General features: G+C 43.4%; 1 protein-coding gene, 5 long non-coding RNA genes and 2 pseudogenes across 9 annotated transcripts; 2 read left to right on the top strand and 6 right to left on the bottom strand.

Moving 5' to 3' along the window:
- Positions 1-21,793: 21,793 nt before the first annotated feature.
- On the top strand, positions 21,794-23,453 carry LOC144370478 (glutathione S-transferase Mu 1 pseudogene; annotated as a pseudogene).
- An 11,322-nt stretch (positions 23,454-34,775) lies between these two features.
- LOC144370477 (carboxy-terminal domain RNA polymerase II polypeptide A small phosphatase 1 pseudogene) lies at positions 34,776-35,991 on the bottom strand (annotated as a pseudogene).
- A 19,401-nt stretch (positions 35,992-55,392) lies between these two features.
- Chrna6 (cholinergic receptor nicotinic alpha 6 subunit) lies at positions 55,393-241,620 on the top strand. Of its 4 annotated transcripts, none has more exons than XM_078031284.1 (6): positions 55,393-55,476; positions 232,904-233,043; positions 236,785-236,829; positions 237,529-237,638; positions 237,736-238,714; positions 240,262-241,620. In XM_078031284.1, exons 3-6 carry the CDS (start codon positions 236,803-236,805, stop codon positions 240,391-240,393), a joined length of 1,248 nt encoding a protein of 415 aa, XP_077887410.1. In that variant the 5' UTR covers positions 55,393-55,476; positions 232,904-233,043; positions 236,785-236,802; the 3' UTR covers positions 240,394-241,620. The 4 variants fall into 4 exon arrangements, with proteins under 4 accessions (XP_077887410.1, XP_005340355.1, XP_077887409.1 ...); XM_005340298.4 differs by lacking the exon at positions 55,393-55,476 and adding an exon at positions 230,704-231,160; XM_078031282.1 differs by lacking the exons at positions 55,393-55,476; positions 232,904-233,043 and adding an exon at positions 233,050-233,378.
- Positions 60,537-67,125, bottom strand: LOC144370479 (uncharacterized). The gene is made up of 3 exons (XR_013430457.1): positions 66,970-67,125; positions 63,897-64,088; positions 60,537-61,363 (listed from the first exon to the last, which is right to left on the bottom strand). It is a non-coding gene; the product is annotated as an uncharacterized LOC144370479 (long non-coding RNA).
- On the bottom strand, positions 74,892-78,346 carry LOC144370476 (uncharacterized). Its single transcript, XR_013430456.1, has 2 exons — positions 77,734-78,346; positions 74,892-76,252 (listed from the first exon to the last, which is right to left on the bottom strand). It is a non-coding gene; the product is annotated as an uncharacterized LOC144370476 (long non-coding RNA).
- Positions 143,097-146,497, bottom strand: LOC144370475 (uncharacterized). Its single transcript, XR_013430455.1, has 2 exons — positions 145,939-146,497; positions 143,097-144,457 (listed from the first exon to the last, which is right to left on the bottom strand). It is a non-coding gene; the product is annotated as an uncharacterized LOC144370475 (long non-coding RNA).
- LOC144370474 (uncharacterized) lies at positions 165,840-169,240 on the bottom strand. Its single transcript, XR_013430454.1, has 2 exons — positions 168,682-169,240; positions 165,840-167,200 (listed from the first exon to the last, which is right to left on the bottom strand). It is a non-coding gene; the product is annotated as an uncharacterized LOC144370474 (long non-coding RNA).
- Positions 188,583-191,983, bottom strand: LOC144370473 (uncharacterized). The gene is made up of 2 exons (XR_013430453.1): positions 191,425-191,983; positions 188,583-189,943 (listed from the first exon to the last, which is right to left on the bottom strand). It is a non-coding gene; the product is annotated as an uncharacterized LOC144370473 (long non-coding RNA).
- Positions 241,621-246,080: the final 4,460 nt, after the last annotated feature.

The raw sequence follows: 246,080 nt of genomic DNA, 5'->3' as shown, positions 1-246,080 counted from the left end.
TCAGTCTACTTCGTGCATCTGCAACTTGAAGGCATAGCCCACTCACCTACAGGGTGATCTGGTTTAAAAGCTATGATGGCACTGTCACTGAGTTGACCGAAGCACCTATTGTAGAAATTTAAATTAATTACAGGGAGAAACCAGAAGAATTCCTATAACTAGTTAACAATTGAAATATTTTGTATGCTTAAAAAATTAAGTAAAGGAGAAATATTTTCCTATGAGTACTAAATTTCAGGAATTGGGATAGAGATTCTAAGCGGTGTATTCCATCAAGTAAGAAAAGATCTGGCCTGCCAATGGCATTGTAGGAAAGCCTTTGCCCAACTGACACATTTTGTCTGTCAAAATTAATGCTTAATGGTAGATGTCATCCAACTTTGTGACATGGAACTAACTCGTGCATCAGTGCTTGATAGAACAAAAGTCAGAACAAGGTTGTGTGGAAATCCAGTCTGGCTCTTGAATGTTCAGTCACCTTCTTGGCCATGGTAATGGAGGCTGTAACAAGGGTTGGATCAGAGTGAAAACTCCATACCCACCCTCCTTTCCCTGAGCAGGCATGGTCTTTGTTTACTGAACAAGAAGGAAGCAGCTGAGGTGGAGAGATTGTCTGGTCTTACTAAGAGCAGTCTAGAAGGTGACTAGCACCACCATGAGAGGAAAATGCAGCCATGTTGCATCCTCGTGTTCCCATTCACAGAAGCCACACAGGGTGGCACATATATCTGGCTTGTTTAGTTCTTGATGTCAGATGGAGAGACATTTCTTTTTCACAGCAGTCATCCACTGCAGGACTTGGGTGGTCTCCATGTGGAACACATTTCCACCTTGAATCCTTTGGTACTTTGGGGAAGTTGGAGTTCCCTGATGGGCCAGTCTAGGTGGTGAGTTCATTCCTTTGGCAAAGGATGTGGGGCCTGCAAATGGGAAGGAGTAGAAAAATCAGAGTAAGAAAGACACTTCCAGGGAAAAAAACATTTTGTTCCTAATATTTCCTATTTAGTGATTCCATCTTGTCCTCTGTCAGAGCTAGCTGCTCAGGTATTTATTCATAGTTCAAAGCTAGTTGACGGCAAGTATCAACAAATACTCACAAGCCTTAGCCAAATTAAAAATGGTTAGCTGAGTCAAGATCCTTCAAGGAGATGATGAGAGGAACAGAAACCAAAGTCAGCATCTTATTAAACCCTTGTTTCTTTCAGACCTTTTCAAAAATTGAATTTGATATTTTTCAGTAATTTAGGGGGAATTGAACTTCACTGAACTTCCTTTAAATGAAGGGACAGGGTTAGTGCTGAAGATGAAATCAGAAATGAAAGGCACAGGGTTAGTGTTTAAGAGGAAATCAGATATTTTGAAATATCTGATGCCTAATGGAGCTATAGTTTGAATAACATTCACAATAATAAATTTAAATTTATCCTCAGAAAAGTCATAGAACTTGGAAAGAAGGTATTCATATAGTTTTTTCGTCATTGCTAAGCACAAACAGGACTCAAATCTTGCATTTTGAATTGTATTACAATTTGTTAGTTCCTTTTAAAATGTACTTTTCATACTAATTTTAAATAATCGGTGAAAATATCTCTTCTTTGCATTTTTTGCTCTATGTTTATGCCATGATTAATTTCAACTAGTTATTTCATTGTCAGGGTCCTACAAGACAGTTGGCACACATGGTTACCAAATGGATGGTAGCATATTTTGAATGCCTAATTACAAACTCTGCATAAAGCAGTTTATAAGCCTCTTTTCAGCAAGTCCATGTTGTAAAGTTTGTTGAGTATACACGTTAATCATTATGGACTTGGAATCAGATTTGAAATCACCTCTGCTCTTTCTTACCACTGAGTGTCTTTGGAAGAAAAGTAAAGAAGCTTCCCTCCATAAAGCTCAGTTTATGAACCTGTAAAATGGGACTCCTAATATCTAGTTCGGAGAATTGTGAAACTTACATAACATGATGTGATGTTTTGCACAGAGTGTATAACACTATAAAGGCTCAATGTAATAAGAAAACTCTTGGCAACATAGTTATTTTTATGCTACAATATGTACATATTGCTCTTGCAAGAACAAAGAACTGGACATTACCATTAGAAGAATAATCAATCCTACTTAAGTACTCTGATTGAAAATGAAAACTGTTGGAGAGTGGATGTAAAAGAGCAATGTCCTTATTCCCTTGGTGCTGCAGTGCTCTGCTTTCAACCTGAGATGGGCTGAGTTCTGTGCTGCTTGGTATTGATCCTTGCCAAGGACAACTGCTATATTTGATGACAAACACCCCACCTGAGGATCACAAGGCCAGACCAAGTGTGACTTCTCATGCCCCACATGTTAGAAAGGTCTTCCTCTGATTGAGATTAAATTTAATGTTTTTGAGAAATAGAAAGCTGCTCTACTCCAGCTTCTTCAATATAGAGAATGTGAAGCAAAGCAAAGCATAGTGTACAGAGTCATGGAAACGGGCACCTCAGGGTTCTCATGAGGACACACATCATGGAACAGTTTTATGATCAACGTCATGGTGCTATCAAACTCTTGACAACTTACGTAACTTCATTGCTGCCCTGTTTCTGGCCTGCTCACATTTCCTCCTGTAAAGCCCAATTGTGTTTTTCTATGTAAACACAATCTGCAGTCATTGTTACATCAGTTCCAATCCATTGTTATTTACTCTTTATAGTAATTTTAGATATTTTCTACTCTGCAGGATTTTCAAACTTTAGAAATACTGTTAAGAGAATTCCATATGGGAATTCTTTCCTAATTGATCTAATCAATCTTGTTGAACTAATCTTGTTGAGCAAACAGCTTTTACAGATTTTTAACACATCATTGAGGGAGACAGGTTTATATTATAATAGTTGAAAGATTCATCTATACATGTGAAATATTGAAGTGTGTTTGCAAATGAATGCCAAACTTTTCTTCCTAGTGGGGGAGGGAAGACCACTGAAACTGCCTAGACAAACTTTGTTTCCTGTCTCTCCATGAGAGTTCTTTGGAATGTCTAGGAGGAGTCACAGACTTTTCACATTTTGCCACATGTACTTTATCTTGCCTCTTTCCCTAATTCAACCTTTCTGAACAGTTTGAGAAGAGTATTTGTGTCTCCTACCCCTGTGCACTTAATGCCTTTACTCTGCTGTGACTTGTCCAGGACAGCACATTCTCTCCCATAACCCTGGAAAATTCCTACATTCAGGAAACTAACATTAACACAATACATTCCTCTAGTATATAGCCCAATTTCTTAGTTGTCCTGTTGTCATCCTCCATGCTTGATTTAAGTCCAGGCTCCCACAGTTCATACACTTATCACATCTCTTTAGTCACCTTTATAGTTTCAGAAAATTTTCAAGTTTGCCTACTTCTGAAACTTAGAGACGAAGACTGTGGCATTTCTGTGTATGTGTGTGTGTGTGTGCACGTTCACATATGCACTGCTTCATTGGTGATTGTCTTCAGCTATTATGTGAAAAGCCAACAGATCGCAAATATGTGGCACCAGGCCTACAATATAGAAATAGCTGTCGACGTGTCTGCCCTGCTTACCAAATTGAGTCAGTCTAAAAACTTGGCAGGCAGGAGGTGACTAGAACTTGACAGCCTTCGAAGGAGGGGTCGTATCCATGGGCTCTTCACTGGCAGCCTGGGAGGTTGGTGGTGCTGATGCCCTCTGTGCCAGGGTGGAGGCCGGTGAGTGGTCCTGCACTGGCAGCGTGGTAACGGTGGGGGCATTGGGAAGAGAGGCTCTTTGCTGTCCAGCAGGGTTCCTAGAAGCAGGCTGAGGGGTGGGTGGTGGGACAATGGAATGGGACAGATTGGGGTTGGGTTGGGAGAACTGAAGGGTTGGGGGGCTGGGGAGGACTGGTCCCTTTGCTGGCTGCCTGTGCTGCCTATGGCCATGGACATTGCTGTCATTGGATGCAGGAGAGGACAAAATGACTGCCGTAGAAGGGGGAGTAGTGTCCATGGCCATGTCCTCAGGCTGCACAGCGGGATTCTGGGAAAGGTGAGCCGATGACATGGCTATTAGGGTGGGAGGGACACTCCTAGTGGAGTGCTGGCACTGGGTATTGGGGTTTGGGGTGGAAGGGACAGGAGTGGGTCTTGGGAAGGAATGAGGAGGAGGAGGAAGAGGAGCAGCAGGGCTGGGGAGGACTGGTCCCTTTGCTGGCTGCCTGGGCTGCCTATGGCCATGGACATTGCTGTCACTGGATGCAGGAGAGGACAAAATGACCGCCATGGAAGGGGGAGTGGTGTCCATGGCCGTGTCCTCAGGCAGCACAGCGGGATTCTGGGAGAGGTGAGCCGATGACATGGCTATTAGGGTGGGAGGGACACTCCTAGTGGAGTGCTGGCCCTGGGTATTGGGGTTTGGGGTGGAAGGGACAGGAGTGGGTCTTGGGAAGGAATGAGGAGGAGGAGGAAGAGGAGCAGCAGGAGGAGCAGCCAAAGGAGAGGGAACACTAGGAGGAGGAGCAGGAAGGGGGGGAGGAGGAGGAGGAATAGGAGCAGGAGGAAGTGGAAATGGAGAAGGGGGAGAGGGAAAAGAACTAGGAGGAGGAGGAGGAGGGGGAGGAGGAGGAGAAAAAGAAGGGGAATGAGGAGGAAGAGAGGGAGTAGGATGAGGAGAAGGAGGAGGGGGGGAGGAGGAGGGGGAGGAGGAGCAGGAGAAAAAAGTGAAGGAAGAGGAGAAGGAAATGGAAGAGGAGGAGGAGGAGGACAAGGAGAAGGAGGGGGAGGGGGAGGAAGAGGAAAAGGAGAAGGAGGAGGAGGAGGAGGAGGAGGATCTATGCACATGGGGGTTGGGGATTCCATTCTGGAAGAGGTAGGATTGGAGGGGAAAGGGACCTGGGTAGGAGGTGTGGGAAGGTGAAACACATTAGGGGTAATTCCAACATGGGGACTGGGGGTGAAGGGAGAAGGAAGTTTCCTGGGAAGAGGCAGTGGAATATTAGATGAGGGGGAAGGTGGAGGGATGGGTAGGTTCAGGGGCCCAGCAGGCTCGAATTCCATTGGGATGGGGGAGGGGTCAGTGGGTGGGGGGAGGGGGCCTGCATTCCAGGTAGGGCCTGCAGGTGGGGAGGATGAATGGACAGTGGTGGTGCAGTCCTCCAGAGCCTCTCTTCCGCCCTGGGCGACCTGTGTCTCAGGCTTCACGTGGTTACTTCTGGCACTCTGAACCCTCCTCAGGGTGCCTTTTGAACATAAAAGTGGCCGCTTTGCAGGTGGGGGCAGCCCATCCTGATGCCAGGCAATTAGTGATGGCAGGGCCACTGGCATGAGCAGCTTTCTTTTATGCGGCCTCCTGGAAGCAGCAGTTAGTGAGGGCCAACCCTGGGATAGAGCACAGGTGGGCTTCAGGCCCTGCTCTCCCTGGATGGATGGGGAGGCAGACAGGCAGATCCACTTCTTGGGCGACACGGGGGGCCTCTCGAGAACACTATTTCCCTCTGGGGGCCAAGAACTGGCCTCCAGGGCACTGAGGTCTCCCCGAGTGACCTCCTCCGTCTTCTTCTCCTCCTCGTCCTTCTCCTCCTCCTTCAGCTTCTCCTCCTCCTCCTCCTCCTCCTTCTCCTCTTCCTCCTCCTCCTTCTCCTCTTCCTCCTCCTCCTCCTCCTTCTCCTCCTTCTGCTCTTCCTCCTTGTCCCCCTCCTCCTCCTTTTCCTCCTCCTCCTCCTGCTCCTCCTCCTGATGGGTCTTGCTGTTTTCTGGATGTTCCTGGGCCCTGAGCTTGGCTTCCTTAGCCGCACCAAGAGGGCAGCGAGCAGCTGTCATGGGCCCCTCAGCTTGGTGGAGGAGCTGAGTTACTGGAGGCAGGAGGAGTGGCCAGCGCCCAGGAGGGGGGACCCTTACTGCTGTCCAGGGGCCGAACATCCGGGAGTTGTTCCTCGATAGCACCTGCTTTTTGGGGAACGGCCCCCAGGACGCGGGCAGCAGGATCCCCCGACAGAGGAGCGGGCCTCTGTCCCTGCCAGTAGCAGGAGGCCCCCGAGGTGGAGGTCGGGGATCCTGGAGGAAGCGCCTGCTGGCAGGGCTGGGGGGAGCGGCAGGTGCAGCCGGGTGGGCCCTGTGAGGAGAGGGAGCCTCCCGGGCGAGGCGCAGGGGAGTTTGACGGGCCACCAGGGCCCTGCGGCGCAGCCTGCGACCGCACTTGGTGAGAAGACTGCCCATGGAGGGCACGGGGGCTCGTCACCAGGCAGAAGTCCACACTAGTCCAACGCTGGTCAGCACAGAGCAGCTTGGCTGAGAAGCCAGCTCCTCCTTGGACCAAAGGCTGAACTGGAGTTTAGCCTTTGTGACGTGTGGATGGAACCTGTGACGCAGAAAGGACTTGGGCCAAGGCGGTTGGTCAAAGGAAGGCTCCAGGGTGAAGAGACCCCCACCCCCACTTTTAAAATTGTGGCATGGACAGGAAAGTCAATTGTCTCATCAATGTATCATACAGGACAAAACAGACAAAAAGCACTAAAGTACTTGCACTATTTATTTTTGTGTAATTTTAAAGCAAGGCTGGAGTTTTGGCTCAGTGGTGGAGCACTTGCCTAGCACATGTGAGGCCCTGGGTTCGATCCTCAGCACCACATAAAAATAAATGAATAAAATAAAGGTATTGTGTCCAACTACAACTAAAAAATAAAAAATAATTTTTAAAGCAATCAATTGTTCAATTTTCTTTAAAAGAAGTCCATGATTTTATATATCTTAATTTTTCAAAAATTTGTGGCTCAGTATCTTTGGCTATTCCAAGTGGCTGGTGACTTTCTGGCATTCTGCATGAACGCCAAGTTCAAATAACAGTTTTAGATAAATTCAGATACTTACACTCCAAATCTATGCCAACATATGCATTTAAGAGTACATTTCATGGGGCTGGGGTTGTGGCTTAGCAGTAGAGCACTCACCTAGCTAGTGCAAGGTCTTGGGTTCGATCCTCCGTATCACATAAAAATAAATGAAATAAAGGTATTGTGTCCAACTACAACTAAAAAATAATATTTTTATAAAGAATACATTAAATGAATGTTCACAACACAAAAATTGATAAACTGAGGACATATATTGAAACATCTCACTATATGTAATATATATGTAGAATTATTTTGTGTCGATTTTTAAATGTTTCTAAAATACAAAATAAAGGGATAAAATTGTAAAAGTACTTTCAATACTCTCAATAAAACACTGTAAAGGAACGGGGGAAAAATACGTTCTGTAGCTGGGGATGCAGCTCAGTAGTACAGTGCTTGCCTAGCATGCAAAAGCCCCTGGATTGAACACTAGAAGGGGGTTGGGATGGCAGGGAGGCTCATTGTGTCCAATTCTTTCCTCTTCAAATACAATGTTTATGACTTATTCTATTTAGTGAATTGATATTCTCTCTAATATCACATATTAAGCCAATGTTATGATTGTGTCCAATTTTTATTTCATTCTCAAACATCGCTTGATTCAATTTTTTAGAAGCTCTTTTACTGTCTTGCAGAATAGAACTGGGATTTCCAAATGAATGTCTCAGGTGTAAATACAAGACCACAGTAAAGAGAACAGCCCAAACTTTTTAGCCTAGTGCAATTTGGCCATTGTTATATCAACATGACCTTAAGAGAACAGGCCTTGAAGTAATTTGATTTAGTCTTAACTTGAGAGCTACCTTCATCCTGTCTTTTAGCTTCTTGACATTTAATATGCCTCTTCACACAAAAAGAAAGGGTCACTCTTCCTGGTTAGCCCATTGCAAATCAGACAGTATAAACACAGACTTTAACTTTCCTTTCCCCACTATTGCTATTCTTATCTCAGTTTCATTTTGCCTTTATCACTTCACCATTTATGCATAAGTATGTTCTCCATATCTTGTATCTATGAAATAGATTATCTCTCAGTCAAACACCCACAGCCATTGCAAAAGATAGAAACCATTAAGAGATATGACCATTGTCTTTAAGAGGTTACTTTCTCATTTGAGTAGTGGTTTGGAGTTTGACTCTTTTAGCCCCAATTAAGGTTTTTGAAGGTGACTACATAGTCACTTTTGCATGGCTATAATGGAATACCTGAGGCAGTCTAACTTCTTTTTTTTTTTTAAATGATCTCATACTTCATCTCAAAATCCTAGAAAAAGAAGAGCAAAACAACAGCAAAAGAAGTAGAAGGCAAGAAATAATTAAAATCAGAGCTGAAATAAATGAAATTGAAACAAAAGAAACAATTGAAAAAATTGACAAGACTAAAAGTTGGTTCTTTGAAAAAATAAATAAAATTGACAGACCCTTAGCCATGCTAACGAAGAGAAGAAGAGAGAGAACTCAAATTACTAACATATGGGATGAAAAAGGTAATATCACAACAGACACTTCAGAAATACAGAAGATAATCAGAAATTATTTTGAATCCTTATACTCCAATAAAATAGAAGATAGTGAAGGCATCGATAAATTCCTTAAGTCTTATGACCTGCCCAGATTGAGTCAGGAGGATATAGACAACCTAAACAGACCAATAACAATAGAGGAAATAGAAGAAACCATCAAAAGATTACCAACTAAGAAAAGCCCAGGACCGGATGGGTATACAGCAGAGTTTTACAAAACCTTTAAAGAGGAACTAACACCAATACTTTTCAAGCTATTTCAGGAAATAGAAAAAGAGGGAGAACTTCCAAATTCATTCTACGAGGCCAACATCACCCTGGTTCCGAAACCAGACAAAGACACTTCAAAGAAAGAAAACTACAGACCAATATCTCTAATGAACCTTGACGCAAAAATCCTCAATAAAATTCTGGCGAATCGGATTCAAATACATATCAAAAAAATTATACATCATGATCAAGTAGGATTCATCCCTGGGATGCAAGGCTGGTTCAATATACGGAAATCAATAAATGTTATTCACCACATCAATAGACTTAAAAATAAGAACCATATGATCATCTCGATAGATGCAGAAAAAGCATTCGACAAAGTACAGCATCCCTTTATGTTCAAAACTCTAGAAAAATTAGGGATAACTGGAACATACCTCAACATTGTAAAAGCAATCTACGATAAGCCACAGGCCAGCATCATTCTGAATGGAGAAAAATTGAAGGCATTCCCTCTAAGATCTGGTACAAGACAGGGATGCCCTCTCTCACCACTTCTGTTCAACATAGTCCTCGAAACACTGGCCAGAGCAATTAGACAGACGAAAGAAATTAAAGGCATAAAAATAGGAAAAGAAGAACTTAAATTATCACTATTTGCAGATGATATGATCCTATACCTAGCAGACCCAAAAGGGTCTACAAAGAAGCTATTAGAGCTAATAAATGAATTCAGCAAAGTGGCAGGATATAAGATCAACACGCATAAATCAAAGGCATTCCTGTATATCAGTGACAAATCCTCTGAAACGGAAATGAGGACAACTACTCCATTCACAATATCCCCCCAAAAAATAAAATACTTGGGAATCAACCTAACAAAAGAGGTGAAAGATTTATATAATGAAAATTATAGAACCCTAAAGAAAGATATAGAAGAAGACCTTAGAAGATGGGAAAATATACCCTGCTCATGGATAGGTAGAACTAACATCATCAAAATGGCGATATTACCAAAAGTTCTCTATAAGTTCAATGCAATGCCAATCAAAATCCCAATGGAATTTCTTGTAGAAATAGATAAAAGAATCATGAAATTCATATGGAATAATAAAAGACCCAGAATAGCAAAAACAATCCTAAGCAGGAAGTGTGAATCAGGCGGTATAGCGATACCAGACTTCAAACTATACTACAGAGCAATAGTAACAAAAACAGCATGGTACTGGTACCAAAACAGGCGGGTGGACCAATGGTACAGAATAGAGGACACAGAAACCAATCCACAAAACTACAACTATCTTATATTTGATAAAGGGGCTAAAAGCATGCAATGGAGGAAGGATAGCATCTTCAACAAATGGTGCTGGGAAAACTGGAAATCCATTTGCATCAAAATGAATCTGAACCCCTATCTCTCGCCATGCACAAAAGTTAACTCAAAATGGATTAAGGAGCTTGATATTAAATCAGAGACACGGCATCTGATAGAAGAAAAAGTTGGTTATGATCTACATACTGTGGGATCGGGCCCCAAATTCCTCAATAGGACACCCATAGCGCAAGAGTTAACAACTAGAATCAACAAATGGGACTTACTCAAACTAAAAAGTTTTTTCTCAGCAAAAGAAACAATAAGAGAGATAAACAGGGAGCCTACATCCTGGGAACAAATCTTTAATCCACACACTTCAGATAGAGCCCTAATAACCAGAATATACAAAGAACTCAAAAAATTAGACAATAAGATAACAAATAACCCAATCAATAAATGGGCCAAGGACCTGAACAGACAGTTCTCAGAGGAGGACATACAATCAATCAATAAGTACATGAAAAAATGCTCACCATCGCTAGCAGTTAGAGAAATGCAAATCAAAACTACCCTAAGATACCACCTCACTCCAGTAAGATTGGCAGCCATTAGGAAGTCAAACAACAATAAGTGCTGGAGAGGATGCGGGGAAAAGGGCACTCTTGTTCATTGCTGGTGGGACTGCAAATTGGTGCAGCCAATTTGGAAAGCAGTATGGAGATTTCTTAGAAAGCTGGGAATGGAACCACCATTTGACCCAGCTATTCCCCTTCTCGGTCTATTCCCTAAAGACCTAATAAGAGCATGTTACAGAGACACTGCTACAACGATGTTCATAGCAGCACAATTCACTATAGCAAGATTATGGAATCAGCCTAGATGCCCTTCAATAGATGAATGGATAAAAAAAATGTGGCATTTATACACAATGGAGTATTACTCTGCATTAAGGAACGACAAAATCATAGAATTTGGAGGGAAATGGATGGCATTAGAGCAGATTATGCTAAGTGAAGCTAGTCAATCGTTAAAAAACAAATACCAAATGACCCCTTTGATATAAGGGGAGTTAACAAGGACAGGGTAAGGACGAAGAGCTTGAGAAGAAGATTTACATTAAACAGGGATGAGAAAAGGGGAGGGGAGGGGAGGGGAGGGGGGATAGTAGAGAATAGGACAGACAGCAGAATACATCAGACACTAGAAAGGCAATATGTCAATCAATGGAAGGGTAACTGATGTGATACAGCAATTGGTATACGGGGTAAAGTTGGGAGTTCATAACCCACTTGAATCAAACTGTGAAAGATGATGTATTAAGAACTGTGTAATGTTTTGAACGACCAACAATAAAAAAAAAGAGTTTTATTTAGTTCATAGTTTTGGAAGCTCAAAGGCATGGCTTTTGTCAGGGCCCTCTTGGCTCTGCCACATCCTGTGATTTGATGTGAGAAGGTGAAGAAAAAAATCCCATCATCAGACAGAAACCAGGGTTTTTCTGTGCTCAGAGTGTGCTTCTAAGGTTACTCTCCTAATGACCTCAGGCCTCCCTCTTGGCCTCACCTCTTACAGGATCCACCTTTTCTCAATCCTGCCCCCCTGAGGATACCAACACATGGACCTAGGAGGACAACCACATCCAAACTTCAGAAGGGACTGCTGTGGTGGTCTCAAACATTCACTCCACCCCCAAATCAGCGTGTCAGTGCTGTTCTCCTTGTTTGGGTCAGTTTGAGATTGGGAGTGGGACTTAGTTCTGAGGGTTGAGATGAAAGGGAAAGTCTGCTGGGGAAATCTCTGGTAAAGGTATAGTCACAGGAGCTGAACCAAAAGTGAAATATGGCAGATTGAGAAAATCTTCACATCCAACCACAACTCCATTAACATGCTAGGAAAAGGAATTTGGGTTTTCTTTCTTTCTTTCTTTCTCTCTTCTTAAAAAAAATCATTTTTTTAGCTATACATGGCAGTAGAACCTATTTGATGTATTTGTACAAACACAGAATATATTGCATTTTAATCCCAGTCTTGTGGATGTACATGATGCTGAGATTCACTGTGGTATATTCTATGTACAAGGAAAGTTATGTCAGATTCATTCCTTGTCTTTCCTATTCCTATCCCCTCTCCCTGCCTTTCATTCTCCTTTGTCTAATCCACTAAACTTTCATGGCCCACCCCCACCTACCCATTGTGTGTTAGCATCCACATGTTAGAATATTCAACCTGTGGTTTTTTGGGATTGGCTTATTTCAGTTAGTATGATAGTCTCCAGATCCATTCATTTACCAGCAAATATTATAAAGTCATTCTTCTTTGTGCTGAGTAACATTCCATTGTGTATATATAACACATTTTCTTTATCCATTCATCTGTTGATGGGTACCTAGGTTGGTTCCATAGCTTAGCTATTGTGAATTGAGCTTCTGTGAACATTGATGTGGTTATGTCACTGCAGTAGACTGATTTTATCCTGTGGATATATACTAAGGAGTGGGATAACTGGGTCAAATGTGTTTCCATTCCTAGTTTTTTAAGGAATCTTCAATTGGTCCAGTGTAGTTGCATCAATTTGCAGTCCCGTCAGCAATGTATGAGTGTACCCTTTCCCCCATTTCCTCGCCAACATTTATTGTCACTTGTATTCACACACACACACACACACACACACACACACACACACACACACACTTAATTCTAGGTGGACAAATACCTTTATTTTATTTTGTTGTGGTGGTGAGAGTCAAACCCAGTGCAATTCCAATGACATTCTTCATAGAAATAGAAAAAGCAGACATGAAATTTATCTGGAAAAATACTCTTATTTTTAATACCCTGAATAGCTAAAGCAATACCAGACCTTAAAGTATACTACAGAGCATTAGTAACAAAATTAGCATGGTATTGGCACCAAAATAGACTTGTAGACTAATGGTACAGAATAGAGGACAAATATATTTTATAATTGACAAAGTTGCCAAAAATATACATTGAAGAAAAGATAGTCTCTTCAACAAATGGTGCTGGGAAAATTAGAAATCCATATACAACAAAATGAAATTAAACCTCTGTCTCTCAGTATGTGCAAAACTCAACTCAAAGTGGATCAAGGACTTAGAAATTGAACCAGAGACACTACATCTATTAGAAGAAAAAGTAAGCCCAAATCTCCCTCAAGTTGAATTAGACCCCAACTTCCTTAATAAGACTTCTATAGCATAAGAATTAAGATTAAGAATCAATAAATGGGATGGATTCAAACTAAAAAGTTTCTTCTCAGCAAAAGAAAAAATCAGTGATGTGAATACAGAGCCTACTAATTGGGAACAAATTCTTACCACACACATCAGATACAGCAGTAATCTGTAATATATAAAGAACTCAAAAATCTAAACACCAAAAAAAAAAAAAAACCCAACAACAAGAAATAACCCAATCTATAAATGGACCAAGGAACTGAACAGACACTTCTCAGAAGAGGATATATAATCAATCAACAAATATATGAAAAATGTTCAACATCTCTAGTAATTAGAGAAGTGCAAATCAAAACTACTCTAAGATTTCATCTCACTCCAGTCAGAATGGCAGCTATTATGAAGACAAACAACAATAAGTGTTGGCGAGGATGTGGGGAAAAAGGCACACTCATACATTGCTGGTGGGACTGCAAATTCATGCAACCAATATGGAAAGCAGTATGGAGAATCCTTGGAAAACTGGGAATGGAACTACCATTTGACCCAGCTATCCTACCCCTTGGTCTAGACCCAAAGGACTTCAAAACAGCATACTACAGGGACATACCCACATCAATGTTTATATCAGAACAATTCACAATAGCTAAACTGTGGAAACAATCTAGATGTCCTTCAGTAGATGAATGGATAAAGAAAATGTCGCATATATACACAATGGAATATTATTCAGCATTAAAAGAGAATAAAATCATGGCATTTGCAAGTAGATGGATGGAGCTGGAGAATAGAATTCTAAGTGAAATTAGTTAATCCCAAAAAACAAATGCCAAATAATTTCTCTGATTTAAGGATGCTGATCTATAATATGCTATTGGGGTGGGGGTGTATGGGAGAATTAAATGAACTCTAGATAGGGCAAAGGGGAAAAGGGGAGAGAGGGGAAGGGAGGAGGCATGGGGGTAGGAAAGACGGTGGAATGCGATAGTCATCATTATCCTAGGTATATGTGTGAAGACACAAAAGATGTGACTCTACTTTGTGTACAACCAGAAATATGAAGAATTGTGTAAATAAATTGCAATGCATTCTGATGTCATATATAAAAAATCAAAATCAAAAATACAAAAAAATGATTTAAAAAGGGATCCAGATTTTCAAGGTCAAATGCCTTTTGTATACATGTTCTTGTTGAAGCAGGGGGGATCATTTCAAAGAATTGACCATTGACTTAGATGAGTGGACTCACCCAACCTAAAATAGACACTCAAGCAAGGCACAGCCAACAATGTCTCTGGTTTGAGAATAAAGCACACTTTACACCAGGAGGGGAATCATCAATGACAACAGTGCTTGTTTGTGAGCTTCAGGTGGGTGGTGATGATTTTATAGGTCAAACTACAAAATAACTTTGTAGTTCTTGAGTTAGGATGAGGATATTTTGTCCTTTAGGAAGATCTGATTTTCCATTGTGGTCAATAAGTGGAGTACACAAACATCACAAGCATCCCATCCAGAATGTCTGCACTCCTGCACAAGAGCAATCAATCATCTCTGGATGCAAGATAAAACTGTACCTGCTTAATATTGAAAAAAAAAAAAGGTCAACTTCTGGCTGGCGGTCACAAGTTATTTGTTTATATCCTATTCTTTTCAGTTTATAAGCCATGCTTTTGTTAAATATTAAAATTTGTAAGAGGCTTTTTACTTTGTATTTTCAAACCCACCACCTTTCATCTGCATTTTCTGATGCAAAAAGGGCACATCAAAATAAACAGCCTCTCAATGTTGCTTTTAATCATTTTATGAAGTACATGGTACTTGGGATAGAAATTAGGGCATCATGTTTGGAGATAATTATCATCAAATTCTTTCTCCTATATTGTAAAACATTCTCTCCTTCTGCCTTTCTCTCCTGTAGTTTCTCTCTCCTGCACTTAAACAATCCACACTGTGACCACTGCACACCTCTCTGATCAACAATACCATAACCAGCACTCCAGTGTGTCAGACTTACAAACAAGGTTCCAAGGTACCTTCCTTATCTTCCTATAGATTTTTTTATTTTGTTATGAACATTCACATTACCTTTAGGACAAAAGGCTATGATCATCCAATGTGCCACAACACCACTGCAATCAATGGAATAGCTCTGCCTGGTGCCTGAGACCAGAAGGAATGTTAGCTCACTGGGTCTGTTTTTAAGGTTCAACAAATTAGAATAAGGATAGAAAGGATGCTTGACCAGGAAGTGCTAAAAAGATTGGATAAACATTTTCTACCTGGCTTTGGCTGCCTAAAGACTAGGGACATGTCATCTCTATTCCTTCAGTTTGAGCAATGTATCTGTCATGTATCAGTAGCTCCTGCAGTTCGTGCCTCATTTTTGGTGGATCTGCTCACACTGGCCAGTAATAAGCAACTCTCTTTCATGATGCCCTAAAGGAAATGCATGGAAAAAGCCTTGCATCTGCTGCAAACTTGCAACTGCAGATTGCCTGTTTGTGACTTCTTTCCCATTTTAGAGCTGTTCATATACAGCCTATATTTTCTTACATAAAAATATTAGTAGGGGTGTGATGAATTTACCAAGGGAGGACTTGGTATTTCCTGCTCTGGGTTCTGCATCTTTCTCTTCCCTTTCGGATCCTGGAGCTCTGTGACCCTTTTCCTTCCCCTGTAAATATTGATTTTGCTTTAAACAAAGACTCATCTCTTCAAGCTCATATTTTTTACACAAACCACAGAGTGAGAGTTGTTGCTCACTTTCTCATCCACACATTGCAATCCCTATCAACCTTGGCAGTAATGCAATATCACCAGAGGGAATCACCTGCTTTATGAACTACTGCAACTTCAATAAAGCACAGGCCTGCCTGTACTATTCCAGTCTAGTTTGTAAGTCTAACTACAGATGGGCTGCCAGACCGCATCTTATTATAGAACCAGATTTCCCTTAAATCAGTCTAAAAGACTGTGCACAGTTTTTTCAAAAGCTTTTGTTTTGTTCCCTTTTGATTCTTTTAGACAAAAGAGATGTGAAGACACATACTTCCAATGTGTTTGCTTCATACAGGGAAAATGCTGGAATTGAAACATGCTCATAAGAGTAATCAGCTTTGGCAGCAGAAAATGTGTTTTGCAACCCATTATCTTTTTTCTTATGAGAAAATGATATTGGCAAAATGACGCTATGTCCACAGCCACAGAATCTGGAGGGGCCAGAGTGGTACCATGAAACAGGAAATCAGTGGAATGTACCAGCTTGGTCAGGATAGTCTCACGATTCATTGATGGGGGTCCATTTAGGATCCCTAGAAAAGCAACCTGTATAGTGAGAAAATTAGAAAATAACTAACTACATATATTTTATTTCAATTATTAAGTAATCTGTACTTCACCCATGACTGAGTAGGAAACTGGTGAAATGTTGTGAGCCAGGGACAGGTTGTTGGATTTCAGCTGGTCTCTGGGCTGACATGAAATCTGATGTATTGTGCAGATTGATCCAGGGCTCTTCAGATGTCCCCTGTTCTGTATGGGATCATTTGGCAGATAGATCAATCTAGAAGAGGGGGCAAAGGAACCTGAGTAGTAAGTCTAAATGGTAGAAGGTCGGGAATGAAAGCTAATCATTGCATAGGTAAATGTAAAACCAATGGATTTCTCTTTTTCTGCAATTTCTTTCCTTCAAACACTACTAACATGGGTCCCATTCCTCTCTAAGTTCCTCTGAAGAATACCAACCTAAATGAAACCAGAAGCAACTAAGACATCAGCATCAACTTGCCTAATCCAAAACATGGATTCAAAGTCATCCTGGATATTCTCTATTCTCACAAAAGAAGGTCTCATCACTTCAACCATAAGAAATGAGCAATGGATCTCCTATGTCAGTAGCCTTTCTCTACACCCATGAATCTCATAAACGTTTCTTGTTTGAGGTGACTCTTGTTTGAGGGACAGGCAGCACTGTGCCTTGCAGTATTTAGGCTAAAAGGAATGGCAGAGGAATTTACTAGTCATTTTGCTGCTGTTCCTATTTACCTAGGACCATCACCTAGTGATTAGAACTCCTAAATACTCACTTTAGGCCTAGAGACTTGTGGGGGTGGGGTGGGAATGGAGGTTTGCTCTAAGCCTGGATAATGGAGAAAGAAAAATTAGAAGCCAGAAGAGTGGGCCACTGGGAGTTGGCTGTTGTCATCTAGAGTTTGCTATAAATAGATAGTCCCAAGGGGAGGGTTCCATTTATTCTCACACCTCCTCCCTAGCTGACTAGTCTCATGGTATGATTTTATCTAGATGGATTACCACACATGTGCAACCTGGCTCCCTTCTGGCTCCCTTCCTTCCCATTTCCCTTGTATTACAACACAAACCAACTCCCAGCAGAATCAGAGTGATGAAGGAGGATCTTCAGTTCTGCATACATGACAGGGATCACTACTAAATGCTTGGGTGATAAACACCACTGGAGAGCACAGAATGCTCCAGGAGAAAACGATCTTTAATGGAGATGCTCTTAAAAGTATCTGCATGGGGTAATGCTAAATATCATGAAGTCTCGGTTACAGATCACAGACCTCAAATACATGAATATTAAAGAAGAAAACAGCAGCAAAGCAACCAAAAGTGAGTGCAAGAAGCTACTGGAAAAATCACTTTTGTTGTCTCCTTTATCGGGCCAGTTCCAGGTAAAACCATGATAGATAAAACCTTCTCTTTAAGATTCATCATCATACCTTTTCACCCTTCTCAGGCTCCTTAATCATTCCATTTCTATCATCATGTTCTTCCAACAGTGAAAAGATCTGACAATAATTACTTTAAGTGTATGTGTATGAAAGTGATGCTGGTTATTTGCATTTTAATTGGGAAAAAAAGATTTAATGTAAGTAGAGACTCTTCAACAGTGGAATTTCAGGTAAAAATGAGAAAATGAAGACTAGGTGAAGTTTTGGTTTATAAAAATCTTTAAAAAGTACCTACATATGGTTTTCTTTATTCATGCAGTTCTCTTCTGCAAGGCTAATCCAACTCTAAGTCTCTTTCCTCTCTGAGAATGGATGCTGTTGACTGGGGGAAGTGGGGCTATTCATAAAGTACATATATCAAGCCTTTTAACTATTTACCCTGGAAAACTTTGGTTACTACCCACACTCTTCCACATGCAATCTCCATAGCTTCTGCAATGACCTCAGCCATATGGAGATGCCATTTAGATGCCATTCTCATTGAACATGCATGGGGCACAACCCATTTGAGATGCTGTTACTTTCCAGATGCAGCATGAGCTCATGCCTCTGCTGCTGCATATGCATGTGGGTGTGTGTGCAAGACACATGCTTGCAACATGAAATTTCAAGTTAAAAAATAAATGAAGGAGCATAACTGAGTTGCTGTAGGACAGAAGCCACCATAAAATATAACACACATGATTAATCTAAACAAACCTCCATGGTTTTCATACCATATCACTTGGTTACGAGTTCCATCTTGTTCAAGTTTGATTCTGTGATCATATTGTTGTGTCATCAGAATAATAAAAGACATAAATCTTCATTTCATGGAATTGATCATAAACCTAAGCAAAGAGGAGGTCACTTTACCTGCTGTGTTGTCTAAACAAATCCATCAAGGGATCTTGAGTTGTTTAATCATAGTGCTGTCATTTGGTTTGGGTAAGCATATTTTCCCTTCATTAGATTTAATATATAATCTCATTATAGAAATCTGACACTCTGCACTGACTCTCAACTCATAAGTCAACCTCTACTTCTATTCCTAAGGCCCAAGCAGGAAAAAAAATAGCAACCAAGTGTGATAATAAAATGCACAGTATAACATTATTCCTTGCCATTCCACGCCTTATCCTCATTGTTGATTTATCTAGTACTATTGCCACAAGGAATATCATGCTGACTTCCAGTTTTATATGTAATCAGACATTTAAAAATTTGTCACTCATGAATAATTCCAAAATACCACCTAACTTTTCCCCATCTAATCATATCAGCTATTTTTTCCCTGTATAACATCATTCAACATCTGGGTGCTCATGGGCTATCAATATATCCATTTATGGAGTACCTAAAACATGTCTTGTATTTTGTCCAGTGCTAAACAGAATGTGAAGGAGTAGCAGACATATTTTCTGGCTTTAAAGATGGTGCAATACATTGTGTGGGAGGGAGGAGACTATAATTTTAATCCAAATAAAGAGCTTCTCTAAGCATTGTTATGTACATATTGGCATATCTATAATAAATAGACATAAAAATAACCTATTTGCTGACATAACATTTTTCTACTTAACGTTTTTAATTTAAAACTTTCCTTTTATAGACAAAGAGGGGATTTCTCTTTTATAATATTTTGACCCTTCAAGGATTGTTGATCTATTGAAGCCATATAATAAATGCTTTTAATCCAAAGAGAAATGAAACTAACCAAAGAAGATATGAGTTCTATTACAAATAAGAAAGATAATAAAATGCACTTGTTAGTTCTCATGTAATAAGAGCTCACATGTGATGCCTTCTAGCATAACATGGATACAGTCATGCTTTTGGTGGAAGGGAGTTATAGAGCAATTTCTTTAAAACCTTTCCCTCTGGCTGCCTAACTTTGTTAAGCTTCATTTAAATTTTCATTTTACTTAGGAAGTTATAATTGTGTGCTTGGTTGATCCAATAATTCCTTAAAGATTAAAAACTTCCTCCTCTAGATTTCAAATTTGTAGATGATCTGCGGATATTCAGTCACAATACCATGTTAGGCAAAGTCCTGACAATGCTCAAGAGTTAAAGTTAGAACTTAGCCCCTCAAACTTTTTGGCCACAGGGATGCTAAATCTTCATTTTACCCTCTGTGAAAATGGAGCTTAGTGTAAATACACATTGTCACTAAGAATCTGATCTGGCCCATGGGTAAAAAACAAATAAGCAAAAACAATAACAAGAAGAATTGAGCAGCAATTTCAAATTTTCAGCCAGGTCCTGGTGTAGATGAAAATGGTCCACAAAGAGTAAATGGTTTTATTATTTTAAAAAAATCTATACATATATATAAATATTCATGAAAAAGTGATGAATATGGTTCCAGAAAACTGTGTCAGAAAATTAATAATACTTATTTTGCAAGGGATCTGTGTACATATGTGTATATTATTTGAAAAACTGATGGAAAGCCAAACAAGGCAGTGTGTCTGTAGTCCCAGCTACTAGGGAGGCAGGAAGATTGGTTAAACCCAGTAATTTGAAACTTACATACTGAATTACATAGCAAGATTCTATCTAAAGAACAAAAATGAAACAAACAAACAAATACAGAAACAAAAAAATTGCTGGAAGATAGAAAGAATGAGAATATATGTGTGCACTTAATACTTTAAAAAAGACTGAAAAACTATAGCATCAAATTCCACTCTGAAATGTGCTACCAAAGCTTCTCTGGGTGTGCTCTACAATAATGTATGTTCTGCTGTTGGTATTTATGTTTCTGAGACTGCAAAAATAAGGAGAGAGAGAATGAGTCCTGATTAGGATCACACCCTACAGTGAGAGGTGCAGCCCCAACAAAAGGATTAAGGTTGGCACTATGGAGGTTTAAAGGAAATGGCTGACCCTGTAGTCTGATCAGAGGACAGGGAGGAAGAGAACAAAGGAAAAACAGGAAAGATAGGAAGTGGTGCACATTCAGAGGGAGAACTTGGGAAATGTTCAACTCTTAATGCTTTTCCCTAGAATAATGGGGGATATCATGTTTGATCCAAAATAATAAATTTTTGCTTTGTATGCTGGATCACTCTTTTTATAAAGTGTCAACTTCTCAGTAAAACTTGATATACTTAAAGAACTGTCTATTTGTATTCAGTAGGAATAAAAGTTGAAGGCAATAGAATGAAGAGGTCCTGCTACCTATGCCCTCTCACCCTGCCACTGAGATTCTGTGCAAGGCAGCAGTTCCAATAGGTCAGGAGCAAAGCAAACAAACCATAGTCTGTGAGGGAGAAGGGAATGGAGAGAAGCACATGGCACCGCCAATCAGCTGAGAGGCAGATGGCTCAGGCATGGATGTGAGCCAGATTCCCTGTTCTCAAATAAAGAAAGAGAAGGTGACTCTGGAGCAGGATGGATGATGCTTGAATCACATAAGCAAAACTGAAAACTAACATGTTCTTTTTGGCGAACACAGAATGGTTTAATATCAGTAGAACCTAAGCTGAGAATTAGCCGATGCAAACTCACACAGTGTTTTATATAAATTTATGACCAAAGTTTGGCCTAGGTTTATACTATTCCACTTTAGAATATAAAATTACAACTAGTAAAATTGGTGAATTCTAGACAAAAGCATGCACATTAAACAATTTTATTATTAGTTGACTGTTGGTATAATTCCTTCTCTTCCATGTACCATACTGTCTAAAAGGACTGCCATCCTAATAATTTATTTGTGTCTGACTATTTTATCTTCCTTCTCAACATTTTTAAACACTTACTATCTATAGCATAAATCTGAGATTTATTATCTTCTCTCTTCTGTTATTAAATACTCTTACCTAAATTCTGTCCGCTCAACTGCATTGAAAATTCTTTTAGGAGGGGCGGGGCGGGACCGGCCACCAGGGCCCGACCCCTCCCTTGCTGGGCGCCAGCAAAAAGTTACAGCTCAGCCCCACCAAGGCCAGTGGGCTCCCCCACAACACACGCACCATGCCCGTGATACTGGGTTATTGGGACATCCGCGGCCTGGCTCATGCCATCCGCCTGCTCCTGGAATACACAGACTCAAGCTATGAGGAGAAGAGATACACGATGGGGGATGCTCCGGATTATGACAGAAGCCAGTGGCTGGATGAGAAATTCAAGCTGGGCCTGGACTTTCCCAATGAGAAACTGAAGCCAGAGTACTTGGAGCGCCTCCCAAAGGTACTGAAGCTCTTTTCACAGTTCCTCGGGAAGAAGCCATGGTTTGCTGGTGATAAGATCACCTTTGTGGATTTCCTTGCTTATGATATACTTGATCTGCACCGAATATTTCACCCTAAGTGCCTGGATGAATTTTCAAACCTGAAGGACTTCGTATCCCGCTTTGAGGGCTTGAAGAAGATCTCTGCCTACATAAAGTCCAGCTGCTTCCTCCCCAAACCTCTGTACCAAAGGTGGCTACACGGGGCAACAAGTAGGGCCTTGAAAGGATAGGATCAGGCAGTGAGAAGCCTGTTCTCTTCCTGCTGCCAGGGCCCTGGGAAAGGGCCAGACCCCCTGCAGCTCTGGCACCATCTTCTCATTTTTTTCTCTTCTGTCCATCCCCCTATCATACCTACGGCCTTATTGGCCCTCCTTTCTCCCTCTAATCCTGAGATGGGAATTTGGAGATACAGAAAAAGAAAGACTGAACGAGTCTCAAAAGAAACTCCAAAACACCCACGAGCCTTTGTGTCCTTAGCACATGTCCTTAGCCCATGTCAGTGACCCATGCCCTTGCCCGCAAATAGTTACATGAGGGCAGTATACAATTGGTAGAAAAACTGGCGTGAAATTCTGTAAACCTGTCCTGGCTCTACCTGTCGTCCAGCCCCTAGGTGCTGTCCTGCTCTAAGTTATAGCACCCTACACCAGGGAGTTGCTGTCTGTCCTTCTGGAGATAGAATCCCATGATCCCTTTTGAGGGCCAGTCCCCAATGACCTGAGTACCTCTTACTAGGCCCTGTCTCCTAAGGTTCCACTACCTCCTGATAGTGCCACCCTGATGACCAAGCCATGAACACATGAGCCTTTGAGGGTCATTCAGGATCCAAACTAAAGCAGAGGCATTTAGGGAAGACTCAGGTAAGAGATACTGTTGCTTATCAAGAAAGTTCTCTTACCCAAGAGCTGTATTTCTAGAAACTTATATCCAAAAATGGTCAAGACTTCAATAGATGTTTCTCAAAAATGAACATTCTAATGGCCAAGAAACATAAGAAAACATGGTAAACACCATTACATAGCAGAGTAGTTATAAATACCATATACATCCAGGTGTATACTCAGATGGCTGACATTCCGTGGACAGACAGTAGTTTTTGAATTTATGGATTAACTTTAACTCTCATACATTGCTGGTGGGACAACCACCTTGTAATGGTGGCAAAGACATCTAAACCTAAACATGCAAGTACCTAGGACCCAGGATCCCTCCCAACAAGAATGAATGTTTTTGGTCTCCCAAAAGACAATGTTAAGACATGTGCAACAAGATTTGAAAGCAGCTTGATTTTAAATAGCCCACAACTGACCTCAACTGAAGAATGGACAAATAAACCATTTTATTAATATAAAAAAGAAAATTCATTTAAAGAATGACATCTATCTCTGGGGAACTCTAATGGTTACCTAGGTTTATCAGAAAACATTCACTATTAAAATGATTACCATATTGCTTTTCCTTATGCATATATGGAGAAATGCTCAATGAGCAATGAAAATACAGAATGCGTTAGTTATAAAGCCTCTTATTTCTATGTATGACTCCTTAGATACCAATTAAAAGAAATGGGTATTTGCCCAATGTCACTGTTATGATTTGGGTATAAGATATCCCCCAAAAGCTTTTGTTAATACAGGAATATTCACAGGTATATTATGAGAGCTATAACCTCTTAAGTCCATCCTAATTTAAATGTAGGCAGTGGGGGCATGACTGGAGAAGGTGGATCACTGGGAGTGTACCCTGGAATGGTTGATCTTTCAGTGTTCAATGGCTTCTTTTTCCTCCCTCCCCCGATCTCTATCTCTCTCTCCTTCCCCCCCCCACTCTTCCTGACACTCTTTAAATTTACTGAGCAATTCACCTCTATTGGGCCCTTACCCCATGATGTACCACCCCATCTTGGGTCCAGAACAATAGAGTTAATTGTGTATGGACTGAGATCTCTAAAAACATAAACCCAAAATAAAAATTTTCTTCTCTAAGTGTTTGTTGTCAGGTGTTCCAGTCACAGTGATAAAAAGCTAACTACAATAGAAGTTGGTACCAGGAGTACAGGGGTGACTAACCTTTGGAGTTGGCTGGCAGGAGGAATTTGGAAAAGTTTAATATGCAATCTGGAAAAGCTTTAGAATGTTGCAAGCTGAGCTGACTGGGTGAATCTGGCAGGAGCTCAGAAAGTGGGCAGAATATGGATGGTGCTCATGAGGTTTCAGAGGGAAGTAAGACCCTACTGGGAAATGGACTAGAGGCCACTCACATTCTTGCAATGAACCTGGCTACATTTTCCCCACATTCTGAGACTTCATGTGAATTTAAAAGTGATGGACTAATTAATCTTGTGGAGGAAAATAATTTAAGTCAGGAGAGCATTAAGGCAGGGGCTTAGATACTCCTGGAAGCTTTTAGCCAGATTTACTACGAGAATTGGGAGGAGAAAACAGAGCTAAAGGATCTTAAAAACTTGCAGTTTGTCCAGAAAAGTATATGTAAACCTGGGGCCAAGGAAGAGGTGCTTGTTGAAGAAATTACAGCCTTATAGATATTAAACACTTTGCATGGAGACAATAGTAAAGATTCCTGGATAGCATCTCAGGAATATGTAAGACTGCACCAACTATAGGGTCAAGGGAAAGAGAAGAGAAAATTCCTTTGGGAAGAGACCATGGGGGTGTCCTAGTCACACCAGGGGGCCTAGGAAGTTGTTCTATTGTGCTGAATCATGAAGGCATTCAGAGGCCACTGCAGCCGAGATTCCAGCAGGCCAGGTATTGGGTGAGCTACAGCAGACCTTGGCATCATCTACATAGTGTTCAGCAAGAATGCAGGATGCTGGAGTTATGGTGTCATGGAGACTTCCACTGTGATTTCAAAGAAAGGTCTGGGAGACTAGCCAAAGCTGTGGGTTGAAGTCCCTGCAGGCTGCTCTTGAGAGGACACTGCATGAAGCTGTGAAGGTGAAGATAAAGCTAGAGTGGAGGCTTTGAGAAATTAAGAGATGCCAGTAACATGGACTTTCTGCTGAGAATGCTGGCTGTAGAGAAAGCCAGGCCAAGAGAGAGGTCCCAGTGGTGGAGCTATACAAGTCCTTTGGAGGTCACATTATGATGCCGTGTCCTATAGATGCTGAATGTGGCATAATAGGTGGAGTTTGGGAACCTGCTTGCCCAGCGAGGTTTCAGTCTTCTTTGGCCCCATCCCTACTTTCTATGCCACATTTCTCCCTTTCAGAATAGAAATATTTACTCTGTGCCACTCTCTACTGGATATACATTATTTGCTTTTGATATTTTACAGGGGCTCACAGCTAAGATTTTTCTTTGGGTCTCAGAGAAGACTAAAGTTGGATTTTTGGGTAATGCTGAAATGGTTATGACTATGAAACTTACATTGATGAACTGAAATCATTTTGCATTTTGATACAGACATGAGTTTTGGGTTACCCGGGTAGAATATTATGGTTTGTATATAAGGTGTCCCCCAAAAGCTCCTGTTAATATAGGCAGATTCAGAAGTAAATGATTAGATTATGAGAGCTGCAACCTAATCAGTCCAGTCTAGTTTGAATGCAGTGACTATGTGGTTACTGTAGGCAGGCAGGGCATGGCCAAAGGAGATGGGTCACTGGGGATGTTCCCTGGAAGGGTGGCTTTTCCTGCAGCCCCTTCTCTTCCTCTCTCTCTTTTTCTCTTCACTTCCTGATACCACCATGAGCTGAGCAACTTTCCTCCACTGGTCCTTACCCCAAGATGTGCTGCCTTATCCTGGGCACAGAGCAATGGAGTTGGCTATCTATGACTGATACTTCTGAAACCATCAACCTCAAATAAAATTTTCCTCTCCTGAGTTCCTTCTTGTCAGTATTTTGTTCACAGTGATGAAAAGCTAACTAAAACATCCACCAACTGAGAAGCCAATGGATATGAATACTTATATAACTAGGAGAATTTTGGCACAATAACAGAAGATGACAATATTTTGGGCAAACATCCATGTGATAATTGACTAAGACTAGAAGACTGAAAAACAATGATAGAGAGAATGATGGCTTGAACATTTTTAGAATTAATGTGAAACAATTTGTAATGCTATAAACACTAAAATAAAATTCTCTCTGATGCAGGTTGGAAAAAAGTTTTGTATTATGATTATTACTTTTTATTAGGAAAATGAAAGCTTGAATAGTTGAATTTCATGAACAAGTATATTACACATGGTCACTCAATTTTGCTGAATATCCTACTACATCCAGTAGCTTAATCTAACTTCTGCCTTCAAAAGTAGGTCTTGGGCATCATTTTTATTACCACCAAGTTACAGAGATGGAAGGAACTATGATTCCTCTAGCTGAGTCCTCTTGGTTTTGATTTGAGAAAGCTAAGGTGAGAAGTGTTATGTTTGGATCTGAAATGTCCCTCAAAGGCTCATATGTTGAAAACTTGGTCTATATCTGATGGCAGTTATTGGGAGATGACAGACACTCTAGGAGTTGGGCCCTCATTGGAGGAAGTAGGTCACAGGATCATGACTCTGTCCCTGTCCCCTGGCCCTCTCTCTGCTCCCCTGTCCCTGTGAGTTAAGTTTTCCCACCACACACTCCCCGCCATGATGTTCCACCTCACCAGAAATGCACAGAAATGATTTTGGAAAGAAAAGCAGATTAGGTGTACAGAAAAATCTTTTTACTTTTGTACTAAAACTAAAAATCCCCAATAAACATATAAAACTTTTAATGTGGCTAGGCTGGTGATAAATTAAAACTAATAATTAGAGGCCTGTCATGACAAGGAGTTATCTGGATCAGTGAGCAGGATTTTCCACTGGGATGCTGTCCAATCCTCAGAGCAGTGTGTCATGGACACAGAACAGGGGACAAGCAGAGGGGGAGATCGTACAAGAGACTCCTGCATCAAGCAGGTACCAACAAAGGACAATAACTCACAGAAGATGGGCTAAAAATTGATCGTTGGAAAGCCTACTTTTTCTTGGAGTTGATATAAAGTAGAGCAGAGAAAATAAAAGTCTCTCAAAAGTACCTCACCTGAAGTTCATCCTCTAAAAAGTAAGGTTAGAATTCATATAATAGGTAAAATTCCAGGGAAAAATTTAAAGTATCAAATGAGTAGTGCCCCTAAGTACCAAGCAGAAACAATTTACAAAGCAGTTTCTCCAGCAAAATTGATTCTAAGCTTAGGTTGTAAAGATTTTTGCAAATGAATTTCAATAAACATGAAGCTCAATATTAAAATAAATTTATTGGGGCTGGGGTTGTGGCTCAGTGGTAAGAGTGCTTGCCTACCATGTGCAGTCACTGGGTTCAATTCTCAGCACCACATATAAACAAATGAAATTAAAGTCCATCAAATATTTAAAGAAATAAGTACTTTGAATAAGTATTTACTGGAAAAAGGAACAAATATCACATCAACACAGACTGATGACATTATAATTAACAGGTACAGAACACTATATACTTTCAATATATTTAAGTAAAGAATATATGGAAGCATAACACATTAAAATTGGCCAGGAAAGACTAAAGCAGAACTTACAGAAATGAAGAGTATCTAATTTAAAACACAAATGAGTAAAACTCAAATATAAAATTGGATATAATCGAAAAGTCTGTGAACACACAAATATCAAGAAGTTACACCCAAAGTAGCACTGAAAGAAAAAAAGATGGCATACATGAATGAATGGTAAGAGGCAGGAGAAAGTAGAGTGAGAAGACCTAATACAGTTTAGTCTAAACATGGTCTACAAATCAATAGCATAGGCTTAATATTTCTTAGTATACAACAACAACAGAAGAGAATATATGAATTTGTGCTATAAGGAGTCCACTGGCTGATTGCTTTGTAGCATAAAATTTGAGCAGCATTGGTTAGTATATATTTAATCTTAATTCTAATAAAAATATATAACTATTGGAGCAGTAACACTGGAAAAAATAACAGCTGAAAATTTTTAATGAGTAATGACACCAATCCTCCAAATCAAGAAGTTCTATGGTTCCCAAATAGATAAACAAAAAGAAATAGAGTGAAAATAAAGAACAACAAAGAAAACAAGAAGATCTTAAGACATTTAGAGAAGAAATTCATATTAGGGTCATGAGAATTCCCAAGGACGCAGACTAGTCTAGAGAGAAATCAGTCCAGAAAAAGCATATGAGAATAGTAAAGGATGGATTTCAGATGACAACCAGCACTGAACACTTAACACCTAACACACTTGAATATATAAAGAAACATTTTCATATCTGACAATTTTTTTAGAGATTGAATGGGTGATTAGGACAAACCAAAACTAAACACAGAAAACAGAACTTAGAAAAACAAAATCTACAATTCTCCAGGTAAAATAAAATATAACGTAATAAAAGGAATCATGCTACACCTGCTCATCTGTGAATAACCTTCATATTGTTATGCTAATGTAAAAATCATATAATGATCTAACAAGAGTACAACATAATAGGTGTGGTAGTTTATGCCTGTACTTCCAGCTACTTGAAAGACTGAGGCAGGAGAGGTGACAAGTTTGAGGCCATCCTGGGCAATTTAGTAAGGCTGGGGATATAGCTAAATAGTAGAATGTGAGTGCCTCTAGGTTAAATTCCCAATATCAAAACAACAATGCAAGATAACCATTTAGAGATGGGGGGCTGGGAAATTTGCATGTTGTATTGAAGACCCAAGGAATGAGACAGTAAATTCTCATTTTCTATGAGAGCCACACTAAGCAATGACTCAGTTTGAGAAATCAAGGTGCAGCTATTGAAGCACAGATGGAAATGCCCCCACCCTCATTATGTGTTGTTGTTAACAATAATTCTAAGTAGTTGCCTCTGAGAAATAATGTATAATTTAATTTTTGTAGCAAGCTTCCTTGAACTAGTTGACTTTTTAAATGCAAGCATACGAAACATTCATAAAATATCATTTTACCTCCCTTTTCCCTGGTCAGAAGTTAAACATTTGAAAGTAGTTTGAAGTGTTGCTGAGCAGGGGAGGCCATGGATCAGTTAGTACTAAGGAGAGTGTGCTTTCGTTATTACCAGTTTTAAAGTGCATTTGGCATTGCAAGGTCAAGATGGGTTTTCAAACTCTTATCTAGTATATTCTTCTGTGTGTTCCCTAGAGCCACTCCTGATCATCTGTACCAGGTAACAAGGGTAAGGATGGAGAGGGAAGCATTGTCTGCATAGGTCTACAGACTAGATATACATCCAAGGTTCTCAAGTAGAATAACGGCTACATACTCTTTGATATAGTCATATAGCAAAAACCATACAACTAGGAACATGAATGAATCAGAATTACACACATCAGCTTGGTTGAATCTCATACATACATATCCAGTTGCATGAAATACACAAGACATAGGGGAGTACCATCTCACTAATCTAAAACTTGAAGCTACTCAAAAATAAATAGCATATTGTTTAGGGATACATCATATGTAGCAAAGGGGTACAGGAGTATAGAAACAATCAGCTCAAGTTTCCAAATGGAGTTGATCTATAGTGGGAGAGAGAGGGGCTAAGGGTGAGGGCATCATACAGCAGGGTTTTATTTCCTTAACTGGTTAGGTTTTCTTTTATTTTTTCTCTTAAAGCTGAAAATAGAAGCTATGTATACTCTTTTGTACTTCCTAATTGAAAAAATTAAAGCATAGCCTGGTACATATTCCAAATTTGTGATTTTGTCAACTATCTGATCTCAGCCTCTTCAATCCTGCTCCCAGCTCTGCTCTCTCAACCACATGCACCTCTTCAATTTCTATCTATTTACTGCATCCCCGCGTCCCCTTTCACCTCTCATGCCCAGGTTTTCTGTATATGTATGTATGTGTGTGTGTGTGTGTGTGTGTGTGTGTGTGTGTGTGTGTGTATATGTATATTATAAACAAAGATGAACCTTTATTTTATTCATTTATTTATTTGTGGTACTGAGAATCAAATCCAGTGCCTCACGCATGCTAGGCAAGCTCTCTACCACTGAGCCACAACCCCAGCCCTGATGTCCAGCTTTGAACTCAGATTCCCTCAGGCTACACTTTCCTTCTTTTTTGTTTTCTCATGTTTACACACAACTTTCTTGTTCCCATGTACTGTTTTCAAAAAAAATGCCCCCCACATATTGCTCCAGTTGGCCCTTATACCTGTGAACTTCCATGGTTTAACGAACCATAGAATAAAAATAGTTGAAGAAAATGTAGGCAGTTTTTGATACCTTGTCTGCTGATGACAACATTTTGAGCATTTGAGGGACTGTTTCTACTGTCTGCTTTTTGTCTTGTGTATTGAATATGTTTTCTTGTTGCTCCATACTTCTTTTGAATTTAAAGTTGTGTACTAGAAATCATAATGGTAATTTGAGACGGGATTCAACTGTGTGCTTTTGAAGAATGATATTTTTTGAAGAAGGCTAAATCTCTCCTATACTCTCCAGTCAGTGGGTACAGGTGAAACCTGCATTCAGTTCTTGTGGACATATATTTGTGTATTATACACAGATGTGCATCTCTGTCTAACTATATACAACATTTTATCCAGATTTTATCATTGTAATCTGAGAGAATGTTAGTTCAACAAGCTAATTTACCACTATTGCAAATCAATCCTGGTGTTTCCTTAATTCTTTTCATGTTTTTGAATGATTAGGTTTGTTTATTTATTTTCCATGTCTCTTTGAAAACTAGTTTTTAAAAAAATTTCATGACACATAATTATTATGTTTATGGGCTAAATGGTGATGATTTGATAAATATATACAATATGTGATGACCAAATTAGGGTAATTAGTATTTCTGTTTTCTTTAACAATTATCATTTCTTTATGTTGGGAGCTTTCAAACTCTTCAGTACTTCTTCACAAAATACATAATCAATTGTTGTAAGGTACAGTCACTCTAAGAACTTTGCATCTGTACAGAACACATAGACCTTTATTTCTTGTCACTAAACAATACAGTATAACAACTATTTATGCAGCATTTAGATTTAAAGTATAAGGGAAGAAATGTGCAGGTTTTATGCAAAAACTAACACCCTTTTATATCAGGGGCTTGGATTTTGTTTTCCTGGGTGGGGGATCGGGGCAGATACCAAGGTATAGCTGTATTCAGAAAGAGGAGAAGGAAATGCTGCCTGTCACCTAAGGCCACCTCCTGCAAACCCCACTGACTCAGTGGTATCACATACCAGAATAGGGTGTGTGTGTCAAACACATGAAATCCCAGCATCTTTGATAGATACATAAGGACCATTCTGTGGGAGAGCCTGGCACATGACCACCGAGCCAAACTCTTGTCAGGCCACTGAGAATACACAACTTTGAAGATATTTAAAAGGCAGATAAAATATGCCTGTTTCTTAACAAGCTATCCGATTCTCATTACTAATCATTGTCATCTGCAAAATGCTCATCACCAGCAGCAATACAAATTCCAGTTTCCTGGCTTCCTGGCGGTCACTACTGGCCTAGTGCTCCATCAAAAGGATGGCAGTTCTCCTCTACAGTATTTCCACTTTGTAATCCAGGGTAGTGATCATTAAAGAAGAGTAAAATACGTCCACTTGGTGCAATCTATCATATCAGAAACTGCTTTTCAGGGCAAAGGGAGGCTCCTGACACAGTAAGTTGATATTGCCTCAGAGAGGAAGAAATAAGAACAGGAGGGGTGAGATGCCCATAAGATGCATGCCACTCTCCACTCCACATTCCTGGTGCTTTGAAATTATATTTCAGACATGGGTTAAATGCTTGCTTTTCTTAACTTCAGCCTTCACGGTCTGAGTTGAAGGTTTACAGCTTCCCTTGCCTGTTCTGCATAATAATTCCTTTATATATTATTTTGAGAAATTCCCCCCATTCCAGAAATGTCCTCATCCAACAAGTCTGAAAATCTGATTTACAAATGTGATTATGGAAATGTGACAAGATTCTTTCACTTTTTCCTTTCTGTAAGAATTTAAACTCAAAGACAAGTTAAATCTTAATAAGCTGCAAAACCACAATATTGTCTCCTCTGATTACTTTTGTTCTTGACATTGTATTGCCTTGCTAGATCCTATATGGTTTCTTGTACTTTTTATAGATGCCTAAATCAGTGTTATGTATTTCAGATTATAATCTCTGCATTGTAGAGTGAGCATTTACCTTGTCCAATAGACTTCCTCTGTACAACATCATACCAAAGCATAATAAAGTGCATTTGTCAATGACATGACTACATTATCAGACCCCAACTCGAATATTGCCAAGAATTACCACTTGACCCCTTATTCTCTGCAACCTTTATCACTATTAACTGTAAAGGGACCTGAGGATATTTAATTTCTTCAAGCATTCAGGCCTGTGAGCATACTGTGAGAGCAGTACCTCTGTCCCAGTTGTTAATGATGTTAACAATATAAGACTGATATTATTGCAAGGAACGGGGTTCAGACTTTAGACACAAGCCACATAATTGTGTAATTATTTTATACTTTAAAGATGAGTTAAAACGGGTAATGAAAGACCACATTCTGGAAAGAAGGACTATTTTCTTTTCCTGTTTTAATTGGAACACCCACTCATTCTTTGTTGATGCTGGACTATGATTCACTGTTTGCAGAAGGACTCTAGATTATCCAGTAGGTATATATGATACAATTTGATATATAGAGATCAGTTGACTTCAATTATTTTCTAGTAAGAAATAACTGACCTGACTATTGCTGAAACTCTGAATCCCTTGATAACAGTCTGTGAGAATGAGAGCAGCAAATTACCTGAGTTGTCTCTTGAATACTGCTCTCTTTTGCTAACTTGGGAAAGTAAAGATGTAGAGAAAGTCTCTGGCTTGTTTTCTACAATGCCTTGCCAGCGGATTTCTCTAATCTAGATCAAAAGATAAAAGACGTTCAAAACCATTGTCCATACTTATTTCTGGTTTGTCTTCATTTATAATTAACCAGGAAGTGCCTTCACTCTGTCAATAGATACAGTATGCAAAGGAAATTATAGATTTTTATCTAGACTATGGGTGATTGTATTTTTACATAAAGTACTAAGATAGAATTTGTGTCTATAGCACTCATTTCAAAGATTGGAATCGAGGCAATAATTGTAGATAACTAATAATATAAACCAATAAACTTCTTCTCACACAGCTCTATTCCCTGATATGAAGATTAAGCATTAGAAACTGAATATAATCAATAAATACATGTAATACTTGCATAATGTTGAAGTTTACTAAAGTCATAATAGTACACAAGCTCACGTATGCACTATATGTACATGCACACACACATGCACAAGCTCACGTTCAGATTTTTAATGGTAACAAAACATCTTGATAAATGTACCATGGGCTTGAAGAAATAAATTATTTTCTGCTGCTGGCTTGCATGGTCCTTATTCTTGATTACAGCAGCTTGTTGAATATTTCTGCAGAGTGTGTAAAAGTAACCAAGCCTATATGTGATTTTGTTTAGAGTTACAGCTAACCAGGAAGGCTGTGATACAATTTCTCTCTCTCTCTCTTTTTTTTTTTTTTTTTTTTTTTTTTAGGGGGGTCTGGCTTTCTCTTTAGTTCTTGTTACGCGGTGAGGCTCTGGGTCACCAAGAAGGCACTAAATGCGAAGGTCACCCTTTTCAGGTCAACCATATCCTCCCTCCCCCCATCAACTCCCTTGGCACTGGTTTGTGGTCCACTTGACCGTTCGACCCCGGGGAGAGCCCAAGGCCTTGACCTCCTGACTCAGCAAGTGTGGGGAAGAGTTTCAGAAACAAGTTAGAGTTGGAAGGCGGACATTCTGGGAGCTTCCCCCAGCCAGCAGGGGGCAAGGGAGGAGGCTGCAGTGGGTGGGTTGGCACAGGGGACAGGGACAGCTTGGCCCAGCTTCCTGGAGACCCCCCAAACCTCACAAGAAGTTTCCATCTCCTGCAGATACCCCAAAGGCACTGGTGAAGTCTGGGGTGGGTGGAGAAGGCACCAATTAGGGGTGGAGACCCCCCACTTAGCTGGTGGCCTAGCATAGTGCTGGGCACACAAGGTGCTCAATAAGTTATTTTGAATGAACGGAGCAAAAGGGCTGTGAAGGACAGGGAGCAGGGCCTGGGGCCCCTTGGCCCAGCTTGTTCCATTCAGAAAATAGCAGTTTAAAAAATGTAAAAATCCTTTCCCTCCCTCCCCCCAATTTCTGGGCCCAGGAAAGGGGCAAGGGAGGGTGTCTCTATGCCCACCCTTCCCTCTCTCCATCCCTTAAAAATCTATATACACATATACATACTTATATGGCACCACAAGGGGGTCCCGCCTATGTCTCCATACCCAGAAACGGGGAGCCAAGCTCCAGGGCCTTGGGGTAATTAAGGCAGAAGGAAGGGGTCACAGCTTGGGTGACATAAGGAGCAGCCATCAGCCTTGGAGAAGCTGGACTGTGGAGTCCTGAAGCACAAACCCTTGCTCCCTTCACAAGGGGTAAGAGGTTCTTCCCTCCGATCCCTCCCCTGCCTAGACAGGAACTGGTGGGGCTTCTGTCAGTTCCAAGGAGGGCGTGGGGGTGAGAAGAGACTGGTTCCCCGGAGCAGCCTAGACCTCAGCAACCTGCAGGCCAGTCCAGGCAGGAGCTATGACGGTAGCCACGCCCCTGGGAAAACTGAGTGGGCAAGATGGGGCTCTATGAAAGGCACTTGGTGTCCACTGTTCCCAGGCTGGGGCTCCAAGGTATGGGATGACAGAAATCCTGCCCCCACCCCAAAAGCAGAACTGGGGCTAAGGAGCCCAATTTGGCAGCAGAGAAACATGGCAGCATGAAGAGAGGGGACAGAAAAGGGGAGCAGCAGGCAGGGCCCCCAGGTCCCCTGAAAAGTGGGGAGGAGGTTCGAAGGCACTGACACAGGGAGCCAGGGGTGTACAGTCCTCGGTACAGCCTGGCAGGGCTGCTGGGGAAGACACCTGCTTCCCCAGGGCCACCAATGGGCACAGCTGGCGGGTTTTTTAAGAGCTCTTGGGCAGGTGCCCAGAGTCTCGTGGGAGGAGGTGTGGGCTTCAGTCAGGGGCAGGTCCAGGCCCCGTGGCACCTCACCAGCTCCCGGGCCTCGGCTGCCTGAGCACTGAGTACACATCATCCTCGCGGCTGAGTTGCTCAAAGAAGGGGAGGAGGTCATGGAGTTCGGTGTCACTCATGTTGTCAAACCACGAGGCCACTGGTGCAGCTTTGTCTGGATGGAAGACACAGGAGCAGGCGAGTTGTCCAGGATGAGCACCCGCGGAAGGTCTCGGCCCAGCCGGCTCAGGTCCTTCACGTAGTTCCCCCGTGGAAGACGCAGGACTCCCGAAACAGCAGGGCTCGGAAGCCCCCCATTTGCCCAGCAGATCAGCTACTGGGTCTGCATACTTGGCAAGGCTGGCAGTGAACAGCACGCACTCGAAGAGCTCGCCCATTCGCTGCAGGAACTCGTCGACATGGGGCCTCTTCAGCACACAGACCTGGTGGACCACCCCATCAGTCTCCACTGGGATGATGAAGTCAGCGTTGTTCACTGGCTTGAAGGAGCTGTGCACCAAGGTCTCCTCCAGGTCGATGACCACGTAGATCTTGTCCGAGTCCTGGGCCTTGGCCTCAGGGAGCAGGTACTGAACTGGGGTCTTAGGGATGGCGCCATTCTCCTCCAGGAGCACGAGTGCCCCGCTATGGGCTGGCAGCCCTCCCCATCATCCAGGCAGACACAGCAGAAGAGTGAGTGGAAGATGCTCGGGCTCCGGGGCTTCTGGGAAGCTGCTGACTTCTGGTCACCTTTGCCCCGCAACGGGCCCCGCGCCTCCTCCTTGCTGATCTGAGAAATGATGGCCCAGCTGTCCATGGGGCCGGGCGCGCTCCGCTCTGACCAGACTCTGGCCTGGGTGCCCGGCCTCACCACCCCCCCCCCCCGCCACCTCCCCCCCAGCTCGGGCCGGAATCGGGGCGGGGGGGGGAGTGGAGGGGTGGGAGGGAGGGATCTCCGGGAGCTTTGGAGGGGAGGGTAGCCAGGTTCTAAGGGGGAGGGGGAGGGGGAGGGGGAGGGAGGGGGCGCAGAAGAAACTTTGTTGCAACACGGAGTTTCCTCCCTGTGAGGTGGATGCAAACATGGAACCCGGGTGCTGTTTCAAGGCTCCCCCTTAAAAGGGAACTGGCTTTGGCATGACCTGGACTGGGCTGCAGCTTTCATCACTTCTGGGGCCCCCAGGGCTCCGCTGGCGGGGAGGCGGGCCGAGCCAGATACAATTTCTTTTGATAAATAGTTACTATCTTATGGTACACTGTTTTTGCTTGCTTATTTATAAGATGCAGGTGGAGTCAAACAGATAGAAACATCATTAAGATCTGCTAATGAATCATCCTCTTATTTGCACTGGGAGTAAGTGTTTGAACTCAATGCTGCATCTGTGTTTGAAGAAATACTGGTTAACAAATGTTAAAATATTGGTTAACAAATGTGTTACATTTAGGTGGTATGGTTGGGTGAATACTAACTACAGGCAAGCAAGCACTGGGTCTGTTTTGCTAGAAAAATACAGTATATCAATGGCAACATTCCATTTTCACCTAAGCAAATACACATTCATATTGTTATGCTAAATATATTTATCAAGTCAGAATTAGTCTTTTAAAATTAACAATGCTCTTTCTCACTGATAATATGTGTATTGCAAAAAATGTGGACAATAAAGAACAAATAATAATTACCAATGTTCCCATCTTTCAAGGATAACCGCTGTTGTAATTTCAGCATCTATACACTCTCTCTTTTATTATAGATACACAAATTTATTTATATGAACACATTCGGCCCTATCTGGAGCATAGGCAGAGGTACATGTCCATAGGAACATATTAGCCTTATGAACCATGGACCTGTCATTTAAATTTTCCCCTAGAACATTGCTGGCAAATATCAACCCTGACATAGAAGCTCATGGTTTTTTAATCCTGAGGATAGGTTGAGCATCACTGATTTGCAAATCCAAAATCCAAGCCATCCTGAGTGCCCATGCTCAAAAAGTTTCAGATTTTGGAACATTTCACATTTTCAGAGTAAAGATGCTTAACTGGTAGTCTGTGCAGATATCCCCAAATCCTAAAAGCTTAAATCTGAAACAACCCTTCTTGCAATTTTGGATAAGGGATACTCAACATGTACCTCAAGACGGGGTTGAAGCGAGGTAGTGGAAATGATGTCCAAACTTAAGATGACACCAGGAACACACATAGATAGGCAAGGTGAACTGATTTAAATAGGCTCATGACCGCTTTTCCCTTGTACCCCTGGAGCCCAACTTCATAGTCTTTTGATTCAGATTGCTTCTGACATGTTACCGCTTTTGTAAGGCATGTTTTAATTCTAAAAAAAAAAAAAAGGGTAATATGTTTCCCTTTGATTTCTCCTGCCTGAAAAGGTAACTTCTGTTTCTCAACTTCAGTTTTCACTTAAAACATGCTAATATTAAGCAGAGATTACTTTTCCTACTTTCCTCAAACCTAGTATAATGCCTGGTACATAATAACTATTCTGAAAGTGTTACTTTACAAAATTATAATTCAGTGCCCTGTATTTATATTAATTGATAATGCTCTAGTCTTATTTTTTCAGCATTTTTGTGCTATTTGCATAATTTCCTGAGTCAATATTGTCTGCAAAACTCAACAGACGTAAGTATTAGTTTATTTGGGGAATGCATAATGCATAATCTTTTGAGTAATGGAGTGTGAATATATATAGTCCTCAATTTATAATGGTACAGTATATGATGTTTCAATTTTTATGGTGGTGTGAGAGCTATGTGCTTTCAATAAAAATCATACTTCGTATTTTGAATTTCACTCTTTCTCTTGGCAGCAGTATGCAGGACCCTTTCTTGTGGTGCTAGGCATTAGTAGCCAGCCATAGCTCCCAGTTAGCCACATGATCATGAAAAAATGTAGACAATAAAGAACAAATAATAATTACCAATGTTCCATCTTTCAAGGATAACTGACATGTACTGGACTCTGTAGTGTTCTGCATTCAATAACCTGCACAAGACAATAAATGTTTTATCATGAAATAGACTTTGAGTTACATGATTTTGCCCATGTGTAGACTAATGTAAGTGTTCTCAGAATGTTGAAGGTAGGTAGGCTAAGCTATATGTTTGGTAGTTTAGGTGATTTAAATTCATTTCCAATTTATGATCTTTCCAATTTATAATGGACTTATCAGGAAGTAATCCCATCATTAGTCAAGGGTTATCATGACTCAAGAATCATGTGTGTGCTCGTGTGCGAATTCTGCTAAAAAAGAAAATACAGCTATCTTTCTTATCAAGGACCAGTGGGCTCAAGACAAAGGTTCATTGTCCAGGTCTTATCAAACTTTGATGTGCACATCTTATATATCTTGACCTTAACCAGCAAGAGCTTGAGAGGGCAGAAAAGAGAAGAAAAACACGAACATAATAATGTAATTCCTTTGCCTTGACATTTTGGATTCCTGGAAGCACTTCCCTATCTACTTGAGAGTGTTCTAGTTCAAAGGCCCTTATATGGCAGTAGTAACTGCCAGGAAGCAAAGCTCCAATTTTCTACCAGGAAAAACACTTCACTTAGATTACATATGCTTTAAAGAAAAGCAGAAGTATTAGAAACAAGTGAGAATTCACTTGAAAGTAATTATTTTGGAGAGACATGCTGCAGTGGGTTCCAAGAATCTTACGGTTTGCATGCATTTTTTTTCTCTAGTTTTTTTCATTACTTGTTAAAGGGTCATCTGGAGGCTAAAACTGCAAACCAGGCAGCATGCATGCATCTTCCTAACAGAACACAAGCACACCCAATGGGCTTGATAATTGATTAATTAGGGAGACCAGACTACTGCTTCAGCTTCCTCAAAAACAGCAAATTACAGGTCAAACAAGGGGTCTGTCATCCATCCAGAGGAAAGTCCCTTGTGCATCTAGATTTGGGACATCTAGTTTTAGGCTCCAAAGTATCTGAAAAAGTCACCTATATTAAGACAGCACAATCAGACCCATCAGAAAGAAGAGATGTGGAGATGGACAGGTTACAGTGTGTGTGTGTGTATGTGTGTGTGTGTGTTTGTGTGTGTGTGTGTGTGTGTGTGTGTACTCTCAAAGTGGCAGAGGTAAGAGGCATTAAACACATCTAGAAGTTATTGCATCTCCCTAGCCCTAAAGCCATTCTGATTACCTGGATGCTTAGACTGCTCAAATCAGATGGGTGGCAAGGAGAAACAAAGGAGCTCTGTCTAGGGTCTCTAGGTATTGTTACATTTACATCAGCTGTGCCGAAGTGAACTGATCCTGAAATCCCACCAGTGACCAACAAACTGCTCCAAGTCCCACTGCTTCGTATGGGTCTATGAAAGTGGGACACTCCAGTCCTAAGACATCTCACCATTTCAGTGACTTCACGTGGTCTTCTTTGAAACTGGGTGCAAATGGGATGGATTGCAACCCCCTAAGAGGGTAGAGAACTTCTGTATAGAGGAGGCAGATGTTACATATTCTGGCAGTATCCACTCAAATGCTCTTTATGGATTAGGACATTGTAGGCTTGGGAAAAGTGGATGTCATGCAAGAGGGTGAGAATGTTAACAGTCTTAGTGCTCAGTTGTTCTCAGTCTGATGTGATTAGCCCAGGGATCTTTAAAACTGATCAAAGTGGTGTTACACTGTGGACTCGGGAACTGGGTATGATGACAGGTTTTCTGTCCCGAGGATGACAATGAACTTGAATTCTCAAGGGCATATGAATATCTGGTAGCTTAGAGGAAGAGGGAATATATTGAGTCTGCAGAAATCAACATAGCTATAGTGAAGATAAACTTCTTGGTCCCCCACTGATGGATCAATGACATCAGCTGTGTTAATGAGAAACCAGGGTGTTCTTTGAATGCTGCAGGCATGCCCATAGGCTTAGCTGCCAGTGCCCAAGGGGAATTCCTGTTTTTCCATTTCTCTCAATCCTTTCTATGCTTCCTCACTCAAAAAGATCAGGAGATCAAAAGCTCCAACTCTAAAAGCCCTAATTTCAGCTGAGCAGAGCCTGAATTTTGAACAATTTGGTAGCAATTTCAAGTGTTCGTGATATGCTGTGATGTAAAATCTTAGAGAGAGATGCCTTTGAAATGTGCATAGTGATGCTGGTGCAGGAGTGATTCATTACGCCGGTGAGAAACATGGCAGAGAGCTCAATACCTTGTGCAGCTTTACTTTTTCTCAGTCTTACTTCCTGTAGGTATTCTGAGGGAAATGAGGGGCTTCATTGGAGTTTATGGAATGATGATGGTCTCAGATCATTGGCCTGATGAAGATGAGGGCTTGGTTCTTTATCATATTTCCACTACAATTTTCTGCAAACACAACTGTCTTGTGGACCATAAGGCAACCCCTATGGATGTCAGTCTCTGCTCCATTCTCTTTCTAGAGCCATTAGACTCTTAAGACACTTGGGAACATTTAGAGGTCACTAGGTGATTTTGAAATCATGGAAGAAGCAATCTGACTTGTAAATCTCAAGTGTAGTACTTTTGAAACAAAGGTGAGCTGCCCAATGGAGGGGCAGAGGTGAGGACAGGATGATTCTGCCTTCCAGGAGACGCTGGAAATCCCTGGAGACATTTTTGTGTGTCAAAATCAGAAGATATTGCTAGTGGTACCAAGTAGGCATAGGCCAGGAACGCTACTAAAATCTACAGTGCAGAGGTCAGCCTCCCTCAGTGAATACTTATCTGGCCCCAAATGTCAGTAGTACAGAAGCTGAGACATCCTGAGTCACATAGGGTCAACACTCCCATTTCTCCTTGAGATAGGAAATAACAGGGGCTGTGGCTGTGGCTCAGTGGCAGAGCACTTGCCTCAACCATGTGAGGCACTGGGTTTAAATCTCAATACTACATAAAATAAACAAAAATAAAGATAAATTGTGTCCACGTATAACTAAAAAAAGTTTTAAAAAAAGAAAAGAAATAACAGGATGAACACAAGCTATTCTGACCTTTTGTCAAGCATGTCTTTTTCTACTGTTTCTAAAGCTGAGAAATTGAGCTCCTCAGTGGATATTAGCATTGTTCAATAAGGATTCCTACCTACCAGATTTGAGAAGGGTAGGAAGTAGGGGGAAAATAATTCCTTGTAACTAAAGATGTGGGGAAGCATTTTGTAATTATCGCAAAAAAATGTATCTTCATAGTGCTTAGTGCATCATTAAAATGTCTTATAGGTGCTTAATGTCTCATTAAAATGTAATCTGTACTTGCCAAAAAACACGACTTCCCAGTAATCTTTGGAGTATGTACTAATTAAATTTAGCAAATGCCTTAAGATTAGCCAGGAACCCAGCTAGGAAAGCAAGCTGTTGATATATTTCCTCTCCCGATTAATTTGACAAATACTCTGAACTGATTCTAACTTACCAGGGATTCAGAAGGCTCTATTAATCAGTACCCTTTGGTTTATCAGGAAGATATAAATCTACTAGTTAAAGGCTGCATCTAAATCTAAATGGAAACTATTGTGTGTTCAAATGCCCATACTTGGGCAAGAGAGAAGTCAGGAAAATCTCTAAAAATATATTCCTTATATTGTTTCTACTACTTCTGTAATAAGATCCTTGATAAACTCAAGAATAATGACTCCAAATATACTATAAGAAAAATATGAGAAACGCAAAGGGAATAGTTTTGTTTTGTTTTGTTTTGTTTTAAAAAAATAAGACAGCTCTCTTGGACTGGGGACATGGGATCAAGCCATGGCTTTCATTAACATCCAGGTCCCACAGATAATGTGGCTAACTTAACTGCTTTGGAAGGAGATGAGAAGCACAGTACTCTGTTAATTCTTTTCATATTAATGTGAGAACACTTCTTTAGGATTTGTCATTTTTATTGATCAGCAAGTGTAAAATAAACTGTAGGAATTGGGCCAGAGTCTTGCCCAGAGAAGTGAGCTCTGAGGTTGGTGAGCATGTGAAAAGTATTTAAGTCTCATTCTGAAAATGCAGAATGACCACCAGGGGCATCATACAGAGGCGTTCTAGCTCCTAGTTCTTGAGAACTTCTTAAGAGTGTGCAATTTCCAGAGTATTTAGTTGTGAGCTGTTACTACTACCATATGCTCATAGGCAGGAACCTGGTAAAACATGGTCCCTATGAAACTGTACCAGCCCCATATATTTACATGACAAAATTATTAAAATGACTCTTGGAGATGAGCTCAGCATGCCCCGAAGTTTGAAATGAATGTTATTTTCAAGGCGAATCTAGTTAGAGGGCCTGCACTCCAATTTTCCCAAGACTCCTTTAAGTAGTATTTTTGCAAAGGCTCTGTGAATTTGCATCCCAACATCTCCTTGCCTTTATTTCCATCCATGAAATGATGCAGAATGGGAATCATTTCATTTTTTATGCCTGATGGATATCATACTCATATTTGATGGCTGTCATCAAATATTAAAAATTGTGGAATATGACTCAATCTCTAATGAAGGCTAACATTGCTTTTTAAACCAAGGCCATATGTGTTCTCACTAGATAATTATGCCCCTGCAGGCCATTGACCAAAATAGTAACAAAGATCTGATCATGCCTTCCATTCCAGTGACCTCTAACTCCTCAATTATGTAGTATTTTTTTCCTGGTTGGCATTTAGATATGTAGTATGGCCACAATTCTTTTAGTTTAAAACTGAAAAGAAATTGTATGATTAGAAGCTTTTGGCAGCTATAAGATACTGCTTAATAGATTTGCCTTTGTATCACATAAGGAGATGCATATTAATACAGAAAAAATATTCTGTCATCAAACATATCCTTATATATATAAAACTTCCAGAAGTGGGAGATAACTTGTCTCTTTAGAAAACTTTCTAAACCCTAACCTATATTTTGTGAATGTCTCTATTAATTAAATTATAGTTCTAGGCTTTCACTGGGCCAAAATTGAATCTAATTTCATCTCCCAAAAAAGCTAACTTATAAATGGAGAGAATCCAAGAGAAAGGACATGCTTGAGGGAGTAAAAGTTACATTTAAGAAATTAGATGAGGAGTGGGGATTAAAGAGGAAGGAGAGGAGTTAAGAGAAAAGAGAGGGACAAAGACTTATGTATAAGAGAGTAAAAAAAAAAAAGTAACAGGAATTTATTTTTCTAAAATAATCTGTTTCCCAGAAAATACTCCTTTTGCTCATATAGATATACTTGGACATAATTTTAACTTTATGGTATATTAAGTAAGAAATATCAAACATATCAGAATTCAAAAGACATGAATGTTAACATTATGAGTGTAAAAAGCATCTCTGAGTTTTCAGAGATTTTTAGGGTTTTGGAAGACAATTATTTGGAATCAGGACAGAAATTTTACTTTAACCTTCAATTGCAATACCCTTCCAGGTGACCTCTCTCAAAGCAGGTCTGTGAGAACGGGAGATGCTCATGATTCCTAACACCATAGCTTCTTGCTCACATAGCCAGTCATGACAGTGTTATGTCATGCCCTAGAGATCAAATTCCAGACTCTCAGTTTAAATCCATGAAACAGCACATCTGGAAACAGAAAGAAGGCTTGATCACATGCTAATATCAAGTTACATTCTTTTGGGTTCATGGATTCCTACAGGGCTGTGCACATTCACTCCACAATGGTGAATGGAAAAATTATAATTGAATCGGGATGTGAACAATCCAAGGCCCTCTATTTTGTGTAACCGAGGAACTTTAGGAATATTTGGCCTAGCTTAAGTTGAACCTTGTTACATATAAAATAAGAATTATTGTTAAATAAAACTGGCCTTTTACAATCAATAGAAACCACTCCTTTCACTGTCTTTGATTTTTAAAAATTTTATGAAGACATATAGGAGATATTTTAAATATTCTTCAAATGAATTAAAAGAACCTTGTCCATTACATAATTTAAAAAGTCAGAAGATTTTATATGAATTGTAATGAAAAAATAGTTCCCTTCCCTCACTCCTTCCTGCTTTTGGGTTTTATCTTCCAGAATTTATATTATCTTGGGCTTTAAACCCTACATAAGAGTTCAGTAGGGTCTGAGGCTTACAGGTGACACCGCCAGGTAAAACAGTGTTAGCACTCTGGTTTCCTGCCACTCCTTTAAGTTTCTTCTAATTGCTGTATTAAAGCTGAGTGAAAGTTGAGCTCAAGGTAGAGGAAAGTCACTCTAGAGGGTGATGGCACATGCTGCCTGCTCCAGTGATGGAATTTTGTGCTCCCTTTGTCACTCAGACCATTAAGAAGGACTGTGCTTTCCTCGTGTGTGGAGAAGACAGTGCTGAGTCCCTGAGTGTGAGGCACATGCTTTGAGTTGCTTTTCAAAAAATGGAATGTTCCATGATCCCCCTTATAACCAACAGCACATATGTGAAGAGGTTCACAGGGATAAAGGTGCATTTTATAGATATGGAAAAATGAGATTTTCTTCTATGGGAAATTGGCCCACAAAGGTGTGGAGCTTATATCTTGGGTCGTAATTAGCATTGTACTCTAATCAAAGGACTCTTCTAAACCATATTTATAGCTTTCTAATCTACACATAGTCTATACGAGATGCATATTTTACCCCCCAGCTGGCTAGAGATTTATTTGTTGTAAATGCTGTATAGATTTGTTTTTCCTTTCTTTTTTAATATACTTGAAATTTTAATTTTATTGTGTTCCTATTACATAATGCATATTCATTACATAGTAAAAGGAGAAGGCACAAAAGTATAAAGGGGTCAATTTTAAAATTGCCTTTTATCTCAGGGAAAACAAACTCTGGCATAGTTCATTCATCAGCCTTTTCCTATGTATTTCTGAACATTGCTCATTACTATATAGTCCTATATCCAGCTTTTTCAACATAACATTATATTATTTTTTTCAATTAATAAAAACTCTTTGTAAATATAATCTTAATGAAAGAATAACCTTGCATCCTATGGATATAGTTATTTAAACATTCTCCTAATAGCTTAAGCCTACTTGGTTTCCTAGAGAGGCTATTTTGATAATGCAGGAGACCAGGCAGAGAGACTCAGTGGGGTGAGGGGTGGCACTGAGGCCTCTAGAGGAAGAAGGCTCACAGGTCCTGGCCTGGCCGCTCCAGCTCATTGAGCAGGAAGTCTATATCAGCACAGGTCAGAGTGGGGCTAGCCACAACCATTCGGAAGAAGTTGCCATGGGTCCCACGGGGCTGGCAGCCGATCATCATGGAGCCTTCCTTTACCATGCGCTCCTTGAGTACAGGGGCTACCTATGGGAGCAGTAGAGTCCAGCTGCAGCGTGGGGTCAGGTGAGAAGATGCGCCAGCTACCTGGACCACCCGGCTCTCAGAGCTGTTTTCCCTCCCACCCAGCCATCTTCTGGAATTACCTTCACTGCTTAGACCCTCACCTTGGCCCCACTTTATTTTTTCCACCACATCCAACTTGGTTGGCCTTCTCTACCTTCTGCTTTATTCCTCATTTCTCCTACCTACAAGATAGCTGTAGGACAGTCTCTTATGCTAAATCCTGACTTTTCTGATTTTCAACACTGCTTCAGTCTACCTTCAAACCTTAGTCATCCTGAATGTCTTCTTCTCCCCTTTCCTGGTTCCTTTTTTATTTCCCAGGGATTACCCAAGGGTACTTTACCACTGAGCCACATCCTAGTCCTTTTGTACTTTTTATTTTTTAATTTGAGACAGAGTCTTGCTAAGTTGCTGAGGCTGGCCTCAAACTTGTGAACCTCCTGCTTCAGCCTCCAGAGACACCAATTATAAGTGTGTGCCACCACTCCTGGATCTTGTAATATCTGATCTGTGCCATGTGATCTAGCGTGTAATTTACAAAACCACCTTGAAATATTGCCTCAAACAGTAACTCTTGCTTTCCACAATAACAACTTCATGAGGGCAAGAAGATTCTTGTCCTTTCACATCATCTGTAGCACCTAGTACTAACCCATTTTTAGGGACCAGACAGAACATACTTCCTTACCTCTAGAAGGCATATCAAATGGGCCTTTCTGTGTTTCTCTGTCCCCGGCATCATTGAAAAGACTCTTCCTGCTATTTCTACCTTATATCTCTGACCTGGGCCTGAGTTCCCAGCACAGACCCTAGCACAGGGGTCTGTGTGCTGCACACTAACTTTTTTTGGGTTCTCCTGTGATGCTCCTTTCTGTCATCTTATTTCCCCAAAACATATCTTATTCCTATCCCCTTCTCCCCCAGCCCCCCCCCCCAAAAAAAAACGGACAAGCTTGTGTTGTCTTCCAGTTACCTAGCCCCTCAGGAGCAAGAGACCAATAGGGGGACCGCCCATATCAGAAATGGCCAGCAGGGGGCAGAAGTGCACCAGCTGCATCAGTTCCCTTAGCAGGGCTACCCAGAGCCAGAGAAAGCCTGAGACAGCCTTTGGCTGTAATGTGGACTGGCCTGCTTCCCCCGCAAGCTGGAAGGCACGAACCAGAAGCACACGTTGACAAACTCAGGCTGAGGGGAATAAGGAAGGGGAAGGTATGAGCTGAGAAAGGAGGACCATTTTCCCTTTCACCGTCACTCTTCCTCCATGTGAGCTTGCTGAGTGGGATAGGCTGGGACAAATGGATGCAAAGAACATGGGATCATACCTCCATGACCAACTCAAACCCTTCCCTCTTCTTTATTTCCTCCACCAGGTACCTGGAAACAGAGGATGACAAATTGCAGGTGGAGAGGGGAAGACAGCCATGTAAACTGAAGAGAACCACAGAGACAGGGGGAGGAAAGTAATCCTGAGGGCAGAAATGGAGGAAGGGTAGATCCTGGGAGGGGACCTGGGACCCTCCTTGTCTACCGGGAAAAGCAAAGGCCTGGTCGATACGCTGCTCCAGCCCTTGCCCACCCTGTGCTTTCCACATGAGCCACAGCTTCAGACAGTCTACACGGCGGCCACACTGCACCACCTTGTCACCCGTGTCCAGAGCCACATGGTAGAACTTGTCCTGCGGGAAGAGGTAGCTGGCCTGGAATCCATGGCAGCGCCTGAGCAGGTTCGAGGTATCCTGGAGAAGAGCAGAGCACTGCAGTCCTGCAGCGAGGAGCTTGTGGGGGTTCCAGGCCACGGAGTCAGCCATCCGCGTGCAACCACAGTCCGTGACGCTGGCACACATCGGCAATTGCATCCACCGGGTCAAAGGCTCCCAACACGGTGGTGCCAGATGTGGCACTGACCAGGAACGGCAGAGCACCCTCAGCTTCAGCCAGACTGATCCGCCTCTCCAAATCCTCAGGGATCATTTTCCCTCTCGGTCCCGGCGGGGACGCAGCGGCCGCAGGGTTGGCAGGGAGTGCTGGGGCCTGGAGGAGGCGCCGCGCGTCTGGGGAGGCAGCGGGAAGTCGTGCCTGGCAGGTAGGCTCACGCCCCAAGGTGCGCAGCATCGTCCAGGTGGACGGCGGCGCTTCAGCAGCTCGCAGGCGGTGGGACGGCGCGCGGGAAGGGGAAGGGGAGGGGAGGAGGGGTGCGTGGCGAAAGGAGGGGATCTGGGGGAGGGCCGCGCGCGCACCGCCCCCCGCCGGCGCCTGCCGCCACGTCCCTGGCCCTGGAGATGAAGCTGTTTTTCCTTTCTTCACTTATCCTGGTTTGGGATTTTTTTTAAAAAATAAATTTATGCTGTTTTAGCAAGTATGAAAATAATCTTCTGTCGCCTGAGCTGCCCCTCCCCTGCTGTAATCACGTGGCCTGTGCTGTCGCAAGTTGAAGGATGATGGCATCACCATTGCATTCCCTTTGGACTCATGCATCTCCTGGGGGGTTTTGTTTTATTTTGTTTTGTTCAGGGTATTTTTTGGAGGGGTTGTTTGTTTGTTTACTTCTTTTCCAGAATGTGGAAAGTCTACAATGCAGAAGGGCTTTAACCTGCCAAATGATTTTAAATACTTCCCCCTGCGCAGAGCTGTATGCATCCTGCCAAGCTGCATTATAATCTGTACTGGGTACAATAAAAAGGTTTGCTTTTTGTTTAAAATAAATAAATAAATAAATATTCTTAACAAATGGAAAAAGGTAATTTTTTTGAAAAAAAAATTTTTCTTGATATAGTTCTCTTAAAGAATTGGGAATGTAGCAATTCAATGTAAGTGTAAGAGAGCATAAGAAGGTTTAAGTTCACATTTTTTTCTTTTAAATTATTATTATTATTATTATTTTTAAAGAGAGAGGGAGAGGGAGAGAGAGAGAATTTTTTTAATGTTTATTTTTTAGTTATCAGCGGACACAACATCTTCGTTTTGTATGTGGTGCTGAGGATTGAACCTGGGCCACACGCATGACAGGCGAGCGCGCTATGGCTTGAGCCACATCCCCAACCAATCTTTTAAATTATTTTAAGTAACATTAAGATAAATGTTTACATTCATTATAAAAATATTGTTTAATTTTATGCAAATGATTTAACCCTGATTGCTGCAATGAAAATTGAACATTAAAAAATATTGTTTACATGGAACAATAATATCTTGTTTGCCACCTGTGTACAAATTCCAAGTGTCCTCAGATCAGTCATGCAAGATGACCTTTGAGAAACATCAGTCACAGTGTATGTTAGAGTCACTACTCAGTCTTTTGACAAGAGAGCCAGGGCCAATTGCCTGCTAAGGAAGGTGGAGAGATTTTTTCCAACAAGGTTCTATGTGTATTGCCCCAAATCATGTGTTTCCTCTGATCGATTTTTGTTATTCCAGAATTTCTGCACACCTCTTCCACATGCATATTTCACAAGCATTCATGGACAGCTGCGGTGGCATCTCTTAGTCTGAGAAGTCAGAGTACAGGAGCCTGGTCACAGTGATCTTTTCTGCCCAGTAGTGGACCTGGTCACCCAGAAAAGGAGCTGGCCTCCTCCTCTGCAGACTTTAGAATCATCCTCATCACTTTGGTGCCCAAGGATCCTGGAGGGCAGAAGCCAGAGCTTGTCTCCTAAGGAAGCTGTGGACCCCTCCAGGGACACTACCACTCAGCCAGGCAGTGGCCTTTGTGGCTCCCAAAGCCTAGGGGCCCTCTCACCTCCACAGGCACAGATGAGCACTTGCTGCTGAGAACTGCAGGTAGGAAAGGATCTAACCAGCACTGGAGATGAGCCTGTGCATGGAAGGAAGAGGCATCAGGATTGGAAACTGGTGCTTGGTGGGGAAGGGACACCCACTGGGTAGCACCTGAATTCTGTTCCTGTCCCCAACCCCATAGCTCTCCATGCCCTATGCACCTGGCATAATGGCCACAGCAAGCAGCTTTTAGTACATCTCCTGGAAAAAATGCAGGGCTCTCAAAGGGCATGGTAAGCTGTTTCTACATTTCCCAGTGTTCATTCTGGGGTCCTGAACAGACAGAAAGCTCCTTTTATTTAAGACCCCCAACTCCAGGGCCTGAGTTCATGGCAACTTTGGCAAAAGCCACAATCTAGACTTAGAAGATGGAACATGACCCTTTTGGAGAGCCCCATCTCATGACCCCAGCTCCTGGGTCATGGAGCCCCACCTCCATGACCAGGTGACACTTTTCAATACCAACATTGTTCTCACCATTTCCCCTGTTCATTGACCTAAGTACTAGAGGGACAAGGAGGAGAGCCAATGGGGCCAGCACAGGGGAAGAATCACAACTCCTCTCTTATCAAGCACTGCTTGGCTACTGTCCAACCCTCAGATGACTGCAAAGTCTATGCACCTCCTTGGCAAGAAGGTATGTTCCTGCCCTGCTGCAAAGGTCATCCGGGACATTATTGGAGAGCTGGATCCTAACTATTAGAGGGGCATGGAATGGAGTGGGGAAATATTCTCATAGTGGGCTACTCACAGAATTTGGAAAGAACGTATTCATAGATTTTTTGGCATTGCTAAACACAAATAGGACCCAAATCTTGCATTTTGAATTGTATTACAATTTGTTAGTTCCTTTTAAAATGTACTTTTCATACTAATTTTAAATAATCGGTGAAAATATCTCTTCTTTGCATTTTTTGCTCTATGTTTATGCCATGATTAATTTCAACTAGTTATTTCATTGTCAGGGTCCTACAAGACAGTTGGCACACATGGTTATGGAATGGATGGTAGCATATTTTGAATGCCTAATTACAAACTCTGCATAAAGCAGTTTATAACCCTCTTTTCAGCAAGTCCATGTTGTAAAGTTTGTTGAGTATACACGTTAATCATTATGGATTTGGAATCAGATTTGAAATCACCTCTGCTCTTTCTTACCACGGAAGTGTCTTCGGAAGAAAAGTAATGAAGCTTCCCTCCATAAAGCTCAGTTTATGAACCTGTAAAATGGGACTCCTAATATCTAGTTCAGAGAATTGTGAAACTTACATAACATGATGTAATGTTTTGCACAGAGTGTATGACACTATAAAGGCTCCATGTAATAGAAAAACTCTTGGCAACATAGTTATTTTTATACTACAATATGTACATATTGCTCTTCCAAGAACAAAGAACTGGACATTACCATTGGAAGAATAATCAATCCTTCTTAAGTACTCAGATTCAAAATAAAAACTGTTGCAGAGTGGATGTAAAAGAGCAATGTGCTTATTCCCTTGGTGCTGCAGTGCTCTGCTTTCAATCTGAGATGGGCTGAGTTCTCTGCTGCTTGGTATTGATCCTTGCCAAGGACAACAGGGTGTCGGTTTAGATTACTGCCACAACATGTTCCAAACTGTTCAACAGTCAGGTACAGTGGTCCACAGGCTCAACTGACAGTCACCAATCACCCTGTCACACAGCCAGGTAGTCAAGCCAGCTGTTGTCACCCCTTTGCATCCCTGGTATGGATGGGTTATGGCAGTTGCTGCCACTCCTGCATCCCTGATAGGACTCTTGCCCACAACTTTGGGACTATGTCATCTATGAAAAGCTTGTCCCACCACAGTGCCAACTGCTGATTCTACTAGACCATGATTCAGTCCCTGCTGGTGTCTTGGTTTCCCTGAGGACTCTGCTTGACCACTGCAACTGTTAAGGGCACTAAGGACGTTTGCTAGACCACAAGTGGCATGGTAAGTGTCCAGTACAGCACCAAGCACAATGAATGCACACAGTAGGTGTTCTATAACTGTTTCGTTAGCTGAATTAAGGAAGAAAATGCACATGTTAAAGGCTCAGTTCTTGGTTGCTGGTAGGTCAAAAATAAAAACTGAGTTTCAAGAGAAATAAATATTAAAGTCCTCATTGGAGACATTCATAATCTATCTGTAGAAAGCGAATAATCCAACTTAGACACGTAAAACACAGAGTGACAAAGAGTTAGCCTAAGTACAAAATGAAGAGATGGACAAAGGAGCTTTAGGTGTGAGCTGGCATTGTCAGGGAAAGCTTCAGGAAGCAAGGACCCAACAGGTGGCCTGAGTCAACTGGAAGGCAGCCAAACCAGGGGTTATTATTGATCCTCTGGTGCTTCTGCCTCCAGGCACAACTGTCACAACTCCAGGGATTCTCCCCCCCCCCCCCCCACTGGAAGCCCATCCCAGGGACCTGAGGGGCCACACTCACTCACGCGCCCAACCGCCCAACCGCCGCCCCTACCCAGCTGGAGAGCGCCCCCTGGCGGTAGGCCGGCCTGGGTGGGCGGGGCACCCGGCTCCCAGCAGCCCGCACCACAGGGACCAACTGTCAGTTGGTCACAGTCGCCGCGAGCCATCCCCACCGTCAGTGGGCCCGAAGGGCGCCTCCAATAAGCAACTCTCCTGCCGCCCTCAGGATGGACCCCAGCCCGCGCCGCGTCCCGGGAAGCGGGAGGCGACCCAAGTTCTGGGGGCTGCGGCGGAAAGGGCGGATCAGCGCGTCCGCTTCTGCACAGCTGCCTGCCACGGGCGGAGCGCACGGCCAGGCCCGCGGACGCCACCCAGGGGGAGCCCGGGCACCACTAGAGCGCGACCTGAGTGGCGCTGCTCTCCCGCCAGGTACTGCCTCAAGCTCCCTCAGCGGGAGCGGGCGCTGCCGAGGAGCAGGGCGGACAGTAGGCGCCCTGCCGGCGGGATCTGCACCTGCATCTGGGGCCTTGGGTCTGTAGGCGATGCAGTGGGTCGCGTGCAGGCATCCAGCCAGAGAGAGCACAGGACGCAGCACCTGTTTCCTAATAGCTGCCATTCTGACTGGAGTGAGAGGAAATCTTAGAGTAGTTTTGATTTGCATTTCTCCAGTTGCTAGAGATGATGAATATTTTTTCATACATTTGTTGATTGATTGTATATCCTCTTCTGAGAAGTGTCTGTTCAGGTCTTTGGCCCATTTTTTTATTGGGTTATTTGGGGTTTTTTTGGAGTTTAGCTTTTTAAAAAATATTTTTTCAGCTTTTCTTTAAGTGGACACAATATCTTTATTTTGTTTTTGATGTGGTGCTGAGAATCGAACCCAGTGCCTCACGCATGCTAGGTGAGCACGCTACAACTTGAGGTACATCCCCAGCCCTGGAGTGTAGCTTTTTGAGTTCTTTACATACCCGAGAGATTAGTGCTCTGATGTGTGAGGGGTAAAAATTTGCTCCCAGGATGTAGGCTCTCTGTTCACCTCACAAATTGTTTCTTTTGCTGAGAAGAAACTTTTTAGTTTGAATTCATCCCATTTATTGATTCTTGATTTTAATTCTTACATTATAGGAGTCTAATTAAGGAAGTTGGGGCCTCATCTCACATGATGGAGATTAAGGCTTACTTTTTCTTCTATGAGATGCGGTGTCTCTGGTTTTATTCCTAGGTCCTTAATCCATTTCAAGTTGACTTTTGTGCATGGTGAGAGCTAGAGGTTTAATTTCATTTAGTTGCATATGGATTACCTGTTTTCCCAGCACAATTTGTTGAAGAGGCTATCTTTTCTCCAATGTATGTTTTTGGCAACTTTGTCTAATATAAGGTAATTAGAATTTCATGGGATAGCCTCTGTGTTCTTTTATTCTGTACCATTGTTCTACCAGTCTGTTTTGGTGCCAATACCAAGCTGTTTTGTTACTATTGCTCTGTAACATAGTTTAAGGTCTAGTATAGTGATGCCACCTTCTTCACTCGTCCTGCTAAGGATTGCTTTAGCTATTCTGAGTCTTTTATATTTCCAGATGAATTTCATGACTGCTTTTTCTATTTCTATGCAGAATGGCATTGGGATTTTGATTGGAATTGTATTAAATCTGTATAGTGCTTTTGGTAGTATGGTCATTTTGATAATATTAATTCTGCCTGTCCAAAAGCAAGGTAGAGCTTTCCATCTTCTAAGGTCTTCTTTGATTTCTTTCTTGAGGGTTCTGTAGTTTTCATTATATAGATCTTTCATCTCTTTTGTTAAGTTGATTCCCAAGTATTTTTTAAGGCTATTGTAAATGAGATAGTTTTCCCCATTTCCCTTGCTGAGGATTTGTCACTGATATACAGAAAAGCATTTGATTTATGGGTGTTGATTTTATATCCTGCTATATTGCTGAATTCATTTACTGATTGTAGAATTTTCTAGTGGATTTTTTTGGGTCTTCTAGGTATAGAATCATATCATAAGCAAATAATGCTAATTTTAGTTCTTCTTTCCCTATGTTTATCCCTTTAATTTCTTTCATCTAATTGCTTTGGCCAGTTTTCCAAGAACTATGTTAAGTGGAAGTGGTGAAAGAGGGCATCCCTGTCTTTTTCCAGGTTTTAGAGAGAATGCCTTCAATTTTTCTCCATTTAGAATGATGTTGGCCTGGGGTTTAACATAAATAGCTTTTATGGTGATGAGGTATTTCTGTTATCCCTAATTTTTCTAGTGTTTTGAGCATGAAGGGGTGGTGTATTTTGTCAAATGCTTTTTGTGCATCTATCAAGGTGATCATATGATTCTTTAAGTTTATTGATGTGATGAATTAGATTTATTGATTTCTGTATGTTGACCTAACCTAGCATTTCTAGGATGAATCCCCATGAAATTGTGGTGCATGACTTTTTGTTATGTTTTTGTAATTGATTTGCCAGAATTTTATTGAGAACTTTTGCATCTATGTTCATTAGAGATGTTGGTCTGAAGTTTTCTTTTCTTTTTCTTTTTACTTTTTCTTTCTTTCTTTCTTTCTTTTTTTTTTTTTTTTTTTGATGTGTCTTTGCCTGGTTTTGGAATCAGGGTGATACTGGCCTGATAGAATGAGTTTGGAAGTGGTGCCTCTTCTTCTATTTTCTGAAATAAACTGAAGAATATTGGTGATATTTCTTCTTTAAATGTCTTGTAGAACTCGGCGGTGTACCCATCCAGTCCGGGGTTTTTCTTGGATTGTAGACTTCTGATGTTCTCTTCTATCTTGAAATTGATCTGTTTAAATTGTGTATATCATCCTGATTCAATTTGGGCAAATCATACGACTCAAAAATTTGTCAATGCCTTTGATATTTTCTATTTTATTGGAGTACAAGTTTTCAAAATAATTTCTAATTTTCTTCTGTATTTCTGTAATGTCTGTTGTGATATTTCTTTTTCATGCTGTTTATTGGTAATTTAAGTTTATTCTCTCCTTCTCTTTGTTAGCATGGTTAGGGGTCTGTCAATTTTATTTATTTTTTCAAAGAATCAACTTTTTGTTCTGTCAATTTTTTCAATTGTTCCTTTTCTTTCAATTTCATTGATTTCAGCTCTGATTTTAATTATATCCTATCTTCTACTGCTTTGGGTGTAGATTTGTTCTTCTTTTTCTAGGGCTTTGAGATGTAATGTTAAGTCATTTATATGTTGGCTTTTTCTTCTTTTTTAAATATTTATTTTTGAGTTGGATATAATATTTTTCTTTTTATTTATTTTTGTGTGCTGAGGATAGAACCCAGGGCCTCGCACTCCTAGGCAAGTGCTCTACTACTGAGCCAAAACCTCAGCCCCCGCAGGAGGAGTGGTAAGATGCTGCCATCAAATTGTACAGTGCATTGATTAAGTTTTAACCAATTGGTAAATTCACCATCCCATGTTGCAGGGCTTTAGCTAGAGAAGCCGAGGCTCTGCTTCTCATGCACTACTGATCCATGCCTTTACCTTTCTTTGTCCACCATAGATCATGTCCCAGCAGCAACTCTATCTCTGGCTATTTTTCAACCACCTCCAACCACTCCAGCCCTGTGTCCATACACTGCTGCCTGAGAAATCTTCAGCCAGACCCATGTACTGACGCTTACTCTATGTTCTTTTAGAACATCCTGTGGATTCCGCTGAAGAGCTTCCAAATTAGAGGCATACATTCCTGAAACTCCAAGTGGAAGAGGCTTTGTTCTGATTGCACTGTCTTGTTGGAAGGCCTCCAATTGCACAGAACCCAGTCAGAGCCTGGCAACAGAAGTCAGAGCAAGAAGATGCTGTCCAACAGCATGGACTCAGAGGTAGGAGCAATGTCAGAGCCACTCTGTAGCCACCCTGTGTTTATGTCTCTGTTTTGTATGGTTGGATCCCGAAGAGCATCTTTGTTTTCAGAGTGAATTGCATGACCCATTAGACAGTCACACTGAAGGTAGGACACTATAGAAGCAGGTCTGTATAGCAGCTGGAGGACACTGCTGCTTTTGAACCTGGGGATGGAGTCTGAGTGGAAGGATCTTTATATTTTTCATATCTTAATGACCTTGTGTCAAGAGATCTGATGCCATGACTTGGAGTGTGCTGTGTTTGTAACCACGTTTTCTAGGCTTACATGGAAAGTTGACCATTGTCAGGAGAAGAGCTCATTCTCTTCTTATCACCTAAACATCCTGTGACTTTATGTGACATAGTGAAGAAGAAATCTCATCATCAGACAGAAAGCCAGACAAAAACCAGGGTTTTTCTGTGCTCAGAGTGTCCTTCTGAGGTCACTCTCCCAATGACCTTAGGCCTCCCTCTTGGCCTCACCTTTTATAGGATCCACCCCTTCTCAATCCTGCCCCCCTGAGGATCCCAACACATGGACCTAGGAAGACAACCACATCCAAACCTCAGAAAGGACTGTTGTGGTGGTCTCAAACATTCACTCCACCCCCAAATCAGCATGACAGTGCTGTTCTCCTTGTTTGGGTCAGTTTGAGATTGGGAGTGGGACTTAGTTCTGAGGGTTGAGATGAAAGGGAAAGTCTGCTGGGGAAATCTCTGGTAAAGGTATAGTCACAGGAGCTGAACCAAAAGTGAAATATGGCAGATTGAGAAAATCTTCACATCCAACCACAACTCCATTAACATGCTAGGAAAAGGAATTTTGTTTTCTTTCTTCTTTCTCTCTTCTTAAAAAAATTCATTTGTTTTTTTAGCTATACATGGCAGTAGAACCTATTTGATGTATTTGTACAATCACAGAATATATTGCATTTTAATCCCAGTCTTGTGGATGTACATGATGCTGAGATTCACTGTGGTATATTCACATATGTACAAGGAAAGTTATGTCAGATTCATTCCACTGTCTTTCCTATTCCTATCCCCTCTCCCTGCCTTTCATTTTCCTTTGTCTAATCCACTGAACTTTCATGGCCCACCCCCACCTACAACATTGTGTGTTAGCATCCACATGTTAGAATATTCAACCTCTGGTTTTTTGGGTTTGGCTTATTTCAGTTAGTATGATAGTCTCCACATCCATTCATTTACCAGCAAATGTTATAAAGTCATTCTTCTTTGTGCTGAGTAACATTCCATTGTGTATATATAACACATTTTCTTTATCCATTCATCTGTTGATGAATACCTAGGTTGGTTCCATAGCTTAGCTATTGTGAATTGAGCTTCTGTGAACATTGATGTGGCTATGTCACTGTAGTAGACTGATTTTATCCTGTGGATATATACTAGGGAGTGGGATAACTGGGTCAAATAGTGTTTCCATTCCTAGTTTTTAAAGGAATCTTCAGTTGGTCCAGGGTAGTTGCATCAATTTGCAGTCCCATTTATTGTCACTTGTATTCATACACACACACACACATATCTGGGAATTATATATATATATATAATTTAAAACATATCTGAGAATATTGATACATAAGTTTATCTGCTCCCAAATTTTAAAATGTATTTATCTTGTTTGTATCCACTCACTTCTAGAAATGTACCTGGGATGATGGGTGAGCTAAGATTTGCGTGAATCTGTTATGAGAAAGCAAGATGAGGTGGTACTCAGAGGCCTACACAGTTTGCCAAGAAAACTAGGAAAAATGAAACCATCTGATAAGCTGAGGAACCTTTTAGGTTATTGTGTAACCAATATGGTCCTAAATTTGCAAACAGAAGCTAAAAGAGTTAAGCTAAAAGTGCCTTAGCCACATTCATATTAATGTGAAATTGCAAAAAACCCAGCAGTGTTATGAGCGAAATCACATAATGCAAGGAGGAAAGGCATAGGAAGTCACATCACACTGCATTTTAAATGTCCCCTCTCTTCTCTTGAATGCAGTGAGGAAAATATTTCACATTGGCCAAGAGAGATGTCTAGGAAGAGCTGAGAATCTTTTTAATGTAGTTTCTTGTTTATAAAAAGAAATGAAATGGAGTAATAATATAATCTTTACATAATAAAATTTCAGGGAATGCTATTTTTTGAATAATGTATCTCCTCATCTTTTTTTTAAATCTCTTTCATTAGAGTTGATCACACAAAAATCTTTCAGGCTGCTGCTGCTAATTTAAATCTAGAGATTGCAAGTTTAATTTTTATTGTTGTTTTGTTTTTTATTAGCCTTCTATGTGCCTATATTAGCAGCTATACAGTAGAGGAATGCAAGACTCATTGCAAAACAAGTTATTTGTGATTCACATGTATGAACAATGTTTAGTAACATGCTAGTTATCATTAGTATCTTTCAATAGCACTAAGAATGAGGCACATTTAAATCTTGCTCACAGCCTTACAGCAAGGAGACCCATTTATATTCTGGAACTTAACTTCAGTTGTAGGAGAACTCTAACCAACATACTTAGGGACCTCCAATCAGGAAGGTGCCTCCTTGCATTTTCTAGTTTTCCTTAAACAGAGTTGCCAAAAGAAGGGGCCTCCATGATATCCTTTCCTGCTGTTGAACACAAGATGCAATGCAGAGGATATTCGGTGTGTTTGGTTGTCAACCTGAACATGCCCTAGTTACTGTGCCTTGTCTTAGTTTGACGTATCACTTTCTCTGCTGCTGCCTTCCCTTCAGGCTCTCTAGCCCATGATGACAAAGACACAGGCAACCCCTACTCTTCATAATGCCACATCACATCCACAACACTTAGCAGAATGCCTTGCACAGAGTAGCAACACACTAAACAGATCATACACATATGAATAAATGAAGAGGATTAAAAATTCCTAGTAAGAACACCAGGCTGTAAATCTTGTTGTCTGGTGTAGATCATCATGGCTTAATGATCTACTTCCAGATCTAAAGAGAAGGAATATGAATGAAGCTATCTGAAAAGGGGCTATTAGGCAACACATCAAGTCTTTTTTCTTTCAAGTCAGCTTTATTCCCTAGGCTTAGATTGAAACATTATTTATGATACTCCAAAACTCAACCAGAATCTACAGGATAATTGGAGCTTTAAACTATTTTTTCCTCTTCTTCAATCAGAAATTAGATTATTATTATTATCTGTCAAACATACTTCCTTCCTCCTACCCAAACATGCAAATTGTATGCAGAGTCTGAAGACAGTCCATCAAGGCAAGGGTTGTAGAGGGAGGTGGTGTTGTTGGCAAGTTATATTATGAAGAATGAGAGGCACTGTGGGAAAGTTTTATGCCTATGGTTCTTAAAGAAGTATTCATTTTCAGTATGTCATTCACTAGTTAACTCTGATCAAAGAAAAATATATTCCCCCACAAATCCACCTGCTACTCTGACAGCCTTTTATTTAATATGACAACAGAACCACCTGTCTGAGTTTCCTGTTTTATATTTTGCATAATGTACATGATTTCTAGCATGTGCCATATGACAATTTGGGATGGATGGCATTAGAGCAATCTGATTTCTATGTGTTGCTTTCTTTGTCCCCAGGGCATATTTTGCATTTATATCCTGCAAATAACAGGAGATATGTTTCAACTCCCCACATTTATTTTTCCCCAAACACATTCATAGACTCAGTGCTCCTTGTCAAGAACTTTGAAAATTCCCCTTTCACAGAGTAGGTGTGTGGGAATCATTGACAGAGCTATCAGAGTTCTTAGTTTTCAACTTGGGTCTTTGTTAAGTCAGAGGGGGAGGAAAAGAAAGCTCTTTGGGTTTGTTATGATTTAATCTCCTCACTTTCTTTAATGAACATAAAATAAACATAGCTGACGAGTGGGTTGGTCCTGGCATTCCTTTGATATGTGTAGAAGATACACGTGTACACACACACACACACACACACACACACACATAAATACACATTATAAAATGACAAAGGGAAGAGAAAGGAGGAGTACTTGCCAACCTATTTAATTCATTACTACTGAGACAATGCGAATCATGAACTAGGAAGAGGACATAAGGTGAAAGCACAATGATTCAATGCATGACTTTGTATGAGTTATGATGTGTGTATCTTGTTCTTTGAGAGAGTAGGGGATGTGTCTTTTACATTTCTTCATCCAGAACACACCCTTGTAACTTATGAAACCTTACAGGGAGAGTACTTGGTAAATATGTTTGACTGATTCACTCTACATTGAGTCATCAAAAGAAGAGTGACATCATATGCAAACATTTATACACTGATGCTCACACATATTTCAACCAAGATCCTTTCACGTCCTAAAATGCTAACCAAGAAAGGTATGAAGGATTGGAATTTTATCCAAATATAATCATTAGGGTGGCATTAGAGGGTTATTTAAAAGAAGTAAAACAGATTTTGAAATGACGTTTAAAGAAAGTAATTAATTTGGGAGAGAATGAACAAGTCAACATTCATCAACTTAAGGAAAAGTTGACTTTCAAGTTAGTAAACTGTTAGAGAGTTCAGTTGGCTAGAACAATAATATTGGACTAGTCCTATTACAGATTTTATTTTATGAGATAAAATTTAAGTTAGCTTTACTTTAGAGAGAAACCTGCCACAGCCTTGAATCTGTGCTAATCTAACGATGCTTCCAGATCCAATGGCCCCATCCCTCTCAGCCAGACACCCTGTGACTCAGCACACTACCCAATTCTCATTGCTTAGGACTCAGGGGACAAAGTGAAATTCTGCCACCCACTTAAGTCCCAGGCTGCCACTCCAAAAACTAATCCACAGTTAGGACGTCATTTTAAAAGTGAGCCGAGCTGGGCACCTTATATGTCCTGCAAAACATCAAGAAAATCTCCTCTCTTCCAACCCAAAGAAAGAAAGAAAATACTTGGAACTTAATTGTGCTTACAACACAGCCCAGTAACTGAAGTGGTAATTCAAAGGAGCAGCTTTGCAATGACTATTCATCATCGCTCATCATGAAGGAACACCCTTAGCAAGGTCTATGAATACTGAGTGTGTTTATTAGGTCATTTACTGATGAAATGAGACTGTCATTGCATGAAATTATCTACTTGCATATAAGCCATGCAAAGCTATAAACATGGTACTTGTTGTGGTCATGCCAAAGAATGATTTGGGGGCTACCTGATCATGCCCTAGGTAACATATTTCAAAGGGGCTTAAACCCAGGGGACTACCTAGACAGTTTCAATTAATATGGCTACCAACTGTAACAGGCATTTAAAACTTTCTGAGATATCAACCACAAAGCCTAATCTTAGCCTTGGTCCTGGTGTGCTGTGTAAATCCAATAGACCGGTAGAGTGGTGGCATTTCTGTTCTGACAAAGGGATGATAAACATCCTAAAATGACTTTGACAGGATATAATTATATGAAGTATTTAAACAAACTCTGGAAAGTACACAGGCACACACTTACCACCCACCTGTATTTGGCATTACTAAGTGCCCTCCTAAATGGCCAAAGACACCAGTTGTCCTCAGTTCTGTCCTTGTGGGGAGTGATGCCAGATTTTGGATGTATGGCATTTTATTTCGGGTGATGCATTGTACTAAAGCTGCGATTGTTTCCATGGGGAAATGTCCCAGAGTGATTCTTGCAGTGGCACTCGGCTCTCTCAGACACTCCCAGAGAAACCATGATTGAGCTCTGCACTTTGACTTTGATGTCCGACAAAGGGTTGAAGAGGGAGGACTGTGTCAGGAGTTCCTTGTCCAGCAGGTCCTGTAGACAGATGGGACCACTGTATGTTCGGCTCACTGTCAGGTCTGGTTGCATGGCAGAATTCAGGAGCAGGGAGTTACCTGGGTAAAAAATATATATATAGTGATCTGTCACTCAGAAACTACGACACCTCCATTACCCTTTTACAGCTGCCTTCTCTAACTGCAGGCCCACCCTGACTAAGCAGAGTGGCCACAACAGGTTGGTTCTTAGTGACCAACACCTTGAAACTCTGGCCCTCCTTCCAGTCCATTCTTTCAATGCTGCCAGACTAAATCCTTCACCTTCTGAGATCCTTACATGCTTGATTTTGAGAACAAATATTTCTGGCATTCTGGCAAGTAGCTCAGGTATTGTTGTTCATGTGATTTTAACTGGCAAAAAAGAGCTAAAAAAAATTAGATGTTTTGTAATCCAGTTCAGAGCAAAAATAACATCTGTTCATTTTAAATGGCAAGAGATGACACAGCTTGGTGACTAGGTAGTGCCATTTATAATGAAGCTGCTTGGTTTCAGCATATTTTTTGTGGATTTCTGGGCACTTTCTGGATCTGCAGGAGGACATGATGTGTCCTCAGAGCAAATGGTTCAGGGGACCTCATGAATCACTTCATGTCTCAGTAGCCAATTCACTTGAACATTGCATATGTCACCAAGAGGAAAACAATACTCCATATGGAAACAAAAAGCAACTCAGATTCTATGTGGGGAGCAGCTCAGAAGAGTCTCCTTTCTGTCTGAAAACAAATGAAAAAAAAAAACAAACATCTTTACAATAGCATGAGAAATTGGACTTTGTCATCTGTTGGGAAGCACCAATTTTTTTCTAAGCCAAATATTAAAATGAAATGCTGTGATATATTTTTGTGATGAAGTAATCTCATTTATTAGTAAATAACAAAATAACCCTCAGTCCCAAACCTCCCACCCATATCAGTCCATCAATGTGACATCTCAAATTGAAACCCAAACCATATTAAACAATTTTCCTTTGGGGCCTGACAGAAATGTTTAAAGTATGGTATTTTTGAAAATGTTGCCATTCTAGGCCATATTGTATGAGCCTCTATTTTTTTTCCATTTTCATAATCTGTAACAATGCCAGCAGGAAATCTATAACCCTGACTTTTACCACCTCTTATTCATATGCTCTAAGATTGCAAAATCACAGAGAAAATGTACAAATGAGATGAAATAATGCTGCAAGATCTAATGTCTTCTTGTGGTGTATTTCTTCCAAGCTTGGAGTTACTGTGCCAAGACAAAGGCCAATCAAGTCTCTGTGTTTTGTAACAGAACCACATTGAGTTCTATAGCTTAGGAACCATGTTCCTGTTTATGGTCTTCAGGCAAGAAGTGGGACTGCAGAATGATCCCATGTCTGCAAAGAGTTGGGAACTGATGTTTCCTTGGAGACTTCAAGAATTATATGCCCAAGTCTACCAAGCCCTCACCTATTGAAACTTAAGTTTTGGTTATTCTTGAAAGACTCTCTGAGCTCATGTGAAGCAACGAAATGAAAAGTATTTCCTAGAATTAGGTAGCGCAGATGTGGAGAATGCTTGATAATAAAAGTACGTACAGGGCAGGGGATGTAGCTCAGTGACAGAGTGCTTGCCTAGCATGCTCGAGGTCTTGGGTTCCATCCCCAGCCCTGGGGGAAAAAAAAGTATATACATATGACACAGTCCACAGTTGAAGAATAGGCACAGTTGAAGAAGGAAGTTGGGGTGGGCAGGGGTGAGTGATTGGCCCTGATCAGACTTCCATCTACTCTTTGAAAATATATTTTCAAGTTCTTAGTCTACAATAAGAATAACATTCTATTTCATGGGGCTGGGAACTGAAACCTGGGCCTTGTGCAAGGCAGGCAGGTGCTCTACCACTGAGCTGCACCCCAGGGCATTAACAGTCTCATTGTTTCCCTTTCTGCAGCACCAGATATATTGTTCAAGAACAGATATGCCTAAGACACTGCAGGTGAAAGCCACATAGTATGCATATGAGGTGTATCATCACAAGGAATATAGGGATAGTAGCAGCTACCAAAGGATTCTTTTCTACATCATTAGTTTCATGAGTCCTTGGTCAAAAGTAAACAAGGTGGTCAGACAATTTGGCAAGGTAATGTATTCATTTAGAGAATGACAATACAAAACTCCCTTTCCTCCCCAAATGTGCACAGACTAGGCAACGGCATTTTCACTTGGTGCTCATGAAGCAGGATGGCAGCCTGTACTGAAAGTATCATCTTCCAGAACCATGGTCACTCCATTTATGAGCACTTGCCATCCATGCACCAAGGGATTATATTGGTTGCCTTTCCTATCCTCTACTATCCCCACTTCCCTCCCCTCCCATCTTCTCTCTCCAACCCATCTACTGTAACTCATTTCTCTTCCTTGTTTTTTTTCCCTTTCCCCTCACTTCCTCTTATATGTAATTTTGTATAACAATGAGGGTCTCCTTCCATTTCCATGCAATTTCCCTTCTCTCCCCCTTTCCCTCCCCCCTCTCATCCCTATTTAATGGTGGTCTTCTTCTCATGCTCTTCCTCCCTGTTCTGTTCTTTGTTGCCCTCCTTATATCAAAGAAGACATTTGGCATATACACCTGGCTTGTTTAGTTCTTGATGTCAGATGGAGAGACACTTCTCTTTCACAGCAGTCAGCCACTGCAGGACTTGGGTGGTCCCCATATGAAACAAGTCTCCACCTTGAATCCTTTGGTACTTTGGGGAAGTTTGAGTTCCCTGATGGGCCAGTCCAGGTGGTGAGTTCAGTCCTATGGCAAAGGAGGTGGGGCCTGCAAATGAGAAGGAGTAGAAAAATCAGAGTAAGACACTTCCAGGAAAAAGAACATTGGTTCATAGTATTCTCTGTTGGGGGCTTCCATCTTGCCCTCTGTCATAGCTAGCTGCTCAGGTATATTTATTCATAGTTCAAAGCTAGTTCAGGGCAAGTATCAACAAAATTCAACAAACCTTTGCCTAATTAAAAATGGTTAGCTGAGTTAAGATCCTTCAAGGAAATGATGAGAGGGACAGAAACCAAGGTCGGCATCTTATTAAACTCTTGTTTTTTTCAGACCTTTAAAAAAATTGAATTTGATATTTTTCAGTAATTTGGGGGGCATTGAACTTCACTGAACTTCCTTTAAATGAAGGGACAGGGTTAATGCTGAAGATGAAATCAGAAATGGAAGGCACAGGGTTAGTGTTTAAGAGGAAATCAGATATTTTGAAATATCTGACACCTAATGGAGCTATGGTTTGAATAACATTCACAATAATAAATTTAAATTTATTCTCAGAGAAGTCGTAGGATTTGGAAACAGTGTTGATTTAGTTTTTTGCTAAGAACAAATAGGACTCAAATATTGCATTTTGAATATTATTACAGTTTGTTAGTTCCTTTTAAAATGTACTTTTCATACTAATTTTAAATAATCGGTGAAAATATCTCTTCTTTGCATTTTTTGCTCTATATTTATTCCATGATTAATTTCAACAAGTTATTTCATTGTCATGGTCCTACAAGACATTTGGCACACATGGTTACTGAATGGATGGTAGCATATTTTGAATGCCTAATTACAAACTCTTCATAAAGCAGTTTATAAGCCTCTTTTCAGCAAGTCCATGTTGTAAAGTTTGTTGAGTATACAGGTTAATCATTATGGATTTGGAATCAGATTTGTAATCACCTCTGCTCTTTCTTACCACTGAGTGTCTTTGGAAGAAAAGTAAAGAAGCTTTTCTCCGTAAAGCTCATTTTATGAACATGTAAAATGGGACTCATAATGTCTAGTTCAGAGAATTGTGAAATTTACATGAAATGATGTGATGTTTTGCACAGAGTGTATGACACTATAAAGGCTCAATGTAATAGAAAAACTCTAAGCAAAATATTTTATGCTACAATTGGTACGCATTGCTCTTGAGAGAACAAAGAACTGGACATTACCATTGGAAGAACAATCAATCCTACTTAAGTACTCTGATTGAAAATGAAAACTGTTGGAGAGTGGATGTAAAAGAGCAGCATCCTTATTCCCTAGGTGCTGCAGTGCTCTACTTTCAACCTGTGATGGGCTGAGTTCTCTGCTGCTTGGTACTGACCCTGAAGACTGATCCTCTCCAAGGACAACTGCTATATTTGATAACAAACACAACACCTGAGGATCAGAAGGCCAAACCCAATGTGACTACTCATGTCCCACATGTTAGAAAGGTCTTCCTCCAATTGAAATTAAATGGAATGTTATTGAGAAATAGAAAGCTGCTCTACTCCAGGTTCTTCAACGTAGAGAATGTGAAGCAAAGCAGAGCATAGTGTACAGAGTCATGGAAACGGGCACCTCAGGGTTCTCATTAGGGCACGCATCATGGAACAGTTTTATGATCAACGTCATGGTGCTATCAAACTCTTGACAACTTACGTAACTTCATTGCTGCCCTGTTTCTGGACTGGTCACATTTCCTCCTGTAAAGCCCAATTCTACTTTCATTCATTCTTACATTAGTTCGAATCCACAGTTATTTATTATTTATACTAAATTTAGATGTTTTTTATTCTGTAGGATTTTTAAACTTTGGAAATGTCATAAGACTCTTAAGAGAATCCGAATATGGCCTTTCTTATTGATCTAACAAATCTTGTTGACCAATCTTGTTGAGCAAACACCTTTTTAAGATTTTAACACATCATTAATGAGAGAGAGAGATCTGTATTATAAAAGTTGAAATATTCATAGACACATGTAAAATATTAAAATCAGTGTATTTGCAAATGAATGCAAAATTTTCTTACTAATGGGGGAGGGAAAAAGACTGAAATTGCCTGGACAAACGTTATTTCTGGCCTATGACAGTTATTTGGAATGTCTAGGAGGAGTCACAGACTTTTCACATTTTGCCACAAAACATAAAATAGAATTTGAACAGATAAATTTCTTTTCCCTCACACTTTGAAATGGAAGAGAAAGACATTACCATAAAAATAAACATAACTTTGACAGATTTTATTATAGCAATCTAAAAATATGATTTCCTTATATATTTAGGTCAAAATCATAGGGAAGCACCCAAATATATAGTACTAAATAAACTAAAATGAAATTTACAATCCACAATTAATTCCTAAGTATTGATTTGACAGATGAACTGATGAAATCTTATTATTAATCTGTTTTTTATTCAGTTTAGTAGTATTATCTTAAGTTTATGGAGCAGTTATTCTTGTTGTCAGACTGGAATTAAAGAGATGAAGCTAATAAGATGTAAGATCTATGAATTAGTTTATAAAACACACCCATATTTTATTAAAAGTGAAGAATGTTAACTTTTCTCATTTGCAAGTTCTGCTTTAGTTCCCCAGAAATAAAAAAAAAAAAATCATAAAGGGAATAAATGACTCATGGCCAAAACATCTAATAAAAATTGTGATCATTCTTTCAAGAATTCTTTTTCCTGACACATGAATTTTTCATGTGGTAGTACTCTTTTTGTGCACTTTACAGTGGAATGGAATTGGAGCATGAGTATCTTTTCTTCTATTCCGCAGTGACCAGTAGTCTCTTCAGAAGACAATGAATGATATCGAGGGTCTCACTGGGACAATAAAACTACCGTTCCTCCTTTGGTTGAAGCTAATGCAAAAAATAAACAGTGTGGACCAGTTCTCACGCCAGTGTGTCTGATTTTCTTTTCCCCTTCCTCCACTTGGGTGGTCTCCATATGGGACACCTCTCCTCCTTGAATGCTCTGTTTCTTTGGGGAAGTTTGAGTTTCCTGATGGGCCAGTCCTGGTGGTGACTTCAGTCCTATGGCCAAAGACTTGGGGCCTGCAAATGGGAAGGAGTAGAAAATTCAGAGTAAGAAAGACACTTCCAGGGAATAGAACATTGGTTCATAGTATTCTCTATTGGGTGCTTCCATCTTGCCCTCTGTCGGAGCCAGCTGCTCAGATATATCTATTCATAGTTCAAAGCTAGCTGAGGGCAAGTACCAACAAATATTCAGCAAGCCTTAGCCTAATTCACCAATGGTTATCTGAGTCAAGAACCTCATTCCCTTGGTGCTGCAGTGCTCTGCTTTCAACCTGTGATGGGCTGAGTTCTCTGCTGCTTGGTACTGACCCTGAAGACTGATCCTCCCCACAAGGTCAACTGCTATATTTGATGACAAATACGCCACCTGAGGATCACAAGGCCAGACCCAATGTGACTACTCATGTCCCATATGTTAGAAAGGTCTTCCTTTAATTGAGATTAAATTTAATCTTTTTGAGAAATAGAAAGCTGCTCTACTCCAGCTTCTTCAATATAGAGAACGTGAAGCAAAGCAAAGCATAGTGTACAGAGTCATGGAAACGGGCACCTCAGGGTTCTCATGAGGACACACATCATGGAACAGTTTTATGATCAACGTCATGGTGCTATCAAACTCTTGACAACTTACGTAACTTCATTGCTGCCCTGTTTCTGGCCTGCTCACATTTCCTCCTGTAAAGCCCAGTTGTGTTTTTCTATGTAAACACAACCTGCAGTCATTGTTACATCAGTTCCAATCCATTGTTATTTACTCTTTATAGTAATTTTAGATATTTTTTACTCTGTAGGATTTTCAAACTTTAGAAATACTGTTAAGAGAATTCCATATGGGAATTCTTTCCTAATTGATCTAATCAATCTTGTTGAACTCATCTTGTTGAGCAAACAGCTTTTACAGATTTTTAACACATCATTAATGAGGGAGACAGGTCTATATTATAATAGTTGAAAGATTCATCTATACATGTGAAATATTGAAGTGTGTTTGCAAATGAATGCCAAACTTTTCTTCCTAGTGGGGGAGGGAAGACCACTGAAACTGCCTGGACAAACTTTATTTCCTGTCTCTCCATGAGAGTTCTTTGGAATGTCTAGGAGGAGTCACAGACTTTTCACATTTTGCCACATGTACTTTATCTTGCCTCTTTCCCTAATTCAACCTTTCTGAACAGTTTGAGAAGTATTTGTGTCTCCTACCCCTGTGCACTTAATGCCTTTACTCTGCTGTGACTTGTCCAGGACAGCACATTCTCTCCCATAACCCTGGAAAATTCCTACATTCAGGAAACTAACATTGACACAACACTTTCCTCTAGTCTATAGCCCAATTTCTTAGTTGTCCTGTTGTCATCCTCCATGCTTGATTGAAGTCCAGGCTCCCACAGTTCATACACTTATCACATCTCTTTAGTCTCCTTTATAGTTTCAGAAAATTTTCAAGTGTGCCTACTTCTGAAACTTAGAGACAAAGACTGTGGCATTTCTGTGTATGTGTGTGTGTGAGTGTGTGTGTGTGCACGTACACATATGCACTGCTTCATTGGTGATTATGTCTTCAGCAATTATGTGAAAAGCCAACAAATCGCAAATATGTGGCACCAGGCCTACAATATAGAAATAGCTGTCGACGTGTCTGCCCTGCTTACCAAATTGAGTCAGTGTAAGAACTTGGCAGGCAGGAGGTGACTAGAACTTGACAGCCTTCGAAGGAGGGGTCGTATCCATGGGCTCTTCACTGGCAGCCTGGGAGGTTGGTGGTGCTGATGCCCTCTGTGCCAGGGTGGAGGCCGGTGAGTGGTCCTGCACTGGCAGCGTGGTAACAGTGGGGGCATTGGGAAGAGAGGCTCTTTGCTGTCCAGCAGGGTTCCTAGAAGCAGGCTGAGGGGCGGGTGGTGGGACAATGGAATGGGAGAGATTGGGGTTGGGTTGGGAGAACTGAAGGGTTGGGGGGCTGGGGAGGACTGGTCCCTTTGCTGGCTGCCTGTGCTGCCTATGGCCATGGACATTGCTGTCACTGGATGCACGAGAGGACAAAATGACCGCCATGGAAGGGGGAGTGGTGTCCATGGCCGTGTCCTCAGGCAGCACAGCGGGATTCTGGGAGAGGTGAGCCGATGACATGGCTATTAGGGTGGGAGGGACACTCCTAGTGGAGTGCTGGCCCTGGGTATTGGGGTTTGGGGTGGAAGGGACAGGAGTGGGTCTTGGGAAGGAATGAGGAGGAGGAGGTAGAGGAGCAGCAGGGCTGGGGAGGACTGGTCCCTTTGCTGGCTGCCTGTGCTGCCTATGGCCATGGACATTGCTGTCACTGGATGCACGAGAGGACAAAATGACTGCCATGGAAGGGGGAGTGGTGTCCATGGCCATGTCCTCAGGCAGCACAGTGGGATTCTGGGAGAGGTGAGCCGATGACATGGCTATTAGGGTGGGAGGGACACTCCTAGTGGAGTGCTGGCCCTGGGTATTGGGGTTTGGGGTGGAAGGGACAGGAGTGGGTCTTGGGAAGGAATGAGGAGGAGGAGGAAGAGGAGCAACAGGAGGAGCAGCCAAAGCAGAGGGAACACTAGGAGGAGGAGCAGGAAGGGGAGGAGGAGGAAGAGGAATAGGAACAGGAGGAAGTGGAAATGGAGAAGGGGGAGAGGGAAAAGGAGGAGGAGGAGAAGGAGGAGGAGGAGGAGGAGGAGGAGGAGGAGGAGGAGGAGGAAAAGGAGAAGGGGAATGAGGAGGAAGAGAGGGAGTAGGACGAGGAGAAGGAGGAGGGGGAGGAGGAGGAGGGGGAGGAGGAGCAGGAGAAAAAAATGAAGGAAGAGGAGAAGGAAATGGAAGAGGAGGAGGAGGAGGACAAGGAGAAGGAGGGGGAGGGGGAGGAAGAGGAAAAGGAGAAGGAGGAGGAGGAGGAGGAGGAGGAGGAGGAGGATCTATGCACATGGGGGTTGGGGATTCCATTCTGGAAGAGGTAGGATTGGAGGGGAAAGGGACCTGGGTAGGAGGTGTGGGAAGGTGAAACACATTAGGGGTAATTCCAACATGGGGACTGGGGCTGAAGGGAGAAGGAGGTTTCCTGGGAAGAGGCAGTGGAATATTAGATGAGGGGGAAGGTGGAGGGATGGGTAGGTTCAGGGGCCCAGCAGGCTCGAATTCCATTGGGATGGGGGAGGGGTCAGTGGGTGGGGGGAGGGGGCCTGCATTCCAGGTAGGGCCTGCAGGTGGGGAGGATGAATGGACAGTGGTGGTGCAGTCCTCCAGAGCCTCTCTTCCGCCCTGGGCGACCTGTGTCTCAGGCTTCACGTGCTTACTTCTGGCACTCTGAACCCTCCTCAGGGTGCCTTTTGAACATAAAAGTGGCCGCTTTGCAGGTGGGGGCAGCCCATCCTGATGCCAGGCAATCAGTGATGGCAGGGCCACTGGCATGAGCAGCTTTCTTTTATGCGGCCTCCTGGAAGCAGCAGTTAGTGAGGGCCAACCCTGGGATAGAGCACAGGTGGGCTTCAGGCCCTGCTCTCCCTGGATGGATGGGGAGGCAGACAGGCAGATCCACTTCTTGGGCGACACGGGGGGCCTCTCGAGAACACTATTTCCCTCTGGGGGCCTAGAACTGGCCTCCAGGGCACTGAGGTCTCCCCGAGTGACCTCCTCCGTCTTCTTCTCCTCCTGGTCCTTCTCCTCCTCCTTCAGCTTCTCCTCCTCCTCCTCGTCCTTCTCCTCCTCCTTCAGCTTCTCCTCCTCCTCCTCCTCCTCCTTCTCCTCTTCCTCCTTGTCCTTCTCCTCCTCCAGCTTCTCTTCTTTCTCCTCCTTCAGCTTCTCCTCCTCCTCCTCCTCCTCCTCCTCCTCCTCCTCCTCCTCCTTCTCCTCTTCCTCCTCGTCCTTCTCCTCCTCCAGCTTCTCTTCTTTCTCTTCCTTCAGCTTCTCCTCGTCCCCCTCCTCCTCCTTCTCCTCCTCCTCCTCCTGCTCCTCCTCCTGATGGGTCTTGCTGTTTTCTGGATGTTCCTGGGCCCTGAGCTGGGCTTCCTTAGCCGCACCAAGAGGGCAGCGAGCAGCTGTCATGGGCCCCTCAGCTTGGTGGATGAGCTGAGGAACTGGAGGCAGGAGGAGTGGCCAGCGCCCAGGAGGGGGGACCCTTACTGCTGTCCAGGGGCCGAACATCCGGGAGTTGTTCCGCGATAGCACCGGCTTTTTGGGGAACGGCCCCCAGGACGCGGGCAGCAGGATCCCCCGACAGAGGAGCGGGCCTCTGTCCCTGCCAGCAGCAGGAGGCCCCCGAGGTGGAGGTCGGGGATCCTGGAGGAAGCGCCTGCTGGCAGGGCTGGGAGGAGCGGCAGGTGCAGCCGGGTGGGCCCTGTGAGGAGAGGGAGCCTCGCGGGCGAGGCGCAGGGGAGTTTGGTGGGCCACCAGGGCCCTGCGGCGCAGCCTGCGGCCGCACTTGGTGAGAAGACTGCCCATGGAGGGCACGGGGGCTCGTCACCAGGCACAAGTCCACACTAGTCCAACGCTGGTCAGCACAGAGCAGCTTGGCTGAGAAGCCAGCTCCTCCTTGGACCAAAGGCTGAACTGGAGTTTAGCCTTTGTGACGTGTGGATGGAACCTGTGACGCAGAAAGGACTTGGGCCAAGGCGGTTGGTCAAAGGAAGGCTCCAGGGTGAAGAGACCCCCACCCCCACTTGGTCTGAGCTCAGGCTCCTCCTGACTCTGCGCTGCTTCTTCTCCCACACCCACCGCACAGTTATTCTCACCCTCCAGAGGGTCATTCTCAGGCTGCTTTCCTCTGGGTTACTTAGGCAGTCATTCCACTTGGCTCCAAAAATCTCTCCACGGTTCTATTGGACATGACTGTACCCATCCAGAGTCGATTAGTTTTATATGACAGTAGATGGTATTTGGATACATCATACCTAAGTGGAGTATAACTTCTCATTCTTCCAGCTGTACGTGTTGTAGAATTACACTGGTCATGTAATCATATATGCACATAAGCTCATAATGTCTGATTCACTCTACTATCCCTCCTACTCCCATGCCACCTCCCCTCCCTTTGCCTAATCCAAAGCCCTTCTATTCTTCCTTAGGCACCCTCCCCCGTTTTTGTGAATTAGCATCCACAAATCAGAGAAAACATTCAGCCTCTGGTTCTTTGGGATTAGCTTATTTTGCCAATGTCATAACTTTGTTCTTTTTTATGACTGAGTAATAGTCCATTGTGTATATATACCACGTTTTCTTTTCCATTTCATCTGCTAAAGGGCACCTAGGTTTCTTCCATAGTTTAGCTATTGTGAGTTGAGCTGCTATAAACATTAATGTGGCTGTGTCACATTAAGTCATTCAGGCATAACTCGAGGAGTGGGATAGGTGTGTTTCATTTTGCAATTGATGGTTTTGTGTTTGCTGTTCTCTCCTGGTCACTCCATATCCAAACATAAAGCAAGTCCAACATCCTTGTGTTTTCTAATTAAGAAACAGCGGAAAAGGCACAATTCTGACTTTGACACTCACATTGGCTGCTTCCACTGTGGACCAGTGTAGGGACATGCTCTTCTAGGTGCCCCATGGTGCATGGTAGTCTGCTGTCCCTGCTGCCTATTGCATCACTGTGACCACACCCAGCTGTGACCTCTGCTGGACCCTGCACTGCAAAGACCCATATTGCTTCCACCTTGGGATCAGGAAATGGAGAAGGCAGGCTAAGGATCAGAGGGCACACACCCCATTCCCTCTGGAAAGGCGGAAAACAAAGAGACAGGTGTCTGTTTGTCACTGCCACAACACGCTCCCCATCTTCTCCTGTCGGGTACAGTGGTCCACATGCTGGACTTACAGCGGCCAACACCCTGTCACACAACCAGGTAGCCAGCTGCTACCATCCTGTGGAACCTTGACAGGGCTTAGATGTGGCAGCTGCCACCACCCTGCATCCTTGCTGGGACACTTGTCCACACCTTTGGGACTATTGGAAGTAAGATTATCTGTGGAAACCATGTCCCACCCCACCACCCAATGCTGCTTCTGTCACCCCCTCATTCGGTCCCTGCAGGTGTCTTGGTTGCCCAGAAGACTCTGCTTGACCACTGCAACAGTGCAAAATGGGGTCCAGCAGGCAGGCAACTGACTATGTGCACAGACCCACCCTCCTGTCATGGACCACACAATTCCTCCTGCGCTCATTGGGCCATTCTGACACCACTGTTCCATGTACTGCCCACCCTGTGATCCAGAATAGGCCCCGGTAAAGCCTCTGGCAGATGGATTTTAAATGTTTTATGTTCTTTTTAGTTATACATGCCAGTGGAATGCATTTTGACACATTATAGGTACATGGAGTATAACTCCCCATATTTTGACTGTACATGATGAGGATTTACACTGGCCATGAATCCATACGTGAACATAGGAAAGTTACATCTGGTTCATTCTACTATCTTTCCTTTTCTCATCCCTTTTCCCTTCCCTTCATTCCCGTTTGTCTTATGCAATGAACGTCTATTCTTCCCTCCCCACCCCTTTGTTGTGCATTGGCAACCACATATCAGAGAACATTCAATCTTTGTTTTTTGGGATTGGCTTATTTCATTTAGCATGATAGTCTCCATCTCCAGTTCCATCTGCTTACCAGCAAATGTCATAATTTCATCCTTTATGGCTGAGTAATATTGCTGTGTGTGTGTATGTTTGTGTGTATGTATGTGTATGTGTGTGTATTTTTTTCCATTCATCTATTGAATGTCACCTAGGTTGGTTCCAGAGCTTAGCTATTGTGAATTAAGGTGCAGAAAATATTGATGTGGGTGCATCCTTATGGTATGCCAATTTTAAGTACTTTGGGTATATGCCAAAGAGTGGGATAACTAGTTCAAATGCTTGTTTCATTGCAAGATTTCTGAGGGATTTCTATACTACTTTCCAGAGCTTGGGAGGTTGAAGCAGGAGAATTGCAAGTTCAAATCCAGTCTCAGCAATTTAGCAAGGCCTTAAACAAGTTTACAAGACTCTGTCTCAAACTTTGAAAACAAACAAACAAACAAACAAACAAAAAGCGCTGGGATATGGCTCAGTGTTAACCCCCCATGAGTTCAATTCCTGGTACTAAAACAAATAAAAGTAATGTTTCATAAATCACTTCTGAAAAAAATCTCGTTAATTTTCTTAACTGGTGTTTTAAGATTATGTCCACATACAAAAACATGTCAACCATTTGACACCCAGAACAATATTCTGCCTTCAAAATGCAGGAAATCTTGTTATTTGAAACCCTAATGAGCTTTAGGAGACATTATTCTAAGTGAAAAAAGCAAATGTAGAAGGTCGTGCTCTATGACCTCAATGAAGTGTGGAATCAAAACCAGTTGCTCTGTAAAAGCAGAGAGCAGGATGGTGGTTCCCAGGAGCTCGGGGTTTACCCAAAGAGTACAAAACTTCAGTGATGCAGCATGAGCCAATTCTGGACATCTGTCCTACAACTGGGTCCCCACAGTGAATAACACTCTGTTGTATGCTTAAATTTGCTGCTCTGTGAGCTGGGGTTATGGCTCAGTTGCAGAGCACTTGCTTGGCACATGTGAGGTCCTGGGTTCAATCCTTAGCACCACACAAAAATAAATAAAAGAAAGGTATTGTGTCCAACTACAACTAAAAAAATTTTTTAATTGTTCTGCTTGAAAGTGTTCTCACTACACACACACACAAACACAAACACACACAGACACACACACACACACATGTGAGTGGGTGGATATGTTAATTAGCTTGATTACAGTAATCATCAATGTACAAGATACATGTATGTCATATGGTACTTGTATTTTATTTTATTTTTAAGCAGTTGTTATTATACTAATGTATTAAGACAAGTACAAAATAACCTTGTAATCAGGGTACTGTATCAGTCAATAACAAAGGAAAGACCACTACAGTATGAAGAGATATACAAATGACTCAAGTATACAGCTTTCATAGTTAACAGACAATTTTAAATGGGAAGTTGGTTTCTTTTACAAATGGTAAATTTTCTTGAAATAGGAAAAACAATATACAGTGCTCTAAGCATGAATAATAATTCCTGCCATAAATACAAGTGCCTTGCAGAAACTCCATGCAAATTTCAATTCCATTCTCTTTGTGAGTGTGACACTGTAGCTGACTTACCAGCTCAAACACTAGGTCAAGGGAAGCCTCCTCACTTTTGTCCTGGAAGAGCTCAGTACTCAATTTATCACTGATGTCCAAATGTCCAAATCTGTTGTCTTGAAAAATCCCTGGAATATAATCAATCCATTACAATGTATATGCAGTCGGGGCTAGTAGGAATATCACTTGAAACTGAATGTGAATATTTTCTCTGATAAGTAGATACTGATCCATAATGGGGGAGGGGGCAAGGGAGGAATGGATGAACTTTGGATAGGGCAAAGGGGAGGGATGGAAAGGGAGGGCCATGGGGGTAGGAAAGATGGTGGAATGAGATGGACATCATTACCCTAGATATACATATAGGAAGACACGAATGATGTGACTCTACTTTGTGTACAACCAGAGAAATAAAAAGTTGTGCTCCATTTGTGTACTATGAATCAAAATGAATTATGCCCTCATGTATGACTAATTAGAACAAATAAATAAATTTTTTAAAAAGTTCAGTCTGGAAGTGCCCTGCGGTCGAATGGACCACTGTCTCACCCGTGGTTTCTGGTGGAAAGCTGTGATTTGGATTGGAACCGTTTTTTCTGGAACATCAGTGGAAAGATGGGCTTCTGGTAGTTGGTCCCCCACAGGAATCAGGACAGATACATCATTTTCTTCTGTTGGACATGATGGATTAATTTCCAGAGGTTTCATTTCCATAGGTTCATGGAAACTAAACTGCTCTCATCACCACTCTCGTCTCTAGATCTAAAATCCCCATGAACTGATCCAGATTCTAGCAAAGTGTTTAACATTGGTCTCAAGACCTCTTTGAGTTCCCAGTCTCTTCTGATCCTGCTTTTTCTTAGAACAGTCTTCAATGGAGTGATCTTCTCAGAGTCTCATTTGGCATGAAAGGTCATCAGAGCAAGAGGCAGGCTGCACTGCACTGTCTGGCTCAGGTTCGGTGGTTTCCATTCCCATAATGTGGATCAGCTCCAATTCCTCCTCAGGGTCTAAAAACCCTACCAGAAAAGGAAGAAAGATGATCATTTACAAAATGACAATTGAATCCCATTCACTCATTAAAATATTTTGTGTTGGTTTGTGACTAAGTCACTGAAATCACTCCTCCTGTGCTGTATTTATTCTCTACCAGTCCATTTTAACTTTTAAGAAATGAAGGCTCCAAAACAGCACAAGCTATTCAAAATCAAAGCACAGGTAAAGGCAGGTGAGAAAGAATGACTTTGAACAGGACTTGGCAATTATTTGTGGACTTAACACTTTGTAATTCTGCTGGGTTATGAATTTTTATCATAAGGCCAAGGTGGGGTAGGATAGGAGACAGACATAACTGTGTCTAGATGAAGATAGCAAAGAAACACATCTCAGTTTGTGGTTCTCTTTACAGTTGTTTATGTATCATCGGCTTCATGAGTTGAGAAAAACTTGGAATCTTTGTGAGGGGGAAAAGTTCATCAAATGAAAGATAAACTTCAAAATTAAGTTGTGAATTTGGGGTATGAGTATATACAAAGAAAACAAGAGACTCTCAATTCAAGTGTTACATGGGATAAAGTCAGAAGCCTGTTAAACATTTCTATATTCATAAAGTTCCAATATACTCCAAGAATGTGAAAGGCCTAGTATGGCAATTGCCAGAAGAACATTACCACTACTGAGAAAGAATACCAGGTTTTCAGCTTCAGCAGTAACCACACTGCATACTGTGTTAAAAACCAAACAGGACCCCCATTATAGGTAAAGGCCTCATTTTTGTCTCCAGAAAAGTTACATATGTGCACTTTAAAAAGCCAGTAAAGGCATATTATAGAAAGGCAGCATGAAATACACACAAAATTTCAGATACTAAATGAACTCCCCAAAGAAATTAAAATGTTCTTGCAAGAATCAGAATCCTTGAACAAAAGTGAAATTTGAGAGTATTGGCTGAGATCATGCCAAGCAAGAAAGATAATGAGCAATTGATTCTCTTCTCTTTTCCACCAAACTGAAAGGACATGTGATGCAAAAGCCTATGCCTTAATCAAATATGCATGGAGGGTGTCCAGTACAGTGCCCAGCACAATGCACACAGTGGGTGTTCCATACATATTTCTTAGCTGATTTCATGAAGAAAAAGGAATGCATTAAAGGCTAAGTTTTTGGTTGCTTGTAGGTCAAAAACAAAAACTGAGTTTTGAGAAAAACATTAAAGTCCTAATTGGAGAGATTCATAATTGATCTATAGAAAGTGAATAATCAAACTTAGAAACACAAATCACAGAGCATGGCTCATGACAAAGTGTTTGCCCAGGTACAAAAGGAAGCAGTGGAAAAAGGAGCTTTCAGAGCGAGCGGTCATCCTCAGGGAAAGCTAGGAGGCAGCCAAGCAAGGCCTGTGGTTCATCCTCTGGTGCTCCTGCCTGGAGGCACAACTGGCACAGCCCGCGGTGTTCCCTCTGCACCACCTGAAGCCCACGCATGCTCACTGACCACTCACCTGGCCCCCACCCCGCGCCGGCGGACAGGTGGGTGCGGGTTCCCTCAGGCGCTCAACCGCCGCCCCTCCCCAGCTCCAGGGCGCCCCAGGCGGCACCCAGTCCCCATCAGCGGGCACCACAGGGACAGAGGTAAGAGAGACTCGGGTTGCTGCGCGCCATCCCCGCCCGCCGCGGGTCCCAGAGGCTCCTCCCGGAGGACACCTGCCCGCCGGCCGCCCTGGCGCGCGGGGCAGGCAGCGTCCTAGCGGGAAAGAGGCGCCCGAAGTTCTGGTTCAGCTGCCGCGGGCTGCGGGTCTCAGGCCGCGGAAATGGCGGCCTCGGCCGGTCCGGCTCTGCACACCTGCCGGCGACGGGCGGAGCGTGAGGCCGGGCCAGTGGATGCCGTGCCCGGGCAGCGCAGGTAGCGACCAGAGCGGGACCTGAGCGGCACCGCCATCCCGCAGCCTCCAGCCGTCCAGGCTTCCGTTAGCGGAAGCGGGCGCTGGGAGGGAGCGCGGCGGACAGTGCGCCCCCTGCTGGCTGGTCGGCCACTCGGCCGCCAAGCCGCCAAGGAAAGCCCAGGACTCTGCAGCTATTTCAAATCAAAGGCTGAATGTTCTCTCTGATAAGTGGATGCTGATCCATAATTGGAGAAGGGGGATGGAGGAACTTTGATGGGGCAAAGGGAGGGAGGAGTGGGAAGGGGGAAATGGAGGCTGGAAAGATGGTGGGATGAGATGGACATCATTACCCTAGGTCCATGTATGAATGCACAAATGGTGCATCGTGTACAACCAGAAAAATGAAAAGTTGTGCTGCAATTGTGTACGATAAATCACAATGCATTCTGCTGTCATATACACCTAATTAAAATTAATTACTTAATTTAAAAATAAATCAGCAAACTACAAAAAAAAAAAAGAATTTTAAAGCCCTCTAGAAGCACATGGAGATACAAGGAAGCCAAATGATCATAAAATATTGAGAAAGAACAGTGGGGACTTGACATGACTCCACAATGGGCAGGAGGAGTGGCGAGATGGAGATGCTGCCTTTGAATTGTACAGTGCGTTTATTATGTTTTAACCCATTGGACAATTGTCCCATGGGACAATCCACGTATTTCATTGAAGCAGCCCCAGAACACTCTCCCAGGGAATCCATCACCACTCCATAGCTGCTCCTCCTGCTGCCAGGATGAGGCTCCGTGTCTCCTTTATCCAGACGCAGAGGCTGCAGGTGCTGCTGGCGCCAGGGTGTGTGACTGGGGTGGGGGGCTGCCCACTATGTCCCTGATGGAGATGCCACTAGAGAGGTTCAATCTCTTACTCTGCAGGGACTGACAACCACTCTGCCTGTCCAACCCCAACTCATCAGGGCCATGGTCAGTGAATCACTAGGTGTGGAAGGACTGGGAAAACCTGGCCTTCAGAGTCTCCCAGGCTCCTCATGCAGGCAGGACCACCCACTGCACCCAGATTTGCAGCCCTGTGGGCAAGCAGTCCTGGCCTCAAGCAGGGACAGTATGGCTTCAAGGACGAGTGGGACACATCCCAGTCCTGGAATCCCTCAGCTGCTGTGAAGCCTCCTAGGACTTGGGACACATTTCTCAATCTGAGGATTGAAGGACGTGGTGTGTCAAGATATATATCACTTTTTGCACATGTGCCACATTCAACCAAGTCCAATACCTATTCATTTCAATGCAGTACTCATGTGGAAGATCAGGATTGTGGTTACTTATCTTCCTTTTTTCCCCTTTTGTGACTGAGAATCAAATAATATAAATAGTCAGTTTTTTTCTTTGTTTTACTTTTTCTAATTTTTTCTAATTAGTTACGCATGAGAATGGAATGCATTTTGACACATGACTCATACATGGAGTATAGCCTCTCATTCTTTGGTTTGTATGTGATGTAGAATCATACTGGTCATGAAATCATAAGCCATAATTTCATTCTTCTTTAAAGCTGAGTAATATTTCATTGTGTGCACATGCCTCATGTTCTTATCCATTCATCTGTTGAAGGGAACCTAGGTTTGTTAAATAGTTTATCTATTGTGAATTGATAAATATTGATAAACTTTGATGTGATTACATTACTGTAGTCTGCTGATATTAAGTGCTTTGAGTATAAACCTAAGAGTGGGGTAGCTGGGTCAAATGGTGGTTTCATTCCCAGTTTTCTGAGGAATCTCAATACCACTTTCTATAATGTTTGCACCAATCTGCAAGGCCACGGGCAATGTATGACTGTACCTTTTCTCCCACAGCCTCATCAACATTTAATACTGCTTGTATTCTTGATAATTGTCATTCTGAATGGAGTGAGATAAAATATTAGAGTAGTTTTGACTTGCATTTTTATAACCACTAGAGGTGTTAAACATTTTTTCATATATTTGTTGGTTGATTGTATATCTTCTTAGTTAAGTGTCTGTTCTGTTCCTTAGCCCATTTATTAATTGAGTTATTTGTTTTTTTGGTGTTGAGTTTTTTGAGTTCTTTATATATTCTGGAAATTCTCTATCTGAGGTGCATGTGGTAAAGATTTCATCCCATTCTGTAGGCTCTATCTTCACATTATGGATTGTTTTCTTTACTGAGGAGACAGTTTAGTTTGAATATATCCCATTTATTGATTCTGGATTTTACTTCTTGTGCATTAGGAGTCTTGTTAAGGAAGTCAGTTCCTCGGCCAACATGGGACTACTTTTTCTTCTACTAGACCCAGGGTCTCTGTTCTAGTGCCTAAGTCTTCTTTGAGTTGAATTTCCACCAGGGTGAGAGATAGGGGTTTCATTTTATTTTTCTACATATGGATTTCCAGTTTTCTCAGCATCATTTGTTGAAGAAACTATCTTTTCTCCAATGAATGTCACGTGTATGAAAGAAGATTCCTTCCTACACAGGATCTAGCCAATGCAAATGCAGACAAATTGGCAGAAGAATTTAAGAGGTTTGGAGTTACACCAAGGGTAAGAGTATGTGAAGCCACTCTAGACACTCCTCTTGTGGAGAAAGAAGGCAACCATGTGCTCAATTGGCCTTTTACTGATGTTGCACCACCCTCCAACAGGTTTTTTTGGCTCTTAAGTCTTTGGAAAATTACCTTTCATGCAGCACCTGGTTGTTTCATTGCTGTCTGTGGCCCTGAAGGCCTTGGGAGGCTCCAGTGTGGGTTGCTCTAGCATTAGTTGAAGGGGCGCTGCGGCATGAAGATGCACCACAGTCCCTAAGACAAAAACAGTGTGAGGCTTTGAACAGCAAACAACTCTTGTATTTAGAGAAGCATCATCCAAAAATGCAGCTGTGCTTCAAAGGTTCCAGGGGGCACAGGAACAACTCCTGCGTTCCGTAAGTCGTGGTGCCTGATGCTGCTGCCTTGGAAATGGGACGTGTGATGGGACCTAATTGGGTGTAGATATTAGCTAGTGTGTTGGTGTGCTGGGTGGGTCTGATGGAACTTCCATGGGAATACTGGAAAGGAGTTTCACCAGGCCACAAGGTAGACAGAATTACATCATCAATGATCTGGTGATGATCAACCTACGTAGACACTGAGCAAAAACTACTTTCTGTTTGGTAATTAAAATGTGTTATGCTTTGGGTGTGAGTTGTCCCCCAAAGCTCACGGGTGACAATGCAGAAATGCTCACAGTGAAGTGATTAGATTGTGAGTGCTCTGGCCTAACAGTTGACCTAACAAATCCTGAGTTTTTTAAATACTTTTATTTATTAATTTTATTTATTAATTTTTTTAATTGTTGATAGATATTTATTTTTATTATATGTGGTGCTGAGATTCGAACCCAGTGCCTCACACATGCCAGGCAAGTGCACAACCACTGAGCCATAACCCCAGATCTCCAAATCTTGATGATTTTGAGTGGATGATTTGAGAGGACTAGGTATTTGGTGGTAACTGCCAGCAGGTGATGTGAGTCAGCAGGAAGGAGGTCGTGGGCGCCCGCCCTTGTGGGTTACATTTTCTCCCTGGGAGCTTGCTCTGTCTCTCTGCATTCCTGCTGCCATGGGACAGGGTAGTTTTCCTCTGTCATGGGCTTTCACCATGATATTCTGCCTCTGCTCTGGCCCAAAGCAATGGTGCCAACTGATCATGGACTGAAACCTCTGATATTGTGAAAATATCTTTTCTCCTTCTACAATGGATGTTCTTGTTAGGGATTTGGGTCACAGTAACAAATAAATAAATAAATAAATAAATAAATAAGGGACCACAATAAAAAAATTTATATCATTTTCTACAGAAAAAAACAATATCCTTTTATTTTAAAAATTCTATCAAAATAGGTTTCCATATGACACTGCATTTTTAAAAAAATTAATGTTAACCAGCCTGTGGGTTAGCAGACTATACAGACTTCATCAGAGCATTCATAGATGCTTAGAATATTTACAAGTGTTGTTCACTAGGTGGTAAAGTTCTGTTGCTATTTTTCCAGTACATATTCCACAGTAAAAGAAAGGGCATATGTTGGAATTCTTGTTTAAAAATTCTTAACAAATGGACAAAAGCAAAATTTTCTGAAAAAAGATTTTTCTTGAAATAGTTCTCTTAAACAATCAGGAATATAGAAATGCAAAATAAATGTAAAGAAGAATAAGAAGGTTTAAGTTCATATTATTCTTTTAAATTATTTAAAGTAACATTAAGGTAAATTTTTACGTTCATTATAAAAATGTTGTCCCACCTTCTGCAAATGATTTAACTCTGATTGCTGCAATGGAAATTTCACTTATTTAAAAAAAAATATATGCATGGAAGAATAATATCTTGCTTGCTACCTATGCACAAATTCCAGCTGACCTCAGACTAGTCAGGTAAGATGACCTTTGAGAAACATCAGTCGCAGAGTCTGTTGGAGTCACTACTCAGTCTTGCAAACTGAACAATATTTTGACAAGAGAGCCAGGAACTCACTGAGTCTTCAAGACTGTGCCAAACAGCCTCCAATGATCTTCTCCACGAATGCTTGTGAAATATGCATGTGGAAGAGGTGTGCAGAAATTCTGGAATAACCAATATTGATTGATCAAAATAATTGATCAGAAGAAACACATGATTTGGGGCAATTCACATAGAACTTTATTGGAAAGAATCTCTGCATTTTCCTTAGCAGGCAATTGGCCCTGTTCCTAGTCCCAGTTTCTGCAAGCAGTTTAGGAGCCAACCTGTGGCAGACTGGCTGGAAGTGTCCCTGGCCCAATGGAGCAGGCCATGTTTTCACACGCTGGCCCTTTCCTAGAGGAGCTTCATCTTCTTTTTCTCTTTAGCAAGCCTCCTGGGGAAATCACACATGGGTGGGATGCACTGTCTACACGGTCCCCACAGTCTGGGCTGCTGGACAAATTCAGACACAAGAGGTGCAAGGCCTTCTTGGGTAGATCCCTCCCCACCTCGTTGTCACAAGGGCTGAGGCCAGGGCCAGAGCACAATAGGAATCCTGTCCCACTGAGGACGTGACTTCAGCTGGCAAGGCCAGACTGAAGCCTATGTGGAGCCCATTTGACCTGAATAATGGAGCTTGCTATATTCAGGGTTGGTGCCCTCTCCTGCAGCAGACCTCACAGGGGCTCCTGTCCCTGAGGCTATTGGAACTGTTGGAGGGGAAGTAGTTCTGCTGTAATCCTCTGAGTTAGAAGATAGAGAAGTTGGAGTCACAAGAACCAAATTATTGCTGTTAGGAGAACAAGTCTTTGACTTCATTGTTTTTAGGTTTTGGTTTTCTGGTTTGAATTCCCTGTTTTTTTGTAGGAAGAGGTTGAGGCACTGCATGGAGTTTCTGATAGAGTCCACAGGCATTGCACGCAGGTTTGCCTTCAGCGTTTCTGCAGCATAAGGTCATGATGGTGGTGTGCCAGTTGTCATGGGATAGTCCTAGCCACCAAGATGAAGGCGCGTGCTTCTGCTGCTTGATGCGGGGCAGACTGAGGTCATTCATCTTAGTGTAGAGGCTGCAGGCTTTGCACAGGTAGGGGCCAGTTCCCTCCTACCACCAAGTAGTGTCTAGATGGAGCCACAGTTTATGCATTTGGTGCGCTCTCTGGCAGGTCCTCCAGTAGGTTTGCAGTGGGGCCCAGAGGCACTGCAAGCAAGGCTCAGGCTTGGCTGTTCAGACTGTGCAGCAGTAGAGTCTCCAAGGGTCCAGCTGTCCAGGCAGACATCAGTGGCAAACCTATGTAGGGACTCAAACTGAGTCCTTTTGAAAACTGCAATACAATTTAGTAGTTTGACTGACTGACAGCCTCGTTTCTTGAATAGCCTTGGCTCAGGCAAGTACAGCAGCTGAACTTGGCCAATGCAGAGTAGTACTATTGTTGTAAGCAAGGAAAGGATTTTGTGCCTCACTTTTTAGTTCATAAATACTGCCACATGGCACTGCACACATTAGTGCCATGGACATTTTGTGATTGTGAGGGCTTTCAGAGAATCCAGTCATTCCAGTTGTTGATTTTTGTATTTCTGCTTGCTCAGATAAATTCTATGGAATTGAACTTCTCTAAAGTTATTTTTTCCTTTGAATATCAAGTTAGAGCTTATTCATCTTAAGGATGAGGGTGTTATTAATGTTTATATTCTATTTTCATCATTAAAACATACAACTAGAGGTTCAGGGACTGCTGACCAGGGTTGGCTGTGCTTAAACTCTGAATTCATCTGTGGGCTGGGTACCCACGCTCTGGGTAGGTTCCTGGTTTGGGAAAATTTCCCCACTCAGTCCCATGCCCCTCTAGTAGTTAGGATCCAGCTCTCCAATAATGTCCCTGATGACCTTTGCAGCAGGGCAGGGACATACCCTCTTGCCAAGGAAGTGTGCAGACTTTGCAATCTCCTGGAGGGTTGGACAGCTGCGGTGGCATCTCTTAGTCTGAGAAGTCAGAGTACAAGAGCCTGGCCACAGTGATCTTTTCTGCCCAGTGGTGGACCTGGTCACCCAGGTAAGGAGCTGGACTCCTCCTCTGCAGACTTTAGAGTCACTCTCATGGCTTCGGTGCCCAAGGATCCTGGAGGGCAGAAGCCAGAACTTGCCTCCCAAGGAAGCTGTGGACCCCTCCAGGCCTACAGGCCTGAACACTACCACTCAGCCAGGCAGTGGCCTTTGTGGCTCCCAAAGCCTAGGGGCCCTCTCACCTCCACAGGCACAGATGAGCACTTGCTGCTGAGAACTGCAGGTAGGAAAGGATCTAACCAGCACTGGAGATGAGCCTGTGCATGGAAGGAAGAGGCATCAGGATTGGAAACTGGTGCTTGGTGGGGAAGGGACACCCACTGGGTAGCACCTGAATTCTGTTCCTGTCCCCAACCCCATACCTCTCCATGCCCCATGCACCTGGCATAATGGCCACAGCAAGCAGCTTTGAGTACATCTCCTGGACAAAATGCAGGGCTCTCAAAGGGCATGGTGAGCTATTTCTACATTTCCCCTTGTTCATTCTGGGGTCCTGAGCAGACAGAAAGCTCCTTTTATTTTGAAAACCCAACTCCAGTGCCTAAATTCATGGCAACTTTGGCAAAAGCCACAAGCCGGATGTAGAAGATGGAACATGACCCTGTTGGAGAGCCCCATCCCATGTATGCTAGTCACGTGCATGACCAGGTGACACCCTCTTACCCAAACACTGTCCTCACTGGCCAAGTAATCTGCCCTCCAGGGGGGTGCAAACTGAACTCACCTGGACTAGGAGGTAGATGTCTCAGGGTCAAGAGGCTGGTGACCCCATCTAGTGCCCAAAGCCTGATCAGATATGGAGGGACAAGGAAGAGAACCAGAATCGCAACTCCCCTGTCATGAACTGCCTGGCTATTGGTGGCAGGGCAGAGAGGGGTGGCCTAGTGAGAACCTGCACATGGAGGAGGCTGGTCCCTCCAAAGACATCTCCCAGACCTGCACCCCCATGCCCTACCATAGGAGGCTGAAGTGGTGGAGGGCAGGCTACCCTGAAAGCCTGAAAGATCTACAAGGGATTGTATTGTGAGCTGCAGTCCGTCTCTTTGCTGGTCTTGTCTGGACTTGGAGGGCTGCAGGTTGTTTCCTAGCAAACCTCCAACCCCACTATCTTCATCTGTCCGAGAGATTCAATAATGGCAATTACGCCTTTGAGCTGTGTATCTCCAAGGATGCAGGCTCCTGTCACAGTGAAAGGAAGGGTGGGTCCACTTAGCTGGCAGTATCCCAGTGGGCACTTGGTACATAGGATTGCTGTAGTGGGGATGGTACGAATGTGTTTGGGAAATCATGGGCTGGTGTGGCTAGAAGGGGCAGTGGGCTCCTCGAATCTAGCTGATACATTGTCAGTCCTGCTGGGTTGGGGGATAGTGGCCTGTTTGGGGGGACCACTGGCCCTTGTCTGAGGATCAAAGCACCTCTACCCTCCTATGCTAGTCATTTTTTGGCACTGTCAGGGAGTTCCATGTGTGATGGTTCATGAATTGGATTGTATGTCCCTTGGTTTCAGGCTTTGGGTCACCTAAGGAGCCCAGTATCCCTTAAATAGGGGAAGTACCTGGGGTCAACCTTTATTTATCTGGGCATGGAGATGCTCTGCTGTTCTAACTTTTCAGATTTCAGGGAGAGGCAGCCATGGTTTCATAGCATTCTTTCTCCCACACACCCAGGACCTCTCCCACGGTTTCAGTTACCATTTCCTTGTGTCTGAAGACAAGTCACTATCAGGCTCTCTGTCTTCTCATATGGGCTGACCCCCTGGTACCAGAATCACCTTCCTCTCACACATTCCATTGCCTTGAAGGGAAGGGATTCATCTGTCACATTTGGATAGAAACCTGCCTGTGAACCTGGAGTTCTGGAGCCACAGAGGAGGAAAGAGATTGACCAGTGCTGTAGTAGGTGATTTGAACCACTCAGTAGTGCTACAAAGGCTGTGGAGAGGGAAGGTCAATGGCTTGTCTGAACACTGTCCTGGGGCACTTGATGGGAGGGTTCAAGGTGAAAGGCAGGGCTCCTGGGTAGCAACTGGTTCTCCTCCACGGGCTGGTGCTATGCTGGCAACTGGAGGGATAGACAAGAGCACAAAGGATGATAAGTGACCTAACCGCAGAGGTAGGATCTTGAGAGTCACAAGGGCCTCCTGGCTCATTGGCCACTCGCTTGTCTTAAACAGAGATGAAAAGCTACATTATCTTCCAGGTCCCAATCTATACATGTTCCCATATCCACCCCCCAGTAATGATGACCAGAAGTGACCTAGTGAGCCCAGGACACACAGTGCTTAGCCCAGATTCTCAGGCAGCACTGGACCATGCTGCTCGATGGGAGATTACATTCCATACCATGGTGAAGATGAGGCTTTCCTTAAAATATGTGGTTCAAATTTAAGAAATAAGGGAAAGGGACTTAAAAATTATTAGTCAATCCAGGTGTGGTGGTGCATTCCTATAATCCCAGTAATTCAGGGGCTGAGGCAAGAAGTTGTTGAGTTCTAGGCTAGTATCCCAAAAGTAGTGAGACCCTGTCTTAGAATAAAAAGTAAAAGAGTTTTGTAAAGCCCAATGGAAGAGCACCTTTGGCTCAATCTTCTGCACACACAAAACATGCAGTTATTCCAAATTTGCATAATGTCTAGCTCCACACATTACCATGAACATATGTCACATCTTTCTTTGACATCCAATCAGAAAGCAAGATAGATGCATAAAAAGAGTCAGAAAAACTAGAAACAATAAAATTTACATACATTTGTGGGGCAAGAGCAAGGCCATGGAGGCAAACACGTGAGTTTTTAGGAAGCCCCTTTAGCTAGCAATGAATATCTTAGCCAGGTTGAAGGTCAGGAAAATTGCCCAGCTCAGATCAAGCAGGTTACCACCAAACCAGAGTGTGGGTTTTGTGATGGTGTCAGGTCAGGCATACATGCAGATCTCCTCTATGCTCCACAGTGAGTGTTTTAGATGCACAGTGTTTAACCCTGGGCTTCAGTGTGGACCCCAGGACTTGAATGAGCACTTCAAAACCAGCTTTCCCTCCAGGCCCAGCAGTGCAGGTTTCAAGACCACTTCATGCCTGAGAGGGAAGCTGGCAAATGGGAAGTCTGGATATGATGTCCCATATCCAGCCCACCTGTGACAAAGTCCAAGCCTGTCCTGGAGACTCTAAACCCCTGCACTGCACTATAGGAAAGCCTAGCCAGCTGTTGAGTGATGTGCACAAGGACATCTGGGTTGACATCATATCCACAAGACCAAGCAGCCCATTGCTGCTAGTCAGGGTTGAAGGGTTGGTGAGTTCAAGCCCACAGCCTGGGCTGAGCTTCCTGGGTGGGTTACACTAATTGAATGTGTTATGTCACTTTGTTTGGATTGTATTTATACACACAAACTCAACATAGACAATGCAGTGAATGATTACTCCACTTAGGAGGAGTTAACTTAAGAGACTATAACATATATACAGTGAGAACTACTTTCGTCATACGCTCTTAACGTCCCATAATTGTGTTAACAAGTTCTTTCTGAATTCTTTCTAAGTTTTAGGTTCCCAAGGTCCACAGGCATGATTTGTGATCTTTTGGAAGTTTTCAGATATTTGTATGTCTGTTTATATTCCTTTCTCCCTTGTAGCATTTTCTTTTCTTGTATTGTCTAGTATTTTTCCTTAAAGTGATCTCTTTTAGTTACACTCAATTTACTGCTCTCCCAGAGCATTCTTTATAACTGCAGCTTAAGTTTTTAGGTTACACCTCAAACTTTACATAGTTTCTATCCTTCCTGATGGAAATCACCCCATTAGTTAGGAAAACCACAGTATTTCTATATCCTTTATTACCTTATTGTCCTCTGATGAATCCTAACATAACCACACTTTTATATATGAAAATTAGTTACTTCCTCCAAACTAAGACAAAAAAGATCTTTATTGTCTCCAGTCTCTGTCCCTGTCACCAAGGGAATTATGATAGAGTGCTTAAACACTGCAATTCTTTCAGACTTTTGTTTCCTAGAAGCATTACCCTCCCATTAGTCTGAAATTACTTGAAAGTAATGGCCATATTTATTTTGCTCATCACCAATTTATAGGTAGTACCATGCAGAGAATATACTCAATAAATACTTATGAATGAGTAATTACTCTTGACCTTCACATTGCATATGGAGTTAGTGTTGTAACTACTACTCTAGTTGTATCCTCACATTATCATAATCATCCTCTTCCAGAAATGATATATTCAAGAAAGACTTTTGGTAATTGTTAATACAAAACATAAAATAGAATTTGAACAGATAAATTTCTTTTCCCTCACACTTTGAAATGGAAGAGAAAGACATTACCATAAAAATAAACATAACTTTGTCAGATTTTATTATAGCAATCTAAAAATATGATTTCCTTATATATTTAGGTCAAAATCATAGGGAAGCACCCAAATATATAGTACTAAATAAACTAAAATGAAATTTACAATCCACAATTAATTCCTAAGTATTGATTTGACAGATGAACTGATGAAATCTTATTATTAATCTGTTTTTTATTCAGTTTAGTAGTATTATCTTAAGTTTATGGAGCAGTTATTCTTGTTGTCAGACTGGAATTAAAGAGATGAAGCTAATAAGATGTAAGATCTATGAATTAGTTTATAAAACACACCCATATTTTATTAAAAGTGAAGAATGTTAACTTTTCTCATTTGCAAGTTCTGCTTTAGTTCCCCAGAAATAAAAAAAAAAAATCATAAAGGGAATAAATGACTCATGGCCAAAACATCTAATAAAAATTGTGATCATTCTTTCAAGAATTCTTTTTCCTGACACATGAATTTTTCATGTGGTAGTACTCTTTTTGTGCACTTTACAGTGGAATGGAATTGGAGCATGAGTATCTTTTCTTCTATTCTGCAGTGACCAGTAGTCTCTTCAGAAGACAATGAATGATATCGAGGGTCTCACTGGGACAATAAAACTACCGTTCCTCCTTTGGTTGAAGCTAATGCAAAAAATAAACAGTGTGGACCAGTTCTCACGCCAGTGTGTCTGATTTTCTTTTCCCCTTCCTCCACTTGGGTGGTCTCCATATGGGACACCTCTCCTCCTTGAATGCTCTGTTTCTTTGGGGAAGTTTGAGTTTCCTGATGGGCCAGTCCTGGTGGTGACTTCAGTCCTATGGCCAAAGACTTGGGGCCTGCAAATGGGAAGGAGTAGAAAATTCAGAGTAAGAAAGACACTTCCAGGGAATAGAACATTGGTTCATAGTATTCTCTATTGGGTGCTTCCATCTTGCCCTCTGTCGGAGCCAGCTGCTCAGATATATCTATTCATAGTTCAAAGCTAGCTGAGGGCAAGTACCAACAAATATTCAGCAAGCCTTAGCCTAATTCACCAATGGTTATCTGAGTCAAGAACCTCATTCCCTTGGTGCTGCAGTGCTCTGCTTTCAACCTGTGATGGGCTGAGTTCTCTGCTGCTTGGTACTGACCCTGAAGACTGATCCTCCCCACAAGGTCAACTGCTATATTTGATGACAAATACGCCACCTGAGGATCACAAGGCCAGACCCAATGTGACTACTCATGTCCCATATGTTAGAAAGGTCTTCCTTTAATTGAGATTAAATTTAATCTTTTTGAGAAATAGAAAGCTGCTCTACTCCAGCTTCTTCAATATAGAGAACGTGAAGCAAAGCAAAGCATAGTGTACAGAGTCATGGAAACGGGCACCTCAGGGTTCTCATGAGGACACACATCATGGAACAGTTTTATGATCAACGTCATGGTGCTATCAAACTCTTGACAACTTACGTAACTTCATTGCTGCCCTGTTTCTGGCCTGCTCACATTTCCTCCTGTAAAGCCCAGTTGTGTTTTTCTATGTAAACACAACCTGCAGTCATTGTTACATCAGTTCCAATCCATTGTTATTTACTCTTTATAGTAATTTTAGATATTTTTTACTCTGTAGGATTTTCAAACTTTAGAAATACTGTTAAGAGAATTCCATATGGGAATTCTTTCCTAATTGATCTAATCAATCTTGTTGAACTCATCTTGTTGAGCAAACAGCTTTTACAGATTTTTAACACATCATTAATGAGGGAGACAGGTCTATATTATAATAGTTGAAAGATTCATCTATACATGTGAAATATTGAAGTGTGTTTGCAAATGAATGCCAAACTTTTCTTCCTAGTGGGGGAGGGAAGACCACTGAAACTGCCTGGACAAACTTTATTTCCTGTCTCTCCATGAGAGTTCTTTGGAATGTCTAGGAGGAGTCACAGACTTTTCACATTTTGCCACATGTACTTTATCTTGCCTCTTTCCCTAATTCAACCTTTCTGAACAGTTTGAGAAGTATTTGTGTCTCCTACCCCTGTGCACTTAATGCCTTTACTCTGCTGTGACTTGTCCAGGACAGCACATTCTCTCCCATAACCCTGGAAAATTCCTACATTCAGGAAACTAACATTGACACAACACTTTCCTCTAGTCTATAGCCCAATTTCTTAGTTGTCCTGTTGTCATCCTCCATGCTTGATTGAAGTCCAGGCTCCCACAGTTCATACACTTATCACATCTCTTTAGTCTCCTTTATAGTTTCAGAAAATTTTCAAGTGTGCCTACTTCTGAAACTTAGAGACAAAGACTGTGGCATTTCTGTGTATGTGTGTGTGTGAGTGTGTGTGTGTGCACGTACACATATGCACTGCTTCATTGGTGATTATGTCTTCAGCAATTATGTGAAAAGCCAACAAATCGCAAATATGTGGCACCAGGCCTACAATATAGAAATAGCTGTCGACGTGTCTGCCCTGCTTACCAAATTGAGTCAGTGTAAGAACTTGGCAGGCAGGAGGTGACTAGAACTTGACAGCCTTCGAAGGAGGGGTCGTATCCATGGGCTCTTCACTGGCAGCCTGGGAGGTTGGTGGTGCTGATGCCCTCTGTGCCAGGGTGGAGGCCGGTGAGTGGTCCTGCACTGGCAGCGTGGTAACAGTGGGGGCATTGGGAAGAGAGGCTCTTTGCTGTCCAGCAGGGTTCCTAGAAGCAGGCTGAGGGGCGGGTGGTGGGACAATGGAATGGGAGAGATTGGGGTTGGGTTGGGAGAACTGAAGGGTTGGGGGGCTGGGGAGGACTGGTCCCTTTGCTGGCTGCCTGTGCTGCCTATGGCCATGGACATTGCTGTCACTGGATGCACGAGAGGACAAAATGACCGCCATGGAAGGGGGAGTGGTGTCCATGGCCGTGTCCTCAGGCAGCACAGCGGGATTCTGGGAGAGGTGAGCCGATGACATGGCTATTAGGGTGGGAGGGACACTCCTAGTGGAGTGCTGGCCCTGGGTATTGGGGTTTGGGGTGGAAGGGACAGGAGTGGGTCTTGGGAAGGAATGAGGAGGAGGAGGTAGAGGAGCAGCAGGGCTGGGGAGGACTGGTCCCTTTGCTGGCTGCCTGTGCTGCCTATGGCCATGGACATTGCTGTCACTGGATGCACGAGAGGACAAAATGACTGCCATGGAAGGGGGAGTGGTGTCCATGGCCATGTCCTCAGGCAGCACAGTGGGATTCTGGGAGAGGTGAGCCGATGACATGGCTATTAGGGTGGGAGGGACACTCCTAGTGGAGTGCTGGCCCTGGGTATTGGGGTTTGGGGTGGAAGGGACAGGAGTGGGTCTTGGGAAGGAATGAGGAGGAGGAGGAAGAGGAGCAACAGGAGGAGCAGCCAAAGCAGAGGGAACACTAGGAGGAGGAGCAGGAAGGGGAGGAGGAGGAAGAGGAATAGGAACAGGAGGAAGTGGAAATGGAGAAGGGGGAGAGGGAAAAGGAGGAGGAGGAGAAGGAGGAGGAGGAGGAGGAGGAGGAGGAGGAGGAAAAGGAGAAGGGGAATGAGGAGGAAGAGAGGGAGTAGGACGAGGAGAAGGAGGAGGGGGAGGAGGAGGAGGGGGAGGAGGAGCAGGAGAAAAAAATGAAGGAAGAGGAGAAGGAAATGGAAGAGGAGGAGGAGGAGGACAAGGAGAAGGAGGGGGAGGGGGAGGAAGAGGAAAAGGAGAAGGAGGAGGAGGAGGAGGAGGAGGAGGAGGAGGATCTATGCACATGGGGGTTGGGGATTCCATTCTGGAAGAGGTAGGATTGGAGGGGAAAGGGACCTGGGTAGGAGGTGTGGGAAGGTGAAACACATTAGGGGTAATTCCAACATGGGGACTGGGGCTGAAGGGAGAAGGAGGTTTCCTGGGAAGAGGCAGTGGAATATTAGATGAGGGGGAAGGTGGAGGGATGGGTAGGTTCAGGGGCCCAGCAGGCTCGAATTCCATTGGGATGGGGGAGGGGTCAGTGGGTGGGGGGAGGGGGCCTGCATTCCAGGTAGGGCCTGCAGGTGGGGAGGATGAATGGACAGTGGTGGTGCAGTCCTCCAGAGCCTCTCTTCCGCCCTGGGCGACCTGTGTCTCAGGCTTCACGTGCTTACTTCTGGCACTCTGAACCCTCCTCAGGGTGCCTTTTGAACATAAAAGTGGCCGCTTTGCAGGTGGGGGCAGCCCATCCTGATGCCAGGCAATCAGTGATGGCAGGGCCACTGGCATGAGCAGCTTTCTTTTATGCGGCCTCCTGGAAGCAGCAGTTAGTGAGGGCCAACCCTGGGATAGAGCACAGGTGGGCTTCAGGCCCTGCTCTCCCTGGATGGATGGGGAGGCAGACAGGCAGATCCACTTCTTGGGCGACACGGGGGGCCTCTCGAGAACACTATTTCCCTCTGGGGGCCTAGAACTGGCCTCCAGGGCACTGAGGTCTCCCCGAGTGACCTCCTCCGTCTTCTTCTCCTCCTGGTCCTTCTCCTCCTCCTTCAGCTTCTCCTCCTCGTCCTTCTCCTCCTCCTTCAGCTTCTCCTCCTCCTCCTCCTCCTCCTTCTCCTCTTCCTCCTTGTCCTTCTCCTCCTCCAGCTTCTCTTCTTTCTCCTCCTTCAGCTTCTCCTCCTCCTCCTCCTCCTCCTCCTCCTCCTCCTCCTTCTCCTCTTCCTCCTCGTCCTTCTCCTCCTCCAGCTTCTCTTCTTTCTCTTCCTTCAGCTTCTCCTCGTCCCCCTCCTCCTCCTTCTCCTCCTCCTCCTCCTGCTCCTCCTCCTGATGGGTCTTGCTGTTTTCTGGATGTTCCTGGGCCCTGAGCTGGGCTTCCTTAGCCGCACCAAGAGGGCAGCGAGCAGCTGTCATGGGCCCCTCAGCTTGGTGGATGAGCTGAGGAACTGGAGGCAGGAGGAGTGGCCAGCGCCCAGGAGGGGGGACCCTTACTGCTGTCCAGGGGCCGAACATCCGGGAGTTGTTCCGCGATAGCACCGGCTTTTTGGGGAACGGCCCCCAGGACGCGGGCAGCAGGATCCCCCGACAGAGGAGCGGGCCTCTGTCCCTGCCAGCAGCAGGAGGCCCCCGAGGTGGAGGTCGGGGATCCTGGAGGAAGCGCCTGCTGGCAGGGCTGGGAGGAGCGGCAGGTGCAGCCGGGTGGGCCCTGTGAGGAGAGGGAGCCTCGCGGGCGAGGCGCAGGGGAGTTTGGTGGGCCACCAGGGCCCTGCGGCGCAGCCTGCGGCCGCACTTGGTAAGAAGACTGCCCATGGAGGGCACGGGGGCTCATCACCAGGCACAAGTCCACACTAGTCCAACGCTGGTCAGCACAGAGCAGCTTGGCTGAGAAGCCAGCTCCTCCTTGGACCAAAGGCTGAACTGGAGTTTAGCCTTTGTGACGTGTGGATGGAACCTGTGACGCAGAAAGGACTTGGGCCAAGGCGGTTGGTCAAAGGAAGGCTCCAGGGTGAAGAGACCCCCACCCCCACTTGGTCTGAGCTCAGGCTCCTCCTGACTCTGCGCTGCTTCTTCTCCCACACCCACCGCACAGTTATTCTCACCCTCCAGAGGGTCATTCTCAGGCTGCTTTCCTCTGGGTTACTTAGGCAGTCATTCCACTTGGCTCCAAAAATCTCTCCACGGTTCTATTGGACATGACTGTACCCATCCAGAGTCGATTAGTTTTATATGACAGTAGATGGTATTTGGATACATCATACCTAAGTGGAGTATAACTTCTCATTCTTCCAGCTGTACGTGTTGTAGAATTACACTGGTCATGTAATCATATATGCACATAAGCTCATAATGTCTGATTCACTCTACTATCCCTCCTACTCCCATGCCACCTCCCCTCCCTTTGCCTAATCCAAAGCCCTTCTATTCTTCCTTAGGCACCCTCCCCCGTTTTTGTGAATTAGCATCCACAAATCAGAGAAAACATTCAGCCTCTGGTTCTTTGGGATTAGCTTATTTTGCCAATGTCATAACTTTGTTCTTTTTTATGACTGAGTAATAGTCCATTGTGTATATATACCACGTTTTCTTTTCCATTTCATCTGCTAAAGGGCACCTAGGTTTCTTCCATAGTTTAGCTATTGTGAGTTGAGCTGCTATAAACATTAATGTGGCTGTGTCACATTAAGTCATTCAGGCATAACTCGAGGAGTGGGATAGGTGTGTTTCATTTTGCAATTGATGGTTTTGTGTTTGCTGTTCTCTCCTGGTCACTCCATATCCAAACATAAAGCAAGTCCAACATCCTTGTGTTTTCTAATTAAGAAACAGCGGAAAAGGCACAATTCTGACTTTGACACTCACATTGGCTGCTTCCACTGTGGACCAGTGTAGGGACATGCTCTTCTAGGTGCCCCATGGTGCATGGTAGTCTGCTGTCCCTGCTGCCTATTGCATCACTGTGACCACACCCAGCTGTGACCTCTGCTGGACCCTGCACTGCAAAGACCCATATTGCTTCCACCTTGGGATCAGGAAATGGAGAAGGCAGGCTAAGGATCAGAGGGCACACACCCCATTCCCTCTGGAAAGGCGGAAAACAAAGAGACAGGTGTCTGTTTGTCACTGCCACAACACGCTCCCCATCTTCTCCTGTCGGGTACAGTGGTCCACATGCTGGACTTACAGCGGCCAACACCCTGTCACACAACCAGGTAGCCAGCTGCTACCATCCTGTGGAACCTTGACAGGGCTTAGATGTGGCAGCTGCCACCACCCTGCATCCTTGCTGGGACACTTGTCCACACCTTTGGGACTATTGGAAGTAAGATTATCTGTGGAAACCATGTCCCACCCCACCACCCAATGCTGCTTCTGTCACCCCCTCATTCGGTCCCTGCAGGTGTCTTGGTTGCCCAGAAGACTCTGCTTGACCACTGCAACAGTGCAAAATGGGGTCCAGCAGGCAGGCAACTGACTATGTGCACAGACCCACCCTCCTGTCATGGACCACACAATTCCTCCTGCGCTCATTGGGCCATTCTGACACCACTGTTCCATGTACTGCCCACCCTGTGATCCAGAATAGGCCCCGGTAAAGCCTCTGGCAGATGGATTTTAAATGTTTTATGTTCTTTTTAGTTATACATGCCAGTGGAATGCATTTTGACACATTATAGGTACATGGAGTATAACTCCCCATATTTTGACTGTACATGATGAGGATTTACACTGGCCATGAATCCATACGTGAACATAGGAAAGTTACATCTGGTTCATTCTACTATCTTTCCTTTTCTCATCCCTTTTCCCTTCCCTTCATTCCCGTTTGTCTTATGCAATGAACGTCTATTCTTCCCTCCCCACCCCTTTGTTGTGCATTGGCAACCACATATCAGAGAACATTCAATCTTTGTTTTTTGGGATTGGCTTATTTCATTTAGCATGATAGTCTCCATCTCCAGTTCCATCTGCTTACCAGCAAATGTCATAATTTCATCCTTTATGGCTGAGTAATATTGCTGTGTGTGTGTATGTTTGTGTGTATGTATGTGTATGTGTGTGTATTTTTTTTCCATTCATCTGTTGAATGTCACCTAGGTTGGTTCCAGAGCTTAGCTATTGTGAATTAAGGTGCAGAAAATATTGATGTGGGTGCATCCTTATGGTATGCCAATTTTAAGTACTTTGGGTATATGCCAAAGAGTGGGATAACTAGTTCAAATGCTTGTTTCATTGCAAGATTTCTGAGGGATTTCTATACTACTTTCCAGAGCTTGGGAGGTTGAAGCAGGAGAATTGCAAGTTCAAATCCAGTCTCAGCAATTTAGCAAGGCCTTAAACAAGTTTACAAGACTCTGTCTCAAACTTTGAAAACAAACAAACAAACAAAAAGCGCTGGGATATGGCTCAGTGTTAACCCCCCATGAGTTCAATTCCTGGTACTAAAACAAATAAAAGTAATGTTTCATAAATCACTTCTGAAAAAAATCTCGTTAATTTTCTTAACTGGTGTTTTAAGATTATGTCCACATACAAAAACATGTCAACCATTTGACACCCAGAACAATATTCTGCCTTCAAAATGCAGGAAATCTTGTTATTTGAAACCCTAATGAGCTTTAGGAGACATTATTCTAAGTGAAAAAAGCAAATGTAGAAGGTCGTGCTCTATGACCTCAATGAAGTGTGGAATCAAAACCAGTTGCTCTGTAAAAGCAGAGAGCAGGATGGTGGTTCCCAGGAGCTCGGGGTTTACCCAAAGAGTACAAAACTTCAGTGATGCAGCATGAGCCAATTCTGGACATCTGTCCTACAACTGGGTCCCCACAGTGAATAACACTCTGTTGTATGCTTAAATTTGCTGCTCTGTGAGCTGGGGTTATGGCTCAGTTGCAGAGCACTTGCTTGGCACATGTGAGGTCCTGGGTTCAATCCTTAGCACCACACAAAAATAAATAAAAGAAAGGTATTGTGTCCAACTACAACTAAAAAAATTTTTTAATTGTTCTGCTTGAAAGTGTTCTCACTACACACACACACAAACACAAACACACACAGACACACACACACACACATGTGAGTGGGTGGATATGTTAATTAGCTTGATTACAGTAATCATCAATGTACAAGATACATGTATGTCATATGGTACTTGTATTTTATTTTATTTTTAAGCAGTTGTTATTATACTAATGTATTAAGACAAGTACAAAATAACCTTGTAATCAGGGTACTGTATCAGTCAATAACAAAGGAAAGACCACTACAGTATGAAGAGATATACAAATGACTCAAGTATACAGCTTTCATAGTTAACAGACAATTTTAAATGGGAAGTTGGTTTCTTTTACAAATGGTAAATTTTCTTGAAATAGGAAAAACAATATACAGTGCTCTAAGCATGAATAATAATTCCTGCCATAAATACAAGTGCCTTGCAGAAACTCCATGCAAATTTCAATTCCATTCTCTTTGTGAGTGTGACACTGTAGCTGACTTACCAGCTCAAACACTAGGTCAAGGGAAGCCTCCTCACTTTTGTCCTGGAAGAGCTCAGTACTCAATTTATCACTGATGTCCAAATGTCCAAATCTGTTGTCTTGAAAAATCCCTGGAATATAATCAATCCATTACAATGTATATGCAGTCGGGGCTAGTAGGAATATCACTTGAAACTGAATGTGAATATTTTCTCTGATAAGTAGATACTGATCCATAATGGGGGAGGGGGCAAGGGAGGAATGGATGAACTTTGGATAGGGCAAAGGGGAGGGATGGAAAGGGAGGGCCATGGGGGTAGGAAAGATGGTGGAATGAGATGGACATCATTACCCTAGATATACATATGGGAAGACACGAATGATGTGACTCTACTTTGTGTACAACCAGAGAAATAAAAAGTTGTGCTCCATTTGTGTACTATGAATCAAAATGAATTATGCCCTCATGTATGACTAATTAGAACAAATAAATAAATTTTTTAAAAAGTTCAGTCTGGAAGTGCCCTGCGGTCGAATGGACCACTGTCTCACCCGTGGTTTCTGGTGGAAAGCTGTGATTTGGATTGGAACCGTTTTTTCTGGAACATCAGTGGAAAGATGGGCTTCTGGTAGTTGGTCCCCCACAGGAATCAGGACAGATACATCATTTTCTTCTGTTGGACATGATGGATTAATTTCCAGAGGTTTCATTTCCATAGGTTCATGGAAACTAAACTGCTCTCATCACCACTCTCGTCTCTAGATCTAAAATCCCCATGAACTGATCCAGATTCTAGCAAAGTGTTTAACATTGGTCTCAAGACCTCTTTGAGTTCCCAGTCTCTTCTGATCCTGCTTTTTCTTAGAGCAGTCTTCAATGGAGTGATCTTCTCAGAGTCTCATTTGGCATGAAAGGTCATCAGAGCAAGAGGCAGGCTGCACTGCACTGTCTGGCTCAGGTTCGGTGGTTTCCATTCCCATAATGTGGATCAGCTCCAATTCCTCCTCAGGGTCTAAAAACCCTACCAGAAAAGGAAGAAAGATGATCATTTACAAAATGACAATTGAATCCCATTCACTCATTAAAATATTTTGTGTTGGTTTGTGACTAAGTCACTGAAATCACTCCTCCTGTGCTGTATTTATTCTCTACCAGTCCATTTTAACTTTTAAGAAATGAAGGCTCCAAAACAGCACAAGCTATTCAAAATCAAAGCACAGGTAAAGGCAGGTGAGAAAGAATGACTTTGAACAGGACTTGGCAATTATTTGTGGACTTAACACTTTGTAATTCTGCTGGGTTATGAATTTTTATCATAAGGCCAAGGTGGGGTAGGATAGGAGACAGACATAACTGTGTCTAGATGAAGATAGCAAAGAAACACATCTCAGTTTGTGGTTCTCTTTACAGTTGTTTATGTATCATCGGCTTCATGAGTTGAGAAAAACTTGGAATCTTTGTGAGGGGGAAAAGTTCATCAAATGAAAGATAAACTTCAAAATTAAGTTGTGAATTTGGGGTATGAGTATATACAAAGAAAACAAGAGACTCTCAATTCAAGTGTTACATGGGATAAAGTCAGAAGCCTGTTAAACATTTCTATATTCATAAAGTTCCAATATACTCCAAGAATGTGAAAGGCCTAGTATGGCAATTGCCAGAAGAACATTACCACTACTGAGAAAGAATACCAGGTTTTCAGCTTCAGCAGTAACCACACTGCATACTGTGTTAAAAACCAAACAGGACCCCCATTATAGGTAAAGGCCTCATTTTTGTCTCCAGAAAAGTTACATATGTGCACTTTAAAAAGCCAGTAAAGGCATATTATAGAAAGGCAGCATGAAATACACACAAAATTTCAGATACTAAATGAACTCCCCAAAGAAATTAAAATGTTCTTGCAAGAATCAGAATCCTTGAACAAAAGTGAAATTTGAGAGTATTGGCTGAGATCATGCCAAGCAAGAAAGATAATGAGCAATTGATTCTCTTCTCTTTTCCACCAAACTGAAAGGACATGTGATGCAAAAGCCTAGGCCTTAATCAAATATGCATGGAGGGTGTCCAGTACAGTGCCCAGCACAATGCACACAGTGGGTGTTCCATACATATTTCTTAGCTGATTTCATGAAGAAAAAGGAATGCATTAAAGGCTAAGTTTTTGGTTGCTTGTAGGTCAAAAACAAAAACTGAGTTTTGAGAAAAACATTAAAGTCCTAATTGGAGAGATTCATAATTGATCTATAGAAAGTGAATAATCAAACTTAGAAACACAAATCACAGAGCATGGCTCATGACAAAGTGTTTGCCCAGGTACAAAAGGAAGCAGTGGAAAAAGGAGCTTTCAGAGTGAGCGGTCATCCTCAGGGAAAGCTAGGAGGCAGCCAAGCAAGGCCTGTGGTTCATCCTCTGGTGCTCCTGCCTGGAGGCACAACTGGCACAGCCCGCGGTGTTCCCTCTGCACCACCTGAAGCCCACGCATGCTCACTGACCACTCACCTGGCCCCCACCCCGCGCCGGCGGACAGGTGGGTGCGGGTTCCCTCAGGCGCTCAACCGCCGCCCCTCCCCAGCTCCAGGGCGCCCCAGGCGGCACCCAGTCCCCATCAGCGGGCACCACAGGGACAGAGGTAAGAGAGACTCGGGTTGCTGCGCGCCATCCCCGCCCGCCGCGGGTCCCAGAGGCTCCTCCCGGAGGACACCTGCCCGCCGGCCGCCCTGGCGCGCGGGGCAGGCAGCGTCCTAGCGGGAAAGAGGCGCCCGAAGTTCTGGTTCAGCTGCCGCGGGCTGCGGGTCTCAGGCCGCGGAAATGGCGGCCTCGGCCGGTCCGGCTCTGCACACCTGCCGGCGACGGGCGGAGCGTGAGGCCGGGCCAGTGGATGCCGTGCCCGGGCAGCGCAGGTAGCGACCAGAGCGGGACCTGAGCGGCACCGCCATCCCGCAGCCTCCAGCCGTCCAGGCTTCCGTTAGCGGAAGCGGGCGCTGGGAGGGAGCGCGGAGGACAGTGCGCCCCCTGCTGGCTGGTCGGCCACTCGGCCGCCAAGCCGCCAAGGAAAGCGCAGGACTCTGCAGCTATTTCAAATCAAAGGCTGAATGTTCTCTCTGATAAGTGGATGCTGATCCATAATTGGAGAAGGGGGATGGAGGAACTTTGATGGGGCAAAGGGAGGGAGGAGTGGGAAGGGGGAAATGGAGGCTGGAAAGATGGTGGGATGAGATGGACATCATTACCCTAGGTCCATGTATGAATGCACAAATGGTGCATCGTGTACAACCAGAAAAATGAAAAGTTGTGCTGCAATTGTGTACGATAAATCACAATGCATTCTGCTGTCATATACACCTAATTAAAATTAATTACTTAATTTAAAAATAAATCAGCAAACTACAAAAAAAAAAAAAAGAATTTTAAAGCCCTCTAGAAGCACATGGAGATACAAGGAAGCCAAATGATCATAAAATATTGAGAAAGAACAGTGGGGACTTGACATGACTCCACAATGGGCAGGAGGAGTGGCGAGATGGAGATGCTGCCTTTGAATTGTACAGTGCGTTTATTATGTTTTAACCCATTGGACAATTGTCCCATGGGACAATCCACGTATTTCATTGAAGCAGCCCCAGAACACTCTCCCAGGGAATCCATCACCACTCCATAGCTGCTCCTCCTGCTGCCAGGATGAGGCTCCGTGTCTCCTTTATCCAGACGCAGAGGCTGCAGGTGCTGCTGGCGCCAGGGTGTGTGACTGGGGTGGGGGGCTGCCCACTATGTCCCTGATGGAGATGCCACTAGAGAGGTTCAATCTCTTACTCTGCAGGGACTGACAACCACTCTGCCTGTCCAACCCCAACTCATCAGGGCCATGGTCAGTGAATCACTAGGTGTGGAAGGACTGGGAAAACCTGGCCTTCAGAGTCTCCCAGGCTCCTCATGCAGGCAGGACCACCCACTGCACCCAGATTTGCAGCCCTGTGGGCAAGCAGTCCTGGCCTCAAGCAGGGACAGTATGGCTTCAAGGACGAGTGGGACACATCCCAGTCCTGGAATCCCTCAGCTGCTGTGAAGCCTCCTAGGACTTGGGACACATTTCTCAATCTGAGGATTGAAGGACGTGGTGTGTCAAGATATATATCACTTTTTGCACATGTGCCACATTCAACCAAGTCCAATACCTATTCATTTCAATGCAGTACTCATGTGGAAGATCAGGATTGTGGTTACTTATCTTCCTTTTTTCCCCTTTTGTGACTGAGAATCAAATAATATAAATAGTCAGTTTTTTTCTTTGTTTTACTTTTTCTAATTTTTTCTAATTAGTTACGCATGAGAATGGAATGCATTTTGACACATGACTCATACATGGAGTATAGCCTCTCATTCTTTGGTTTGTATGTGATGTAGAATCATACTGGTCATGAAATCATAAGCCATAATTTCATTCTTCTTTAAAGCTGAGTAATATTTCATTGTGTGCACATGCCTCATGTTCTTATCCATTCATCTGTTGAAGGGAACCTAGGTTTGTTAAATAGTTTATCTATTGTGAATTGATAAATATTGATAAACTTTGATGTGATTACATTACTGTAGTCTGCTGATATTAAGTGCTTTGAGTATAAACCTAAGAGTGGGGTAGCTGGGTCAAATGGTGGTTTCATTCCCAGTTTTCTGAGGAATCTCAATACCACTTTCTATAATGTTTGCACCAATCTGCAAGGCCACGGGCAATGTATGACTGTACCTTTTCTCCCACAGCCTCATCAACATTTAATACTGCTTGTATTCTTGATAATTGTCATTCTGAATGGAGTGAGATAAAATATTAGAGTAGTTTTGACTTGCATTTTTATAACCACTAGAGGTGTTAAACATTTTTTCATATATTTGTTGGTTGATTGTATATCTTCTTAGTTAAGTGTCTGTTCTGTTCCTTAGCCCATTTATTAATTGAGTTATTTGTTTTTTTGGTGTTGAGTTTTTTGAGTTCTTTATATATTCTGGAAATTCTCTATCTGAGGTGCATGTGGTAAAGATTTCATCCCATTCTGTAGGCTCTATCTTCACATTATGGATTGTTTTCTTTACTGAGGAGACAGTTTAGTTTGAATATATCCCATTTATTGATTCTGGATTTTACTTCTTGTGCATTAGGAGTCTTGTTAAGGAAGTCAGTTCCTCGGCCAACATGGGACTACTTTTTCTTCTACTAGACCCAGGGTCTCTGTTCTAGTGCCTAAGTCTTCTTTGAGTTGAATTTCCACCAGGGTGAGAGATAGGGGTTTCATTTTATTTTTCTACATATGGATTTCCAGTTTTCTCAGCATCATTTGTTGAAGAAACTATCTTTTCTCCAATGAATGTCACGTGTATGAAAGAAGATTCCTTCCTACACAGGATCTAGCCAATGCAAATGCAGACAAATTGGCAGAAGAATTTAAGAGGTTTGGAGTTACACCAAGGGTAAGAGTATGTGAAGCCACTCTAGACACTCCTCTTGTGGAGAAAGAAGGCAACCATGTGCTCAATTGGCCTTTTACTGATGTTGCACCACCCTCCAACAGGTTTTTTTGGCTCTTAAGTCTTTGGAAAATTACCTTTCATGCAGCACCTGGTTGTTTCATTGCTGTCTGTGGCCCTGAAGGCCTTGGGAGGCTCCAGTGTGGGTTGCTCTAGCATTAGTTGAAGGGGCGCTGCGGCATGAAGATGCACCACAGTCCCTAAGACAAAAACAGTGTGGGGCTTTGAACAGCAAACAACTCTTGTATTTAGAGAAGCATCATCCAAAAATGCAGCTGTGCTTCAAAGGTTCCAGGGGGCACAGGAACAACTCCTGCGTTCCGTAAGTCGTGGTGCCTGATGCTGCTGCCTTGGAAATGGGACGTGTGATGGGACCTAATTGGGTGTAGATATTAGCTAGTGTGTTGGTGTGCTGGGTGGGTCTGATGGAACTTCCATGGGAATACTGGAAAGGAGTTTCACCAGGCCACAAGGTAGACAGAATTACATCATCAATGATCTGGTGATGATCAACCTACGTAGACACTGAGCAAAAACTACTTTCTGTTTGGTAATTAAAATGTGTTATGCTTTGGGTGTGAGTTGTCCCCCAAAGCTCACGGGTGACAATGCAGAAATGCTCACAGTGAAGTGATTAGATTGTGAGTGCTCTGGCCTAACAGTTGACCTAACAAATCCTGAGTTTTTTAAATACTTTTATTTATTAATTTTATTTATTAATTTTTTTAATTGTTGATAGATATTTATTTTTATTATATGTGGTGCTGAGATTCGAACCCAGTGCCTCACACATGCCAGGCAAGTGCACAACCACTGAGCCATAACCCCAGATCTCCAAATCTTGATGATTTTGAGTGGATGATTTGAGAGGACTAGGTATTTGGTGGTAACTGCCAGCAGGTGATGTGAGTCAGCAGGAAGGAGGTCGTGGGCGCCCGCCCTTGTGGGTTACATTTTCTCCCTGGGAGCTTGCTCTGTCTCTCTGCATTCCTGCTGCCATGGGACAGGGTAGTTTTCCTCTGTCATGGGCTTTCACCATGATATTCTGCCTCTGCTCTGGCCCAAAGCAATGGTGCCAACTGATCATGGACTGAAACCTCTGATATTGTGAAAATATCTTTTCTCCTTCTACAATGGATGTTCTTGTTAGGGATTTGGGTCACAGTAACAAATAAATAAATAAATAAATAAATAAATAAATAAGGGACCACAATAAAAAAATTTATATCATTTTCTACAGAAAAAAACAATATCCTTTTATTTTAAAAATTCTATCAAAATAGGTTTCCATATGACACTGCATTTTTAAAAAAATTAATGTTAACCAGCCTGTGGGTTAGCAGACTATACAGACTTCATCAGAGCATTCATAGATGCTTAGAATATTTACAAGTGTTGTTCACTAGGTGGTAAAGTTCTGTTGCTATTTTTCCAGTACATATTCCACAGTAAAAGAAAGGGCATATGTTGGAATTCTTGTTTAAAAATTCTTAACAAATGGACAAAAGCAAAATTTTCTGAAAAAAGATTTTTCTTGAAATAGTTCTCTTAAACAATCAGGAATATAGAAATGCAAAATAAATGTAAAGAAGAATAAGAAGGTTTAAGTTCATATTATTCTTTTAAATTATTTAAAGTAACATTAAGGTAAATTTTTACGTTCATTATAAAAATGTTGTCCCACCTTCTGCAAATGATTTAACTCTGATTGCTGCAATGGAAATTTCACTTATTTAAAAAAAAATATATGCATGGAAGAATAATATCTTGCTTGCTACCTATGCACAAATTCCAGCTGACCTCAGACTAGTCAGGTAAGATGACCTTTGAGAAACATCAGTCGCAGAGTCTGTTGGAGTCACTACTCAGTCTTGCAAACTGAACAATATTTTGACAAGAGAGCCAGGAACTCACTGAGTCTTCAAGACTGTGCCAAACAGCCTCCAATGATCTTCTCCACGAATGCTTGTGAAATATGCATGTGGAAGAGGTGTGCAGAAATTCTGGAATAACCAATATTGATTGATCAAAATAATTGATCAGAAGAAACACATGATTTGGGGCAATTCACATAGAACTTTATTGGAAAGAATCTCTGCATTTTCCTTAGCAGGCAATTGGCCCTGTTCCTAGTCCCAGTTTCTGCAAGCAGTTTAGGAGCCAACCTGTGGCAGACTGGCTGGAAGTGTCCCTGGCCCAATGGAGCAGGCCATGTTTTCACACGCTGGCCCTTTCCTAGAGGAGCTTCATCTTCTTTTTCTCTTTAGCAAGCCTCCTGGGGAAATCACACATGGGTGGGATGCACTGTCTACACGGTCCCCACAGTCTGGGCTGCTGGACAAATTCAGACACAAGAGGTGCAAGGCCTTCTTGGGTAGATCCCTCCCCACCTCGTTGTCACAAGGGCTGAGGCCAGGGCCAGAGCACAATAGGAATCCTGTCCCACTGAGGACGTGACTTCAGCTGGCAAGGCCAGACTGAAGCCTATGTGGAGCCCATTTGACCTGAATAATGGAGCTTGCTATATTCAGGGTTGGTGCCCTCTCCTGCAGCAGACCTCACAGGGGCTCCTGTCCCTGAGGCTATTGGAACTGTTGGAGGGGAAGTAGTTCTGCTGTAATCCTCTGAGTTAGAAGATAGAGAAGTTGGAGTCACAAGAACCAAATTATTGCTGTTAGGAGAACAAGTCTTTGACTTCATTGTTTTTAGGTTTTGGTTTTCTGGTTTGAATTCCCTGTTTTTTTGTAGGAAGAGGTTGAGGCACTGCATGGAGTTTCTGATAGAGTCCACAGGCATTGCACGCAGGTTTGCCTTCAGCGTTTCTGCAGCATAAGGTCATGATGGTGGTGTGCCAGTTGTCATGGGATAGTCCTAGCCACCAAGATGAAGGCGCGTGCTTCTGCTGCTTGATGCGGGGCAGACTGAGGTCATTCATCTTAGTGTAGAGGCTGCAGGCTTTGCACAGGTAGGGGCCAGTTCCCTCCTACCACCAAGTAGTGTCTAGATGGAGCCACAGTTTATGCATTTGGTGCGCTCTCTGGCAGGTCCTCCAGTAGGTTTGCAGTGGGGCCCAGAGGCACTGCAAGCAAGGCTCAGGCTTGGCTGTTCAGACTGTGCAGCAGTAGAGTCTCCAAGGGTCCAGCTGTCCAGGCAGACATCAGTGGCAAACCTATGTAGGGACTCAAACTGAGTCCTTTTGAAAACTGCAATACAATTTAGTAGTTTGACTGACTGACAGCCTCGTTTCTTGAATAGCCTTGGCTCAGGCAAGTACAGCAGCTGAACTTGGCCAATGCAGAGTAGTACTATTGTTGTAAGCAAGGAAAGGATTTTGTGCCTCACTTTTTAGTTCATAAATACTGCCACATGGCACTGCACACATTAGTGCCATGGACATTTTGTGATTGTGAGGGCTTTCAGAGAATCCAGTCATTCCAGTTGTTGATTTTTGTATTTCTGCTTGCTCAGATAAATTCTATGGAATTGAACTTCTCTAAAGTTATTTTTTCCTTTGAATATCAAGTTAGAGCTTATTCATCTTAAGGATGAGGGTGTTATTAATGTTTATATTCTATTTTCATCATTAAAACATACAACTAGAGGTTCAGGGACTGCTGACCAGGGTTGGCTGTGCTTAAACTCTGAATTCATCTGTGGGCTGGGTACCCACGCTCTGGGTAGGTTCCTGGTTTGGGAAAATTTCCCCACTCAGTCCCATGCCCCTCTAGTAGTTAGGATCCAGCTCTCCAATAATGTCCCTGATGACCTTTGCAGCAGGGCAGGGACATACCCTCTTGCCAAGGAAGTGTGCAGACTTTGCAATCTCCTGGAGGGTTGGACAGCTGCGGTGGCATCTCTTAGTCTGAGAAGTCAGAGTACAAGAGCCTGGCCACAGTGATCTTTTCTGCCCAGTGGTGGACCTGGTCACCCAGGTAAGGAGCTGGACTCCTCCTCTGCAGACTTTAGAGTCACTCTCATGGCTTCGGTGCCCAAGGATCCTGGAGGGCAGAAGCCAGAACTTGCCTCCCAAGGAAGCTGTGGACCCCTCCAGGCCTACAGGCCTGAACACTACCACTCAGCCAGGCAGTGGCCTTTGTGGCTCCCAAAGCCTAGGGGCCCTCTCACCTCCACAGGCACAGATGAGCACTTGCTGCTGAGAACTGCAGGTAGGAAAGGATCTAACCAGCACTGGAGATGAGCCTGTGCATGGAAGGAAGAGGCATCAGGATTGGAAACTGGTGCTTGGTGGGGAAGGGACACCCACTGGGTAGCACCTGAATTCTGTTCCTGTCCCCAACTCCATACCTCTCCATGCCCCATGCACCTGGCATAATGGCCACAGCAAGCAGCTTTGAGTACATCTCCTGGACAAAATGCAGGGCTCTCAAAGGGCATGGTGAGCTATTTCTACATTTCCCCTTGTTCATTCTGGGGTCCTGAGCAGACAGAAAGCTCCTTTTATTTTGAAAACCCAACTCCAGTGCCTAAATTCATGGCAACTTTGGCAAAAGCCACAAGCCGGATGTAGAAGATGGAACATGACCCTGTTGGAGAGCCCCATCCCATGTATGCTAGTCACGTGCATGACCAGGTGACACCCTCTTACCCAAACACTGTCCTCACTGGCCAAGTAATCTGCCCTCCAGGGGGGTGCAAACTGAACTCACCTGGACTAGGAGGTAGATGTCTCAGGGTCAAGAGGCTGGTGACCCCATCTAGTGCCCAAAGCCTGATCAGATATGGAGGGACAAGGAAGAGAACCAGAATCGCAACTCCCCTGTCATGAACTGCCTGGCTATTGGTGGCAGGGCAGAGAGGGGTGGCCTAGTGAGAACCTGCACATGGAGGAGGCTGGTCCCTCCAAAGACATCTCCCAGACCTGCACCCCCATGCCCTACCATAGGAGGCTGAAGTGGTGGAGGGCAGGCTACCCTGAAAGCCTGAAAGATCTACAAGGGATTGTATTGTGAGCTGCAGTCCGTCTCTTTGCTGGTCTTGTCTGGACTTGGAGGGCTGCAGGTTGTTTCCTAGCAAACCTCCAACCCCACTATCTTCATCTGTCCGAGAGATTCAATAATGGCAATTACGCCTTTGAGCTGTGTATCTCCAAGGATGCAGGCTCCTGTCACAGTGAAAGGAAGGGTGGGTCCACTTAGCTGGCAGTATCCCAGTGGGCACTTGGTACATAGGATTGCTGTAGTGGGGATGGTACGAATGTGTTTGGGAAATCATGGGCTGGTGTGGCTAGAAGGGGCAGTGGGCTCCTCGAATCTAGCTGATACATTGTCAGTCCTGCTGGGTTGGGGGATAGTGGCCTGTTTGGGGGGACCACTGGCCCTTGTCTGAGGATCAAAGCACCTCTACCCTCCTATGCTAGTCATTTTTTGGCACTGTCAGGGAGTTCCATGTGTGATGGTTCATGAATTGGATTGTATGTCCCTTGGTTTCAGGCTTTGGGTCACCTAAGGAGCCCAGTATCCCTTAAATAGGGGAAGTACCTGGGGTCAACCTTTATTTATCTGGGCATGGAGATGCTCTGCTGTTCTAACTTTTCAGATTTCAGGGAGAGGCAGCCATGGTTTCATAGCATTCTTTCTCCCACACACCCAGGACCTCTCCCACGGTTTCAGTTACCATTTCCTTGTGTCTGAAGACAAGTCACTATCAGGCTCTCTGTCTTCTCATATGGGCTGACCCCCTGGTACCAGAATCACCTTCCTCTCACACATTCCATTGCCTTGAAGGGAAGGGATTCATCTGTCACATTTGGATAGAAACCTGCCTGTGAACCTGGAGTTCTGGAGCCACAGAGGAGGAAAGAGATTGACCAGTGCTGTAGTAGGTGATTTGAACCACTCAGTAGTGCTACAAAGGCTGTGGAGAGGGAAGGTCAATGGCTTGTCTGAACACTGTCCTGGGGCACTTGATGGGAGGGTTCAAGGTGAAAGGCAGGGCTCCTGGGTAGCAACTGGTTCTCCTCCACGGGCTGGTGCTATGCTGGCAACTGGAGGGATAGACAAGAGCACAAAGGATGATAAGTGACCTAACCGCAGAGGTAGGATCTTGAGAGTCACAAGGGCCTCCTGGCTCATTGGCCACTCGCTTGTCTTAAACAGAGATGAAAAGCTACATTATCTTCCAGGTCCCAATCTATACATGTTCCCATATCCACCCCCCAGTAATGATGACCAGAAGTGACCTAGTGAGCCCAGGACACACAGTGCTTAGCCCAGATTCTCAGGCAGCACTGGACCATGCTGCTCGATGGGAGATTACATTCCATACCATGGTGAAGATGAGGCTTTCCTTAAAATATGTGGTTCAAATTTAAGAAATAAGGGAAAGGGACTTAAAAATTATTAGTCAATCCAGGTGTGGTGGTGCATTCCTATAATCCCAGTAATTCAGGGGCTGAGGCAAGAAGTTGTTGAGTTCTAGGCTAGTATCCCAAAAGTAGTGAGACCCTGTCTTAGAATAAAAAGTAAAAGAGTTTTGTAAAGCCCAATGGAAGAGCACCTTTGGCTCAATCTTCTGCACACACAAAACATGCAGTTATTCCAAATTTGCATAATGTCTAGCTCCACACATTACCATGAACATATGTCACATCTTTCTTTGACATCCAATCAGAAAGCAAGATAGATGCATAAAAAGAGTCAGAAAAACTAGAAACAATAAAATTTACATACATTTGTGGGGCAAGAGCAAGGCCATGGAGGCAAACACGTGAGTTTTTAGGAAGCCCCTTTAGCTAGCAATGAATATCTTAGCCAGGTTGAAGGTCAGGAAAATTGCCCAGCTCAGATCAAGCAGGTTACCACCAAACCAGAGTGTGGGTTTTGTGATGGTGTCAGGTCAGGCATACATGCAGATCTCCTCTATGCTCCACAGTGAGTGTTTTAGATGCACAGTGTTTAACCCTGGGCTTCAGTGTGGACCCCAGGACTTGAATGAGCACTTCAAAACCAGCTTTCCCTCCAGGCCCAGCAGTGCAGGTTTCAAGACCACTTCATGCCTGAGAGGGAAGCTGGCAAATGGGAAGTCTGGATATGATGTCCCATATCCAGCCCACCTGTGACAAAGTCCAAGCCTGTCCTGGAGACTCTAAACCCCTGCACTGCACTATAGGAAAGCCTAGCCAGCTGTTGAGTGATGTGCACAAGGACATCTGGGTTGACATCATATCCACAAGACCAAGCAGCCCATTGCTGCTAGTCAGGGTTGAAGGGTTGGTGAGTTCAAGCCCACAGCCTGGGCTGAGCTTCCTGGGTGGGTTACACTAATTGAATGTGTTATGTCACTTTGTTTGGATTGTATTTATACACACAAACTCAACATAGACAATGCAGTGAATGATTACTCCACTTAGGAGGAGTTAACTTAAGAGACTATAACATATATACAGTGAGAACTACTTTCGTCATACGCTCTTAACGTCCCATAATTGTGTTAACAAGTTCTTTCTGAATTCTTTCTAAGTTTTAGGTTCCCAAGGTCCACAGGCATGATTTGTGATCTTTTGGAAGTTTTCAGATATTTGTATGTCTGTTTATATTCCTTTCTCCCTTGTAGCATTTTCTTTTCTTGTATTGTCTAGTATTTTTCCTTAAAGTGATCTCTTTTAGTTACACTCAATTTACTGCTCTCCCAGAGCATTCTTTATAACTGCAGCTTAAGTTTTTAGGTTACACCTCAAACTTTACATAGTTTCTATCCTTCCTGATGGAAATCACCCCATTAGTTAGGAAAACCACAGTATTTCTATATCCTTTATTACCTTATTGTCCTCTGATGAATCCTAACATAACCACACTTTTATATATGAAAATTAGTTACTTCCTCCAAACTAAGACAAAAAAGATCTTTATTGTCTCCAGTCTCTGTCCCTGTCACCAAGGGAATTATGATAGAGTGCTTAAACACTGCAATTCTTTCAGACTTTTGTTTCCTAGAAGCATTACCCTCCCATTAGTCTGAAATTACTTGAAAGTAATGGCCATATTTATTTTGCTCATCACCAATTTATAGGTAGTACCATGCAGAGAATATACTCAATAAATACTTATGAATGAGTAATTACTCTTGACCTTCACATTGCATATGGAGTTAGTGTTGTAACTACTACTCTAGTTGTATCCTCACATTATCATAATCATCCTCTTCCAGAAATGATATATTCAAGAAAGACTTTTGGTAATTGTTAATACAAAACATAAAATAGAATTTGAACAGATAAATTTCTTTTCCCTCACACTTTGAAATGGAAGAGAAAGACATTACCATAAAAATAAACATAACTTTGTCAGATTTTATTATAGCAATCTAAAAATATGATTTCCTTATATATTTAGGTCAAAATCATAGGGAAGCACCCAAATATATAGTACTAAATAAACTAAAATGAAATTTACAATCCACAATTAATTCCTAAGTATTGATTTGACAGATGAACTGATGAAATCTTATTATTAATCTGTTTTTTATTCAGTTTAGTAGTATTATCTTAAGTTTATGGAGCAGTTATTCTTGTTGTCAGACTGGAATTAAAGAGATGAAGCTAATAAGATGTAAGATCTATGAATTAGTTTATAAAACACACCCATATTTTATTAAAAGTGAAGAATGTTAACTTTTCTCATTTGCAAGTTCTGCTTTAGTTCCCCAGAAATAAAAAAAAAAAATCATAAAGGGAATAAATGACTCATGGCCAAAACATCTAATAAAAATTGTGATCATTCTTTCAAGAATTCTTTTTCCTGACACATGAATTTTTCATGTGGTAGTACTCTTTTTGTGCACTTTACAGTGGAATGGAATTGGAGCATGAGTATCTTTTCTTCTATTCCGCAGTGACCAGTAGTCTCTTCAGAAGACAATGAATGATATCGAGGGTCTCACTGGGACAATAAAACTACCGTTCCTCCTTTGGTTGAAGCTAATGCAAAAAATAAACAGTGTGGACCAGTTCTCACGCCAGTGTGTCTGATTTTCTTTTCCCCTTCCTCCACTTGGGTGGTCTCCATATGGGACACCTCTCCTCCTTGAATGCTCTGTTTCTTTGGGGAAGTTTGAGTTTCCTGATGGGCCAGTCCTGGTGGTGACTTCAGTCCTATGGCCAAAGACTTGGGGCCTGCAAATGGGAAGGAGTAGAAAATTCAGAGTAAGAAAGACACTTCCAGGGAATAGAACATTGGTTCATAGTATTCTCTATTGGGTGCTTCCATCTTGCCCTCTGTCGGAGCCAGCTGCTCAGATATATCTATTCATAGTTCAAAGCTAGCTGAGGGCAAGTACCAACAAATATTCAGCAAGCCTTAGCCTAATTCACCAATGGTTATCTGAGTCAAGAACCTCATTCCCTTGGTGCTGCAGTGCTCTGCTTTCAACCTGTGATGGGCTGAGTTCTCTGCTGCTTGGTACTGACCCTGAAGACTGATCCTCCCCACAAGGTCAACTGCTATATTTGATGACAAATACGCCACCTGAGGATCACAAGGCCAGACCCAATGTGACTACTCATGTCCCATATGTTAGAAAGGTCTTCCTTTAATTGAGATTAAATTTAATCTTTTTGAGAAATAGAAAGCTGCTCTACTCCAGCTTCTTCAATATAGAGAACGTGAAGCAAAGCAAAGCATAGTGTACAGAGTCATGGAAACGGGCACCTCAGGGTTCTCATGAGGACACACATCATGGAACAGTTTTATGATCAACGTCATGGTGCTATCAAACTCTTGACAACTTACATAACTTCATTGCTGCCCTGTTTCTGGCCTGCTCACATTTCCTCCTGTAAAGCCCAGTTGTGTTTTTCTATGTAAACACAACCTGCAGTCATTGTTACATCAGTTCCAATCCATTGTTATTTACTCTTTATAGTAATTTTAGATATTTTTTACTCTGTAGGATTTTCAAACTTTAGAAATACTGTTAAGAGAATTCCATATGGGAATTCTTTCCTAATTGATCTAATCAATCTTGTTGAACTCATCTTGTTGAGCAAACAGCTTTTACAGATTTTTAACACATCATTAATGAGGGAGACAGGTCTATATTATAATAGTTGAAAGATTCATCTATACATGTGAAATATTGAAGTGTGTTTGCAAATGAATGCCAAACTTTTCTTCCTAGTGGGGGAGGGAAGACCACTGAAACTGCCTGGACAAACTTTATTTCCTGTCTCTCCATGAGAGTTCTTTGGAATGTCTAGGAGGAGTCACAGACTTTTCACATTTTGCCACATGTACTTTATCTTGCCTCTTTCCCTAATTCAACCTTTCTGAACAGTTTGAGAAGTATTTGTGTCTCCTACCCCTGTGCACTTAATGCCTTTACTCTGCTGTGACTTGTCCAGGACAGCACATTCTCTCCCATAACCCTGGAAAATTCCTACATTCAGGAAACTAACATTGACACAACACTTTCCTCTAGTCTATAGCCCAATTTCTTAGTTGTCCTGTTGTCATCCTCCATGCTTGATTGAAGTCCAGGCTCCCACAGTTCATACACTTATCACATCTCTTTAGTCTCCTTTATAGTTTCAGAAAATTTTCAAGTGTGCCTACTTCTGAAACTTAGAGACAAAGACTGTGGCATTTCTGTGTATGTGTGTGTGTGAGTGTGTGTGTGTGCACGTACACATATGCACTGCTTCATTGGTGATTATGTCTTCAGCAATTATGTGAAAAGCCAACAAATCGCAAATATGTGGCACCAGGCCTACAATATAGAAATAGCTGTCGACGTGTCTGCCCTGCTTACCAAATTGAGTCAGTGTAAGAACTTGGCAGGCAGGAGGTGACTAGAACTTGACAGCCTTCGAAGGAGGGGTCGTATCCATGGGCTCTTCACTGGCAGCCTGGGAGGTTGGTGGTGCTGATGCCCTCTGTGCCAGGGTGGAGGCCGGTGAGTGGTCCTGCACTGGCAGCGTGGTAACAGTGGGGGCATTGGGAAGAGAGGCTCTTTGCTGTCCAGCAGGGTTCCTAGAAGCAGGCTGAGGGGCGGGTGGTGGGACAATGGAATGGGAGAGATTGGGGTTGGGTTGGGAGAACTGAAGGGTTGGGGGGCTGGGGAGGACTGGTCCCTTTGCTGGCTGCCTGTGCTGCCTATGGCCATGGACATTGCTGTCACTGGATGCACGAGAGGACAAAATGACCGCCATGGAAGGGGGAGTGGTGTCCATGGCCGTGTCCTCAGGCAGCACAGCGGGATTCTGGGAGAGGTGAGCCGATGACATGGCTATTAGGGTGGGAGGGACACTCCTAGTGGAGTGCTGGCCCTGGGTATTGGGGTTTGGGGTGGAAGGGACAGGAGTGGGTCTTGGGAAGGAATGAGGAGGAGGAGGTAGAGGAGCAGCAGGGCTGGGGAGGACTGGTCCCTTTGCTGGCTGCCTGTGCTGCCTATGGCCATGGACATTGCTGTCACTGGATGCACGAGAGGACAAAATGACTGCCATGGAAGGGGGAGTGGTGTCCATGGCCATGTCCTCAGGCAGCACAGTGGGATTCTGGGAGAGGTGAGCCGATGACATGGCTATTAGGGTGGGAGGGACACTCCTAGTGGAGTGCTGGCCCTGGGTATTGGGGTTTGGGGTGGAAGGGACAGGAGTGGGTCTTGGGAAGGAATGAGGAGGAGGAGGAAGAGGAGCAACAGGAGGAGCAGCCAAAGCAGAGGGAACACTAGGAGGAGGAGCAGGAAGGGGAGGAGGAGGAAGAGGAATAGGAACAGGAGGAAGTGGAAATGGAGAAGGGGGAGAGGGAAAAGGAGGAGGAGGAGAAGGAGGAGGAGGAGGAGGAGGAGGAGGAGGAGGAAAAGGAGAAGGGGAATGAGGAGGAAGAGAGGGAGTAGGACGAGGAGAAGGAGGAGGGGGAGGAGGAGGAGGGGGAGGAGGAGCAGGAGAAAAAAATGAAGGAAGAGGAGAAGGAAATGGAAGAGGAGGAGGAGGAGGACAAGGAGAAGGAGGGGGAGGGGGAGGAAGAGGAAAAGGAGAAGGAGGAGGAGGAGGAGGAGGAGGAGGAGGAGGATCTATGCACATGGGGGTTGGGGATTCCATTCTGGAAGAGGTAGGATTGGAGGGGAAAGGGACCTGGGTAGGAGGTGTGGGAAGGTGAAACACATTAGGGGTAATTCCAACATGGGGACTGGGGCTGAAGGGAGAAGGAGGTTTCCTGGGAAGAGGCAGTGGAATATTAGATGAGGGGGAAGGTGGAGGGATGGGTAGGTTCAGGGGCCCAGCAGGCTCGAATTCCATTGGGATGGGGGAGGGGTCAGTGGGTGGGGGGAGGGGGCCTGCATTCCAGGTAGGGCCTGCAGGTGGGGAGGATGAATGGACAGTGGTGGTGCAGTCCTCCAGAGCCTCTCTTCCGCCCTGGGCGACCTGTGTCTCAGGCTTCACGTGCTTACTTCTGGCACTCTGAACCCTCCTCAGGGTGCCTTTTGAACATAAAAGTGGCCGCTTTGCAGGTGGGGGCAGCCCATCCTGATGCCAGGCAATCAGTGATGGCAGGGCCACTGGCATGAGCAGCTTTCTTTTATGCGGCCTCCTGGAAGCAGCAGTTAGTGAGGGCCAACCCTGGGATAGAGCACAGGTGGGCTTCAGGCCCTGCTCTCCCTGGATGGATGGGGAGGCAGACAGGCAGATCCACTTCTTGGGCGACACGGGGGGCCTCTCGAGAACACTATTTCCCTCTGGGGGCCTAGAACTGGCCTCCAGGGCACTGAGGTCTCCCCGAGTGACCTCCTCCGTCTTCTTCTCCTCCTGGTCCTTCTCCTCCTCCTTCAGCTTCTCCTCCTCCTCCTCGTCCTTCTCCTCCTCCTTCAGCTTCTCCTCCTCCTCCTCCTCCTCCTTCTCCTCTTCCTCCTTGTCCTTCTCCTCCTCCAGCTTCTCTTCTTTCTCCTCCTTCAGCTTCTCCTCCTCCTCCTCCTCCTCCTCCTCCTCCTCCTCCTTCTCCTCTTCCTCCTCGTCCTTCTCCTCCTCCAGCTTCTCTTCTTTCTCTTCCTTCAGCTTCTCCTCGTCCCCCTCCTCCTCCTTCTCCTCCTCCTCCTCCTGCTCCTCCTCCTGATGGGTCTTGCTGTTTTCTGGATGTTCCTGGGCCCTGAGCTGGGCTTCCTTAGCCGCACCAAGAGGGCAGCGAGCAGCTGTCATGGGCCCCTCAGCTTGGTGGATGAGCTGAGGAACTGGAGGCAGGAGGAGTGGCCAGCGCCCAGGAGGGGGGACCCTTACTGCTGTCCAGGGGCCGAACATCCGGGAGTTGTTCCGCGATAGCACCGGCTTTTTGGGGAACGGCCCCCAGGACGCGGGCAGCAGGATCCCCCGACAGAGGAGCGGGCCTCTGTCCCTGCCAGCAGCAGGAGGCCCCCGAGGTGGAGGTCGGGGATCCTGGAGGAAGCGCCTGCTGGCAGGGCTGGGAGGAGCGGCAGGTGCAGCCGGGTGGGCCCTGTGAGGAGAGGGAGCCTCGCGGGCGAGGCGCAGGGGAGTTTGGTGGGCCACCAGGGCCCTGCGGCGCAGCCTGCGGCCGCACTTGGTAAGAAGACTGCCCATGGAGGGCACGGGGGCTCATCACCAGGCACAAGTCCACACTAGTCCAACGCTGGTCAGCACAGAGCAGCTTGGCTGAGAAGCCAGCTCCTCCTTGGACCAAAGGCTGAACTGGAGTTTAGCCTTTGTGACGTGTGGATGGAACCTGTGACGCAGAAAGGACTTGGGCCAAGGCGGTTGGTCAAAGGAAGGCTCCAGGGTGAAGAGACCCCCACCCCCACTTGGTCTGAGCTCAGGCTCCTCCTGACTCTGCGCTGCTTCTTCTCCCACACCCACCGCACAGTTATTCTCACCCTCCAGAGGGTCATTCTCAGGCTGCTTTCCTCTGGGTTACTTAGGCAGTCATTCCACTTGGCTCCAAAAATCTCTCCACGGTTCTATTGGACATGACTGTACCCATCCAGAGTCGATTAGTTTTATATGACAGTAGATGGTATTTGGATACATCATACCTAAGTGGAGTATAACTTCTCATTCTTCCAGCTGTACGTGTTGTAGAATTACACTGGTCATGTAATCATATATGCACATAAGCTCATAATGTCTGATTCACTCTACTATCCCTCCTACTCCCATGCCACCTCCCCTCCCTTTGCCTAATCCAAAGCCCTTCTATTCTTCCTTAGGCACCCTCCCCCGTTTTTGTGAATTAGCATCCACAAATCAGAGAAAACATTCAGCCTCTGGTTCTTTGGGATTAGCTTATTTTGCCAATGTCATAACTTTGTTCTTTTTTATGACTGAGTAATAGTCCATTGTGTATATATACCACGTTTTCTTTTCCATTTCATCTGCTAAAGGGCACCTAGGTTTCTTCCATAGTTTAGCTATTGTGAGTTGAGCTGCTATAAACATTAATGTGGCTGTGTCACATTAAGTCATTCAGGCATAACTCGAGGAGTGGGATAGGTGTGTTTCATTTTGCAATTGATGGTTTTGTGTTTGCTGTTCTCTCCTGGTCACTCCATATCCAAACATAAAGCAAGTCCAACATCCTTGTGTTTTCTAATTAAGAAACAGCGGAAAAGGCACAATTCTGACTTTGACACTCACATTGGCTGCTTCCACTGTGGACCAGTGTAGGGACATGCTCTTCTAGGTGCCCCATGGTGCATGGTAGTCTGCTGTCCCTGCTGCCTATTGCATCACTGTGACCACACCCAGCTGTGACCTCTGCTGGACCCTGCACTGCAAAGACCCATATTGCTTCCACCTTGGGATCAGGAAATGGAGAAGGCAGGCTAAGGATCAGAGGGCACACACCCCATTCCCTCTGGAAAGGCGGAAAACAAAGAGACAGGTGTCTGTTTGTCACTGCCACAACACGCTCCCCATCTTCTCCTGTCGGGTACAGTGGTCCACATGCTGGACTTACAGCGGCCAACACCCTGTCACACAACCAGGTAGCCAGCTGCTACCATCCTGTGGAACCTTGACAGGGCTTAGATGTGGCAGCTGCCACCACCCTGCATCCTTGCTGGGACACTTGTCCACACCTTTGGGACTATTGGAAGTAAGATTATCTGTGGAAACCATGTCCCACCCCACCACCCAATGCTGCTTCTGTCACCCCCTCATTCGGTCCCTGCAGGTGTCTTGGTTGCCCAGAAGACTCTGCTTGACCACTGCAACAGTGCAAAATGGGGTCCAGCAGGCAGGCAACTGACTATGTGCACAGACCCACCCTCCTGTCATGGACCACACAATTCCTCCTGCGCTCATTGGGCCATTCTGACACCACTGTTCCATGTACTGCCCACCCTGTGATCCAGAATAGGCCCCGGTAAAGCCTCTGGCAGATGGATTTTAAATGTTTTATGTTCTTTTTAGTTATACATGCCAGTGGAATGCATTTTGACACATTATAGGTACATGGAGTATAACTCCCCATATTTTGACTGTACATGATGAGGATTTACACTGGCCATGAATCCATACGTGAACATAGGAAAGTTACATCTGGTTCATTCTACTATCTTTCCTTTTCTCATCCCTTTTCCCTTCCCTTCATTCCCGTTTGTCTTATGCAATGAACGTCTATTCTTCCCTCCCCACCCCTTTGTTGTGCATTGGCAACCACATATCAGAGAACATTCAATCTTTGTTTTTTGGGATTGGCTTATTTCATTTAGCATGATAGTCTCCATCTCCAGTTCCATCTGCTTACCAGCAAATGTCATAATTTCATCCTTTATGGCTGAGTAATATTGCTGTGTGTGTGTATGTTTGTGTGTATGTATGTGTATGTGTGTGTATTTTTTTCCATTCATCTATTGAATGTCACCTAGGTTGGTTCCAGAGCTTAGCTATTGTGAATTAAGGTGCAGAAAATATTGATGTGGGTGCATCCTTATGGTATGCCAATTTTAAGTACTTTGGGTATATGCCAAAGAGTGGGATAACTAGTTCAAATGCTTGTTTCATTGCAAGATTTCTGAGGGATTTCTATACTACTTTCCAGAGCTTGGGAGGTTGAAGCAGGAGAATTGCAAGTTCAAATCCAGTCTCAGCAATTTAGCAAGGCCTTAAACAAGTTTACAAGACTCTGTCTCAAACTTTGAAAACAAACAAACAAACAAACAAACAAAAAGCGCTGGGATATGGCTCAGTGTTAACCCCCCATGAGTTCAATTCCTGGTACTAAAACAAATAAAAGTAATGTTTCATAAATCACTTCTGAAAAAAATCTCGTTAATTTTCTTAACTGGTGTTTTAAGATTATGTCCACATACAAAAACATGTCAACCATTTGACACCCAGAACAATATTCTGCCTTCAAAATGCAGGAAATCTTGTTATTTGAAACCCTAATGAGCTTTAGGAGACATTATTCTAAGTGAAAAAAGCAAATGTAGAAGGTCGTGCTCTATGACCTCAATGAAGTGTGGAATCAAAACCAGTTGCTCTGTAAAAGCAGAGAGCAGGATGGTGGTTCCCAGGAGCTCGGGGTTTACCCAAAGAGTACAAAACTTCAGTGATGCAGCATGAGCCAATTCTGGACATCTGTCCTACAACTGGGTCCCCACAGTGAATAACACTCTGTTGTATGCTTAAATTTGCTGCTCTGTGAGCTGGGGTTATGGCTCAGTTGCAGAGCACTTGCTTGGCACATGTGAGGTCCTGGGTTCAATCCTTAGCACCACACAAAAATAAATAAAAGAAAGGTATTGTGTCCAACTACAACTAAAAAAATTTTTTAATTGTTCTGCTTGAAAGTGTTCTCACTACACACACACACAAACACAAACACACACAGACACACACACACACACATGTGAGTGGGTGGATATGTTAATTAGCTTGATTACAGTAATCATCAATGTACAAGATACATGTATGTCATATGGTACTTGTATTTTATTTTATTTTTAAGCAGTTGTTATTATACTAATGTATTAAGACAAGTACAAAATAACCTTGTAATCAGGGTACTGTATCAGTCAATAACAAAGGAAAGACCACTACAGTATGAAGAGATATACAAATGACTCAAGTATACAGCTTTCATAGTTAACAGACAATTTTAAATGGGAAGTTGGTTTCTTTTACAAATGGTAAATTTTCTTGAAATAGGAAAAACAATATACAGTGCTCTAAGCATGAATAATAATTCCTGCCATAAATACAAGTGCCTTGCAGAAACTCCATGCAAATTTCAATTCCATTCTCTTTGTGAGTGTGACACTGTAGCTGACTTACCAGCTCAAACACTAGGTCAAGGGAAGCCTCCTCACTTTTGTCCTGGAAGAGCTCAGTACTCAATTTATCACTGATGTCCAAATGTCCAAATCTGTTGTCTTGAAAAATCCCTGGAATATAATCAATCCATTACAATGTATATGCAGTCGGGGCTAGTAGGAATATCACTTGAAACTGAATGTGAATATTTTCTCTGATAAGTAGATACTGATCCATAATGGGGGAGGGGGCAAGGGAGGAATGGATGAACTTTGGATAGGGCAAAGGGGAGGGATGGAAAGGGAGGGCCATGGGGGTAGGAAAGATGGTGGAATGAGATGGACATCATTACCCTAGATATACATATGGGAAGACACGAATGATGTGACTCTACTTTGTGTACAACCAGAGAAATAAAAAGTTGTGCTCCATTTGTGTACTATGAATCAAAATGAATTATGCCCTCATGTATGACTAATTAGAACAAATAAATAAATTTTTTAAAAAGTTCAGTCTGGAAGTGCCCTGCGGTCGAATGGACCACTGTCTCACCCGTGGTTTCTGGTGGAAAGCTGTGATTTGGATTGGAACCGTTTTTTCTGGAACATCAGTGGAAAGATGGGCTTCTGGTAGTTGGTCCCCCACAGGAATCAGGACAGATACATCATTTTCTTCTGTTGGACATGATGGATTAATTTCCAGAGGTTTCATTTCCATAGGTTCATGGAAACTAAACTGCTCTCATCACCACTCTCGTCTCTAGATCTAAAATCCCCATGAACTGATCCAGATTCTAGCAAAGTGTTTAACATTGGTCTCAAGACCTCTTTGAGTTCCCAGTCTCTTCTGATCCTGCTTTTTCTTAGAGCAGTCTTCAATGGAGTGATCTTCTCAGAGTCTCATTTGGCATGAAAGGTCATCAGAGCAAGAGGCAGGCTGCACTGCACTGTCTGGCTCAGGTTCGGTGGTTTCCATTCCCATAATGTGGATCAGCTCCAATTCCTCCTCAGGGTCTAAAAACCCTACCAGAAAAGGAAGAAAGATGATCATTTACAAAATGACAATTGAATCCCATTCACTCATTAAAATATTTTGTGTTGGTTTGTGACTAAGTCACTGAAATCACTCCTCCTGTGCTGTATTTATTCTCTACCAGTCCATTTTAACTTTTAAGAAATGAAGGCTCCAAAACAGCACAAGCTATTCAAAATCAAAGCACAGGTAAAGGCAGGTGAGAAAGAATGACTTTGAACAGGACTTGGCAATTATTTGTGGACTTAACACTTTGTAATTCTGCTGGGTTATGAATTTTTATCATAAGGCCAAGGTGGGGTAGGATAGGAGACAGACATAACTGTGTCTAGATGAAGATAGCAAAGAAACACATCTCAGTTTGTGGTTCTCTTTACAGTTGTTTATGTATCATCGGCTTCATGAGTTGAGAAAAACTTGGAATCTTTGTGAGGGGGAAAAGTTCATCAAATGAAAGATAAACTTCAAAATTAAGTTGTGAATTTGGGGTATGAGTATATACAAAGAAAACAAGAGACTCTCAATTCAAGTGTTACATGGGATAAAGTCAGAAGCCTGTTAAACATTTCTATATTCATAAAGTTCCAATATACTCCAAGAATGTGAAAGGCCTAGTATGGCAATTGCCAGAAGAACATTACCACTACTGAGAAAGAATACCAGGTTTTCAGCTTCAGCAGTAACCACACTGCATACTGTGTTAAAAACCAAACAGGACCCCCATTATAGGTAAAGGCCTCATTTTTGTCTCCAGAAAAGTTACATATGTGCACTTTAAAAAGCCAGTAAAGGCATATTATAGAAAGGCAGCATGAAATACACACAAAATTTCAGATACTAAATGAACTCCCCAAAGAAATTAAAATGTTCTTGCAAGAATCAGAATCCTTGAACAAAAGTGAAATTTGAGAGTATTGGCTGAGATCATGCCAAGCAAGAAAGATAATGAGCAATTGATTCTCTTCTCTTTTCCACCAAACTGAAAGGACATGTGATGCAAAAGCCTATGCCTTAATCAAATATGCATGGAGGGTGTCCAGTACAGTGCCCAGCACAATGCACACAGTGGGTGTTCCATACATATTTCTTAGCTGATTTCATGAAGAAAAAGGAATGCATTAAAGGCTAAGTTTTTGGTTGCTTGTAGGTCAAAAACAAAAACTGAGTTTTGAGAAAAACATTAAAGTCCTAATTGGAGAGATTCATAATTGATCTATAGAAAGTGAATAATCAAACTTAGAAACACAAATCACAGAGCATGGCTCATGACAAAGTGTTTGCCCAGGTACAAAAGGAAGCAGTGGAAAAAGGAGCTTTCAGAGTGAGCGGTCATCCTCAGGGAAAGCTAGGAGGCAGCCAAGCAAGGCCTGTGGTTCATCCTCTGGTGCTCCTGCCTGGAGGCACAACTGGCACAGCCCGCGGTGTTCCCTCTGCACCACCTGAAGCCCACGCATGCTCACTGACCACTCACCTGGCCCCCACCCCGCGCCGGCGGACAGGTGGGTGCGGGTTCCCTCAGGCGCTCAACCGCCGCCCCTCCCCAGCTCCAGGGCGCCCCAGGCGGCACCCAGTCCCCATCAGCGGGCACCACAGGGACAGAGGTAAGAGAGACTCGGGTTGCTGCGCGCCATCCCCGCCCGCCGCGGGTCCCAGAGGCTCCTCCCGGAGGACACCTGCCCGCCGGCCGCCCTGGCGCGCGGGGCAGGCAGCGTCCTAGCGGGAAAGAGGCGCCCGAAGTTCTGGTTCAGCTGCCGCGGGCTGCGGGTCTCAGGCCGCGGAAATGGCGGCCTCGGCCGGTCCGGCTCTGCACACCTGCCGGCGACGGGCGGAGCGTGAGGCCGGGCCAGTGGATGCCGTGCCCGGGCAGCGCAGGTAGCGACCAGAGCGGGACCTGAGCGGCACCGCCATCCCGCAGCCTCCAGCCGTCCAGGCTTCCGTTAGCGGAAGCGGGCGCTGGGAGGGAGCGCGGAGGACAGTGCGCCCCCTGCTGGCTGGTCGGCCACTCGGCCGCCAAGCCGCCAAGGAAAGCCCAGGACTCTGCAGCTATTTCAAATCAAAGGCTGAATGTTCTCTCTGATAAGTGGATGCTGATCCATAATTGGAGAAGGGGGATGGAGGAACTTTGATGGGGCAAAGGGAGGGAGGAGTGGGAAGGGGGAAATGGAGGCTGGAAAGATGGTGGGATGAGATGGACATCATTACCCTAGGTCCATGTATGAATGCACAAATGGTGCATCGTGTACAACCAGAAAAATGAAAAGTTGTGCTGCAATTGTGTACGATAAATCACAATGCATTCTGCTGTCATATACACCTAATTAAAATTAATTACTTAATTTAAAAATAAATCAGCAAACTACAAAAAAAAAAAAAAGAATTTTAAAGCCCTCTAGAAGCACATGGAGATACAAGGAAGCCAAATGATCATAAAATATTGAGAAAGAACAGTGGGGACTTGACATGACTCCACAATGGGCAGGAGGAGTGGCGAGATGGAGATGCTGCCTTTGAATTGTACAGTGCGTTTATTATGTTTTAACCCATTGGACAATTGTCCCATGGGACAATCCACGTATTTCATTGAAGCAGCCCCAGAACACTCTCCCAGGGAATCCATCACCACTCCATAGCTGCTCCTCCTGCTGCCAGGATGAGGCTCCGTGTCTCCTTTATCCAGACGCAGAGGCTGCAGGTGCTGCTGGCGCCAGGGTGTGTGACTGGGGTGGGGGGCTGCCCACTATGTCCCTGATGGAGATGCCACTAGAGAGGTTCAATCTCTTACTCTGCAGGGACTGACAACCACTCTGCCTGTCCAACCCCAACTCATCAGGGCCATGGTCAGTGAATCACTAGGTGTGGAAGGACTGGGAAAACCTGGCCTTCAGAGTCTCCCAGGCTCCTCATGCAGGCAGGACCACCCACTGCACCCAGATTTGCAGCCCTGTGGGCAAGCAGTCCTGGCCTCAAGCAGGGACAGTATGGCTTCAAGGACGAGTGGGACACATCCCAGTCCTGGAATCCCTCAGCTGCTGTGAAGCCTCCTAGGACTTGGGACACATTTCTCAATCTGAGGATTGAAGGACGTGGTGTGTCAAGATATATATCACTTTTTGCACATGTGCCACATTCAACCAAGTCCAATACCTATTCATTTCAATGCAGTACTCATGTGGAAGATCAGGATTGTGGTTACTTATCTTCCTTTTTTCCCCTTTTGTGACTGAGAATCAAATAATATAAATAGTCAGTTTTTTTCTTTGTTTTACTTTTTCTAATTTTTTCTAATTAGTTACGCATGAGAATGGAATGCATTTTGACACATGACTCATACATGGAGTATAGCCTCTCATTCTTTGGTTTGTATGTGATGTAGAATCATACTGGTCATGAAATCATAAGCCATAATTTCATTCTTCTTTAAAGCTGAGTAATATTTCATTGTGTGCACATGCCTCATGTTCTTATCCATTCATCTGTTGAAGGGAACCTAGGTTTGTTAAATAGTTTATCTATTGTGAATTGATAAATATTGATAAACTTTGATGTGATTACATTACTGTAGTCTGCTGATATTAAGTGCTTTGAGTATAAACCTAAGAGTGGGGTAGCTGGGTCAAATGGTGGTTTCATTCCCAGTTTTCTGAGGAATCTCAATACCACTTTCTATAATGTTTGCACCAATCTGCAAGGCCACGGGCAATGTATGACTGTACCTTTTCTCCCACAGCCTCATCAACATTTAATACTGCTTGTATTCTTGATAATTGTCATTCTGAATGGAGTGAGATAAAATATTAGAGTAGTTTTGACTTGCATTTTTATAACCACTAGAGGTGTTAAACATTTTTTCATATATTTGTTGGTTGATTGTATATCTTCTTAGTTAAGTGTCTGTTCTGTTCCTTAGCCCATTTATTAATTGAGTTATTTGTTTTTTTGGTGTTGAGTTTTTTGAGTTCTTTATATATTCTGGAAATTCTCTATCTGAGGTGCATGTGGTAAAGATTTCATCCCATTCTGTAGGCTCTATCTTCACATTATGGATTGTTTTCTTTACTGAGGAGACAGTTTAGTTTGAATATATCCCATTTATTGATTCTGGATTTTACTTCTTGTGCATTAGGAGTCTTGTTAAGGAAGTCAGTTCCTCGGCCAACATGGGACTACTTTTTCTTCTACTAGACCCAGGGTCTCTGTTCTAGTGCCTAAGTCTTCTTTGAGTTGAATTTCCACCAGGGTGAGAGATAGGGGTTTCATTTTATTTTTCTACATATGGATTTCCAGTTTTCTCAGCATCATTTGTTGAAGAAACTATCTTTTCTCCAATGAATGTCACGTGTATGAAAGAAGATTCCTTCCTACACAGGATCTAGCCAATGCAAATGCAGACAAATTGGCAGAAGAATTTAAGAGGTTTGGAGTTACACCAAGGGTAAGAGTATGTGAAGCCACTCTAGACACTCCTCTTGTGGAGAAAGAAGGCAACCATGTGCTCAATTGGCCTTTTACTGATGTTGCACCACCCTCCAACAGGTTTTTTTGGCTCTTAAGTCTTTGGAAAATTACCTTTCATGCAGCACCTGGTTGTTTCATTGCTGTCTGTGGCCCTGAAGGCCTTGGGAGGCTCCAGTGTGGGTTGCTCTAGCATTAGTTGAAGGGGCGCTGCGGCATGAAGATGCACCACAGTCCCTAAGACAAAAACAGTGTGGGGCTTTGAACAGCAAACAACTCTTGTATTTAGAGAAGCATCATCCAAAAATGCAGCTGTGCTTCAAAGGTTCCAGGGGGCACAGGAACAACTCCTGCGTTCCGTAAGTCGTGGTGCCTGATGCTGCTGCCTTGGAAATGGGACGTGTGATGGGACCTAATTGGGTGTAGATATTAGCTAGTGTGTTGGTGTGCTGGGTGGGTCTGATGGAACTTCCATGGGAATACTGGAAAGGAGTTTCACCAGGCCACAAGGTAGACAGAATTACATCATCAATGATCTGGTGATGATCAACCTACGTAGACACTGAGCAAAAACTACTTTCTGTTTGGTAATTAAAATGTGTTATGCTTTGGGTGTGAGTTGTCCCCCAAAGCTCACGGGTGACAATGCAGAAATGCTCACAGTGAAGTGATTAGATTGTGAGTGCTCTGGCCTAACAGTTGACCTAACAAATCCTGAGTTTTTTAAATACTTTTATTTATTAATTTTATTTATTAATTTTTTTAATTGTTGATAGATATTTATTTTTATTATATGTGGTGCTGAGATTCGAACCCAGTGCCTCACACATGCCAGGCAAGTGCACAACCACTGAGCCATAACCCCAGATCTCCAAATCTTGATGATTTTGAGTGGATGATTTGAGAGGACTAGGTATTTGGTGGTAACTGCCAGCAGGTGATGTGAGTCAGCAGGAAGGAGGTCGTGGGCGCCCGCCCTTGTGGGTTACATTTTCTCCCTGGGAGCTTGCTCTGTCTCTCTGCATTCCTGCTGCCATGGGACAGGGTAGTTTTCCTCTGTCATGGGCTTTCACCATGATATTCTGCCTCTGCTCTGGCCCAAAGCAATGGTGCCAACTGATCATGGACTGAAACCTCTGATATTGTGAAAATATCTTTTCTCCTTCTACAATGGATGTTCTTGTTAGGGATTTGGGTCACAGTAACAAATAAATAAATAAATAAATAAATAAATAAATAAGGGACCACAATAAAAAAATTTATATCATTTTCTACAGAAAAAAACAATATCCTTTTATTTTAAAAATTCTATCAAAATAGGTTTCCATATGACACTGCATTTTTAAAAAAATTAATGTTAACCAGCCTGTGGGTTAGCAGACTATACAGACTTCATCAGAGCATTCATAGATGCTTAGAATATTTACAAGTGTTGTTCACTAGGTGGTAAAGTTCTGTTGCTATTTTTCCAGTACATATTCCACAGTAAAAGAAAGGGCATATGTTGGAATTCTTGTTTAAAAATTCTTAACAAATGGACAAAAGCAAAATTTTCTGAAAAAAGATTTTTCTTGAAATAGTTCTCTTAAACAATCAGGAATATAGAAATGCAAAATAAATGTAAAGAAGAATAAGAAGGTTTAAGTTCATATTATTCTTTTAAATTATTTAAAGTAACATTAAGGTAAATTTTTACGTTCATTATAAAAATGTTGTCCCACCTTCTGCAAATGATTTAACTCTGATTGCTGCAATGGAAATTTCACTTATTTAAAAAAAAATATATGCATGGAAGAATAATATCTTGCTTGCTACCTATGCACAAATTCCAGCTGACCTCAGACTAGTCAGGTAAGATGACCTTTGAGAAACATCAGTCGCAGAGTCTGTTGGAGTCACTACTCAGTCTTGCAAACTGAACAATATTTTGACAAGAGAGCCAGGAACTCACTGAGTCTTCAAGACTGTGCCAAACAGCCTCCAATGATCTTCTCCACGAATGCTTGTGAAATATGCATGTGGAAGAGGTGTGCAGAAATTCTGGAATAACCAATATTGATTGATCAAAATAATTGATCAGAAGAAACACATGATTTGGGGCAATTCACATAGAACTTTATTGGAAAGAATCTCTGCATTTTCCTTAGCAGGCAATTGGCCCTGTTCCTAGTCCCAGTTTCTGCAAGCAGTTTAGGAGCCAACCTGTGGCAGACTGGCTGGAAGTGTCCCTGGCCCAATGGAGCAGGCCATGTTTTCACACGCTGGCCCTTTCCTAGAGGAGCTTCATCTTCTTTTTCTCTTTAGCAAGCCTCCTGGGGAAATCACACATGGGTGGGATGCACTGTCTACACGGTCCCCACAGTCTGGGCTGCTGGACAAATTCAGACACAAGAGGTGCAAGGCCTTCTTGGGTAGATCCCTCCCCACCTCGTTGTCACAAGGGCTGAGGCCAGGGCCAGAGCACAATAGGAATCCTGTCCCACTGAGGACGTGACTTCAGCTGGCAAGGCCAGACTGAAGCCTATGTGGAGCCCATTTGACCTGAATAATGGAGCTTGCTATATTCAGGGTTGGTGCCCTCTCCTGCAGCAGACCTCACAGGGGCTCCTGTCCCTGAGGCTATTGGAACTGTTGGAGGGGAAGTAGTTCTGCTGTAATCCTCTGAGTTAGAAGATAGAGAAGTTGGAGTCACAAGAACCAAATTATTGCTGTTAGGAGAACAAGTCTTTGACTTCATTGTTTTTAGGTTTTGGTTTTCTGGTTTGAATTCCCTGTTTTTTTGTAGGAAGAGGTTGAGGCACTGCATGGAGTTTCTGATAGAGTCCACAGGCATTGCACGCAGGTTTGCCTTCAGCGTTTCTGCAGCATAAGGTCATGATGGTGGTGTGCCAGTTGTCATGGGATAGTCCTAGCCACCAAGATGAAGGCGCGTGCTTCTGCTGCTTGATGCGGGGCAGACTGAGGTCATTCATCTTAGTGTAGAGGCTGCAGGCTTTGCACAGGTAGGGGCCAGTTCCCTCCTACCACCAAGTAGTGTCTAGATGGAGCCACAGTTTATGCATTTGGTGCGCTCTCTGGCAGGTCCTCCAGTAGGTTTGCAGTGGGGCCCAGAGGCACTGCAAGCAAGGCTCAGGCTTGGCTGTTCAGACTGTGCAGCAGTAGAGTCTCCAAGGGTCCAGCTGTCCAGGCAGACATCAGTGGCAAACCTATGTAGGGACTCAAACTGAGTCCTTTTGAAAACTGCAATACAATTTAGTAGTTTGACTGACTGACAGCCTCGTTTCTTGAATAGCCTTGGCTCAGGCAAGTACAGCAGCTGAACTTGGCCAATGCAGAGTAGTACTATTGTTGTAAGCAAGGAAAGGATTTTGTGCCTCACTTTTTAGTTCATAAATACTGCCACATGGCACTGCACACATTAGTGCCATGGACATTTTGTGATTGTGAGGGCTTTCAGAGAATCCAGTCATTCCAGTTGTTGATTTTTGTATTTCTGCTTGCTCAGATAAATTCTATGGAATTGAACTTCTCTAAAGTTATTTTTTCCTTTGAATATCAAGTTAGAGCTTATTCATCTTAAGGATGAGGGTGTTATTAATGTTTATATTCTATTTTCATCATTAAAACATACAACTAGAGGTTCAGGGACTGCTGACCAGGGTTGGCTGTGCTTAAACTCTGAATTCATCTGTGGGCTGGGTACCCACGCTCTGGGTAGGTTCCTGGTTTGGGAAAATTTCCCCACTCAGTCCCATGCCCCTCTAGTAGTTAGGATCCAGCTCTCCAATAATGTCCCTGATGACCTTTGCAGCAGGGCAGGGACATACCCTCTTGCCAAGGAAGTGTGCAGACTTTGCAATCTCCTGGAGGGTTGGACAGCTGCGGTGGCATCTCTTAGTCTGAGAAGTCAGAGTACAAGAGCCTGGCCACAGTGATCTTTTCTGCCCAGTGGTGGACCTGGTCACCCAGGTAAGGAGCTGGACTCCTCCTCTGCAGACTTTAGAGTCACTCTCATGGCTTCGGTGCCCAAGGATCCTGGAGGGCAGAAGCCAGAACTTGCCTCCCAAGGAAGCTGTGGACCCCTCCAGGCCTACAGGCCTGAACACTACCACTCAGCCAGGCAGTGGCCTTTGTGGCTCCCAAAGCCTAGGGGCCCTCTCACCTCCACAGGCACAGATGAGCACTTGCTGCTGAGAACTGCAGGTAGGAAAGGATCTAACCAGCACTGGAGATGAGCCTGTGCATGGAAGGAAGAGGCATCAGGATTGGAAACTGGTGCTTGGTGGGGAAGGGACACCCACTGGGTAGCACCTGAATTCTGTTCCTGTCCCCAACCCCATACCTCTCCATGCCCCATGCACCTGGCATAATGGCCACAGCAAGCAGCTTTGAGTACATCTCCTGGACAAAATGCAGGGCTCTCAAAGGGCATGGTGAGCTATTTCTACATTTCCCCTTGTTCATTCTGGGGTCCTGAGCAGACAGAAAGCTCCTTTTATTTTGAAAACCCAACTCCAGTGCCTAAATTCATGGCAACTTTGGCAAAAGCCACAAGCCGGATGTAGAAGATGGAACATGACCCTGTTGGAGAGCCCCATCCCATGTATGCTAGTCACGTGCATGACCAGGTGACACCCTCTTACCCAAACACTGTCCTCACTGGCCAAGTAATCTGCCCTCCAGGGGGGTGCAAACTGAACTCACCTGGACTAGGAGGTAGATGTCTCAGGGTCAAGAGGCTGGTGACCCCATCTAGTGCCCAAAGCCTGATCAGATATGGAGGGACAAGGAAGAGAACCAGAATCGCAACTCCCCTGTCATGAACTGCCTGGCTATTGGTGGCAGGGCAGAGAGGGGTGGCCTAGTGAGAACCTGCACATGGAGGAGGCTGGTCCCTCCAAAGACATCTCCCAGACCTGCACCCCCATGCCCTACCATAGGAGGCTGAAGTGGTGGAGGGCAGGCTACCCTGAAAGCCTGAAAGATCTACAAGGGATTGTATTGTGAGCTGCAGTCCGTCTCTTTGCTGGTCTTGTCTGGACTTGGAGGGCTGCAGGTTGTTTCCTAGCAAACCTCCAACCCCACTATCTTCATCTGTCCGAGAGATTCAATAATGGCAATTACGCCTTTGAGCTGTGTATCTCCAAGGATGCAGGCTCCTGTCACAGTGAAAGGAAGGGTGGGTCCACTTAGCTGGCAGTATCCCAGTGGGCACTTGGTACATAGGATTGCTGTAGTGGGGATGGTACGAATGTGTTTGGGAAATCATGGGCTGGTGTGGCTAGAAGGGGCAGTGGGCTCCTCGAATCTAGCTGATACATTGTCAGTCCTGCTGGGTTGGGGGATAGTGGCCTGTTTGGGGGGACCACTGGCCCTTGTCTGAGGATCAAAGCACCTCTACCCTCCTATGCTAGTCATTTTTTGGCACTGTCAGGGAGTTCCATGTGTGATGGTTCATGAATTGGATTGTATGTCCCTTGGTTTCAGGCTTTGGGTCACCTAAGGAGCCCAGTATCCCTTAAATAGGGGAAGTACCTGGGGTCAACCTTTATTTATCTGGGCATGGAGATGCTCTGCTGTTCTAACTTTTCAGATTTCAGGGAGAGGCAGCCATGGTTTCATAGCATTCTTTCTCCCACACACCCAGGACCTCTCCCACGGTTTCAGTTACCATTTCCTTGTGTCTGAAGACAAGTCACTATCAGGCTCTCTGTCTTCTCATATGGGCTGACCCCCTGGTACCAGAATCACCTTCCTCTCACACATTCCATTGCCTTGAAGGGAAGGGATTCATCTGTCACATTTGGATAGAAACCTGCCTGTGAACCTGGAGTTCTGGAGCCACAGAGGAGGAAAGAGATTGACCAGTGCTGTAGTAGGTGATTTGAACCACTCAGTAGTGCTACAAAGGCTGTGGAGAGGGAAGGTCAATGGCTTGTCTGAACACTGTCCTGGGGCACTTGATGGGAGGGTTCAAGGTGAAAGGCAGGGCTCCTGGGTAGCAACTGGTTCTCCTCCACGGGCTGGTGCTATGCTGGCAACTGGAGGGATAGACAAGAGCACAAAGGATGATAAGTGACCTAACCGCAGAGGTAGGATCTTGAGAGTCACAAGGGCCTCCTGGCTCATTGGCCACTCGCTTGTCTTAAACAGAGATGAAAAGCTACATTATCTTCCAGGTCCCAATCTATACATGTTCCCATATCCACCCCCCAGTAATGATGACCAGAAGTGACCTAGTGAGCCCAGGACACACAGTGCTTAGCCCAGATTCTCAGGCAGCACTGGACCATGCTGCTCGATGGGAGATTACATTCCATACCATGGTGAAGATGAGGCTTTCCTTAAAATATGTGGTTCAAATTTAAGAAATAAGGGAAAGGGACTTAAAAATTATTAGTCAATCCAGGTGTGGTGGTGCATTCCTATAATCCCAGTAATTCAGGGGCTGAGGCAAGAAGTTGTTGAGTTCTAGGCTAGTATCCCAAAAGTAGTGAGACCCTGTCTTAGAATAAAAAGTAAAAGAGTTTTGTAAAGCCCAATGGAAGAGCACCTTTGGCTCAATCTTCTGCACACACAAAACATGCAGTTATTCCAAATTTGCATAATGTCTAGCTCCACACATTACCATGAACATATGTCACATCTTTCTTTGACATCCAATCAGAAAGCAAGATAGATGCATAAAAAGAGTCAGAAAAACTAGAAACAATAAAATTTACATACATTTGTGGGGCAAGAGCAAGGCCATGGAGGCAAACACGTGAGTTTTTAGGAAGCCCCTTTAGCTAGCAATGAATATCTTAGCCAGGTTGAAGGTCAGGAAAATTGCCCAGCTCAGATCAAGCAGGTTACCACCAAACCAGAGTGTGGGTTTTGTGATGGTGTCAGGTCAGGCATACATGCAGATCTCCTCTATGCTCCACAGTGAGTGTTTTAGATGCACAGTGTTTAACCCTGGGCTTCAGTGTGGACCCCAGGACTTGAATGAGCACTTCAAAACCAGCTTTCCCTCCAGGCCCAGCAGTGCAGGTTTCAAGACCACTTCATGCCTGAGAGGGAAGCTGGCAAATGGGAAGTCTGGATATGATGTCCCATATCCAGCCCACCTGTGACAAAGTCCAAGCCTGTCCTGGAGACTCTAAACCCCTGCACTGCACTATAGGAAAGCCTAGCCAGCTGTTGAGTGATGTGCACAAGGACATCTGGGTTGACATCATATCCACAAGACCAAGCAGCCCATTGCTGCTAGTCAGGGTTGAAGGGTTGGTGAGTTCAAGCCCACAGCCTGGGCTGAGCTTCCTGGGTGGGTTACACTAATTGAATGTGTTATGTCACTTTGTTTGGATTGTATTTATACACACAAACTCAACATAGACAATGCAGTGAATGATTACTCCACTTAGGAGGAGTTAACTTAAGAGACTATAACATATATACAGTGAGAACTACTTTCGTCATACGCTCTTAACGTCCCATAATTGTGTTAACAAGTTCTTTCTGAATTCTTTCTAAGTTTTAGGTTCCCAAGGTCCACAGGCATGATTTGTGATCTTTTGGAAGTTTTCAGATATTTGTATGTCTGTTTATATTCCTTTCTCCCTTGTAGCATTTTCTTTTCTTGTATTGTCTAGTATTTTTCCTTAAAGTGATCTCTTTTAGTTACACTCAATTTACTGCTCTCCCAGAGCATTCTTTATAACTGCAGCTTAAGTTTTTAGGTTACACCTCAAACTTTACATAGTTTCTATCCTTCCTGATGGAAATCACCCCATTAGTTAGGAAAACCACAGTATTTCTATATCCTTTATTACCTTATTGTCCTCTGATGAATCCTAACATAACCACACTTTTATATATGAAAATTAGTTACTTCCTCCAAACTAAGACAAAAAAGATCTTTATTGTCTCCAGTCTCTGTCCCTGTCACCAAGGGAATTATGATAGAGTGCTTAAACACTGCAATTCTTTCAGACTTTTGTTTCCTAGAAGCATTACCCTCCCATTAGTCTGAAATTACTTGAAAGTAATGGCCATATTTATTTTGCTCATCACCAATTTATAGGTAGTACCATGCAGAGAATATACTCAATAAATACTTATGAATGAGTAATTACTCTTGACCTTCACATTGCATATGGAGTTAGTGTTGTAACTACTACTCTAGTTGTATCCTCACATTATCATAATCATCCTCTTCCAGAAATGATATATTCAAGAAAGACTTTTGGTAATTGTTAATACAAAACATAAAATAGAATTTGAACAGATAAATTTCTTTTCCCTCACACTTTGAAATGGAAGAGAAAGACATTACCATAAAAATAAACATAACTTTGTCAGATTTTATTATAGCAATCTAAAAATATGATTTCCTTATATATTTAGGTCAAAATCATAGGGAAGCACCCAAATATATAGTACTAAATAAACTAAAATGAAATTTACAATCCACAATTAATTCCTAAGTATTGATTTGACAGATGAACTGATGAAATCTTATTATTAATCTGTTTTTTATTCAGTTTAGTAGTATTATCTTAAGTTTATGGAGCAGTTATTCTTGTTGTCAGACTGGAATTAAAGAGATGAAGCTAATAAGATGTAAGATCTATGAATTAGTTTATAAAACACACCCATATTTTATTAAAAGTGAAGAATGTTAACTTTTCTCATTTGCAAGTTCTGCTTTAGTTCCCCAGAAATAAAAAAAAAAAATCATAAAGGGAATAAATGACTCATGGCCAAAACATCTAATAAAAATTGTGATCATTCTTTCAAGAATTCTTTTTCCTGACACATGAATTTTTCATGTGGTAGTACTCTTTTTGTGCACTTTACAGTGGAATGGAATTGGAGCATGAGTATCTTTTCTTCTATTCCGCAGTGACCAGTAGTCTCTTCAGAAGACAATGAATGATATCGAGGGTCTCACTGGGACAATAAAACTACCGTTCCTCCTTTGGTTGAAGCTAATGCAAAAAATAAACAGTGTGGACCAGTTCTCACGCCAGTGTGTCTGATTTTCTTTTCCCCTTCCTCCACTTGGGTGGTCTCCATATGGGACACCTCTCCTCCTTGAATGCTCTGTTTCTTTGGGGAAGTTTGAGTTTCCTGATGGGCCAGTCCTGGTGGTGACTTCAGTCCTATGGCCAAAGACTTGGGGCCTGCAAATGGGAAGGAGTAGAAAATTCAGAGTAAGAAAGACACTTCCAGGGAATAGAACATTGGTTCATAGTATTCTCTATTGGGTGCTTCCATCTTGCCCTCTGTCGGAGCCAGCTGCTCAGATATATCTATTCATAGTTCAAAGCTAGCTGAGGGCAAGTACCAACAAATATTCAGCAAGCCTTAGCCTAATTCACCAATGGTTATCTGAGTCAAGAACCTCATTCCCTTGGTGCTGCAGTGCTCTGCTTTCAACCTGTGATGGGCTGAGTTCTCTGCTGCTTGGTACTGACCCTGAAGACTGATCCTCCCCACAAGGTCAACTGCTATATTTGATGACAAATACGCCACCTGAGGATCACAAGGCCAGACCCAATGTGACTACTCATGTCCCATATGTTAGAAAGGTCTTCCTTTAATTGAGATTAAATTTAATCTTTTTGAGAAATAGAAAGCTGCTCTACTCCAGCTTCTTCAATATAGAGAACGTGAAGCAAAGCAAAGCATAGTGTACAGAGTCATGGAAACGGGCACCTCAGGGTTCTCATGAGGACACACATCATGGAACAGTTTTATGATCAACGTCATGGTGCTATCAAACTCTTGACAACTTACGTAACTTCATTGCTGCCCTGTTTCTGGCCTGCTCACATTTCCTCCTGTAAAGCCCAGTTGTGTTTTTCTATGTAAACACAACCTGCAGTCATTGTTACATCAGTTCCAATCCATTGTTATTTACTCTTTATAGTAATTTTAGATATTTTTTACTCTGTAGGATTTTCAAACTTTAGAAATACTGTTAAGAGAATTCCATATGGGAATTCTTTCCTAATTGATCTAATCAATCTTGTTGAACTCATCTTGTTGAGCAAACAGCTTTTACAGATTTTTAACACATCATTAATGAGGGAGACAGGTCTATATTATAATAGTTGAAAGATTCATCTATACATGTGAAATATTGAAGTGTGTTTGCAAATGAATGCCAAACTTTTCTTCCTAGTGGGGGAGGGAAGACCACTGAAACTGCCTGGACAAACTTTATTTCCTGTCTCTCCATGAGAGTTCTTTGGAATGTCTAGGAGGAGTCACAGACTTTTCACATTTTGCCACATGTACTTTATCTTGCCTCTTTCCCTAATTCAACCTTTCTGAACAGTTTGAGAAGTATTTGTGTCTCCTACCCCTGTGCACTTAATGCCTTTACTCTGCTGTGACTTGTCCAGGACAGCACATTCTCTCCCATAACCCTGGAAAATTCCTACATTCAGGAAACTAACATTGACACAACACTTTCCTCTAGTCTATAGCCCAATTTCTTAGTTGTCCTGTTGTCATCCTCCATGCTTGATTGAAGTCCAGGCTCCCACAGTTCATACACTTATCACATCTCTTTAGTCTCCTTTATAGTTTCAGAAAATTTTCAAGTGTGCCTACTTCTGAAACTTAGAGACAAAGACTGTGGCATTTCTGTGTATGTGTGTGTGTGAGTGTGTGTGTGTGCACGTACACATATGCACTGCTTCATTGGTGATTATGTCTTCAGCAATTATGTGAAAAGCCAACAAATCGCAAATATGTGGCACCAGGCCTACAATATAGAAATAGCTGTCGACGTGTCTGCCCTGCTTACCAAATTGAGTCAGTGTAAGAACTTGGCAGGCAGGAGGTGACTAGAACTTGACAGCCTTCGAAGGAGGGGTCGTATCCATGGGCTCTTCACTGGCAGCCTGGGAGGTTGGTGGTGCTGATGCCCTCTGTGCCAGGGTGGAGGCCGGTGAGTGGTCCTGCACTGGCAGCGTGGTAACAGTGGGGGCATTGGGAAGAGAGGCTCTTTGCTGTCCAGCAGGGTTCCTAGAAGCAGGCTGAGGGGCGGGTGGTGGGACAATGGAATGGGAGAGATTGGGGTTGGGTTGGGAGAACTGAAGGGTTGGGGGGCTGGGGAGGACTGGTCCCTTTGCTGGCTGCCTGTGCTGCCTATGGCCATGGACATTGCTGTCACTGGATGCACGAGAGGACAAAATGACCGCCATGGAAGGGGGAGTGGTGTCCATGGCCGTGTCCTCAGGCAGCACAGCGGGATTCTGGGAGAGGTGAGCCGATGACATGGCTATTAGGGTGGGAGGGACACTCCTAGTGGAGTGCTGGCCCTGGGTATTGGGGTTTGGGGTGGAAGGGACAGGAGTGGGTCTTGGGAAGGAATGAGGAGGAGGAGGTAGAGGAGCAGCAGGGCTGGGGAGGACTGGTCCCTTTGCTGGCTGCCTGTGCTGCCTATGGCCATGGACATTGCTGTCACTGGATGCACGAGAGGACAAAATGACTGCCATGGAAGGGGGAGTGGTGTCCATGGCCATGTCCTCAGGCAGCACAGTGGGATTCTGGGAGAGGTGAGCCGATGACATGGCTATTAGGGTGGGAGGGACACTCCTAGTGGAGTGCTGGCCCTGGGTATTGGGGTTTGGGGTGGAAGGGACAGGAGTGGGTCTTGGGAAGGAATGAGGAGGAGGAGGAAGAGGAGCAACAGGAGGAGCAGCCAAAGCAGAGGGAACACTAGGAGGAGGAGCAGGAAGGGGAGGAGGAGGAAGAGGAATAGGAACAGGAGGAAGTGGAAATGGAGAAGGGGGAGAGGGAAAAGGAGGAGGAGAAGGAGGAGGAGGAGGAGGAGGAGGAGGAGGAGGAGGAGGAGGAGGAAAAGGAGAAGGGGAATGAGGAGGAAGAGAGGGAGTAGGACGAGGAGAAGGAGGAGGGGGAGGAGGAGGAGGGGGAGGAGGAGCAGGAGAAAAAAATGAAGGAAGAGGAGAAGGAAATGGAAGAGGAGGAGGAGGAGGACAAGGAGAAGGAGGGGGAGGGGGAGGAAGAGGAAAAGGAGAAGGAGGAGGAGGAGGAGGAGGAGGAGGAGGAGGATCTATGCACATGGGGGTTGGGGATTCCATTCTGGAAGAGGTAGGATTGGAGGGGAAAGGGACCTGGGTAGGAGGTGTGGGAAGGTGAAACACATTAGGGGTAATTCCAACATGGGGACTGGGGCTGAAGGGAGAAGGAGGTTTCCTGGGAAGAGGCAGTGGAATATTAGATGAGGGGGAAGGTGGAGGGATGGGTAGGTTCAGGGGCCCAGCAGGCTCGAATTCCATTGGGATGGGGGAGGGGTCAGTGGGTGGGGGGAGGGGGCCTGCATTCCAGGTAGGGCCTGCAGGTGGGGAGGATGAATGGACAGTGGTGGTGCAGTCCTCCAGAGCCTCTCTTCCGCCCTGGGCGACCTGTGTCTCAGGCTTCACGTGCTTACTTCTGGCACTCTGAACCCTCCTCAGGGTGCCTTTTGAACATAAAAGTGGCCGCTTTGCAGGTGGGGGCAGCCCATCCTGATGCCAGGCAATCAGTGATGGCAGGGCCACTGGCATGAGCAGCTTTCTTTTATGCGGCCTCCTGGAAGCAGCAGTTAGTGAGGGCCAACCCTGGGATAGAGCACAGGTGGGCTTCAGGCCCTGCTCTCCCTGGATGGATGGGGAGGCAGACAGGCAGATCCACTTCTTGGGCGACACGGGGGGCCTCTCGAGAACACTATTTCCCTCTGGGGGCCTAGAACTGGCCTCCAGGGCACTGAGGTCTCCCCGAGTGACCTCCTCCGTCTTCTTCTCCTCCTGGTCCTTCTCCTCCTCCTTCAGCTTCTCCTCCTCCTCCTCGTCCTTCTCCTCCTCCTTCAGCTTCTCCTCCTCCTCCTCCTCCTCCTTCTCCTCTTCCTCCTTGTCCTTCTCCTCCTCCAGCTTCTCTTCTTTCTCCTCCTTCAGCTTCTCCTCCTCCTCCTCCTCCTCCTCCTCCTCCTCCTCCTCCTCCTTCTCCTCTTCCTCCTCGTCCTTCTCCTCCTCCAGCTTCTCTTCTTTCTCTTCCTTCAGCTTCTCCTCGTCCCCCTCCTCCTCCTTCTCCTCCTCCTCCTCCTGCTCCTCCTCCTGATGGGTCTTGCTGTTTTCTGGATGTTCCTGGGCCCTGAGCTGGGCTTCCTTAGCCGCACCAAGAGGGCAGCGAGCAGCTGTCATGGGCCCCTCAGCTTGGTGGATGAGCTGAGGAACTGGAGGCAGGAGGAGTGGCCAGCGCCCAGGAGGGGGGACCCTTACTGCTGTCCAGGGGCCGAACATCCGGGAGTTGTTCCGCGATAGCACCGGCTTTTTGGGGAACGGCCCCCAGGACGCGGGCAGCAGGATCCCCCGACAGAGGAGCGGGCCTCTGTCCCTGCCAGCAGCAGGAGGCCCCCGAGGTGGAGGTCGGGGATCCTGGAGGAAGCGCCTGCTGGCAGGGCTGGGAGGAGCGGCAGGTGCAGCCGGGTGGGCCCTGTGAGGAGAGGGAGCCTCGCGGGCGAGGCGCAGGGGAGTTTGGTGGGCCACCAGGGCCCTGCGGCGCAGCCTGCGGCCGCACTTGGTGAGAAGACTGCCCATGGAGGGCACGGGGGCTCGTCACCAGGCACAAGTCCACACTAGTCCAACGCTGGTCAGCACAGAGCAGCTTGGCTGAGAAGCCAGCTCCTCCTTGGACCAAAGGCTGAACTGGAGTTTAGCCTTTGTGACGTGTGGATGGAACCTGTGACGCAGAAAGGACTTGGGCCAAGGCGGTTGGTCAAAGGAAGGCTCCAGGGTGAAGAGACCCCCACCCCCACTTGGTCTGAGCTCAGGCTCCTCCTGACTCTGCGCTGCTTCTTCTCCCACACCCACCGCACAGTTATTCTCACCCTCCAGAGGGTCATTCTCAGGCTGCTTTCCTCTGGGTTACTTAGGCAGTCATTCCACTTGGCTCCAAAAATCTCTCCACGGTTCTATTGGACATGACTGTACCCATCCAGAGTCGATTAGTTTTATATGACAGTAGATGGTATTTGGATACATCATACATAAATGGAGTATAACTTCTCATTCTTCCAGCTGTACGTGTTGTAGAATTACACTGGTCATGTAATCATATATGCACATAAGCTCATAATGTCTGATTCACTCTACTATCCCTCCTACTCCCATGCCACCTCCCCTCCCTTTGCCTAATCCAAAGCCCTTCTATTCTTCCTTAGGCACCCTCCCCCGTTTTTGTGAATTAGCATCCACAAATCAGAGAAAACATTCAGCCTCTGGTTCTTTGGGATTAGCTTATTTTGCCAATGTCATAACTTTGTTCTTTTTTATGACTGAGTAATAGTCCATTGTGTATATATACCACGTTTTCTTTTCCATTTCATCTGCTAAAGGGCACCTAGGTTTCTTCCATAGTTTAGCTATTGTGAGTTGAGCTGCTATAAACATTAATGTGGCTGTGTCACATTAAGTCATTCAGGCATAACTCGAGGAGTGGGATAGGTGTGTTTCATTTTGCAATTGATGGTTTTGTGTTTGCTGTTCTCTCCTGGTCACTCCATATCCAAACATAAAGCAAGTCCAACATCCTTGTGTTTTCTAATTAAGAAACAGCGGAAAAGGCACAATTCTGACTTTGACACTCACATTGGCTGCTTCCACTGTGGACCAGTGTAGGGACATGCTCTTCTAGGTGCCCCATGGTGCATGGTAGTCTGCTGTCCCTGCTGCCTATTGCATCACTGTGACCACACCCAGCTGTGACCTCTGCTGGACCCTGCACTGCAAAGACCCATATTGCTTCCACCTTGGGATCAGGAAATGGAGAAGGCAGGCTAAGGATCAGAGGGCACACACCCCATTCCCTCTGGAAAGGCGGAAAACAAAGAGACAGGTGTCTGTTTGTCACTGCCACAACACGCTCCCCATCTTCTCCTGTCGGGTACAGTGGTCCACATGCTGGACTTACAGCGGCCAACACCCTGTCACACAACCAGGTAGCCAGCTGCTACCATCCTGTGGAACCTTGACAGGGCTTAGATGTGGCAGCTGCCACCACCCTGCATCCTTGCTGGGACACTTGTCCACACCTTTGGGACTATTGGAAGTAAGATTATCTGTGGAAACCATGTCCCACCCCACCACCCAATGCTGCTTCTGTCACCCCCTCATTCGGTCCCTGCAGGTGTCTTGGTTGCCCAGAAGACTCTGCTTGACCACTGCAACAGTGCAAAATGGGGTCCAGCAGGCAGGCAACTGACTATGTGCACAGACCCACCCTCCTGTCATGGACCACACAATTCCTCCTGCGCTCATTGGGCCATTCTGACACCACTGTTCCATGTACTGCCCACCCTGTGATCCAGAATAGGCCCCGGTAAAGCCTCTGGCAGATGGATTTTAAATGTTTTATGTTCTTTTTAGTTATACATGCCAGTGGAATGCATTTTGACACATTATAGGTACATGGAGTATAACTCCCCATATTTTGACTGTACATGATGAGGATTTACACTGGCCATGAATCCATACGTGAACATAGGAAAGTTACATCTGGTTCATTCTACTATCTTTCCTTTTCTCATCCCTTTTCCCTTCCCTTCATTCCCGTTTGTCTTATGCAATGAACGTCTATTCTTCCCTCCCCACCCCTTTGTTGTGCATTGGCAACCACATATCAGAGAACATTCAATCTTTGTTTTTTGGGATTGGCTTATTTCATTTAGCATGATAGTCTCCATCTCCAGTTCCATCTGCTTACCAGCAAATGTCATAATTTCATCCTTTATGGCTGAGTAATATTGCTGTGTGTGTGTATGTTTGTGTGTATGTATGTGTATGTGTGTGTATTTTTTTCCATTCATCTATTGAATGTCACCTAGGTTGGTTCCAGAGCTTAGCTATTGTGAATTAAGGTGCAGAAAATATTGATGTGGGTGCATCCTTATGGTATGCCAATTTTAAGTACTTTGGGTATATGCCAAAGAGTGGGATAACTAGTTCAAATGCTTGTTTCATTGCAAGATTTCTGAGGGATTTCTATACTACTTTCCAGAGCTTGGGAGGTTGAAGCAGGAGAATTGCAAGTTCAAATCCAGTCTCAGCAATTTAGCAAGGCCTTAAACAAGTTTACAAGACTCTGTCTCAAACTTTGAAAACAAACAAACAAACAAAAAGCGCTGGGATATGGCTCAGTGTTAACCCCCCATGAGTTCAATTCCTGGTACTAAAACAAATAAAAGTAATGTTTCATAAATCACTTCTGAAAAAAATCTCGTTAATTTTCTTAACTGGTGTTTTAAGATTATGTCCACATACAAAAACATGTCAACCATTTGACACCCAGAACAATATTCTGCCTTCAAAATGCAGGAAATCTTGTTATTTGAAACCCTAATGAGCTTTAGGAGACATTATTCTAAGTGAAAAAAGCAAATGTAGAAGGTCGTGCTCTATGACCTCAATGAAGTGTGGAATCAAAACCAGTTGCTCTGTAAAAGCAGAGAGCAGGATGGTGGTTCCCAGGAGCTCGGGGTTTACCCAAAGAGTACAAAACTTCAGTGATGCAGCATGAGCCAATTCTGGACATCTGTCCTACAACTGGGTCCCCACAGTGAATAACACTCTGTTGTATGCTTAAATTTGCTGCTCTGTGAGCTGGGGTTATGGCTCAGTTGCAGAGCACTTGCTTGGCACATGTGAGGTCCTGGGTTCAATCCTTAGCACCACACAAAAATAAATAAAAGAAAGGTATTGTGTCCAACTACAACTAAAAAAATTTTTTAATTGTTCTGCTTGAAAGTGTTCTCACTACACACACACACAAACACAAACACACACAGACACACACACACACACATGTGAGTGGGTGGATATGTTAATTAGCTTGATTACAGTAATCATCAATGTACAAGATACATGTATGTCATATGGTACTTGTATTTTATTTTATTTTTAAGCAGTTGTTATTATACTAATGTATTAAGACAAGTACAAAATAACCTTGTAATCAGGGTACTGTATCAGTCAATAACAAAGGAAAGACCACTACAGTATGAAGAGATATACAAATGACTCAAGTATACAGCTTTCATAGTTAACAGACAATTTTAAATGGGAAGTTGGTTTCTTTTACAAATGGTAAATTTTCCTGAAATAGGAAAAACAATATACAGTGCTCTAAGCATGAATAATAATTCCTGCCATAAATACAAGTGCCTTGCAGAAACTCCATGCAAATTTCAATTCCATTCTCTTTGTGAGTGTGACACTGTAGCTGACTTACCAGCTCAAACACTAGGTCAAGGGAAGCCTCCTCACTTTTGTCCTGGAAGAGCTCAGTACTCAATTTATCACTGATGTCCAAATGTCCAAATCTGTTGTCTTGAAAAATCCCTGGAATATAATCAATCCATTACAATGTATATGCAGTCGGGGCTAGTAGGAATATCACTTGAAACTGAATGTGAATATTTTCTCTGATAAGTAGATACTGATCCATAATGGGGGAGGGGGCAAGGGAGGAATGGATGAACTTTGGATAGGGCAAAGGGGAGGGATGGAAAGGGAGGGCCATGGGGGTAGGAAAGATGGTGGAATGAGATGGACATCATTACCCTAGATATACATATAGGAAGACACGAATGATGTGACTCTACTTTGTGTACAACCAGAGAAATAAAAAGTTGTGCTCCATTTGTGTACTATGAATCAAAATGAATTATGCCCTCATGTATGACTAATTAGAACAAATAAATAAATTTTTTAAAAAGTTCAGTCTGGAAGTGCCCTGCGGTCGAATGGACCACTGTCTCACCCGTGGTTTCTGGTGGAAAGCTGTGATTTGGATTGGAACCGTTTTTTCTGGAACATCAGTGGAAAGATGGGCTTCTGGTAGTTGGTCCCCCACAGGAATCAGGACAGATACATCATTTTCTTCTGTTGGACATGATGGATTAATTTCCAGAGGTTTCATTTCCATAGGTTCATGGAAACTAAACTGCTCTCATCACCACTCTCGTCTCTAGATCTAAAATCCCCATGAACTGATCCAGATTCTAGCAAAGTGTTTAACATTGGTCTCAAGACCTCTTTGAGTTCCCAGTCTCTTCTGATCCTGCTTTTTCTTAGAACAGTCTTCAATGGAGTGATCTTCTCAGAGTCTCATTTGGCATGAAAGGTCATCAGAGCAAGAGGCAGGCTGCACTGCACTGTCTGGCTCAGGTTCGGTGGTTTCCATTCCCATAATGTGGATCAGCTCCAATTCCTCCTCAGGGTCTAAAAACCCTACCAGAAAAGGAAGAAAGATGATCATTTACAAAATGACAATTGAATCCCATTCACTCATTAAAATATTTTGTGTTGGTTTGTGACTAAGTCACTGAAATCACTCCTCCTGTGCTGTATTTATTCTCTACCAGTCCATTTTAACTTTTAAGAAATGAAGGCTCCAAAACAGCACAAGCTATTCAAAATCAAAGCACAGGTAAAGGCAGGTGAGAAAGAATGACTTTGAACAGGACTTGGCAATTATTTGTGGACTTAACACTTTGTAATTCTGCTGGGTTATGAATTTTTATCATAAGGCCAAGGTGGGGTAGGATAGGAGACAGACATAACTGTGTCTAGATGAAGATAGCAAAGAAACACATCTCAGTTTGTGGTTCTCTTTACAGTTGTTTATGTATCATCGGCTTCATGAGTTGAGAAAAACTTGGAATCTTTGTGAGGGGGAAAAGTTCATCAAATGAAAGATAAACTTCAAAATTAAGTTGTGAATTTGGGGTATGAGTATATACAAAGAAAACAAGAGACTCTCAATTCAAGTGTTACATGGGATAAAGTCAGAAGCCTGTTAAACATTTCTATATTCATAAAGTTCCAATATACTCCAAGAATGTGAAAGGCCTAGTATGGCAATTGCCAGAAGAACATTACCACTACTGAGAAAGAATACCAGGTTTTCAGCTTCAGCAGTAACCACACTGCATACTGTGTTAAAAACCAAACAGGACCCCCATTATAGGTAAAGGCCTCATTTTTGTCTCCAGAAAAGTTACATATGTGCACTTTAAAAGGCCAGTAAAGGCATATTATAGAAAGGCAGCATGAAATACACACAAAATTTCAGATACTAAATGAACTCCCCAAAGAAATTAAAATGTTCTTGCAAGAATCAGAATCCTTGAACAAAAGTGAAATTTGAGAGTATTGGCTGAGATCATGCCAAGCAAGAAAGATAATGAGCAATTGATTCTCTTCTCTTTTCCACCAAACTGAAAGGACATGTGATGCAAAAGCCTATGCCTTAATCAAATATGCATGGAGGGTGTCCAGTACAGTGCCCAGCACAATGCACACAGTGGGTGTTCCATACATATTTCTTAGCTGATTTCATGAAGAAAAAGGAATGCATTAAAGGCTAAGTTTTTGGTTGCTTGTAGGTCAAAAACAAAAACTGAGTTTTGAGAAAAACATTAAAGTCCTAATTGGAGAGATTCATAATTGATCTATAGAAAGTGAATAATCAAACTTAGAAACACAAATCACAGAGCATGGCTCATGACAAAGTGTTTGCCCAGGTACAAAAGGAAGCAGTGGAAAAAGGAGCTTTCAGAGTGAGCGGTCATCCTCAGGGAAAGCTAGGAGGCAGCCAAGCAAGGCCTGTGGTTCATCCTCTGGTGCTCCTGCCTGGAGGCACAACTGGCACAGCCCGCGGTGTTCCCTCTGCACCACCTGAAGCCCACGCATGCTCACTGACCACTCACCTGGCCCCCACCCCGCGCCGGCGGACAGGTGGGTGCGGGTTCCCTCAGGCGCTCAACCGCCGCCCCTCCCCAGCTCCAGGGCGCCCCAGGCGGCACCCAGTCCCCATCAGCGGGCACCACAGGGACAGAGGTAAGAGAGACTCGGGTTGCTGCGCGCCATCCCCGCCCGCCGCGGGTCCCAGAGGCTCCTCCCGGAGGACACCTGCCCGCCGGCCGCCCTGGCGCGCGGGGCAGGCAGCGTCCTAGCGGGAAAGAGGCGCCCGAAGTTCTGGTTCAGCTGCCGCGGGCTGCGGGTCTCAGGCCGCGGAAATGGCGGCCTCGGCCGGTCCGGCTCTGCACACCTGCCGGCGACGGGCGGAGCGTGAGGCCGGGCCAGTGGATGCCGTGCCCGGGCAGCGCAGGTAGCGACCAGAGCGGGACCTGAGCGGCACCGCCATCCCGCAGCCTCCAGCCGTCCAGGCTTCCGTTAGCGGAAGCGGGCGCTGGGAGGGAGCGCGGAGGACAGTGCGCCCCCTGCTGGCTGGTCGGCCACTCGGCCGCCAAGCCGCCAAGGAAAGCCCAGGACTCTGCAGCTATTTCAAATCAAAGGCTGAATGTTCTCTCTGATAAGTGGATGCTGATCCATAATTGGAGAAGGGGGATGGAGGAACTTTGATGGGGCAAAGGGAGGGAGGAGTGGGAAGGGGGAAATGGAGGCTGGAAAGATGGTGGGATGAGATGGACATCATTACCCTAGGTCCATGTATGAATGCACAAATGGTGCATCGTGTACAACCAGAAAAATGAAAAGTTGTGCTGCAATTGTGTACGATAAATCACAATGCATTCTGCTGTCATATACACCTAATTAAAATTAATTACTTAATTTAAAAATAAATCAGCAAACTACAAAAAAAAAAAAAAGAATTTTAAAGCCCTCTAGAAGCACATGGAGATACAAGGAAGCCAAATGATCATAAAATATTGAGAAAGAACAGTGGGGACTTGACATGACTCCACAATGGGCAGGAGGAGTGGCGAGATGGAGATGCTGCCTTTGAATTGTACAGTGCGTTTATTATGTTTTAACCCATTGGACAATTGTCCCATGGGACAATCCACGTATTTCATTGAAGCAGCCCCAGAACACTCTCCCAGGGAATCCATCACCACTCCATAGCTGCTCCTCCTGCTGCCAGGATGAGGCTCCGTGTCTCCTTTATCCAGACGCAGAGGCTGCAGGTGCTGCTGGCGCCAGGGTGTGTGACTGGGGTGGGGGGCTGCCCACTATGTCCCTGATGGAGATGCCACTAGAGAGGTTCAATCTCTTACTCTGCAGGGACTGACAACCACTCTGCCTGTCCAACCCCAACTCATCAGGGCCATGGTCAGTGAATCACTAGGTGTGGAAGGACTGGGAAAACCTGGCCTTCAGAGTCTCCCAGGCTCCTCATGCAGGCAGGACCACCCACTGCACCCAGATTTGCAGCCCTGTGGGCAAGCAGTCCTGGCCTCAAGCAGGGACAGTATGGCTTCAAGGACGAGTGGGACACATCCCAGTCCTGGAATCCCTCAGCTGCTGTGAAGCCTCCTAGGACTTGGGACACATTTCTCAATCTGAGGATTGAAGGACGTGGTGTGTCAAGATATATATCACTTTTTGCACATGTGCCACATTCAACCAAGTCCAATACCTATTCATTTCAATGCAGTACTCATGTGGAAGATCAGGATTGTGGTTACTTATCTTCCTTTTTTCCCCTTTTGTGACTGAGAATCAAATAATATAAATAGTCAGTTTTTTTCTTTGTTTTACTTTTTCTAATTTTTTCTAATTAGTTACGCATGAGAATGGAATGCATTTTGACACATGACTCATACATGGAGTATAGCCTCTCATTCTTTGGTTTGTATGTGATGTAGAATCATACTGGTCATGAAATCATAAGCCATAATTTCATTCTTCTTTAAAGCTGAGTAATATTTCATTGTGTGCACATGCCTCATGTTCTTATCCATTCATCTGTTGAAGGGAACCTAGGTTTGTTAAATAGTTTATCTATTGTGAATTGATAAATATTGATAAACTTTGATGTGATTACATTACTGTAGTCTGCTGATATTAAGTGCTTTGAGTATAAACCTAAGAGTGGGGTAGCTGGGTCAAATGGTGGTTTCATTCCCAGTTTTCTGAGGAATCTCAATACCACTTTCTATAATGTTTGCACCAATCTGCAAGGCCACGGGCAATGTATGACTGTACCTTTTCTCCCACAGCCTCATCAACATTTAATACTGCTTGTATTCTTGATAATTGTCATTCTGAATGGAGTGAGATAAAATATTAGAGTAGTTTTGACTTGCATTTTTATAACCACTAGAGGTGTTAAACATTTTTTCATATATTTGTTGGTTGATTGTATATCTTCTTAGTTAAGTGTCTGTTCTGTTCCTTAGCCCATTTATTAATTGAGTTATTTGTTTTTTTGGTGTTGAGTTTTTTGAGTTCTTTATATATTCTGGAAATTCTCTATCTGAGGTGCATGTGGTAAAGATTTCATCCCATTCTGTAGGCTCTATCTTCACATTATGGATTGTTTTCTTTACTGAGGAGACAGTTTAGTTTGAATATATCCCATTTATTGATTCTGGATTTTACTTCTTGTGCATTAGGAGTCTTGTTAAGGAAGTCAGTTCCTCGGCCAACATGGGACTACTTTTTCTTCTACTAGACCCAGGGTCTCTGTTCTAGTGCCTAAGTCTTCTTTGAGTTGAATTTCCACCAGGGTGAGAGATAGGGGTTTCATTTTATTTTTCTACATATGGATTTCCAGTTTTCTCAGCATCATTTGTTGAAGAAACTATCTTTTCTCCAATGAATGTCACGTGTATGAAAGAAGATTCCTTCCTACACAGGATCTAGCCAATGCAAATGCAGACAAATTGGCAGAAGAATTTAAGAGGTTTGGAGTTACACCAAGGGTAAGAGTATGTGAAGCCACTCTAGACACTCCTCTTGTGGAGAAAGAAGGCAACCATGTGCTCAATTGGCCTTTTACTGATGTTGCACCACCCTCCAACAGGTTTTTTTGGCTCTTAAGTCTTTGGAAAATTACCTTTCATGCAGCACCTGGTTGTTTCATTGCTGTCTGTGGCCCTGAAGGCCTTGGGAGGCTCCAGTGTGGGTTGCTCTAGCATTAGTTGAAGGGGCGCTGCGGCATGAAGATGCACCACAGTCCCTAAGACAAAAACAGTGTGGGGCTTTGAACAGCAAACAACTCTTGTATTTAGAGAAGCATCATCCAAAAATGCAGCTGTGCTTCAAAGGTTCCAGGGGGCACAGGAACAACTCCTGCGTTCCGTAAGTCGTGGTGCCTGATGCTGCTGCCTTGGAAATGGGACGTGTGATGGGACCTAATTGGGTGTAGATATTAGCTAGTGTGTTGGTGTGCTGGGTGGGTCTGATGGAACTTCCATGGGAATACTGGAAAGGAGTTTCACCAGGCCACAAGGTAGACAGAATTACATCATCAATGATCTGGTGATGATCAACCTACGTAGACACTGAGCAAAAACTACTTTCTGTTTGGTAATTAAAATGTGTTATGCTTTGGGTGTGAGTTGTCCCCCAAAGCTCACGGGTGACAATGCAGAAATGCTCACAGTGAAGTGATTAGATTGTGAGTGCTCTGGCCTAACAGTTGACCTAACAAATCCTGAGTTTTTTAAATACTTTTATTTATTAATTTTATTTATTAATTTTTTTAATTGTTGATAGATATTTATTTTTATTATATGTGGTGCTGAGATTCGAACCCAGTGCCTCACACATGCCAGGCAAGTGCACAACCACTGAGCCATAACCCCAGATCTCCAAATCTTGATGATTTTGAGTGGATGATTTGAGAGGACTAGGTATTTGGTGGTAACTGCCAGCAGGTGATGTGAGTCAGCAGGAAGGAGGTCGTGGGCGCCCGCCCTTGTGGGTTACATTTTCTCCCTGGGAGCTTGCTCTGTCTCTCTGCATTCCTGCTGCCATGGGACAGGGTAGTTTTCCTCTGTCATGGGCTTTCACCATGATATTCTGCCTCTGCTCTGGCCCAAAGCAATGGTGCCAACTGATCATGGACTGAAACCTCTGATATTGTGAAAATATCTTTTCTCCTTCTACAATGGATGTTCTTGTTAGGGATTTGGGTCACAGTAACAAATAAATAAATAAATAAATAAATAAATAAGGGACCACAATAAAAAAATTTATATCATTTTCTACAGAAAAAAACAATATCCTTTTATTTTAAAAATTCTATCAAAATAGGTTTCCATATGACACTGCATTTTTAAAAAAATTAATGTTAACCAGCCTGTGGGTTAGCAGACTATACAGACTTCATCAGAGCATTCATAGATGCTTAGAATATTTACAAGTGTTGTTCACTAGGTGGTAAAGTTCTGTTGCTATTTTTCCAGTACATATTCCACAGTAAAAGAAAGGGCATATGTTGGAATTCTTGTTTAAAAATTCTTAACAAATGGACAAAAGCAAAATTTTCTGAAAAAAGATTTTTCTTGAAATAGTTCTCTTAAACAATCAGGAATATAGAAATGCAAAATAAATGTAAAGAAGAATAAGAAGGTTTAAGTTCATATTATTCTTTTAAATTATTTAAAGTAACATTAAGGTAAATTTTTACGTTCATTATAAAAATGTTGTCCCACCTTCTGCAAATGATTTAACTCTGATTGCTGCAATGGAAATTTCACTTATTTAAAAAAAAATATATGCATGGAAGAATAATATCTTGCTTGCTACCTATGCACAAATTCCAGCTGACCTCAGACTAGTCAGGTAAGATGACCTTTGAGAAACATCAGTCGCAGAGTCTGTTGGAGTCACTACTCAGTCTTGCAAACTGAACAATATTTTGACAAGAGAGCCAGGAACTCACTGAGTCTTCAAGACTGTGCCAAACAGCCTCCAATGATCTTCTCCACGAATGCTTGTGAAATATGCATGTGGAAGAGGTGTGCAGAAATTCTGGAATAACCAATATTGATTGATCAAAATAATTGATCAGAAGAAACACATGATTTGGGGCAATTCACATAGAACTTTATTGGAAAGAATCTCTGCATTTTCCTTAGCAGGCAATTGGCCCTGTTCCTAGTCCCAGTTTCTGCAAGCAGTTTAGGAGCCAACCTGTGGCAGACTGGCTGGAAGTGTCCCTGGCCCAATGGAGCAGGCCATGTTTTCACACGCTGGCCCTTTCCTAGAGGAGCTTCATCTTCTTTTTCTCTTTAGCAAGCCTCCTGGGGAAATCACACATGGGTGGGATGCACTGTCTACACGGTCCCCACAGTCTGGGCTGCTGGACAAATTCAGACACAAGAGGTGCAAGGCCTTCTTGGGTAGATCCCTCCCCACCTCGTTGTCACAAGGGCTGAGGCCAGGGCCAGAGCACAATAGGAATCCTGTCCCACTGAGGACGTGACTTCAGCTGGCAAGGCCAGACTGAAGCCTATGTGGAGCCCATTTGACCTGAATAATGGAGCTTGCTATATTCAGGGTTGGTGCCCTCTCCTGCAGCAGACCTCACAGGGGCTCCTGTCCCTGAGGCTATTGGAACTGTTGGAGGGGAAGTAGTTCTGCTGTAATCCTCTGAGTTAGAAGATAGAGAAGTTGGAGTCACAAGAACCAAATTATTGCTGTTAGGAGAACAAGTCTTTGACTTCATTGTTTTTAGGTTTTGGTTTTCTGGTTTGAATTCCCTGTTTTTTTGTAGGAAGAGGTTGAGGCACTGCATGGAGTTTCTGATAGAGTCCACAGGCATTGCACGCAGGTTTGCCTTCAGCGTTTCTGCAGCATAAGGTCATGATGGTGGTGTGCCAGTTGTCATGGGATAGTCCTAGCCACCAAGATGAAGGCGCGTGCTTCTGCTGCTTGATGCGGGGCAGACTGAGGTCATTCATCTTAGTGTAGAGGCTGCAGGCTTTGCACAGGTAGGGGCCAGTTCCCTCCTACCACCAAGTAGTGTCTAGATGGAGCCACAGTTTATGCATTTGGTGCGCTCTCTGGCAGGTCCTCCAGTAGGTTTGCAGTGGGGCCCAGAGGCACTGCAAGCAAGGCTCAGGCTTGGCTGTTCAGACTGTGCAGCAGTAGAGTCTCCAAGGGTCCAGCTGTCCAGGCAGACATCAGTGGCAAACCTATGTAGGGACTCAAACTGAGTCCTTTTGAAAACTGCAATACAATTTAGTAGTTTGACTGACTGACAGCCTCGTTTCTTGAATAGCCTTGGCTCAGGCAAGTACAGCAGCTGAACTTGGCCAATGCAGAGTAGTACTATTGTTGTAAGCAAGGAAAGGATTTTGTGCCTCACTTTTTAGTTCATAAATACTGCCACATGGCACTGCACACATTAGTGCCATGGACATTTTGTGATTGTGAGGGCTTTCAGAGAATCCAGTCATTCCAGTTGTTGATTTTTGTATTTCTGCTTGCTCAGATAAATTCTATGGAATTGAACTTCTCTAAAGTTATTTTTTCCTTTGAATATCAAGTTAGAGTTTATTCATCTTAAGGATGAGGGTGTTATTAATGTTTATATTCTATTTTCATCATTAAAACATACAACTAGAGGTTCAGGGACTGCTGACCAGGGTTGGCTGTGCTTAAACTCTGAATTCATCTGTGGGCTGGGTACCCACGCTCTGGGTAGGTTCCTGGTTTGGGAAAATTTCCCCACTCAGTCCCATGCCCCTCTAGTAGTTAGGATCCAGCTCTCCAATAATGTCCCTGATGACCTTTGCAGCAGGGCAGGGACATACCCTCTTGCCAAGGAAGTGTGCAGACTTTGCAATCTCCTGGAGGGTTGGACAGCTGCGGTGGCATCTCTTAGTCTGAGAAGTCAGAGTACAAGAGCCTGGCCACAGTGATCTTTTCTGCCCAGTGGTGGACCTGGTCACCCAGGTAAGGAGCTGGACTCCTCCTCTGCAGACTTTAGAGTCACTCTCATGGCTTCGGTGCCCAAGGATCCTGGAGGGCAGAAGCCAGAACTTGCCTCCCAAGGAAGCTGTGGACCCCTCCAGGCCTACAGGCCTGAACACTACCACTCAGCCAGGCAGTGGCCTTTGTGGCTCCCAAAGCCTAGGGGCCCTCTCACCTCCACAGGCACAGATGAGCACTTGCTGCTGAGAACTGCAGGTAGGAAAGGATCTAACCAGCACTGGAGATGAGCCTGTGCATGGAAGGAAGAGGCATCAGGATTGGAAACTGGTGCTTGGTGGGGAAGGGACACCCACTGGGTAGCACCTGAATTCTGTTCCTGTCCCCAACCCCATACCTCTCCATGCCCCATGCACCTGGCATAATGGCCACAGCAAGCAGCTTTGAGTACATCTCCTGGACAAAATGCAGGGCTCTCAAAGGGCATGGTGAGCTATTTCTACATTTCCCCTTGTTCATTCTGGGGTCCTGAGCAGACAGAAAGCTCCTTTTATTTTGAAAACCCAACTCCAGTGCCTAAATTCATGGCAACTTTGGCAAAAGCCACAAGCCGGATGTAGAAGATGGAACATGACCCTGTTGGAGAGCCCCATCCCATGTATGCTAGTCACGTGCATGACCAGGTGACACCCTCTTACCCAAACACTGTCCTCACTGGCCAAGTAATCTGCCCTCCAGGGGGGTGCAAACTGAACTCACCTGGACTAGGAGGTAGATGTCTCAGGGTCAAGAGGCTGGTGACCCCATCTAGTGCCCAAAGCCTGATCAGATATGGAGGGACAAGGAAGAGAACCAGAATCGCAACTCCCCTGTCATGAACTGCCTGGCTATTGGTGGCAGGGCAGAGAGGGGTGGCCTAGTGAGAACCTGCACATGGAGGAGGCTGGTCCCTCCAAAGACATCTCCCAGACCTGCACCCCCATGCCCTACCATAGGAGGCTGAAGTGGTGGAGGGCAGGCTACCCTGAAAGCCTGAAAGATCTACAAGGGATTGTATTGTGAGCTGCAGTCCGTCTCTTTGCTGGTCTTGTCTGGACTTGGAGGGCTGCAGGTTGTTTCCTAGCAAACCTCCAACCCCACTATCTTCATCTGTCCGAGAGATTCAATAATGGCAATTACGCCTTTGAGCTGTGTATCTCCAAGGATGCAGGCTCCTGTCACAGTGAAAGGAAGGGTGGGTCCACTTAGCTGGCAGTATCCCAGTGGGCACTTGGTACATAGGATTGCTGTAGTGGGGATGGTACGAATGTGTTTGGGAAATCATGGGCTGGTGTGGCTAGAAGGGGCAGTGGGCTCCTCGAATCTAGCTGATACATTGTCAGTCCTGCTGGGTTGGGGGATAGTGGCCTGTTTGGGGGGACCACTGGCCCTTGTCTGAGGATCAAAGCACCTCTACCCTCCTATGCTAGTCATTTTTTGGCACTGTCAGGGAGTTCCATGTGTGATGGTTCATGAATTGGATTGTATGTCCCTTGGTTTCAGGCTTTGGGTCACCTAAGGAGCCCAGTATCCCTTAAATAGGGGAAGTACCTGGGGTCAACCTTTATTTATCTGGGCATGGAGATGCTCTGCTGTTCTAACTTTTCAGATTTCAGGGAGAGGCAGCCATGGTTTCATAGCATTCTTTCTCCCACACACCCAGGACCTCTCCCACGGTTTCAGTTACCATTTCCTTGTGTCTGAAGACAAGTCACTATCAGGCTCTCTGTCTTCTCATATGGGCTGACCCCCTGGTACCAGAATCACCTTCCTCTCACACATTCCATTGCCTTGAAGGGAAGGGATTCATCTGTCACATTTGGATAGAAACCTGCCTGTGAACCTGGAGTTCTGGAGCCACAGAGGAGGAAAGAGATTGACCAGTGCTGTAGTAGGTGATTTGAACCACTCAGTAGTGCTACAAAGGCTGTGGAGAGGGAAGGTCAATGGCTTGTCTGAACACTGTCCTGGGGCACTTGATGGGAGGGTTCAAGGTGAAAGGCAGGGCTCCTGGGTAGCAACTGGTTCTCCTCCACGGGCTGGTGCTATGCTGGCAACTGGAGGGATAGACAAGAGCACAAAGGATGATAAGTGACCTAACCGCAGAGGTAGGATCTTGAGAGTCACAAGGGCCTCCTGGCTCATTGGCCACTCGCTTGTCTTAAACAGAGATGAAAAGCTACATTATCTTCCAGGTCCCAATCTATACATGTTCCCATATCCACCCCCCAGTAATGATGACCAGAAGTGACCTAGTGAGCCCAGGACACACAGTGCTTAGCCCAGATTCTCAGGCAGCACTGGACCATGCTGCTCGATGGGAGATTACATTCCATACCATGGTGAAGATGAGGCTTTCCTTAAAATATGTGGTTCAAATTTAAGAAATAAGGGAAAGGGACTTAAAAATTATTAGTCAATCCAGGTGTGGTGGTGCATTCCTATAATCCCAGTAATTCAGGGGCTGAGGCAAGAAGTTGTTGAGTTCTAGGCTAGTATCCCAAAAGTAGTGAGACCCTGTCTTAGAATAAAAAGTAAAAGAGTTTTGTAAAGCCCAATGGAAGAGCACCTTTGGCTCAATCTTCTGCACACACAAAACATGCAGTTATTCCAAATTTGCATAATGTCTAGCTCCACACATTACCATGAACATATGTCACATCTTTCTTTGACATCCAATCAGAAAGCAAGATAGATGCATAAAAAGAGTCAGAAAAACTAGAAACAATAAAATTTACATACATTTGTGGGGCAAGAGCAAGGCCATGGAGGCAAACACGTGAGTTTTTAGGAAGCCCCTTTAGCTAGCAATGAATATCTTAGCCAGGTTGAAGGTCAGGAAAATTGCCCAGCTCAGATCAAGCAGGTTACCACCAAACCAGAGTGTGGGTTTTGTGATGGTGTCAGGTCAGGCATACATGCAGATCTCCTCTATGCTCCACAGTGAGTGTTTTAGATGCACAGTGTTTAACCCTGGGCTTCAGTGTGGACCCCAGGACTTGAATGAGCACTTCAAAACCAGCTTTCCCTCCAGGCCCAGCAGTGCAGGTTTCAAGACCACTTCATGCCTGAGAGGGAAGCTGGCAAATGGGAAGTCTGGATATGATGTCCCATATCCAGCCCACCTGTGACAAAGTCCAAGCCTGTCCTGGAGACTCTAAACCCCTGCACTGCACTATAGGAAAGCCTAGCCAGCTGTTGAGTGATGTGCACAAGGACATCTGGGTTGACATCATATCCACAAGACCAAGCAGCCCATTGCTGCTAGTCAGGGTTGAAGGGTTGGTGAGTTCAAGCCCACAGCCTGGGCTGAGCTTCCTGGGTGGGTTACACTAATTGAATGTGTTATGTCACTTTGTTTGGATTGTATTTATACACACAAACTCAACATAGACAATGCAGTGAATGATTACTCCACTTAGGAGGAGTTAACTTAAGAGACTATAACATATATACAGTGAGAACTACTTTCGTCATACGCTCTTAACGTCCCATAATTGTGTTAACAAGTTCTTTCTGAATTCTTTCTAAGTTTTAGGTTCCCAAGGTCCACAGGCATGATTTGTGATCTTTTGGAAGTTTTCAGATATTTGTATGTCTGTTTATATTCCTTTCTCCCTTGTAGCATTTTCTTTTCTTGTATTGTCTAGTATTTTTCCTTAAAGTGATCTCTTTTAGTTACACTCAATTTACTGCTCTCCCAGAGCATTCTTTATAACTGCAGCTTAAGTTTTTAGGTTACACCTCAAACTTTACATAGTTTCTATCCTTCCTGATGGAAATCACCCCATTAGTTAGGAAAACCACAGTATTTCTATATCCTTTATTACCTTATTGTCCTCTGATGAATCCTAACATAACCACACTTTTATATATGAAAATTAGTTACTTCCTCCAAACTAAGACAAAAAAGATCTTTATTGTCTCCAGTCTCTGTCCCTGTCACCAAGGGAATTATGATAGAGTGCTTAAACACTGCAATTCTTTCAGACTTTTGTTTCCTAGAAGCATTACCCTCCCATTAGTCTGAAATTACTTGAAAGTAATGGCCATATTTATTTTGCTCATCACCAATTTATAGGTAGTACCATGCAGAGAATATACTCAATAAATACTTATGAATGAGTAATTACTCTTGACCTTCACATTGCATATGGAGTTAGTGTTGTAACTACTACTCTAGTTGTATCCTCACATTATCATAATCATCCTCTTCCAGAAATGATATATTCAAGAAAGACTTTTGGTAATTGTTAATACAAAACATAAAATAGAATTTGAACAGATAAATTTCTTTTCCCTCACACTTTGAAATGGAAGAGAAAGACATTACCATAAAAATAAACATAACTTTGACAGATTTTATTATAGCAATCTAAAAATATGATTTCCTTATATATTTAGGTCAAAATCATAGGGAAGCACCCAAATATATAGTACTAAATAAACTAAAATGAAATTTACAATCCACAATTAATTCCTAAGTATTGATTTGACAGATGAACTGATGAAATCTTATTATTAATCTGTTTTTTATTCAGTTTAGTAGTATTATCTTAAGTTTATGGAGCAGTTATTCTTGTTGTCAGACTGGAATTAAAGAGATGAAGCTAATAAGATGTAAGATCTATGAATTAGTTTATAAAACACACCCATATTTTATTAAAAGTGAAGAATGTTAACTTTTCTCATTTGCAAGTTCTGCTTTAGTTCCCCAGAAATAAAAAAAAAAAAATCATAAAGGGAATAAATGACTCATGGCCAAAACATCTAATAAAAATTGTGATCATTCTTTCAAGAATTCTTTTTCCTGACACATGAATTTTTCATGTGGTAGTACTCTTTTTGTGCACTTTACAGTGGAATGGAATTGGAGCATGAGTATCTTTTCTTCTATTCCGCAGTGACCAGTAGTCTCTTCAGAAGACAATGAATGATATCGAGGGTCTCACTGGGACAATAAAACTACCGTTCCTCCTTTGGTTGAAGCTAATGCAAAAAATAAACAGTGTGGACCAGTTCTCACGCCAGTGTGTCTGATTTTCTTTTCCCCTTCCTCCACTTGGGTGGTCTCCATATGGGACACCTCTCCTCCTTGAATGCTCTGTTTCTTTGGGGAAGTTTGAGTTTCCTGATGGGCCAGTCCTGGTGGTGACTTCAGTCCTATGGCCAAAGACTTGGGGCCTGCAAATGGGAAGGAGTAGAAAATTCAGAGTAAGAAAGACACTTCCAGGGAATAGAACATTGGTTCATAGTATTCTCTATTGGGTGCTTCCATCTTGCCCTCTGTCGGAGCCAGCTGCTCAGATATATCTATTCATAGTTCAAAGCTAGCTGAGGGCAAGTACCAACAAATATTCAGCAAGCCTTAGCCTAATTCACCAATGGTTATCTGAGTCAAGAACCTCATTCCCTTGGTGCTGCAGTGCTCTGCTTTCAACCTGTGATGGGCTGAGTTCTCTGCTGCTTGGTACTGACCCTGAAGACTGATCCTCCCCACAAGGTCAACTGCTATATTTGATGACAAATACGCCACCTGAGGATCACAAGGCCAGACCCAATGTGACTACTCATGTCCCATATGTTAGAAAGGTCTTCCTTTAATTGAGATTAAATTTAATCTTTTTGAGAAATAGAAAGCTGCTCTACTCCAGCTTCTTCAATATAGAGAACGTGAAGCAAAGCAAAGCATAGTGTACAGAGTCATGGAAACGGGCACCTCAGGGTTCTCATGAGGACACACATCATGGAACAGTTTTATGATCAACGTCATGGTGCTATCAAACTCTTGACAACTTACGTAACTTCATTGCTGCCCTGTTTCTGGCCTGCTCACATTTCCTCCTGTAAAGCCCAGTTGTGTTTTTCTATGTAAACACAACCTGCAGTCATTGTTACATCAGTTCCAATCCATTGTTATTTACTCTTTATAGTAATTTTAGATATTTTTTACTCTGTAGGATTTTCAAACTTTAGAAATACTGTTAAGAGAATTCCATATGGGAATTCTTTCCTAATTGATCTAATCAATCTTGTTGAACTCATCTTGTTGAGCAAACAGCTTTTACAGATTTTTAACACATCATTAATGAGGGAGACAGGTCTATATTATAATAGTTGAAAGATTCATCTATACATGTGAAATATTGAAGTGTGTTTGCAAATGAATGCCAAACTTTTCTTCCTAGTGGGGGAGGGAAGACCACTGAAACTGCCTGGACAAACTTTATTTCCTGTCTCTCCATGAGAGTTCTTTGGAATGTCTAGGAGGAGTCACAGACTTTTCACATTTTGCCACATGTACTTTATCTTGCCTCTTTCCCTAATTCAACCTTTCTGAACAGTTTGAGAAGTATTTGTGTCTCCTACCCCTGTGCACTTAATGCCTTTACTCTGCTGTGACTTGTCCAGGACAGCACATTCTCTCCCATAACCCTGGAAAATTCCTACATTCAGGAAACTAACATTGACACAACACTTTCCTCTAGTCTATAGCCCAATTTCTTAGTTGTCCTGTTGTCATCCTCCATGCTTGATTGAAGTCCAGGCTCCCACAGTTCATACACTTATCACATCTCTTTAGTCTCCTTTATAGTTTCAGAAAATTTTCAAGTGTGCCTACTTCTGAAACTTAGAGACAAAGACTGTGGCATTTCTGTGTATGTGTGTGTGTGAGTGTGTGTGTGTGCACGTACACATATGCACTGCTTCATTGGTGATTATGTCTTCAGCAATTATGTGAAAAGCCAACAAATCGCAAATATGTGGCACCAGGCCTACAATATAGAAATAGCTGTCGACGTGTCTGCCCTGCTTACCAAATTGAGTCAGTGTAAGAACTTGGCAGGCAGGAGGTGACTAGAACTTGACAGCCTTCGAAGGAGGGGTCGTATCCATGGGCTCTTCACTGGCAGCCTGGGAGGTTGGTGGTGCTGATGCCCTCTGTGCCAGGGTGGAGGCCGGTGAGTGGTCCTGCACTGGCAGCGTGGTAACAGTGGGGGCATTGGGAAGAGAGGCTCTTTGCTGTCCAGCAGGGTTCCTAGAAGCAGGCTGAGGGGCGGGTGGTGGGACAATGGAATGGGAGAGATTGGGGTTGGGTTGGGAGAACTGAAGGGTTGGGGGGCTGGGGAGGACTGGTCCCTTTGCTGGCTGCCTGTGCTGCCTATGGCCATGGACATTGCTGTCACTGGATGCACGAGAGGACAAAATGACCGCCATGGAAGGGGGAGTGGTGTCCATGGCCGTGTCCTCAGGCAGCACAGCGGGATTCTGGGAGAGGTGAGCCGATGACATGGCTATTAGGGTGGGAGGGACACTCCTAGTGGAGTGCTGGCCCTGGGTATTGGGGTTTGGGGTGGAAGGGACAGGAGTGGGTCTTGGGAAGGAATGAGGAGGAGGAGGTAGAGGAGCAGCAGGGCTGGGGAGGACTGGTCCCTTTGCTGGCTGCCTGTGCTGCCTATGGCCATGGACATTGCTGTCACTGGATGCACGAGAGGACAAAATGACTGCCATGGAAGGGGGAGTGGTGTCCATGGCCATGTCCTCAGGCAGCACAGTGGGATTCTGGGAGAGGTGAGCCGATGACATGGCTATTAGGGTGGGAGGGACACTCCTAGTGGAGTGCTGGCCCTGGGTATTGGGGTTTGGGGTGGAAGGGACAGGAGTGGGTCTTGGGAAGGAATGAGGAGGAGGAGGAAGAGGAGCAACAGGAGGAGCAGCCAAAGCAGAGGGAACACTAGGAGGAGGAGCAGGAAGGGGAGGAGGAGGAAGAGGAATAGGAACAGGAGGAAGTGGAAATGGAGAAGGGGGAGAGGGAAAAGGAGGAGGAGAAGGAGGAGGAGGAGGAGGAGGAGGAGGAGGAGGAGGAGGAGGAGGAAAAGGAGAAGGGGAATGAGGAGGAAGAGAGGGAGTAGGACGAGGAGAAGGAGGAGGGGGAGGAGGAGGAGGGGGAGGAGGAGCAGGAGAAAAAAATGAAGGAAGAGGAGAAGGAAATGGAAGAGGAGGAGGAGGAGGACAAGGAGAAGGAGGGGGAGGGGGAGGAAGAGGAAAAGGAGAAGGAGGAGGAGGAGGAGGAGGAGGAGGAGGAGGATCTATGCACATGGGGGTTGGGGATTCCATTCTGGAAGAGGTAGGATTGGAGGGGAAAGGGACCTGGGTAGGAGGTGTGGGAAGGTGAAACACATTAGGGGTAATTCCAACATGGGGACTGGGGCTGAAGGGAGAAGGAGGTTTCCTGGGAAGAGGCAGTGGAATATTAGATGAGGGGGAAGGTGGAGGGATGGGTAGGTTCAGGGGCCCAGCAGGCTCGAATTCCATTGGGATGGGGGAGGGGTCAGTGGGTGGGGGGAGGGGGCCTGCATTCCAGGTAGGGCCTGCAGGTGGGGAGGATGAATGGACAGTGGTGGTGCAGTCCTCCAGAGCCTCTCTTCCGCCCTGGGCGACCTGTGTCTCAGGCTTCACGTGCTTACTTCTGGCACTCTGAACCCTCCTCAGGGTGCCTTTTGAACATAAAAGTGGCCGCTTTGCAGGTGGGGGCAGCCCATCCTGATGCCAGGCAATCAGTGATGGCAGGGCCACTGGCATGAGCAGCTTTCTTTTATGCGGCCTCCTGGAAGCAGCAGTTAGTGAGGGCCAACCCTGGGATAGAGCACAGGTGGGCTTCAGGCCCTGCTCTCCCTGGATGGATGGGGAGGCAGACAGGCAGATCCACTTCTTGGGCGACACGGGGGGCCTCTCGAGAACACTATTTCCCTCTGGGGGCCTAGAACTGGCCTCCAGGGCACTGAGGTCTCCCCGAGTGACCTCCTCCGTCTTCTTCTCCTCCTGGTCCTTCTCCTCCTCCTTCAGCTTCTCCTCCTCCTCCTCGTCCTTCTCCTCCTCCTTCAGCTTCTCCTCCTCCTCCTCCTCCTCCTTCTCCTCTTCCTCCTTGTCCTTCTCCTCCTCCAGCTTCTCTTCTTTCTCCTCCTTCAGCTTCTCCTCCTCCTCCTCCTCCTCCTCCTCCTCCTCCTCCTCCTCCTTCTCCTCTTCCTCCTCGTCCTTCTCCTCCTCCAGCTTCTCTTCTTTCTCTTCCTTCAGCTTCTCCTCGTCCCCCTCCTCCTCCTTCTCCTCCTCCTCCTCCTGCTCCTCCTCCTGATGGGTCTTGCTGTTTTCTGGATGTTCCTGGGCCCTGAGCTGGGCTTCCTTAGCCGCACCAAGAGGGCAGCGAGCAGCTGTCATGGGCCCCTCAGCTTGGTGGATGAGCTGAGGAACTGGAGGCAGGAGGAGTGGCCAGCGCCCAGGAGGGGGGACCCTTACTGCTGTCCAGGGGCCGAACATCCGGGAGTTGTTCCGCGATAGCACCGGCTTTTTGGGGAACGGCCCCCAGGACGCGGGCAGCAGGATCCCCCGACAGAGGAGCGGGCCTCTGTCCCTGCCAGCAGCAGGAGGCCCCCGAGGTGGAGGTCGGGGATCCTGGAGGAAGCGCCTGCTGGCAGGGCTGGGAGGAGCGGCAGGTGCAGCCGGGTGGGCCCTGTGAGGAGAGGGAGCCTCGCGGGCGAGGCGCAGGGGAGTTTGGTGGGCCACCAGGGCCCTGCGGCGCAGCCTGCGGCCGCACTTGGTGAGAAGACTGCCCATGGAGGGCACGGGGGCTCGTCACCAGGCACAAGTCCACACTAGTCCAACGCTGGTCAGCACAGAGCAGCTTGGCTGAGAAGCCAGCTCCTCCTTGGACCAAAGGCTGAACTGGAGTTTAGCCTTTGTGACGTGTGGATGGAACCTGTGACGCAGAAAGGACTTGGGCCAAGGCGGTTGGTCAAAGGAAGGCTCCAGGGTGAAGAGACCCCCACCCCCACTTGGTCTGAGCTCAGGCTCCTCCTGACTCTGCGCTGCTTCTTCTCCCACACCCACCGCACAGTTATTCTCACCCTCCAGAGGGTCATTCTCAGGCTGCTTTCCTCTGGGTTACTTAGGCAGTCATTCCACTTGGCTCCAAAAATCTCTCCACGGTTCTATTGGACATGACTGTACCCATCCAGAGTCGATTAGTTTTATATGACAGTAGATGGTATTTGGATACATCATACATAAATGGAGTATAACTTCTCATTCTTCCAGCTGTACGTGTTGTAGAATTACACTGGTCATGTAATCATATATGCACATAAGCTCATAATGTCTGATTCACTCTACTATCCCTCCTACTCCCATGCCACCTCCCCTCCCTTTGCCTAATCCAAAGCCCTTCTATTCTTCCTTAGGCACCCTCCCCCGTTTTTGTGAATTAGCATCCACAAATCAGAGAAAACATTCAGCCTCTGGTTCTTTGGGATTAGCTTATTTTGCCAATGTCATAACTTTGTTCTTTTTTATGACTGAGTAATAGTCCATTGTGTATATATACCACGTTTTCTTTTCCATTTCATCTGCTAAAGGGCACCTAGGTTTCTTCCATAGTTTAGCTATTGTGAGTTGAGCTGCTATAAACATTAATGTGGCTGTGTCACATTAAGTCATTCAGGCATAACTCGAGGAGTGGGATAGGTGTGTTTCATTTTGCAATTGATGGTTTTGTGTTTGCTGTTCTCTCCTGGTCACTCCATATCCAAACATAAAGCAAGTCCAACATCCTTGTGTTTTCTAATTAAGAAACAGCGGAAAAGGCACAATTCTGACTTTGACACTCACATTGGCTGCTTCCACTGTGGACCAGTGTAGGGACATGCTCTTCTAGGTGCCCCATGGTGCATGGTAGTCTGCTGTCCCTGCTGCCTATTGCATCACTGTGACCACACCCAGCTGTGACCTCTGCTGGACCCTGCACTGCAAAGACCCATATTGCTTCCACCTTGGGATCAGGAAATGGAGAAGGCAGGCTAAGGATCAGAGGGCACACACCCCATTCCCTCTGGAAAGGCGGAAAACAAAGAGACAGGTGTCTGTTTGTCACTGCCACAACACGCTCCCCATCTTCTCCTGTCGGGTACAGTGGTCCACATGCTGGACTTACAGCGGCCAACACCCTGTCACACAACCAGGTAGCCAGCTGCTACCATCCTGTGGAACCTTGACAGGGCTTAGATGTGGCAGCTGCCACCACCCTGCATCCTTGCTGGGACACTTGTCCACACCTTTGGGACTATTGGAAGTAAGATTATCTGTGGAAACCATGTCCCACCCCACCACCCAATGCTGCTTCTGTCACCCCCTCATTCGGTCCCTGCAGGTGTCTTGGTTGCCCAGAAGACTCTGCTTGACCACTGCAACAGTGCAAAATGGGGTCCAGCAGGCAGGCAACTGACTATGTGCACAGACCCACCCTCCTGTCATGGACCACACAATTCCTCCTGCGCTCATTGGGCCATTCTGACACCACTGTTCCATGTACTGCCCACCCTGTGATCCAGAATAGGCCCCGGTAAAGCCTCTGGCAGATGGATTTTAAATGTTTTATGTTCTTTTTAGTTATACATGCCAGTGGAATGCATTTTGACACATTATAGGTACATGGAGTATAACTCCCCATATTTTGACTGTACATGATGAGGATTTACACTGGCCATGAATCCATACGTGAACATAGGAAAGTTACATCTGGTTCATTCTACTATCTTTCCTTTTCTCATCCCTTTTCCCTTCCCTTCATTCCCGTTTGTCTTATGCAATGAACGTCTATTCTTCCCTCCCCACCCCTTTGTTGTGCATTGGCAACCACATATCAGAGAACATTCAATCTTTGTTTTTTGGGATTGGCTTATTTCATTTAGCATGATAGTCTCCATCTCCAGTTCCATCTGCTTACCAGCAAATGTCATAATTTCATCCTTTATGGCTGAGTAATATTGCTGTGTGTGTGTATGTTTGTGTGTATGTATGTGTATGTGTGTGTATTTTTTTCCATTCATCTATTGAATGTCACCTAGGTTGGTTCCAGAGCTTAGCTATTGTGAATTAAGGTGCAGAAAATATTGATGTGGGTGCATCCTTATGGTATGCCAATTTTAAGTACTTTGGGTATATGCCAAAGAGTGGGATAACTAGTTCAAATGCTTGTTTCATTGCAAGATTTCTGAGGGATTTCTATACTACTTTCCAGAGCTTGGGAGGTTGAAGCAGGAGAATTGCAAGTTCAAATCCAGTCTCAGCAATTTAGCAAGGCCTTAAACAAGTTTACAAGACTCTGTCTCAAACTTTGAAAACAAACAAACAAACAAAAAGCGCTGGGATATGGCTCAGTGTTAACCCCCCATGAGTTCAATTCCTGGTACTAAAACAAATAAAAGTAATGTTTCATAAATCACTTCTGAAAAAAATCTCGTTAATTTTCTTAACTGGTGTTTTAAGATTATGTCCACATACAAAAACATGTCAACCATTTGACACCCAGAACAATATTCTGCCTTCAAAATGCAGGAAATCTTGTTATTTGAAACCCTAATGAGCTTTAGGAGACATTATTCTAAGTGAAAAAAGCAAATGTAGAAGGTCGTGCTCTATGACCTCAATGAAGTGTGGAATCAAAACCAGTTGCTCTGTAAAAGCAGAGAGCAGGATGGTGGTTCCCAGGAGCTCGGGGTTTACCCAAAGAGTACAAAACTTCAGTGATGCAGCATGAGCCAATTCTGGACATCTGTCCTACAACTGGGTCCCCACAGTGAATAACACTCTGTTGTATGCTTAAATTTGCTGCTCTGTGAGCTGGGGTTATGGCTCAGTTGCAGAGCACTTGCTTGGCACATGTGAGGTCCTGGGTTCAATCCTTAGCACCACACAAAAATAAATAAAAGAAAGGTATTGTGTCCAACTACAACTAAAAAAATTTTTTAATTGTTCTGCTTGAAAGTGTTCTCACTACACACACACACAAACACAAACACACACAGACACACACACACACACATGTGAGTGGGTGGATATGTTAATTAGCTTGATTACAGTAATCATCAATGTACAAGATACATGTATGTCATATGGTACTTGTATTTTATTTTATTTTTAAGCAGTTGTTATTATACTAATGTATTAAGACAAGTACAAAATAACCTTGTAATCAGGGTACTGTATCAGTCAATAACAAAGGAAAGACCACTACAGTATGAAGAGATATACAAATGACTCAAGTATACAGCTTTCATAGTTAACAGACAATTTTAAATGGGAAGTTGGTTTCTTTTACAAATGGTAAATTTTCCTGAAATAGGAAAAACAATATACAGTGCTCTAAGCATGAATAATAATTCCTGCCATAAATACAAGTGCCTTGCAGAAACTCCATGCAAATTTCAATTCCATTCTCTTTGTGAGTGTGACACTGTAGCTGACTTACCAGCTCAAACACTAGGTCAAGGGAAGCCTCCTCACTTTTGTCCTGGAAGAGCTCAGTACTCAATTTATCACTGATGTCCAAATGTCCAAATCTGTTGTCTTGAAAAATCCCTGGAATATAATCAATCCATTACAATGTATATGCAGTCGGGGCTAGTAGGAATATCACTTGAAACTGAATGTGAATATTTTCTCTGATAAGTAGATACTGATCCATAATGGGGGAGGGGGCAAGGGAGGAATGGATGAACTTTGGATAGGGCAAAGGGGAGGGATGGAAAGGGAGGGCCATGGGGGTAGGAAAGATGGTGGAATGAGATGGACATCATTACCCTAGATATACATATAGGAAGACACGAATGATGTGACTCTACTTTGTGTACAACCAGAGAAATAAAAAGTTGTGCTCCATTTGTGTACTATGAATCAAAATGAATTATGCCCTCATGTATGACTAATTAGAACAAATAAATAAATTTTTTAAAAAGTTCAGTCTGGAAGTGCCCTGCGGTCGAATGGACCACTGTCTCACCCGTGGTTTCTGGTGGAAAGCTGTGATTTGGATTGGAACCGTTTTTTCTGGAACATCAGTGGAAAGATGGGCTTCTGGTAGTTGGTCCCCCACAGGAATCAGGACAGATACATCATTTTCTTCTGCTGGACATGATGGATTAATTTCCAGAGGTTTCATTTCCATAGGTTCATGGAAACTAAACTGCTCTCATCACCACTCTCGTCTCTAGATCTAAAATCCCCATGAACTGATCCAGATTCTAGCAAAGTGTTTAACATTGGTCTCAAGACCTCTTTGAGTTCCCAGTCTCTTCTGATCCTGCTTTTTCTTAGAACAGTCTTCAATGGAGTGATCTTCTCAGAGTCTCATTTGGCATGAAAGGTCATCAGAGCAAGAGGCAGGCTGCACTGCACTGTCTGGCTCAGGTTCGGTGGTTTCCATTCCCATAATGTGGATCAGCTCCAATTCCTCCTCAGGGTCTAAAAACCCTACCAGAAAAGGAAGAAAGATGATCATTTACAAAATGACAATTGAATCCCATTCACTCATTAAAATATTTTGTGTTGGTTTGTGACTAAGTCACTGAAATCACTCCTCCTGTGCTGTATTTATTCTCTACCAGTCCATTTTAACTTTTAAGAAATGAAGGCTCCAAAACAGCACAAGCTATTCAAAATCAAAGCACAGGTAAAGGCAGGTGAGAAAGAATGACTTTGAACAGGACTTGGCAATTATTTGTGGACTTAACACTTTGTAATTCTGCTGGGTTATGAATTTTTATCATAAGGCCAAGGTGGGGTAGGATAGGAGACAGACATAACTGTGTCTAGATGAAGATAGCAAAGAAACACATCTCAGTTTGTGGTTCTCTTTACAGTTGTTTATGTATCATCGGCTTCATGAGTTGAGAAAAACTTGGAATCTTTGTGAGGGGGAAAAGTTCATCAAATGAAAGATAAACTTCAAAATTAAGTTGTGAATTTGGGGTATGAGTATATACAAAGAAAACAAGAGACTCTCAATTCAAGTGTTACATGGGATAAAGTCAGAAGCCTGTTAAACATTTCTATATTCATAAAGTTCCAATATACTCCAAGAATGTGAAAGGCCTAGTATGGCAATTGCCAGAAGAACATTACCACTACTGAGAAAGAATACCAGGTTTTCAGCTTCAGCAGTAACCACACTGCATACTGTGTTAAAAACCAAACAGGACCCCCATTATAGGTAAAGGCCTCATTTTTGTCTCCAGAAAAGTTACATATGTGCACTTTAAAAGGCCAGTAAAGGCATATTATAGAAAGGCAGCATGAAATACACACAAAATTTCAGATACTAAATGAACTCCCCAAAGAAATTAAAATGTTCTTGCAAGAATCAGAATCCTTGAACAAAAGTGAAATTTGAGAGTATTGGCTGAGATCATGCCAAGCAAGAAAGATAATGAGCAATTGATTCTCTTCTCTTTTCCACCAAACTGAAAGGACATGTGATGCAAAAGCCTATGCCTTAATCAAATATGCATGGAGGGTGTCCAGTACAGTGCCCAGCACAATGCACACAGTGGGTGTTCCATACATATTTCTTAGCTGATTTCATGAAGAAAAAGGAATGCATTAAAGGCTAAGTTTTTGGTTGCTTGTAGGTCAAAAACAAAAACTGAGTTTTGAGAAAAACATTAAAGTCCTAATTGGAGAGATTCATAATTGATCTATAGAAAGTGAATAATCAAACTTAGAAACACAAATCACAGAGCATGGCTCATGACAAAGTGTTTGCCCAGGTACAAAAGGAAGCAGTGGAAAAAGGAGCTTTCAGAGTGAGCGGTCATCCTCAGGGAAAGCTAGGAGGCAGCCAAGCAAGGCCTGTGGTTCATCCTCTGGTGCTCCTGCCTGGAGGCACAACTGGCACAGCCCGCGGTGTTCCCTCTGCACCACCTGAAGCCCACGCATGCTCACTGACCACTCACCTGGCCCCCACCCCGCGCCGGCGGACAGGTGGGTGCGGGTTCCCTCAGGCGCTCAACCGCCGCCCCTCCCCAGCTCCAGGGCGCCCCAGGCGGCACCCAGTCCCCATCAGCGGGCACCACAGGGACAGAGGTAAGAGAGACTCGGGTTGCTGCGCGCCATCCCCGCCCGCCGCGGGTCCCAGAGGCTCCTCCCGGAGGACACCTGCCCGCCGGCCGCCCTGGCGCGCGGGGCAGGCAGCGTCCTAGCGGGAAAGAGGCGCCCGAAGTTCTGGTTCAGCTGCCGCGGGCTGCGGGTCTCAGGCCGCGGAAATGGCGGCCTCGGCCGGTCCGGCTCTGCACACCTGCCGGCGACGGGCGGAGCGTGAGGCCGGGCCAGTGGATGCCGTGCCCGGGCAGCGCAGGTAGCGACCAGAGCGGGACCTGAGCGGCACCGCCATCCCGCAGCCTCCAGCCGTCCAGGCTTCCGTTAGCGGAAGCGGGCGCTGGGAGGGAGCGCGGAGGACAGTGCGCCCCCTGCTGGCTGGTCGGCCACTCGGCCGCCAAGCCGCCAAGGAAAGCCCAGGACTCTGCAGCTATTTCAAATCAAAGGCTGAATGTTCTCTCTGATAAGTGGATGCTGATCCATAATTGGAGAAGGGGGATGGAGGAACTTTGATGGGGCAAAGGGAGGGAGGAGTGGGAAGGGGGAAATGGAGGCTGGAAAGATGGTGGGATGAGATGGACATCATTACCCTAGGTCCATGTATGAATGCACAAATGGTGCATCGTGTACAACCAGAAAAATGAAAAGTTGTGCTGCAATTGTGTACGATAAATCACAATGCATTCTGCTGTCATATACACCTAATTAAAATTAATTACTTAATTTAAAAATAAATCAGCAAACTACAAAAAAAAAAAAAAGAATTTTAAAGCCCTCTAGAAGCACATGGAGATACAAGGAAGCCAAATGATCATAAAATATTGAGAAAGAACAGTGGGGACTTGACATGACTCCACAATGGGCAGGAGGAGTGGCGAGATGGAGATGCTGCCTTTGAATTGTACAGTGCGTTTATTATGTTTTAACCCATTGGACAATTGTCCCATGGGACAATCCACGTATTTCATTGAAGCAGCCCCAGAACACTCTCCCAGGGAATCCATCACCACTCCATAGCTGCTCCTCCTGCTGCCAGGATGAGGCTCCGTGTCTCCTTTATCCAGACGCAGAGGCTGCAGGTGCTGCTGGCGCCAGGGTGTGTGACTGGGGTGGGGGGCTGCCCACTATGTCCCTGATGGAGATGCCACTAGAGAGGTTCAATCTCTTACTCTGCAGGGACTGACAACCACTCTGCCTGTCCAACCCCAACTCATCAGGGCCATGGTCAGTGAATCACTAGGTGTGGAAGGACTGGGAAAACCTGGCCTTCAGAGTCTCCCAGGCTCCTCATGCAGGCAGGACCACCCACTGCACCCAGATTTGCAGCCCTGTGGGCAAGCAGTCCTGGCCTCAAGCAGGGACAGTATGGCTTCAAGGACGAGTGGGACACATCCCAGTCCTGGAATCCCTCAGCTGCTGTGAAGCCTCCTAGGACTTGGGACACATTTCTCAATCTGAGGATTGAAGGACGTGGTGTGTCAAGATATATATCACTTTTTGCACATGTGCCACATTCAACCAAGTCCAATACCTATTCATTTCAATGCAGTACTCATGTGGAAGATCAGGATTGTGGTTACTTATCTTCCTTTTTTCCCCTTTTGTGACTGAGAATCAAATAATATAAATAGTCAGTTTTTTTCTTTGTTTTACTTTTTCTAATTTTTTCTAATTAGTTACGCATGAGAATGGAATGCATTTTGACACATGACTCATACATGGAGTATAGCCTCTCATTCTTTGGTTTGTATGTGATGTAGAATCATACTGGTCATGAAATCATAAGCCATAATTTCATTCTTCTTTAAAGCTGAGTAATATTTCATTGTGTGCACATGCCTCATGTTCTTATCCATTCATCTGTTGAAGGGAACCTAGGTTTGTTAAATAGTTTATCTATTGTGAATTGATAAATATTGATAAACTTTGATGTGATTACATTACTGTAGTCTGCTGATATTAAGTGCTTTGAGTATAAACCTAAGAGTGGGGTAGCTGGGTCAAATGGTGGTTTCATTCCCAGTTTTCTGAGGAATCTCAATACCACTTTCTATAATGTTTGCACCAATCTGCAAGGCCACGGGCAATGTATGACTGTACCTTTTCTCCCACAGCCTCATCAACATTTAATACTGCTTGTATTCTTGATAATTGTCATTCTGAATGGAGTGAGATAAAATATTAGAGTAGTTTTGACTTGCATTTTTATAACCACTAGAGGTGTTAAACATTTTTTCATATATTTGTTGGTTGATTGTATATCTTCTTAGTTAAGTGTCTGTTCTGTTCCTTAGCCCATTTATTAATTGAGTTATTTGTTTTTTTGGTGTTGAGTTTTTTGAGTTCTTTATATATTCTGGAAATTCTCTATCTGAGGTGCATGTGGTAAAGATTTCATCCCATTCTGTAGGCTCTATCTTCACATTATGGATTGTTTTCTTTACTGAGGAGACAGTTTAGTTTGAATATATCCCATTTATTGATTCTGGATTTTACTTCTTGTGCATTAGGAGTCTTGTTAAGGAAGTCAGTTCCTCGGCCAACATGGGACTACTTTTTCTTCTACTAGACCCAGGGTCTCTGTTCTAGTGCCTAAGTCTTCTTTGAGTTGAATTTCCACCAGGGTGAGAGATAGGGGTTTCATTTTATTTTTCTACATATGGATTTCCAGTTTTCTCAGCATCATTTGTTGAAGAAACTATCTTTTCTCCAATGAATGTCACGTGTATGAAAGAAGATTCCTTCCTACACAGGATCTAGCCAATGCAAATGCAGACAAATTGGCAGAAGAATTTAAGAGGTTTGGAGTTACACCAAGGGTAAGAGTATGTGAAGCCACTCTAGACACTCCTCTTGTGGAGAAAGAAGGCAACCATGTGCTCAATTGGCCTTTTACTGATGTTGCACCACCCTCCAACAGGTTTTTTTGGCTCTTAAGTCTTTGGAAAATTACCTTTCATGCAGCACCTGGTTGTTTCATTGCTGTCTGTGGCCCTGAAGGCCTTGGGAGGCTCCAGTGTGGGTTGCTCTAGCATTAGTTGAAGGGGCGCTGCGGCATGAAGATGCACCACAGTCCCTAAGACAAAAACAGTGTGGGGCTTTGAACAGCAAACAACTCTTGTATTTAGAGAAGCATCATCCAAAAATGCAGCTGTGCTTCAAAGGTTCCAGGGGGCACAGGAACAACTCCTGCGTTCCGTAAGTCGTGGTGCCTGATGCTGCTGCCTTGGAAATGGGACGTGTGATGGGACCTAATTGGGTGTAGATATTAGCTAGTGTGTTGGTGTGCTGGGTGGGTCTGATGGAACTTCCATGGGAATACTGGAAAGGAGTTTCACCAGGCCACAAGGTAGACAGAATTACATCATCAATGATCTGGTGATGATCAACCTACGTAGACACTGAGCAAAAACTACTTTCTGTTTGGTAATTAAAATGTGTTATGCTTTGGGTGTGAGTTGTCCCCCAAAGCTCACGGGTGACAATGCAGAAATGCTCACAGTGAAGTGATTAGATTGTGAGTGCTCTGGCCTAACAGTTGACCTAACAAATCCTGAGTTTTTTAAATACTTTTATTTATTAATTTTATTTATTAATTTTTTTAATTGTTGATAGATATTTATTTTTATTATATGTGGTGCTGAGATTCGAACCCAGTGCCTCACACATGCCAGGCAAGTGCACAACCACTGAGCCATAACCCCAGATCTCCAAATCTTGATGATTTTGAGTGGATGATTTGAGAGGACTAGGTATTTGGTGGTAACTGCCAGCAGGTGATGTGAGTCAGCAGGAAGGAGGTCGTGGGCGCCCGCCCTTGTGGGTTACATTTTCTCCCTGGGAGCTTGCTCTGTCTCTCTGCATTCCTGCTGCCATGGGACAGGGTAGTTTTCCTCTGTCATGGGCTTTCACCATGATATTCTGCCTCTGCTCTGGCCCAAAGCAATGGTGCCAACTGATCATGGACTGAAACCTCTGATATTGTGAAAATATCTTTTCTCCTTCTACAATGGATGTTCTTGTTAGGGATTTGGGTCACAGTAACAAATAAATAAATAAATAAATAAATAAATAAGGGACCACAATAAAAAAATTTATATCATTTTCTACAGAAAAAAACAATATCCTTTTATTTTAAAAATTCTATCAAAATAGGTTTCCATATGACACTGCATTTTTAAAAAAATTAATGTTAACCAGCCTGTGGGTTAGCAGACTATACAGACTTCATCAGAGCATTCATAGATGCTTAGAATATTTACAAGTGTTGTTCACTAGGTGGTAAAGTTCTGTTGCTATTTTTCCAGTACATATTCCACAGTAAAAGAAAGGGCATATGTTGGAATTCTTGTTTAAAAATTCTTAACAAATGGACAAAAGCAAAATTTTCTGAAAAAAGATTTTTCTTGAAATAGTTCTCTTAAACAATCAGGAATATAGAAATGCAAAATAAATGTAAAGAAGAATAAGAAGGTTTAAGTTCATATTATTCTTTTAAATTATTTAAAGTAACATTAAGGTAAATTTTTACGTTCATTATAAAAATGTTGTCCCACCTTCTGCAAATGATTTAACTCTGATTGCTGCAATGGAAATTTCACTTATTTAAAAAAAAATATATGCATGGAAGAATAATATCTTGCTTGCTACCTATGCACAAATTCCAGCTGACCTCAGACTAGTCAGGTAAGATGACCTTTGAGAAACATCAGTCGCAGAGTCTGTTGGAGTCACTACTCAGTCTTGCAAACTGAACAATATTTTGACAAGAGAGCCAGGAACTCACTGAGTCTTCAAGACTGTGCCAAACAGCCTCCAATGATCTTCTCCACGAATGCTTGTGAAATATGCATGTGGAAGAGGTGTGCAGAAATTCTGGAATAACCAATATTGATTGATCAAAATAATTGATCAGAAGAAACACATGATTTGGGGCAATTCACATAGAACTTTATTGGAAAGAATCTCTGCATTTTCCTTAGCAGGCAATTGGCCCTGTTCCTAGTCCCAGTTTCTGCAAGCAGTTTAGGAGCCAACCTGTGGCAGACTGGCTGGAAGTGTCCCTGGCCCAATGGAGCAGGCCATGTTTTCACACGCTGGCCCTTTCCTAGAGGAGCTTCATCTTCTTTTTCTCTTTAGCAAGCCTCCTGGGGAAATCACACATGGGTGGGATGCACTGTCTACACGGTCCCCACAGTCTGGGCTGCTGGACAAATTCAGACACAAGAGGTGCAAGGCCTTCTTGGGTAGATCCCTCCCCACCTCGTTGTCACAAGGGCTGAGGCCAGGGCCAGAGCACAATAGGAATCCTGTCCCACTGAGGACGTGACTTCAGCTGGCAAGGCCAGACTGAAGCCTATGTGGAGCCCATTTGACCTGAATAATGGAGCTTGCTATATTCAGGGTTGGTGCCCTCTCCTGCAGCAGACCTCACAGGGGCTCCTGTCCCTGAGGCTATTGGAACTGTTGGAGGGGAAGTAGTTCTGCTGTAATCCTCTGAGTTAGAAGATAGAGAAGTTGGAGTCACAAGAACCAAATTATTGCTGTTAGGAGAACAAGTCTTTGACTTCATTGTTTTTAGGTTTTGGTTTTCTGGTTTGAATTCCCTGTTTTTTTGTAGGAAGAGGTTGAGGCACTGCATGGAGTTTCTGATAGAGTCCACAGGCATTGCACGCAGGTTTGCCTTCAGCGTTTCTGCAGCATAAGGTCATGATGGTGGTGTGCCAGTTGTCATGGGATAGTCCTAGCCACCAAGATGAAGGCGCGTGCTTCTGCTGCTTGATGCGGGGCAGACTGAGGTCATTCATCTTAGTGTAGAGGCTGCAGGCTTTGCACAGGTAGGGGCCAGTTCCCTCCTACCACCAAGTAGTGTCTAGATGGAGCCACAGTTTATGCATTTGGTGCGCTCTCTGGCAGGTCCTCCAGTAGGTTTGCAGTGGGGCCCAGAGGCACTGCAAGCAAGGCTCAGGCTTGGCTGTTCAGACTGTGCAGCAGTAGAGTCTCCAAGGGTCCAGCTGTCCAGGCAGACATCAGTGGCAAACCTATGTAGGGACTCAAACTGAGTCCTTTTGAAAACTGCAATACAATTTAGTAGTTTGACTGACTGACAGCCTCGTTTCTTGAATAGCCTTGGCTCAGGCAAGTACAGCAGCTGAACTTGGCCAATGCAGAGTAGTACTATTGTTGTAAGCAAGGAAAGGATTTTGTGCCTCACTTTTTAGTTCATAAATACTGCCACATGGCACTGCACACATTAGTGCCATGGACATTTTGTGATTGTGAGGGCTTTCAGAGAATCCAGTCATTCCAGTTGTTGATTTTTGTATTTCTGCTTGCTCAGATAAATTCTATGGAATTGAACTTCTCTAAAGTTATTTTTTCCTTTGAATATCAAGTTAGAGTTTATTCATCTTAAGGATGAGGGTGTTATTAATGTTTATATTCTATTTTCATCATTAAAACATACAACTAGAGGTTCAGGGACTGCTGACCAGGGTTGGCTGTGCTTAAACTCTGAATTCATCTGTGGGCTGGGTACCCACGCTCTGGGTAGGTTCCTGGTTTGGGAAAATTTCCCCACTCAGTCCCATGCCCCTCTAGTAGTTAGGATCCAGCTCTCCAATAATGTCCCTGATGACCTTTGCAGCAGGGCAGGGACATACCCTCTTGCCAAGGAAGTGTGCAGACTTTGCAATCTCCTGGAGGGTTGGACAGCTGCGGTGGCATCTCTTAGTCTGAGAAGTCAGAGTACAAGAGCCTGGCCACAGTGATCTTTTCTGCCCAGTGGTGGACCTGGTCACCCAGGTAAGGAGCTGGACTCCTCCTCTGCAGACTTTAGAGTCACTCTCATGGCTTCGGTGCCCAAGGATCCTGGAGGGCAGAAGCCAGAACTTGCCTCCCAAGGAAGCTGTGGACCCCTCCAGGCCTACAGGCCTGAACACTACCACTCAGCCAGGCAGTGGCCTTTGTGGCTCCCAAAGCCTAGGGGCCCTCTCACCTCCACAGGCACAGATGAGCACTTGCTGCTGAGAACTGCAGGTAGGAAAGGATCTAACCAGCACTGGAGATGAGCCTGTGCATGGAAGGAAGAGGCATCAGGATTGGAAACTGGTGCTTGGTGGGGAAGGGACACCCACTGGGTAGCACCTGAATTCTGTTCCTGTCCCCAACCCCATACCTCTCCATGCCCCATGCACCTGGCATAATGGCCACAGCAAGCAGCTTTGAGTACATCTCCTGGACAAAATGCAGGGCTCTCAAAGGGCATGGTGAGCTATTTCTACATTTCCCCTTGTTCATTCTGGGGTCCTGAGCAGACAGAAAGCTCCTTTTATTTTGAAAACCCAACTCCAGTGCCTAAATTCATGGCAACTTTGGCAAAAGCCACAAGCCGGATGTAGAAGATGGAACATGACCCTGTTGGAGAGCCCCATCCCATGTATGCTAGTCACGTGCATGACCAGGTGACACCCTCTTACCCAAACACTGTCCTCACTGGCCAAGTAATCTGCCCTCCAGGGGGGTGCAAACTGAACTCACCTGGACTAGGAGGTAGATGTCTCAGGGTCAAGAGGCTGGTGACCCCATCTAGTGCCCAAAGCCTGATCAGATATGGAGGGACAAGGAAGAGAACCAGAATCGCAACTCCCCTGTCATGAACTGCCTGGCTATTGGTGGCAGGGCAGAGAGGGGTGGCCTAGTGAGAACCTGCACATGGAGGAGGCTGGTCCCTCCAAAGACATCTCCCAGACCTGCACCCCCATGCCCTACCATAGGAGGCTGAAGTGGTGGAGGGCAGGCTACCCTGAAAGCCTGAAAGATCTACAAGGGATTGTATTGTGAGCTGCAGTCCGTCTCTTTGCTGGTCTTGTCTGGACTTGGAGGGCTGCAGGTTGTTTCCTAGCAAACCTCCAACCCCACTATCTTCATCTGTCCGAGAGATTCAATAATGGCAATTACGCCTTTGAGCTGTGTATCTCCAAGGATGCAGGCTCCTGTCACAGTGAAAGGAAGGGTGGGTCCACTTAGCTGGCAGTATCCCAGTGGGCACTTGGTACATAGGATTGCTGTAGTGGGGATGGTACGAATGTGTTTGGGAAATCATGGGCTGGTGTGGCTAGAAGGGGCAGTGGGCTCCTCGAATCTAGCTGATACATTGTCAGTCCTGCTGGGTTGGGGGATAGTGGCCTGTTTGGGGGGACCACTGGCCCTTGTCTGAGGATCAAAGCACCTCTACCCTCCTATGCTAGTCATTTTTTGGCACTGTCAGGGAGTTCCATGTGTGATGGTTCATGAATTGGATTGTATGTCCCTTGGTTTCAGGCTTTGGGTCACCTAAGGAGCCCAGTATCCCTTAAATAGGGGAAGTACCTGGGGTCAACCTTTATTTATCTGGGCATGGAGATGCTCTGCTGTTCTAACTTTTCAGATTTCAGGGAGAGGCAGCCATGGTTTCATAGCATTCTTTCTCCCACACACCCAGGACCTCTCCCACGGTTTCAGTTACCATTTCCTTGTGTCTGAAGACAAGTCACTATCAGGCTCTCTGTCTTCTCATATGGGCTGACCCCCTGGTACCAGAATCACCTTCCTCTCACACATTCCATTGCCTTGAAGGGAAGGGATTCATCTGTCACATTTGGATAGAAACCTGCCTGTGAACCTGGAGTTCTGGAGCCACAGAGGAGGAAAGAGATTGACCAGTGCTGTAGTAGGTGATTTGAACCACTCAGTAGTGCTACAAAGGCTGTGGAGAGGGAAGGTCAATGGCTTGTCTGAACACTGTCCTGGGGCACTTGATGGGAGGGTTCAAGGTGAAAGGCAGGGCTCCTGGGTAGCAACTGGTTCTCCTCCACGGGCTGGTGCTATGCTGGCAACTGGAGGGATAGACAAGAGCACAAAGGATGATAAGTGACCTAACCGCAGAGGTAGGATCTTGAGAGTCACAAGGGCCTCCTGGCTCATTGGCCACTCGCTTGTCTTAAACAGAGATGAAAAGCTACATTATCTTCCAGGTCCCAATCTATACATGTTCCCATATCCACCCCCCAGTAATGATGACCAGAAGTGACCTAGTGAGCCCAGGACACACAGTGCTTAGCCCAGATTCTCAGGCAGCACTGGACCATGCTGCTCGATGGGAGATTACATTCCATACCATGGTGAAGATGAGGCTTTCCTTAAAATATGTGGTTCAAATTTAAGAAATAAGGGAAAGGGACTTAAAAATTATTAGTCAATCCAGGTGTGGTGGTGCATTCCTATAATCCCAGTAATTCAGGGGCTGAGGCAAGAAGTTGTTGAGTTCTAGGCTAGTATCCCAAAAGTAGTGAGACCCTGTCTTAGAATAAAAAGTAAAAGAGTTTTGTAAAGCCCAATGGAAGAGCACCTTTGGCTCAATCTTCTGCACACACAAAACATGCAGTTATTCCAAATTTGCATAATGTCTAGCTCCACACATTACCATGAACATATGTCACATCTTTCTTTGACATCCAATCAGAAAGCAAGATAGATGCATAAAAAGAGTCAGAAAAACTAGAAACAATAAAATTTACATACATTTGTGGGGCAAGAGCAAGGCCATGGAGGCAAACACGTGAGTTTTTAGGAAGCCCCTTTAGCTAGCAATGAATATCTTAGCCAGGTTGAAGGTCAGGAAAATTGCCCAGCTCAGATCAAGCAGGTTACCACCAAACCAGAGTGTGGGTTTTGTGATGGTGTCAGGTCAGGCATACATGCAGATCTCCTCTATGCTCCACAGTGAGTGTTTTAGATGCACAGTGTTTAACCCTGGGCTTCAGTGTGGACCCCAGGACTTGAATGAGCACTTCAAAACCAGCTTTCCCTCCAGGCCCAGCAGTGCAGGTTTCAAGACCACTTCATGCCTGAGAGGGAAGCTGGCAAATGGGAAGTCTGGATATGATGTCCCATATCCAGCCCACCTGTGACAAAGTCCAAGCCTGTCCTGGAGACTCTAAACCCCTGCACTGCACTATAGGAAAGCCTAGCCAGCTGTTGAGTGATGTGCACAAGGACATCTGGGTTGACATCATATCCACAAGACCAAGCAGCCCATTGCTGCTAGTCAGGGTTGAAGGGTTGGTGAGTTCAAGCCCACAGCCTGGGCTGAGCTTCCTGGGTGGGTTACACTAATTGAATGTGTTATGTCACTTTGTTTGGATTGTATTTATACACACAAACTCAACATAGACAATGCAGTGAATGATTACTCCACTTAGGAGGAGTTAACTTAAGAGACTATAACATATATACAGTGAGAACTACTTTCGTCATACGCTCTTAACGTCCCATAATTGTGTTAACAAGTTCTTTCTGAATTCTTTCTAAGTTTTAGGTTCCCAAGGTCCACAGGCATGATTTGTGATCTTTTGGAAGTTTTCAGATATTTGTATGTCTGTTTATATTCCTTTCTCCCTTGTAGCATTTTCTTTTCTTGTATTGTCTAGTATTTTTCCTTAAAGTGATCTCTTTTAGTTACACTCAATTTACTGCTCTCCCAGAGCATTCTTTATAACTGCAGCTTAAGTTTTTAGGTTACACCTCAAACTTTACATAGTTTCTATCCTTCCTGATGGAAATCACCCCATTAGTTAGGAAAACCACAGTATTTCTATATCCTTTATTACCTTATTGTCCTCTGATGAATCCTAACATAACCACACTTTTATATATGAAAATTAGTTACTTCCTCCAAACTAAGACAAAAAAGATCTTTATTGTCTCCAGTCTCTGTCCCTGTCACCAAGGGAATTATGATAGAGTGCTTAAACACTGCAATTCTTTCAGACTTTTGTTTCCTAGAAGCATTACCCTCCCATTAGTCTGAAATTACTTGAAAGTAATGGCCATATTTATTTTGCTCATCACCAATTTATAGGTAGTACCATGCAGAGAATATACTCAATAAATACTTATGAATGAGTAATTACTCTTGACCTTCACATTGCATATGGAGTTAGTGTTGTAACTACTACTCTAGTTGTATCCTCACATTATCATAATCATCCTCTTCCAGAAATGATATATTCAAGAAAGACTTTTGGTAATTGTTAATACAAAACATAAAATAGAATTTGAACAGATAAATTTCTTTTCCCTCACACTTTGAAATGGAAGAGAAAGACATTACCATAAAAATAAACATAACTTTGACAGATTTTATTATAGCAATCTAAAAATATGATTTCCTTATATATTTAGGTCAAAATCATAGGGAAGCACCCAAATATATAGTACTAAATAAACTAAAATGAAATTTACAATCCACAATTAATTCCTAAGTATTGATTTGACAGATGAACTGATGAAATCTTATTATTAATCTGTTTTTTATTCAGTTTAGTAGTATTATCTTAAGTTTATGGAGCAGTTATTCTTGTTGTCAGACTGGAATTAAAGAGATGAAGCTAATAAGATGTAAGATCTATGAATTAGTTTATAAAACACACCCATATTTTATTAAAAGTGAAGAATGTTAACTTTTCTCATTTGCAAGTTCTGCTTTAGTTCCCCAGAAATAAAAAAAAAAAAATCATAAAGGGAATAAATGACTCATGGCCAAAACATCTAATAAAAATTGTGATCATTCTTTCAAGAATTCTTTTTCCTGACACATGAATTTTTCATGTGGTAGTACTCTTTTTGTGCACTTTACAGTGGAATGGAATTGGAGCATGAGTATCTTTTCTTCTATTCCGCAGTGACCAGTAGTCTCTTCAGAAGACAATGAATGATATCGAGGGTCTCACTGGGACAATAAAACTACCGTTCCTCCTTTGGTTGAAGCTAATGCAAAAAATAAACAGTGTGGACCAGTTCTCACGCCAGTGTGTCTGATTTTCTTTTCCCCTTCCTCCACTTGGGTGGTCTCCATATGGGACACCTCTCCTCCTTGAATGCTCTGTTTCTTTGGGGAAGTTTGAGTTTCCTGATGGGCCAGTCCTGGTGGTGACTTCAGTCCTATGGCCAAAGACTTGGGGCCTGCAAATGGGAAGGAGTAGAAAATTCAGAGTAAGAAAGACACTTCCAGGGAATAGAACATTGGTTCATAGTATTCTCTATTGGGTGCTTCCATCTTGCCCTCTGTCGGAGCCAGCTGCTCAGATATATCTATTCATAGTTCAAAGCTAGCTGAGGGCAAGTACCAACAAATATTCAGCAAGCCTTAGCCTAATTCACCAATGGTTATCTGAGTCAAGAACCTCATTCCCTTGGTGCTGCAGTGCTCTGCTTTCAACCTGTGATGGGCTGAGTTCTCTGCTGCTTGGTACTGACCCTGAAGACTGATCCTCCCCACAAGGTCAACTGCTATATTTGATGACAAATACGCCACCTGAGGATCACAAGGCCAGACCCAATGTGACTACTCATGTCCCATATGTTAGAAAGGTCTTCCTTTAATTGAGATTAAATTTAATCTTTTTGAGAAATAGAAAGCTGCTCTACTCCAGCTTCTTCAATATAGAGAACGTGAAGCAAAGCAAAGCATAGTGTACAGAGTCATGGAAACGGGCACCTCAGGGTTCTCATGAGGACACACATCATGGAACAGTTTTATGATCAACGTCATGGTGCTATCAAACTCTTGACAACTTACGTAACTTCATTGCTGCCCTGTTTCTGGCCTGCTCACATTTCCTCCTGTAAAGCCCAGTTGTGTTTTTCTATGTAAACACAACCTGCAGTCATTGTTACATCAGTTCCAATCCATTGTTATTTACTCTTTATAGTAATTTTAGATATTTTTTACTCTGTAGGATTTTCAAACTTTAGAAATACTGTTAAGAGAATTCCATATGGGAATTCTTTCCTAATTGATCTAATCAATCTTGTTGAACTCATCTTGTTGAGCAAACAGCTTTTACAGATTTTTAACACATCATTAATGAGGGAGACAGGTCTATATTATAATAGTTGAAAGATTCATCTATACATGTGAAATATTGAAGTGTGTTTGCAAATGAATGCCAAACTTTTCTTCCTAGTGGGGGAGGGAAGACCACTGAAACTGCCTGGACAAACTTTATTTCCTGTCTCTCCATGAGAGTTCTTTGGAATGTCTAGGAGGAGTCACAGACTTTTCACATTTTGCCACATGTACTTTATCTTGCCTCTTTCCCTAATTCAACCTTTCTGAACAGTTTGAGAAGTATTTGTGTCTCCTACCCCTGTGCACTTAATGCCTTTACTCTGCTGTGACTTGTCCAGGACAGCACATTCTCTCCCATAACCCTGGAAAATTCCTACATTCAGGAAACTAACATTGACACAACACTTTCCTCTAGTCTATAGCCCAATTTCTTAGTTGTCCTGTTGTCATCCTCCATGCTTGATTGAAGTCCAGGCTCCCACAGTTCATACACTTATCACATCTCTTTAGTCTCCTTTATAGTTTCAGAAAATTTTCAAGTGTGCCTACTTCTGAAACTTAGAGACAAAGACTGTGGCATTTCTGTGTATGTGTGTGTGTGAGTGTGTGTGTGTGCACGTACACATATGCACTGCTTCATTGGTGATTATGTCTTCAGCAATTATGTGAAAAGCCAACAAATCGCAAATATGTGGCACCAGGCCTACAATATAGAAATAGCTGTCGACGTGTCTGCCCTGCTTACCAAATTGAGTCAGTGTAAGAACTTGGCAGGCAGGAGGTGACTAGAACTTGACAGCCTTCGAAGGAGGGGTCGTATCCATGGGCTCTTCACTGGCAGCCTGGGAGGTTGGTGGTGCTGATGCCCTCTGTGCCAGGGTGGAGGCCGGTGAGTGGTCCTGCACTGGCAGCGTGGTAACAGTGGGGGCATTGGGAAGAGAGGCTCTTTGCTGTCCAGCAGGGTTCCTAGAAGCAGGCTGAGGGGCGGGTGGTGGGACAATGGAATGGGAGAGATTGGGGTTGGGTTGGGAGAACTGAAGGGTTGGGGGGCTGGGGAGGACTGGTCCCTTTGCTGGCTGCCTGTGCTGCCTATGGCCATGGACATTGCTGTCACTGGATGCACGAGAGGACAAAATGACCGCCATGGAAGGGGGAGTGGTGTCCATGGCCGTGTCCTCAGGCAGCACAGCGGGATTCTGGGAGAGGTGAGCCGATGACATGGCTATTAGGGTGGGAGGGACACTCCTAGTGGAGTGCTGGCCCTGGGTATTGGGGTTTGGGGTGGAAGGGACAGGAGTGGGTCTTGGGAAGGAATGAGGAGGAGGAGGTAGAGGAGCAGCAGGGCTGGGGAGGACTGGTCCCTTTGCTGGCTGCCTGTGCTGCCTATGGCCATGGACATTGCTGTCACTGGATGCACGAGAGGACAAAATGACTGCCATGGAAGGGGGAGTGGTGTCCATGGCCATGTCCTCAGGCAGCACAGTGGGATTCTGGGAGAGGTGAGCCGATGACATGGCTATTAGGGTGGGAGGGACACTCCTAGTGGAGTGCTGGCCCTGGGTATTGGGGTTTGGGGTGGAAGGGACAGGAGTGGGTCTTGGGAAGGAATGAGGAGGAGGAGGAAGAGGAGCAACAGGAGGAGCAGCCAAAGCAGAGGGAACACTAGGAGGAGGAGCAGGAAGGGGAGGAGGAGGAAGAGGAATAGGAACAGGAGGAAGTGGAAATGGAGAAGGGGGAGAGGGAAAAGGAGGAGGAGGAGAAGGAGGAGGAGGAGGAGGAGGAGGAGGAGGAGGAGGAGGAGGAAAAGGAGAAGGGGAATGAGGAGGAAGAGAGGGAGTAGGACGAGGAGAAGGAGGAGGGGGAGGAGGAGGAGGGGGAGGAGGAGCAGGAGAAAAAAATGAAGGAAGAGGAGAAGGAAATGGAAGAGGAGGAGGAGGAGGACAAGGAGAAGGAGGGGGAGGGGGAGGAAGAGGAAAAGGAGAAGGAGGAGGAGGAGGAGGAGGAGGAGGAGGAGGATCTATGCACATGGGGGTTGGGGATTCCATTCTGGAAGAGGTAGGATTGGAGGGGAAAGGGACCTGGGTAGGAGGTGTGGGAAGGTGAAACACATTAGGGGTAATTCCAACATGGGGACTGGGGCTGAAGGGAGAAGGAGGTTTCCTGGGAAGAGGCAGTGGAATATTAGATGAGGGGGAAGGTGGAGGGATGGGTAGGTTCAGGGGCCCAGCAGGCTCGAATTCCATTGGGATGGGGGAGGGGTCAGTGGGTGGGGGGAGGGGGCCTGCATTCCAGGTAGGGCCTGCAGGTGGGGAGGATGAATGGACAGTGGTGGTGCAGTCCTCCAGAGCCTCTCTTCCGCCCTGGGCGACCTGTGTCTCAGGCTTCACGTGCTTACTTCTGGCACTCTGAACCCTCCTCAGGGTGCCTTTTGAACATAAAAGTGGCCGCTTTGCAGGTGGGGGCAGCCCATCCTGATGCCAGGCAATCAGTGATGGCAGGGCCACTGGCATGAGCAGCTTTCTTTTATGCGGCCTCCTGGAAGCAGCAGTTAGTGAGGGCCAACCCTGGGATAGAGCACAGGTGGGCTTCAGGCCCTGCTCTCCCTGGATGGATGGGGAGGCAGACAGGCAGATCCACTTCTTGGGCGACACGGGGGGCCTCTCGAGAACACTATTTCCCTCTGGGGGCCTAGAACTGGCCTCCAGGGCACTGAGGTCTCCCCGAGTGACCTCCTCCGTCTTCTTCTCCTCCTGGTCCTTCTCCTCCTCCTTCAGCTTCTCCTCCTCCTCCTCGTCCTTCTCCTCCTCCTTCAGCTTCTCCTCCTCCTCCTCCTCCTCCTTCTCCTCTTCCTCCTTGTCCTTCTCCTCCTCCAGCTTCTCTTCTTTCTCCTCCTTCAGCTTCTCCTCCTCCTCCTCCTCCTCCTCCTCCTCCTCCTCCTCCTCCTTCTCCTCTTCCTCCTCGTCCTTCTCCTCCTCCAGCTTCTCTTCTTTCTCTTCCTTCAGCTTCTCCTCGTCCCCCTCCTCCTCCTTCTCCTCCTCCTCCTCCTGCTCCTCCTCCTGATGGGTCTTGCTGTTTTCTGGATGTTCCTGGGCCCTGAGCTGGGCTTCCTTAGCCGCACCAAGAGGGCAGCGAGCAGCTGTCATGGGCCCCTCAGCTTGGTGGATGAGCTGAGGAACTGGAGGCAGGAGGAGTGGCCAGCGCCCAGGAGGGGGGACCCTTACTGCTGTCCAGGGGCCGAACATCCGGGAGTTGTTCCGCGATAGCACCGGCTTTTTGGGGAACGGCCCCCAGGACGCGGGCAGCAGGATCCCCCGACAGAGGAGCGGGCCTCTGTCCCTGCCAGCAGCAGGAGGCCCCCGAGGTGGAGGTCGGGGATCCTGGAGGAAGCGCCTGCTGGCAGGGCTGGGAGGAGCGGCAGGTGCAGCCGGGTGGGCCCTGTGAGGAGAGGGAGCCTCGCGGGCGAGGCGCAGGGGAGTTTGGTGGGCCACCAGGGCCCTGCGGCGCAGCCTGCGGCCGCACTTGGTGAGAAGACTGCCCATGGAGGGCACGGGGGCTCGTCACCAGGCACAAGTCCACACTAGTCCAACGCTGGTCAGCACAGAGCAGCTTGGCTGAGAAGCCAGCTCCTCCTTGGACCAAAGGCTGAACTGGAGTTTAGCCTTTGTGACGTGTGGATGGAACCTGTGACGCAGAAAGGACTTGGGCCAAGGCGGTTGGTCAAAGGAAGGCTCCAGGGTGAAGAGACCCCCACCCCCACTTGGTCTGAGCTCAGGCTCCTCCTGACTCTGCGCTGCTTCTTCTCCCACACCCACCGCACAGTTATTCTCACCCTCCAGAGGGTCATTCTCAGGCTGCTTTCCTCTGGGTTACTTAGGCAGTCATTCCACTTGGCTCCAAAAATCTCTCCACGGTTCTATTGGACATGACTGTACCCATCCAGAGTCGATTAGTTTTATATGACAGTAGATGGTATTTGGATACATCATACATAAATGGAGTATAACTTCTCATTCTTCCAGCTGTACGTGTTGTAGAATTACACTGGTCATGTAATCATATATGCACATAAGCTCATAATGTCTGATTCACTCTACTATCCCTCCTACTCCCATGCCACCTCCCCTCCCTTTGCCTAATCCAAAGCCCTTCTATTCTTCCTTAGGCACCCTCCCCCGTTTTTGTGAATTAGCATCCACAAATCAGAGAAAACATTCAGCCTCTGGTTCTTTGGGATTAGCTTATTTTGCCAATGTCATAACTTTGTTCTTTTTTATGACTGAGTAATAGTCCATTGTGTATATATACCACGTTTTCTTTTCCATTTCATCTGCTAAAGGGCACCTAGGTTTCTTCCATAGTTTAGCTATTGTGAGTTGAGCTGCTATAAACATTAATGTGGCTGTGTCACATTAAGTCATTCAGGCATAACTCGAGGAGTGGGATAGGTGTGTTTCATTTTGCAATTGATGGTTTTGTGTTTGCTGTTCTCTCCTGGTCACTCCATATCCAAACATAAAGCAAGTCCAACATCCTTGTGTTTTCTAATTAAGAAACAGCGGAAAAGGCACAATTCTGACTTTGACACTCACATTGGCTGCTTCCACTGTGGACCAGTGTAGGGACATGCTCTTCTAGGTGCCCCATGGTGCATGGTAGTCTGCTGTCCCTGCTGCCTATTGCATCACTGTGACCACACCCAGCTGTGACCTCTGCTGGACCCTGCACTGCAAAGACCCATATTGCTTCCACCTTGGGATCAGGAAATGGAGAAGGCAGGCTAAGGATCAGAGGGCACACACCCCATTCCCTCTGGAAAGGCGGAAAACAAAGAGACAGGTGTCTGTTTGTCACTGCCACAACACGCTCCCCATCTTCTCCTGTCGGGTACAGTGGTCCACATGCTGGACTTACAGCGGCCAACACCCTGTCACACAACCAGGTAGCCAGCTGCTACCATCCTGTGGAACCTTGACAGGGCTTAGATGTGGCAGCTGCCACCACCCTGCATCCTTGCTGGGACACTTGTCCACACCTTTGGGACTATTGGAAGTAAGATTATCTGTGGAAACCATGTCCCACCCCACCACCCAATGCTGCTTCTGTCACCCCCTCATTCGGTCCCTGCAGGTGTCTTGGTTGCCCAGAAGACTCTGCTTGACCACTGCAACAGTGCAAAATGGGGTCCAGCAGGCAGGCAACTGACTATGTGCACAGACCCACCCTCCTGTCATGGACCACACAATTCCTCCTGCGCTCATTGGGCCATTCTGACACCACTGTTCCATGTACTGCCCACCCTGTGATCCAGAATAGGCCCCGGTAAAGCCTCTGGCAGATGGATTTTAAATGTTTTATGTTCTTTTTAGTTATACATGCCAGTGGAATGCATTTTGACACATTATAGGTACATGGAGTATAACTCCCCATATTTTGACTGTACATGATGAGGATTTACACTGGCCATGAATCCATACGTGAACATAGGAAAGTTACATCTGGTTCATTCTACTATCTTTCCTTTTCTCATCCCTTTTCCCTTCCCTTCATTCCCGTTTGTCTTATGCAATGAACGTCTATTCTTCCCTCCCCACCCCTTTGTTGTGCATTGGCAACCACATATCAGAGAACATTCAATCTTTGTTTTTTGGGATTGGCTTATTTCATTTAGCATGATAGTCTCCATCTCCAGTTCCATCTGCTTACCAGCAAATGTCATAATTTCATCCTTTATGGCTGAGTAATATTGCTGTGTGTGTGTATGTTTGTGTGTATGTATGTGTATGTGTGTGTATTTTTTTCCATTCATCTATTGAATGTCACCTAGGTTGGTTCCAGAGCTTAGCTATTGTGAATTAAGGTGCAGAAAATATTGATGTGGGTGCATCCTTATGGTATGCCAATTTTAAGTACTTTGGGTATATGCCAAAGAGTGGGATAACTAGTTCAAATGCTTGTTTCATTGCAAGATTTCTGAGGGATTTCTATACTACTTTCCAGAGCTTGGGAGGTTGAAGCAGGAGAATTGCAAGTTCAAATCCAGTCTCAGCAATTTAGCAAGGCCTTAAACAAGTTTACAAGACTCTGTCTCAAACTTTGAAAACAAACAAACAAACAAAAAGCGCTGGGATATGGCTCAGTGTTAACCCCCCATGAGTTCAATTCCTGGTACTAAAACAAATAAAAGTAATGTTTCATAAATCACTTCTGAAAAAAATCTCGTTAATTTTCTTAACTGGTGTTTTAAGATTATGTCCACATACAAAAACATGTCAACCATTTGACACCCAGAACAATATTCTGCCTTCAAAATGCAGGAAATCTTGTTATTTGAAACCCTAATGAGCTTTAGGAGACATTATTCTAAGTGAAAAAAGCAAATGTAGAAGGTCGTGCTCTATGACCTCAATGAAGTGTGGAATCAAAACCAGTTGCTCTGTAAAAGCAGAGAGCAGGATGGTGGTTCCCAGGAGCTCGGGGTTTACCCAAAGAGTACAAAACTTCAGTGATGCAGCATGAGCCAATTCTGGACATCTGTCCTACAACTGGGTCCCCACAGTGAATAACACTCTGTTGTATGCTTAAATTTGCTGCTCTGTGAGCTGGGGTTATGGCTCAGTTGCAGAGCACTTGCTTGGCACATGTGAGGTCCTGGGTTCAATCCTTAGCACCACACAAAAATAAATAAAAGAAAGGTATTGTGTCCAACTACAACTAAAAAAATTTTTTAATTGTTCTGCTTGAAAGTGTTCTCACTACACACACACACAAACACAAACACACACAGACACACACACACACACATGTGAGTGGGTGGATATGTTAATTAGCTTGATTACAGTAATCATCAATGTACAAGATACATGTATGTCATATGGTACTTGTATTTTATTTTATTTTTAAGCAGTTGTTATTATACTAATGTATTAAGACAAGTACAAAATAACCTTGTAATCAGGGTACTGTATCAGTCAATAACAAAGGAAAGACCACTACAGTATGAAGAGATATACAAATGACTCAAGTATACAGCTTTCATAGTTAACAGACAATTTTAAATGGGAAGTTGGTTTCTTTTACAAATGGTAAATTTTCCTGAAATAGGAAAAACAATATACAGTGCTCTAAGCATGAATAATAATTCCTGCCATAAATACAAGTGCCTTGCAGAAACTCCATGCAAATTTCAATTCCATTCTCTTTGTGAGTGTGACACTGTAGCTGACTTACCAGCTCAAACACTAGGTCAAGGGAAGCCTCCTCACTTTTGTCCTGGAAGAGCTCAGTACTCAATTTATCACTGATGTCCAAATGTCCAAATCTGTTGTCTTGAAAAATCCCTGGAATATAATCAATCCATTACAATGTATATGCAGTCGGGGCTAGTAGGAATATCACTTGAAACTGAATGTGAATATTTTCTCTGATAAGTAGATACTGATCCATAATGGGGGAGGGGGCAAGGGAGGAATGGATGAACTTTGGATAGGGCAAAGGGGAGGGATGGAAAGGGAGGGCCATGGGGGTAGGAAAGATGGTGGAATGAGATGGACATCATTACCCTAGATATACATATAGGAAGACACGAATGATGTGACTCTACTTTGTGTACAACCAGAGAAATAAAAAGTTGTGCTCCATTTGTGTACTATGAATCAAAATGAATTATGCCCTCATGTATGACTAATTAGAACAAATAAATAAATTTTTTAAAAAGTTCAGTCTGGAAGTGCCCTGCGGTCGAATGGACCACTGTCTCACCCGTGGTTTCTGGTGGAAAGCTGTGATTTGGATTGGAACCGTTTTTTCTGGAACATCAGTGGAAAGATGGGCTTCTGGTAGTTGGTCCCCCACAGGAATCAGGACAGATACATCATTTTCTTCTGTTGGACATGATGGATTAATTTCCAGAGGTTTCATTTCCATAGGTTCATGGAAACTAAACTGCTCTCATCACCACTCTCGTCTCTAGATCTAAAATCCCCATGAACTGATCCAGATTCTAGCAAAGTGTTTAACATTGGTCTCAAGACCTCTTTGAGTTCCCAGTCTCTTCTGATCCTGCTTTTTCTTAGAACAGTCTTCAATGGAGTGATCTTCTCAGAGTCTCATTTGGCATGAAAGGTCATCAGAGCAAGAGGCAGGCTGCACTGCACTGTCTGGCTCAGGTTCGGTGGTTTCCATTCCCATAATGTGGATCAGCTCCAATTCCTCCTCAGGGTCTAAAAACCCTACCAGAAAAGGAAGAAAGATGATCATTTACAAAATGACAATTGAATCCCATTCACTCATTAAAATATTTTGTGTTGGTTTGTGACTAAGTCACTGAAATCACTCCTCCTGTGCTGTATTTATTCTCTACCAGTCCATTTTAACTTTTAAGAAATGAAGGCTCCAAAACAGCACAAGCTATTCAAAATCAAAGCACAGGTAAAGGCAGGTGAGAAAGAATGACTTTGAACAGGACTTGGCAATTATTTGTGGACTTAACACTTTGTAATTCTGCTGGGTTATGAATTTTTATCATAAGGCCAAGGTGGGGTAGGATAGGAGACAGACATAACTGTGTCTAGATGAAGATAGCAAAGAAACACATCTCAGTTTGTGGTTCTCTTTACAGTTGTTTATGTATCATCGGCTTCATGAGTTGAGAAAAACTTGGAATCTTTGTGAGGGGGAAAAGTTCATCAAATGAAAGATAAACTTCAAAATTAAGTTGTGAATTTGGGGTATGAGTATATACAAAGAAAACAAGAGACTCTCAATTCAAGTGTTACATGGGATAAAGTCAGAAGCCTGTTAAACATTTCTATATTCATAAAGTTCCAATATACTCCAAGAATGTGAAAGGCCTAGTATGGCAATTGCCAGAAGAACATTACCACTACTGAGAAAGAATACCAGGTTTTCAGCTTCAGCAGTAACCACACTGCATACTGTGTTAAAAACCAAACAGGACCCCCATTATAGGTAAAGGCCTCATTTTTGTCTCCAGAAAAGTTACATATGTGCACTTTAAAAGGCCAGTAAAGGCATATTATAGAAAGGCAGCATGAAATACACACAAAATTTCAGATACTAAATGAACTCCCCAAAGAAATTAAAATGTTCTTGCAAGAATCAGAATCCTTGAACAAAAGTGAAATTTGAGAGTATTGGCTGAGATCATGCCAAGCAAGAAAGATAATGAGCAATTGATTCTCTTCTCTTTTCCACCAAACTGAAAGGACATGTGATGCAAAAGCCTATGCCTTAATCAAATATGCATGGAGGGTGTCCAGTACAGTGCCCAGCACAATGCACACAGTGGGTGTTCCATACATATTTCTTAGCTGATTTCATGAAGAAAAAGGAATGCATTAAAGGCTAAGTTTTTGGTTGCTTGTAGGTCAAAAACAAAAACTGAGTTTTGAGAAAAACATTAAAGTCCTAATTGGAGAGATTCATAATTGATCTATAGAAAGTGAATAATCAAACTTAGAAACACAAATCACAGAGCATGGCTCATGACAAAGTGTTTGCCCAGGTACAAAAGGAAGCAGTGGAAAAAGGAGCTTTCAGAGTGAGCGGTCATCCTCAGGGAAAGCTAGGAGGCAGCCAAGCAAGGCCTGTGGTTCATCCTCTGGTGCTCCTGCCTGGAGGCACAACTGGCACAGCCCGCGGTGTTCCCTCTGCACCACCTGAAGCCCACGCATGCTCACTGACCACTCACCTGGCCCCCACCCCGCGCCGGCGGACAGGTGGGTGCGGGTTCCCTCAGGCGCTCAACCGCCGCCCCTCCCCAGCTCCAGGGCGCCCCAGGCGGCACCCAGTCCCCATCAGCGGGCACCACAGGGACAGAGGTAAGAGAGACTCGGGTTGCTGCGCGCCATCCCCGCCCGCCGCGGGTCCCAGAGGCTCCTCCCGGAGGACACCTGCCCGCCGGCCGCCCTGGCGCGCGGGGCAGGCAGCGTCCTAGCGGGAAAGAGGCGCCCGAAGTTCTGGTTCAGCTGCCGCGGGCTGCGGGTCTCAGGCCGCGGAAATGGCGGCCTCGGCCGGTCCGGCTCTGCACACCTGCCGGCGACGGGCGGAGCGTGAGGCCGGGCCAGTGGATGCCGTGCCCGGGCAGCGCAGGTAGCGACCAGAGCGGGACCTGAGCGGCACCGCCATCCCGCAGCCTCCAGCCGTCCAGGCTTCCGTTAGCGGAAGCGGGCGCTGGGAGGGAGCGCGGAGGACAGTGCGCCCCCTGCTGGCTGGTCGGCCACTCGGCCGCCAAGCCGCCAAGGAAAGCCCAGGACTCTGCAGCTATTTCAAATCAAAGGCTGAATGTTCTCTCTGATAAGTGGATGCTGATCCATAATTGGAGAAGGGGGATGGAGGAACTTTGATGGGGCAAAGGGAGGGAGGAGTGGGAAGGGGGAAATGGAGGCTGGAAAGATGGTGGGATGAGATGGACATCATTACCCTAGGTCCATGTATGAATGCACAAATGGTGCATCGTGTACAACCAGAAAAATGAAAAGTTGTGCTGCAATTGTGTACGATAAATCACAATGCATTCTGCTGTCATATACACCTAATTAAAATTAATTACTTAATTTAAAAATAAATCAGCAAACTACAAAAAAAAAAAAAAGAATTTTAAAGCCCTCTAGAAGCACATGGAGATACAAGGAAGCCAAATGATCATAAAATATTGAGAAAGAACAGTGGGGACTTGACATGACTCCACAATGGGCAGGAGGAGTGGCGAGATGGAGATGCTGCCTTTGAATTGTACAGTGCGTTTATTATGTTTTAACCCATTGGACAATTGTCCCATGGGACAATCCACGTATTTCATTGAAGCAGCCCCAGAACACTCTCCCAGGGAATCCATCACCACTCCATAGCTGCTCCTCCTGCTGCCAGGATGAGGCTCCGTGTCTCCTTTATCCAGACGCAGAGGCTGCAGGTGCTGCTGGCGCCAGGGTGTGTGACTGGGGTGGGGGGCTGCCCACTATGTCCCTGATGGAGATGCCACTAGAGAGGTTCAATCTCTTACTCTGCAGGGACTGACAACCACTCTGCCTGTCCAACCCCAACTCATCAGGGCCATGGTCAGTGAATCACTAGGTGTGGAAGGACTGGGAAAACCTGGCCTTCAGAGTCTCCCAGGCTCCTCATGCAGGCAGGACCACCCACTGCACCCAGATTTGCAGCCCTGTGGGCAAGCAGTCCTGGCCTCAAGCAGGGACAGTATGGCTTCAAGGACGAGTGGGACACATCCCAGTCCTGGAATCCCTCAGCTGCTGTGAAGCCTCCTAGGACTTGGGACACATTTCTCAATCTGAGGATTGAAGGACGTGGTGTGTCAAGATATATATCACTTTTTGCACATGTGCCACATTCAACCAAGTCCAATACCTATTCATTTCAATGCAGTACTCATGTGGAAGATCAGGATTGTGGTTACTTATCTTCCTTTTTTCCCCTTTTGTGACTGAGAATCAAATAATATAAATAGTCAGTTTTTTTCTTTGTTTTACTTTTTCTAATTTTTTCTAATTAGTTACGCATGAGAATGGAATGCATTTTGACACATGACTCATACATGGAGTATAGCCTCTCATTCTTTGGTTTGTATGTGATGTAGAATCATACTGGTCATGAAATCATAAGCCATAATTTCATTCTTCTTTAAAGCTGAGTAATATTTCATTGTGTGCACATGCCTCATGTTCTTATCCATTCATCTGTTGAAGGGAACCTAGGTTTGTTAAATAGTTTATCTATTGTGAATTGATAAATATTGATAAACTTTGATGTGATTACATTACTGTAGTCTGCTGATATTAAGTGCTTTGAGTATAAACCTAAGAGTGGGGTAGCTGGGTCAAATGGTGGTTTCATTCCCAGTTTTCTGAGGAATCTCAATACCACTTTCTATAATGTTTGCACCAATCTGCAAGGCCACGGGCAATGTATGACTGTACCTTTTCTCCCACAGCCTCATCAACATTTAATACTGCTTGTATTCTTGATAATTGTCATTCTGAATGGAGTGAGATAAAATATTAGAGTAGTTTTGACTTGCATTTTTATAACCACTAGAGGTGTTAAACATTTTTTCATATATTTGTTGGTTGATTGTATATCTTCTTAGTTAAGTGTCTGTTCTGTTCCTTAGCCCATTTATTAATTGAGTTATTTGTTTTTTTGGTGTTGAGTTTTTTGAGTTCTTTATATATTCTGGAAATTCTCTATCTGAGGTGCATGTGGTAAAGATTTCATCCCATTCTGTAGGCTCTATCTTCACATTATGGATTGTTTTCTTTACTGAGGAGACAGTTTAGTTTGAATATATCCCATTTATTGATTCTGGATTTTACTTCTTGTGCATTAGGAGTCTTGTTAAGGAAGTCAGTTCCTCGGCCAACATGGGACTACTTTTTCTTCTACTAGACCCAGGGTCTCTGTTCTAGTGCCTAAGTCTTCTTTGAGTTGAATTTCCACCAGGGTGAGAGATAGGGGTTTCATTTTATTTTTCTACATATGGATTTCCAGTTTTCTCAGCATCATTTGTTGAAGAAACTATCTTTTCTCCAATGAATGTCACGTGTATGAAAGAAGATTCCTTCCTACACAGGATCTAGCCAATGCAAATGCAGACAAATTGGCAGAAGAATTTAAGAGGTTTGGAGTTACACCAAGGGTAAGAGTATGTGAAGCCACTCTAGACACTCCTCTTGTGGAGAAAGAAGGCAACCATGTGCTCAATTGGCCTTTTACTGATGTTGCACCACCCTCCAACAGGTTTTTTTGGCTCTTAAGTCTTTGGAAAATTACCTTTCATGCAGCACCTGGTTGTTTCATTGCTGTCTGTGGCCCTGAAGGCCTTGGGAGGCTCCAGTGTGGGTTGCTCTAGCATTAGTTGAAGGGGCGCTGCGGCATGAAGATGCACCACAGTCCCTAAGACAAAAACAGTGTGGGGCTTTGAACAGCAAACAACTCTTGTATTTAGAGAAGCATCATCCAAAAATGCAGCTGTGCTTCAAAGGTTCCAGGGGGCACAGGAACAACTCCTGCGTTCCGTAAGTCGTGGTGCCTGATGCTGCTGCCTTGGAAATGGGACGTGTGATGGGACCTAATTGGGTGTAGATATTAGCTAGTGTGTTGGTGTGCTGGGTGGGTCTGATGGAACTTCCATGGGAATACTGGAAAGGAGTTTCACCAGGCCACAAGGTAGACAGAATTACATCATCAATGATCTGGTGATGATCAACCTACGTAGACACTGAGCAAAAACTACTTTCTGTTTGGTAATTAAAATGTGTTATGCTTTGGGTGTGAGTTGTCCCCCAAAGCTCACGGGTGACAATGCAGAAATGCTCACAGTGAAGTGATTAGATTGTGAGTGCTCTGGCCTAACAGTTGACCTAACAAATCCTGAGTTTTTTAAATACTTTTATTTATTAATTTTATTTATTAATTTTTTTAATTGTTGATAGATATTTATTTTTATTATATGTGGTGCTGAGATTCGAACCCAGTGCCTCACACATGCCAGGCAAGTGCACAACCACTGAGCCATAACCCCAGATCTCCAAATCTTGATGATTTTGAGTGGATGATTTGAGAGGACTAGGTATTTGGTGGTAACTGCCAGCAGGTGATGTGAGTCAGCAGGAAGGAGGTCGTGGGCGCCCGCCCTTGTGGGTTACATTTTCTCCCTGGGAGCTTGCTCTGTCTCTCTGCATTCCTGCTGCCATGGGACAGGGTAGTTTTCCTCTGTCATGGGCTTTCACCATGATATTCTGCCTCTGCTCTGGCCCAAAGCAATGGTGCCAACTGATCATGGACTGAAACCTCTGATATTGTGAAAATATCTTTTCTCCTTCTACAATGGATGTTCTTGTTAGGGATTTGGGTCACAGTAACAAATAAATAAATAAATAAATAAATAAATAAGGGACCACAATAAAAAAATTTATATCATTTTCTACAGAAAAAAACAATATCCTTTTATTTTAAAAATTCTATCAAAATAGGTTTCCATATGACACTGCATTTTTAAAAAAATTAATGTTAACCAGCCTGTGGGTTAGCAGACTATACAGACTTCATCAGAGCATTCATAGATGCTTAGAATATTTACAAGTGTTGTTCACTAGGTGGTAAAGTTCTGTTGCTATTTTTCCAGTACATATTCCACAGTAAAAGAAAGGGCATATGTTGGAATTCTTGTTTAAAAATTCTTAACAAATGGACAAAAGCAAAATTTTCTGAAAAAAGATTTTTCTTGAAATAGTTCTCTTAAACAATCAGGAATATAGAAATGCAAAATAAATGTAAAGAAGAATAAGAAGGTTTAAGTTCATATTATTCTTTTAAATTATTTAAAGTAACATTAAGGTAAATTTTTACGTTCATTATAAAAATGTTGTCCCACCTTCTGCAAATGATTTAACTCTGATTGCTGCAATGGAAATTTCACTTATTTAAAAAAAAATATATGCATGGAAGAATAATATCTTGCTTGCTACCTATGCACAAATTCCAGCTGACCTCAGACTAGTCAGGTAAGATGACCTTTGAGAAACATCAGTCGCAGAGTCTGTTGGAGTCACTACTCAGTCTTGCAAACTGAACAATATTTTGACAAGAGAGCCAGGAACTCACTGAGTCTTCAAGACTGTGCCAAACAGCCTCCAATGATCTTCTCCACGAATGCTTGTGAAATATGCATGTGGAAGAGGTGTGCAGAAATTCTGGAATAACCAATATTGATTGATCAAAATAATTGATCAGAAGAAACACATGATTTGGGGCAATTCACATAGAACTTTATTGGAAAGAATCTCTGCATTTTCCTTAGCAGGCAATTGGCCCTGTTCCTAGTCCCAGTTTCTGCAAGCAGTTTAGGAGCCAACCTGTGGCAGACTGGCTGGAAGTGTCCCTGGCCCAATGGAGCAGGCCATGTTTTCACACGCTGGCCCTTTCCTAGAGGAGCTTCATCTTCTTTTTCTCTTTAGCAAGCCTCCTGGGGAAATCACACATGGGTGGGATGCACTGTCTACACGGTCCCCACAGTCTGGGCTGCTGGACAAATTCAGACACAAGAGGTGCAAGGCCTTCTTGGGTAGATCCCTCCCCACCTCGTTGTCACAAGGGCTGAGGCCAGGGCCAGAGCACAATAGGAATCCTGTCCCACTGAGGACGTGACTTCAGCTGGCAAGGCCAGACTGAAGCCTATGTGGAGCCCATTTGACCTGAATAATGGAGCTTGCTATATTCAGGGTTGGTGCCCTCTCCTGCAGCAGACCTCACAGGGGCTCCTGTCCCTGAGGCTATTGGAACTGTTGGAGGGGAAGTAGTTCTGCTGTAATCCTCTGAGTTAGAAGATAGAGAAGTTGGAGTCACAAGAACCAAATTATTGCTGTTAGGAGAACAAGTCTTTGACTTCATTGTTTTTAGGTTTTGGTTTTCTGGTTTGAATTCCCTGTTTTTTTGTAGGAAGAGGTTGAGGCACTGCATGGAGTTTCTGATAGAGTCCACAGGCATTGCACGCAGGTTTGCCTTCAGCGTTTCTGCAGCATAAGGTCATGATGGTGGTGTGCCAGTTGTCATGGGATAGTCCTAGCCACCAAGATGAAGGCGCGTGCTTCTGCTGCTTGATGCGGGGCAGACTGAGGTCATTCATCTTAGTGTAGAGGCTGCAGGCTTTGCACAGGTAGGGGCCAGTTCCCTCCTACCACCAAGTAGTGTCTAGATGGAGCCACAGTTTATGCATTTGGTGCGCTCTCTGGCAGGTCCTCCAGTAGGTTTGCAGTGGGGCCCAGAGGCACTGCAAGCAAGGCTCAGGCTTGGCTGTTCAGACTGTGCAGCAGTAGAGTCTCCAAGGGTCCAGCTGTCCAGGCAGACATCAGTGGCAAACCTATGTAGGGACTCAAACTGAGTCCTTTTGAAAACTGCAATACAATTTAGTAGTTTGACTGACTGACAGCCTCGTTTCTTGAATAGCCTTGGCTCAGGCAAGTACAGCAGCTGAACTTGGCCAATGCAGAGTAGTACTATTGTTGTAAGCAAGGAAAGGATTTTGTGCCTCACTTTTTAGTTCATAAATACTGCCACATGGCACTGCACACATTAGTGCCATGGACATTTTGTGATTGTGAGGGCTTTCAGAGAATCCAGTCATTCCAGTTGTTGATTTTTGTATTTCTGCTTGCTCAGATAAATTCTATGGAATTGAACTTCTCTAAAGTTATTTTTTCCTTTGAATATCAAGTTAGAGTTTATTCATCTTAAGGATGAGGGTGTTATTAATGTTTATATTCTATTTTCATCATTAAAACATACAACTAGAGGTTCAGGGACTGCTGACCAGGGTTGGCTGTGCTTAAACTCTGAATTCATCTGTGGGCTGGGTACCCACGCTCTGGGTAGGTTCCTGGTTTGGGAAAATTTCCCCACTCAGTCCCATGCCCCTCTAGTAGTTAGGATCCAGCTCTCCAATAATGTCCCTGATGACCTTTGCAGCAGGGCAGGGACATACCCTCTTGCCAAGGAAGTGTGCAGACTTTGCAATCTCCTGGAGGGTTGGACAGCTGCGGTGGCATCTCTTAGTCTGAGAAGTCAGAGTACAAGAGCCTGGCCACAGTGATCTTTTCTGCCCAGTGGTGGACCTGGTCACCCAGGTAAGGAGCTGGACTCCTCCTCTGCAGACTTTAGAGTCACTCTCATGGCTTCGGTGCCCAAGGATCCTGGAGGGCAGAAGCCAGAACTTGCCTCCCAAGGAAGCTGTGGACCCCTCCAGGCCTACAGGCCTGAACACTACCACTCAGCCAGGCAGTGGCCTTTGTGGCTCCCAAAGCCTAGGGGCCCTCTCACCTCCACAGGCACAGATGAGCACTTGCTGCTGAGAACTGCAGGTAGGAAAGGATCTAACCAGCACTGGAGATGAGCCTGTGCATGGAAGGAAGAGGCATCAGGATTGGAAACTGGTGCTTGGTGGGGAAGGGACACCCACTGGGTAGCACCTGAATTCTGTTCCTGTCCCCAACCCCATACCTCTCCATGCCCCATGCACCTGGCATAATGGCCACAGCAAGCAGCTTTGAGTACATCTCCTGGACAAAATGCAGGGCTCTCAAAGGGCATGGTGAGCTATTTCTACATTTCCCCTTGTTCATTCTGGGGTCCTGAGCAGACAGAAAGCTCCTTTTATTTTGAAAACCCAACTCCAGTGCCTAAATTCATGGCAACTTTGGCAAAAGCCACAAGCCGGATGTAGAAGATGGAACATGACCCTGTTGGAGAGCCCCATCCCATGTATGCTAGTCACGTGCATGACCAGGTGACACCCTCTTACCCAAACACTGTCCTCACTGGCCAAGTAATCTGCCCTCCAGGGGGGTGCAAACTGAACTCACCTGGACTAGGAGGTAGATGTCTCAGGGTCAAGAGGCTGGTGACCCCATCTAGTGCCCAAAGCCTGATCAGATATGGAGGGACAAGGAAGAGAACCAGAATCGCAACTCCCCTGTCATGAACTGCCTGGCTATTGGTGGCAGGGCAGAGAGGGGTGGCCTAGTGAGAACCTGCACATGGAGGAGGCTGGTCCCTCCAAAGACATCTCCCAGACCTGCACCCCCATGCCCTACCATAGGAGGCTGAAGTGGTGGAGGGCAGGCTACCCTGAAAGCCTGAAAGATCTACAAGGGATTGTATTGTGAGCTGCAGTCCGTCTCTTTGCTGGTCTTGTCTGGACTTGGAGGGCTGCAGGTTGTTTCCTAGCAAACCTCCAACCCCACTATCTTCATCTGTCCGAGAGATTCAATAATGGCAATTACGCCTTTGAGCTGTGTATCTCCAAGGATGCAGGCTCCTGTCACAGTGAAAGGAAGGGTGGGTCCACTTAGCTGGCAGTATCCCAGTGGGCACTTGGTACATAGGATTGCTGTAGTGGGGATGGTACGAATGTGTTTGGGAAATCATGGGCTGGTGTGGCTAGAAGGGGCAGTGGGCTCCTCGAATCTAGCTGATACATTGTCAGTCCTGCTGGGTTGGGGGATAGTGGCCTGTTTGGGGGGACCACTGGCCCTTGTCTGAGGATCAAAGCACCTCTACCCTCCTATGCTAGTCATTTTTTGGCACTGTCAGGGAGTTCCATGTGTGATGGTTCATGAATTGGATTGTATGTCCCTTGGTTTCAGGCTTTGGGTCACCTAAGGAGCCCAGTATCCCTTAAATAGGGGAAGTACCTGGGGTCAACCTTTATTTATCTGGGCATGGAGATGCTCTGCTGTTCTAACTTTTCAGATTTCAGGGAGAGGCAGCCATGGTTTCATAGCATTCTTTCTCCCACACACCCAGGACCTCTCCCACGGTTTCAGTTACCATTTCCTTGTGTCTGAAGACAAGTCACTATCAGGCTCTCTGTCTTCTCATATGGGCTGACCCCCTGGTACCAGAATCACCTTCCTCTCACACATTCCATTGCCTTGAAGGGAAGGGATTCATCTGTCACATTTGGATAGAAACCTGCCTGTGAACCTGGAGTTCTGGAGCCACAGAGGAGGAAAGAGATTGACCAGTGCTGTAGTAGGTGATTTGAACCACTCAGTAGTGCTACAAAGGCTGTGGAGAGGGAAGGTCAATGGCTTGTCTGAACACTGTCCTGGGGCACTTGATGGGAGGGTTCAAGGTGAAAGGCAGGGCTCCTGGGTAGCAACTGGTTCTCCTCCACGGGCTGGTGCTATGCTGGCAACTGGAGGGATAGACAAGAGCACAAAGGATGATAAGTGACCTAACCGCAGAGGTAGGATCTTGAGAGTCACAAGGGCCTCCTGGCTCATTGGCCACTCGCTTGTCTTAAACAGAGATGAAAAGCTACATTATCTTCCAGGTCCCAATCTATACATGTTCCCATATCCACCCCCCAGTAATGATGACCAGAAGTGACCTAGTGAGCCCAGGACACACAGTGCTTAGCCCAGATTCTCAGGCAGCACTGGACCATGCTGCTCGATGGGAGATTACATTCCATACCATGGTGAAGATGAGGCTTTCCTTAAAATATGTGGTTCAAATTTAAGAAATAAGGGAAAGGGACTTAAAAATTATTAGTCAATCCAGGTGTGGTGGTGCATTCCTATAATCCCAGTAATTCAGGGGCTGAGGCAAGAAGTTGTTGAGTTCTAGGCTAGTATCCCAAAAGTAGTGAGACCCTGTCTTAGAATAAAAAGTAAAAGAGTTTTGTAAAGCCCAATGGAAGAGCACCTTTGGCTCAATCTTCTGCACACACAAAACATGCAGTTATTCCAAATTTGCATAATGTCTAGCTCCACACATTACCATGAACATATGTCACATCTTTCTTTGACATCCAATCAGAAAGCAAGATAGATGCATAAAAAGAGTCAGAAAAACTAGAAACAATAAAATTTACATACATTTGTGGGGCAAGAGCAAGGCCATGGAGGCAAACACGTGAGTTTTTAGGAAGCCCCTTTAGCTAGCAATGAATATCTTAGCCAGGTTGAAGGTCAGGAAAATTGCCCAGCTCAGATCAAGCAGGTTACCACCAAACCAGAGTGTGGGTTTTGTGATGGTGTCAGGTCAGGCATACATGCAGATCTCCTCTATGCTCCACAGTGAGTGTTTTAGATGCACAGTGTTTAACCCTGGGCTTCAGTGTGGACCCCAGGACTTGAATGAGCACTTCAAAACCAGCTTTCCCTCCAGGCCCAGCAGTGCAGGTTTCAAGACCACTTCATGCCTGAGAGGGAAGCTGGCAAATGGGAAGTCTGGATATGATGTCCCATATCCAGCCCACCTGTGACAAAGTCCAAGCCTGTCCTGGAGACTCTAAACCCCTGCACTGCACTATAGGAAAGCCTAGCCAGCTGTTGAGTGATGTGCACAAGGACATCTGGGTTGACATCATATCCACAAGACCAAGCAGCCCATTGCTGCTAGTCAGGGTTGAAGGGTTGGTGAGTTCAAGCCCACAGCCTGGGCTGAGCTTCCTGGGTGGGTTACACTAATTGAATGTGTTATGTCACTTTGTTTGGATTGTATTTATACACACAAACTCAACATAGACAATGCAGTGAATGATTACTCCACTTAGGAGGAGTTAACTTAAGAGACTATAACATATATACAGTGAGAACTACTTTCGTCATACGCTCTTAACGTCCCATAATTGTGTTAACAAGTTCTTTCTGAATTCTTTCTAAGTTTTAGGTTCCCAAGGTCCACAGGCATGATTTGTGATCTTTTGGAAGTTTTCAGATATTTGTATGTCTGTTTATATTCCTTTCTCCCTTGTAGCATTTTCTTTTCTTGTATTGTCTAGTATTTTTCCTTAAAGTGATCTCTTTTAGTTACACTCAATTTACTGCTCTCCCAGAGCATTCTTTATAACTGCAGCTTAAGTTTTTAGGTTACACCTCAAACTTTACATAGTTTCTATCCTTCCTGATGGAAATCACCCCATTAGTTAGGAAAACCACAGTATTTCTATATCCTTTATTACCTTATTGTCCTCTGATGAATCCTAACATAACCACACTTTTATATATGAAAATTAGTTACTTCCTCCAAACTAAGACAAAAAAGATCTTTATTGTCTCCAGTCTCTGTCCCTGTCACCAAGGGAATTATGATAGAGTGCTTAAACACTGCAATTCTTTCAGACTTTTGTTTCCTAGAAGCATTACCCTCCCATTAGTCTGAAATTACTTGAAAGTAATGGCCATATTTATTTTGCTCATCACCAATTTATAGGTAGTACCATGCAGAGAATATACTCAATAAATACTTATGAATGAGTAATTACTCTTGACCTTCACATTGCATATGGAGTTAGTGTTGTAACTACTACTCTAGTTGTATCCTCACATTATCATAATCATCCTCTTCCAGAAATGATATATTCAAGAAAGACTTTTGGTAATTGTTAATACAAAACATAAAATAGAATTTGAACAGATAAATTTCTTTTCCCTCACACTTTGAAATGGAAGAGAAAGACATTACCATAAAAATAAACATAACTTTGACAGATTTTATTATAGCAATCTAAAAATATGATTTCCTTATATATTTAGGTCAAAATCATAGGGAAGCACCCAAATATATAGTACTAAATAAACTAAAATGAAATTTACAATCCACAATTAATTCCTAAGTATTGATTTGACAGATGAACTGATGAAATCTTATTATTAATCTGTTTTTTATTCAGTTTAGTAGTATTATCTTAAGTTTATGGAGCAGTTATTCTTGTTGTCAGACTGGAATTAAAGAGATGAAGCTAATAAGATGTAAGATCTATGAATTAGTTTATAAAACACACCCATATTTTATTAAAAGTGAAGAATGTTAACTTTTCTCATTTGCAAGTTCTGCTTTAGTTCCCCAGAAATAAAAAAAAAAAAATCATAAAGGGAATAAATGACTCATGGCCAAAACATCTAATAAAAATTGTGATCATTCTTTCAAGAATTCTTTTTCCTGACACATGAATTTTTCATGTGGTAGTACTCTTTTTGTGCACTTTACAGTGGAATGGAATTGGAGCATGAGTATCTTTTCTTCTATTCCGCAGTGACCAGTAGTCTCTTCAGAAGACAATGAATGATATCGAGGGTCTCACTGGGACAATAAAACTACCGTTCCTCCTTTGGTTGAAGCTAATGCAAAAAATAAACAGTGTGGACCAGTTCTCACGCCAGTGTGTCTGATTTTCTTTTCCCCTTCCTCCACTTGGGTGGTCTCCATATGGGACACCTCTCCTCCTTGAATGCTCTGTTTCTTTGGGGAAGTTTGAGTTTCCTGATGGGCCAGTCCTGGTGGTGACTTCAGTCCTATGGCCAAAGACTTGGGGCCTGCAAATGGGAAGGAGTAGAAAATTCAGAGTAAGAAAGACACTTCCAGGGAATAGAACATTGGTTCATAGTATTCTCTATTGGGTGCTTCCATCTTGCCCTCTGTCGGAGCCAGCTGCTCAGATATATCTATTCATAGTTCAAAGCTAGCTGAGGGCAAGTACCAACAAATATTCAGCAAGCCTTAGCCTAATTCACCAATGGTTATCTGAGTCAAGAACCTCATTCCCTTGGTGCTGCAGTGCTCTGCTTTCAACCTGTGATGGGCTGAGTTCTCTGCTGCTTGGTACTGACCCTGAAGACTGATCCTCCCCACAAGGTCAACTGCTATATTTGATGACAAATACGCCACCTGAGGATCACAAGGCCAGACCCAATGTGACTACTCATGTCCCATATGTTAGAAAGGTCTTCCTTTAATTGAGATTAAATTTAATCTTTTTGAGAAATAGAAAGCTGCTCTACTCCAGCTTCTTCAATATAGAGAACGTGAAGCAAAGCAAAGCATAGTGTACAGAGTCATGGAAACGGGCACCTCAGGGTTCTCATGAGGACACACATCATGGAACAGTTTTATGATCAACGTCATGGTGCTATCAAACTCTTGACAACTTACGTAACTTCATTGCTGCCCTGTTTCTGGCCTGCTCACATTTCCTCCTGTAAAGCCCAGTTGTGTTTTTCTATGTAAACACAACCTGCAGTCATTGTTACATCAGTTCCAATCCATTGTTATTTACTCTTTATAGTAATTTTAGATATTTTTTACTCTGTAGGATTTTCAAACTTTAGAAATACTGTTAAGAGAATTCCATATGGGAATTCTTTCCTAATTGATCTAATCAATCTTGTTGAACTCATCTTGTTGAGCAAACAGCTTTTACAGATTTTTAACACATCATTAATGAGGGAGACAGGTCTATATTATAATAGTTGAAAGATTCATCTATACATGTGAAATATTGAAGTGTGTTTGCAAATGAATGCCAAACTTTTCTTCCTAGTGGGGGAGGGAAGACCACTGAAACTGCCTGGACAAACTTTATTTCCTGTCTCTCCATGAGAGTTCTTTGGAATGTCTAGGAGGAGTCACAGACTTTTCACATTTTGCCACATGTACTTTATCTTGCCTCTTTCCCTAATTCAACCTTTCTGAACAGTTTGAGAAGTATTTGTGTCTCCTACCCCTGTGCACTTAATGCCTTTACTCTGCTGTGACTTGTCCAGGACAGCACATTCTCTCCCATAACCCTGGAAAATTCCTACATTCAGGAAACTAACATTGACACAACACTTTCCTCTAGTCTATAGCCCAATTTCTTAGTTGTCCTGTTGTCATCCTCCATGCTTGATTGAAGTCCAGGCTCCCACAGTTCATACACTTATCACATCTCTTTAGTCTCCTTTATAGTTTCAGAAAATTTTCAAGTGTGCCTACTTCTGAAACTTAGAGACAAAGACTGTGGCATTTCTGTGTATGTGTGTGTGTGAGTGTGTGTGTGTGCACGTACACATATGCACTGCTTCATTGGTGATTATGTCTTCAGCAATTATGTGAAAAGCCAACAAATCGCAAATATGTGGCACCAGGCCTACAATATAGAAATAGCTGTCGACGTGTCTGCCCTGCTTACCAAATTGAGTCAGTGTAAGAACTTGGCAGGCAGGAGGTGACTAGAACTTGACAGCCTTCGAAGGAGGGGTCGTATCCATGGGCTCTTCACTGGCAGCCTGGGAGGTTGGTGGTGCTGATGCCCTCTGTGCCAGGGTGGAGGCCGGTGAGTGGTCCTGCACTGGCAGCGTGGTAACAGTGGGGGCATTGGGAAGAGAGGCTCTTTGCTGTCCAGCAGGGTTCCTAGAAGCAGGCTGAGGGGCGGGTGGTGGGACAATGGAATGGGAGAGATTGGGGTTGGGTTGGGAGAACTGAAGGGTTGGGGGGCTGGGGAGGACTGGTCCCTTTGCTGGCTGCCTGTGCTGCCTATGGCCATGGACATTGCTGTCACTGGATGCACGAGAGGACAAAATGACCGCCATGGAAGGGGGAGTGGTGTCCATGGCCGTGTCCTCAGGCAGCACAGCGGGATTCTGGGAGAGGTGAGCCGATGACATGGCTATTAGGGTGGGAGGGACACTCCTAGTGGAGTGCTGGCCCTGGGTATTGGGGTTTGGGGTGGAAGGGACAGGAGTGGGTCTTGGGAAGGAATGAGGAGGAGGAGGTAGAGGAGCAGCAGGGCTGGGGAGGACTGGTCCCTTTGCTGGCTGCCTGTGCTGCCTATGGCCATGGACATTGCTGTCACTGGATGCACGAGAGGACAAAATGACTGCCATGGAAGGGGGAGTGGTGTCCATGGCCATGTCCTCAGGCAGCACAGTGGGATTCTGGGAGAGGTGAGCCGATGACATGGCTATTAGGGTGGGAGGGACACTCCTAGTGGAGTGCTGGCCCTGGGTATTGGGGTTTGGGGTGGAAGGGACAGGAGTGGGTCTTGGGAAGGAATGAGGAGGAGGAGGAAGAGGAGCAACAGGAGGAGCAGCCAAAGCAGAGGGAACACTAGGAGGAGGAGCAGGAAGGGGAGGAGGAGGAAGAGGAATAGGAACAGGAGGAAGTGGAAATGGAGAAGGGGGAGAGGGAAAAGGAGGAGGAGAAGGAGGAGGAGGAGGAGGAGGAGGAGGAGGAGGAGGAGGAGGAGGAAAAGGAGAAGGGGAATGAGGAGGAAGAGAGGGAGTAGGACGAGGAGAAGGAGGAGGGGGAGGAGGAGGAGGGGGAGGAGGAGCAGGAGAAAAAAATGAAGGAAGAGGAGAAGGAAATGGAAGAGGAGGAGGAGGAGGACAAGGAGAAGGAGGGGGAGGGGGAGGAAGAGGAAAAGGAGAAGGAGGAGGAGGAGGAGGAGGAGGAGGAGGAGGATCTATGCACATGGGGGTTGGGGATTCCATTCTGGAAGAGGTAGGATTGGAGGGGAAAGGGACCTGGGTAGGAGGTGTGGGAAGGTGAAACACATTAGGGGTAATTCCAACATGGGGACTGGGGCTGAAGGGAGAAGGAGGTTTCCTGGGAAGAGGCAGTGGAATATTAGATGAGGGGGAAGGTGGAGGGATGGGTAGGTTCAGGGGCCCAGCAGGCTCGAATTCCATTGGGATGGGGGAGGGGTCAGTGGGTGGGGGGAGGGGGCCTGCATTCCAGGTAGGGCCTGCAGGTGGGGAGGATGAATGGACAGTGGTGGTGCAGTCCTCCAGAGCCTCTCTTCCGCCCTGGGCGACCTGTGTCTCAGGCTTCACGTGCTTACTTCTGGCACTCTGAACCCTCCTCAGGGTGCCTTTTGAACATAAAAGTGGCCGCTTTGCAGGTGGGGGCAGCCCATCCTGATGCCAGGCAATCAGTGATGGCAGGGCCACTGGCATGAGCAGCTTTCTTTTATGCGGCCTCCTGGAAGCAGCAGTTAGTGAGGGCCAACCCTGGGATAGAGCACAGGTGGGCTTCAGGCCCTGCTCTCCCTGGATGGATGGGGAGGCAGACAGGCAGATCCACTTCTTGGGCGACACGGGGGGCCTCTCGAGAACACTATTTCCCTCTGGGGGCCTAGAACTGGCCTCCAGGGCACTGAGGTCTCCCCGAGTGACCTCCTCCGTCTTCTTCTCCTCCTGGTCCTTCTCCTCCTCCTTCAGCTTCTCCTCCTCCTCCTCGTCCTTCTCCTCCTCCTTCAGCTTCTCCTCCTCCTCCTCCTCCTCCTTCTCCTCTTCCTCCTTGTCCTTCTCCTCCTCCAGCTTCTCTTCTTTCTCCTCCTTCAGCTTCTCCTCCTCCTCCTCCTCCTCCTCCTCCTCCTCCTCCTTCTCCTCTTCCTCCTCGTCCTTCTCCTCCTCCAGCTTCTCTTCTTTCTCTTCCTTCAGCTTCTCCTCGTCCCCCTCCTCCTCCTTCTCCTCCTCCTCCTCCTGCTCCTCCTCCTGATGGGTCTTGCTGTTTTCTGGATGTTCCTGGGCCCTGAGCTGGGCTTCCTTAGCCGCACCAAGAGGGCAGCGAGCAGCTGTCATGGGCCCCTCAGCTTGGTGGATGAGCTGAGGAACTGGAGACAGGAGGAGTGGCCAGCGCCCAGGAGGGGGGACCCTTACTGCTGTCCAGGGGCCGAACATCCGGGAGTTGTTCCGCGATAGCACCGGCTTTTTGGGGAACGGCCCCCAGGACGCGGGCAGCAGGATCCCCCGACAGAGGAGCGGGCCTCTGTCCCTGCCAGCAGCAGGAGGCCCCCGAGGTGGAGGTCGGGGATCCTGGAGGAAGCGCCTGCTGGCAGTGCTGGGGGGAGCGGCAGGTGCAGCCGGGTGGGCCCTGTGAGGAGAGGGAGCCCCCCGGGCGAGGCGCAGGGGAGTTTGACGGGCCACCAGGGCCCTGCGGCGCAGCCTGCGGCCGCACTTGGTGAGAAGACTGCCCATGGAGGGCACGGGGGCTCGTCACCAGGCACAAGTCCACACTAGTCCAACGCTGGTCAGCACAGAGCAGCTTGGCTGAGAAGCCAGCTCCTCCTTGGACCAAAGGCTGAACTGGAGTTTAGCCTTTGTGACGTGTGGATGGAACCTGTGACGCAGAAAGGACTTGGGCCAAGGCGGTTGGTCAAAGGAAGGCTCCAGGGTGAAGAGACCCCCACCCCCACTTGGTCTGAGCTCAGGCTCCTCCTGACTCTGCGCTGCTTCTTCTCCCACACCCACCGCACAGTTATTCTCACCCTCCAGAGGGTCATTCTCAGGCTGCTTTCCTCTGGGTTACTTAGGCAGTCATTCCACTTGGCTCCAAAAATCTCTCCACGGTTCTATTGGACATGACTGTACCCATCCAGAGTCGATTAGTTTTATATGACAGTAGATGGTATTTGGATACATCATACCTAAGTGGAGTATAACTTCTCATTCTTCCAGCTGTACGTGTTGTAGAATTACACTGGTCATGTAATCATATATGCACATAAGCTCATAATGTCTGATTCACTCTACTATCCCTCCTACTCCCATGCCACCTCCCCTCCCTTTGCCTAATCCAAAGCCCTTCTATTCTTCCTTAGGCACCCTCCCCCGTTTTTGTGAATTAGCATCCACAAATCAGAGAAAACATTCAGCCTCTGGTTCTTTGGGATTAGCTTATTTTGCCAATGTCATAACTTTGTTCTTTTTTATGACTGAGTAATAGTCCATTGTGTATATATACCACGTTTTCTTTTCCATTTCATCTGCTAAAGGGCACCTAGGTTTCTTCCATAGTTTAGCTATTGTGAGTTGAGCTGCTATAAACATTAATGTGGCTGTGTCACATTAAGTCATTCAGGCATAACTCGAGGAGTGGGATAGGTGTGTTTCATTTTGCAATTGATGGTTTTGTGTTTGCTGTTCTCTCCTGGTCACTCCATATCCAAACATAAAGCAAGTCCAACATCCTTGTGTTTTCTAATTAAGAAACAGCGGAAAAGGCACAATTCTGACTTTGACACTCACATTGGCTGCTTCCACTGTGGACCAGTGTAGGGACATGCTCTTCTAGGTGCCCCATGGTGCATGGTAGTCTGCTGTCCCTGCTGCCTATTGCATCACTGTGACCACACCCAGCTGTGACCTCTGCTGGACCCTGCACTGCAAAGACCCATATTGCTTCCACCTTGGGATCAGGAAATGGAGAAGGCAGGCTAAGGATCAGAGGGCACACACCCCATTCCCTCTGGAAAGGCGGAAAACAAAGAGACAGGTGTCTGTTTGTCACTGCCACAACACGCTCCCCATCTTCTCCTGTCGGGTACAGTGGTCCACATGCTGGACTTACAGCGGCCAACACCCTGTCACACAACCAGGTAGCCAGCTGCTACCATCCTGTGGAACCTTGACAGGGCTTAGATGTGGCAGCTGCCACCACCCTGCATCCTTGCTGGGACACTTGTCCACACCTTTGGGACTATTGGAAGTAAGATTATCTGTGGAAACCATGTCCCACCCCACCACCCAATGCTGCTTCTGTCACCCCCTCATTCGGTCCCTGCAGGTGTCTTGGTTGCCCAGAAGACTCTGCTTGACCACTGCAACAGTGCAAAATGGGGTCCAGCAGGCAGGCAACTGACTATGTGCACAGACCCACCCTCCTGTCATGGACCACACAATTCCTCCTGCGCTCATTGGGCCATTCTGACACCACTGTTCCATGTACTGCCCACCCTGTGATCCAGAATAGGCCCCGGTAAAGCCTCTGGCAGATGGATTTTAAATGTTTTATGTTCTTTTTAGTTATACATGCCAGTGGAATGCATTTTGACACATTATAGGTACATGGAGTATAACTCCCCATATTTTGACTGTACATGATGAGGATTTACACTGGCCATGAATCCATACGTGAACATAGGAAAGTTACATCTGGTTCATTCTACTATCTTTCCTTTTCTCATCCCTTTTCCCTTCCCTTCATTCCCGTTTGTCTTATGCAATGAACGTCTATTCTTCCCTCCCCACCCCTTTGTTGTGCATTGGCAACCACATATCAGAGAACATTCAATCTTTGTTTTTTGGGATTGGCTTATTTCATTTAGCATGATAGTCTCCATCTCCAGTTCCATCTGCTTACCAGCAAATGTCATAATTTCATCCTTTATGGCTGAGTAATATTGCTGTGTGTGTGTATGTTTGTGTGTATGTATGTGTATGTGTGTGTATTTTTTTCCATTCATCTATTGAATGTCACCTAGGTTGGTTCCAGAGCTTAGCTATTGTGAATTAAGGTGCAGAAAATATTGATGTGGGTGCATCCTTATGGTATGCCAATTTTAAGTACTTTGGGTATATGCCAAAGAGTGGGATAACTAGTTCAAATGCTTGTTTCATTGCAAGATTTCTGAGGGATTTCTATACTACTTTCCAGAGCTTGGGAGGTTGAAGCAGGAGAATTGCAAGTTCAAATCCAGTCTCAGCAATTTAGCAAGGCCTTAAACAAGTTTACAAGACTCTGTCTCAAACTTTGAAAACAAACAAACAAACAAAAAGCGCTGGGATATGGCTCAGTGTTAACCCCCCATGAGTTCAATTCCTGGTACTAAAACAAATAAAAGTAATGTTTCATAAATCACTTCTGAAAAAAATCTCGTTAATTTTCTTAACTGGTGTTTTAAGATTATGTCCACATACAAAAACATGTCAACCATTTGACACCCAGAACAATATTCTGCCTTCAAAATGCAGGAAATCTTGTTATTTGAAACCCTAATGAGCTTTAGGAGACATTATTCTAAGTGAAAAAAGCAAATGTAGAAGGTCGTGCTCTATGACCTCAATGAAGTGTGGAATCAAAACCAGTTGCTCTGTAAAAGCAGAGAGCAGGATGGTGGTTCCCAGGAGCTCGGGGTTTACCCAAAGAGTACAAAACTTCAGTGATGCAGCATGAGCCAATTCTGGACATCTGTCCTACAACTGGGTCCCCACAGTGAATAACACTCTGTTGTATGCTTAAATTTGCTGCTCTGTGAGCTGGGGTTATGGCTCAGTTGCAGAGCACTTGCTTGGCACATGTGAGGTCCTGGGTTCAATCCTTAGCACCACACAAAAATAAATAAAAGAAAGGTATTGTGTCCAACTACAACTAAAAAAATTTTTTAATTGTTCTGCTTGAAAGTGTTCTCACTACACACACACACAAACACAAACACACACAGACACACACACACACACATGTGAGTGGGTGGATATGTTAATTAGCTTGATTACAGTAATCATCAATGTACAAGATACATGTATGTCATATGGTACTTGTATTTTATTTTATTTTTAAGCAGTTGTTATTATACTAATGTATTAAGACAAGTACAAAATAACCTTGTAATCAGGGTACTGTATCAGTCAATAACAAAGGAAAGACCACTACAGTATGAAGAGATATACAAATGACTCAAGTATACAGCTTTTATAGTTAACAGACAATTTTAAATGGGAAGTTGGTTTCTTTTACAAATGGTAAATTTTCCTGAAATAGGAAAAACAATATACAGTGCTCTAAGCATGAATAATAATTCCTGCCATAAATACAAGTGCCTTGCAGAAACTCCATGCAAATTTCAATTCCATTCTCTTTGTGAGTGTGACACTGTAGCTGACTTACCAGCTCAAACACTAGGTCAAGGGAAGCCTCCTCACTTTTGTCCTGGAAGAGCTCAGTACTCAATTTATCACTGATGTCCAAATGTCCAAATCTGTTGTCTTGAAAAATCCCTGGAATATAATCAATCCATTACAATGTATATGCAGTCGGGGCTAGTAGGAATATCACTTGAAACTGAATGTGAATATTTTCTCTGATAAGTAGATACTGATCCATAATGGGGGAGGGGGCAAGGGAGGAATGGATGAACTTTGGATAGGGCAAAGGGGAGGGATGGAAAGGGAGGGCCATGGGGGTAGGAAAGATGGTGGAATGAGATGGACATCATTACCCTAGATATACATATAGGAAGACACGAATGATGTGACTCTACTTTGTGTACAACCAGAGAAATAAAAAGTTGTGCTCCATTTGTGTACTATGAATCAAAATGAATTATGCCCTCATGTATGACTAATTAGAACAAATAAATAAATTTTTTAAAAAGTTCAGTCTGGAAGTGCCCTGCGGTCGAATGGACCACTGTCTCACCCGTGGTTTCTGGTGGAAAGCTGTGATTTGGATTGGAACCGTTTTTTCTGGAACATCAGTGGAAAGATGGGCTTCTGGTAGTTGGTCCCCCACAGGAATCAGGACAGATACATCATTTTCTTCTGTTGGACATGATGGATTAATTTCCAGAGGTTTCATTTCCATAGGTTCATGGAAACTAAACTGCTCTCATCACCACTCTCGTCTCTAGATCTAAAATCCCCATGAACTGATCCAGATTCTAGCAAAGTGTTTAACATTGGTCTCAAGACCTCTTTGAGTTCCCAGTCTCTTCTGATCCTGCTTTTTCTTAGAACAGTCTTCAATGGAGTGATCTTCTCAGAGTCTCATTTGGCATGAAAGGTCATCAGAGCAAGAGGCAGGCTGCACTGCACTGTCTGGCTCAGGTTCGGTGGTTTCCATTCCCATAATGTGGATCAGCTCCAATTCCTCCTCAGGGTCTAAAAACCCTACCAGAAAAGGAAGAAAGATGATCATTTACAAAATGACAATTGAATCCCATTCACTCATTAAAATATTTTGTGTTGGTTTGTGACTAAGTCACTGAAATCACTCCTCCTGTGCTGTATTTATTCTCTACCAGTCCATTTTAACTTTTAAGAAATGAAGGCTCCAAAACAGCACAAGCTATTCAAAATCAAAGCACAGGTAAAGGCAGGTGAGAAAGAATGACTTTGAACAGGACTTGGCAATTATTTGTGGACTTAACACTTTGTAATTCTGCTAGGTTATGAATTTTTATCATAAGGCCAAGGTGGGGTAGGATAGGAGACAGACATAACTGTGTCTAGATGAAGATAGCAAAGAAACACATCTCAGTTTGTGGTTCTCTTTACAGTTGTTTATGTATCATCGGCTTCATGAGTTGAGAAAAACTTGGAATCTTTGTGAGGGGGAAAAGTTCATCAAATGAAAGATAAACTTCAAAATTAAGTTGTGAATTTGAGGTATGAGTATATACAAAGAAAACAAGAGACTCTCAATTCAAGTGTTACATGGGATAAAGTCAGAAGCCTGTTAAACATTTCTATATTCATAAAGTTCCAATATACTCCAAGAATGTGAAAGGCCTAGTATGGCAATTGCCAGAAGAACATTACCACTACTGAGAAAGAATACCAGGTTTTCAGCTTCAGCAGTAACCACACTGCATACTGTGTTAAAAACCAAACAGGACCCCATTGTAGGTAAAGGCCTCATTTTTGTCTCCAAAAAGTTACATATGTGCCCTGAGCTGAGCAGCTTGCAACACTGCCACAGGCTTACACCATGTGTATTTGTCTTGCCAAAGGCCCAAAACAATGAGAAAAAAATTGGTCATGGACTAATATCTCTAGAACTTGAACCAAAATAAACCCTTTTTTAAAGTTATTATCTCAGGTATTCATTACAGTAACAGAAATCTGACTAACACTTTGAAGTAAACACCAAGAAGATGAAGTACAGTAGGAAAATGACAATGTATTAAGTTCTGAAATAACTAGTCTTAAGACAAGCTGGTGCTTTTTACAGAAAGCTTGGTACTAGGATGAATTAGAAGTTATCTGAACTTTCTTAGGCTAGTGATATAGTTTCTGGATCACTTTTGAAAAAAACAATATAACTCAAGTTGGAGGAAACAAAGAATATGACTCAACTGCCAAGGAAAGTCTTATCAATAATTTGAAGTTGATTTTTTTTAACCTAATACTTTTTTTAAAAGGTCGCCCCTTCCCTGATTGTTTCTGGGAAGACCTGGAGTAGATAACAGCTTCATATATCCTGGGAACTTCTTGGAGCATCAGAGAGAGAAAATGACTCTCCTATGATGTCTACCTACCTTACCTTACAGACATGTTCATCATTAGGGTACTTTTCTGCTTAAAGTTGTTTTGAGAGAGTAGTCAGAAAACTCCTGCTTGACGTGTTTGGTAAAAATTACAGTCTTTGATATCCTGGCCTGAGCATTAGGAGGTCGGGGGAAGCCCTGGATGAATGTTATACTCCTGTGAGCTTGAGACTCTTCTAGATTTTAAAATATATAGGCTAAACTTCACCAGTTTTTTTCTTAGTAACATTTTTCCTCTGCTCCAATCTCTTACATGTACACAAAAACAGAATATTAAGTATATACTACAAAACATACAATACATTCACCTGGATCATAAGAAATCACCATTTTTGCAGGTCAAAAGAGTTGAAGTTCAGCAATTTCCTTTGGTTTTTAAAAAAAATTATGATAAATTTAAAGATATTTTTGTTTTTTATTTGTGATTCTCAATACCTCATTCTATAAAATAGAAGGAGTGTTCCAATGAATTAAGCAGAGAAGTTTGACTTTTTAGGCATAAAAAGGCTGAAGAAAGCAAAAATGAGTAACAAAAATTAGATTTTTTAAATTTTAGTTATTTTTCTTATTTATTTATTTAGGTGGACACAATCTCTTTATTTTGTTTTTATGTGGTTCTGAGGATTGAACCCAGTGCCCCGCGCATGCCAGGCAAGCACGCTACCACTTGAGCCACATCTCCAGGCCCTAATTATTTTTCTTGTAAAGGTTAAAGTAGAGGAGACTTCTTTACCTTGCCAGATAACCCTAGCCTGTTTTGGGAAGTTACAGACACAATTTTGTTTTGCTGTGGTTGCATGGAAATTAAGCACAAACCACTCCATTTTGGTTTGATGCCCTTGAAGGAATGTGGAAATCCAGACCCCTCGTCTCTCCCTTTTTTACTTCCCAACCTTAAAACAAGTGGTTTTGCTCCATCATATTCTTCCCCCATGATATGATGCCTTGCCATAGGCCAAAGAGCAAAGGGCCAACTGAAACTTCCAAAATTATGAGAAAAAAAAAAGATCCTTTTTTTTTTATAAGTTGATTGTCTCTGGCATTTGTTATAGTAATGGAAAGCTGACTAACATGCTCAATAAGACTGTCAAAAAAAGATATTTATATGGGGAGCAGGGGTGAAAGATATACAATGATAATAAAAGTCTCTAGTAGATTATGAAAAGTTAGTGTATATTATAAACACTAAGCCAATTATTAAGAACATAAGTAAGAAAATATAACTTAAAAATCATTAAAAGAATTAAGGTGTTACCCTGAAAAATTTCACTTAATGCAAAATAAGATAGAAAAGGAGAAACAGAGAAGCAAAAATGTCATAAGATAGACAACACAAAGCAAAATGAAAGATATGTACCCACTTATACCAATGCTAATATTGAATTTAAATTAAGTAAATAATCAAATCAAAGGCAGATAGTGTCAGACTGGATAAAATAGTGTTATTCAACTATATATTCTCTATAGGAGACACATTTTAGATGCAAATATGCAAATAGTTTGAAAGTAAAGGGATGAGACCAGGTGTAGTGATCCTCACCTATAATCCAGCCACTTGGGAGACTGAAGCAGGAGGATTGCAAGCTTGAGGCCAGCTTCAGCAACCTAGAAAGACCCTGACTCAAAATTTAAAAAACAAAATAAATAAAAATATCTAGGGTGATATTGCCAAAAGTAATATACAGATTCAATGAAATCCCCATGAAAATACAAATGACATTCTTCACCAAACTAAGGGGAAGAAAAACAGCCTTAAAATTCATTTGGAATAATAAAAGACCCAGAGTAGCCAAAGCAATTCTAAGCCAAAAAAAAAAAAAAAAAAGCAATGCTGGAAGTATCTCAATACCTGACTTCAATACCTAACACATAAACCAATAAAACAGACACATATCCCATTGGTGCAGAATAGAAGACACAGAGACAAACCCACACATACACAGTCATCTGATCCTAGACAAAGGTGCCAAAAACATACATTGGAGAAGAGGCAGGCTTTTAACAAAGGGAAAGACGGTTATCCATATGTAGAAGAATGAAACTAGACCCTTCTCTCTCACTCTGTACAAAAGTCAACTCAAAATGGATCAAAGACCTAGGAATTCAAATATAAACTATACAATTCCTAGAAGAACACATAGGGTCAACACTCCAGCATATAGGCACAGGCAATGACTTTCTCAATAGGATCCCTAATGCTCCTGAGCATTAATAATGTTGAAAGCTAATAAGTGGGAAGGCATAAAATTAAAAAGCTTTTGCATGGCAAAGGAAATGATTAAGAATATGAAGAGAGAACCTACAGAATGGGTGAAAATCTTTGCTAGCTACTCTCTTACAGAGGATGAAAAGCTATGATATATAAAGAACTCAAAAAAACCTTTACATCAAAAAATAAAATAACCCAATTAATAAATTCACAAATGAATTAAAGACATTTTTCAAAAGAAGAAATACAAATGGCCAATGAATATATGAAACTATGTCCAACATCATTAACAATTAAAAAATGCAAATCAAACCTACTGTGACTGAGACTATATCACACTCATCAACATGATAGTCATTAAGAATACAAAAAATATCCAGGCGTGGTCGCACACGCCTGTAATCCCAGCTGCACAGGAGGCTGAGGCAGGGGATTGCAAGTTCAAAGCCAACCTCAGCAATGCCTTAATAACTTAGTGAGACCCTGTCTCAAAATGAAAAATAAAAAGGGCTGGGATATGACTCAGTGGTAATCACTCCTGGGTTCAATCCCTGGTATCCAAAAAAAAAAAAAATTGCTGGAGAAGATGTTGAGAAAAAAGAACACTTCTACACTGTTGGAGAAATTTTAAATTAGTACAACTACTATGAAAATTAGTATGGAGATTAAAAATTTTAAAAAAGCAAAAAGAAAGTAAAATGATGAAAAAAGATATGCCATGCAAGCAAAGCATGCAGAACAAAGCTGGCATGGCTGTATTCATATGAGAAGAAATTGACTTTTGAAAAGGTTATTGGGGCTAGGGTTGTGACTCAATGGTAGAGCGCCTACCTAGCATGTATGAGTCACGGGGTTCGATTCCAGTACCATATATAAATAAATGAATAAAATAAAGGTCCATTAACATCTAAAATAATTTTTAAAAAGGTTATTAGAGATAAGTAGGGCAGTTTTTATAAAGAAAAATTAGGAATTGTTCAATTCATAGGTAAGAAATAACTGGTATAAACATTTGCACCTCATAACAGGTCATCAAAATACATGAAGCAAAAACTGACAGAAATGAAAGGAGAAACAGAATTCAATCATAATGATTGAGGATTTCAATACCTCATTTTCAATAATGGCTAGAACAACAATATAGAAAAGCATTATAAAGCACTTGAATAACAGTATGAATCAACTAGCACTTATAGACCTCTATTTTCCATCCAAAGGCAGTAGAATATTTTTTTTTCTTCAGGAGTACATAGAACATTCATCAGGATACACTGGATGCTAGGCCCTAAAAAGTTTGAATAAATAAAAAGGAATTCAAATTATGCAATATATATTCTTTGGTCACAAGGAATTAAATTTGAAACCAGTAACAGAAGATAATCTGGAAAACTCATGGATACATAAAAATCAAAGAACACAACTCTTTAAAAAATGTTATTATTAGTACATTATAGTTATACGTAACAGTGGGGTTTATTTTGAATTAATCAGGTATGCATGAAATACAATTTGCTCCATTTCAACATTTGCTTCATTTCCAGTAATTCCTCTTTTCCTTCCCTCCTCCCTTCCTGTTTCCTTTCGTCTACTTTACTGGTCTTTCTTTTTCTTTTCTTTTCTTTTGTTTATTGTTTTAATTTATATTTATGTGTGTAAAATTCACTGTGTACATATCGTATATGTACATAGTATATATGTACTTAGCATAATTTGGTCAATTTCATTCTTTAGTTCCTCCCTTTTATAACTAATGGATCAAAAAAAATCACAGGGCAGGGTGGGATACTGCACACCTGTAATCCTAGTTACTGGGGAAGCTGAGGCAGGAGAATAGTAAGTTCAAAGCCAGTTTCAGCAATTTAGCAAGGTCCTAAGAAACTTAGTGAGACCCTGTCTCAAAATAAATATAAAAAGGGCTGGGGATGTAACTCAGTGGTGAAGTGCCCCTGGGTTCAATCCCTGATTTAAAAAAAAAAATCACAAGGTAATTTTGAAAATACTTTGAGATAAGAGAAAACAAAATCACAGCATATAAAAATTTATGGGATGCAGTCAAAGCAGTGCATAGAGAGAAATTTATAGTTGTATTCCCTAAGTTAATTAAAAGAAGAAAAATCTCAAACAACTTAATCTTTCACTTTAGAAAAACCCAAAGCAAGAAGAAAAAGGAAATACTAAAAATTAGAGTGGAAATTAATGCAATATGCCAAATTTAGCTGGACTGACCAAGACAAAAAGAAAAGGAAAAGAGGAAAAAGAAATCAAGAAGAAAAAGATGAGAATTAAAAAAGACAAAAGAATGAAATTAGTAAAAAAAAAATTTTAAATAATGAAACTACTAAAGTTGGGAATGAAAGAAGGAAGCAATCACTACTGATATTATAGAAATAAAAAAAATTATAAAAATGTTTGAACACCTGTATGCCAAAACTTAGATGATTTAAATGAAATGATAACTTTCTAGAAAGACACAAATAAATCTATAAGAAGTAAAGAGAATGAGTTAGTAATTAGCCGGGTATAGTGGCATATGCCTGCAGTCCCACCTATTCATTAAGTTGAGGCAGGAGTTTTGCTTGAGCCCATGAGTTCACGACCAGCCTGGTTAAAAAAAACCCAAAGTCCCAGTCTCAAAAGACAGAGAGAGAGAGAGAGAGAGTTAGAGACAGAGAGAGATTGAGAGATTGTATTATAACAAAAGCCTCCCCATAAAGATAAGAATCAGATAGCTTCATTGGTAAATTCTATTAAATATTTTTAAAAGAATTAACACCAATCATTAACAAATTCTTCCAAAAATAGAACCCCCTAGGGTTTGTGGCTCAGTGGTAGAGTGCTTCACTAGCATGTGTGAGGCACTGGGTTCGATTCTCAGTACCACATATAAATAAATAAAGTAAAGTTCCATTGACAACTAAACAATATTTTTTAAAAGAACCCCTCTCAATCATTCTCTGAGATTAGTATTATCCTAATACTAAAGTCAGTCAAAAAAAAAAATTAAAGACCAATATCTCTTATAAAGGTAAAAATAAAAAATACTAGCAAAAAAAATCTATGGACACTTAAAAATAATTATACACTATAGCCATGTATAATCATCTCTTGGTGTCATGGTTGTTAATTTAGGAGCGAGGGGTGATTGGCTTTAAAGAAAAGACAGACAGACACACATAGGGAGAAAAAGCTGGGACCAGGTGGGTAGCCAAGCCCTGGTGAAGCTTGACTGATCCCAGAGCTGGCTCAGCAAGTTTGTCATACAAGTTTCATTATCAAAAGGTTAATTGTGGGAAAATTTCAGCAAAGGAAGCAATCTGAAGAATGCAGGACTGGGGAGACATTAGGGTCATCATGCTTTGCTCAGAATTCACTATCCCTGGGAGAAGGTGCTGAACTCAAGGCCTCCACTGATAGAGCCAAGCACCTTTACACATAGCCATCCCTGGCCAGCATTCCAATTGTGACTGGGGCATCTTGAGCTGCACCTTTGCACAGGTAGCTCCAAGGGCAAATGTAGCCACGAGGGTCAGACAGGCCATGATTCAGATCCTTGCTCTCCATACACTACGAGAAAATGGTCTTTGTCCCCGAGATCCCAGATTGGCTAAAAATATGGTAATCAACTAAAATGGGGTTTGTTTTGTTTTTGTTTTTGTAGATACACATAATTGACTATTGCTTTCTAAAATCTAATCTGACCACCTCTGCCTTTTAACTGAATAGTTTTGACAATTTACCCTTAATGTATTTATAATTATGGATTTAATCTACTATTCTACTCTGTTTTTTCTTTGATATTTTCTTCTCTTTTTCTCTGTAGTTTTATATTAATTAAATGTTTTGTTATTTTATCTTTTTTGCATATTACCTATACATTTTTGTTGTGCAATTTTAGAAGCTACTTTATAGTTTACAGTATATATCTTTAATTCATCAGAGTAGATACTGTTAAAATAATAAACTGTTCTACAGATGTGGCTTAATAGTAGAACATTTGCTTGAATGCCTGAGGACCTGAGTTTAATCATCAGCACTACAGTAGTAGTAGTAGTAGACCATTTCACATATAGTATAAGAACATTACAACAATATATTTCCTTTCTGAATGTAGTGATACAAAACTCTAATTCCAGTGGGGCTGAACAGATACTTCACAGACAAAGAAATACAATTGATCAACAAATATATGAAAAAATGGTCAACATCTCTAGCAATTAGAGAAATTCAAATCAAAACTACACTGAGATTCCATCTCACTCCAGTCAGAATGGCAATTATCGAGAATACCAGCAAAAATAAATTGTTGGTGAGGATGTAGGGAAAAAGGTACACTCATACATTGCTGGTGGGGCTGCAAATTGGTGCAACCACTCTGGAAAGCAGTATGGAGATACCTCAGAAAACATGGAATGGAACCACAATTTGACCCAGTTATTCACCTCTTCAGTTTATACCCAAAAGACTTAAAAGCAGCATCCTGGAGCGATGCAGCCACACCAATGTTTATAGCAGCTCAATTCACAATAGCTAAACTATGGAAGCAACCTAGATGCCCTTCTACAGATGAATGGATGAAGAAAATGTGGTACATATAAACAGTGGAATATTACTCAGACTTAAAGAAGAATGAAATTATGGCATTTACTGATAAATGGATGGATCTGGAGAATATCACATTAAGTGAAATAAGCCAATCCCAAATAACCAAAGGTCGAGTGTTTTCTCTAATACATGGATGCTAATTCACAATAAGGTGGAGAGCTAAGGAAGAATAGAAGTAATTTGGATTAGACAGAAGGGAGTGAAGGGAGGGGGAAAGAGTACACTTGAGAAGGGTTGAGAAGGACAGTGGAATGAATCAGACATTATTACCTTGTGTGCATATATGATTATATGACTGGTGTAATTCTATATTGTGTACAACCAGAAAAATGAGGAGTTGCACTCCATTTATGTATGATATGTAAAAATGCATTCTATAGTCATGTATAACTAATTAGAACAAATAAAAAATTGTGCAGAAAAAAGAGGACTGATAATAGCATTTTAATATCTGTAAGAAAGTGAAGTCTGGGTTATCATAGAATTGATTTTTAATTTTCCTTTTGTGTGGAAAGAATGTTCTTTGCGGTATAGATTCTTTGTTATTTGTTGAAACTTTTTTGTGTGTTAACACAAAAATATCAATTTTTATAAATGTTTTATTTATAAGTAGATACTTGAAAAATATAAATTATATTTTCCATAACTGTACTTCAACATCTATCACTATGCCACGAACATGGTAGGATCTACCTCAGAGTTTACCTAGCTTTTTACATGAAACACAGTGCTTGTATAGCAACTTCAGAATATCTCTAACATTTTGTTCTGTGACGTACAAATTTGTAGAGACATGTTATGTCCCAGATACGTCCAAATCTATAATATCACTGAACCACACTGTAAATGGACCACATGAATGTCTTTCTTCAACTCTCTGGAGGAATGTTCCTCAGATATAGCCAGCTGCATCAGCATCAACTCCAAAGCTCTTAAAAATGCAGTTTCTGGGGTCCAGATGTACTGAATCAGAATGTCTAAGGATGGGGACTGAGCATCTGATCTTAAGGTCACCCTCAGCTTTGATTCTGATGTACACTAATATTTGAGAACTACCAACCAGGAACCATCAGTTTTTCTTTCAAATAATAAGAAATGTATACTATTTTATGAAAAAGAAGTCATACCTTATGGGTCTATTCACTGATTCCCAACCAAACACATTTTCTCTCTCTCTCTCTCTCTCTCTCTCTCTCTCTCTCTCTCTCTCTCTCTCTCTCCTCTCTCTCTCTCTCCTCTCTCTCTCTCTCTTTATAAAATTTGTTTTAATTAGTTATATAAGACAGTAGGATGCATTTTGACACATTGTATACAAATGGAGCACAACTTCTCATTCCTCCGGCTGTACATGGTGTAGAGTCATAACAGTAGTGTAATCATATAAGTATATAGGAAAACCATGTCCATCTCATTCTACTGTCCTTCCCATCTCCACAGCCCCACCCTTCCCCTCACTCCCCACTGCACAAAGTTTCTTCATTCTTCCCTATTACCAACCCACACACTATAGATCAGCATCCGTTTATCAGAGAAAACATTTGACCTTTGGTTTTTTGGGATTCACTTATTTCAACTAGCATGATATTCTCTAGTTCAGTCCATTTGCTTGCAAATATCATAATTTTATTCTTCTTTAAGGCTGAGTAATATTCCTTTGTGTATATATATACCATTTATCCATTCATCTGTTCAAGGGCATCTAGGTTGCTTCCACAGTTTAGCTATTGTGAATTGAGCTGCTATAAATGATGAGTTTTGATTTGCATATCTCTAATTGGTAAAGAGTATGAACATTTTTTCATATGTTTGTTGATCAATTGTATATATCTTTTTCTGAAAAGTGTCTGTTCAGTTCCTTAGCCCATTATTGATGTGTCTTTTTGATGTTAAGTTTTTGGAGTTCTGTATATATTTGTGCTCTATATGAGGTGTGTGTGGTGAAAACTTTTTTTCATTCTGTATGCTCTCTCTTCACATTATTGGTTGTTTCTTTTGCTGAAAAAAACCAGCTTTTTAGTTTGAATCCATCCCATTTATTGATTATTGATTTTACTTCTTGCACTTTAGGAGTGTTGCTAAGGCCAAACTCTCTGTTTTCACATACAAACATGCTGAGATCTTATAGAAGAAAATCAATGTGCATTGCCTCTAGGTATCTCAGTAGTTACTATCATATTGTTTTAGCCAGCTTTTTCCTGATGTGATTAAAAGTCTTGACTAGAATAATATAGGGAAAGAAAAGTTCATTTGTGGTCTCACAATTTCAGCAGTCTCAGTTCATAGACAGCTGGCTCCATTTCTTATGGTGTGGAGTGAGGTAGGACATCATAGTAGAGGAGTATGGTGGAGAGAAGTAACTCGCATGATGATCAGGAGGCAGAGAGAGAGACTCCACTTGCCAGATACCAAATATATATATCCAGGAGGTACACCTTCAATGACCCAGCTGCTCCAGCCACAACCTACCCACTCACAGCTAACTCTCGGTTAATCCCATCAGGAGGTTAACTCACTGATTGGGTTAAGACTCTCCTAACCCAATCATTTCTCCTCTAAACTTTTTTTCATTGTCTCACACATGAGCTTCAGGGGATACCTCAAATGGAAACCATAGCACACAGGTATTTTTTCCAATTAATGCCTGAGCATAATCCTGTGACATGATATAGTAGGTTGAAAGGTGGCACCCTACTATGTTCATGTCCTAAGTCCTGTGAATGTTGCCTTATTTGGAAAAAGAATTTTTGCAGACATATTCAGTTGAAAAACCCTAGAGATGAAATCATCTGAGATTACCTGGTAGGCTGTAGCTTCATTTTAAGAAACAAGGGAGGGCTGGAGATGTAGTTCAGAGGTAGAGCACTTGCCTAGCATGTATAACACCATGGTTTCAATTCCTAGACCCACAAAAAAAAAAAAAAAAAAAAACTCCACAGACACAGAGAAAGCCTATAGCAACGCCAATATTGGAATTGTGCTGCCAGAAATCAAAGAACCACCAGAAGGTGGAAGAGGCAAAGAAGGATTCTCCCCTGGAGCTCCCATAGGTAGTACGGCTTTGTCAACACTGGGCAACCCCATAAACTTATGGGGGAGGAAGTTGAAACCCTTTAAAAGACTTACTGTACTTTTAAAGTTGTTCTTTTATTTGTTTCAGATAAAAAGAACTTAGGAGGAGCCAGGCAGGTCACCTAGTTACTCTGACTCATCCTTTTAAACAATATACAGTAACACGGGTTTATTTCTGAGCATGCCCAGAAGCATTGAGGTCTGCCATCTTTCCGTTCTGAACATTGATCTCTGACCTTGAACTGAGTATGCTCAGAAATGTTTACCTCCACGTGTGCTTCCCTATATGACTATGTACAGGCTCCCAAACCTAATCCCCATGCTTTCTTTGTTCCAGGACAGCATTAGTTTTCAAGTAACCCCAGTGCTCTCCTTACCTGCTTCAGGTAGTAAATCTTCCTCCACTCTTTTGTCTCCTGGTTGTGCTTTGTCACTTGCGCTCACAAATTCATTGCATTCGCTTACATGGTTTAAACACATTTCCTTCTACATTAAAGGACCCTGGGATAATAGAGGGGGGCGAAAAGACTGAGGGATGTTATAGAACTCCTAAAAGTCTGTGTGGGGATCATTTTGGTTGGAACAATGTGGACCACCATGCCCTTCACCCATAGGTAGTCTAGTTCCATTCATGGCACAGCCAAAGACTTCAGCTGTAACCACCCACTCTCCCAGAGTTGGAAACTTGCCTGATATCATCTTTCACTCTGTTAGAATTACCAGGGCGATGTAAAGAATTAAACACACGGAGGAGATCAAACTCCTGCAACGTAGGAGGAGAACTGATAATGTTACAGGGCTGGAGGCTTTGGGGAAACTGAGGCAGTGTGAAGACCCTCCCACTTTCAATCCCAACTCCTGAGATGGAGTCAGAAAGATTTTTAGACATTTCACTCAGAGTAACAGGCATGAGTTTTTTTAAAAAAAGGGTAGGAAAAGGGAAGAGAGGACAGTCTCCAGGGAGAGAGTGGATCCTCTCAGAGAAGAGAGGGGCAGTTGGGTTTCACTGGGGATCCCAGAGGTGTTTCCAGAGTCCTGCCCAGGTCCACCTCTTGACTTTTGACTGACAGCAATTTGACCTCAGACTTTCAAGTAGCCACCGCCATGACAACTCTAGGTCACTCTGGCCCATGCTGAAACTGATTCGAATTGTATTCTTAACCACAAATTCCTATATATTTTGTGATTAGGAGGACTTATCCTTATCTCCCTGAATTTTAGGATCTGGTTTATGAAAAGGTTCACACAGTTTCCCCCTTCAGGGCAACTTGGGTCACTGTTATTGACATTATTTCAGCCTTCACTTCTCCTGCAGATAACAGGAGTTTATCTGTTTAGTTTGCTGAGGAATCTGACATACCTGTTCACTAAGGCCTGGCAGGGCTGCAGATAAATGACTTCTTGGAAAAAAAATGTATGTGGGGGTGAGCAAAGTGGGCCCATTTTATAAAATTATTCCCTTAACCTTGTTATGTTCCCAATGCTCACATCTCTCTGCCCCCTATCATCAGACACTTGTCCTGGTGACAATGCTAGGCATGACCCATTTCAAAAACAACTCTCTAAAAATATATTACATTTGTAAAGTATTCATGGATCTAAAAGCACTTCAGAGTAGCTTTAAGATGAAAGTATGAGCTTTAGATTCAGACAGACCTAGACTGGAATTCCAACTTAGCCATTTGTCAGCTATAATGAGCCCTGAAGCATGTTGCTAAACCTCCGTGAGGTTTACAAACAGTCTTGGTTCTTGGGGATGCTGGGAGGATAGAAGAGAAAAATGTAAAGGACTTAGTGTAAAGTGACTGGCACCCAGGAGGGCTTAGCAGTAGCTAGAATTCTTATTCAATGTCAACACAACATGGCGTTAACTCCCTTTCCTTGCTTTACCCCACCCCACATTCTCAGGCTCTTCCTTTTTCTTAAAATTTAGGTGGACAATTGATGAGCCTTGTAGGAGTAACTTGAGCCTCTGTTATGATTAGCAATTTATTAAAGGTTTATTTGTAGTTTAAAATTAATTTGAATACTTAACCTACTGCTATTATGTTTTTGGGGGGTGACTTGGAAATGTCAGGTGTGGTGGACGTGAACTACTAGTGACTGGAGATGACTGAACATGTGAAGGTTAATGACAGTAGATATTTTTAAAAAGCATATGAGATCATTAAATTATTGATGATGTTTTTGCTGCAGTAGATTCATAAATAATACATGTTTAAAGGTCTATTTCCTTTACATTTCTTCATGGACAACTAAAGAGTTTTCCTGTTTTGAGTTTAAAAAGAACTGACAGTTGTAGAAAGGTCGGAAAAATGTTCATTCGTGCAGTTTTTACACCAAAAAAAAAAAAACCTCAAATTTTAAATAAGAACATACTCAATTTTATATAACCATATCAAAAGGTCTCCTTTATTTTTGGAGCAGAATGGGCAACATATTTAATTTAGGAAACAGGAGCGGAAAAGCTCAAAACAATTTTTATAATAAAAGTGTCACATTAAAATTTATATTATAAAAGTTTTATATTATAAAAACTTTATATTATAAAATGTTTTCCCCCTCAGTAAACCTCCAATTTGAAGCTAGAGTCTATCAATTAAAAAACGGGAGAAAACCAACAATTACTCTCTGAAGCTGATCGATTTCCTTAACACATTAGGTCTTCAGAATGTATTATTCCAAAGGCAGTGGTGTACAGTAACTGAGGACAGATATTGGGGAAGACTGGGAAATCAGCTATGGTTAACTGCTACCCAGGCTTGGCCTTCCCTGGATCTGTGATGTCTCAGAAATTACATGCAAAATTCTATTTACATAAGGAAGAGTTTTCATCTGATTTAACTTATTCAAATTCCTGCTACTTCTCCCTATTTCCTTTTAGAACTGGATAGGAGAACAGTGGGAGGTAAAGGGAGAAAGAAAGCAAAGCTCTTTTCCTGTTAATCAGCTCTTACCTGCCCAGGGCCACAGGTTCCTCACTCACCTCCCTTTCTCCTTTCTACTTCACTAAAACAAAGCACTCTAAATTTTTGGTTCAACAATATGGCTGAACATAAACTAATTCCTAGAATATGAATATAAAATATTATCCAGCAACATCTGGAAAGAATACAGAATCTTTGATTCTTTTGTTTCCTTTGCTTTGTTTTGTTTTGATGGTACTGGGGATTGAACCCAGGGACCTTCTACCACTAAACTACATGGCTGCAGTTTTCTCTTCCTCCTCCTCCTCCTCCTCCTCCTCCTCCTCCTCCTCCTCCTCCTCCTCTACCACCACCTCCTCCTCTTCTCCTTCTCCCTCTCCTCTTCCCCCTCCTCATCCTCTTTCCCCTCTTGGATCCTCCTCCTCCTTCTCTTCCTCCTTGTCCTCCTCCTCCACCTTCTTCTTTTAATTTTGAGACAGGATCTAGCCTTTAACTGGTGATCCTCCTTTCTTGGACTCCTGAGTTGCTGGGTTTATAGGCATGTGCCACCAATTCCAGCTAATTCTTTTATTTCTTGAGTTACTTTTTCTCCAAAAGCATATATTTCCCCCTTATATATTTTTAACTTTCACTTCTGCAATTTTCAAAAAGAGTTTGAAGCAGAACATAAATTCATAATTTAGTCACAAAACTCTAGCGTTTTTCTGATGATGGGGGCATAGTCTAAATGTTTTCTTTGAATGGAGAACTATTTTCTTTATAGGTATTTATATATCCTTCTTACAATTTAAAGTATCAGGAGTTACTTAATTATCATTTGTGGTGGTAAGAGAGAGAGTGAATATTATATACAAAATTGTGTAGAAAGAATAATAACTGATTAAATAACTGATATTACTGAATTTAATCACATTTTCTGATGAGAATAAGGCCATGGTAGCTTAAGTAATTTGTCCCATGTCCTCCAGGTGAAAATAAGAACTAGAATCCATATCCAGCTCTGAGTAACCCCCCTGACCCCCAAGCCCAGCCATACTCTTCCTCTTGTATTTTTCAATTCTACTGAAGCTTATCTGTGACCTCCATTTAAAAAATCTTCCTTGGGCTGGAAGTATAACTCCATGGTAGAGCATCTGCTCTGCATGTGTGAGACCCTGCGTTCCATCCTTTATGCCCACCTCCCCCACCCCACCCACACCCCACCCCCCTGCAAAAGTCCCTCCTGTGATACCAGTGTTGAGGACCAGGTTCAAGTCCTGTTCCCCTGCTGTTGAAGACTAAACAGCAGAGAAATACCCAGGCAAGTGCAAACAGTTTTATTTAAAGGATAGAACAGAGAGACAGACAGACAGAGCCACCTCTGCAGAGGCAGAAGAGGCATCCAAGTTGGTGCCCCAGGGAGTGGGATGTCCTGCCCCTTTTATATATTTCAAATTTCCTTTCTTCTCCTGTACCCTCCTCCTCTTATCAGATCTGAAAGTGAGAACAAAGCAGCCCAGGGCCACTGGAAGGAAAGGGGTTCAGGAGCAGCCCAGGGGTGTTCTTTAACTACTCTTTTCAGGGAGGAACAATTCCCTGGAGGAGGTAACCTTGCCAACAGGTGGGGAGGAGGGGAAGTATCCTGAAGGTATTAGCATTTTATCTCCCTGATCCCATCATTCATTGCTGTCTTTTTTCAGCCCTCCACCACTTGCTCCAGGCACTTGATACAGAGGGACAGAGTTAGCTGCCCTGGAAGAAAGCTGGTGCTGAATTTTGGTGTATTCCAAAGGATTCCTCCTGTAGAGTGGTTCTTTAAGCTGACAGGAGATGAGCTACACAGAAGGTCTGTTTGATATGGGATGTTTCATGTCCTTTGAATGTGATAGGGGACAAACAGATGAGAATGGTGGGAACAAAAGGTTAAGGGAATAATTCTATAAAATGGACCCACTTTACATGGGCCCACACAGGCTTTCTTTTCCGAGAAGCAATTTACCTGCAGCCCTGCCTGGCTTATGAGGATATGCCACATTCCTCAGCAAAGTACCTTCTATCTGCAGGAGAACAGGAGCCCCAAAATAACATGGATAAGAGAAACCAAAGTTACCTGCAGGGGAAAACTTTTGTGACCCTTTTCATAGACCAGATCCCAAAACTCAAATAGATAAGGGTAATTCCTCCTAGCCATAAAATCTAAGAATTTATCAAATCTGTAAATCTATAGTTAAGAATCCAATTAGAACTGGTTAGAATGGGCCAAAGTGACCTAAAGTTGTCATGGCAGTGGGTACTTGAAAGTTTGATGTCCTCCTGCTGTCAGTCAAAAGTCAAGAGGTGGACTTGGGCAGGATTCTCTGGAGTCACCAATAAAATTAGAGTACAGGATAGGCAAACTGTCCCTCTCTTCTCTGAGAGAACCCTCTCTACCTTGAGAGTGTCCCCTTCCCCTTTTCCTATCTCTTCAATAAACTCATTGCCTGTCACTCTGGGTGACATGTCTGAAATCTTTCTGACTTGGTTACAAGAATCAGGGTTTGAAGGTGGTTCTTTGACCTGTCTCATTTTCCCAGAAGGCCCCAGTCCTGTAACAAAAGGACCATTCTCTTGAGATTGCAATGTATATTTAGTAGAAAATAGGAAAAACAAACCGATTAAAATCTGAATCTTGGAAAATAGTCAATTAGAATTAGGATGTGAAATGTATTTTACCCATCATAGTAAAGTGCCGTTCCAAATTTTTCCTCTCTTTTTTTCTTTCCTTTGTGCTGGGGATTGAACTCAGGGACATTCTGCCACTGAGCCACCTCCCCAGCCCTTTTTATATTTTTATTTTGAGATAGGGTCTTGCTAAGTTTCTTAGAGTAACTTCTAAGTTTTTGTGGCTGGACCCAAACTTAGGATCCTCCTGCCTCAACTTCCCAATTCACTGGGATTATAGGTGGAGGATTTTTTTCTTTTTATCACTTTAGGTTTTTTGCAAACTTCACGTGATACTTTAGCAAAGGACAAAAATCCATCTTGCTAAAGAGAAGAAATGAGTAACATCTTGGATGACATATCTGAAGCTCCTGGCGCAGTGTGTGGTCTAAGTCTAGAACTAAATTAAGTATCAGTTCCTCTTTTGTTCCCTCAAGAGATGTGCAGTCAATAGAATTTTGAGGGAAGTTGTTAGTCTGAGTTCTGTGTATGTAAAAAGCCTGCAGTATTTTTAATGATGTGGTAGAATATTTAGTTGGGAAGGCCCTGAGAGATCATCTCTGGTTCTGATTGCTCTTTAACTAACATTAAAATCTGATCCGAAGGCTCAATTCATCAGAATTCTATTGACATGAGACTGAACAACAGGAAAATTTTTAAGAAAACCAATGGATGACGAAGATGTTTAAATAAACATGAAAATATTCAGAGGGCATCCATTACTTTTTTTTCCTTTTTCGTACTGAGGATTGAACTCAGGGGTGCTTTACAGCTGAGTTATATCCTCATCCCTTTTAATTTTTTAAAGTTTTTTATTTCAAGACACGTCTCACTAAATTACTGAGACTGGCCTCAAACTTGTATGCTTCCTCTCTCAGCCTCCCAAATCACTGGGATTACAGGTTTACACCACTGAGCCTGGCCTGTTCCTTTCATTCTCCATCATCTAATCTCTAGACCTGGATGGTAGTGACTATAGTCAGAAAGCACTGAAATCAGAAAACAAATCTAAGTTGCACTTACTAAGACAGGACTGGGAATTCATATTTTTAGAAAGTGTTCTAATGAGATTAAGCCTTGATTTACCAGAGAACTCAGTGAATCCAAATATGCTCTTTGGGACCTAGCATGCATTTCATCTGTACTCGGAGTCCAGTAAATGTGTGTTTATCCCCTAAGGATTGTGGTTAAGATTGCAGAAGTTCTCTAAGCCACTGCAATGTTTTCCGTCCTGCCTAGCATTCCCTCACTGCCTTTCTTCACCTTTCTTGCATGAAAAGAGATCTGGGGTGACAGGAAATGTGGCTGTTCATCTGACATCGCATGGCGTCTTCTTTATTTGCCCTTCATGTCTGCCACAGCCTCTGATGCTGGAACAGCCGAGTTACATTTTGTGAATGTTTTTATTTCACAGAAGACACACGTGATGGCAGTAGGCTTCTGATGATTTAAAGGTTTGATGGGTGCAGCTGTCTGGTAGCTCTTTGTCTTCCACAATCTTTTGCCTAGAAAAAGGAATTCTAATGTGTTTTAATCATGCTGACCAGCAAGGGTCAGGGATTCCTTCACTTGGGTTTGTGTCTCTGGTTGTGTATATTCATACCTTCCTTCAAAGGTAGGTTTTATTTCTGCTTATCTCCTATAACCTTTTAGCTTCGTGTATTTACTCTTTTTCTCGTTGTGCTTGAATAAGCAGATAGGAACGATTCTAGGTAAATATATAAAGTGTCTGTATAGGAAGCAAACGATTCTAGGTAAATATATAAAGTGTCTGTATAGGAAGCAACGCTGTTATAACTGCTGATTAATCTGGTATTGATGAGTTCAGTTTAACTTGTCAGGAGATTTTTGAGAGGTGGCGTGGGATGCACAATGCTGTAAATCATTTTATTTTATTTTTCTAATTAAAATATAATAAGAACCATACAGTCTTCTATCTTTCTCTGCCTTGGATGTATTCTACTCATGGAATTGTAGGTATATTTAATATGTTTTTCAAAATGGTGATTTATTTGTTAGCTGATGATATTACTCAATCTATGAACCTTTCCATTTTGTAGGTACTTATTTTCATTTTGGAAAATAGGTCACTTGAGTATGCTGAAATATTATCCTAAGAGTAAAATCATTCATTTTCAAAGTTAAAACTTAGAACTGCTGCTGAGCTGAGCAAAATCACATTTCCAGGTGCTGTTGGGTTTGCAGGGACTTGCTCTTCAACACCGATGGAGGGTTTACTTAAAATGTGTCAAAGGAGAGAAAATAGGTAACGAGGAGGATTTTTTTTCATTGTTATCTTACAAAGAAATATTTTTATCATTGTTAGTTACTATAGCAAAAGTGACATTTGAAATTTCCCTCTCCTGTTAAAAATCTCAGTGTTGCAGGGTTTCCAATGCATTTTCCATGCCCCTGTTCTCTTGTGGTAATGTAATCATAGTTAGTCGGCTGTCTGTTTTTGCCTGATGAACTTTTTCAACCCTTTCAGTTTTATTTTATTTATTCTTTCAAGGTACAAATCTCTTGAGAAAACTTGTGAAATTTCACTTGTCCAATTTGGATTCTGTAAGGAGAAATGTATTCAAATAGGGTTTTAATGGAATAAATTATGTCAAGTGATAGCATCGACTTACCTTTAATGCATTAACTTATCTTGGAAAAGGACAGAGACACCTGTCACTATTGTCTTGAATTTAATGACTGAAAATGCTATCAAAAAACCTAATTTTGAATTATTCTTAAAATTTTAACTATATTTGCTTTACAAAACTTGTGTTCTTAAAAATCTCCCAAATTATTGAATTTCAAATTTGATTTTCAGAAGGAGATGGCTTGTGAAGACCTTAATGAAGTGCCTATGTCAGTCACTTAGGAGTGTCCCCACCTAAACATCTTGTTGGCTGTAGACACAGATGTCAGTATTTTAGATCCGAAAGGGCAGGGCAGGGCTTTCCCTCCCTTGCCGGAAAGCTTCTAGCTCCACTGGTAGGACTGTAAGTTCGGTTCAGCAACATAAACAGAGAGGCCAAGCCTCCTGTCTGTCTATCCTTCAGTGTTTGTGGTGCATTGGACTTTAAAAGTGTTCTTCCCAATGTTATTTTCTTTGATGTTGCCCTAGGTCTGGGATGTAGGCATAATTAATATTGTCTCCATCCTCAAGGGAAGCAGTGGAGGCTAAAGGGCGAGGTTCAGTGGGCACCGTGTGAGAGTGTGCAGGTGGAGCTGGTGACGGTCATGGGGTGCTGGTTGGTGGGCACAATGCACTCCTGGAGGGACCCGGTGACCGAAATGTCCCTGGCACCTCCCTAGTGCCAGCACCGGCTCTGAGTCCCTAACTCTTCCCTCTCTGGCCCCGCAGGCTGTGCAGGATGTGCATCTGAGGAGAGACTCTTCCACAAACTGTTTTCTCGTTATAACCGGTTCATCCGGCCCGTGGAAAACGTTTCCGATCCTGTCACCGTGTATTTTGAAGTGGCCATCACACAGCTGGCCAACGTGGTGAGTGTCAGGCATTTGCCGCGTGTTCCTCTGGAGGCTCCGACTCCGATGTCAGAGAAGTCCCCACATTGGAGGGGACACTTTCTGCAGTAATGCTCTACTGGCTCACCTCAGATGGTGATTTTCTGGAACTGCTTTTGAGACCAGTTTATGAAACAAAGAAGTGGAGGGAAGTTGAAGGAGAATTAGAAGAGCTGTACTTACCATGGAATGGGTTGTTGTGAATACAGAACTGAGCTGCACCTAGAGTCTGGGTGGCCCACTCACTGGACAGCATTGCTTCAAATCCCTGGTTAATGAGTCCCTTCAGGTCATTGTTCTGAAGATGGTGGGAGGTAACACTGAAAGCAGAGTTTGGCTACTAGTATCAAAGTTTTTTGTTGTTTTTTTAAGCACTGCTTAAATACAAGATGATTTTTTTTCCTTATGTAATGGAAATCTGAAATTTTGCAGTCTAGGAGTTTAGCACCAGGTGACTTCATGATGTGAGCAATTGTGTGTTCAGTTGCCCAGGTTATGCACTGCACAACTCCAGGGCATGTCACTTACATGGGCTATGATGATTAGAGCATAAGCCAAATATGGTAACAGTGACCAAGGTTCCTTCTATCTTTTTATTTCACTGTCTTTTGCATGTGACTTCTTCCCCTAGTGTTGCCTCATGTTCCAAGATAACTGCTGTCTTTCCTCTTATCACATTCATATTTTGGGCAAGAAGCAGGAGGAAGGGAGAAAAGGGTTAAAGGGGCACATACCAGACATTTGTGACCTCTTCAGGGAGCTTTCTTAGAAGTCCTCCCCACAACTTCTGCTTTCTGTCTTCATCCCCTCTTGTTGCCAGAGAAAGTTGGGAAAATAGCTTTTTTAAACTGAAATTTTACTGTTTGAAATAATTTGATTAAACCCAGTTATAAGAAATAATAGAGAAATTCCTTATGATTTGCCCATTTTCACTGACTCATCTCTCCTCCATTTCTAAATCAGTGTCATTACAAGAACATTACGTAGGCCTGGGTTGTGGCTCAGTAGTGAGTGCTCGTCTACCATGCATGAGGTGCTGCGTTTGATCCTCAGTAACACATAAAAATAAAATAAAGACATTGTGTCTATCTAAAACTAAAAAATAAATATTTTTAAAAAACATTACATATACATAGAATATGTTGACTTGCAGCCTTGGCTCTTTTGCTTAGCGTTATCTAAGTGTTGAGTGTATCAACGGTGTGTTCCTCACTGAGTAGTGTCCCATGGTACTGATGTACCAGGGTTCATTTAGCCATTTGCTTGTTGAAGAACATTTGGGCTGATTCTAGTTCTTTGGTTTATTATGAATAAGTCTGCTATGAACATTTGTGTAAAGGTTTTTGCATAAACATGAATCTTCATATCTCTAGGATTAATACCCAGGGGTACTGCATGGCTGAGTCACATGAGCCCCCAACTAGACCTTCAAGATGCAGAGAGCTCTATGTGAAAGTACATTTGTTGCCATGCAACCTGACCTTGGTCACAAAGTCTTCTATCTTTCAGGGCAGGAGAATGTCTACTGTCCCGCCTCACAGAGATCCATAGCCAGTGTTCCTTATGGCTTGGCAGATCTGAAATGGCAAACTTCAACCCCTGGTAAAATTAGTAGCCTGCTTGGCCTTGTGGATCCATGTCTCTGAGTCTATTGCTGTGGATCCAGTATATTGGAAACTGTGACTCAAAACTTGCAATACAGCTGGAGCGTCACTTAATTCATTTTCCTCAGAAAGAAATGGATGATGGTCCCAAGGATGTGAGGTGGTATCCTGGGTCTCTGGTCTCCTCCAGGGGGGCTGTCTTATTACAGGGCACATGTTCATTGGTGGAGACTGGAACTGGATGGAGACTACGGCTTTCCAGGCGAGCTTCTGATCTAAATCGGTTGACACCTCTGAGGGTGTCCTTACCTCTACACACCAGCTCCATACTGAGGAAGTGTAGCAGGGGAGAAAGGGCTACTGCTAGAAGGGTATTATCAACTGATTTTAGCTCCCAGGACATAGTGTAGAACACTAGTTCAGAGAGGAAGCAGGCTTTGAAAGGTAGTTGAAGTTTATGCCAGTTACCTCTAAGAACTTCCTGAAATGGAGACTGCAGAGCTTGTCTTTTCTTGACTGACATCTCATGGATTTATTGACATGACTCCTGCTAACCTCTGCAGATTGCAAAGTGACCCCTATATGATCAGAATGCATTGACTTTAGGCTTGGGTAACTGTGAAACAATGCTGGCCACCGCCTGGCTAGCTCTATGTTTTCTGGGATCAATAGGAAACCATGAATGTAACTGTTTTTGCTGATCTTTTTAAACCTTTGGACTTATCATGGCTTGACAACCCATTTGAAGGAGGAAACTTGCCTCTTTAGGAAAGGCAGTAGAGAGCGTGAAATAAAAGAGTAGAAAACTGCAGAGTGCAGAGTGGCCCGGGGAACCAGGGCAGAATGGTGTCTGAGCCTCAGCGCAGCGCCCTGAGCCTCAGTGGAGTTCATTTAGTCTAGAGGGTTCTTAGGTGCCTTGGGAAGCTGGGTTGGCTGAGCAAGTCTTGGGAATCAACTGCTGGCCACTATCAACAGTCCTTGGACTACTGTGATATAAAATTACCCGTGATTCCAGATGAATCTTTGGTAACTTTCACACTGAGAGTTGGTAGCCACTTAGAAACTCATTGTACTGAGGATATTGACCTGGAATGCTTTCCCTCCAAATAGCCTCATTTAAGAATCTGCTTAGACATTACTTCCTCAGGGAAGGCTTCTTTGGCCATCTTGTATAAAATAGATATATGTGTGTGTATGGACTACTCTATGAGAGTTATCTATTCATAGGGCTTATCTTTATGTCATATATATATATATATATATATATATATATATATATATATATATATTGTGTGTGTGTGTGTAAATTTTACATTTCCCCAACTCCCAGCTAAGACACATGAAATCAGGACATTTTCCCATGTTACTTCTCTATTCCCAGTATTTACATAGCACATAATAGTTACTCAATAAAAATTTGTTTCATGAGTGATTGAAGGGGTGGCTTGGGTAGGGAAAGGGAATATGTAGTAGGTGGGTAGCAGATTCCAGCTGGGAAACTCCATGGTGAGCTGAGGCTGATTTTTTGTTAGATGCTGAGGTGAAAGCAAGGACCTGGGTTTGGGTATCTGTATCCTCTGCAATGCTTTCTCTCCCTCTTTTCCAAGACCCTCTCTCCTCTTCTTCTTTTTTTCCTTTAATGGAGTCAGAAACCTTTATGGGTTATGGTGAGCAGAAAGACTTCAGAGAGAAGGTGAGACCTAAATCAGCATAGACCGATTAAAGCCGCATTTCCTTTAAAGACCACAGCGTTGGGACCAGTTGTGGAAATATTGCATTTCTGGCTGCATGCTAAATAAATTTTGTTGTTGTTGTTGTTTGTTTTTGATATTTATTTTTTAGTTGTAATTGGACACAATACCTTTATTTTACTTATTTTTATTTGGTGCTGAGGATCAAACCCAGGGCCTTGCACGTGCTAGGCGAGCACTCTACTGCTAAGCCACAATCCCAGCCCAATAAATGTTTTTTAAAATATTGCTTTTTTAGTCTTCTTGCTTTCCTTCATTAGCAAGAATCACTCACATTCATCTCTCTTTAGTTGTGATTCTTGCTATAACATCTATCTCTATTAGCAAGTACATGTGAAGCTAAAAATATGATTTCTTTTTCCCAGGATGAAGTAAACCAGATCATGGAAACCAATTTGTGGCTACGTCACGTATGTTTCTCTCTCTTTGAACTGTGGTCCTCACATATCCACTCAATAATGTCAGATGGATAGAACCCCCTGGCATGACCTCTTTCCATGCGCATCTTATGACAGACATTTCCTTCAGCTGACTTGATGTAGGCTTCACAGGTGCAAAAACCTAGTGACAAATGTCTCTCTGACATAGAGACTTTCTGTTTTCTGCTTTCTAATCTCCTATTTTTAACTTGGGCTTCAGATTCTGATGCTTGCTCACTCCTTGATCTCTGCTGCCCCAGGCCTGGAGAGGTCAGTAGCTGAGATCCCTACCAGCTGACTCTATCAGTTATATTGTCTCCTCACTTAAAAAAAACTTGATAACTTTACACAGATTTGGAAACAAACTCATCATCACCACAGTTTTCATATTAGAAATGGGTTACTACTAAAGTTTGACTATAAAGTTCATGGGGCATGGAAGTCCAGCCTATAACCTCAACCAGCTAACTAACAATGAATAGAAAGTTATCTAGTTAAATATTGTCCCCAAAATCAACTCAACTATCTAGCCCCCTATTCCCCATGTATATAATTTCCCAACTTTTGCTAGAATCTCTGCACTCTTCAAATAATAATTTATTTTTTTTAAAAAAATCTGTTGATCCAACATAAGGTTAGCATTGGAAGATAGTTATTCAAAATTTTTAAAATTATTTTTATTCATTTCAGATCTGGAATGATTATAAATTGCGCTGGGATCCAATGGAATATGATGGCATTGAGACTATTCGTGTTCCATCGGATAAGATTTGGAAGCCTGACATTGTTCTCTATAACAAGTACGGGTGTCTGACAGTCATGGTCTCTTTCCCAAGCTACTGTTGGTACATGCCAATCCACAGGGAGTCGTATTGATGTGTTTGATTTATTTTACAGTGCTGTTGGTGATTTCCAAATCGAAGGCAAGACAAAAGCCCTTCTTAAATACGACGGCATGATCACCTGGACCCCACCGGCTATTTTTAAGAGTTCCTGTCCTATGGATATCACCTTCTTCCCTTTTGATCATCAAAATTGTTCCCTGAAGTTTGGTTCCTGGACATACGATAAAGCTGAAATTGATCTTCTAATCGTTGGCTCTAAAGTAGACATGAATGACTTTTGGGAAAACAGTGAATGGGAAATTGTTGATGCCTCTGGCTACAAGCATGACATAAAATACAACTGTTGCGAAGAGATATACACAGACATAACCTATTCCTTCTACATTCGGAGATTGCCAATGTTTTACACCATTAATCTGATCATCCCCTGTCTCTTTATTTCATTTCTGACCGTGTTGGTCTTTTACCTTCCTTCAGACTGTGGTGAAAAAGTGACACTTTGCATCTCAGTTCTGCTTTCCCTGACTGTGTTTTTGCTGGTCATTACAGAAACCATCCCATCCACCTCTCTTGTGATCCCTCTGGTGGGTGAGTATCTGCTGTTCACCATGATCTTTGTCACACTATCCATTGTGGTGACCGTCTTTGTGTTAAACATACACTATCGCACCCCTACAACACACACCATGCCCAAATGGGTGAAGACAGTTTTCCTCCAGCTGTTTCCACAGATCTTAATGATGAGGCGGCCTCTGGACAAGATGAAGGAAAAAAGTTCCAAGCAAAATCCCGAAGGTCTTTCAGGTAAGCCTGTCAAGGTCAGGTTTGCTAATCACAGAGAACCTAAACTTCTGAAGGAATGCTGCCACTGTCATAAGTCAAGTGGGGCAGCCACCAGCAAGAGAAGATTAAGCCATCAGCCTTCACAATGGGCAACAGAGAATTTGGAGCACTCTCCTGAAGTTGAAGATGTGATTGATAGTGTGCAATTCATAGCAGAAAATATGAAGAGCCACAATGAAACAAAGGAGGTAAATGCACATCTCCTCTCATTTAAAGACTTAGATCCTCAGTGTGAGTTGTGTTTGTAAGAGAGTCGGGCAGCTTTGTTATTATGCAGTTACTGGTGGACTGACCTAGGGGTCAGAACAAATCTCCACCAACTGCGGTAAACCTCAAATCTCAAACTGGTTAAAATGCATGTCCAGGGCAACCTTGGTTAGTTAAACCAAGAACCCTTGCACAAGAAATGGTGAAGTGTGGAAAGGGAAAAGCTGCCTCCAGAGGGGAAGAACTGACCGCAGAGCTTTGCAGCCTCCAAGTGGTGGGAGAAGGTGTGTGAGCTCCAGTGTTCAGCAACTCCAATCCCGCTTGTTCTACTTGAGATGGATTGAATGAGCCTTGGGGATATTTTTAGTATCCACATATTCTGCTTCTGGTGCCCAGAGTCTAACTATAGAAGCACACAGCCTTCCCTCATTCTCTAAGGAGAGCGCTCAAGGAAATCATGCCAGTTTTCCGCTCCATAAGGATGACGAGCTAAGGGCAGCTGAAAACTTGTGCAGGCGTCTGGGTTTATTTTACATGACAGATGCTGGCCTCCATATCTCTTAGTGAAAGGATATTGTGAGAGCTAATGTGCACCCCGTGGGTGCGGGGGCAGATACTAGGAATGCCTGCTATCCAGGGTAAAAAGTCTGGAAAAACTCACCTTCGGGGTGGCACTTTGTAAAATCTAGGAGAGAGAGAGTTCCTGTTGACTTAATTGCCACCAGGAAGTCTCAAGACACAGCTGCAGAGACTTTGCAGTTTGAAAAGCTGCTCTTCCTGCTCAGAGGGTCCTCAACAGTACCTCAGGGCTTCCACTCCCCCCACTGCATGCTTCACACCCACTCCCCAGGCTTGCCATGGGGTCAGTAGTGCAAACGACAAGAGTTGAGCTATCTAGCAGCTGCTTCTTGGGAGTGTTCCCTGTAGTCGGGAAAAATCTTTTGTGACCTAGGGATTCCTGGCTCACCAGGTCTTCTGCATACTCTCTAGCCAGCTCCACGAGGTACCCATGGAGACACATCCACCCTCTTCAGACAAAACAAAATTTCTTTCATATTTTTGGGGGGTGAGGGGTGGTAACCAGGGATTGAACTCAGGGGCACTAGACCACTGAGCCACAACCCCAGCCCTCAAAACAAAATTTCTTATAGGTACTACTTAGAAGGCATGGGTTAACCAAAATGCCACCAACATTTGTTTTTAAAAGTACTGGGGAAATCTTTGAAAAAGAAAATGTTATGGAGCCGGGCGTGATGGCATACGCCTATAATCCCAGCAGCTTAGGAGGCTGAAGTAGGAGGATCATGAGTTCAAAGCCAGCCTCAGCAATGGTGAGGTGCTATTGGTGAGACCCTATCTCTAAATAAAAAAAATACAAAATGGGGCTGGGGAACTGGCTCAGTGGTTGAGTGCCTCTGAGCTAGTTCAATCCCCAGTACCAAAAAAAAAAAAAAACTTATGAAACAGAACATGCTTCCTTATGATTTTTATTTTTAAAAATAGCTTTGACTTTTTGTTTGTATTTCAGGTAGAAGATGACTGGAAATATGTGGCCATGGTGGTAGACAGAATATTTCTTTGGATATTTATAATTGTCTGTGTGTTTGGAACCGCGGGACTATTTCTACAGCCGCTATTTGTGAACACAGGAAAATCTTAACATGTCTTTTTCTCTTAGAAACTCACAGACTCTATATTTGTTCTGTATTCCTTACCACAGGAAAGGCCAAGTCCCCCATCTATTGAAACTGAAGACTACCTGGAAAAAAGAAGAGTATATTGCAAATTTAGGGGTTGAAATGTAGCACAGGGGAGTACATTAAGATATTTTATTACACACTAAAGCTCACAACTGGCAGCACCCATAAACTAACAGTGTCAGGTCAGCTTCTCTTGTCTATACACATTGGTTTTCCAGGGACATGAATGACATGTGGTCAAACCTTGTAGTAAACAAAGCCACACTGAAAAGAGATTCTGTTGTATCTCCGCAGTTTATCCTGTTGATTAGTGTAATGACACATGAGATGTGAAATGCTGATCCTTTGACCTTGTTGACATTTGCAACACTTGTGAACTCTCACATCCTTGCTTTCTTGTGCATGTCCATGTAATATAGTTCACACGCTTCAGCATTATTTGACACACAAATTGGTTAAAGGCAATAGATAAGAGTTTATCTTAGCAGACTCTGTTTAATTAACATTTGGTTTAGTAAGCTTTCTGTTATGTGACAAAGTACCTGAGATAATCAGCTTAAATGGAGGAAAAATTTGTTTTGGCCCGTGGTTTCAGAGGTTTTAGTACATGGTCACCTGGCCCTGTTGCCTCTGGGCCTATGAGACACTACATCATGGTGGAAGCATCTTGTGGAGGAGGCCTGCTTACCTCATGGAATCTGCAAAGCAAAGAGAAAGAGAAGGGCTGAGGTTCCCAAATCTTCTTCAGGGGTATGCCCCCAGTGACGTAACTTTCTCCCTCTGGGCCCCACCACCTAAAATTCCATAATCTCCAAATAATGCTGAGGACCAAGTCTTTAACATGAGCCTTTGAAGGACATACCAGATCCAAGCCATAGCAGTGATGACCTGTTCAACTTTGAGATAGGCATTGCCAGGGTCAAAAAAAAAAAAAGAGGCTCCTTTCCCCCAAGACCTTACAGCTATTTCAGAAAAGTCAGATATACAAAGCTCTGCAGGATCAGATATTGGCGAATATCACCAGAGCAATCAAAACAGGGGGACCGGATGTGGTTGACTGGAAAAACCTGGAACAACTCCTGTTGCGTGTCAAATAAAAATGGTGTTTTTCTAGTCTTTTCTCATCAACACTTTCCATTTGTCCATTGTGCAGAGGTTGAAAATAAAGTTATTTCTTCTGTAAGAAATTATAATCTTATACTTTTTGGAGCAATTACTTTTCTTACAGGCAGAACCTTGCAAATTCTGTTTTATTCCACTTGAATTATTTCTTGTATAAATATTATCATAGCAATTTTAAAGATCTGTTTTAAAGCAGAAAATAATACATCTACTCTCACAGAGGAACGAATGCCATTTGGCTTTTTCCCTTCTATTCTTTGTCCATATGCGTAGATGATTCTATATTTCAATTTTACCTTTCAATGTCACTTCCTCAAATAATATTACCAACATGTCATTCATGATATTACACATTCTTGAAGTATCATTTTTGTGACAGCATACTCTCTGTTGGGTTGATACCCAACAGATTCTAAAAGTAGAATGATTTTACTACAACTCTGTGAATTCTTCCTTGTCTGTTTTCTATTAGAGGTACCATGTAGTATGCCAGGCAGAGGTTTTGAATCGGAATTATTCTATTTTAAATTATTTTTACTCCCTCCATCTGTGCGCTTATACCTATATTTTGTCTTCCTACAGTCAAAAGAATAAATTACAACCATTTCAGTTTAAATATTTAAATATCTTAATTGGTTTTTGTTTGAATTTCTAGAATCAGGTAACGCCTCATTTCACAAAATAGAATAGAATAGAATTAATTAGCCAAGCAGAGGAGGCTAATTTTATAGATAGAAAAAGACTGAGGAAGTCAGAGAAGGAAAAAAAAAAACAGATTGATCATTTCAAAGTTATTTTTCTTGTAAAGTGTAAAGCGAAGGGGCTTCCCCATTGTGAGGGCTAACACTGGCCTGTTTGGGGATTCGATTATTATTTCTCAGTCTCCTGATTTCATGAAATGTCAAGTAAGCACTTCAGTTTCAGTTGGGCCATGTGGAACTTTAGCACAAGTGACTCCATTTTGGTTTGACCTGTTGGACCTTAAGCAGAAGCTCAGTACAAACCAATGGCCTCCTATAAATCTTATTGACCACTATCTCCACAGAGTTGGTTACTCAGTGCTTTATTTTTTTACCATTAAGTCAAATCACCATTTAATTTTGCTAAAAACTTTTAAATTGTAGTAAAACTCTCACAACATAATTTACCATTTTAACTAATTTTAAGAATATAGTCCAGTGGTATTAAATTTATACCCACTGTTTTGCAACTATCACCACCATCTGTCTCTAGGACACTTGTATCTTGTAAATCCAAACTCTGTACCTATCAAACAGTAACTCCCTGTTGTTATTGTTTTGCCCCCCGTTATTGGCAACCACCATCTACTTTTCATTTCTATGGATTTCACTACTCTAGGTGATTCCTTTAAGTGGAAACAAGGATATTTATCTGTTTGTGACAGGCTTATCCATTAGCATAACATCTTCAAGGTTGACCCATTTATGGTGTGGCCTGTGCCAGGATGTCTTTTTCAGGATGAATCATATTTTGTTAAATGCACATACCACACTTTATGAATCCATCGGTGGATGCTTGAATTGCATCTACCTTTTGGCTATTGTGAATAATGTTGCTATGTACATGGGCTTAGAAATATCTCTTCAAGTCCCTGTTTTCAAATCTTTGGGGTACAAACTCCAAAGTGAAATTACTAGATAACATGTTTATTCTATTTTCAACTTTTTGAGGAAACATCATACTAATTTTTACCATAGCTGCACCATTTTATATTTCCTCCAACAGTTCACAGGTTGCCAAGTTTGGTGTATCTTTTGCCAATACTTTTTTTTAATATTTATTTTTTAGTTTTAGATGGACACAATATCTTCATTTTAGTTTTGTGTGGTGCTGAGGATCGAACCCAGTGCCTCACGCATGGCAGGCGAGCGCACTACCACTTGAGCCACATCCCAAACCCAATACTTTTTTTTAATTTTAAATTTATTTTTTGCAGTAGCCACCCTGATGGAAATGGGGTGACATCTCATTGTGGTTTTTATTTGCATTTCACTAATGATTAGTGATGCTGAGCATCTTTTCATGTGCTAATTTGCTATTTCATGTGCTTATTTTTGTATATCTGCTTTGAAAAAAATGTCTACTAAAGTCCTTTATCCATTTTTTAATTGGATTGTTTGGGGTTTCTTTTTAATTGTTGTTGTTAAATTAGATGGGTGTTTTTATATAGTCAGTAGATTAATTCCCTATCAGATATAAAGACAAGAATTTTGGGCTGGGGATATAGCTCAGTTGGTAGAGTGCTTGCCTTGCATGTACAAGGCCCTGGGTTCAATCCCCAGCACCGCAAAAAAAGAAAAAAAAAAAAAAGGAATTTTAAGAATTGCATTGTAGGAAAGTGGGAAGAATTTGCTTCCGCCATGAGCAAGAAAACTCCATCCTGACTTCTTAATACCTGAACACTCTAATGCTTGAATATACCTGGGTTTTCCAGCCCAGGTCAGAAGTTTCTTGGAACTCCCAGAATAAACAAACCAGGAACACATTTAAAAAAGAAATGAAATAATATGTGAAAAAAGGGGAGTTAAGGCATTTGTTTAGAAGAATTATTGAAAGTTTAGATTGAATTTATAAAGGGATGTGAAAGGGTAAAACATTAAAGATATTTTTGTTAGTTGAAATTTTTGCCTTTTATAATTCATTTAAAACTCTTTTATGGGGCTGAGGTTGTGGCTCAATGGTAGAGCGATAGCCTAGCGCATTCAAGGCACTGAGTCCAGTCCTCAGCACCACATAAAATAAATAAAATAAAGGTATTGTGTCTAATTTCAACTTAAAATTTAAAAAAATAAAATTCTTTTATGATTTCAACATCAACATTCATGTGTATACATTTGTGAATGAGTCTGTTCACATACCAACGAGCACACATCAGGAAGTGTCTATGTACTTAAACCATAGAATCAATGACCTTTAGACATGTAACACAACTTGCAGATTATTTAACCCAATTCCTTTGTTTTTTTTTTTGTACCAGAGAATAAACCTGGATGCTTAACCACTGAGCCACATCCCCAGTCCTTTTTTATATTTTACTTAGAGACAGAGTCTCACTGAGCTGTTTAGCACCTCACTTATCTGCTGAGGCTGGCTTTGAACTCGAAATCCTTCTGCCTCAGGCTCCTGAGTTGCTGGGATTACAGGTGTGAACCCAACTCTTTTTTAATTCTTTACTCTCAAGAGGTAAATTGGCTTGCTCATGATTACATAGCTCAAGAGCAACAAATTAAACAGTAGAACATAATCTCCTGACTTTTAAACCTTTGCTCATGAGATGGAACCAGAAGAAAATAAGAATTCAATTGAGAGGGCTCAGGTCTTCCCTTTCCAGCCCCAAGGGACCAGAGAACATCTATTTGGGATGTCCTCAACAGCCCCAACCTTCTCCAGGGTTTAAGGTGCACCTCTTGTGTGTCATGAGAGGACAAAGCAATAGTAACGGATACTACATGTGATACATACCCATTTCTTCCCTCTTTGACTTTGGAATTACTATCTCAATGCTTCTGTAGTACTCAGCTGCTATAGATTGTTTCTGTCCTCACACTTGTGTTAAAATTGTAACTTCCAATAATGTGGTATTAGGAGGTGGGACCTTACGGAGGAAATTAGGTCATGAATGGATTACTGCCCTTACAAAAGAGACTCTGGAGAGCTTTCTTACCTCCACTATGTGAGAATGCAGGGAGAAGATGACCATCTACGAATCAAAAAGTGACTGGACCCTGATCAAATACCAGAGCTGATAGTCACTTGATCTTGGACTTCTAAATCTATGAGAAATAAATTTCTGTTGTTTATAAGTCATCTAGTCTGTGATATTTTTGTTATAACAGACTACACGTACATATACACTTTCTAGATGGTGTTTGGAAATGTCTAAAAGGGCATTTTTGGCTATTGCAATGAGTAGGGATGCTATTCTCACTCAGGGCCCCCTGCCTGGGGGCTAACAATAAAAATCACCCTGTATTGTGTGGATAAGCCAATGTAGAATTTTCCTTTGAAATAACCCCAAGACTCCCCTGTGAAATAATGGACCTGGCTTAAGGTCCCACATTCAACTACTACACCTTCACTGAGCACTTTCTGGTGGCAGGATTACCTATCCTGCTAGAGTAAAAAAGGATGGATCCCTCTCCACTCCTTTTTGTCACCCTGAGGGTAGAATTTTACAGATGAAGAGGACCTTCATCTATATATGAGATATGATTATAGCACTTTTTTCATGAGGCTGTTTTTAGAAGGTTTTCTGAGCAATTGTTAATCCTTCTATTATTTCCCCTTGAATTCTGCAACCTTCTGGCCTCACTGGAACTCCTCTGGTTGCCAGGGCTCAGGCCATCCTTGTACATTCTGGTGGGCAAGTCTAGTTCTATGACAGGCTGTTCTGACTGCCCACCAGTGGTTAAACCTGCCCAGAGCTATAGAAATCTACATCAGTGGATAGATTGCTGCTCTTTTCTAGATTTCCCAAAGCTAAGATTGTGTCCATGAGTCAAAC

This window comes from Ictidomys tridecemlineatus, chromosome 14 (genome assembly GCF_052094955.1).
Source record: "Ictidomys tridecemlineatus isolate mIctTri1 chromosome 14, mIctTri1.hap1, whole genome shotgun sequence".
Classification (NCBI taxonomy): Eukaryota; Metazoa; Chordata; class Mammalia; order Rodentia; family Sciuridae; genus Ictidomys; species Ictidomys tridecemlineatus.
The sequence above is the reverse complement of the archived record's forward strand: the minus strand, read 5'-3'. Positions and strand labels throughout refer to the sequence as shown.

Bases quoted from the DNA above. Each gene is read 5' to 3' on its own strand.
- Chrna6 (XM_005340298.4), top strand. From the start codon at position 231,082: ATGCTGACCAGCAAGGGTCAGGGATTCCTTCACTTGGGTTTGTGTCTC. The intron at 231,161-232,903 runs GTAGGTTTTATT...CTGGCCCCGCAG, and splicing joins ATTCATACCTTCCTTCAAAG to GCTGTGCAGGATGTGCATCT. The intron at 236,830-237,528 runs GTATGTTTCTCT...TATTCATTTCAG, and splicing joins CCAATTTGTGGCTACGTCAC to ATCTGGAATGATTATAAATT.